At 41.0% G+C, this 265,892-nt stretch overlaps 10 protein-coding genes across 25 annotated transcripts; 2 read left to right on the plus strand and 8 right to left on the minus strand.

Annotated features, from left to right (window-relative positions):
- Nucleotides 1-42,667: 42,667 nt before the first annotated feature.
- Nucleotides 42,668-54,900, minus strand: fxn (frataxin). Its single transcript, XM_037778759.1, has 6 exons — nt 54,672-54,900; nt 54,472-54,543; nt 53,017-53,108; nt 52,805-52,925; nt 46,177-46,274; nt 42,668-43,082 (listed from the first exon to the last, which is right to left on the minus strand). The coding sequence occupies exons 1-6, from the start codon at nt 54,777-54,779 to the stop codon at nt 42,944-42,946; spliced, it is 630 nt and encodes a 209-aa protein (XP_037634687.1). The 5' UTR covers nt 54,780-54,900; the 3' UTR covers nt 42,668-42,943.
- Nucleotides 54,901-59,360: 4,460 nt separating this feature from the next.
- On the minus strand, nt 59,361-72,605 carry LOC119493553 (3-hydroxy-3-methylglutaryl-coenzyme A reductase-like). The gene is made up of 20 exons (XM_037778983.1): nt 72,449-72,605; nt 70,384-70,558; nt 69,811-69,922; nt 69,608-69,695; nt 69,429-69,513; nt 69,231-69,336; nt 68,416-68,522; nt 68,205-68,324; nt 67,961-68,121; nt 66,113-66,366; nt 65,865-66,031; nt 64,730-64,924; nt 64,444-64,602; nt 63,509-63,666; nt 63,288-63,393; nt 63,032-63,202; nt 60,967-61,107; nt 60,708-60,866; nt 60,136-60,290; nt 59,361-59,738 (listed from the first exon to the last, which is right to left on the minus strand). Exons 2-20 carry the CDS (start codon nt 70,546-70,548, stop codon nt 59,684-59,686), a joined length of 2,664 nt encoding a protein of 887 aa, XP_037634911.1. The 5' UTR covers nt 70,549-70,558; nt 72,449-72,605; the 3' UTR covers nt 59,361-59,683.
- Nucleotides 72,606-77,640: 5,035 nt separating this feature from the next.
- On the minus strand, nt 77,641-114,103 carry LOC119493104 (titin-like). Of its 3 annotated transcripts, none has more exons than XM_037778157.1 (12): nt 114,081-114,103; nt 113,917-113,983; nt 91,994-92,130; nt 89,547-89,732; nt 88,787-88,961; nt 88,304-88,483; nt 88,088-88,210; nt 87,751-87,881; nt 87,611-87,641; nt 87,398-87,497; nt 86,410-86,503; nt 77,641-86,319 (listed from the first exon to the last, which is right to left on the minus strand). In XM_037778157.1, the coding sequence occupies exons 2-12, from the start codon at nt 113,927-113,929 to the stop codon at nt 80,563-80,565; spliced, it is 6,927 nt and encodes a 2,308-aa protein (XP_037634085.1). In that variant the 5' UTR covers nt 113,930-113,983; nt 114,081-114,103; the 3' UTR covers nt 77,641-80,562. The 3 variants fall into 3 exon arrangements, with proteins under 3 accessions (XP_037634085.1, XP_037634084.1, XP_037634086.1); XM_037778156.1 differs by having other exon boundaries at nt 87,751-87,884; XM_037778158.1 differs by lacking the exons at nt 113,917-113,983; nt 114,081-114,103 and adding an exon at nt 100,808-100,933 and having other exon boundaries at nt 87,751-87,884.
- Nucleotides 114,104-122,866: 8,763 nt separating this feature from the next.
- Nucleotides 122,867-126,612, minus strand: gcnt4a (glucosaminyl (N-acetyl) transferase 4a). Its single transcript, XM_037776719.1, has 3 exons — nt 126,492-126,612; nt 126,095-126,165; nt 122,867-125,730 (listed from the first exon to the last, which is right to left on the minus strand). The coding sequence occupies exon 3, from the start codon at nt 125,727-125,729 to the stop codon at nt 124,440-124,442; it is 1,290 nt and encodes a 429-aa protein (XP_037632647.1). The 5' UTR covers nt 125,730; nt 126,095-126,165; nt 126,492-126,612; the 3' UTR covers nt 122,867-124,439.
- A 2,547-nt stretch (nt 126,613-129,159) lies between these two features.
- LOC119492254 (ankyrin repeat domain-containing protein 31-like) lies at nt 129,160-152,462 on the minus strand. Of its 7 annotated transcripts, none has more exons than XM_037776569.1 (14): nt 152,282-152,449; nt 150,156-150,225; nt 147,046-147,235; nt 144,040-144,323; nt 140,207-140,371; nt 139,947-140,089; nt 137,843-138,014; nt 135,801-135,952; nt 135,496-135,592; nt 135,208-135,304; nt 133,880-134,471; nt 132,133-132,273; nt 129,908-130,037; nt 129,160-129,610 (listed from the first exon to the last, which is right to left on the minus strand). In XM_037776569.1, exons 3-14 carry the CDS (start codon nt 147,213-147,215, stop codon nt 129,456-129,458), a joined length of 2,298 nt encoding a protein of 765 aa, XP_037632497.1. In that variant the 5' UTR covers nt 147,216-147,235; nt 150,156-150,225; nt 152,282-152,449; the 3' UTR covers nt 129,160-129,455. The 7 variants fall into 7 exon arrangements, with proteins under 7 accessions (XP_037632497.1, XP_037632498.1, XP_037632499.1 ...); XM_037776570.1 differs by having other exon boundaries at nt 140,207-140,368; nt 152,282-152,448; XM_037776571.1 differs by lacking the exon at nt 147,046-147,235 and adding an exon at nt 148,190-148,277 and having other exon boundaries at nt 150,157-150,225; nt 152,282-152,445.
- A 1,804-nt stretch (nt 152,463-154,266) lies between these two features.
- On the minus strand, nt 154,267-178,116 carry zfr (zinc finger RNA binding protein). Of its 3 annotated transcripts, none has more exons than XM_037777091.1 (20): nt 177,958-178,115; nt 177,691-177,772; nt 174,425-174,698; nt 171,984-172,122; nt 171,681-171,902; nt 170,211-170,446; nt 169,469-169,672; nt 168,057-168,375; nt 166,395-166,576; nt 166,175-166,294; nt 165,310-165,455; nt 164,732-164,894; nt 163,336-163,544; nt 162,512-162,662; nt 161,867-162,008; nt 159,651-159,748; nt 158,710-158,805; nt 157,522-157,633; nt 155,892-155,989; nt 154,267-155,508 (listed from the first exon to the last, which is right to left on the minus strand). In XM_037777091.1, exons 1-20 carry the CDS (start codon nt 177,992-177,994, stop codon nt 155,326-155,328), a joined length of 3,213 nt encoding a protein of 1,070 aa, XP_037633019.1. In that variant the 5' UTR covers nt 177,995-178,115; the 3' UTR covers nt 154,267-155,325. The 3 variants fall into 3 exon arrangements, 2 of the variants coding, with proteins under 2 accessions (XP_037633019.1, XP_037633018.1); XM_037777090.1 differs by having other exon boundaries at nt 165,304-165,455; XR_005207811.1 differs by lacking the exons at nt 154,267-155,508; nt 155,892-155,989; nt 159,651-159,748 and having other exon boundaries at nt 157,592-157,633; nt 165,304-165,455; nt 177,958-178,116.
- Nucleotides 178,117-179,124: 1,008 nt separating this feature from the next.
- Nucleotides 179,125-184,779, minus strand: imp4 (IMP U3 small nucleolar ribonucleoprotein 4). Its single transcript, XM_037777093.1, has 9 exons — nt 184,624-184,779; nt 183,272-183,380; nt 183,094-183,177; nt 182,857-182,966; nt 182,027-182,159; nt 180,801-180,955; nt 180,609-180,703; nt 180,440-180,513; nt 179,125-179,563 (listed from the first exon to the last, which is right to left on the minus strand). The coding sequence occupies exons 1-9, from the start codon at nt 184,624-184,626 to the stop codon at nt 179,451-179,453; spliced, it is 876 nt and encodes a 291-aa protein (XP_037633021.1). The 5' UTR covers nt 184,627-184,779; the 3' UTR covers nt 179,125-179,450.
- A 928-nt stretch (nt 184,780-185,707) lies between these two features.
- Nucleotides 185,708-189,012, plus strand: si:ch211-102c2.4 (uncharacterized protein LOC568178 homolog). 2 transcript variants are annotated; one of them, XM_037777521.1, is made up of 5 exons: nt 185,708-185,757; nt 186,620-186,910; nt 188,165-188,245; nt 188,731-188,754; nt 188,880-189,012. In XM_037777521.1, exons 1-5 carry the CDS (start codon nt 185,721-185,723, stop codon nt 188,912-188,914), a joined length of 468 nt encoding a protein of 155 aa, XP_037633449.1. In that variant the 5' UTR covers nt 185,708-185,720; the 3' UTR covers nt 188,915-189,012. The 2 variants fall into 2 exon arrangements, with proteins under 2 accessions (XP_037633449.1, XP_037633451.1); XM_037777523.1 differs by having other exon boundaries at nt 188,883-188,992.
- On the minus strand, nt 188,643-209,237 carry rabl6b (RAB, member RAS oncogene family-like 6b). Of its 3 annotated transcripts, none has more exons than XM_037777518.1 (17): nt 209,086-209,237; nt 206,636-207,030; nt 206,356-206,490; nt 205,926-205,973; nt 205,699-205,728; nt 205,267-205,319; nt 205,030-205,118; nt 201,324-201,464; nt 200,396-200,501; nt 200,066-200,169; nt 199,015-199,397; nt 198,092-198,239; nt 197,092-197,295; nt 195,262-195,523; nt 194,815-195,001; nt 192,694-192,752; nt 188,643-192,600 (listed from the first exon to the last, which is right to left on the minus strand). In XM_037777518.1, the coding sequence occupies exons 2-17, from the start codon at nt 206,763-206,765 to the stop codon at nt 192,412-192,414; spliced, it is 2,268 nt and encodes a 755-aa protein (XP_037633446.1). In that variant the 5' UTR covers nt 206,766-207,030; nt 209,086-209,237; the 3' UTR covers nt 188,643-192,411. The 3 variants fall into 3 exon arrangements, with proteins under 3 accessions (XP_037633446.1, XP_037633447.1, XP_037633448.1); XM_037777519.1 differs by having other exon boundaries at nt 209,082-209,234; XM_037777520.1 differs by lacking the exon at nt 205,699-205,728.
- Nucleotides 209,238-211,631: 2,394 nt separating this feature from the next.
- On the plus strand, nt 211,632-228,054 carry traf2a (Tnf receptor-associated factor 2a). Of its 3 annotated transcripts, XM_037778791.1 has the most exons (11): nt 211,632-212,190; nt 214,374-214,452; nt 215,452-215,550; nt 217,269-217,430; nt 220,076-220,150; nt 220,295-220,369; nt 222,080-222,574; nt 222,918-223,095; nt 223,235-223,383; nt 224,245-224,463; nt 227,936-228,054. In XM_037778791.1, the coding sequence occupies exons 1-10, from the start codon at nt 212,003-212,005 to the stop codon at nt 224,461-224,463; spliced, it is 1,719 nt and encodes a 572-aa protein (XP_037634719.1). In that variant the 5' UTR covers nt 211,632-212,002; the 3' UTR covers nt 227,936-228,054. The 3 variants fall into 3 exon arrangements, with proteins under 3 accessions (XP_037634719.1, XP_037634718.1, XP_037634720.1); XM_037778790.1 differs by having other exon boundaries at nt 224,245-228,054; XM_037778792.1 differs by lacking the exon at nt 220,295-220,369 and having other exon boundaries at nt 224,245-228,054.
- Nucleotides 228,055-265,892: the final 37,838 nt, after the last annotated feature.

Genomic DNA, 265,892 nt, shown 5'->3' on the forward strand with positions numbered 1-265,892 from the left:
ACACTTTTATCATGCTATAAACTGGAGGTATATATTTATGAGGATTTGGACTGATGTCTCCTTTTTTGCTCATATTTGGACATGTTCAGCTGGGACTTGAAGATTAACTCATCAGTTGTAACAGTATCACTGGTTTCTAATCTTCACACCACAATCAAATAATTCATCATAGAATCATTTTGGAAACAAAAACATTGCTTTACATTAAAGATATTTTAAGATATCATATAAGGCATGATCCACCCAAAACTGTGGATATTATTAGGGAATACAAGTTCTAAATATTTTATTTTACTTGCTAGCACTGCAGTGAAACAATGTATTCTAGCCACAACTGGAAGTCTGAAGATTCACTATCAGTAAGGCAATGGATAAATGAACTGGTGTCCTACTGCACACCTGAGAATATATTGTATAATGTAAGAAAAAAACCCTGAAAGCTTTAATAAAATTTAGGGACCCTTAGCCTACTCAAGGCCCCATATTATAAAAAAGGGAGATTTTCATGTTTGTTTGTTTATTATAAAGCAGGCTTGAGTCCTATATAAATGCTGTGAAAGTATCGAAACACTCAATCCACGGGGAAATACACACAGACCGTATTCAGAAACTCTGCATTTGAAACAAGCTGTCAGGATTTCTGCCCATTTGTGATGTCACAAATATACAATATTTAGACCATTACACAATTTTAAACGTAAACATTCTAAATGTGTCCCAGTTTATTCCTGTTGCAGTGTATGTGAATGTCATCAGCTGACAGGAAGTACACCAGAACACAAGCTGTTGCCTAGCAACGCAATTCTGTTGCAATTTCGTCAAAATGCACTAAAACGGAGCGTTTCAGACAGAGGGTAAATACAGGCATATTTAGGCTGACAGTATGAGGAAAATAAAGGGTTTTTTGAACATTACAGCATGTAAACATGTTCTAGTAGAAACACAAAATACAAGTATGAACCTGAAAATGAGCATGATATGGGACCTTTAATATTTTGCCCTCTTTGGAACTAGATGGCAACTCCTCCTGGACCTACCTAATGGTAACCCTCTGAGATGTGTTTATGTGTTTATGTGTGTGTGTGTGTGTGTGTGTGTGTGTGTGTGTGTGTGTGTGTGCGTGTGTGTGTGTGTGTGTGTGTGTGTGTGTGTGCGTGTGTGTGTGTGTGTGCGTGCGTGCGTGCGTGTGTGTGTGTGTGTGCATGTACATGAAAGTAAATGAAAGCAATTAGAGAGATTTGAAATGTCAACTGAGCTGTTTGAATGAACAGCCAATAGGAACGCTCTCTCTCTGAAATGACCTGTGATTGGCCAACGTCTCCCGTCAAAGGCTAGATATCCTAAAGCCTGAAAACAGAGCTATGAGGAGGTGCAGAAGTCTAGTTTTCTCTCAGAACACTTGAATTACAACATGCTGAAAGGTTGTTATGGATCTTTTTGCCCAATGATGCCAAAAAACATTCTGCCTACTGCAGGTTTAAGCAGAATTTTAAATGCAGGACTTTTACTTGTAATGGAGTATTTGCACATTGTTGTATTGAATACTTCTTCCTCCACTGCCTTACACTCAGCTAAAAATCATTATCTTTAATCACACAAGGATGATCAGAATCAATAAAGATAACGTCATGCTTGTGTGGAGAATTCAAGCCAAGTAGAAATGCTCCTGTCACCTTGCCTCCCCACAGCAGCGTGTCCAGTTTAGGAGGAGCTTGTTGTGCTGGCATGCTGATGATGCTGCAGCTTCATGTTCTAATATTCTTCATGTCATGCTGATAACGTATTATCTATGTGCTGAGGTTTGATCTTGAAGTGAACCTGTATTGATCCCCATTGGGAGTTGTTTGGCTGCATTAGCAAAAGCAGCTCAGTAAAGCAGACAACACAAAGTATGACACAGGTACAAAAAATAAAATATAAAGTAAGTGATGTTTAAAAAATAACACAATCTATATATCAGTTAGAAAGATGTTAGTAGTAGCTTGGATTACTGAGAGAATACGTATTAGTATATCATGCTGAAGTCAGTGCATACTGGTGATTGATAACATGATGTATTATGAGGAGGAAAGACAGATGTTCAGGGGGGGTTTGTAGTAGTTTGTAGTTTTGTCTCTGTTCCACAAGAGCTCCTGCTCACTTCCAACTGCTCCACTATAACGTACTGAGGTGGAGTCTGTCTCTCTGTGGTCAGATATGCTGGCAGTGTCCTCTAGTTATTGAAGCTACCAGTGTCCTCACTATGGAAGAAAGCGTACGGCAGCATAGAAAAACATAGCTTCGGAGGCTGAAGTTACCTTAAACTGTTCAAACTGTATCGTAAACAAGACTAAATGTCAAAAGCCACATACAACAAGTGACACTAGTGCTCAATGACAGTGTGAGTATGTAGTTACACCACTAAATGAATTCAGTGTGCGAAGTGTCTCTGTTACTCTGTCAGCACATCCATTATCTACCGACCTTGAATTTCCAGGCCAAATTTCATAGCAAACTCATCAAGCGTGGGCTGTGATTTAGCCCCTGCCTATGAGTGTGACTCTGTGTGTGACTTTGTGTGTGTGACTTTGTGTGTGTGTGTGTGTGTGTGTGTGTGTGCCCTAACAAGCTGGCCAACCATGCTTCAGACAGAGCCCTCCTTTCAGCATCACTGAGTCTAAAGACAGAAAGACAGTCCCAGCAGCTGAGAGAGCCACCAGCCAGACTCACAGTCAGTCACAGAGAAGCAGCGACATCTAGAGGCTACTGGGGGAAACACACCGAGCACAGCAGCCTTGTGTTCAATTATTAAAGGATTCCAATGTTATTATTTTAAGACTAAACATAGAAATAATGGCTGGTCAAAAAGTTTCCTTTGACACACCTTAATGATCAAAAAAGTCCTGTGGCCCAACCCCAGGATGGAGTGGGGACATGAACAACATCCTCCTAAACAGAGAGGCATTATACATACTTTACCCGTAACATCCTTTCATTTGATCTTAAACATTTCCTACAGTATCATTAACAGATCTTACTCTTCTTTTCCAGATTTGAAGATGAATGTAATTTCACTCCCAGGACTGAACATGTGGTGATGCATCCCACTTTTTCATTCTTTTGATTTTGTTTATTGCCTTGTTGTAACTTATATTCTTTTATATTCCCCTATTTGATGTTTTTTTCTATGTAGTCATTTTTGTGTTTCACACACAGCCGATTTCCTAAAATTGTTTTTTTTCTCTCACAAGTCTGTTTTTGAGAAATGTCACACTAAGGCCAGATGAATCATTCTCCTGCCACAACTGACTCACTGATGGAGGGCTGATGTAATATGTTGTGACAGACAGAGAGAGAGAAATATCGCACACTGCTACACCATCAGTTAGTCATGTGGCTCAAAAAGCAATTTAACAGCGCCACACATATTACAACTACTACTGCAGCTAATAATAACATTTTCCAATTTTTTTTATTGTTGAAATTATACTAAGCTTTTCATTATCTTTAGGTAGGCATTCCATATCTGTGCTTTGTGATATCTCAGACAGTGAGTGCTACTCTTTGAGCTTTATTAGTAGTGGGGATAAACATGTAAAAGCTTCCCTAAGGGTGGCTGCAGATCATTGAAATCCAAAAGGTTGATCCCCTTTAAAGAATGTGCTCAGCATGTCAGTCTGCCAATGATATTATGAGCCCCATTGTCTATGAAGTGGACACTAAAATATAAAAAACATTATCAATTATCCTCTGGGGATAAGGAATATCCTATTATTTCCTGAGAAATATATATATGTATATATACTATATACGGATATATACTGTATATATACAAAACATTCTCACTCCCAAGTCGTATGGCAGCTTGATCAGTGGCCCTATGCTTCAAACTATGATGCTCTACCTCTCTAGCATCAGTTTTTTTTCCGTGTCATGGTCAGTTTCCGTTCGTTACATGCATACACTGTCTTTTCAAAATAAACTTCACAGGTTCACAGGAAGGAGGAGTGTTCACAGGAAACAGCTTTAGGTTTAGGCGACAAATCTACTTGGTTAGGTTTAGGAAAAGATCATGGTTTGGGTTGAAATAAGTATGTATGTTACATACGTAGGCTATGTCACGTACACGACATTGTAGTGTTACCTACATAACATACTTTACTAAAAGTAACAAAATGTTACGTAGCTTAAAATAAGTCAACATTGACTTTTGGTTTCACGCACACCTCTTCCCTACGCAGACTTTATTGCTCTTTATACTACGTAACCTGACTTCCTCCTTTACTCCCGCCATAACTACGACCACATAGAGCGTCATAGTTTGACACGTATAAAGGGCCACTGAGAAAGCTGCCGTATTTGACGACTTGGGAGTGACAACAGGCTGGTATATCTGTACATAGTAGTTAAATGTTCATGTTTTCTTGTCCAGCTTTATGTCTATTTCTGTGCAATCATTGAGAGCAAAGAAAAAGCGAAGTCAGATTCCTTCTCTTTGTCAGCATCAGTGTTGGATGGACAGACTGACACACCAGGCTGGACTACTATTACCAGAGGCCCCAAAAGCCCCATTCACTGCATGTTTAATGGTTGTACAGGATCTGATTTAAAAAAAAATGTGTTTAGGGATTTCCACCACTAAAGTCCACTATAAAGTAAAGCAGGTCTTCCTTTACTACCTAAACTTGTGGCCCTATCTTGCAGTAAAGAATTTAAACCTGTCAGTATGCTCCATTAGAACTGCTTGCCAGATGGTCGAATAGCTTTGTAAACCTCAACTATACTTTTCTGACGTCGAAATTTCTGACACATATTTGTGCATGTGTAAAAAAGATTAGAAAGGGTATCCAACTAAGCAAACATTCATACGTTTCAATTTGTAAAATGTGCTTTTTTCAATATTCTTTTCCTTCATTCTCTCAACATTCCTTTTATGATCATACCTTCAATGTGAATGTGACAATGTTGCTTATCATCTGATATTGTGTGTCAATCTTGTGACACACTGTGACCCGAAACGTCTCTGTTAGCTGCTGAGTCGCCTGTTTGATCTGGATTTGGATATGTTCTTCCATACAAATCAGAGTGGTGGTTTACCCACTGAGCATCAGTGTTTGTCACAGACAACGCCGCTGTGCAAACATTTTGTGGTGCGATCAGGTTAAGAATTAAAATAGAGGGAATTGAGGGAAGGTCGTTGAGGTGTTACTGTGTCATATTTGCAAATGAAGTGCTTGCAAATATGGCTTTTAATGTCTACAGAGACTGCAATGAAGAATATGATCAATCCTAGGACCAATTTCCTAAATGGAATCACAATGCAGCCGGAGGGACAATCGAGCACCGCATCGATCCACAAACTGCTTTCATATTCTGGCTGAGATTTAGTTTCACTTCTTTCCTCCCTGTTGTGCCCATGCACAAGACACTCACACTCTCTCTGATTAAAAATAGCTAAATGACACAAACATCTTCCCTAAATTATTATGACTTCTCCAACTGTATGATATCATATAGGAGGAGGCCTAATGCCCATTCGATCGGCTGATAACATTCAAAGCGGGTGCACTGGTATTGTGCATGCTGGCTCACTGGAAAAGGCCACTGGGACACTTAATGGAACTGGGCCATCGATAATATTATTCATTCCACCTGTGTTTTCCCTACTGTGACAAGATAAAATGTCTGCAGTGAAAAAGGTCCATTGTGGTGTGTTATGCCGGTGGCGGCAAACATAGCCTGGAGCATCTAGCCTGCAGCAGAGATGAGCTGCGGGCTACAGAGGTCTGATACGCTCACTTCTTTCTAACTCCACAACTCCAGATTTCTTTCATTTTCAAACTTGTAGTCTTCAACTCCAACCGACGCTGACTCAAGTGGCATCACTTTTCAAACATGCAGTCGACTATTCGGTACTGCATCATTCGCTAGTAGACTAAGAAAATATGTTCTAGATTTGGAACTTAAAAGCTTACTTCACTTTGTGCATTGAGCTCAGTAATGTCAGTCAGTGGCACTGATCATTCCATCCAGCCACCACTGGGCAACACCCACATGTAGGCTGTGACATTAACATTGCCTTGCCATTACAAAGACATTTTAAAGTCTCTAGCGTTAGCGTTAATGTTACTTACATGCAAATCAATGATGCTTGCTTGTTTCGTGACGGTGAGATAAATACTTTTTAACCTGTTCGCTTCCTTTAACAAAGGGGTTCGCTTCCTTTTAACAAAGTTTTTTGCTATCCAAGGTTATGTTGGGTCGGTGAGCCCTGCATCGATTACAGAAGAGTCATCTTATTCACCTCTTCAACACCAAGCCAGTCTATTTTACATTTTCATGTTCATGTTCATCCTTGAGTCCAACATTTGTGCCAAATTTGGCAAAATTCCCTCAAGGCGTTCCTTAGATATCGCGTTCACAAGAATGGGTTTGGACAGACGTGCGGACGGACAACCGAAAAGCATAATACCTCCAGCCATGGCTATCACGGAGGCATAATAAAATTATGGCTCAATGGAGGATTAGGATATTGGCCTAAACTAATTTTTTTGAAATCTTTGGAACAATCAATCATGGATTTTAGGGGCATTCTGGGATTTCTTGGGACATTGTTGCACTTTGCCCCCCCTTAATTTCTGACATTGATCAAAAGTACTTATGCAAGTTAGTCAAAACACAAGTGGCAAGCAAGGAGTTGTAGTACAAATCTAGATTTCTCGAGTTTATTACTGTTGGAGAACTGCTGACCATGCAAAGTCAATTTCCCCTCCTACTGCAGAGAAGCATGAAAGCCTTGTCTTGTTTTTTGGATAATCAGGAAGATAAATGAGGACAGTAAAGAGAGGAGAAAGACGAGCAGGAGGAGGATGATGAGGAGGACGATCAATGTTAGCAGGAAGGTGAAACCTGTGAATGTGTAGTCTGGCTGTGACCCCAGCACACTGATACAGCACAGGCCTGTATCGACCCATCCCTGTCTATTGACCAAACTGACATGTTGGAAGGTTACAGTGGTGCTGACAGGGAGTACGCTGCCCTGTTCCTGCTGCAAAGCATTCAAACCTGTAAGTATGGGAACAGCACATATACTAACACCTGTACAAACTCATATAAATGTGTGTTAACTATGATATTAGTGTTCAACCTTCACATTTTCAACTAAACTAAAGACATAAAACTTAATCTGGTAAAACATTACTGTCATTTTATACATAAAAGTCAGTTTACTTCAGTGAAAACAGTTGTTTAAATTTTTTCTGTGGCTCTGAAGGAGCTTTGTGAAGTCTGAGACAATCAGTAACCCCGATGTCAGTTTGAGCCTGGAGACTATAAAAGGTCCAGGTCAGCCAATATAAAACTGAAATAACTTATTAAAAATACAAATTCAAATACTTCAAATTATTTTTTTCAAATGCATAATGCTGCCGAAATGAAAACGAAAAATGGCAAATATCTTTCAGTGTAGTCCCATAATAATAATGAAATTGAATGTAAAATCATATTTGACAGATACTCATCATCTTCCTCTACATCCTCCTAATGCTCCTAATGACATTTGTAAGATTCCACCACGCTGAAGGAAAATAACCAATCAGAGCCGAGCTGTCCGTAAAGCAGCTGTCAATCACTGCTCGCAAAACTCCGGTAAAACTGCCAAACTATAGGCAGCGCTGATCAAATATTAATAGGGTTGGGTATCCAAGTTGGTACTTTAAGAGTACTGACTGAATTACATCGGTACTACCGAGTACCGATTCGGTGCCAAATTTTGGTACCTGAGAGCGCATCTGGGCGTGTCCGCGGCAGAGAAAGAGAGGGAGCGGGTCACAGTTAAGTGGCGAACTGAAAGCGGTCACAGGTGTGGTTAACGATACACTAAAACTCAACGCATGCTGCAATATTTATAATGTAAATGCAAAGCTGGCCAGCGCAATACTCCTTCGATTGTGTCAGACTATGCCCTGGTAACTGACTGACAGGCTGGACGTTGTAGGGGTGGGCTTGGGAGGGGAGAGCAGGGAGGGGTGTGTAAAATGTTGAAATTGAGAAGTTGGGGCTAATTTTTACAACTGAAATTTCATTTTTGTTATTACAGAGAGAGTAAAGTACCAAAAAAAGGTACTGTTGGTACCAGTACCGTTATTGGTTTAAATGTGAACAGTACCCAACCCTGAATTTTAATCAATATTCTGTTATTATAATGTCTATTTCTCTGCTCAAATGTTTTCAGAAACATCTTGTAGTGTACTGTTTAGCTGTAAAATGAGAAAGCTCGCCCTGGCCAACATGGCTGCCGGTTCACAAACTTTCTCATTTTACAGCTAAACAGTAGGCTACAAGACTGCTTGGCTCTGATTGGTTGTTTTTGTTCGGCCGTGGTGGAATCTTGCAAATGCCATTAAGAGCACCAGGAGGAGGCAGAGGAACATGATTTTTTTTCCTCAGATTACCTGTCTCATGCACTACTGTCAGGATATAGTGACCGTTTTATTAAAATAACTTTTTATCATATTTGGTCAGAGTTACCGACTGCAGATGTAAAGCACATTGGTTACTACGCAGCTATGATGTGGGTTTAGTACAAAAATATGTGAGGAACAATAAAGATTTGGTGCTTTGCTAAAAACATTCAGGGCTTAAGCCCACTTGTAAATGACGATTAACTTCCTGGAATAAATACAGATCACTAAATACAAGTCTTCCTGATACTTCCTTTTTTTAACTCTTAATTACACAGGTCCACAGGAGGCAACAGCATGCTGGGAGACAGCAGCTATTTTCTGCTCCCCTGAAGTCAAACAGGCCACAATTAATCAAAGAGACAAACCAACATCAGGAGAGGAAAGAGCAGGTTTCTCTATAGCTGAACTTCTCGTGTCTTACGTATCTTCAGTTTATATGGAGGTTGATGGAGAACAGAAAATTCACAAATGGAGTCACAATTCACAAATAAAAGAAAGAATTAAAAAGATACATGAGAAAGTGAATAATAAAGTGTAGTAGTCATTTTAGCTCTTGAACTAATTTCCCATTCAGCAGCTCAAACTATCAGCACCCCCCCAGTAGAGGCTAATTTGGGTAAAGAGACCCGTCGAGTAACAGGATATTGAAAACCAAAGCAGGTAAAATGGAATAGATAAACAACGTGTGATTTAACAGACCAGTGCATGACAGAAATAAATGTAGGGAAAAATTGAGTTTCACAGAAACAGAACAGAAAGTAAAACATGTAAAAAAACAACAACTCAGCTGCAGTTTTCTAGTTTTACAGGTGAATTATGTGTTTAAATATATTAAAAGTAGATAGGTACAGTAAAGCAAGAAGTAGAGCTGGTGGAAATACTTAAGTTACAAAAAAAAACAGGTCAGCTGAATCACCAGTTTTGAGGGTTTTGTGGGACTCTGACTGACCTACAGCAGTGTACAGTATAAACAGTTGAGTGTGTTGGTGGAATACCTGGTGACGACAGGGAGTCACACACACGCATAGAGTGTGAGGCTGCTGGGAATTCAGGCAGTGTGTGTTTAAGCCATCCAAGTGCCTCAGCACATACACCTCTGAGCTGTACCACTCCCTACAAGGAAACACCAGGGTCAGCACTCTCTCTGTCTTAATGCTGCACACGTGTGCACACACACACACACACACACACACACTGGGACAAAGACACACGGACAGATTTGCACACATGGAGCAGCTACATCTATTCAACAGGAAATCAATACATCTATAAACACAAACATGTACATCACACAGCAAGGTGTTGTAAGGTGTATTTTTGAATGGGATTTCTAATAAATATCTGTGTGTGAAAAATTAAAAGTAAATGAACAAGATTAATAGGTTTATTACAAAGGTTGGTTCTATAATTAGTTTCACTCCTGATTCTTTAGAAAAGGTCTTCGTGGAAAGAATCAGGAGGGAAGTTCAAACCAGACTTCATTATATTACATTATTACACGGCTTTATCGAATACTCGATTCTGATTGATCAATAATGGCGTTCAGGCGTCTGTTATTTCTTTATATGAGACCGTTGCTATGTATAATAGATCGTTGCTATGGGCACAGTTCTGATCTCGGACTCTGGCAGACCATTTTTGTGTCAAATTATTGATTTCTTAAGTAATTAGCCATGTTATACGCGGGATAATGTTCAACTAGCCGGTCATTGTTGTGAAAGAAACCCCTTCAGGAAGATGAGAGCAGCATCGCCCTGTCGGGGTTTCTTTCACAACAATGACCGGCTCGCTGTACATTATCCCTTACTTAAAGCTGGAGTGGGCAGTATATTTTTGGCATCATTGGGCAAAAATTCCCTAATAGCCTTTCAGCATATTGTAATTCAAGTGGTCTGAGAGAAAACTAGAAAATCTAGCCCGTGACGGGAGACTTTGGCCAATCACAGGTCATCTCAGAGAGAGGGTTCCTATTGGCTGTTCTACAAATGCAGATGTGCGTACACGCGGACGGGCGGAATATCAACTACCTAAAAAAGGAAAACGGACTTATCAACAAGAGTCAGACAATATCGGCGAAGCGTTTCAGAGATTGAGTGAAAATGTTGCTGTATTATAGCCTTCTGCTCATGGCTGCAGCCAGCGCTGTGAGCTATAGCCTCACGGCTACGGTGGCTATACGGCAGTAGCTTGGGGAAAGCATCATTTTTTCTCCATCTCTCTAATGTTGGTTAAGAAGCATAAATAAATAACATTCAAGTAAATGTAATGTAAGTAAATTAACTTTCATTCTCAACTTTTAGTAAAGTAAAATTGGATTGAGGTAGCAGTAAATCAAAGCACACATATTCCACCTCATTCCGCCTTCGCCTCTCACTCACGGCTGTACTCACATCCACTCACAGCCCCGAGCACAAATGAATGCACAATCACACAGCATTTGGATTCTCTGCATCTCAATAACACACATGCATGCATGCATACACACACACACAGGCAGAGGCAAGCCCATCCTGTATCTCAGTTTTGTCTGTCACTTTGGATCAGAACATACCACTACATCCCATCGCTCACCCTCTATGTGTGAGTGTGTGTGAGAGAGAGAGAGAGAGAGAGAGAGAGAGAGAGAGAGAGAGAGAGAGAGAGAGAGAGATTTTATTTAAGGGGTGGAAAATATTTGCAATCACTGTTCAAGGTGTGCGTGCATTGGAGACAAAGAGAGCAGTAGCAGTATCACATTCTACATACCTTTCACAGTAGACACTGAAAACTGACAGATCCCTATCGGAACCTTTGTCATACATGTTTATACAAAACAAGACAAGACAGCACGACAGAAAGTAAAGGAGGAAGAAAAAAGAAAGAAGTGGTATCAATAGAGAGAATGAAGATTAGAGGAGATTCCAGAAAGAGAAAGGAGGACAAGGTGTCCTAAAGAAAGGAAAAAAAAGGAGTACGAACACTCAGAGAAACATAGTCGCACAACTTGTTAGTGTATGCGATCAGACAGCCAACTCAAGCATTAATAAAGCTAGGCTGAGGCTAGCCAGGACTAACAAAAGTTACAGTATCTCAAGTACGGGACAGGACAGAGTAATGGAAACACCCGGTGAAAAAAAACGACTTTCATTGTGACATGACTAAATCACAGAATAGAAGCACAACGGCAGGCCTGAGGCAGCTGTGAGAGGTCTGACGCTTTCATGTAAAAGATAAATGCAACACGGTGCAACTGACAAGGTTACATTGTGGTTAAATTGTGGGTGGCGGAATCAGAAAGTGAACTATCTGGAAAAATGACAGCTTATGCCAAGCATAAGATGCACACCAAACTTATTTGTCAGTGTGCTGTTGGACTGATGGACATCACAGTCCTGCAATGCAATGCACATGGAAATAGAAAAAAACATAAAACAGATTGTGGACGAGGATGAAGCGGCTCCAAACACAGAAAATACGGAAGTGAACCAATCAGGACAAGTGGAGCCAGGCACAGAGGGAGCTCTCGCAGGCGAGTGCCTGGTGGCCGTGTCCGTACATCCAGTTGTGCTCAACACAAGGGCAATGAACTGCCTGATTTAGACCCACACGTGTTTTGTTATTTGACTTCTGTGCTAGTAATGCCCTGTCCATATTAAACACCATGTTCAAGCATATCAGATCATATCAGATCAGAGCCCTAGAAAGAGCTGGAGGTCATGGCTGGGGAGAAGACATCTGAGCTATACCTTGCTTGCTTGACGGACAATAACGGATGGATGAATGAACAGATGGATGGACCAACCTTATGGATGGATAGATGGATAGATCGATGGATGGATGCAACCCAAATGCCAGAAAAATGTTGTCATTGTACGTTTCTGCAAACCATGTATACGTTAAAACTTTGCGCTTGTGAACCAAAAATACATGAACACACACAAAAATATTTCATATCAACATTTCTACATACGTGTATATCAAGGTTATAGTGTTTTGAGGTGCTTTTGCCATTTTGAAACTGCATTCTCAATTAGGTTTAGGTAACAAAACTACTTTGTTAGGTTTATTAAAAGATCATGTTTGGGGTTAAAATAAGTACAGGGTTTGACATTAACCATGACCCGATGGCCCGTGGCCACAAAAAGTTACTCTGTGGCCACCAAGTTTTATCAGGTCTCTCTTGAGAATGAGACAGCCTGTCTCAATGAGATTACGGTGTTTTCTAATGGAGTGTCCTAACTGGCAGCGAGCAACGCAGCGACGCAGCGACGCAGCGTTGCACGGCTAGACTGAACTTTTGTCGGATGCCCTGTTTCTATGTCTTCTTGTCGCTCACTTTGAAAGCCGGTGGGCAGCACAGTTCTGCTTGGCTAAATAACGGAGCTAACAGCTAATGTTAACGGAGGTTCCATTGAGTTACATTATGATGCGTTCAGGATCTATGAGTATTGAGTGAGGTAAATTTAAAACGTTATCATGATACGTTCAAATACAATCTTTTTGGCGAGAAACTTGAATAAGCACCGACACAGCAATATAAAGTAGATATTAGAGAGAGAAATGTGACGTGTTTAACTTTCTAACACTAGCTCTAAACAGTTTGTAATACAAATATTTAATTAAAAATACAATCATTTATTTCCTAATCATTTGAATTGTGTTTTTATGCAAAAAATATTTTTTTTTGTAGTGTGTGCACTAAGAGACTGTGAGAGAACAAACTGTTAACGTCACAGTTAAAGAAGGCTGTGTTAAGTTGTGTTAAATTGCCTGTTCTGTATGGTTTTTACATACGTTTACATTTGGGCCACCAAAAATGTACTTTAACCACTACATTTAGGGGCTTGGTGGCCTGTGGGGCCAGTGCTTAAAAATATTAGCATCTATCCCTGAAGTATGTTACATTTGGTTTCACACTGGAGACAAACACCGGCCTCCTGGGTGAAAGTCCTGTGTCTCACCCATCTGTCCACCGACCTACGCTCTACAGGGAATTTAATTAACATTCATTTTGAAAAAAAACAAAACGTAATAAGTTTTGAGGCAATGCAGAATGCAATTTCGTTGTATGGGAACAGACATTTTAAGAGACCAGGCTGATGGATGAGTGGATGGTTGAGGGGGGATTAAAGAATAGATGGAAGGACGAATGGACAGACCATAATGGATGGATGGATTAACAGATGAATGGACCATTCTCTTGGATGGATGGATGGATGCAGGGCTCCAGACCAACTTTTGACATTAGTTGCACAGGTGCACCAGCACATAATTTAGGTGCGTGCACCAGCACATAATTTAGGTGCTTTTTAGGTGCACCAAAAATGTTTCACTGCTCCTTTTGACGCCACAATAATAGCTACACTTTAAGCGTTTTGTTCATTCCCATACATATACGCATTGGTCATTTCTTGACACAATATGTGGCCTAAGTGGTTATAAACAGGAATAAAGGTGCAGATGGGTGTAGGTATCTCATCAGGGGACTGGGGAGACAGATGATGTTGGTCTGGGCTGTTCAAGGTCGGGGACTATCGGTACTAACGATATTTTTGTGATGTTGCTCGAGGAAGAGTACAGGGTGCAGTTTCACACACAAACACACAGAGACAGACCTGCTCAATGTCAGGCGCACCGGTGCGACCAATGAAAATGTTTAGTGTCAGTTAGGGCGGCTGTGGCTCAGGGGGTCGAGCGGGTCGTCGACCAATCGGAAGGTCAGTGGGTCGATCCCCGGCTCCTCCAGTCCACATGTCAAAATGTGGGCCAGGTACTTAATCCCAAATTGCTCCTGAAGGCTATGCCATCGGTGTGTGAATGAGTATTTAGATTAGATCCTGATGGGCAGGTTGGCACCTTGCATGGCAGCCTCTGCCATCAGTGTATGAATGTGTTGACATGTAGAGTAAAGTGCTTTGAGTGGTCGGAAGACTAGAAAGCCGCTATATAAATACAAGTCCATTTACCATTTACTTGACAGATTATTGGTCGCACTCTGGATGGATGGATGCTGGATAGATGACGGATGGATGAAGGACAAGGAGCTCCTAATGTGGTTGAGTATACTGTAGGTCACACACCGTATGTCCTTTGCAGGATTACCTTCTGAAGCGACTAATCTCAAGACTCTATGAAGACATTCTCTCAATGTCACATCTTTAGGCAGGGCTGGGCTTTACAGTGCACACACACACACACACACACACACACACACACGCACACACACACACACACACATGTGCAGATACCGCAGGGTTAGAGTGGCATTTTCTGCAGCAGATCCACTGTTCAGGGAGAGAGAGAGCTAATTCACCGCTGTAGTGATAGACAGATAAACAGACACTTGCGGATAACACTATGGATTTTTGTTGATAAGCAGATCCTGTTACTTATTTGCATGTTACTGTCTTCAATATGAAATGAATAGATATGTCACATTAGCATCAGGTCGTAACATCAGATTCTGTTGTATAAATTGAGGATTGTATTGCAGTAGACACACCCCTCTGCTGTGCTGTGTCCTGTAGAAGCAGCAGCTGTCAGCAGATCTCAGTTTGAACCTGCTCCCCACAATCCCCAAACCTCATATCCATTCATGAGGCTTTTGACATTTAGGCTCTGTCAGTATCTGCAGAAAGAAGTCATTGAAACTCACTTTGCAATAGACACCAGAGATACTTTCCTCACAAGAAGACGTCCTGATGTGACCAGAACTATAGAGGGTCCAGGTTCTGTCTGCCTCACTGACTATTTTCACCTTGGTGTGGCTGTGGTAGTAACCTTTACAAATCAGCAGATTCCGCTGCTGCTGTTCCTTTTGTCTGGGATCTTGTTCTATCTCATGTGCCAATGTCATTCTAATGCTTGTGTTGCTAAATTTAGGCTGATTTATGTTATGGTTGTGATGAAAAATGCAGTGTTTTGTGGTTTAAGCGTTTGGCCTGAGCTAAGCGTTTTAGTATGGTGTTGATGCTGGAATGGTGTAACCACCGATATAAAACAGTTTTATATTTATGTATGTATATCTATCTATCCATCTATATCTCTGGGTGTAACTCCACAATAGCCAATAGCAAAAGTAGCGGCTCCAACAACTTCTCTGATGGGATGTTTCTTAATGCAATGCTCTTTCAGACAGATAGCTGACTTCTGTTCCAAATTATTTTGACACATTCCTGTACCTTTGACTTTTTTAGCACACAGCTTCCAATACATCGTTTGTACTGATAGTCCAACCAAGTGATTTGCAATCAAATATTGGAAATACTGGGGATGTACCAATCCATTATTTTTTTACTGAACATAACTGTCATTGGCCGCCAGGGAAAACCACACCACCTTCCTTTACTACACCTTATTTATGGTTTATTCCCAAATGTGAAACTGGTCAGTACAGCATGAAAACACCTTCCTGCTTCTACTTTTGGTTCACATTCAAACAATAGTTTCATGTAAAGCGTGCAAGGCGTCTGTCCTGCAGTGGTTTAGACTTTTGAAAACTAGAGCCGATGAAAATGTCTCAATATGTGGGACGTGGGACATAGGGATAACAATGCTGTGAAGTCCTTCGTAAGGTGTGACAAATGGTCACCCTACCTCCAGCGAAGCATCCTCCCGGTGGCGGGGGTTGACATAACAAAAACAGGAGTGGTTTCCTCTTTTCTACTACTTTGAATTTTAGTCACTAAACCATCTATTAAAATGTACACAGACCCTGTACCTTCAAGGTGATTGACCAGCCCTCGGGGCAGCTCTACTTCGTGGTCCTCTCATGTTGGACTGAGGACAGACTGGACGCTACAGTGACTCACTATCGCCTCTCGAGGTTACAAGTGGTATTACAAGACAGGACGGGCTGGTGCTAGCTGGTTAGAATGCTCATTTCACTAGATATCTCTGCAACACAAAGACGTCTTCGACATAAAGTCAACACTGTAACCTCTTCACATTCTGCTGATAATGTTAGTTCATTTTTTAAATGTTTTAAACTAAAATTCTGGCCACATCTAATGCAAGACAAAAAGCTGGGCCACTCTGCACGTGCCATATCTAGCAAAACTGCTGCAGAGGTTCTGCTACAAACAGTGAGTGTAACAATACACACTATATACTACACCGCCTCAGATCTGACTTGTAATTTTTCTGCTTATGGTAAATACTGCTTGTTCTGATCCTGAATCAGTGATTAAGAGTCAAAGAGCAACTTCTGCCTCCAGCCTGTGCCTCTGCTGTCTGTCAAGGTCACTGTGTCAGTGTGTGTGTGTGTGTGTGAGAGAGAGAAAGAGAGAGAGATTATGCTTATGGGATAGTACCAACCTGCTGAGGAAGCCGAACAGAGGAGTGGAGAGGAAGAAAGAGAGAAGGAGAGAGAGAGAGACTACTGCAGTGCGTCTGAGCAGAGAGAGAGAGCAACATCATGAATATTGAAACCTGATTTTACCTCCGTCTCCACCTCTCTCTCTCTCTCTCTCTCTCTCTCTCTCTCTCTAAATCAGTTTCTTCATTGGCTGCTGCCCACTTTATTTTTGGAAAGGTGTGAAAAAATGTCTGTCTTATAACTCTGTCACGCTTTGAGCCTCTACCAAAAATACATTGTACCAAGGTACCAGAAATAGCAGTAGGTATCAAAGAAAGGAAGGAAATTGAGTTGAAAAAGTCAAAGATTTCAAATAACAACAGCTGTGCAGTCCTTTCATCTGCAGACAGATAGTAGAACATTTCACTTTTACCCCAAAATAGACATAACTGTAAATAAGGACACATCTGCAGTGCACACTGTGTTGGGGTTATGTAAGCCTGTGTGTGTGTGTGTGTGTGTGTGTGTGTGTGTGTGTGTGTGCGTGTGTGTGTGTGTGTGTGTGTGTGTGTGTGTGTGTGTGTGTGTGTGTGGGTGTGTGTGTGGATGTGCGTGTGGGTGTGCGTGCGTGTGTGTGTGTGTGTGTGTGTGAGCACGTGCTGGATAACAGTGGGAGTGGCGTTGCAGAGGGTACAGTAACACGCCATCACCTCATCCATCTGGCCTCCACTAATTAACACTGCTGCAGGAGACGTGCACACACACACACACACACACACACACACACACACACACACACACATATCTCTCTGACTCTGAGAGAGCACACGTGCAGGACAAGAAGCTGAGAGGATTGAAGAGGACCTAATATAAAGGAAGACACCATCGGAAGCTGCAAAACATGAGAAGAGAGGGAGGGAAAGGGAGAAGGTGAAGAAAAGAGGAGAGACAAGGCAGCCCTGTCTCCTAGATATTACGTTCCCGTACAACGAAACTGCATTGTGGATTAAGTTTTGAGGGGAACATATTTAGTTGCATTCTCCATTTGGTTTTGATGTATCATAAATACGTTTTGTAAAGATAGTCCGCAGAAGTCCGCGTATTAGGGGGGAGGTCGGATTGGATGGGTCAACAATCACCAGACTTTCACCCAGGAGACCAGGAGCTGTTCGTGTCCCGTATGAAACTAAAACTCAACATTCACTTATTTTAATCATGATAATTAACTTCCAACGTAGGTTTACTTAGATTGTAGGTACACGTGGTTAGGTTTATAGGAAAAGATGGTGATTTGTGTTAAAATAAGTACATTTATTACCTAGTTAATTACGTAACAAAAGGAAGGTAAACGCTTAAACTTGGTTTGACACGGGACATAAACAGCAGTCTCCTGGGTGAAAGTCCGTGTTTGTTTGACCCGACCATCCATCCCCGACCTCCTGCCTACGCAGACTTTCTTGCTCTTTATTCTACATCAGTTGTTCTGATAATGACGCAAAAAGGTTTACATTGGAGTTACTTGAAAGACTTATTAAACACTGAGCAAGCAACGGTATTTGACAAGTGAGAACGGATTGTGGAAAACCAGAAAACTAGCTCTTAAACACAGAAAAGTTAGCTCCGGGAGACATTTCTAGTAATCATCAACCAAACAACAACTAAATAATGATCTATCTTAAACAACCAAACACTCCATTACCAAATGAACATCAACAACCCATCATTATTTGCCACTGAAGAGTTGGGCTACACTGTGCAACTTACTCTAATACTCCTCCATTCAATTATTCCTACATACTGTATACTGTGCAATGCCACCATATACTGTGGTCTAGTGTGCAGTGTTGTTAGAGCAACATAACAAGTCAAATTGTGAAACGGGAGTGTACTTGGCCAATAAGCCTGTGTGACTGTGCTTCAGATCATTTGTAGTGATGCATAGCCCTCCACAGTTATAGATACAGTATATCATAGGAATATGAGACAGTATAAATGATACCTATTGCCCTTTTGATTCCTTGCGAGCTTAATGAACACTTGCAGCACAGTGTGTTAGGCATCTGTATGTCATGATAAAGGCTGCTGGGTTGTTGAATGAGACAGCAGGATGCAGAGAGGAGGAGAAGGAGGAGAAGGAGGAGGAGAAGGCAGTATAGTAGGGAAAAGACAAAGACGAGGTGACCCCCTGAACACTGGGTCAGAGCCATGTTTTATTTTTGGTTTGTATGTGTGTGTGTCAGCGTGGCTGCTGAAAATGTGTCAAGATGGCAAAAAATGTGCTTGTGTGGGTGCCTCCATTTATATGTATAAAAAAGTGTGTGTGGCATTAGCTGCAGTGTGTGTGTATGTGTGTGTGTATGCGTGTGTGTGTGTGTGTGTGCATCCCGGTGCAAAAAGGTGTCCAAATGAGGTGGTGCATAATCATTCATTATATGTGAGTTTTCTGCCAGCACACAGGGGCAGCAGGTAGGGATCTGTAAGGTGGTACGAGATGAGTCTGCAGGATTCTCTGCCTTTTTAATGAAATGGCGGAAGCGAGACAGGTCAATACACTGAGCTGCTTTTAATCCAAACTGCAGACAAGACTGGAGCAGAACAGAATTCTTAAATAGGAAGTTTGAGGTGTGCAAGGCGGAAATGTGTGTGTATACTGTGTAAATGTGTGAAACAGCTAAAAACTGCAGTCTCCTCAGTCATTATGTAGCCTACTACAGGGCCGGTTCATGGACCCGTGAGGACCCTGGGCACCTCTTTTGGAGCACCTCCCCCCTGACTAACTTCTGTTAACATATTAAAGGTAGACTGTAATTTATGAAGTGCATCTGGGAGAGAAGACCCGCAACTGGCTGAGTATTGGTACTCGATACCTTTAAGGCAGGGGTGTCAAACATACGGCCCGAGGACCAGAACCGGCCCGCCAAAGGGTCCAATCCGGCCCACTTGATGACTTTGCAAAGTGTGCAGAGAAGTCATTAATTCCAATATTTCAATAAAATACACTGCTATCCCTATTTATACACTGGGGTGTCCGTGTCCCTGGATACGCTATTACAGATCCCACGTGCTTACTTATAAAGGCTACGTGATACAGCACTGTCAAGCGTAGGCTACTGTTCATGCAGGAGCCACTTGGAAAATGTCTTTGTCAAAATGGAGAAAAGTGGACACAGTGTTGTGTTTTCCAAGAAAAATGGACCACTTCTATTTCTTTATAGAGATAAATGGGAAGCCAGTGTGCTTGGTATGTTCACAGCACCTTTCAGTGCTCAAGGAATATAATATTTGGCGCCACCATCGGACTCATCATGGTGAAAACTACAAAAATGTGTAAGGAGAAGAACTGAGAAAAGAGAAGATGAATGAATTGATGGTTGGTTAGAGGAAACAGCAGTCTGTTTTTAGTCTTAGATGACTGTTCATGTCTTTTGTAAATGGATTTTGTTCATTAATTGTGCACTTGTACGTCTTTACACTAAAAGAAAGGGAAACCTTTGGAGGTGTTGTTATTTATTATGCAATGATTTTACTGGTCCGGCCCACTTGAGATGAAATTGGGCTGTATGTGTCCCATGAACTAAAATGAGTTTGACATGCCGGCTTTAAGGTATCAACCAAAATAACCTTGTATCAAGTAGTATTCTATACTATTCCACTCAGACAATCCCTGCATTTGATCCTCTTTGTACCCAGATCTAGAAAAAACCCATAGAGCCGGGATTGCTTGCACACGTCTCTCAACATGGCGACGGATCAGACGGCAGCTAGCAGCTAACGGCACTAACGGTGCAAACTACAGAAACAGTGCTGACAGAGCTAACAGTGTTAACCTGAGGGGGAACTGGAGGATGGGCGCAACGCTTCTGTGGTAACCGCCATAAAAGCACAATCCAGAGCAGTGCGAATTAACTAGCCAGTGGGACACACACACACAGCTTCAATTCACATGATGGGTATCAAATGAAGTACTCTATTGGTATTGGTATTACTTTAAGGGTACTGGTATTGATACTGGTATCATCATTTTTTTAACGATACCCAGCCCTACCCACAGCTATACAAAACTGTATCATCTGCATATGAATGAAAGCTTATGTTTCTCACCCCCTTGGACTTTTTTTAGTGATGTCCCCATGTTCCTAGATCTTAGCAATTAACTTGGTGAGTACGATGTCATCATAACTGATAGGAATGAAAGACTACAAAAATAAGACCCAAATTGTGAATTTCATTCATTTAGTTTTTTCCTTTCATTTCTCAGCCTTCTGTATCTCTAGTATAAAAGTGTAAAGTTTGACCTATGGTGGTGGTGGTGGCAGTGAATTTCAGGGGGTCATTAACAGTAGGATTTATCCTCTGGGGGCAATGAACACGCACAGCAAAGGTTAGGTCATTCTGGCCAGTACGTACATATTGAGATGTGTGCCTACATGTAGATAGACCAACCAGCCATTCTTTAATCCTGCAGCTAGTGGGGCAAAAACAACTCATCCGAACGGAATTATAAAAAGACATCGACCTGTGGGCAGTATCCGTGCTGCCTCCTCCACTGTTAACACATCTATTCATTCAACATCTACTGTTTCCTCCACCATTTACACACCTGGCTTTCAAATACTATCCTCCCCCCAGACACCCCGGGGTCAACCTGATGGCAACAAGCACCCTCCCTGCCTCAAGTGTCCTTGATCTAAAAGAACTGATCCTGCTCTCGGAGGCTGACTGTGTCAGCTGACCTACCTAGGAAGTAAATCTTCATCTCCTTCACCCCCACTGACTGATCCTCACTCTACTTCTCTGTGTAAACATCCCATGTCTGGTGCCCTCTCCTTGACACGGCCGTCTGCGGAGTCATTAGCAGGAGAGGATGTTAAGGTTCACTCTCAGAAGTGATCATTAGTGCTGTAGAAACACGGGCTGAGGGTTGTACTGGGATACGGTGCTAGCTACACAGTCATAGATTTTTAAAATATCAAATATCATGGTCCTGCATGGTTCCACTTATTAAGTTGTTCAGAGAATTTATAGAGCAAGCACAATGGAAAACTACTTTAAAATGGATTTTTAAAGTAATATGGTACAAGGTTGTGTACATACAAGTATTGGCTTGGTAAAGACTGTGGGATTTTCTGACCTTGGTTATTTTTTTAAGGTCATCCAGCTCTGTGCGCCTGAATCATTTAAGAGGCCCCAACCTATATTCTATTCAATGACTGAGATTTGAGCACAAATTGTGCAAAGCTTCCTGAATGAGACCAACTCCGAAACACTTATGAGCCAAACAGCAACGATCTGAAGCTAGTACAAATGTGTCTTTAGCTGCGCCTCCTCTAATGGTTCCAGGTCAACTCTGAGTGATCAAAAAAGTCCCAACTTCTACCATAAGGAGTCTCAATATTTATATACACGGTAAGGTATATCTTGGAAATTCTAAAAATCATTATTCCATAGGGAAATATTCACGACATATTAAGGAGATACCTTAAGTCTGCGTAGTGAATGCAGCGTGTCAGCAGAGCAGCAGCTTCAGTCCTGTGTCAGTATCACACAGGATGTGTTGGGGGCACAGTACAGCTGTTTAAGGTCACAGACTGTAGTTACGCGAGTAAAACGGAAGAAGAAAGACTTAAAGCTTAAAAATACACTGCAGCCTGTGTAGACAGATTAAAATAGAATCTGTTCCATCAGACGCACATGTGACAAACGACTGAAAAATGCAGCTGGAAGGGCCTCCTGTGTAGACGGGATGAAAGGCCTGTGATCAGTGGAAGGATTGTTTTGCGCTGGTGTGAGCCGTTGTTTGCTGATAAAGAGGATAGATGCCAAAGCATGTGGCAGCTCTACCTTGGCTTTTGCACGCTGCTCTTTCAAGCCTCACCGCTGTGCTCAAGTTAAATCAGTTTCACGTTGACCCTGTCAATAGTTTCAATGCACTAACAAGGGAGATGACAGCTGTCTCCAACATAACCTGAAAGTGACCTGTGATGGCCAAAAAAGGATTCATGCACCCAGACCCTTCTTGATAGCTGGGTTTATACCCCAATATGTAAACCTACATTTCACTTTGCCTCTATGCTGTGCTTTGCTGATCATGTGTGGACGGCATCAGAGGAAAAGCCTTTTGTCTAACAGCTTTGTGTCACAGTTGGCCGTGGCAGCAGGTGCCTGCTGGTCTGAGGCGGCTCCAAACTCTTTCACCAAATTAGGATTTCCTGGCTGCCGTACTTTAAAAAAATGTAAAGAACAGCTGTAAGTGGTAAACCAGAACCCAAGGCCAAGCTTCAAAACATTTCTTCAGAAACCTCTGGGTGACATCACAGTTACTGTACTATAGAGAGCCTAAGTTCCGCCCCGTCCGATGGACCACCATGGGACCTTATTTCAGAAAAAAAATATGAACGGTATTCAACGGTGAGAGACAAATATTTTTTTTAATCCCGTTTGAATTGCTCCATGAACCCCACATATGATGTTTGTCACTTTAAAACATAATTTTGCAAGTCAAGAAAGTTGCAGATTGACGTAAAACTGTTGAATTATCAGACTGTGAAAAATATGTAACACACCCAAAAGTCGCGTAAGTGACGTCTCTCGCTCTGAAGCTACGATGTCTGTGTGTTTCCTCCTGGGATGAACTCACACCAGCAACGGGTCTCCCTCGTTCTTTCTCTTCCCGTCTGATAAAAACACCAGAAGTCTCTGGATAAAACACATCAGGTCAGATAACGGTTCATTTGTGCGTGGTCATAGCTAGTCTAGCTAGTGTTGGTGATGTATATTGTGCGAGACATCATATGTGTGATTTGGCGGAATTGAAACGGGATCAAAAAAATATTTGTCTCTCTCCGTTGACTACCATTCATATTTTTTCCGACATGATGTCCCATGGTGGTCCACCGAAAGGGGCGGGACTTCACCTCTCTATGCTCATGTGTTTGTGTAGTCAATGAGATGAAACAGTGTAAATAGGGCGTAGAGGGATCAGCCACACCTTCATGGTCATTCTCTGACTGTTTAACATACAGCCTGCTGCTGATTATCCCTTATTGACAGCCCTCTGCTACTCTTAGGTGTGTGTGTGTGTGTGTGTGGCAGTATTATTGTAGTGTGTTCCAGTGTGCAGCAGTGTGTAAACGGAGAGATAGTGGATACTGTAGCCAGTGGGTGACCTTAGGGTGCCATCTATCCACACGGCCAAATGGATCAATCGATGGAGGAACATTAATCCGTAGAAGCGCTCGCCTATAGCCCCGACAGGACAGGACTGATTAGAATAAGAAATATGGACCCACCCACCCCTGGCTAATCCTCACACTCTGCCACAAGCACACACACACACACAAAATAAAGAGGACACCCCCCCTCCCATCTCCAGTCTAGGGTGTCACTGTGCTGACACAGTCTTCACTGCGCAGAGAGCCACAGAAAACACTCTTACTGTCTCCAGCCCCCCCACACACACACATGCACTGCAACCCTGAACTTATCTAGACATTACCTGGAGGAGCTGTATGTGAGAACGCAAATCATTCGGACCGGATATTAAACAGACTTTATCCTGCCAGCTCCCCCAATAGGCTACAAAGTCTGTTTAATGTCTGATTGAGCCCAAAGTGTAAATAGAGCCGGTCATTGTCCACAGAATTCACAGTGAGCGAGACGGCGCAAAACCGGAAGAAAACAAACATCAAAGGGTGAAGAAGAAGAAGGGTCATTTACACCATAAACGCCAACATAAATGTCCAAGTGGACAGATGACGAGATTTGGGAACTTTCGTCGGTAAGGGCTGACACCAAAAAGCCAGACGAATTCAAGGAACGACAAGAAACTTAATTGTTTCTGACCAAATTACGAACTAGCTCCGTGACCGCGGTGTAATCCGCGCCATGTCCTCCCTCCTGCCCGCTCTACAAGGCTACCCTAGGAGTATTTCCAGTAGGCGAGCATGCATCTGACACGGATAATCTCCTGTTGTGTGCTACATGTGTGAAAGGAAAACTCCGGACGATGTCATATATGAGAAATGAGCTTTAGTCTCCACTATGAGTTACTGTCTACGACAAGGTGTGAAGACTCAACTCATGCTCTTTAAATACAGGGATACAAACACAAAACTGCAACATTATAATATCATATACTTTGTGACAAGGGCACTAAATACCCATATACATTGGTTTTCAGCTGGAAAAAAAAGTAGTTTGGGGGTTTAGTTACACTTTAAACTCAAAAGTCCCCCTAATCAACATTACTAAAAGCACTGCATCAGTGTTTTTGTACGCCTTTGCTTTTTAATTACAATGGATTGAATAAAGACTAAAACAAAATTGATTCTAACTTTTGTTGTCTTTGGTCTAAATGAGGATCTGAGTGCATCCAGACGATGTAGACTATAGGAGTGGAGAGAAGACACGCTATAGAAATCCAGTGTGTTGATGTTGTCTAAAAGTTGTCTAAAAAATGTTGTCATCTTAACATCTGTTACAGGCGTTACTTCTGTCAGATAATATCTTTGCCAATTTAGCGTTGGTGAAATGTGCTTTGCGAGGCACCTGGCACTACAGTAGACCGTGCTTGGCACATACTGTATGGATGAGGAATGCACCAGGCGCAGTATGTTATTTCACTGGTCATTTGAGATGACAGCTACCAGGTCATGATCCCAGGAGACTTTAACGGATACAGTGGGGGACGGATTTAGAGAGTCAATTATGTTGCAAATTATTGATATGATCCGCTTTGATCGAAATTAAGCGTAAGGAACTGGTCAATTCTGGATTGAGGGGGGCGGTTGGGGAAATGGGGCTTTTGTATAAAGTGCCTGATCTGAAAGAAACAGAAGAGATGCCTATTAGGCAAATTATATTGAGCTGAAAGGGATGAAAAGGGGGAGGATTTTTTATATATATATAAATCATTAAAAGTTGTGAAAGGCTGGGTCTTAACAGGACGGGGAAAATAGGTGATTGTTTAGGATTGGTGTGTGGACTGAAGCTCTGTGCTTCCTAAACTGAAGCCAGATCTTGATAGTGTTAGCCACAACTGGGTTGTTAGAGATTTTGGAGGCCACTTTAGGGAGCTGGGAGCAAATTACACAGCAGTGAGCTCTGCGACGACGATACCTCAGTGTGAACTCAAGGTGGGCAGTTGACAGGGGTCTTGCAGTTCACCCAATGTGTTTGGTGATATTACAGACCAGGAGTGTGGTACTCGAGTCCGGACTCAAGTCCACTTTTTTGAAGTCTTGCACTTGTCTTGGACTCGTACCTTGTTGGACTCTGCCTTGTTTTGGGCTTGGCTATTGAGAACTGGTCAAGTTGTACAACTGATTTGAGATCAGTTGCCTGATTCTGAGTGTTTCCCGTATATGCATTCTACAGCAATCAACAGCAAAGCATATAATAATAACCAGATAAAAAAAAACACCACAAATAGCTTATTTGTGTACTACACATATAGCCTGTATCCGAGGAGGAGGAAAGGGGAAAACACTATAGTTTTATCACCAAGTTAACACTGAGTTTAAACTTTATCAATTGATGGTTGTTTGTTTTAGGAGGTGCTGCAGGACACCTACTTCCTCGTCCAGGCTATTTACATAAATAATAATGTCAACAAATAGATTGAAAATGAAAATGCTTGTGGGCATATTGGGGGGTGGTCCCGGGGTAAAACGTCGGTAGCAAATATCGGATCAAATTCAAGGTTTATGAATGTAACGTTAGACTGTAATAGTCCTCAAACCTAAATTCCACGCATTGATTAGTTTGATGTTAGAAGACACTAATCACATTAATCACTAGATTAGCATTAGAAAGACACTATTGCTGATTATGGTCTTGAACAGGACTCGATTTGCTCTGGACTCAGTCTTGACTTGGTCTCGACTGCTTTTGGACTCAGTCTTGACTCGGATTCAACTGGATCTGGTCTCTTGGACTCGATTAAGTTTGACTTGACCACAGCCTTGTTACAGATCCAGTAATAATGACGGACATTTGGAAGCGCTAAACCACCTTCAGACTTTGGGAGCTGGAGGACTAATCAATTTGAGACAAGCAGGTTTATTGTTCCAAAGGAACGCATTAAACTGCTGATCAAGATTGACAAAAAAAATGTATTGATACAGATAGGGATGTGTTGAAAAAGATATATGAATTTTGGTTGACACAGTAGCGTAGGTTTATCCCCAAATATCCAAAGTAAGAATGGGCGCCAGACAGGAGAATAATCACAATCCCTCCCTGTCACTTTAAATAATGTTAATGTAAACCAGTTGGAGAGACTGAAGATAAACAAAAACACCAATCATTAATTACTTTTCATCAATTAAATCCCGCTGTATTTGCTGAACGTATATCTATATATATACTATCCCAGCAGTACATACTTTATCATATCATACCATAATAATGACATAATCAGATTGCTGAAGTTCCTTGTCAAGGTGTTTAGAAGAATTCTATATTATAACTGAGATGCAGGTGCACACACTGTACACTTGTCTTTGCTATCTGTATGTTGCCAGTGTTTGCTGCCATGCAGGTGACCTTGCCACACCTTAGCTTTAGCTGAGTCGATGCCTCTGGGCTGTGTTACAGTAATGACTACCGGATAAATAGTGCAGGATTGACGATGTGTTACTCCAGCTGTGCGTTGGACGGAGAGGCTGCCGTAGTGTTTGATTGGTTTATCAGCGACAGATCTGCAGCTGCCTCTGCACTCCCCCCGCCGACGCCCAGCACTGAATCTAATACTGCTTCAGTCCCGGGACAAATCCATCAATCTAACACACACACACACACACACACACACACACACACACGCACACACCAAGAGCTCCATAACATTTCAAGCAGCAGTGTCCTTGTTAAATCACATTTCAAAAAATCCAAGTCTATACATGTCTCTGTCTGTCTGTCTGTCTATCCCTGATTCTCAAACACACCCCCACAGAATGTCTGTCATTATCAATAAAGTCATGTCTTTACCTCCTTGTCACCATGATCACACATGCACCCCCACGCACACACACTGCATATGTTGTTATAGCATACTGCTGATACAGCACGGAATGATAAACAGCCTTGTTAAGCAGCCGAGACACACTCAGGTAGAATAAATATGCATTTTACAACCAAACATCATATTACATCCTTTTAACTGCATGCACTGATGAAGTGACCTGAGCAAGATGGGCACAACTCCAGATGGCATTCATTTCTAAACCCAAATGAGAAATTCACCTGACACAATCACATGAAAGCCAATCAACTTTACTTGAAAACTCATCCACCTAGAGGATACATTTCTACCCTTAGAGAAAGTACTGGTGAGCAGACCTAATATCCTTCTGCACAAAATGTTATATCCTAAAATCCAATATACAAAACTTTTCAGTGTGTGCAATGATACAACTGAATTTAGTTTTTTAATTGGATTTAAGCCAGGCCACTGAAATACGTTTGTTTAAAGGAGTAGTCTGAACCCAGAGTCAGTGAAATCTATTAATAAGTACAGAGTTATCCTCAGGATATGTTTAGATGAACTTAGCACAAAAACAGAGTCATTTTCAAATGGAAATGTATCAAGACGATCAAGAGTCTGCAGCCCTGCCAGCAGCTCTTTGAGGCTAAATTTAGACAGAGCAGTGCTTTGAGCTAAATGCTATGCTTGTTTACGATAAATAATGTAAATATGTAGATTAGGACTGTCATCGACCAAAGAAATTCTTAGTCGACTAACACTCGTAAGATTTTGCCGACTAATCGATTAGTTGGTTTAATCGACATATCTGTTTCTGCACAAAAAAATCATACACAAACAACACTTTAAATCTTTACCAGAGATGTGCTCACAAGTTTCTTGGAAATAAGTCATACAGCATGAAAAAAAAGACCAAAATGACTGATTAGTTGACTAATCGACTAAGACGGGGCAACCCTAATGCTAATGTTCAGCAGGAAATGTTTGCCATGTTCACCACCTTAGTTTAACATTTTAACATTTGCTAATTAGCACTAAACACAAACTGCAGCTGAGGCTGATGGGAATGTCATTAGTTTTGCAAGTATTTGGTCAGAAACCAAAAGGTTGGATTTTGAACTGATGGTGGCGCTAGATAAAAAAAAATCAGAGAGTCACCAAAGTTATTACAATTCATCGTGAGGGGAACATTAATGTGTGTGTAGATCTTTCAGTCTTAGCCAAAGTGGTCAATCAACTGACCAATAATGGCATCACAAGAAAAACATTTTGATTTTAGAAGCAGTTTTTTTTCATCAACAACCACTGGGCATTGACAGTGACTGTGTGTCGGCTAGAGGTCTCCACGAGTCCGTTTGGTTCCTATAGCAACCAAGACCCATCCCAGGACCTGAGTCAGGCCAGGTCCAAATTACTGTTATACTGCAGCGGGTCTTATTCTGTGAGTCAGTATGATAATATATGATAATTGGTGACAAGATACAGGGGGTTTATAAGACAGATTGGAATTTGCTGGAAGGCTAGCAGTTTCCCCCCGTTTCCAGTCTTTGTGCTAAGCTAGGCTAAACACATCCCAGACATCTCAGTACTGGATGCACAGAGATAACACTGATCTTCTCCTCTGACTAGGACGAAGGTTAGGCAAACAACAATTTAAAAACGATTTGTTAAGGGTTTAGGTAATGTTATAGCATTAGTATTCAATGCAACAGTCTCCAGCAGCACATGAAAAGGCTGGATACAAGAACACCCAAAATTGCAGTAGCCTCTCTGAACCAGATATAAAGTCTGTACAAGCCCTCTCTCAACACACTACCAGACTGTCCCCTGGCAAACACATACAAATGCACAAACTTGTACTAGACATTGTAAGATATTGTAATATCAACTCAACCAATCCAATAGTAAACAGATGAGCAAGTCAAACTTTGACAATTATGACACACACACACACACACACACAGCAAACTCTTCACACACACACCGCAGTGTATCCACAGCAGCCCACTGGAGCATCATGTAATCAAGTAAGAGTGTGTGTGTGTGTGTGTGTGTGTGAGTGTGTCCCCCAGCAGCACCCAGAGGGGCCCTGAGCCCTGCTGCTGCTGCCTTGCTCCAGAGCACAGCAGCAGGGTGGTGGTGGAGGTGGAGGTGGAGGTGGAGGTGGAGGCGGAGGAGGTTTGACTCTACCTTAACCTCGTTCCAGCAGAAACAGACGTTACTGGAGGTGCTCAGGATATCCGTAATGAAGGAAGAGATGCCGAGACGCATGGTGATGGATGACAACAACACCGGAGAGATATACAGATAAAAAAGAGGAGAGAGAGATGGAGAAAGATGCAGGAGCTGTTGACAGAGCGGAGACCCAGCAAGACTGAGGAGGGGAGAGAGAGAGAGAGAGAGAGAGAGAGAGAGGCTGGGAGGGAGGAGAAGAGAGGGCAGAGATGGAGGGAGAGAGGGAGGAGGATGGCTGCGCTACTACTGCTGCTGCATGCAAGACTTCTATGTGTGTGTGTGTGTGTGTGTGTGTGTGTGTGTGTAGGTGTGCGTGTACCTGTGTGTGTTTGTGAAAGTGTGTGTGTGTGTGTACCTGTGAATGTGTGTGTGTGTACCTGCATGTGTGCACAAGTGTGTGTGCATCTAATGCTCAGCTTTAGGATGGCCCAGCAAGCAGGTATACATTAAGATGAATATCTGCCACTGCTTTTATTCTGCTTTTCACACACACACAGACACGCACGCACGCACGCACGCACGCACGCACGCACGCACGCACGCACGCACGCACGCACGCACGCACACAATACACTTAAGAGATCTCTCTGTTCTCAAGACAAGTATGGACACAGTTGCATATAAAACAGAGGAATTTAGCCAGACCAATTCATTCAATGGATTTGCCATCATTCACTTCTGAGTCCATGCAGATTTTTTGTGTCGAGTTCAACTTTGATGAACTTTGACATGTAAATTCACTCCATTGGTGTGACCTGGGGCCAGTTGCAAAAAAAATCCTTTTTTTTTCTCCTCAAGTATGACACTTAAGGGGCTGTTCACATGTAGCGTCTAAAAACGTGTGGAATACAGCAGCCGTGCCGCTTTCATCATTTTATCCAAGATGCTAGGGAGGCTACGCTCCTGTCACGTCTGCTGTTACTAAACAACCAAAACCTGCGTGCTGTGATGACAACGACGATGATGATGAAGTTGCCGTAATTTAACAGTAAACCTCACTGACTAAACTAAACTCAGTCAAAACAAAGATAAATGGATTTCCAGCACCGTCGATCCCTCACAGTAGCTTTACTGCTCGATTTCTGCGTCAGTTTGGCGGCCGACCTTTCAACCGGATGTTGAGACGTTCTTGGATGGCAAGGATAATCACAAAGATCTGGGTAGACCTGCACTAAAATGATTAACTTCTCGTCAAATATATATTTACCGCAGACTGATATTTACAGAGGAAAGAAAAGATATCTGCCGGCTGTGATTGGTTGGTCCTTGTCACATGACATGCGGTGCACGCTGCAGCGTTCCAAATGAACTATTTTATCTCAGGGTGCAGCATCACATCCTGAAAAATATCTGAAAAATCATGTGCCTCCATGTCCTCCGATGCTCCTAATAGCATCTGCAAGATTTCACAGACCGGAGGAAAACAACCAATCAGAGTCGAGCTGGAGCCTGTCCTCTCTGAGCAGCTGTCAATCACTCGCGAACTCCGATCAAATGGTGAAACTAGGCAGTGCTGATCAAATATGAATCAATATTCTGTTACTGTAATGCCTATTTCTCATATAAAATGTTTTCAGAAACATCTTGTAGTGTACTGTTTAGCTGTAGAATGAGAAAGTTTGTGACCCGGCAGCCATGTTGAGATCAGTTGAGGAAATACCAAGCACCGCCCACCAGCCGGAGCAAACTTTCTATACTAGTTCGTTAAGGCAGGGGGACATTGGTTGTCTTGGTTAAGATGTGGTTATGGTTAGGGAACGATCATGGTCATGGTTAAAAGAAACCAACACTGACTGTTGGTTGGAGATGGGAAATGAACGGTTGTCTTCTGTGTTAACATTTTGTTGTCCTTTGTAGACATTGTGGACATTCTCTTTCCAGCAGAGTACCATAGCCTCAGACTTTGAGGTGCTGACTCTCATCTCTGCCACTTCACACTCGGTTGCAAGACGTCCCAGTGAGCACTAGAGGTCACGGTCCGAAGAGGGCCAGCAGAACCACATCATCTGCAAAAAGGCTGAGATGCAATCCTCAGGCCCCCCCCATCCCCCCAGTACCGGACACTCTCCACATCTCAGCTGGGCTTAGAGATCCTGTCCATGAAAATCACAAAAAAATCTGTGACAGGGCATAACCCTGGCAAAGTGTAATGCCAACTGGGAACGGGATTGACGTCCTGCCAAAAATGCGGACACAGCTTCCCCCTTTGATTATACAAGGACAGAAGGGCTCGTAGTGACAGCCCTGGTACCTCACATATCAATCTAGGCAATAAGAAATGGACAGAAATGGGGGGTTTGAAAATGAAGGGGACATGTCCCCACAATCCTAGAGGAAATTATGCCCTTGTACACACATACACACACACATTAATATGTACATTTTCTATGCACACGATTATAAATTCAGGAGTTTGAATCCATTCATTATTCAGACACTACTACACTGAATCAGTAATGTCATGTGGCCACCGCGGAAGGCCATTATGGAAGAACTGACACACACATACACACACACACACACACACACACACACACACACTGGTCAGCTAAAACATCTGAGCTCCTACTCCCCTGTTAAATACACTGAAGTAGTTATTTTGTCATGTATGTGTCGTGATTGACATTTCCCACAATGCCTTTCAGCAGTCCTGTGAGAAGGGCTGTGAATTTGTTGCTGTCAATCAATGGCGGCTGTACGAGTGTTTAAAAATAGCCGGCTGGGTCAGTACGTTTCATGATGTCATGAAAACATGACAACAGCAACAAAAATTTAGACGGATAAAAAACAAATAAAAATGCGATGTAACATTAATAAAAACAAACAAACAAGACGGCACATTGTAAAAACTGAAAGATATTGTTTCTGCTGCTGAAGCTCTGGAGTAAATCAATGCATCAAAAGGTCCATGTGGCCGCTGTTGTGCACGGCATATGTACCGAGAGCATTCTTTGTGTGTGCAGCGTGCTTACTGGATGTCAAGTCATAAAGTCTATAAACAGATCTACTATTCTGTTTATAGAGAAACAGGGGACCCATCAGGCACAACCCCCACCACTAACTATAGGAACATTGTTATCCATGTCGGCATCAATAATGTTAGGATGAAGGTCACAAAAGATAGCCTAGCCACTAGCCATTGCGTTGGAGTTCGATAGAAAGGTGGGTCGGCATCGAGTGACTGTCTCTGGTCCCTTATCTGGTGCAGGCAGGAGGGCTCAGCCCCAGCACACAGGGCTACGCTCTTCTATGTCGGTGTCGCCAGGTCATTTTGTTTTGTGTGAAGCTCGACAAAAAACACAATGTGTGTGAATGTGCGATAGTCTTCGTAACAGAACAGACTGTCAAATCGTCTTCAAATCCCAGTGGAAAAAAACAAATCAATCTTTTGTATTTTTCCAAAAGAGAAGGAAGGGTAAGAAAATTGAGATTAAGAGGAAGTTAACATATGTAGTATGATTTAATAGCCTATGGAATACTATTTTCTCTTCATCGTGATTCAGGTATATACTTAAGTAAAAGTAGCAATACTACAAATACTTGTAAAAGTCCTGCATTCAAAATATTACTCAAGTAAAAGTACAAAAGTATTACCATCAACATATACTTAGAGTACCAAAAGCACTCATTATGCAGAATGGCCCTTATCAGTATAATATGTATTATATTATTGTATTATAATTATTGATGCATTAATGTGTTCATCACTTTAAAGTTGCAGCTGGTAAAGATGGAGTTCATTTGAATGACTTTATATACTGCTGGGTAGTTTAATCTATAATAATACATTATTTATTATTATATTTTGTATTACCCTATTACTGTCAATCTGCAAAGTTATTAAATAAATGTAGTGGAGTAAAAATTACAATATATACCTCTGAGATGTAGTCGAGTAGAAGTATAAAATAAAATGGAAATAGTAGTTAAGTGAATGATAGTGAAGTACAAGCATTTCAAATCTGTAGCCTACCTAAGTACAGTACTTTAGTAAATGTACTTAGTTGCATTCCACCATTGTTAACTTAAATATATGATATATAATAATAATAATAATAATAATAATCAAATTAAAAAAAAAAAAATTATAAAAAAGCTGAATGGAAACATGAACTTAGGTAACCTGGTTATTGTCAGCTTTCTGTAGTAACCTGATTTCTTAAATGTCACGTAAACAAAAAATGTGAGGTGTGTAGTACGAAGGGAGATTAGTGGGTTAGCGAGGTAAGCAGTAAGTAAAACTTCATTTACACAGCAATTTTCAAAATCATTGTTACAATTTGAATATTTAAACCATACCACAAGCAAAATCGTAAAAGAATAAGAACAAATCGGGTCAACGAATAATCGATTAAATGTAGCTGAGTGTAAGGTCACTACTTTGTTTACAGTAGATTTGGGTCAATTTCCGGTTTTGGCGGTCCAGAAGGTTACATGAAGATGTAATTTCAGTATAGGTGGGAAGAGGCGCACATTATGTTTGTTTACTAGAAAGTTCATGTGTCTTTTGAGGTGACGAGACGACGCGGTTTTCCACCAGCCGGTGAGTATTGAGTATTGCAATCCCAGCGGCCCCTAACGTAAAGCGTGCGAGGGAGAGAGAGTGACAACCAGCAGCTAAACTGATTGACATGGTGAGGACTAAAGTCTTATCGGGTTATTGCTGCAGCTGGGCGGTTATAGAGCCTGCATGCAAGGCTCTAATCTTGTCGGTTAACATAACGTTGCCTTAAAAGGGGTATCGGGTGAGGTTGTATCAAAGTAGTTTTACACGTACAAGTACATGAACACAGTATTGGACCCTATACTGGCATTGGTATCCCTAAATAATATATAAGAAATTAATGGATGAGGTAGAAGTGAAGAACTCAGAAAAGCTGAGTCCATTAGTTTTATCATCTGAGCAGTTTGGAGTGGCATACAGTATGACTCTTCTCAGAGATAATCCTGAGATTTGTCCTTGTTTCTAGTCAGCTCAATCTCAGAACCCATCGGCTATCGGTCTGATGACGATAAGCCTCTGGAGGCAAGGGGCTATATTATTTCTGGGGTTCTGGTGTAACCAGCAGATATCCGGGCCAAGAAGACCTTTCCTATGCGCTGCTCATTGTTTACAGTCCAATTAGCAACTTGAGATGCGAGACTGGAGTTGGAGTTGGAGTTGAGAGATGACGTACAACCGGATTGTTTTACAAGCTCATTTTAAACAGATAAAAAGCAAAATCATCTTCAGACGATAGCTGATGGGTTCCCAGATTGCATTTTGGCCGATGCGTTCCGCCTCTTTTGTCCTCCACACAGACCGTTTCCCTGCATTCAGCCAAAGCCTCCCCGAACGTGATTGGTCAATACTATAGTCTACAAACGGAAACCAGAACGCTTTTGATGCCAAAAGCTTGCCCCGTTGCTACAGATTCTACAGATGTGGATGCAGAATGTGTTTATAGAGGTTACTAGTCAGTTTAAGTCATGTGGCAGGATTGGTGGTGGGTTTGGCAGCTAACAGCGGACTTTACCATCCGGTCAAAGTGAGCACACCACAGACCGGACGTGCAAGGAGCAGAGTTTGTTCAGGTTTATAAATTAAAACATATTAAAGGAACCAACACCCCACCAGACAAATGTGAGCAAAACAATGTAACTTTTTCTATAGGAACCCAACAAGAGCCCAATGTTGTATGAAAGGGAAGAAGGTTTTACAAACCAATCATATCTCATATTTCAGCAGATATATGAAATGAAATGTCAACCATTTAGTCCTTAGAGAGGTACCTGCAAGGCTTGTGGGGTAACAAGGCAACTGCTCCAGACCCCCGGACCTTCAGTGACCCAGAAAACCCCAGGTCCATTGTGTCATTCAGTTTGTGGTAATTTGATTAACTGCTAATTTGTACCACAAAAGCACAGAATAAAGCGACATTCGAAGGCTCTAAAGGAAGGTCCCGCAACTACTTTCATATATGGTGCATGCTATGTTTTTAACTTGTTTTAAATGTGGTTAATCGTTTTCAGTAATATTAAAGCTGTGCTGAAAATTGAATCGTAGAAATAACCGGTGAGAATTCACCTCGTAAATGCATTAAAGATACAATTATGCAGCTCTGTGAGCTAGTGCACATGCATGGAGCTCAAGCACAAACATGTAAACGGTTGAACGGTTGGAATGGCTGTTAAACATTAATGTCTGTTTTTGATTTGAGGGCCTGCAGGGAGCTTAGGGCATCATTAACATAAATAGATTCTCTTTGATTTTACATTGATTTCTTAACCACCCAATACTCCGGCCTGTTTCCCATCATGCACTCACACACACATACACAAACACACACACACACAGGACAACTCACCGTGCAGGTTTCCAGAGTTTGCGTGGCGTTGGGATCAGCTCTCTCTTGTTGAGGGGGGCGACTCCAAGAGCTGCCTGCATGATGGTGATGAACTTCTTATACTTCATGTTATTGCTCATCAATGCTCTGGCATCGTAAGCAACACCAGTCAGTCAGTCAATCTGTTGTCATGACGACACCTTTTGCTTGCCCTAGAGTTGGTCCACCCTTCCTGTCAGTTGGTGTTTCTGGTCACAGCGACTGAGGAGTGGAGCGCGTCGTCTGGAAGCCCGAGCGCTGCACAGAGGAGATAGAGCAGCGGTGGAAAAAAGCCAAAAGCCAAAACAGCCGTGTAGTGATTTGTGTTGAAGCATCACTGTTACATAATTCACACAGAAAATCCCATCACAGGAGGATAATAGTGGCACTAAGCCTCTGGGTGCTTACAGTGATAATCCTGCAACATCCACCCTCATTTCTTTTTCTCTTTTTTTTTTTTTTGAGTTTGTTGAAAACTTTGGTTTAATGTTCACGTCACCCTCTGTAATGCAACATTACATACAATAAAAAAACAACAGTTTTCACAATAAATATCAGAACAAAAGAATCTCTCCTTCACAAAGAAATCTGGACAACTTCTCGCCAGACTGACACGACATTAGCTGTGAATATTTAGATAATGAATCCTACTGTTTTTAATAAATAGGCTTTCTCTAGAGCCACCCTCGGTGTAACTGTTTACATTTCTAGCAGTCACTATGCTGTTTGTATAACAAACACAGCTTAGTGTGGATTAAGGCCTCACTGTCAGCCAGTGACGTAAATATCGACGGTGCAACCGGTGCAGCCCAGAAGCTGTCAGGGGGCCCAAAAATCACCTTCCTGCACCGTGTCCACATTGAATACGTTATATGCACTTCTGTTACGTCATGTAAACAAACCACTTAGGCTACCTATCGGCTGTGTGCTCAACATCAGACTGGAGACATAACCACTCATCTTCCTCCGTTTGTTCTTTTTAAACACACGTTTAATATTGTGATATTTACTGGAAATGACATACAATATAGAGCACCAGTTCTCTGGCGATCTCCCTCCAGCCAGCTGCCACCTTATTTAGGTTTTTGTAGTGAAATGGGGAGATATCATTTAGATAACTCCTCATTTCAACTTCACCAATCAGCAGCTCCTGGTCCACTGAGGTGATTTCGAGTTGAGCGACAGGAATAAATAGAAACAGCTGGGCGTCTGACAAAAGTTCAGTTCAAAAACGGCGTGCTGCATCGCTCACGGCCCGGGACAGTTCAATAAGAAAGGTAAGACATGGTTCTTAAGCAGTGTTTTAATGACTTTGCAGAGCAAAAGACCTGAACTTCTAATAGGTGAGTACTGGTTGGCCGCTGAGTTCAGGGCAGGATGTTAAATTAGCGTTTGATAAATTTGGCGCTCCGGCTGCTGTCCGTGGTGCTGATCTAAAGCTGGTTTGCAATATGGGAGTTGCATGGTGAGCCATGGGTGTGTGTGTGCGTGTGCTTGTGTTTGGGGCCAGGACCCAAGAAAATGAAAATTTGCACAGGAGCCAATCACATCTATGTTACACTGCTGTCAGCAGTTTTCATCAACTGAGAGTATACACTAGGGTAACACTTTCTGTGATGCGCATGTCTATAATGCATTATAAACATACTTATAATGCATTATAATCTGTTTTATAGCACTGCATAGCTTTAAGCGCTCATAAATATTCATAATGCATTACAACAGGGGTCCCCAACCTTGTTTTCCACTGGGAGCTAATTTGACAATATGAAAGAGAGCTACTCATTGCACCAAGTACATCACCAATAGCAGTAAAATACATTTTTACTTTACTTAAAGCAAACAATGACCACTTAGATGAACTTATAGTCACCCTATAATGCATTATAACAGTATTATTATAAACAAAACACTATATGAGAATAGTAATACACTATGATCCTTGCAAAAAACATGAAGTATTATGATACTTGACCATATAAGTCATTATAAAATGCTTTATAATGTGGTATGATTATTGTTATAAAGCATTATGAATATGTATGAGTGCTCCTGACTATAATTATACAGTGCTATAAGCAGATTATAACACATAAGTATGTTTATAATGCATCGTAGACATGGGCATCATAGAAAATGTTACCCAAAGATGCAGCTGGATGTTAACAATGGAGAGTTCACCTGCAGGGGCAGGAGGCCAAGATGCATCTGCACATTTAAAAAAATGTTTTAACTTGAGCAAAACATTCCTGCTCCTCCGAGAGATGTATGGCTTTCATAAGCGTACAGAGACAAGAGAAGAGCCTGGAGAAAGTGTACAGAAAGAACTGGAGCTCCTGCTGGTCTGAGATCAGTCAGAGAGTCTGAGCTGTCACGCAGACACAGTTTGTGCACCAATGCACCGGTCAAATTTGCGTGAATAAAACAAGGCAAAGAATTGGCTTTGCGTTTAGTCAGACTGCCATGAATGAATGAGCGATCCTCCGTGAATATTCATTATTATTGTAAAATCATCCCTATGTTTGTACGAGCCAACATCTTCACATTGTGGATTGTAATAATTATTTGGAGGCTGTAAATCTTGCAGGGATTTGGGCTGTGTTGTTGCCGTGGATAATCCACACAACTCGCTAAGTCTACAAACTTGCGTCAAGAATCTTTTTAGGTCTGTGGATAATTTATTTTCTTCCCTTTGAGGTTTATTGTTATTGTATAATCCACTGAGGGATGGGCCATTTAAATGGTATTACATGGAAAATAAATCCTTTATTCATTTACTCACACAGGTTTGACAAAATGGATTAAAGTAGTACATTTTCCCGTCATGATGCTGGCTGGCGTGAGTATGTTGATGGAGGATGAAACACAGAGGTCCTGTTGGACGAGAGCTTTGTCCTATTATTGCTGCCAGATTAGTGGAAACAGGGATATCACTGTCATGAACGTGTGCTAATGGATGCCTGTGGCGTGATCCCAGCCGTGGCCTTTGCGGTGAGGACGAGGAAGAAGAGGGCCGGTGTGGTATATGAAGGGGCAGTGTGGGATTGTGTCGTGGTTGCATCATAAGCCTCTTTGACCTGATTCATCACCATTGTTTGGATCCACTCCAGACAGCAGCAGTGATCCCTGGGAAACGGAGTCCATAATGTCACGTCAACTTATTGATACTCAGGTTATTGACACTATGGTTATTGATACTCTGGTGTTTTGATACTCAGCTTATTCATACAGGTTATTGATAATCATCCTATTGATATGCAGCTTATTGATATTCAGGTTATTCATAGTCAGGTTATTGATACTCTGGTGTATTGATATTCAGGTTAGTGATACTCTGATGCATGAATGTTCAGGTTATTGATACTCTGGTGTATTTATATTCAGGTTATTGATACTCTGGTGTATTTATATTCAGGTTATTGATACTCTGGTGTATTGATATTCAGGTTATTCATAGTCAGGTTATTGATATTCAGGTTAGTGATACTCTGATGCATGGATGTTAAGGTTATTGATACTCTGGTGTATTTATATTCAGGTTATTGATACTCCGATGTATTGATATTCAGGTTATTTATTTCTGGTTATTGATACTCTGGTGTATTGATATTCAGGTTATCCATAGTCAGATTTTGATATTTAGGTTATTGATACTCTTATGCATTGATATCGAGGTTATTGATACTTTGATGCGTTGATATTTAGGTTATTGATATTCAGCTGATCATTTCCAGAGGATCAGCTGCTCACAATGCTCTGCAGAGAGACTGTTGTCTAGCGACCAGTGACTGCTGTCTAGCGACCAGTGACTGCTGTCTATAGGGCCAGTGACTGATCAAGCAGAATGGTCAAAACAGAGACACTGGATTAATAACCATCTTAAAATGCCTTCAGTATAAAACAAAAACACTTACACTATACTATAATGAGTAAACCTGTTGACCCCTCTGCTCTGCTTTTGGGAATAAAATATGTATTTGACATTAAAACATGACTCCTTTGCTCCCGTCATCATTACTACGGCCACTAGAGGGCTTTGTCACTTGAATACTCTGATGCTGTCACTCTTCTTTGGAGGACAGTCTCTTGAAAAGACTTGGCATTGTACATAAAGCAGAGATTTGCAGTTTCATCTAGTATTGACAGTTTTGTCGGGCAACAGGGCTAAAAGACAACCTCGAGACTTTAATGTGAAGGATAAGAGCCAAACAGGAAACATGTTTGCCGGGCTTTGAGGACGGACAACACAATGGCTCTGTCCCAACACCTGCACTTGAGTGGTCTTCAGCACAGAAATGCACATCAGGAAGTTAAGTGAGGTAAGCCCACGTTACCTTATACGGCTACACAGTGACATGCAGAAAACAGTACAACATCAGTCCTGTTGGTGGTGCGAATATGGAATATTAAATCATCATCATGTTTTCACTTAAGCGTTTTTGACACTTTGTGTTAATGCAATTAGACGGTGTGGTTCAGGAGTTCAAACTATTTTAAGAAAAATAACCTGAGTTTAGCCGACAGACACACAAGGGGCAGAGGTAAACCATTAAGTCTATACTAAAAATCAACCTTAAAACGATCAAAATCAAATTTGAATAAATAAGGTATTTACAAAGTAATCTAACTAAAAACAACAAAACTTTAAGTCCCTAAATAATTTGATTTAACATGGATCCTAAACGGCAGATTCCCCTCTGGCACACCCAGTTGGCCTCTTCCATTTCCGGCTAGTCTCTTATCTGAACTGGTGCCACGTCTTTTGATCCATGAAAAAGGTACCACAAAAAAAAAGGGAAATACAACTAGTGGAACTAACAACTGCTATCACACAGTAGTTTTTATAATCCCGTATCACGTCTTAGGTTGCAGCAAGACAGAAGGTATGTTCTTTTCCAAAACTCAATGTACAGCCTCCTAATGTTGACATTCTCATCAAGGGTGAAAGGATTGATATATTTACTGAATTTACATATCTTAGATATCCTCCTAGAGTAATGATGGATCAAAATCATCAAAAAAAAAAAGGTAAAATACACCGGACATGATATTAAAATCCGAAGCGCCATCTCTTAAATTCCTGTGCTACCGGCGCTGATTGGATGGCTTAACCACTGACCTGCAGTGTTGAGAAAGGCTGAGTAGACACGTCATTGGGGCGGTCAAGTGGGCTCCTCATTTCATCAACGTTTCGCTGACTGGGCCCACGACGTCTCCAGTAGACTCAACGGTGCGTTCTGGCATCCCAGAACCACCCCCCTCTTATTTGGGACCAGATGGGGTCTTTCCTTTTCAGCCAGAGACACTCCGCTCTGCCACCCAATGTCTCCTTGATGGCCTGGCGTAGGGCTTGTTCGCTGATCCACAGGTCCCTCATCAGTCTTACAGTTGATGTTGCCATGAAGCCCCGACATCCAACTTCTACTAGGCAGATCTTTGCTCTCCAGCCTTGCTGTTCTGCTGCCGCTGTAAGCTCTGTTTATCAGTTTCTTCCTTTCAAAGGCTTCCTGCACAGTATCCTCAAAGAGACTGCAAGCTCCACTAAATACACCGTGCGCTGAGAGTTGAACCAGAGGACAAGATCAGGCTTCAAGTTGGTGATAGCCATCTCTGATGGAACTGTAAGTAATAACTGTTGGTCCACGTCCACCAGCATCTGTCAGTTCCGGGCTGCCTCCAGCTGTCACATCCTTGGTTGAATCTTGGTTGAATCACACCAACTGGCATAACTAGGTTGGTTGTTCCGGGCGGCAAGACATTGTTGGTTGTTCTATCGCTTTCCAGAGTCGCTGCCAGGCACTTTGATTGTGTCTCCAGGCGTACCGTCCTTGGGAAAGGCTCACTTTACACCCAGTGAGGAGGATGTACTTAAGTGTGGCTGGTGTTGAACACATGATGGATCTTTGCTCAGCAATTGGTGGAGATTTTTTTCGGGGGTAGCAAGTACATCATAGGTTGCTCAAATGAGGAAACAACTTCAAACAAATCAACTTCAGACAAATCAGAAACTGTCTTATTACATGTTGTGGGCAGGCTGGAGAAATTATTATCATTAGAGTACAAGAGTCCTTGTACAAATATAACTTCAAACTTGAAACATCATCTTCTGGGCTTTGAGAATGTTAGATTGTATTGAAATGTGACTTGTGTATAAATTATTTAATGTCCCTCCTCCATAACTTTGATTAATTTTGTTCTGAGAACTCTATTAAATCCTCCAGAGATCCTCCAGAGATTGTACCTGCCCCAGTGAGCTTTCTCTGTGAAAGCCACAACTCACTAAAACCAGACAACATGCAGAGTTTTAATTCTGGGAGAGTTCACAGAGGAGTTTATATGGAGACTGAATTACCACTAGTTCTACATCTGTGGGTTGTTTCAAATTTTTAATGAAATAAACATGAAATACAAATGTGCAATTCAATATTATAGAACATAGATATAACAGCAGAACAGCTCACACATATAGATCTCTCATTATATACAACTGATCTCCTAAGGGCTAACACTTATAAATTATTGTGACGTTGTGTATGTATGTATGTATACATACTCTGTGTCTTTGGCTCCGATAAGATCTAACAGTTGTTTCATGAGTCACAGTATTTCTACTGTAAGCGGGTCATTAGCAGGTGTGGTGACCTCAGGCATAGGGCAGGTCATTTAGGTCCATGTTTTTATTGAAGATGATGGAAAACTCTTGAGAAAGCAGCTGGTGGAGGCTCAAACCATCATGAGCGTACACCCAGCGTGCACCTGTCCAGTCGTAGCGCTTTGGCCCACTGCAAAAAACAGAAGCAAGAAAATTAGCTGAGATGTTGTCAGTTCAGATTTCTCGGTGAGAAAAATAACTTTTTTTTTTTTACAGTGCCAAGAAAAAGAAAGTGAAACCTGGAATTACCTACATCTATGCATAATTCCTCCATAAAATGCAGTGTGATCTTCATCAAAGTCACTATTATAGACAAGCAACTCACAGCTAAAGGTGCTAACAGCGCTAATTACAGCGAAAGTGCTGACAGAGATAACAGTGTTTACCTGTGGGGGGAAGCGGAGGGTGGGTGCTACGCTTCCACGATGACAGCTTTGGTCGGGGCGGCGTTATCAGCTGTAACCACCGTATGAGAGCAAAGCAGAGTAGCGGCCGTGAGCTAGCCAGTGGAGCACTCTCACATGCACAAACATGCACTGAAAGCATGCTCTGGTAGGACATTACTCCACTATAACTTTACATAGCTAATAGCTGCTATTAATCATCACCTCATAATTTTATTCTATTAGACATTTGTGTGAAATTGTCATAATTAGCATATGAATTCTTGAATTATGGCCCAAAAACATGTGTTGTGAGGTCACAGTGATCTTGAACTTTGACCACCAAAATCGAATCAGTCTATCCTTGAGTCAAATCGAACGTTTGTGCCAAACTTGAAGACATTTCTTCCAGGCATTCCTGAGATATCGCGGTTCACGTACAGACCCAAACCCAAAAACATAACGCCTCCGGCCACGCCTGTCACTGGCGCGGAGGCATAAAAATCTAAATAGGAAATGGTATGTGAACACCTTCACAAATGACCTCTAAAAAAGGTGGAAGAGAATCCTTACAGGGTTACAGTTAAGGACCTGTCAAAATGTCTCAAAGATTTATGTCTCAGTAATAACAAAAATATGGTGCTCATGGACGGAACCATGGAGGAAAACACTGTTCTCTCTAAAAAATATATTGATGATATTGTACATCTCAAACCTGAATGTTCTATTATGTTACTGGGACAATGTTCTGTGAAAACCTGAAACAAACACTTTAAACTTTGTTTGGAGTACTAAAGCAAAACTAACTAATAGCCCACCATAACATCATCGTTAAGGTGAAGCATGGAGTAAGGATCACCATGACGCCCCCGGGCAGGAAAACTATTAAGTTTGAGTTTAGCTGTCGGTCACCTGACGCTTAATAGAAGTTGGAAAATGTAACACAAAAATGCCCTTAAACACAGTGAAAAACGGCTTTTGACATAAATGCATGCAGGAACATGGTTGAAGTTACTGCCTGTAAAATAAGGTCGAACTAGATAATAAAACCAAGGTTTCACTTTCCTTTTCCAACCTCACATTGAATGTTCATGCAAATAATTCAATTAAATACACCAAAACATGCAATTCAGATAATGGCAGAGAATTTGGTTGCTTAAAAGATAAAATAATCCTCTTAGTGTAGCAGTACTTTGGGTTCAGGTTAAGCCAGATTCTCTGTATAGGCAGGATGTGTTCAATGTACAAGAGAGATTTACATTTTGTGAGGCCTGTATTTTATTTTAGTCTTTGAGGACTGACTATATGAGGTCTGATCACACTGATAAAGACACTGAGCCATTTATTTATTTGTTTATCTTTGTGGTTTTTGTGTAATACCTTTTTTTGTACACTTGGTGGCAGTCACCTCTAATGGGACTGCATTTATACAAGAAGGGTAATGCAGCCAGCCGTGTTGCATGCTGCGAGGCATACAGTTTTTGACCGTGGTCAAGGCGTGTGCCGGTAGCATAGCAGAGACTTAACTTGGGTTAAGCCCCATAACTGCTTATGATTGTGTTACCTGAATACAAGAGGCTTTGTAAGCAATGAATGAACCAGCTAACAGCAAAAGGTAAATTTCTGGACATCGTTGGTTTGTGCGTTACCCGGGCGATGCCTATATGGCGCGCGTCAGCTAAAAGTTTGCCGACATAGCAGCCCCGTAGTGACTGACTGGAAGCCACAACAGACACAGATCATTTCATTCATGCAAAAATAGAAAAAAGCTTGGTGATGGAGTGACACCTTGCAGGGCTAGCTACTACTGTCGCTGGCATGTAGCACGCAAGCACTATCCTGCCAAATTAGCCAACCAAGCTAGATGGCTTGCTAAATGCCAGTTAGTAAACTAGCTAGCTCAATTTTGTCTGTTCGCTCCTGTAAAGGTCATCACTGCCGAGACAATTTGCAATTGGTAAACGGTGCAAATTCATAAGCCAACATAAGTACAGCAAATTAGAAATGTATACTAACACTCATTATGGATTTACTCTGCCACTACCATCAATCAACGAATAGTGTTCATTTCATTGAAATGAATTGATTTCTGTCTGAAATGTTATTAATGCTGGTGTGACGGCCTTCAGATGGACGGACTATTTTCACCTTTTCCGTCCAAGAACGTCACAACATCCGGTTGAATGGTCAGCCAAACTGACACAGACAAAGTGAGCAGTAAGGCTACTGTGAGGGATTTACAGTGCTGGAAATCCATTCATCTTTGTTTTCACTTTGAATAGTTTAGTCAGCGAGTCTTACTGCTAAATTAAAGCAACTTCATCGCAGAGGTTTTGGTAATGTAACGTCAGGGGAGACAGGAACGCAACCTCCCAAGCACCTCGGATAAAAGGGTGAAAGCGGCACAGCTGCATACGTTTTGAGCATGTTTTTTTTAGACACAACATGTGAACAGGAACTTACTCCTCTTATCATTCCTGACACCTTAAGTTTAAAATGTCCACCTGTATTGGACACAGAGAAGAAGTGTCTCTGTGTGTGCAGCTATCTGCAGCAGTCTGAGCAGCTCTGTGTAACGTCAGCAGAGCAGAGCAGAGCAGAGCAGAGCAGCTGCAGTGCAGAGGAGAAAAGAAGACAGACAGCTGCAGACAGATGTTGGTGTTGTAGAGGCATTTTCTCCTACAAGGGGCACTGAGGCAGGTTTCTGAGAACCCCTCTGTGATGGTGTGATGGGTGTGTCACACTCAGCAATAGAATAAAACATTTGGTTCATGCGTTCCATTTCCTCAACACCATCAGGGCGTGTGTGGAGTCAGGTGTAGTGCGACTCTCCGGTCTTACGTGGTGGGAGAAGAAAGCCAGATCTGTCTGTTTGGTGTCTGCTTGTTGATGACGTAGGTGCCACGGCCCATGCCCAGCGCCACTGTCAACACCCCACTCTGTACATGAACCGAAGACAGAACAGAAACACAATCAACACATTTCTTGTGACAAATTAAATTAAATAAACCATTTCAACCACAAAGCTAAATGGTTATGACATTATGCAAATCGACGTGTTTCCGTAATCTATGACGATGTCGATGAGTCGCCTCTGACTTACGCAATTCATTAAGTATATTCTATATATTGCCCATCCCTAGTGTCTATTTTATATATATATATTTCAGAGAGTGTCTGTGGTTAGCCTAGCTTAGCATAAAGGCTGGAAACAGGGGGGGAAACGGCTAGCCTGGCTCTGTCCACAGTTCAATAATACACAGAGCAGCAGCAGCACCTCAAAAGCTCACTGATGAACATGATGTATCTCGTTTGTTTAATCTGGACACAAACGGAAATCTAACAATGATTTGTGATTTTCCGAGGAGGAGGAGGAGGAGGAGGAGGAGGAGGAGGAGGAGGACCATGTCACTGAAGTCACTCTGTAAATGGGATGATAACTCGTGAAGATGGAGGATTGCACTTAGAGAAACAAAAAAGCACAAAAAAGTGAAGAGTTGACTGCTTCTTCTATATTACTCCATAAAGATTTCCCTCCAGCACCTCTCGAAAGACCCTCTGCAGTGTGCAGTACTGCTTCTAGCTCTGATTTAGCCAGCCAAGTTACAGCTCTGTTGATTCTGCTCTGTGTGTGTGTGTGTGTGTGTGTGTGTGTGTGTGTGTGTGTGTATGCATGTGTGTGTGTGTGCGTGTGTACGTGCGTTGTTTATGGCCCCATATGTCACTGCAGCCAGTTGAAAAAGGGGGTCAGCTGCCAAGATGTGAACACTGGCCAATCAGTCAGAGCCAGCAGAGACAGCCGCTGTCCAACCAAAACGATTACACACACACACACACACTTTATTAATCACCCTCTCCACTGACAGGGTGGAAGAAGATGTTACAGGAGAGAAGTGTGAGAGAGGGATGAAAAAATAAAGAGAGACACAAACCGAACAGTGACAGTCACATGGATCTGTGGATTCGGACGTCCCAGAGCAAATCTAACAGTGCCGGAGGACAGATGCACTATAGACAGACAGGACAGTGAGATGATAACAGTGGGAAACAGGAAACAACGTGAAGCTTTTACCACCAAACATACATACACTCTACGTCTGCCTAAATACATATTTCATGCTAATGTGTGTTGCGTGATCTTTTCCCTGATAATATTTATCTGTCAGCGAGACACAGCTTCCACATCAACAGCAGCTGTTATGAAGCCTGGGTGTGACCGCGCAGAGCATCAATAAAGGCAGGCTGACACACATGGAGCCCATCACAGTTCACCCCCTGGTCATATGTCAATCTGAACAGGAGATGACACACTCTGAAATAGCATCAGGCTTGTAGGAACACGTCATAATACCGATCTGTCCATTTTGTGGGAACGTCTGAAGGATTAAGGATTAATTTCCAGTAAAGAGGTTAATGAATGGAGATAGTGAAGTCTAGAGTCAGGCTAGCAGCACCGTGAGGCTGTACTCAGACACAATGGTGCTTTGAGCTAAATGCTAACAGGCTGATGTTTAGCAGGTATAATGTTTGCCGAGTTCATCATGTTAGTTTAGCATGTTAGCATAAGCTAACATTTGTTAATTAGCACTTAACACAACGTATATCTGTACAAAATTTCATGGCAATCCATCCAATAGTTGTTGAAATATTTCATTAAAAAAGCCCAAAATATGGACCTCGAGGTGGCATTAGGGGACAAGTCAAAGGATTACCAAAGTCAGTGAGGAAGACCAGAACAGGACTCCTGCAGAGCAACACTTCTTTATGGAAAGGTCATGAGTTGGCAGCAAGGTAGAGTTCAGCGAGGACACCAGGGGTCTCATTTATAAAACAGTGCGTAGGATCCATACTAAAAATGTACGTGCGCACAAAAGCCGAAAATGGCGTACGCCAAAAAAAAATCAGATTTATAAACCGTGCGTACGCACACCTGCACGCAATGTTCCCTTTATAAATCACACTCCACCTGGAAATGTGCGCACGTGGATCCGCCTCATATTCCGCCCTCTACACGCCCACATTCAACCATAAATGGTCAATGCAAAACACCTAATTAATGTTTCTGCATGTGAATGAGCCTGTTTGATCTTTACGGTAAATCACGGCAACTACCGAGAGGAAGACCGAGAAAAGGAGTTTTTCTGACACAGAGATCAAGGGTGCTTGTAGTTGAGAAGGTCTCTGAACACTCGTTCCCTCTTAATTCTGTTATACACGTCATTTAGTCCTCAGTGCCGGTATATCCACCAGCACCATGCAGCATGTTACCAGTGTCACTGCAGTGTTTATATCTTTACAGCAATCCATTTCATCGATTCACAACTTGCCAAAATGATCAAGACAATCAGTAAAATCCAATCTAATAAAACATAAATAAATTAATAAGTCACGTCATCACTGCAGCGATTTTACACAACAACTTTATGAAAACGAATATGGTGCTTGGTGATATCTGCACACTATTAGAAGATATTATTAAAACTATTGGTGCTCTGTTCTGCCATTCTTTAATGCCATTTGATATAATCTTGGATTTCTACAACCGATGATGAGGATTTCATCAGCTGCTCCACAGCTGACTGCGAGTGTCGGTAGTCCGACCCTCTCCTCTGAGCTCCGGAGGTGGAGGGACTGTGATGGTGAGACAGCGCTGATGAGATATTGAGCAGAATTTGATTTGAGTTGGCTGATATATTTTACATTTGTAAGGTGCTTGTAGAATAGTCATGGCTCAATAGCACAAATAACAATAATAATGTTTATGATAAAGTGGATATAAGTATGAAGAGAAGTTAAATGTGTGAGAGGCATCATTATACGTATAATGACATTTAATGTCTACAGTCTGGCTTCAATTCACCACCTCACCATCTGCGTCTCCAGTTTCCCCTGCCTCGGTGCCTCCATAATGTGCGTACGCACGGGTCAAAGTTTCCGTACCGGTGCGCACATTCTCCCGTCAAGTTTGTTTTTATAGATCACAACTATTGCGTGGGAAGTGGCGTACGCACATTTCAGGCCCCGTTTTGTGCGTACGCAACGGTTGTAAATGAGACCCCTGGTCTCCTGAGACACTGCTGTCCATCTGTCACCGCTGGTTTTGGTTGAGTAGGGTGAAAGGCTAATCTCAGTAAAGCTCCATCGTGTTACATGTGCAATAAACTGTATGAAACTGAAGTTGAAGCTGAAGAATTTCACTAATATTATGCATTAAACATAAATTATTATTGTGATGTCAAAGCTCAGGTTGAACTTACACTCCTGGGTTTTGTTATCAATAAGGTGAGTATATTCAGCATGCAGCTCTGCCTGATGGACTCTCATTTACCACACACTGTTTGGTTAACAACTTAAATGATAGATTCATTTCTTTTCCAATGTATTTGTTTAGATCTTATGCTTTAACTGTCTGACTGCTTGTGTAGAGTTCACTCTGTCGTATATCTGTGTCTGACAGAGGCACCACTTTAATTCCGAGCAATGAAGTCGGTGAGTAGGATGTTATCATAACTCATAAAAAGAAAAACTACAAAATGAATTCCCATACAGAAAGAAAAGTGAAGCTGCTCTGATTTCTCAGTGGCCTCCTGCTGTCCTCTCTACCTGTCCCCTCTGTATCCTCCTCTCTGATAGGTCAGCGTAGTTCTCTCACTGTTTCTGTGTAACTCCAGGATTTACAGTATTTTTAAGCTTCATCCTGCCAGATAACTTCAAGCTGTCTGCCAACAAGAACAACAGGCTCTCAGCGTGTCGATTCTACTGGGCAAGAAATCAATAAGGCATCAGAGCCCAGCAGCCAAACAACAGGCCACGTCTGAAACAGCTTTATGGAGCACAGGAGGGGTAACGGGCCGTGCACAGCCCCCCACACCTACAGTCTCTGCTGTAGTCTCTCAACGAAACATTCCTATATCACACTTTCCTCTGGCTTTTGAAAGTTTAGGCCATCATTTTAACTGTCATGCTCTGTGACAGCAGTCTGTGGGTAGATCTGCTAGTCCCAAAAGGGGATAATGAGGGAATGACATTAGCAAAAAGCTACCGTTTAGCTGCCTAGAGCACATTCACTACCGTTTAATCTTTTGTACAAATTCTGCATCTCTGTATTCTTTACTGTGTTTGTCGTAAAGTGCGTTGTGCTGGAAGACAAATGAACAAAGTGAATCAGCTTATCAGATGCCATTTTGGATGATACCATTTGCCTTTACGGTGGCTCTGAGTGGTCAAAACGCAGAAAATCTAACCTGAAATAATGCCGGACGAAAGTTTCGGAGTCGGTGTGTAAACATGATTGACGCAATGTGAGGTCATATTTATTCTCAAACGTGCGACAATTTCAGACAAACAAATAAAGACTTGGTGTGCAAAGGCCTTTCCTGTATAGGCTACTCGTTTCATTGCTCCTTGGGAGTTCTTTGTACTGCTCTGTTGATTGAACGGACTGAGTAAAAGCAGGTTGTTGACAGAATAAGAAACCAGCCAGATTTACTTTTCTTTTCTTAATACTGTACAGTCACAGAGCATTTATAGCCTAGGTTACGCTGCCAACTGCTGGAGATCCCAATACACTACAAAGCAGTCAAACGGACCTACAATACCGTTATACCAGCTGCTATAACAAAACAAAAAAACAATCGTATTGGCCGATCAGCAATCGGTATCGGCGGCAAAAGAAATATAATCCGGGCATCATATCATCAATGTATATGTGCTGTTTGTGTGACAGGAGCAGCACCTATAAAGGGTTGATGAGGATCTATAAAGACAGCACGACTGAATGAGGAATGAATTGTTTCTGTAAGGGAAACATGCAGCTGTCATAAGTAATGTACAGCGTAGCGTAGAGGCTCATTACAGACCAAAGAGGAAGAGGTTTGTTTCCCCAAAGTGCATAATTTTTTCATAACGGCACAGATTAGAGTAGATTATCTCACTTGTACCCCGTCAACTTTGTGTTTGGTTAGGATCCATCTGGGAATAAATGTGAATTACTCAAACAGTAGGAGAAGCCATAACCTACAAAACAGCTGAAACCTTCCAACTCTGAAGCTTCATTTAGACCCCTGGTGAGCACACCATGCCAGAGGTGCGAGGTTATCTGAAAATAATGCACACCCTCCAGCCAATCACAATCCAATACACTCTGTGGACAATTTTTGGAATAACCGGGAACATAAACAGCATAATAATCTGAGCAATATAAAGTGTGCAGCAGGTGGAGGTGGTGTTTATACATCTCATGTCTCACTAAACTGCACATTCAATGAACCTCTTATTAAAAGAAGAGTGCAGTTTATTGATTGTCAAGTTTAGTGAACACAGACCACAACACCTCATCCCCTCTTTCTTTAGGGTTACATAACAATCTAATATGTTCAGTAATAATTAATGCTCTATTTTTTCTTTCTTCCAGTTACAGGGCTATATTTGTATAAGTTCATTAGATAACTGCTTCCAGTAGAGCTTCAGAGCCTTAAGGAGGGCAATAATGCAACACTGAAGCAGTGTATTTAGCCATATTTTGTTAAACTGACTGTTTTGGAACACACTGAGTAAATGGATGAAGAGCAAAGAAGTGGAGTTGTGGCACCTTTTTGGGATGTCAAACTTGTCACTATTTTAATCCTTTGTAGCCAACACAGTTTTTGCTGACCAGAGTCAGTAAAAGTGCATTAACTTGCACTGAAGTCACCAGGTTACAGTCGGCTTTCTTGCATAATCTGATTTCTTAAACTCTGCCTGTATACATGATACAGGTAACCGGATTTCTAATTGGATTTTTTACGTGTGAGCATGTGCAGGACAAAGACAGACAGAGAAAGTGTCGCTGTGAAAGCTGAGCAGGAGGATGAGATAATAACACGTAGTGATGAGTCCCCATATCTCAAATAATTCCATCAGACTACAACTGAAACTAACTCAAAGAGGCCTTTGTAAAGACTAAATAAGTCAGTCTCTACTGTACGTTTGACCATTTGTAAAATTCAGACACATTGCCACTGTAAGAAAAATGTGTGTTCTGTTTCATCTATCTTCTATCATATAGGACACCAAGCTTGGGAGAAGTCTGGAAACTGACGTGCTGCATGTAACCAGGTTACTACAGGTCACGTTCTCGGATTACTTGCGTAACCTAGTTTCTCTGGTTTTTCCAGGTGTTGGGGAGTACTACTGCACATGTGAAAATGTTGTAAAGCCTTTAGTTGCTCCAAAGAGAGCTGTGTGAGGTCTGGTAAACTGCCTCAAGTGATGTCACACCCACTGTTCTTTTTTTTACAGTTCTTAATACTCATCTTCCCCATTAACAAGGTGTAAAAAAATAAGAACGACTATAATAAGCCAGTTACCTTGCTCTCAGGTGAGTGGTCAGCTGATGCCCATCAACCTATTATTAGTGTGTAAAAATATCTTCCACTGCAGTCAGATGTTCCCAAAGTGACCAAAGTGAACAGGAAATAGAGTGACTTACAGAGAAGACAACATCGAAGTCTTCTCCAGTGAACGCTTGATCGCTCAGGTCTTCGAAATAATCAGTCAGAGCATCCAACGTCTCCTCTGCCAGCTTCTCATACGCTGCTTCCGGCAGCTCACTTGTAGAGACAGTGATGCAAATTTACATATTAGTTTAACCATTCAACGCTGGACTAGTGATGCTTAGAAAAGAAGTTAACTGTGGGTTACCTTAAGGGCACAGGTGTGGGGTTCTCCAACCTTTGTGGTGTTAGATGGATGTATTTCCTCCAACTATCACCATCAACTCTGCTCTCAAACCACTGACAGAGAAAAACTGAGGTCAGACACTAAATAACAAGGACGCATCAATTATCTAAATCCACTTTGGATTCCTTTAATCTCACATTTCCTCTGCAATGCATTCATCTTGCAGAATGTTCAACTTTGATATAACTTTATCATTTATTTCCATGGCATTTCTTAGCTCCCTTCACTTAAAAATAGATGACACACTTACAGGAATTGGTATGTGACGGTTCAATTTGACCTTAACACAGTTTTGTTGTAAACTTGTGAGTTATTTCATTTATAGAAATCCTTAAAGGTCCCATATTATAAAAAATATGTTTTTTTTTATTATAAAGCAGGCTTGAGTCCTATATAAATACTGTGAAAGTATCGAAACACTCAATCCACAGGGAAATACACACAGCCTGTATTCAGAAACTCTGCATTTGAAACAAGCTGTCAGGATTTCTGCCCATTTGTGATGTCACGAATATACAATATTTAGACCCTTGACACAATTTTAAACGTGAACATTATAAATGTGTCCCAGTTTATTCCTGGTTGCAGTGTATGTGAATCAAGCCCCCAGGAAGTGCGCCGGTCGACGATCCAGACTTTCGTAGTGGCCAAACGGCGGTACTGCAACTTCCGTGTCAGTCACGTGATGCATTGGGCCCAAAAATACTTTTTCCCATAGACTTACATTGGGAAAGAGACGTCTGTAACTCAGCGGATAATTTTTTTGAGGTAATTTAACTCCCCAGTACGAACACCCTAATAGCCCTTATTAAAAAAATTAAGTTTTTAAAGTTGTAAAATGCACTAATAGCTGAATCCAGAGTTATTTCCCTTCCTCCGTTCATGTGAGTGAGACCCAGACTGAGGCTGGAGCGCATGCCGTGATGACGGCGTGACGTTGGGACCCCTTGACCGAGTCATGTGACCGAGCGGACGCTACTGGGCATGTCCCAGTTGCCCAAGAGCCGCCAAGATCCGGGTACTTTTCCAGACAGAAGTCGAGCCATTTAGGCTTCATGCGCCACTGAGCAACTCTCATAGGATTGACCGGGGCCAACGCTGAATCAAGTTCTTTTAATACATCCATGATGTGAATGTCATCAGCTGACAGGAAGTACACATGGACCCAAGCTGTTGCCTAGCAACGCAATTCTGTTGCAATTCTGTTGCAATTCTGTCAAAATGGAGCTAAAACGGAGCGTTTCAGACAGAGGGTAAATACAGGCATATTCAGGCTGACAGTATGAGGAAAATAAAGTGTTTTTTTTAACATTACAGCATGTAAACATGTTCTAGTAGAAACACAAAACACAAGTATGAACCTGAAGATGAGCACGATAAGGGACCTTTAAAGTGTCAAAGTGAGGCAGAACTCACCTTGTGAGGCTGACAGACGGGATGTAACGTAGTTAACGGACGAACCACCGGGACGCGAGACGAGCTCCTGAGCTGGAAGATTAAATATCGTTAATATGAGACCTCGGCGTTAGTGAGTGAGTTATGATACATGATGCAACAACGAGCTAACTACGTGACATCATTCAGCAGCGTGTGTTACTGGTCTTCATGTTAACTACCTGGTTAAACAGGCTGCTGCTGCTCCGCGCTGTCACCATGCTGAGCTGTGAGTTCACACGGTGACATATCTGAGGATAAATACAGCTCGTTCTAGGGAAGAGCAGCATCACGGTAGTCTCTACTAGTTCACCGCTGCTCCGTCCTGGTCCTCTGGTCCTCCTGCGAGCTGCACACTAACATTCAATGTCCACACCGCCGCCTGCTGGATGGGAGTGTGTCCGGTAATGAACCGGAAGCAGCAGCAGCAGAACAAAACATTGTTTATGGTCTTTATCTTGTCATGGACAATAACAAAGATGACTTTCTGCTGAATAACATTCTCATTCTTTGAACATTTTATTTGCACAAATCCAAGCATATGAAAGTGAAACCTGGGTTTAATGTGTTTCAGTCTGAGTTTCTTTCTTACATAAAAGCCCTTAAAGTCATGAAAAAACAAAAATGCTTTGAAACTTCTTAGTATAATAGAAGAATATGAATTACAGGTACAGCCCTAGCCCTTAACTTAATTTATTATTATTTTCATGTATAATTTTACATATTTTATCTGTTCTTGTTCTTTATGCACCTTGTCCTTTTACTCTAATGCAATGATCTATGAACCATCATAGATCATTGCATTAATTCTATGAATATAATCCTCCTTTCCCGAGCTAAAGCTCTCTTTCTCAATAGGCAAATAGTTTCTCTTTTTTTTCCAATCATTCAAGCATCTCAGACCAGCAAGAAAACTCACTCATTACATTTTAAAATATCAGTTCTTGTCAGATGTCAGAATTGGTTTTGTTTCACCTGATTACATGGGGCCGAAATGGGTTAATTAATTTAATAGTAAATTCTGTCATTGAAAAAAAATATAGCCCTTACAGTCCCTTACCAAAAATAAGTTTATTCAATACAAGTGTGCTATTAGTATACTTATTTTAAACTTAAAATAAGAGAGTATGATTTCCGTTTACTTTGTATGTACTTGTCAGAGATATACTTAACAAAATTACACTTAAGTATACTTGGCTTCTACTGACAAGTATATAGAAAAGTCTAAGTATATTTGGCTTATGTTTACTTTTTGATAGAGTACCCAATTAGAGGGTTCTGAGAGTTTGTAAACATGTTTTGATATTAATTTACTTTAAATCTTCAAGAATTTTTTGCATTCGCCGTTCACCGTGGAGGCATTCAAGAAAAACTTTTTTTATTTTTTTATCTCATCACAAAAAAAGTCAAATAGCAAAAGTCTCTCTATGTAATGCATAAATCATAGTACTATAAGTTAAAGAAAACTTACAAGTATACTTGTAGTAAAAACTAATAAAATAGTAGTTCACTGAGAGTATACTTTCATAAACTAAAAAGTGGGCTACAAGTATATAACTAGTAAACTAACAGCATACCTATAAGTTCACTTGTGGTATAGTTCACTTCATAATATAGTTGCAGTACAAAAATTACGTGTTAGATGTAAACTAGTACTGTGTACTCAAAATGTACTATTCTTACACTTAAAGTACACTTAAAAGTATACTTTTATAAACTAAAAAGTGGGCCAAGAAGTATTGAAGTGGTGCACTTAAAAGTATACTACTAGTACACTGATATTACATAAAGTATACTTGGAAAATATAGTTGAACTTTACTTAATTTTACTTCATAAAATAAACTTGAAGTATACTACTTTTTTTGTAAGGGGTATAATCCACTAATATTTCATATTGAATCAAATTATACTTTAATGGTGAATCCATCATGCTAGTGGATAGTAAGTACAATCTACGGTAACTTTCAGATCAGCCCTGTCTGATATATTTGAAAAAGATCATTCTGAGTGACGCAGTAGAAAAACCCAGACAGAGTGGGAGGGGGCAAACAAACAAGCTGTACAATGTGAGGCTCTGAGGCTGAAGCTGCTGAAGTTCGTAGAAATCTTGATATGGATTGACCTCTTAAATCGATCAGGCATCAACATTTTTGTTCATAGTAACCAAATCTATCAGAGCTAGAACAAGATGATACACAATACAGTATACACAATACTGTCAGACAGAGTGGAATAAGATTATTTTAACAGTCTTAGAGCTACTTAAAATAAAGGGCTGGATGTTTTATTCAATGATATGCAAGGATGCATTAAAGTCTACCACAAAATACAACATGATCAGGTGTGGACACTGTTTTTGGCAGTGAAGGACACTCCTAGATACTGTTCATTTAGCCCCAGACAGAAGCAGACTGATGAAGACGGGGGCATCTAAACAGCCACAAACATGATGAAGTCATGTTGTTGGAAAGCATGTGCTCTACTCTTGTACATTCCCTACATCCATTTTACAGTAACTCATAAAGTACTACATACATGTATTCATTATATTACAAGTGCAAATTCATGTACCTAATGTGTTAAAGAGGAGAATAGACATGTGTCTGTTAACCCCTGCCTGCACTTGTATCTAAACTGCAGATCAGCTCACATCCGACATTATTCATGACTGTGCAGCCGTCCTACCAGGGCTCAGCCAATCAGTCCACTCACAGCTGGTGAGATGTGTCAGGCCCTCGTCTGATTGGCTGGCAGCTTCTCTGGTGAGGGCTGAGTGCTGAGAGATCAGTGGAGGATTTCTGACTGAGGCCTCTGCTGAGGAGATCCATTGGAGTGATGGGGAGAAAAGGGGAGTGAGAAGTTCAAGCCATGTTATCTCATTAGAAGTGAAACTTTCACTAACCTACAACTGTCATTCGTGGTTTCATCTGTGCTAAAGCAGTGATCCTGGGTTCAATAGGATTGACACTGGAGATCTCACAGCAGAGCACCTGCAGGATTAAAACGCTCACATTTAGAATACCGTATTCCTTTTACTGCTAAGAGTCATGTTACGTTATGTTTGAAAAACAGATTTGCATTTTTACACAACCACACAATGATAAATTAAGTCTGATAAATGCACATGTAAATAATGTCATTTGTAGTAAATTAGTTAAAACATGCAAAACACTAAAGGAAAAGTTCAATTGAACATAATTAATAGAAGTTGTTCAACTATGAATAGGAACAAGAAGAAGCACCAGAGAGTTAATTGTTGAGCAGAGCCAGATTAACCCCAACAGACAGGGGCCAAAATTAGGAATACATTCACCTTTTTTTATTTATGAGAATAAATTTGATTATGCAAATTACAAATTGCAATTTTGTAATATTCATTGCAAACTGAAATAATAAACAATTCATGTATTACTGATGCACATTGATTTAAATAAATATGTATTTATTATTTCAGTTTATAATGAATATGGTGTATTACTGATTATTTTTTGCCTAATGAAATTTATTTCCAAATAACTGTATCCCTAAATAAAAAAGTGCATTTTTTATTCATTTTTTATTATGATGCATCAATAATAAAAAATTATAAATTCCTAGATTTTAATCCCTTTACAAAACAGGGCATCCGGATTATTAAATAATACATAAATCACCTTATTATTTCACTTTATATGGCCACACGGTGAATCTGTTAGATCAGGGCCGTTGCTTGCTTCTCCCACTGGAAAAGTGTCCTCCAATGTTTCCCTTTAATAATGCAGTCAGTGGTAATCAATAATCTGTGAACAGTGGAACCATGCTACATGAAGCTTCTGCCTGTAGTTTTCATGTTACAGGCAACACGAGGAAGCTTCACAGATTAGATACAAACACTGAGTTGAGAGATGGATCAGCTGCTGACATGAACCTCAGCTCTTCAGTGTCGAGGCCAACGGTGCATTTACTGTCACGTTACCGTAAATTCCATATTTCAGTTTACGTGCAATCCACGACAAAGCGTTAATCAAAACAGTACAATCTGTCATTGTAAAGTCCATTTGTATTTATTACAAAATATATCCAAAATATTTGCCATCCACTTGTACAACAGGAAGACTCACGATAACTGAATTCATTTAACCCACAGCACATCTGAAGCATCGACGGGGCACGCTAATGCTCTTTAAAATGCAGACTGATTTGAAGAGTCTGTCACCACACAGTGACATAACTTTTGTTTGATTGAAAGCAGACACAATGTGATATATTGCAGTACCTGAACACACACATATCTGTAGTAAATGGGCTAAAACACTGTTCTTCAAAGTGTACTGGAAATGCAGCGCAGAGGTGAGTTGAGCCATTGGTTTCGTTTCTTTATGGTGATTATACAGAATAATCCCAACCTGAATGGGTTAATGATTTGTTGCATGCTCCCATTAGCAGTACAGGCACCTGTAGCATTATTTATTTATCCTCCCTCCTCCTTTTTTAAAGGAAGCAATCATGATTTTGACCTCATCTGTTCTATACATACCTGTACAGGAGATGAACTCAGCCTTTAAATTGCAGTCGTTGTTTTAAAGTGCCACTTGGATCCAGATAATCAAACATTCATATGTCAATTAATTCAGTGGTGGTTAAACTTTCTGTCTCACTGTGGTTGAACCAGGACTCGGGGCCGCTTCGCGGTACTGCTGAACTATGTGGGCTCATTCACAACTGTGACAATATGCGTTACTTGTTAGCTGATGAAGCATCAAATGATGCAGAATCTGCAGTAAGCGGCACGGCCACACACATTCAACAATCCAAAGCATTCACTGTGTCTGTTCACAATGCTCCGTTTGGCAACAGGACAGCAGAAAATATTCCATTTGAACCCAAACTGTCCCCAAAAAAGCTGACAGCATTCTTAAATATGGAAATAAAAGATGTACAGTGTTAACTGCTCTGCTCTGAGTCAGCCCCATAAAACACAAACAGATACAGAAAATGAATAAAACTCCCACAGAATAATCAGATTTTTCATATCCAGCATAGAGATTGGTCAAAAGACACTCCGGTGACTCTGTGAAAGCACTCGGAAGACATCTGAGGTCTGCTTTCTTGATGAATGATTAGTCCTTTTCGTAATGTCCATATTGTGCGGGGTCTACTGCTCCCGTCCAGTAACCTGGGCTCACTGAAGGAGGCCGGGCTGCGCTCAGCCTCTCAGGCAGCTTTCGTGGTGCACGTTCCTGGAGTCTCCTGTAGGTTCACCTTGGATCTGCAAACAGAACAGTTAAGGTTAGATTAGATTCCATCACACTGTATGTCAAATATACACTGCTTATAAATTCCTTATTTTATAAAAGTGTATCTGTGGCAAATCAGCTAAAGCTGTAAATGGTATGATAAGTGTCAATATAGGCTATAATGTATATGTGCTTGTAAAAATTAGATTTGCTGCTCCAGCTCACTTAGCCAGAGCATTCAGGAAGTCAAGAGCATAGCTACAATGGAATGCTGAGACAGGAAGTCTCTGAGCTCTTTTACAGCAGTTAAAGAACTCACCGTATGCAATGTACAGTATATGGCAATTCAGTCTTTGGCATATCTTTCTGACGTTTGTGTCGACAAAAATGATTCACGCAAATCTATAAAAGATGGTTCCCTGCTCTTACCTGTTGTGTGTCATGTGACTCTTGACCAGGTGGCCGGCAGCCAGAGCAGCCATCAGTGAGAGCTCACCAGCCAGCACGGTGGCACACACAACCCTGGCCAGCTGCCGGGCGTTGTCCCCTGGACACTCCTGACTGGCTCCCTGCACGCCCAGCATCTGCACGTACACACACACACACACATGAATGACTACTTCAGGAAATTAGCTAAATATATTGTGATACATGAGCCACCAAGCTTGGCAGAATTAACATTAATTATTCATGAAACAACTGAACTTATAGGTAATGTATTGCCCACATTTCGGACTAAAGGCCAGTTAATTGGGGACGGCTTGTTAGGGACAAAAGCTGTGTCCCCAATTTGAAAAAAGCAGATTATTGGGTCAGTGGTTCGGTTTAGGATTAGGCTAGTAATGGTTCTGGTAAATCTAAAGGAAAAGAATGTAAGTCTATCGGCATTAATTCCTGGGACAAATGTCTCAGTAGTCACGGGTATTTATCGGCTCCAACTCCGATCGATCAGTGATAGAAACATGACACCCATGTGTGTGCTTGCATGTGTGTGTGTGTACCTGGAGGCAGGCTTGCTGGGCGGGCAGGCTGGTTCCTCCTCCTACAGTGCCCAGCTCTATGGATGGCATGGTGCAAGTGATGTACAGGTCCTCTCCTGTTGGTCCTGACGCCTCCATCAGGGTGATGCAGTTACTGCTGCCCACTGACTGGGCTGGATCCTGGAGAACACACACACACAGCCACGTACATTAACATAGGAAAAACACCAGAATACATTGAAATAATCAGATGCACAATATTTCCTGAGAACTACTTTACCTGTCCACAGGCTATGTAGATGGCAGCCACCAGGTTGGCTGCGTGTGCGTTATTTCCACCGATGCTACCTGCCATGGCAGAGCCCACCAGGTTCTTACAGATGTTCACCTCCACCAGAGCTGCTGTCGTCGTTTTCAAGACCTGCAGCGACAAGCAGTGAACATGAGTTTGCTGATATTAACATAAGATAGGATGATTCTAATGATAACTTCTGTGTGAAGGACATGTTAGTGAGACAGATCAAAGTATTTAACTGAAGGATAATTGAACAAGTGTACATTTAGTAAGGTCTTTTAGGGCCTTTTCACACCTAAAGTCTGAACCTAGGGTGGTGTTTTTGTTACACTGTATACATTTGATCCGGTAAGTTTTGGTTTCACATTGCATAGCTTCACACCGGGGCTATTTTTACCTCCGGCGGTACACACCGTCCTGTTCATTGTAAAGATGCACATGCCTTTAACATGACATAGATCTAGTATATCCAGCTGGACCTGATGCCAGGGAAGCCTCATGTCTGACACCTGTCTGCTCTCAGCACATCCACCGTCTCTCTTTCTCTTCTCTCTTTGATACAGACTGAGACCACCTCTTTTCGTCGGACCAAGGTTCGGCTGTTTGATTTTGTTTGATTTTACCCCTGTAATTTTGGTTCGGACCAAACAAGGTATAGGTGTGAAAGGGCCCTTAAAATCAAGCGTGAGCTGTGCATGAAACATATTTTAAAGGATAGGATCACAGACCTTTCAAGTCTGTCTAAAAAAGAACACTCACATGCCCATATGAACATTGAAACCATTTCTGCTTGCTGTGGTCATTCCTCTCGTTAATACTGACCTTTAAAAGATCACTTCCTAACATGACGCTGTGCTGCAGCGTAGGGATAGTAACACAAAGAAGTACTAACAAGACTGTAACTTTGGAGGGCACTGTGTTTTTAAATGCCGTTCTAATGTATTTTTTCACCTCATGTAAAGCACTTTCAAATTTGAAATGTGCTATAGAAATATAGGCTAAAGTTTTACATATATCCTTATCCATAGTCAGTGTATTAAGACAGTAACTTAGAAGGCGGTTAGCACGCTCTCAGTTTGGAGAAGCAGACAAGAGTACCAGCTACAAAGCTATAAGCAATGATACTGCTGTGGACGCCACGTTAGTTTAGATTAGAAAGTCACACAATAACACAAACTAACCGATCGATGTATATCTGTGAGGTAAAATGATCATTTTTCTCAATGTAGTCTTGTGGCTGAAAAGAGTGATATAATGACTTCAGTTTCCCATCCGAACGGGCCGTCTGATGGAGAGGTAAATCGGTGAAAATATTCTAAATATAGCGTTTACACTTAAACTCATATAGATTTTTTTAGGTGGATAAAATAAGTTTTTCTGCTGCTCCCGTCCACAGCCGCTTTACCTCGCCGTCAGACAGACGCCTATCTGACGGTGAACTGAAGCCGTTATATCGCTCTCTTCAAAGCCACCAGACTCCCTTGAAAAAAGCAGTAATTTTACCTCTCAGAACACGGCAGTATACATACAACCCTACTTCAAAGAATCCAATCTAACCATTTCAGTTATATCCAAACTGCTAACAGTGACTCAGCTAGTGCTGGCGTTCACATTATTTATAGGCTAATTGATTAGATTACTTTGGTAACTTACATCACTGCTTTCTGCTAATGGTTGAGTGGGCGTGATGGTTGAGCCATTTGTAAAAACAGGTTAACCCTTAGAGTTACTATGGAAGAGTGCAGTCTTATTATTATTTATTTATTTATGCATTTCTTTTTTGTTCCTTTAATTTTTTTCTACCCTCTTTTATTTTTGTTATTATATTATTTTTTACAATTTAAGTTATCTTTCTTATCCAATTGTGCCCTGTATGTTAGAAGTATTTAGTTTAGATTACAATGCCTTAATGTTTGTAAATGAATTTTCTTCAATAAAAAAGAAGAACACAGATGGAGTCCACCTTTAAATTGGTTAATGCCACTAAAGACCTTACAAAGTTTGAAAAATAAGGACAGTAAGCTGCCCTCTCAGTCCCGGCTCTTCCTACCTCTCTGACCACTTTAGCGGGGATGGTGGCCTCGCAGACAGCAGACTTGCCCCTGCCTTCGATCCAGTTGATGGCAGCTGGTTTCTTGTCGGTGCAGTAGTTCCCACTGACAGCAATCACCTGCAGCTCTGGGAAGTGCTGCTGCAGTCTGCTCAGAGCCTGCTCTGTACCCTGCAGGCAGAACAATTATCCTTTAAACAAGGCCATGAAGGACGTCAGGACTAGCTCATTACTAGAGTCATTATGAAACAGTTACCTTAGAGATCATATTCATCCCCATGGCATCTCCAGTCTTGGAATGGAAGCGGATGTAGAGATTTCTCCCAGCCAGACCAACCAGCAGCTTCTGGAGCCGAGCAAACCTGCACAAAAAGGAAGTACAGACTCGTTCACACAAAAACGACATGTAGACTCACAACGGACACTGAGCCCATACTTTGAATTCTAGTTCTGTCCGTGTCAGGGTTCATGTTTTACCTGCTGGTGTTGTCAAAGGCGTCTTTGATGGCCTGAAACCCGTCTGTGCTCTCCAGCCAGCCCTTGACCTCAGCAGCCTGGCAGGCGGAGGGCAGCCTCACTACGGGTCCTCGAGTCATGCTGTCAGCCAGGATACGACAGTTGGCTCCGCCTCCCAGCTGACCACAAGTCAAATACAGTACATGTTATCACAGTGTTCGCAGTACGCAGCAATAGAAACACCACTTTTAAAAAGAACTTCCTTTTTTGAAAATCAAAGCTGATCAAACACAAAAGAGGTTACAAATGATCAACAAGTCCTCCAAACTCATTTGTCATTGCCCTCCATGACACACATAAGTGTTTTCTGATCTGACATCCCTATCAAGGGGAAGACTGTCATTTTTCTTGTGAGCACAGTCAACCTAAGTGCAAATCACACATTTCTATCTATATATGGCCTCCTATTTGTACCTCATAATTCATTTGTAAGTAAGAAGTAAAACTCACTCCACATGTGAGGAACATACCAGTGGTTCTGTATGGTTTATTCTATTTAATACAAATACCATATACCTCACATCACAGCTAAGCAACCCTACTGCTGTAGGTTTTTTTTTATATATATTTTTCCTATATACCACCTCATTCATTTTTTGTAAATCACTTGGCACACTCTTGAAACTACAGTAGCTTGGGTTTCGTAATTACATCAAACTGAAAGTTACATTATTGTTACGATCGTAATACAGTTTAAATCCAGATTGAATATTTCAAGAAAATCTGCACTGCTTCTACTCCACAACAACAACAACAACAACAACAACAACAACAACTGTGTCAAAAGCCAAATGTGGATAAAAGGAGCCTCATCTCTTTGACTGTTTTAATTATTTTGTCCACCCTGGTACTTGTCCTATCAGGGTCTTTGGAAAAACAATATATCTGACACTCACAGCGATTGCTCGACAGCCGCGGTTGGTGCTGGCGACCAAGCAGCCCTCCGTGGTTGCCATGGGAACCTGGAACTGCTTCCCATCCAGATGCAGCGGTCCAGCCACGCCTACTGGTACGGGCATGTAGCCAATCACGTTCTCACAGCAGGTGCCCATAACCTGGAAAACAGAAAAAAAAATGTAAACATTGACAACGAAGCAGAGGGTTACAGACAGGACTGCACTCTCTCTTGAGTGTGTGTGTGTGTGTGTGTGTGTGTGTGTGTGTGTGTGTGTGTGTGTTCACCTTAGTGTAGTCGTAGTCGGTGTACGGCAGGGTGGAGAGCGCAGAAGGAGAGGGAAGTTTGGCGGATATCATCTGTCTTCGTATGGCAACCCCTCTCTCTGGTTTCTCCATCATGGCCTCCAGTTTGTATGCAGGGATGTGTTTGGAGTTGACCAGCTTCACCACCTCAGCGTCACTCAGGTAACCAGCCCCCAGCTGCAAGAGACACAACCATGCAGTGACTTGGTCAGACCAGTGGCCACTGATTCTACTTAGAAATTCACTTTAAGGTAAGATGAAGTGGAAAAAACGCATTTTTAACCCTTTTAGATCACATCCCCGGTAATAAAAAAAAATATGACAAAAATCAATTTCTTCGTATTCTTATATCGAAAAATCTGTTCTTCCTGTAAAACTAAATATGGCGTGTGCTTACGGAAGCTAGTACCAACCGATTGCAACCAGTAATATCATAACATCAATCCATCAATCAATCTGCAACTTTGAGCGACAAAGGGAGGTGTGTGTGGTGTTTAATATCAGAGCCAACACATCTTGTAGCAGTTAATTCATATTGAAGATATCTAGCCTCCCTGCAGGTGACATCTTTGTACTGGCTGTAGACTGAAAGTGATCATTACCTGCTATGATAGTTGTGCTTAGCAATACTTGAAGTGTTAGCTTATTGCCTCTGCAGTTTATCTCTGTCCACACATTATTATCCACGGAAATATTCTTATCTCCCAAGTCTTACTAGAAGAAACGTTCCAGTGAAGCAGCATGGGAGAATTGGATTCGACTTGCAATGAAATTTCAACCTGCATGTGACGAGGACCTAATGTGTCTTGTCTGAGAGAGTGGTGAGCTGAGTAGATGTGAGGCCACACAGAGCCAGAGGAATCAGTGTGAGTGTCTTTTCTATTGGCGTCACGCTCTAATTGGTTCAGCCTCGAAGAGAGAGTGGAGTGACTAAGCTCATTACAACGTAGTTAAATCACACAACTGCCTAGAACCCTGCAGTCTTATTGGTGGGATATGGCTCCACGACCGAAACAGACACCTTTGGGAGCCGGGTCGAGGTGATGTAACCGTTCAGGTTAGCTGAGTAATGGGCTGTGAACGTGAGGTTTTATGGGTTTATGTGTAACTGTCTTACCTCGGGGTTGTTGAGGATGGCCACACATTCGTCCAGGTCTCTGGGCTTCGGGGGGATGCTCGGCTGATCGGCTTCAGACTTGAGCCCCTCCTGTTCCTCCCCCATGACAAAGATGCTCTTTGGCTGGGGATCAGCGGTCGGGGCAGACAAAGGCCGGATAACCTCATCTAGGGAAACAAGACAGAGTTGTATACCACAGTGCTACACAAGTGCATCTGCGACAGCATCATCACCGAGCACTGACGCACCTCTCTCTGCCTTGTTGGCAGGTGCCGGGGCAGCCACGATCTGGGCGGGGGCGAGGGCTCTGGGAGGGCATGGCTCCTTCCTGCAGCAGGTCTCAGTGGACCGTCGTGGGGTCAGGGTGGGGGCAGACATAGTGATAGGGTTCTTCAGCGACAGCGTAGACTCCATCTCAACCTGCTCGAAGAAGATGTACTTGATGGCCAGCAGCAGGGCCAAGCCCAGACAGATCACCTGCTCTATGTCCATGGTTATCATCCTGCAGGGGAAGAGGCACAACAACATGGAGAACAAGTTCTATTAGTGATTTCAAAAGCTAAGACTGGCCTTGGTTACCAACTGTTTCGTTTTTTTTTTTTGTCCCTTATTCTTAAAGGAGATATATCATGCTCATTTTCAGGTTCATACTTATATTTTGGGTTTCTACTAGAACATGTTTACATGCTTTAATGTTCAAAAAACAGTCGGTCAGCGTTTTCTGGTCTTCCGCATCAGCGCCAAGGCTTATTGAAAGAGACTGAGACATGTTCTTATGATGTATGACCAAGCGGCTGTGGCTCAGAGGTAGAACCTCCAGCTCCTCCGGTCACATGTCGAAGTGTCCTTGAGCAAGACAATGAACCCCAAATTGCTCCCGAAGGCTATGCCATCGGTGTGAATGAGTATTTAGATTAGATCCTTATGGGCAGGATGGCACCTCTGCCATCAGTGTATGAATGTGTGTGTGCTGGGAGGCAGGGTGAACGGAAAACGCTGCAGTACCTGCTTTATAGGCCCAATGGATGCAGAAGATTGCCGGAAGATCTGGGTACTTTATCACTCGGCAGTCGAGCCATTTTGGCATCACGCGCCACTGAACAGCATTCATAGGAATGAGCGGGAGCCCGCCTCCGACGCTGTATCCAGTTCTCTTTATACATCCATGGGTGTGACACATACGCAGTGTAACTGGAGCTATGCTCGTGTGTTGCTATTGGATCAATTTCGGCGGGTGCAGACCAGATTTTACTACGCATGTGTTTTAACCCAATGATATGACGCAATGATGACTCATTAAATCTCTTCTTTTTCGATCTGCGCTGTCACTATCCGCATAGCGTTACGTCAGCCAGCGGCTCAATGGGTGTGTCAACTACTCAGAGTGCATCGGCACTTACCGGTCACTGTATAATTCATATGGCTCGTTTAAAGGGACTGTTTCTGATTACGGGCTGCATGCATTTCTTCGTGGATTGAATGTTTTGATACTTTCAAAGTATTTATATCCTGTAGCACCGAGACCTGCTTTATAATCAAAAGACAGGGAAATCTCACTTTATACAATATGGGACCTTTAAATATACACTTTGATGTTCTCTTTATGCTGACATATTAAGAGGAACCTTTGTGATAAAAGCTTCATTCTAACATCATCACAACACTATTGTCTTTTGTGAACACAACTTGAATGTCTCTTTATTTGTGATTTCCAGACTTCATGGTGTCTGTGTCAGAAACAAAGTCATTACGTGAGTAGGCCAAGGTGTAACATCATTTCCTATCTGGAAATACACAAGATAATTCATTGGCATCAAGACATCATAAAATAGAGAAGGTAATTAGATCGCTATCTTTGGACCGTCAATAAAGTTGTTTTTTATACGACAAGTGTTGTTGGAGTTTTTGCCTCTTCTTACTTCACATCCTGACATACAGTCTCCACTGTTCACAAGCTTAATTGTGTCTTGTGGATGCATAGCATTAATTTCTGAGGACACGCACAACCAATGCTCCGAAGCACTGCAGGAAAGGCAGGGTAGCCGTCACACACACACACACATGGAGTTAAAATCAAGCATATCACCAGCCCTTACCTGGTGAGGTAGAAGTGCCAAAGCGGTTTCTCTGGCTCAATCCTCCTGGGCGAGAGGTGGTCCAGCGCCATGCCGACCTGTGGGATGCCCATTGAGGTTTTGATGGACAGGGGCTCAGCGATCCAGCGGCTGTGGGCGTGGACCATCACCAGGCCCAGAGACTGCACACGGAGCAGAGATTAGACATCACACTCGTGTTCAAGTGAAAAAACAAAGAAACAAATAAAGCAAACAGGGGTGTTACCATGATCATTTTGACTCTCTGGGTTACAGGGTTGGGTTTGTTGTCCTCCTCCTCCTCCATCACTCTTGAGAAGTGGCTCAGCTGCCAGATAGGATGGCCCTCCTGACTCTCGCGGGACAACTACATGAGCAAACACAACACGGTCAATGAAAGTGACATTAATACACACATTACACACACACATACATACAATGAAGCACTGCACGCTTACCTCCAGCACCAGTGAGACACACGCAGGGAAGAAAGTCATGAACACAAAGTAGTTGGCCAAGACAGACATGCAGCCAAAGCAGCACATGATTTCCAACTGCCGCACACCTGAAAGATACAAGACAGACACTCAGGCATTCACAAGTCACGTGAGAAGTGGCCTCTATATTACCAGGATTACCTAGCGATCCTGGCGAGGGTTACAGGTCCTCAAAACCCCCCAAAAAGCATGATATCTTTAAAAAAAATCACTAAAAATACACTGATATTATCGTCAGATTTTGCAACTTTGCGATGTTCCTTGAAAGGATCATGTGTGCCATCAGGAACCAAATCTAAGCTTAATATAGTGATATTTCATGTGCATGTGGAGCCCTCATTTTTTCCCAACATTGGTAACACATGTGGGCATTCGGAAAAATGTTATATATTCCGTCTTTTTTTCAAATTCTTTGTAAATTAAATGATCAAAGAAATTCAACTTGCATTTTTTCTTTTTTTTATGATTTATGGCATTATAACTGTTATATTGCACAAAAGACATTTCAGAGTTCTCTCCACTTCTTGCCATGATTGTGTTGTTTCCATAGAGGTGCAGGACTTATACATTGCAATGAAAAACAAGGCCACAGTGAGCAAAATGTGACAAGTGCAAAAAACACGCCCTGAAACCGTTTGGGGTTCAAAGGGTTAAAGAACTTAACAGCAAGCTGAAAAACAGTGTTTTGCTGTTCTGTCTAGTTGAAAGCCTGTTTCACCTCTGTAACAGTGACGTCATGGTGTAATGACATAAGGACTCCAAATGGCAGCAAGTACCTGACATGGTTCCCACTCCGATCACCAAGCACTCCACCAGGGCGTCCAGAGTGAAGGTAGGTCCCAGTACCGCCATGCCACGAGCAATGTTCTCCCTCACTTCATCCTGAAAAAGTTATAGTGCAATATAGAAGTCAAGGCTAATGGTGAATCACATGTGGAACGTTGCAGTATGATGAGTGAACATTTTCTTCATACCTGAGAACTGGAGCTTAAGGCGAACTTGGCGAGGGCGCACGCTTTGGAGAGGTCGATGAGAAGCAGGAAGAACGGCAGAGCCTCACTGGAGGACAGAACACAACAATCAGTTGGAGTTTTTTTTACCAGAGGTGCTGGTAAGAAAGGACAGCATGCATGCATGCAGAGTGTGTCCTTACTTGAGGCCCGTGAGCTCTTTATCAAGAAAGTGAATGACCACTGTGCTGAACACAAAGCTGGAGAATATGGTGAAAAGGCCAGCAATGCCTGCAAGAGAGTAGATGAGGTGTATTTTTAGATATATCTAGCTAGCTAGTTATAAAAAAAACCTCTACAGCCAAGAGATCCACAGCGTCTTCTAAACATCTCATCAATATTTTACCTAAAATATATTTGGATCCTAGTTGTCTCAAGTTCTGGAACTGGAAGTAAATGTAAACGATGGCGATGCAACGTGTGATGGTCAGGATGATGATGTCACTGCTCAGAATTTGCTGTAAAAAGAGAGAGAAATCTGATCAGTGGCAAGGTCACCGATTAGGATAAGATAAGATAAGATAAGATATTCCTTTATTAGTCCCGCAGTGGGGAAATATGCAATGTACAGCAGCAAAGGGGATAGTGCAAAAAACAAGATGCATCAGCTAACACAGTAAAAAAAGAGTTAAACAAAGTGTAACAAAATATGAACCATTTAAAAATGTATGGTTAGGTAAGGGATAAAAGCGATTGGTCATGAATATCCATACAAATTCTGATTGGAGATAAGGGCACTACGTAAGAGCTGTGTGGTTAGTAAAAGTATTCATATACTGTCACTACTTAAGTGTGACATATAATCTAAATTGCAAGTGTTGAGGCACTTTCAAACTAGCTCGGTGGCCGACTTTACATTGTGTGGTGGACACACTGCTACAGATAACTGACATATTCTCATTCTCATATTCTCACTCACCTCCTCTGTTTTGGGGCAGTCGAAGTTCCAGCCACAGATCTGGTCATTGCCAGTGAACATGTTCATGGACATCATGCAGATGGTGAGGGTGACCGTGCCAACGATCACCTCCCAGGGGTGGGAGGCCACCAGGAGGCCGTGCATACGGAACAGACGGGTCAGCATGGTTGCAGAGCTACCAAATAACACAAGTAGAGGAATGTGAGCTGAGAGAAGCTGGAAGTGACTGCTGCTGCACACCTTTACATAACAACACGTGGAGAACAAAAAGCATTCACGTTGTGAGCAGGACGTGTCAGTCATCATAGGAAATGCAACCACAATGGAAGTAAAAAAATCTATTACACTTTTCAAAGGGAATTATAGTATATGTATACAGTACATTATTTACTTTAGTGTTTCCATCTTATGCTACTTTATACCTCAACTCCACAAGTCAAGTTCAAAGGGAAATGTTGCACTTTTTACTCATTTATCTGACAGCTACCGTTATCAGATACTTTACAGATGTTTCAAACAAAACATACAATCATCTTGTAAAACATGTTATTATTATTTAAACCTTCCAACAATGTATAGCTGAAATTAGTTGCACCTCATGTTAATGCATTAATATTATTATTAATAATCCAGTTAAACTGATAATCCTTAAACAAACATTCTGCATAATGAATACCTAATTTTATATTCATTATTATCTTTTATTAATACTTTCAGCTTTCACAGAAACACAACTTTGAATGCAGGACATAACTTTTATTGATTTGTTCTTCAGTTTGACCTTTCACTCTTTATATTCAGATATGAACCTTGAGTCTATGTACTTTAAATGCCTTCCACACAAATGATGTTAGAGAGTTGTTTTTAATTTTGTGTATTGCCAGAAAACTTAATGACAATTCAGTTCCACGTTCTTCAAACTATACTGCAATATTATGGTGTGGTTGGTAAAAACCATTGAATCATTGCTGTGACTAGTGACACATGCCAGGGAGAATATTGTCACACAGCCAAAAGTAGCCAGGTTGGCCAAGACATCTATAGCCAAAGCAGGAAATGATTTAAAACTTGAGTATGATTGAAGGGATAGGCCAACGAGAAGCTAAATCTAAACTATAATAATCATCATAAATTTAACTGAGAGGAATGAATTCATTCTTAACTGGTAGCCTATACATTTCATGAACGTTAAAGGGGAACTACACTCCATTTTCAATCTCCCAAATCCAAAAACTATAGCTGCTCAATAGACAATGAATGAGTAAAGATGTCATATACCACTGAGAGCACCCAGGGGACTGTTCTGATCATATGGGTAAATTAGATCTGTTTCACAACTGGGACCAAGATACAACAAAATAAAACTAATTTGTGTTAAAAAAATATATTATTAAATACTTGATGACATCACAAGTTTGAGACTAATTCTCTGGTCTTTGAGAGAGAGGAGCTCATGTTTCATTTAATTTCATTTAAAAATGTATTTCGAACATGTAAAATACAAAAAAAAAATCAAAGAAAAAATAAAGAAAAAGAATCATCATACCAACAAGAGGACAGTCAGAAACAAGTAGTATTTACATACAATTAAAAGCATAAGAAAAATAAATTGTCAACACTTGATGCCTTGATTTACATATTCAAAAACATATTCGAAAAATGTTCACTAATATTCACTGAACTTTCCTCAGTCATGGAGATAACATTAATTTAGCTGGTGTTCCCCTTTAAATAGTTTATTTTCTTAAATTAGATAACATCATTTTAACTGCATCAATTAAGCAGATTACACCTGACCACTGAAAAGTACTCACTCCCTAAAGACAAACTCCATAATAAAAATAAGACTAATAGGCTATAGCCCATAAATTCTTCCTTCCTCCATATTATTTGAGTCTATCTCCTATAGGAGAGAGTTATCCAGTATAGATCTCTGTCTGCTGGATGCGTCAGCGGAGCGGCTTTGCACGACCCAGGCTGGATTCAGCCTATTATTACAGGCCATATGTTTATTCTCAATTGTCATAAAATGAATGTTTAATTGAAGAAGGTAATATTGACTTACCTGAGGAGCGGGTAGGTAGAGTGATTATTGAGAGAGAGGTATATGAAGATGATGATGGTGCCTATAGATCCCAGCAGCCTCCCGGTCTCACCGACTCACGGAGCGGCTCCCTGGATGCAGCTCACTAGAGGAGCGATGGAACGATGGCACGATGGAACGCTACTACATCATCCGACACTTCGGCCAATCACGTCGGTCACCTGCTTCACTAGCGCGTTGGCCACGCCCCGTTTCCTAGGCGACAGCGGTAATGTGGGCGTGGCCAGAGCGAGGACGCCTAATCTCGCCACTAACTGACTCAGACGGTCTCACAGAGAGCCTATAGCTGCTGAGGGAGGGGGCTACTTCCTGGAAGAGCTATGGGTGCCTCACATGGATGTATTAAGGTGCCTCATAAAATAGTAGTTTAACGCTGATTTAGTCCAACAGAAGTTCACACTTTTTTTTTTTTATTGTGTTATAAAGTGATTACAAAACATGTGAAGACATATGCAGAGACATATATAAAAAAGACCAAAATATATTATACAGAGAAAGACAAATTACAAAGTACAAAAACAAAACAAAACAAAACAAAAAGCAGGATGAAGAATGTGTGTGTGTGTGTGTGTTTGTGTGTGATGTGGATAATGGGTGTATGTTTTGCATTGAATGAGGCTAGATATATGACATATATCTACTCTTAAACACATTATACTGTACACATGCACACATATCTACACAGACATATCCTTCATTCTATGTGTAGAGCATAGGGGGAACAAAAACAAAACAAATAAAACAATAAATGAGAAGAGTACACTTTTTTTTTTACTTTATTCTATTGCGCTTTTGTCGCTGTCTTTATCATTTTTAGTACATTATAATAATAAAAAATAAATGTAATAATTATTAGATACACGTAGCCTACATCAAACTTCACAATATTGTGTGCAAAATGTTTCAAAAAAATTGAGGGATGGTATGGATATAGCAGGCCGTGGATAACAGGTATGGATAATAAAGGTACATGAGGTGTGTGGGTGTTTAACACTGTAAGTAGGCTGTATGTTTTCTTCTCGTATGAATGGAAGTTCTCTGAGCTCTAAATCATATTCAATAAAGGAGGCCTACTGGTATTTTGATAGGCTCCTATTACACATTTTAAAGTTGCTCCATTTGCACGGGATCATGTTATGCATGTATTTTTCGGAGTGGGCTACATATTTTTGGTTAGAAATACAAGCACATTTTATTATAATAACCATATAGGCCTACAGTATATGCACATTTTACTTTACAAAGTTCTACAGAAATTTAGCTTCAAAAAGTACATTTTAACATAGGAATGGGATTCTCCCAACATTCCTGGTATAGTCTGTTCAGATGATGTCAAGGCCATTCTGTTTTGTTAGTGTAAAGAGGCAGAAATAATCTGAGCAAGAGGGTGATTCGGTTTCAGGTTCAAGGCTGAATCAATTGTTCAGTAACTAGCTGACACAAGTTGTACCTCAGAAATGTGTGTGTGCCCATGCCCTTTTGCTCAGTGGTCCAGCAGATCAGGCTATATACTGGGCAGCTTCCAGGTGTAATGTGACTGTGTACAGCAGGGGTGCCCAATACGTCGATCGCGATCTACCGGTCGATCGCAAAGGTAGTGTGGGTAGATCGCATGGCATTAAAAAAAAAAAAAACAACACAACAAATTGCAACACTGTTTCACCTGAACTCATCTGGAGTGGAGGATGAGATTTTGACACTACAAGCTGACATTCAGCTTAAGTCCAGGGCTCATGGACAGTTCTGGAACTTACTCACAGAGGAAAAGTACCTCAACATGAGGAAATGTGCTACCTCCATGACTGCATTATTCGGCTCCACTTATTTATGCGAGTCAGCCTTTTCCCACATGAAGATTATTAAGTCTAAATACCGTTCCACCTTGACTGATGATCATTTGGAAGTGTGCTTGAGGCTGGCTATCAGCAGCTACTGTCCGGACTATGCATCCCTGGCTGATTCCATTCAGTGCAAGTCATCAGAGTAAGGTAATGACAAAAAATGTACAGAGTTATATTGTACAATATGGGTTCATGCAGTTATGCAAGGTACACCAACATATATTGTACATATAAAGAATACTCAATATATTTATAAATAAATATATGTTTTCCATTTTTATAGTAGGTAGATCATTTTGACTTGGTCATTTTATAAGTAGCTCGCATGCTGAAAAAGTGTGTGCACCCCTGGTGTACAGGGTGTTCCTGAAGAAGAGAGCATTGCTCTCAGTTTACCTCTCCTGAGTAAATAAAAGGTAAAAAAAATAATAATACTTTTAGTAAACATTCCGGTAAAAAATAAACAGTAGGCTACATAGAAATTGTACCGATGATGTAAGAAATTTTATTTTTTCCAACTGTATGTATTTTCAGGTTTGCTGTACACACAGGATATACTGTATATCAATAAAAAAAAAAAATTAATGTTCAGCTTACATTTTAGATGGAATTCCCTTTGATACACACTAGTAATGTCTGATACCCACAGACGAAGCTTCCATGGCCAAAACTATACAGCCACTACCAAGTGAATGTGTTTAAAGGGTAAATTACCAGTGTGTTTAGCAGTGCATGCTGGGAGAGGCTCCACTCATACTGACAAACTGTGACACTGAATACAATTATTATTTACTGACAGCCAATTTGAGCTACAAAAACTTATTTTACAAGTTTCCATCCAACAGGAGGTTTTGTTCTGAGATTTTACCTTTACTCTGGTGCCACCATCAGGCCAAATTATTCCCTCTGACGAGCACTTTGGTCCACAACAGCATAACAGTGTCAATATAGTATAGGCCTACAGTATATACTCCATCCGTAACGACAAAGAAGTGAGACAAGGAAAGTATCAGAAAGGAAATATCACTACTTACAGTATAGTGCCGCCTCCCTGCCTTCAAAGACATACATGTAGTATAGCAGCCAGGATTTAGAGTAAAATAACTGCAGTGCATGTTCAGGTGTTTCTCCCAGTAGCCTGGTTTCTTGTGTGCATATGCAACAAAGTCAATAAGGACCCTATTATTCAATAGGCTACTGTATTTAAATAAAATGTTGAAATTCTTGTACTTCTCTTATTAACATTAACCTACTTTATACTTCTACTCCACTACTACACGGCTGCAACTGAATGGACTAAAACTTCCAGTAGGCTATCTCTGAAACTCAGTGAAGCAGATTAAACAGGCTGTGAAGAAATGGCTATAGCAAATAGTCCCTCACAATAGGGAGTTTACACAAATGTAACTCACTTGTCCTCTTATGTTGTTTCTTATTGTGGACAGATTTTGTATTTGCACCTGTCGGTCTTGCCAGACTTGGCGTCTTGCCCGACCATCAGAGGATCACAATGGAAATAAGTCTGTGGCCTCCACCGTTCTGTATATGTATGTGATAACAGTGCTCAGGTGAAGCAGTATTATGTGTATTTTAATGATTGTCAAATAAATCTATCCAGGCCTATCTATTTCAGAGCTAGGCCTATATTGAATGTTTTACTCCACCATATTTGTTTCAGATTTTATGTAGCCTACAAAATAATCTTACATTTTGCAAGGTTATAGATTACAGTAAACTAGCCTATATATGACGTAGCCTTTTGAAATAAGCTCCACCTTGACCACTTACAATAGTGAAATGCTTCTTACACATGAATGCATCAGAAATGATCCAAAAAGACGTTATCACACTGATGGGGGCATTTTTTTCTGGACACTTTTACTTTTGATAGTGGTGACAATACTTCCGTAGACCAATTTAAGATTCTGTACAGTATGCAGGACTTTTACTTTTTCTTTAGTAAACCAGGTGACGCTGTTGCTCGAACTAGGACAAAAAAGGCATCGAGATAAAAACATAAGTAATATCAAGGTAAAATGTCATTAAGGGATGCAGCTAGAATGAGGCGCTACACAAACGGCGAAGGGTATAAAGTTTGATCACACATTTGTAGCGACATGTGTAGAGTCCTGCCATGGTTTGAGATTATCCCAGCTGTGTGTCACGTCTCTATTATACGTTGAGGGTGCCGAAAACACTGTATCCTCACTTATAATGAGATGATTTTAGGAATTGGGACGTACTTCAAGATGGGGTGCTAGGATCGATTTCTGGGTCACAAGCCGGAGGAGCAAGGAGATGAAGAGGCACAAAATAGAGAAATGAGAAAGACCCATGGATTCACTTTCACAATTGTCACTAAGCGGCAACCTCCGGTGCTGAGAAATGAAGCCAATGTGGAACTGCAAAAAACTGCAGTTCTTCGAATGGCCACTTGAGGCTGGTTCCAACAAACAGCAAGTCACTCCCCATAGACCCTCATGTTAATATGCTTGACTTTTTAGCAGAAATAAACATGTTTAGAGCCTTGTACAAAAAACAGTTTTGGTTTCTATAGCTAATTTCCCCGTCTTTGACAACTGTACAGGGGGTGAATTCTTATATAACTCACCCATTTAAATCCTATTAAAGCTTGCAGTTCGGCGTAATTCAGGGCATGGCTGCTCTGAGTGTTTTCCCGCCAGTTTTGATTGTCTGCCCCGATTAGTTTCACCTGTAGGCTACATACACTCCTCTCAATCAGCCTCGTTAGTTCTTCCCAACTAATCAACTCCTCTCTTGTTCCCAGGGTTTTTCGGTCGGCTCTCCGCCCATCTCTCCACCTACACTTCATCCTCTCGTCAGATTAGTTTGCATTTACGTCCTGGTTTTCAGCTCAGTCATAGTTGGTTCCTTGATTTTGTTATGAGAGTTTCAGTTTTTGCCTTGCCTGAACCGAATCTTGTATTAAAATTATTTTTTCCAAGTTCCTGTTGCCTGTAGTCTCCTACATTTGGGTCCACCTACTCCATTCTCCATGACATTTTGCTTTTGTCTTGCTGTTTGATCACTTCTTAAAATCTCTGTTTCTATTGCATTTTCTGTGTATGATGTTCTTTAAAACTTTTTGTGAAGTACCTTGTAACTCTGGTTTTGATTGTTATAATTATACACACATTACCCAAAGTTCACTCCTGATGCGATCATTAAATATTCTGTAAATGACGTTTCATTTCATTACTTGTCGAGCTCCAGTGTGTGTCGAACAAGATTGAACAATAAAATCCAGTGAAACTCAGTTTACTCCCAATAAGTACGCAACAGTTGAAATACTACCTTCTGAAATCTTTATTTGCCACAGTTTCAGCTCATGGAAAAACAGCTTCACAGAGAAAAGTTCATCCACACAGAAAAATAAATGGAGTTAATAATGATCTTACATGACCTAAAAGGCATCTGCTAATAAGCACAAAGACTTTTGTGAAAGATCAGTTTTACATCACACAGCTGAATAAATGTTAGCTTCCAAATGATACAAACAACAAAATAAATTGACAATGATGACACAACGTATAATGTAGACTAAATAATATCACATTATTGAAAACAACATAAACACGATTGAGGACATTGACTACATGATGGCTTGAGAAAGTTGTCCTCTCTATAGGGTATAATGGTTCACAAAGTTAAGTGTAACACGTGAGGTGATTACATATTAGATGGATCTCCATGTTAAAATCTCTACATGTGAATATGGAGAAGAAAAAAAAAAGAGAACATGCTAATATTAAGACCTGAGTTCTGCTGATAGTGACAAAGCAAGAACATGTTTTTGGTAATATTTTTCTAATCAAAGTACACAAAATACCTATACAAAATATCTGTTGGAATATTTCACAAATTTAAAAAAGACCAATTCATTTTATTTCACCATTTTTCTAATTGGATCTTGTTGCATGTTGCTGAGTAAAAAAATACCAAAATCTATATTTGAGAGATTTTTCGCATTACACAATGCAAACTGGTCATTCACATTTTTACAATATAAAAATATTAATTCCTCAATTGTAAAAGTTCTCAAGTTAAAATGCAAATTATGGCTTTTAAGTAACAGTCAAAAGAAATCCGATGTGGTCCCATTCGAGTCTCTTTTTGATCAAACTTGTTTTTTGTTTTTGTGTTTTAACTCAAAAATATAATTGATGTTCACATACAAACTGGGAAATGGCAAAAACACTTTTAAAAAATGTTGATTAATAAGTATAGATTTGCAGTAACAATAGACCTTCAATGTGCAGTCTTAACATTCAGTGTGAACATGGTCTCACTGTTCTGAGGATTAAACCACACAGTTTAGTTCCGGGGGTCTTTTAAAAAGGGACACTGTGTAGAATTTGAATGTCATTATAGTGATCATGATGGCATAGGTTTTTGTTTGTAGAAAAATAACACATGCTGGAGAAAAATAGTTGCGAGACAGTGTCCCCAGGCCAGATGAAGGGGGTAGAGAGGAAAGGAGACATATTAGGCAGCGTTGGAGCCAAATCTGAATGGCTTGTTGAATCACTTTTTCTGATCTGGGCAGCCCACAAAAAACTGACTGGGTTGTCTTATTTCACAGTTTGTGGGTTGGTAAACACTCTAGATACTCAAATGTTAGCTACATTTTTGAATCACAGACACAGTGACTTTAAAGTAAGACTATGTAACCTTCGCACAGCGGCCACTAGTTACAAGTAACCCCCTGGATTCCATCGGCCGTTACTATGCCGTGGTCGTCAGAGCTGATCGCAGACACTCTAGACAATGCTTGTGATGCTTGTATTAAGTTTTGGTAAAGGAAGTTGCGCTTCAACAATGGGATTCACGGTGGCGTGCTGGACCCAAAGTCCAATGAGCATAAAAATGTGACAGGGTAGCACATCCCAGATTTCAAAATCAAGGAGGACAAAACACAAGTACTTCACTAACATTTTGATGCTTGCGTTAACTTTGTCTGTAGGCTACAGCAAAATAACAACAATAAAAACAATTAAAAGGTGCACGCAGCGATGAGCGGGCCTTCGCACCTTCACACACGTTGGGGGTACTGGCGGGACGCCGGTCGATGCAGCTGTGCATTTACGTACACACAAGTTATATGGTATTCCCAGCGTGCATGGCGCTGGAAATGACATATTGCAAAAGTTGTACCACTTCCTGTGTCCACTATGCGACGCTGGAGAACACAAACTATTTATACCTCATGTTGCTGTATATCATGTGTAGACCATACCATGTCAATTTGGAACATGTAACAAAACACAAATGCTTCGCAATTTACCATCATGACGCTCCAAATTTGAGATGAATCTGTTGAATCCTCTAGGAGGCATTTCAAAGAGTTACATACCTGTAAAGTGCCTAAAATGGCATACTGTCACATGACCTATGACATCATCCTTCAAAGTAGCGACTGTGCCTTTGCTATTTAGCGTCACATTAGTCGGAAGGTTATACCAACCAAATTTGAAATTAATCCGATAAAGCCTCTAGGAAGAATTGGAATAAGTTTGCATAAAATACATGAAAATTAAAATGGCGGTGCAAAGCTAATGAAAGCCAATGTGAAATATGTCCGAAATTATGACAGAAATGTGGGTACAAAATCTTGTGAATATCTGTTTAAGTCCTTCCACACATCTAGGGGCCCACTAAACACGCATGAACCCAATCGCTTTATATTCTCACAATCTTCACAGGTTTGTGTGCTCAAGTTCTGCAAGTTTGATGATACTAAGGGCGTCAAAATTGCGTTCAAAGGTTAAAAGTAATTGGGGGCACTATAGAGCCAACGTGCAACACCCAAGCCCAATTATATCAAATCGAAAAAAACGGGTTGCAGCCGGAACGTTGCGCTAGGTGGAAACCAGGGGTAAGAGTAAAAGGATAATGCCGATCATTATCTATAGCCACTTCGGAGAGTCACGAAGTCAGTGAGCTGACTCAGTAATGCCGGTTACACAGCAATATCTACGGTATCCAAAGTTTGCATTACCCATACGTGTGTTAATGTTCATTATTGAACATTTTAAGACTTGCTTTAAATCAAGATGAAAAATATAGTTTGCCAGTCTACATTGTGAGTCTGCACACTACAGAAGATTGCATTAAAACATTAAAATGTTTTTTTTTTTGCATTTTCCCAGTTTTGTGACTGAATGCTACCACATGCATGTTTGTGTCAATGTGTATTACAGTATTCAGAACATCCTAAACTCTGCTGAGACGCTTAGATTTGCGAGCTGGTGTTACCTCAGTATTTTTTCTCTTCTGAGCGGATCGAGGACTCTCTTCTTCATTAGACAATTTCGCACTGCGGCCTCTGGCTTTAGACTTGGGTGTGATTATTACTGAAGGAATTGACCTCCCTCTTAAAACTCTTTTTCCAATCACTATAGGTTCCTCTTCCTCTGACATACTCTGCTCGTCTCCCTCGTCTACCTCGTCATCTGTATCTGAAGAACATTCAGCTTCCTTGCTGTCTTTGTCCACATCTGATTCTACTCTATTTTCTCCCTCCTCGTCCATGGCTGCCTGTGTCTCAACCTGCTCACCCTCCTCATCAGTTTCCCTGTAGTCCACTCTTGTTCTTTTTCGTACGGATCTTCGAGGTGAATCATCAATGAATAGATGCACTTCTTCTTCCTCCTCAGAAGTTTCCTCTTCCTGCTCTTGAGCCTCCACTACTCCTTGGTCTTTCTGTCTTCTGGATCCTTGTGATGGTGTGGCACATGACGTTTTTATTTTGCCCTTAAGTGCTCTTGTTGTTACAGGTGGAGCTTCTTCCTCTGCCACCACAGATGCATCTTCAACTCGAGCCTCTTCATCAGCAATGGCAGTGTCAGATCCCACTTCTGCAGCTGAGTTTATCTCTTCTACCTCAGCTGCTGAAGTCTCGGCCTTGTCAGTATCGACCCCAACCACGGCTTCTACACTGTTGTCCTCCTCTTCGAGCACTGCTGCTTCGTCAGTCGAGGCATCCTTCGTCTGCTCTGCATCTCCCACAGCAGATTCTCCCTCCTCAACTTCTTTCTCATCTTTGTCTTTCTCCATTTCCATGATCTTTCCTTCTTCCTCTACCTCCTCCCCTTTCTCCTCAAGTGATCCCTGCCCGGCCTCTTTTTCCTCCTTTTTGATCTCTTCTGCCACTGCTTCTACTTTTTCCATCTCAACTTCTGGCTCTGTATTTTCCTCTTCCTGAGCTGCAGCTTCGTCACCATCCTTTACTTCAACCTTTTCATCTCTGCTTTTCTCTTTTTCGCCAGCTTCTTCCAGCACAGCTTTGGTTTCCTCTACTTGTATCTCTTCAGGTGGAGTAGTTTCTTCTTCTTCTTCTTCTTCCTCATCTTCCTCCGTCGGACACTGTGTACGGGCTCTTTTGGATTTACGTCTAGGTGTGGCAGCAGCAGTCTTTCTTCCCTTCCTCAGAACTCTTGCTTCTACTGCTGGTTCATCTTCTTCTGTGCTTTTCTCTCCAGTTGCCTCTTCCTCTTGCTCAACATCTTGTTGTTTTGTGGTTTTGCTTCTTCTTGTGGCTCTCGTTGTCTTTCCTCCACTTCTCAAAACTCTTTCAACAACTGGTGCTTCCTCCTCCTCAGACGCACCTTTTGCCTGGTCGTCCTTTGCTGTCAACAGTGTCTCTTGTGCACGTTCTCCAGCTGCACTTTCCGCCACTTCGGATGTGGACATTGACTGTTCCCCCTCCACTGTGTCTTGTGTTGTGACTGCTTCCTCTGGAACAACCGAGGTCTTTCCCTCATCAGCATGTTGTCCAACTGGAGCCTCGGTGACATCATCTGCAACTGTCTCCGTACTGTCGGCCTGTCCCTGCTCTGGAGCATCTTGTTGTATGACAGCTTCCTCTGCCACAGTGTCCTCTTTCTCTATGCCCATTTCTACTGCTGTATTTTCTACTTGTTCAGTTGCATCCCTTTCTTCGAGTCTCTCGCCCTTCTCCTGATCAATCATCTGCTGTTTTTCCTCTTCTTCCTCTGCTGTAGATTCCTCTCCTTCCTCTTCTTCTTCTTCCTGGAGTTGCTTGCGGGTTCTTTTTGTTGTAGATCTCGGTGTCACAGGGATAGACTTCCTTCCCCTCCTCAAAACCCGGACTTGAACTGCCGGCTCCTCTTTCTGAATTTCTGAAGCTGCCTCCTCTTCTACTTCACCCCTTTTCTGTCTGGTTCTTGCTAATTTGGTTCTTGGTGTGTCTTCGACTGCTTTCTTTCTACTGCTCCGCATTCTGGTTTCGGGGACTGTAGGTTCCTGCTCCTCGTTATTACTACTTATAGCCTCCTCTTCTTTTGCGGTCTCCTCAGTGCTCAGTGCGGTCTCTTGTATTGAGACTGCTTCCACTTTATCCTCAAACCCTTCCTCTTCTGTTCCCACAGGGGACCCAGGGACATTCTCCTGTGCCAATTTGTCTTCCTCTTTCGTTGTTTCTTCCTTCTGCTCTTCTTCTGCCTCAGCAGCAGTCTTTTGAACAGGAGGGCACTCGTCTGGAGCTGCTGTTTCTTCCTGGACGTCATGATGGGGTTTTTGCAGGTCCACTAAAACTACTGTCACTGTTCGGAGATCGGAAAGATGTGGTGCCATTTCCTCATTCTGTTGCTCCTCTGCTGAAGGTGCTGCGTCTTCTTCACTAGGTGCAAGGACAGCTGCGTCTGTAGCCGGTTTGGGTAATGGTGCATCTCCTTGTACTAAATCATGTGCAGCAGTTGTCACTCCAGCTGTGTTCTCTTCATCTTCAGTCATGGTCATTGTTCCTTCTTCGGACTCTCCTTTTTCCACTTCTGCAGTAACAAGTTCTTCATTCTCCACCTCTATCTTATCCTCCTCTGGGGCTTTCCCCTCATCCCCTTCTGTTGGTGGCTCTTCGGCTGATCCCAGTCCTGCTTCTTCTTCTTCTTCCTCTACCTCTGATTCCTCAGCTGATTCCTTTGGTCTCTCTTCCTCTTTCTGGACTTTTTTGGGGCGTCCACGAGCAGACTTCCTTCCCCTTCTCAAAATTCTTGTTTCTACTGGAAGTTCATTTCCATCAGTGCTCTTTTCCGTAGATGCCCCTCCTCCCTCCTTTTGGCTTCTTCTGGATTTGCCTTTAGGTGTGTCAGGGACAGATATCCTCCCACGTCTCAGTGTTCTTGTTGTCACTGCTGGTTCTTCTTCGTCACTGTTTTCTGCTTCTTGTGCATCCACTTGCTTTCTGCTTCTTGTTGATTTGCGTACTGGTGTAGCTTTGCTTGTTTTTGTTCTACCTCTCAGAGCTCTGGTTTCAACAACTGGTGGTTCTTCCTCTTCCGAGCTCATTGCCTCATCTACCTCTGCTGGTGGAAGATTCTCTTCAGCATCATCTCCTACTGGAATGTCTGCCTCTCTATCTGCACATATCTCAGAAACTGCAGACTGTTTCTCCTCCACTGGAACTGTTACTGTGATTGTATCCTTTGCCACAGCTTCCATCTCTCCTTCCACCTCATCAGTGCCTGTTTCTGCATCTACCTCCTTCTCAGTAATATCCTCACCTATGTTGTCTTCCTCCTGCTGCTGGTTTTCTTTTTCAAAATTGTCTGATTCAAGCTCTTCCTTCTCGACAATCTCTGCCTCCGCAGTCACATCTACAGATTTTTCTGGAATGTTTTCCTGCATCCCTCCACCTTCCTCTTCCTGTTGCTTTTCTGGATCAGCACTGTCTCCATTAACTGGTGATTCTTCTGCCTCCTTCACACTAAGAGTATGGCAGGTTGTTTTTATGTCCACTAAGATGACAGTGGCTTTCTGGATCTTGGGGATTTCAGAGCCAATGTCCTTTATCTGAGGCTCTTCAGCTGCTGGTACAACAGCCTCACTTAGAACCTTATCAGGTATTACTGTTTCTGAAGCAGCAGCAGCAACAGGCTCTTGTATAATGTCATCTGTCGCACCAGAGACACTGACTGCCTCTTCCTTATTTTCTGCTTCCATCACTGATACAGTCTCGGTCTCTCCCTCAGTCTCTTCCTCTTCCTGTACTTCTTTCCTCTCCTCCATGTTCACCTCAGTCAAAGGTATAATGTCCTCTGCTGCTTCCTCTGCCTTTGGAATTGTACCTTCTTCCACAACAGTTAGTTCTTCGGTTGACATCTCTTCTTCTGTTTTGTCAACAGTCCCCTCTTGTTCCATCTGTTTGTCTGTTGCTTGCTCATCTGCTGTCTCTTCACTAGCAGAACCTCCTGCAGGGGGCTCCTCTGTTTCAACAGGGATACCTTCTTTATCCTGTATCACTGATGGTTCTACCTCCTCCCCATTTGGTTCTTTCTCAGATTCATCGGTTACTTTTCCATCCTCATTTTCCTCTGTTAGTGCCATCTCTGCTGTATCTGGAAGCTCTGTGGAACTCCCCTTCACTACAGTGTCTTCCACCCCAGGCTCCTGTTGTTCCTCTGTCTTCTCTTCATTTGTCAGGTGTTCATCTTTCAGCTGTTGCGTTTCTTCTGTTAATTCTTCCACTGCAACTACATCTTCTTTTATGGTAGACATTTCTTCTTGTTCTTCTCCCTCAGTTATAGCTAACTCCTCCACTACTTCAGTTGTAGAAACGTCTTTCTCCTCTGCCATTTCTTCGACCTCTTTCTCTAATTCTTCACGTACTTTCTTGCTGCGTCGGGTATATTTGCGTTTTGGTGGGGGGGTGTTTATAAGAGTTCGTCCTCTCAAAATTAGCCCTCCATCCTGGGCTGTAGTTTCCTCCTCTAGCTTGTTGTGCCGCATAGATCTCCGTCTGGGGGTTTTACTCTGTACAGTTGTTATGGCCTTTACAACGGTTCTTTCTGTTTTTCCGGCTTCACCATTCTCTGATGTTGCACGTGTTGATAGACTTGCCTCGTGTTGTGTAACTCTTTCTTCTGACTTTTCATCAGTGACAACAACTTGAGTTTCCTCTCCCACTTTGTCCAGAGTTTCTGCTTCTTTGCGGTCCTCCAAAACCTCTTCAGAGACCACCAGCTTTGCAGCGTCTTCCTTCTCACACTCTTCCTCAATTTCTGATGCCACATTCTCATCTGTTATCTGTGAGTCACAAGAGGTGTTGTTCAGATCCTGTGGGGCATCACCTTCTGCTTGTGGCTCCTCAGTCATAGGTCCTGATGTAACATCAGCTTCTTCTAGGTTTTGTGGGGCCAGGACAGTGGCTGGTTGGTCCGACATCATAGCTGCTTCTTCAGGTGCAGTATCAACTACATCCTCCTTTATGGAGGACGTTTCTTCTTGTTCTTCTCCCTCAGTTACAGCTAACTCCTCCTCTACTTCAGTTGTAGAACCGTCTTTCTCCTCTGCCACTTCTTCGACCTCTTTCTCTAATTCTTCACATACTTTCTGGCTGCGTCGGGTATATTTGCGTTTTGGTGGGGCTGGGCTCATAAGAGCTCGTCCCCTCAAAATTAGCCCTCCATCCTGGGCTGTAGTTTCCTCCTCTAGCTTGCTGTGCCGCGTAGATCTCCGTATGGGGGTTCTACTCTGTACAGTTGTTATGTCCTTTACAACGGTTCTTTCTGTTTTACCAGCTTCACCATTCTCTGATGTTGCACGTGTTGATAGACTTGCCTCGTGTTGTGTAACTCTTTCTTCCGACTCTTCATCAGTGACAACTTGAGTTTCCGCTCCCACTTCGTCCAGAGTTTCTTTTTCTTTGTGGTCATCCAAAACCTCTTCAGAGACTACCAGCTCTGCGGCGTCTTCCTTCTCAAGCTCTTCCTCAATTTCTGATGCCACATTCTCAACTGTTATCTGTGAGTCATGAGAGGAGTTGTTCAGATCCTGTGGGGCATCACCTTCTGCTTGTGGCTCCTCAGTCGTAGGTCCTGATGTAATATCAGCTTCTTCTAGGTCTTGTGGGGCCAGGACAGTGGCTGGTTGGTCAGACACTATGGCTGCTTCTTCAGGTGCAGTATCAACTACATCCTCCACTTGTTCTTCAGGAGCCACACTGAACATACCCTAAAAATAAACATAGTAAATTGAATCATGAACAAGTTGCTGTACTGGTCATGTAGACAAACGTGAAAATAAGAATTTGCATATACACACCTCAGTCTGCACCAATTCAGAGACATGTAGTTCTGTCTTCTGTTGCGCTGAAACATGCTCCTCTCTAGGCGTCTCTGCTTCAATATCCTCAATTCTAAAAGATGTTAAGATATCACTTGTTAATTTCAAGCATTATATAGAGTAAGGGTTTGATGGTGTGACAACACAGAGCAGATTGTTGAAAATCAACCACTCGAAATTTGGGACTGACAAGATGCCTTCTTGCTCACATATACATTGAAACCGTTTTTGCTTGTTGTAATCCATTTGTTCATACTGGCCATTAAAAGATAACTTCCTAACATGAGTCCATTGGAAAAGATGGGTAACAAAACCCACAGTCTTCGTTCTGCGCAAAAATAATTCCCTCCTTCTGTGCCAAGTTGTGGAGGAGGGACAGTAACACAAAGAGGTCATTTCAAGTGCATTATGAAGAGATCTCTTAATGGTCAGCATAAACAGGAGGAATGATCACAGCAAGCAAAACCTGTAACTGTGTTCACAAAAGGCACCTGACTATTGTTTTAAGATAGACATGAAGCTCTCCTTTATCCTTAAGGTCCACTATCTATTTTCTGAGTTTTCAACCTCATTGTGTGGTTTTCCTCAGTGGATGGTGTTGTTTCAGTTGTCACAACAACATGTCATAACAGGCCGTATACTGTATGGGTGGATCTTAACTCCTGTCTCTGTTTCAAAGATGTTCTCCAGTGTCAAGGCTCTGACACACCAGACGACAGTCGGCTGTCGTCTAATGTCGGACCGTTGGTGAGTCTGCTGCCCTAGTTTTTGTGATGCGTCCCTAGTTCTGTGTCAGTGACAGTGGACCATGATGGCACACGGCCTACAGCAAGACTACTGAACTTTAGATCTCCAGCAATTTGAATGGAGAGGTCATATTTCAAGTATTTGAAATGGAAATTCTTGACTTCCTAATTTGAGTGCATTCATGCGGTTTTCAGTAGTGACATTTTTAATTCATACAGACCTGATTACTTTTTCTGACTTGTCCTCTGCAATCTTTTCTCCCATCTTTCTTCGTTTTGAGCCACTACTCCTACCCCGGGCTGTAAGGGGTACTTCAGCCTCTGAAACGGTTACAACAGTTACAATGTACATTATTACATTAAATGATATATACATTAATATACAATCTAAGGGGAAAGTTTACAACGTAGATGTAAAATGATGAATTGCTCACCTTTGGTAGCGCTCAGTAGTTTCACTTCCTCCTACAAATCAAAATCACAGGGATTATTTTTACTTGTTTGTTAGAATTATTTGTTTCTCAAATTGGAAGAAATAGAAATAATAATAATAATAATAATAATAATAATGTACCACAATTTCTACTGTGCATTCCATAGATCCAGCTTCTTGTATTTGAGTGGTAATTGCCTCCATCATCATATCCTTTTCAGTCATTTCAGTAATCACAAGTGATTCCTCAGTGAAAGTCAGACTCTTGGATACTACTGAGAAACAGAGTAAGACATGCTGTATATGAATGCTTAGATAAATACGCTAAAAGAAAATCTGTCGAATAATTTTGCAGTGAATTCTTTACGGTATTAAACACAACATTTGACAGTTTTAAGATGATCAATCTTTTGAAATATACTGTCCCGGGAGATTAACAACAGTCTAGCTCTACAGTACAGTTTCTGTTCTATTTTACCACTCTTATCCATGGCCTGGATCTTGCTGGCGATATTGGTCCTCTGGTTGGATAAACCTATGCTCTCCACCTCCCACAGCAGGTCTGTGTCTCCTGGGTACTGACACAGGTACTTCTCACACACTAGGAACAAATAGAGGAGTGTATTGAACTTACAGTAATGTACCGTTTATGCTTCTGTTTAAGGTTTACTTGCTGCAGGGTGGTCTCATATACCTTTATACATGGATTTTGTGAGGGGCCACCTCAACCCCAGACAGTCCTCTTTGAAACTGAGCACAAAGTCCTCCAGCATCTGGACGCCAAAGCCTTTACCACGCTGACATTTTCTAACAAATATGGAGTCCATCACAGGGAGCAGATAGCTTCTGGTTGAATAAGAATTACAAGAGCTGCCTACAAGAGAAACAAAAGGCATTTTCATGAGGACATTTTCGGAAAGGAATGAGCCAATATCAATTAAACCATTGGATTAAACGCTGTCTTGTATGGATGCAAACATATTTGCGAACGCTTTTTGGGCTGGACAAACACCAGACAGTGGTTGAAACAACTGAGCGGTAAGCGGTATTAGCATTGAGAAGATCATTTAGAACAACATCACACACCGTTTTCATAAAGCAAATTACAGACCAGAGATCAAGGTAACAGTTGGGGTATATTTGTGGAGATACATGCATTTAAGATCACATAAATTACCTGCGGGTTTGACGGAGTAGAAGCCAACAGCCTCTCCATTACTCCAGAGGATTTTTGCATTATCTTTTTCTCCATGGCAGAGGAAGGGAAGCTCTTCAGAGGAGCTCATCTCCTTGGCTCTATAGATGACACGATTAAGGATGTATAAAACTATTCTCTCTCCTACTGTCTCCACCTGAGGGAACACACACATAGAACAACATGTTATTCTTAATATACTGTAATAGCCACGTGTTTTAATTTGCTGTATTAAAAAAAACTTCGGATATTGTGCAACATTTCCTTTAAGGTTTGTTCAAACAATGTTTCTGCGTGATCAGTTTAAAAGATTAAGTTTAGTTTAAAAAGGTTTTTTATTTTGTAAGCACTGAAACACACAGAAGTAGCACTGTAATCAACAACAGACATATTGGAGGTGATGCTCATCATGAGTATTAAAGGATCGATTAATTAATAACGTGATTGTTGACAAGGAAAAAACGTTTTTTTATAAATATAAATGGACTTTCAGCACGATTCATCCTGTCCGCTGTGTCCTCTCTGCTCTGAGGGTGTGTTTTTTGTGTGTGTCACATGTCAGTGCTCTGAACTCCCATCAGTGCTGCACAAGCGATGATCACTGTGAGAAAACCTTTTTTATTTCACACTAGTCAGGGGAGAATGTTCATCGATCGTGTGCTGCAGATCTCTCTGATCAGAATGAATGAGTTTGAAGAGTGAGAGAGTGGACTTCCTTGCTAGAAAAAACATCTCCTCATACCTCCACAGCTCCATCTCGAGCAGGGTCTGCCGTCTTGAGAATGTCGTCCACTGCCCACCACTGGTCCAGCAGGTACAAACCCACAGCAGTCAGTGGGTCACTGGGAGAGAAGAGGGCCAGGATCTTCTGTTTATCACTGGATCCATACAGAGGGACGAAACCCGCACTGGTAATGTCTATGGTGACCTGAGGACAGACACAAAAACACATAGTCGTCAAACACACCTCACTCCATGCGTATGACTTCAATGATACTGAAAAAGCCTCTGCTAGTTTTGATCCACTGACACCGTTGTTTCAACGGATACAAGCCTGAACTTCCTATATTCTGAGGCGTAGCCTGATGTTGTCTGGACTTAGCTGTAACTTCTACAATAAAAATATCACGTTTCAACTTTTACTGCACAAACTGTGCATTATAACATGGACATCGTTTACATCTCTCTCCGGCTAGAAAACATCCTCCCATGTTAGTTACCTCCTGGAATGCACAATACTTCTCCCTGACACCTCTGGCCTAAACACTACTACCACCTTCTGGCCTGTATTAGTCACTGATATTATTTAACCTTTATCAATCTGTGTTTTAACTATTTTAATTACTGTATCAATGAACTAAAGATGCAACATCCTCCCTCCCTGAACATACGTTTTGCAGTTAAGTTTCTATAGGATATAGGAGCTGAACAGAGGCCTGTACTACAAAAGCGAGTTTAACATACCCAGGGTCTGGGTATCTTCTCGTTATCTGGCTTCACTAACCCTAACAACCGAGATCCCACTAAACGGTCCTACGGAGGTAGTTATCAACTCAGTAAATCAACCCAGGGTTTCTCCATCTGGCTGTGAAAGAGGCAGTGTTTGCAGCATATGAACAATCACAGACATGGATAAGTCCACAGACAGGCAGAGCGGCACATTTTACAAAGGAAGAGCAAACTATATTAGACAAATACGAAGAAGTTAAACACATAATCAGACTAAAAGTAACACAGTTGAAGCTGCCAAATGCAGGAAGGACAGCTGGCAAAAGAAAAAACTCCCGATGTATGAATGCGTAAATTAAAAGAGTTGTTAATTTGACGGAACACTCAAAAGTCAGATATAGTCGTCTAGATGGGGCAGTGATATATAAATCACTTTTGGAAGTGTAATGGATGAATGTATTACACTTCATTATACCATTTAGCATTGATGTGGCTATTTCAGCCTTCTTTCAGCTGCGTCCCCGTCTCCGGCGGTGTGAAACGGACTTCAGAGCAAGTAAAAAAATAAATATAAAAACATAATTCAAAGCTGTAAGCACCCATAGCATACAGCCAGCTGTCCTCCCTGCATCTGTCAGTTTAAACTGTGCTGTTTTTAGCCTGGATTATGACTTAAACTTCTTCATATGTGTGTAATATTATCATACGACCTGTGCACCGAGCTCTGATTGGTCAGTAGGCAGTGCTTTTATACGGGTTGATCTCTTATCTGGAACAAAACCTACTCCGCTAACCATAAATCCTACTTCGTAGTACAGGCCCCAGGTCTTCTGAATATTGTCCTATCTGATGACGGCACATAATCTCCCAGGTCCATCTCCTCCCCCCGAGAACAATTCCTTGATCATTCCATTTTTCCAAATCCACTAAATACAAGCAGTAGTGTGGTGCTGCTCAATAGTGTCAGCCATAACAGCAGTGTCTTATTCCACTATATACGTAAATCCACAAATACAATACAATAGCAACATTTCCTCTCTGATGTAATCTTTCTAGGATTTTGAGTCGTAGTTGAACTTCCACTGTGATTCCTAGCAGTAATTCTGACATGCTTGATTCATCCGAGATTTTGAGACACTACTTTCAAGACACTCAATGCTGAGGTGGAAGAACTATTTGATCTTTTACTTAAGTGGAAGTAGTAATACCACAGTCTAAATAAATACTCTGTCCTGCATTCAAAATCCTTATTGTGTAAAAGATCATAAGTATTAGCATCAAAATATGCTTAAAGTAAAAGTACTCATTATGCAGAATGGCCCATTGCATAATAATATATTACTGGATTATAACCATTGATGCATTCATGTGTCCATCATTTTAATGTTGCAGCTGGTAAAGGTGGAGCTCATTTTAACTACTTTATTTACTGCTGGTTAGTTTAGTCTATAATAATACATACAATCTGCAAAGTAAATAAAATTGGCAAATAAATGTAGTAGAGTAAAAGTATAAAGTAACCTAAAATGGAAATTATTTAATAAAGTACAATTACCTCAAAATTGTAGTTAAGTACAGTGCTTGAGTAAATGTACTTAGTTACATTCCACCACTGCTTTTATGGCCCTTAATGACCTGACACACATGGTTGAAAGACAGCACACTGGTCCGGTCAGGAGTGAGCCAGGACAGCCCTGCTCAGCACCACATGCTGTACGTCCAGCGTGAGGTGTGTTTTACCTGGGTGGAGTCAGAGAGGGTGAGGTGTTCAGGAGAATCAGGGTCGCTGTAGAGGAGGCTGTTCATGTAGTTGTGACCCAACCGTTCCAGCTCGGTCTGGCTAACATCAGCCAGGAGGTCCACAGGGAACTTCATCCCTACACAACACACAACACACAACACACAACAGGCAGCAGTGAGAAAGAGCAGTCAGCCAATACTGTCATCACAGAGGAGACACACCCAAAAACTAGGGCTGTCAATCGATTCAAATATTTAATCGTGATTAATTGTACTTTTTTTATCAGTTTAAAATGTACCTTAAAGGGAGATTTGTCAAGTATGTAATACTCTTATCAACATGGGAGTGGACAAATATGCTCAAACACAACATAACATGGCAAACTCAAGTCCATAAGGCATCAACAGCTGTCAGTGTGTCAGTGTGCTGACTTGACTATGACTTGCCCCAAACTGCATGTGATTATCATAAAGTGAGCATGTCTGTAAAGGGGAGACTCGTGGGTATCCATAGAACCCATTTTCATTCACATATCTTGAGGTCAGAGGGCAATGTGGAAGGGAAGGGCAAACCAATCAGAACAGTTACAGGGCGGGGTCGGACGTTCACCCTCAACTTTTGTCCGACCCCGCCCCATTATGCAGCGAGGACCCTCTCGTTTCTGGGGTTGATTTCTAATGCTGACTTGTTAGGACTGCACAGCAACAACTACACAAGAAAGATGCAAGTAGATCTATAGTGATATTACTTATAGAATTATGGGGAGGTATGACAGAAAACTGATATGGTTGAAAATGGCTGCAGTAGGGCTGCACGAATATGTCCAAAATGATAATTGATAATCACAATTATTTTTTATCAATATTGAGATCATGTTTATTTATCACGATTATTCATTGATTTTAGCAACAACATATTTTTAGTGCACTTTCACATTAAAATAAACAGAGCAATGCTTTCACTTCCGTGCTGTGCTACATTCCTGCTAATGTACAAATCAGGGCTGCACTATGTTGGAAAAAACTGACGTTGCAATTTCATTTCCTGCTATATATTTATATATATATATTGCAATATGAAAAAATACAGGACTATTCACCCTACCCTTTTACTAACTCCATTTTAAAGTTAAATGCATCAATCTAGTGCACTTTGAGAGCAAAATTAGCAACATTAAGAGGCTAGATAAACAATGTTATGCTCTCAATTTAATCATAAACACATTGGTTGTTTAGATGATATCTATACCCAAAAGTGAAGCCAAAACATCTGGATCACTGGCTGGTGGCTGACTGTAAGTTTAGGAAGCGCTTGATTTGATATGCAGCAGAATTTTCTACGAGCAGAACATGCATTTTAAATGTCAATATTGCAGGTGATCATGATCATTTAATTGTGGGAGGCCAAAATTGTCATCGCAATTAATATTTGATTAATTGTGCAGCCCTGAATGCTGAAACATGCTGAATTGAAATACTGGCTTCTCTGACAACAATGCTACAGCCAGTATGTCCTCCTTTGACATTTCCATTCCGGTCCAGAACGTCTGTTTTTGTTTTGGCCCGTTGCCACATATGAAATAAATTGGCACACTAACACAGCCGTCTGCAGCTATGGAAGCAAGTAAACCAACTGGTTCAACGGAGATAATGTTAACGTTTGATTCTACCCGACCTGAAAGGCCTCGGCACATCTCTCTGTGGTCCGTGTACAGCTGGTTTATCAAGGCAGCGAGTATTTGAGACACACAGCCGTTGAAGTGATTCCGACTACTGCTGCTGGCCAGAGGCTAACGCGGTCGTGTCTAGATGGTAACCCTCAAACTGAGCAAATTTGTGCTATCTGCTATCAGTCACACCGGAGGACCAGATGGGCCACGGCTCCAATGTTTTGAATTCGGACTGCTGTTACCCATTTTAAATGTTCGCTGTCAGTGCTACATATTGCTCCTTTAAGCATACCATTGCACAAATATATTCACGATTTGATAAAGTGTAAAACTAGTTGTTTTTAACCACTCCTGTATGCAAAGAGAGAAGATAATTTACACCTGTACATAATCCAATTAGAGTCCTACATGAATTTGCATGGATGAGACTTGTTTAGTCAATAATGGGGTACCACATTTACACATGGATTTTGATGCAGATCATCTGCAGCCCTTTTCTAGAAATGATTTATCTAACCAGTCAACGGGAGTTTTCACAACCTTTCCCCAACCCAACATTTGTGTTTATTAGAAAATGATTTATTAACCATTACTATAAAGCCCACACTTATAATTGTTTTCTCTTGTTGTCATTTCACAATTGCCCACTTTGTCACTGAAGCTTTACTATGTTGGTGTGTTGATATTTTACTTTTAAAGTAAAATGCAATACTTGCAGTGATTAACAAATCATCACTCCCATCGGTCTCCTCAGAAATACCCAAACCAGATAAAACCAGAGCGCTCCCAATCCCAGCACAACCACACAACAGTAGTCTATTCACTTCAGATTGACTTGAACTCAACCCGTGGCGGTGGTAACCTGATCCAATCCACCTGTCACAACAAATCCCAGTTAATCCCCAGTGATCTCTGGTAATACTAACAAGCTGTGAAAGTGACTTTATAAAGTTGGCTTTAGTGGGGATAAGAACTTAGCCAACTTTAGTTTCTTCTTACTATTTATTTGTATTATTATTATTATTATTGGGGTGCACAGACGGAACCGTTTTGATTGATTAAGATTCAATGAATGAGCAACTATGGCTTTCATAACCAGAAGAGAAACAGGTAAACACATGCTGAGAAAACTCCGTCTGTTTGAAATGAACAGCAAAACAAGTTGCTTTCTTTCAGTACAGACAGGCAAACTAGTATAGAGACAATTCTACATGATACGGTTGTGAAATTAACAGCATGACTAAATAACAGACCGGATATCGAACCAAACTTACTCGGATCATCTTAGTGAGCATAAGAATCAATGGATGTACCCACGGTAACGCAGCCACACTGTGCAGCGACACTCACGCCGTCGTCACACAAGGTAATTTTCTAATCGGCTAAGCTGCACACATCCACGGTGACTTACTGTAGATTCAAACACAGAGCTGTACAGCTGTATCTGGATCATGACAGTAAAGCCGAGGGTGTGTTTGTGATGCCTTTTCATTGGCGTCACTTATTGTTAAACGTGTCAACTGTCTGAATAGAGAAGTCCTTAAGGGAGGTGTTTAAGAGCAGATAAGTACACAGGGCTGGCATCTAGACCCAGTTTGTGGTTTGGCTCAGCTCAGGGGTGTTGGGCTATGGTTCAGGGCCTGGGCCGCAATCAGTGCGTCTGCGTGTCTTGACATTTGTCAATCAGCTTGCACCAACAAGTCATTAAATAGTTTTTGTGAGATGAAATAGTTTGAGCAGTGTTTAAGTAATCCAGTTAAAGATCTGAAATCAAACCTGAAAACTCTTCTGCATACATGATTTTTTATAATCTGACATGAATCTGGATTCTTAAGTAATCCCAAAGTGACTTAAAGGGCCAGTGTGTACCATTTAGGGGGATCTACTGGCAGTTTTCATTAGTGTACGATCACCTGAATATAAGAATCATTTTGTTTTCTTTAGATTAGAATGAGCCGTTTATATCTACAAAGGGAGCGGTTCCTCTTCACGGAGTCCGCCATGTTGCGCCGCCATGTTTCTACAGTTGCCCAGAACAGACAAACCAAACACCAACTCTAGATAGGGCCATTCGCGTTTTTGCGTCAGCCACCGCAGTTCTCCTACACGCTTGGCACACGAGAGAAGTTTCAGTTGGTTTCACACCGCCAGATGCCTCTAAATCCTACACACTGGTCCTTTGATAAATGCAACATCAATAACTTCAAAAAACACAAAATTAAAACAATAAATCCCATGTACTTCAACATACACTCATTCATTACTGTTTGCATACTGGTTTTTGTTAAATAGGTCATAAGTCCCTCTCTATTATCTATTTCATATTGCTGAGAAAACATTCAAACAACTGGATTTATTCAAGTTTCTTGCCCAAAAACTACATTTTACAAGATTACAATGGAACGCATCATGATATCGTTGGAATTTACCTTCACCCAATCAAATTTTTACCGAATAGAGCTTAATGCATCATAATGTAAATCAATGGCACCTCCCATGTTGAAATCGACAGGACGAGAGCTAGTTAGCTGTTAGGAACAGTAACGTTTTTTTTTCTCGTAAACCTATGACGTAAACCTATGACTTTATTCTTGTAATATTATGACTTTATTCTCCGATTTATTTATTTTCCTCAATGTGGCCCTAATACTCCGTCGTACATTAGACCTACAACAATGATAAATAAAAATGAAAACGTAAACAAAATAAACAGTTATTCATTTCCACTAATTTTTGTATAAATCCACAGGGAGCCACTGGGGAGGGGCTAAAGAGCCACATGTGGCTCCGGAGCCTTAGGTTGCTGACCCCTGCCCTACACACACACACATGCTCATTCACAAGGCTTTAACAGCTGTCTTCTCACACAAGCTTGACAGAAGCACATGCATGAACACATGCTCGCTCCGTGTTTTGCTTCAACTTTCCTGTTCAGACACTCGCTGTGAGAGCGTTGAACACATGTTGAAGACAAGTATTGGGTTATATGACAGTATAACACTGGATTTTAATTTATGCTTAAACAACAATAACACAGCTCACCACGTTCCTGGTGATAAACAAGTTAATAAAAGACCTGATGTTTCAGTGTGAGCTATACCAGCAGGACCAGTTTCCTCAGCATGTAAACTAACCCCAGAGGGTGTCGATGTCTACACACGTATGCCAATAACATCAAAACAACCTGGAGGCATAACCTCATCCATCTCATTCAGAGAGTGATTGCTTTTCGCACTTCTTTCCCTTCTCGTTCAAATCAACCCATAGTTCCCTGTTTCTCTACGCCTTAGAGTTAAATGTAAAAACCTTAAGTACAATAAAGTTAGCACAGAAACACACACAGTCCAGACGTTACATTACTGACTTTTGCAGGGCAATGCAAGGGACTCAACAGTGCACGTTCCTTGAGGAGGTAATTGTACCCTACTGACCCGTCAGATAAGGTGTTTAACTAAGCAGCATCCATGTGTCAGAGCTAACCACTCCCTTGGGGCGGGGAGTTTGAATACCACAGACCCATCCATAAGCCAGTTATCCACTACAAATGTACAGACAATTGGTCTCTTAGTGCGCATTTAAATGTGATGTGATAAAAGCAGTCTGCACTGGTTTAGATGAATAGGTTATTCTTATTTAATATGCAGGTGCTTGTACTGTAGGATGTATTGTATAAGGGCATCAGCGAGGATGCACCGATCCGACTTTTTAAATTCAATTTACAGATGTTGACGACAATGAATTGATTTAATAAAAATCCAACAGAGGCCACATTTACAGACCCACATCCATTATGTATGCCCTCTATCCCGTCATGTCTCCCACTGACACACACACACACACTGTCACTGAGCATCACCAGCCAAGCAGAAAGTCCAGTCTGTCTTTTGTGCGAGTGAGAGAGAGACAACAGACCTGGCTGCTGACTGTGTGTGTTGGGTGTAGATGCATGCATGGCTCTGGTGAAAGTAGGCCCAGTACTCCCTCGGGCCAGGGAGTAGAGAATACCACAGATGCACCCATAAACCAGACTCTTCACTCTTTGCTTTCTCTTAACCAGCTCTACATGGGCACCTTGTTGCTCGACATGTTTGGGCACCGACATTGCTCGACAAAAATGTACTCAAACTGCTTATTCAGTTACAGCAACAGAACAGTAGAATCCCTATAAATATTAGAGTAATGTTAATAAGTGTCATGTTATCTCAGCAGGTAGCAGACTGCTCTTTCCCTCGCCTCTTCTCTCGCCGCCGCCACCGCCGCCTGCTGCTCTGTAGCCGGTCTGTGGGCGTGACTGGCCGAGCGAAATACGCCCGCGGGCGATTGTGGAGCTTTTCAACTCCAAAAAGGCAGATAGATAACCACAGGTTCCTGTTAATTTTATAATGGATGTTTGTGTTGTGATATTCAAACCAACCATCTGTCAACAGGGAAATAAAAGCCTCTTGTCTACAGACCGGTCTCTAGAGAGCTCCAGCAAGCTCATAGCGGGGTCTGCCCGGCTGGCGAGGTAGCGACCCCGGCAGGCGCTGACTTGCTCTCACGGTTAGTTTGTGGAGCTTCTCAACTCCAAAAACGCTGGAGCAAATTTCGATTTGCGATCAATTTTCGTTACATTGACAAATTGAAATCCACAGTTGATTTTTTTTGCCTTTTTAAAATGTAAAAAAACGTTTCCGTTTTTGGTCACAGTTGTTGTGTACAGGGTCTGAAATTATCACCCACCACCTGCCAAATGCGGGTAAATTGTTGGCAGTGCCGGATAAAATTGTCAGGACATCCGCCGCTTTGGCAGACAGGGAAAACGCTGGGGATGGTGACAGAGAACCGGTTCTCATTGGTTCCTAGTTGTCCGATTCCTTGGCATTCCTTCCTCATGCCTCCGTGATTATTCATTTCCTCTAATAATTTTTTCCCTGATAATGCGACACTGTGATCAACAAATCTGTGTTGAAATCAGCAGGAGGACAGCTAGTAATGTTAGCTGTTGGGCCGGCCGGTGGGCAACACAGTCTCAATTGGTTAAATAACGAAGCTACCAACGTTAACAGAGGGGCCATTGAGTTACAATTATGAGGCGTTCATGCTTTGCTCAGTAAAATGACTATTGGGCGAAGGTTATTTACAATGTTATCATGATGTGTTCAAATGTAATCTCGTAAAATTAAGTTTTTGGCGAGATACTTGAATAAATCCAGTTGTTTGATGGAGATGTTTTCAGTAATATAAAATAAATAATAGAGAGAGAATTACGACCTGTTTAACTTCCTAACAGCTTGCCGATATTTTTTTTTTTAATCAAAGCAAATATTTAGATAATCATAATCATTTGAATTGTGTGTTTTTATGCAAATAACCACTGTAGACGACAATAACAAAGTACAGTACAGTACTGAGTACAGTATCCTCCCACCCCAAAAAAATAGAGCTCCCCCAGAAACTATTATATAATTCAAACACTGGAATTTACCATGCATATGTTTGTTTTTTTAATATCAAATATATCGAACATTGAATGACATCAGATCAAAATGTTATTCCTTCATTTAGCGCAGAGACTTCAAAAGTGGCAGACAAAAAAAAATAAAAATACTTGCCCGCCACAGCGGCACACAGTGAAAAAAGTTAACTTCAGACCTTGGCTGTGACCATAAACTGTACCGTTCCAGCGCTTTGCATTATGGGATACAGTAGGCGAGGTAGACTGGTCCGATGCATACTGGAAATTTTACCAAATCGGTACTACATCCGGGGTTTTTTTTGGCATACTGTATAGATTTTGCTTTTGTTTGCATACTACATGCTACATTTCGGCCAAATCAGTACGTACTACTAGTATAGTATGAGGTTTCAAAGGCAGCCTGTGTTTACAGAGAGGATTCCATCATTAACTGACCAGTTTGACCTTTAACCTGTTGGTCTTTAACATCGTGGTTGCAGCCTAAGGCTACAACTGACCCTTTCAACTGGACACATAACTGTTGTGTTGTGTGAAAATAAAAGGTGGACATTTTGAAAAGTATTTTGACACACAGAGAGGGACAAAACACAGACTTTTGGTACATGATGTTCTGATAACAATGTGAGTATGGGCTTCACTGTATGGCTCATTGTTGTCCTTTCACTTAATATGCACAATGCAAAACATTCAAAGCTGACTTTCAAGTAACTGGGTGAAGGAGGGGCTCGTTAGAAACGAGAAAGAAAGAAACGAGAGCACGGCGAGTAGTAGAAAAAAACCGCTGAGTGCGCACTTTAGTTTGTCCTTTTACGCACAAACCGTCCAAACAACCGCAACAAGTCTGAGTGGAACCATGATGTAAAAACCGCGCGTAAAATGGCACAAAGAGTTCCTCAGTCAGTCACGGTAACAAAACTGGGACAGGAGAGGGGGGAAGGGGTGTGTGTGTGTGTGTGTGTGTGTGTGTGTGTGTGTGTGTGTGTGTGGAGTGGGTGTGTGCTCTCAGCAGGCACGCTGCTGCTGCAAGTGATGAAGACTCCGCGTAAAAACAAACTTTCCAGCAGCTTTCAGACGCGCAAACTCATCACCAGATCATTAAACTCTCCAACTCTGCTCCAAGTTCTCCATCATTCAAATTACGCACATGATTTCTAAAGGTTTGAGTGAGGTCGTTAGTGTGTGACAGTGTTTCACAACAACACAAATACAATTACGCAACAAATCTTATATCCAGAATGCCTGACTGCAAAACATCTGAAAAAACAAAGACTTTCTCTACTTGTTAAACTGCAGTTTAAAGACAGTTATTGTGCGTAATGGACAGTGGAAGGGTATGCTGTAAAGCATCAGCTTCATGCTCGGATAGGATGTTTGAATGCAGAACATTTTGTTCCCGATAAAAGCTCCATAATAGTGTTGAGAGCGTCGCCCTCCAGCCAGCTGGCTGCAGCAGCAGCAGAGACTCTCAGTGTTGTCCGTGTCCACACTGAGGCTCACAGAGCACTGCATGTACTCGCGATAGGCTATATTTAATACCTGCCTGGTTTACACTCCGGCAGATGCCGCGATCGTCCTCGTTTCTGTCTCTGGATTTAATAAAGTGCACAGAGAAACAAACCCAACACACACACAGAGAGAGAGAGAGAGAGACGAGCCGAGCCAGGTGGGATAAACACACGCACTCACCTGGATTCTTCACAGGACGCTTTTTCTTTTTCTTTAAAACTCTCACCGTCCAATTTAAATTCCGTAAACACGCTTTATGGTTTCTGTGTTGTTAGGTACGACACTCAGTGCGCATGCTCAGATCGAACCACCAATCCCGTGCAGCTCTCTTATATAACTCAACTATAATCCAGTCTAACCCCGAATAATCCCAAACTCACTGAGAGCATCCGACTGTGACTCTATCACAGCAGCATCTCTCAAGTTTATGTCTCAACCTTTATCAATAAAAAACTATTGGATTGAGGAAACAATTACAGAAAGGATGTTTGGTGATTATAATTGTAGTACAAGTCATAGTCCTTTTGACCTAAACTCTAGTACTAGAAATAAAGCTCTCTAGATAGATAGAAAGATAGATAGATAGATGTACTTTATTGATCCCAAAGTAAGAAGTAATATTGCATATGATGAGAAAAGAAGTAACATTGCACATGATGGACATTGTTATAGATATTGCACACAATGAACAGTGATATTGCACATGCTATTGATATTATTTTTGTTCTCAGTGTCCAGTGTGTGAAATATATCCATCCATAGATTACAAAATATAAAGAATATTGCAATACACTATAAATAAACCTGACTATTACAACTAGCATAAAAAAAATCAAAATTATAAACATAGAATAACCCACTATATACATTAGCAAAGTGTGCAAGATACAATGTTTTGTTCTTTAATAACAAAACATATTTTGTGTTTATTAAGGAAATGTTATATATATAGATATAGATATAGATAGATAGATAGATAGAGATAGATACATCGATATTAGCAGAGGCGTACTTGTAGAACACTTTCTTTCTCGTACTTTCTCACAACAATTTTGGGCACATGCACATGGATGGATGCGTATTATAATACCCAGTATTCCCATATTTAGCATTATAGATGTCTTCTTTTATATGGAAAATTTTCTCTAATTAATACAGTAATTCTAATGGAAAAGCATCATATCCATATATGTAAGTGGAAAAACAGAAAGCCCAATTCTATTGGGTTTATTAATGAAATAAAATAAAACTAATTTGTCAAATCATTGAAATTTGCAAAAGAAAAAAACAAGAAAGCCATAAAACTACTGAAAAACTTTAAAGATCACCTTTTGTTATAACATATAAGAAGTCATTGCCCAGGATGTGCCTTGCAAAATATCGTTTAATAAGTGTATTTCTTTCTATAGTTTGCTTCTTCAAAAGTCCTCCGTAATTTAATTTTTTCTTTTATTATATAGTTTACTTACTTTTACATTTCTCTATTAGATGTTATATGCAATGATTACACTGTCAGAATTGTTGTTATTGTCCCATTCTTGATTTGTATTATTAATTGATTATTAATGGAAAAAAAGCTTCTTCAACGTTTTAGAAATGTACAACATTTTCGATTTATGTGGTGATAACCATCTTTACAAACTCATGTTATGTGGACAAATTATTTTCAAGCCCACAGAAGTTTTTGTTTATTGTTACAGAGGATCCCAAAGTTTGCAATGTTACCAAATATGACTGAATATTTGATAACTGTGTAAAATGATGTGCAAAACATCTAGAATATTTCCATTTGATGGAATGGTGCAGCCATAAATAAACATTTAGTCTGCATTTGAAGATTTCATTCAGTGCAGACATCATATAGAGTCAAAATTCAACATTTCCCCCTGAAATGTGGTAGAGTTGAAGTATAAAGGAACATAAAATAGTACTTGAATGTTCAAAGTTACATTACACAAATTATGTCATGTCATTACTCTGTTTAACAGGTTTATTTTCTAAAGTGAAAGAAGCCTTTCATCACTTCCTGTTCTTCACTGATCAAAAGACGTTAATCAACCAATCTCCTTCTAATCTGACATCATCACTCATTGTCAAAGTAAACTGGTCACACGTAGTATCCTGAAACTGTTCTTATCGGCTACATTTCAGTTTCCATGTCAATTACTTAAAGCTATTTGTTTGACGTGTGATGAAAGAAGTCCTTCAGATGCAAAGAAGTGATACCACATTGTAAAACCCCTCGTTTACAAGTGTCCTGCATTGATTATTTTACTCTAGTTCAAGTAGACCTATTGGTATTTGTATTGAAACCATATAATATAAACCATCTGCATGTCTAAAAATACCACTAGAGGGAGATGAGACAATAAGTTGTGAACCAAAAACAGCTGTCAGGTAAATGTGGTGGAGTAAGAAGTACAATGTTTACCTCCAAAAGGATAAGTAGTAAAATCATATACAACCCACGTATGTTAATATATGGGAGTGGAAGAAAATATCAGAAATACTCCGACTACATGATGTTCTATGGAATCTAAATGGCTGCATTTTTTATAGCTCTTTTCTCCAAAGCGCTTTGCAATTTCAAGGAGTTGGTCAATGTCTCAATCCTGTGATCAGTGGACAATGTTATGGTCAATGTCTTAAAGGTCCCATATCATGCTCATTTTCAGGATCATACTTCTATTTTGTGTTTTTACTAGAACATGTTTACATGTTTTAATATTCAAAAAACCCTTTATTTCCCTCATACTGTCGGTCTGAATAGACCTGTATTTACCCTCTGTCTGAAACGCTCCGTTTTAGCGCATTTTCACGGAATGGCAACAGAATCGCGTTGGTAGGCGTCAGCTTGGGTCCATCCTGTCAACTGATGACATTTACATACACTGCATACACTACCTACCAGGAATAAACTGGGACACATTTACAATGTTTACGTTTAAAATTGTGTAAAGGGTCTAAATATTGTATATTCGTGACATCACGAATGGGCAGAAATCCTGACAGCTTGTTTCAAATGCAGAGTTTCTCAATACGGCTGTGTGTATTTCCCTGTGGATTGAGTGTTTCGATACTTTCACAGAATTTATATAGGACTTAAGCCTGCTTTATAATAAAAAAAATGTGAAAATCTCACTTTTTTATAATATGGGACCTTTAAAAAAGTGTCTCCAAAATGATGATTGATGATGATGATGATTTTATGCAGTGTGACCAGGCCCCGTATAATGTAGTTGACAAATCTGAGGTAGAAGCATGGTTGAAGTGTGCACATGGCCGAGGCCTCCAGCACCCACCCACTCGTGTAGAGTTTAGCATAGGACAGGACATAGCATCGGCAATATAATTCACTCCAATACAATAACACATTCAAAAATGGCTATGGAGCTGAATCAGTGTAGACAAAAACCGAACATCAGGAGCTTCAGAACAGGTAGGATTTACTGCCGTACCAGCGGTACACTGTGTACCTGTACATACATGTACAGGTACACAGGTGACATCAGCTGGATGCAATGCACCGTAAACCAAGTGTAACATGACTCCTGGCTTTGATATGGGTCTTGAAGACTTGCGTATAATAAGTGCCCTTTAAATTAAATCAGGTGCTCCAACAGTGCCATAACAGCTGGAAAATGAAAGCAGATTTCACAGTGAGGTTTTGGGCAAAAAAAAGTTGTTTCATGACAACAAATGAGCTCTTGTTTGTTCTCAAATCACAACTTGGAGATTGATTAGAGCTTGAATTTATTTTGTAAACATTCAATAATGAAAATATTGTTGCCCAAGCCTGACAGCCCCAATGCTGCCAGATATTGTGTTTTTATTGCTGTTTGATTAGAGGGTCGGTTCGCTTAAATCATCCAAACCAAAGCCTGCAGAGACAGTAAGCAGAAGTCATAGGAATGCCTCGCCCATAAAAGATGACCATTTATGACTTGACATATTCAAACAACATTGTACCCTAAACCAGCGGTTCTCAACCTGGGGGTCGCGACTCCAAAAGGTTGAGAACCACTGTAGTTATGGTCAGGTATACATCTCCGAATCTCCTGTATCTGGTCTCACACACACACACACACACACACATACACAGTATGAATGAGGCATAACTCACTTTCTATAACTTAATTCTATTAATAGTTGTTCAAAGCAGCACAAACTCTAACAGTGATAAGTAACATACTTACAGTAAGCTTACTCCAAAAAAAGTTTAGTGACAACTTACATTATATGTTATGGGCTGGGCTTTTTCCCTGTTTTTTTTTTTTTAATTATTAAACTTAAATCAATAACATTAATATTACAAATCAAGAATGAGACAATAACAATTCTGACAGTGTAATCGTCTCATATGACATATCTAACATAGAAACCTAACAGTGAGTAACTTTGTGGCAGCAGTTTGTGTTTGTCCCTTTCCTGTTTGAACATCACGATGCCCCCGTGCACAAAGCCAGCTCCATAAAGAAACGTTTTTTCCAGTTTGTTGTGGAAGAACTGGACTGGTCTGCACAGATTCCTGACCTCAACCCTATCCAACATCTTTGGGATGAACTGGAACATATAATATTTAAGGTTAAATGATGTCATATTAATATATTCAGTGGTAAAAAAGAGAAAATAAAAAAGAAACCTAGTCTGATAACATGCATGTTTTCGTGTTAACTGAGATGCTTCTTTAATGTGAGATTGTTCTCATTTTTAAAGTTGATAATATGCATGTATTATGAATATCTTTAGTTCCAGTAGGTGGCACTGTCCACTCAAATGTCATTCTGCTCGTGGTTCCACTACGACCAGTTCAGGATCACACCACCAGCAGAGCACAATCAGCATACCAGCGTTGCAACAGCAAATAAATCAAATGAACATGAACACTTAGTTGTGCGAAGATTTCTCAAGCACACGGTGATGTTGTTGATCAAGATGTGAGCCATATATGTTGGTGTGGAGTACCAACAATATTTATTTTATTTATTTGTTTCACTCACACAAATCACTTGAAAGAAATATTAAGTATAAAAAAAAAAACACACCCAAAAGACATACAGAAGGTAAACTAAACATACCAAATCACCAGCACTTTTTAAATATTAGTTTCCAAAACCAAAAAAGTGTCTAAGAGTTCTATTATGACATAGAGGAAGCCATTAAATGTACGTTTTCATTCCACAAGATAACTACATAAAAACACGGGATGTTTTATACAGCTGTTGTTTTTTTCTTTTACTGTTTTCCTCTCAACAATCAGACCAAGAGGGAATCCCACAATCCTCAGACAATGAAGGGGGCACCTGAAACCTCCTCACACAGAAAGCGTGACGCTCTCAGATCAGGAACCTGAACAACTGAAAGAGGAGGCGTCTCAGATGGAGATGATAACTAATTTCATTTCACAATTAATACTATAGTGTTCAAATTAGTCTTCATATACTGTCGAACTTGCAAACCAACACTGCATATGAATATTCACTGTGCTGTGTCAGTGGTTCAAAATAGTTTTTAAAAAAGACAGTTATTTAAACTCTGAATCCTGCGTCTGCTGAAATGTGTGTTGGGTGGATCAGTGGTGGACTGGAGGCGTAGCGGTGTGGGAGGAACAAACCACCTACTCCTGAGGGAGATGGTGGATTTTTTAGGAGAACCAGGGCCGGTGTGTATAACACACCCAAGAAATGGAAATTAAAAATATAGTAACCACACAGCAGACTAGCACTTATACTGGTACTTCGCAAAATGTCAAGGCTGCGCCCCTTTTTGAGGGATAGAAAACCAAAGATCCTGTTGATGTCAATGTAATTGGACATGATTGGATTATCCAAGTGGATCAAAGATCCAACATAGTGGCCGGATATCTGGACATCTAGACATATTTGATTGAATCACATTAGGCTTAAGTGTTGTCTGTAAATAACCAACCTCTAGACTATAGCTGAGATTTAGTTGGAGACGACAGTGTGACGCTGCTTTACTGTATGTACTCCAGCAGCTATCCATCGGTAGTAACCGTCACCAGCATCATTTAACCATTTACCACACTGACAGTGAATAATTACGGATCTTATGTGCCTCAGATCTCAGTGTGAAAGCCTCAGTTAACCCCATGGAGGTATGAAGAGAACAGTTAACCCGCTACAAAACAGCTTTTCGGCTCTCTCTTTATGTGACCTCAAAAAGGCACACCTTCACAGATTAGATTAGATTTCCTTTATTGTCATTGTACAGGTACAACAAATTGAGTTTACAACTCCCCATCACACACCCGACGCATTAAAAGACAGTTTATAAGTAAAGGGTACTGTACAAAGTGACAGCTGTAGGGTTAGTGACCAGTGTCGTATATGCAAACTGTCATAAAGAGCAGTAAAAGATAAGTAGACAATCTAAAACAATATAAAAGATAATGACTATAAGAAATAATTAAATACGTAATAAATAGATATAATCAGTCCGCATGTGCAATATAATTTAACAAATAATGCAGTTCTAAGTGCAATTATGCAGTCAAAGGTTAAAGTGCATGGTAAAATAAAGTGCATCTAGGTGGGGGCATGCAGCACAGCCCATGCAGTCCATGTGCTTATGGAGGGGGGGGGGGGGGGGGGGGGGGGGGGGGGGGGGGGGGGGCAGACAGGCAGCCATGGTGCCTTTACAGGACCGGTTCAGAGCAGCTATGGCTCTGGGGATGAAGCTGTTCCTCAACCTGGAGGTGTGGACAGAGAAGGTCTTGTAGTGCCTGCCGGATGGTAGTGGCTCAAACAGATGTTGGTGTGGGTGTGTGACGTCTTTGCAGATGTTGACCGCTTTATAAAACACATTAAAATGGACTAACACAGATAATGATCATGGCAATTTGTACTGCTCCAGATCACAAAACTATACACACACATAGTATACAATAAGACGTCCTGTATGTGGGCTGGTTCAGGCAGACAGCTTGACTGATGCTCATCAGTCAGTCAGATCAGGTGACACATCAGCTGAGTTTATGGACATCACCATGGTGTTTAATCTGCTTGATTAGGCTCCAGTCCGTAACCACCAAGGCCCAACCACCCAGGAGTTCTGTTTCCTTATAGTCTCCAGGGTTGCAGACAACATGAACTGCTCTCGCCTTTGTTGGCATTAAAGTCAGTTTATCCGTTTGCATGTCCAAAGTAAAAACTCATTGTCCCTGTGGAGGACGTAGGTTGTGGTGCTGCTGAACTGTACTGTGTTCTACAGACAGGTGTTTCTGTTATTTAGCCAACCCTCACTGATATAAATGTGGTGGACAAAATAACAGAAACATCAGATCAGTTCAATACTGAAGCCAACACTCCATGTATATCATAGCTTTAGATATATAATGGATTATGATGGTGTAACTCTTCATAAATGCATTACATTGGTATTGTATATTACATACAGATTACATTGCAAAACCGAAGTAGCCTGTAACAAATGCTGATAATTAGCATGGGAGGTGATAAGCCGGTAATAATACTTGGACATTTTCTTCACTGGTCAAAAAGACTACACTGACCGGCCTTGATATTTGATAACAATGCATCCCATAAACACCCATCTGTTACACACGTGTACTGGATCAGTCAGTCATAAAACACAAGCACATCAAGAGGACTCATTTATGAACCGCTGTCATAATCAAACTAAGAGCATACACTCTGATATGGCAGAGTCTTCATGAGATAAGAAAGACTGATGAAAGACTGATACAATAAATGGAAAAAAAGAAAAACAAGCAATCATAATAAACCTTTAGACTTGTAGGACAAAAGATATTGGTCGAACCACTTTACATAGGCAGTCCATATGGAAAACATTGGTTGGTTAGAGGAAGTGATTTCATGGCTGTTTTAAACTGCTGTGAAGACGTTCATAAATGTAAAGACAAATAATTCCATATGTTGGACCCTCTGTGGAATATACTAAACTGAATGAGGGGGTGTAAGGAGACAAGAGCGGAATAGTTATTAAATTGATAATTGTATGCAAATATGTCATGAAAAGAAGGGGAGAGTGTTCTTTTTAAAGATAGGGTTGGTAATCTCGAGAGACGGGGAAGCGTACACTAGATTTCAAAAATGGTCCAGCCGAAAAAAACAACTCAGCCCAGTGTTGCCAACTCTTTTCCAGTGAAAGTAGCTAGCAGCAGTAGAGAGAGTCACTAAAAGCTAGAGAGAAAGTCACCAAGTCAGCAACACTAACAGTCTGTCCCTTCAGGCCTCCCTCCAAAGACACTCCCCCAAAATTATCATTACATACAGACACCAACTAGTTGGTTTATTTCTAATATCACCAATATGTGTCAAATTAAATGACGTTTCTTGACCATGTTTTAGTGCTCATCTGTGGAGTGTGTGATTCACCTGGTTTATGTTCACCAATTGTGATCTGTGAGTTATTTAGTAGCGTCATTGTGGTCTGGGGCAATTGCTCACCTTGAAATAGTTGTATGTTCAAATATTTGCTATGTCAATGTTTCAGATTTTAAAAACAGGTTTCAGGGTGAATTTCCCCTTTCTGGTTTTCCTAACCTCCATGAGGTGGTTCAGTCCAGGCCAAGAGGGGGTATATACAGCCATGCAGGTGTGGCAAGAGTGGTGGGAACAGTAAGTTGGAAGTAGACTAGCTGACAATGCCACCTGGGGACTTGCATCCCAGGAAATACTAAACAAAACCTTAATTACTTTTCTGGTAAATGGATAAGACACACAGATTCATTACTGATGAGGCAGATATGCGTTTGCAAAAGTCAAATATTTTATTAGAATTAATCAAAGAAAAAACACTAAATAAGATAGGACTGGCACTGAAAGAAATTATGAAAATGGATTATAAATTACACAAACTTAATTATTCTTTATTTTAACAGCATTTAAAAAGGCCTTATATGAAATTTAAAAGCCAATGTGACCTTAAAATATTAAGGGACTATTGGTAACTTTCAGAAATGCTTGTTAACAGCGACACCTGTGGCCGTTAAGTCAACGAAAGTCAGCGTCGAGCACGCGCTTGCTCGCTCTAAATCAGAGGTGTCAAACGTACGGCCCGCGGGCCGGATCAGGCCCGCGAACGGGTTTAATCCGGCCCGCGAGATGATTTTGCAAAGCATAAAAAGGAGCTGCAATTTTTTTTTTTTTTAAGATTTTTTTTTGTTGGTCTTTTTCCTTTATTTGACATTGATAGTGGTGAAAGGGGGGGATAGAGGGGATGACAATGCAGAAAGGGCCACAGGTCGGATTCGAACCCTGGGCCGCTGCAGCAAGGATCGAGATCGATGAAACTGTTATATCGCGTAGAAAGTATAACAGAGGATAAATACTAAAAACGGAGTGGATGTTTGGTGGGGTTTGCAGGGAAACAAAAAAGAGATTTTTAGTCCATGTACCTGATAGAAAAGAACAAACTTTGTTGGATTTAATTGAGAAACATATTGCTCCCGGTTCAATAATCATCTCTGATTGCTGGAAATCTTACTTCAATATTAAGAAAAATGGGGTACATACACAGGACAATAAATCACTCTAAAAACTTTGTAGATCCAAACAACCCAGAAGTACATACACAAAGTATTGAAAGCACATGGAATGTCTTGAAAAATGGATCAAGCGTAGAGGAACCAATATAAGCAATTTTGTTGATGAATATATTGATGAATTTAATTTCAAAAAGAGTGCAGACTGTTCCAAGAAAAATGGTCATCCTCCTATTTATTCACGGAAGTGAATGGGAAAGCTGTGTGTTTGTTGTGTTTACAGCAAGTTTCAGTGCTGAAAGAATATAACGTTCGTTGCCACTATGAGACTCTTCATGCCGACAAATACAACAACCTTCAAGGACAACAGAGAAGAGAGAAGGTGAATGAATTGTTGGCGGGTCTGAAGAAACAGCAGTCTGTGTTTACTCATAGCCGAGAAATCAGTGACGCTGCAGTGAAAGCCAGCTACCTTATTGCTAATGAAATTGCAATGGCTTCAAAGCCATTTAGTGAGGGGGAATTTGTGAAAACATGCATGCTGAAGGCTGCGGAGATTGTGTGCCCTGAAAAGCGCCAGGCTTTTTCAAATATCAGCCTGACAAGAAACACAATTGCAGACAGGATTTCTGATCTTTCGGCGGATTTGGACAGCCAATTGAAGCGCAAAGTAAAGTCATTTATTGCGTTTTCAGTTGCAATTGACGAAAGCACTGACATTACAGATGTTGCGCAACTGGTCATATTCATCCGCGGAGTTGATGACACTTTGACCGTCACCGAGGAGTTGGTGGAGTTGGTGCCAATGACGGATACCACAACAGCAGCTGATATTTTCACCGCACTCGTCGGCGCCCTGGACAGGGTCGGAGTGGACTGGTCCCGCGCTGTCAGCCTGGCTACAGATGGTGCGCCCTCAATGATCGGGAAAAAAGCAGGTGTTGTGACAAAGTTCAGAGAGAAAGTACAGACTGCAAATGGAGAACGTGATTTTTGGACTTTTCACTGTATTTTGCATCAGGAGGCTTTGTGTTGCAAGTCATTAAAGATGGATAACGTCATGAAGGTGGTCGTCCAAACTGTTAATTTCATCCGATCCAGAGGCCTGAATCACCGTCAGTTTGACAGCCTTCTCAGAGAGAAAGGCCACAACTATGGGCTGCCATACCACACCGAGGTAAGATGGTTAAGCCGAGGTGCTGTGCTGAGGCGTTTCTTTGAATTACGAGAGGAAATTGAACAGTTCATGGAAAAAAAGGGCAAACCAGTGTTAGAATTTCAGTCCACAGAATGGATGCAGGACCTTGCATTTATGGTGGATGTTACAGAGCACTTGAATAACTTGAACAAAATGCTGCAAGGGCACAACAAAGTTGTCATGCAGTATTATGACAGCATATGTGCGTTCAAGTTGAAGCTGTCATTGTGGGAGACGCAACTCGCAGGTGGTGATGCAGCTCACTTTCCTTGTCTGAAAGATGTGTGCGCGACCCAACATGCCGCAGACATGAAGCGGTTCAAAGATAAAATAACGGGACTATTGCGGGAGTTTGAGCAACGTTTTCAGATTTTTGGTGAACTGGAGAAAGACTTCAAAGTTTTTTGCTCGCCATTCACCGCGAATGCCTCTGATCTGCCCGTCAACATCCAACTTGAAATAATAGACTTGCAGTGTGACTCAGATTTGAAGGGCAAATTTGCTGCAGCTGGCTTGGACACATTTTATCAGTACCTCTTGCCACGTTACCCCAACTTGACAGCCCTTGCTGCAAAAGTGTTGTGCATGTTTGGAACCACATATCTTTGTGAGCAAGTTTTCTCTGTAATGAGCATCAATAAAACAAATCTGCACTCAAGGCTCACGAACAAGCACTTGAATAACATCCTGAAATTGGCTGCCACTCAGGATGTGACGCCTGATATTGATGCACTTGTGAAAGCTAAAAGATGCCAGGTTTCAGGAGTGAAATAAACAATGGGTAATCCCACTTAAAATGCTGCATGAGACACTGCACCCTGATATAGTTCTGTGAAAATGATTGTCTTCTGTGGAAATTTAAAGAAAGTGAACAGTGTGTGATTTACTGTAATAATGTCAGTCACTTCAATTCATAAGTTTGGTTTGTTGAAATTGTTCATGCATTGCACAGCTTTTATTTTTCTATCAATAAATAGCTTAGCCTACAAGGCAGGGAGTAACTCAACCCTCTTGAATAGTTTCTACCTCAGTTTGTATGGTTTGTTGAGTTAGCACAGGATTAATATGTGGAAATGACAAATGAGGTATTTGATACCTAGAAGAGTTGTTTTATTTATTTATTATTTATTTCGTATTTTGTTCAATCCCAGATAGGCTGTGACTTAAAGTTTAATGGCTTTGTAGATACACTGAGACGAAGTTTAAGTTCCAATCACTGAGGCATTGTGTTCTTGAAATTGCACCAATTTTTTCCTCAGAATTTTCAACTAACTTGAAGTGTTTTGTCAAGAGGATTATTTGTGATGTGTACATTTTCAGAATGTGCTTGTACTATTTTGGACCAAAGTAAAACAAAGAAAACAATCTGAAGTTGTCGTTATTTTTAAGTTATTATGCCATGATTTTACCGGTCCGGCCCACTTGAGAATAGATTTTTCTCCATGTGGCCCCTGAGCTAAAATGAGTTTGACACCCCTGCTCTAAATAGACATGAATGAGCATCGATCAAAACAGTGAGGCGACACACATCAGCTAAAACCACAATATCACTCTATATTTCAGCTGCTTGGCAGTAATGTTAGCTGACCAGACAAAGGTCTCTCCATTAATCACTGCTGATCCTAGTGTTGGCTTTTCCTGCTTCAGCCCCGCTGCTTCAGCCTCCGGGGCTGAGGCAGCGGGGCTCCGCAGCGAGTAACATTATCGTCTCCGACTGCGCCCAGAAAAAGGGAAGACACGGCACCCGGTTGGAGATGACAACGTTTCTCTCTGCGGAGCCCCGTCACTTCACAAGACACGGGAAACCTCTGTTGGTCTGGAGGAGCTACAGCATTTATTTCTGCACAAACATCCACTGTACATTCACTAGATATACTCAGAGCTAAACTAACTCTTCTGCAGTGTGCGCGCATGAACGTGAGGTGGAGCGAGAACGCGCGCGTTGTGTGAGTGAAGACAAGCAGAGGAGCGGTCTGAACAGCGTAGCCACACGCGAGTGCGCATGGGTTCCTGACCCGGTAGATTTATACGTGTAAAAAGTTACAAACAGTCCCTTTAACAGCTGCCAGCTCAAAATGAAACTAAGCTGAGGCCAGTGTTGGAGAGGTAGACTACACTGCGGAGGGTGCTACCACTTACTCACTTTGGGTGCAACACAGCACCTCTCACAGTAAAACTATGGTGCAGTCTATTTGTGTCCCAGTGCTCTTAACTCACATGCAATAGTTGGAGGTACCTCACCATGGTGCCTAGCCTCCCAACAAAGCGACTCTGAGCTTCTGAAAGGAAAAGAAAAAAAAACTAGTACAAAACCACCAAGTAGGTTAAAAGGCAAAAATAACTCAAGCCAACAAACAAAATCGTCAACGCTAATACTCAACAAAATAAAGCAGTATAAACAAACAGTTACATAAACCAAACTCATGAACAACTACTCAAACAAAGCAAAGCCATTTTCAAAAGAACAAAACAATGAGCCTAAATAAGGGGGCAAAACCAGCAGCAGTGTTACTTTAGGTCAGCGTAAAATGAAACACAAATATTAACCGGGATAATAATGCCGCAACTCAACGTTACTAAATACTGAGCCTCCCTACTCACCACCATGGGGCATGACGGAAGCAGGTGAACCATGGGCCAGGGTAAGACAAGTGTCAGGCGTGAAAAGCTAAAACCAAAAAAGCGAAGTTCTCACTAAACACATGATTTAAAAGACAAACTACAGTTTAAAACATTTTTACATACGGAACAACGGTTTTACATACCTGCAGCAACACCAACACTACTACAGCATGCCAGGCAGAAACTAGAGGACCTAACAGGCCTTATATAGCCTGGCCTGATAAGTGGGTTGGTGGAGGAGGAGTCTGCGTTCAAGAACTGCAGACACTATTAAGCGAACCAAAAAAAAAGGCACTAATCATGAAAGAATGGTTCCTTAGCACACAGACATTAACTGTGGGGGAGTTGCTGTTGTTGTTGGGGATAGCTTGCAGTGAGGTTGTGTTATTTCAGTTATTTTTCAGCTCATTTGCTCTTTGTTAAGTTACCAGGGACTTTTTGTCTTCTCCTTTGTTCATTGTGATTCTAGGTTAATAAAAATCACCACCCTTTTGCACCAATTTCTACACCCTGAGTCATTCCTCGATCCAGTTTCTGTTCTACTCACCTCCGTGCCAGACAGCCACACAAAAATTTGATGTCGAATTAATCCCAGTAATGCTACATGTGCAATGAGTACACGGGCAGAGTGCGCACAGGCAGCAGCCCGTCCAATCATTTCATTTGGGCCGAATGAAATGATTGATCGGGCTTATTACAGTCCTGCAACAGCCACGGACACCAATTATTTTTTTCTATTTTTTTTGTCAGAGCATTTGATTTATTGATTCTTGTCGGGATGTTATGAGAATTTCAACTAATATAAAAAAAAATGTATTTAAACAGCATTAACAACCGTACTGTTAAGGAACTATGAATGTCACAAAAGTGTGAGGTTGTTATTTAAATGATTTGTGTGTCATCATAGATCAAAGATGAGCGTCATTAGGACACTTTTGCCCTCAAACCTGCAGTAGGCAGTATATTTTTGGCATAATTGGGCAAAAATCCCATAATAACCTTTCAGCATATTGTAATTCAAGTGTTCTGAGAGACTTCTGCACCTCCTCATGGCTCTGTTTTCAGGCTTTAAAGACTAGCCTGTGACGGAAGACTTTGGCGAGTCACAGGTCATTTCAGAGAGAGAGAGAGCGTTCCTATTGGCTGTGTGCTCCGGCTGGTGGGCGGTGCTTGGTATTTCCTCAACTGATCTCACAAACTTTTCATCTTACAGCTAAACAGTACACTACAAGATGTTTCTGAAAACATCCGAGGAGAGAGATAGGCATTACAGTAACAGAATATTCGATTTGATTATTTGATCAGCGCTGCCTAGTTTGACCGTTTGATCGAACTTCACCTGCTCAGAGACAGCAGACTCCAGATCAGCTCTGACTGGTTGTTTGATGCCGTTAGGAGCACCGGAGGACACAGTGACACACACGATTTTTTTTTCAGATCACCTGTCTCATGCACTACAGTCAGGATCTAGTGACCGTTTTATAAAAATAACTTTTCTTAAATCACAGTTGCTCCATTTTTACCCACTGCAGCTTTAATGTGATCAAACGACACTTTGCGCCAACTATTTAGATGGAAGCATACCCCAGTCTTAACTCATTTCACCACAGGTCAGAAGGTCACCAAATATACAAAGCTTTATCCTCTGTGGACCATGAATACCACGGCAACGTTCATGTCAATCAACTGTTGTATAGTTGTCGGGTGAATGAACCAGTTGACTGGCATTTAAATGAGGAAGTTGGCCGTGTGATTGAATTTGATAAAATCGGTAAAGCTTAAAGGTCCCATATTGTGCTCATTTTCAGGTTCATACTTGTATTTTATGTTTCTACTAGAACTTGTTTACATGCTGTAATGTTACAAAAAAAACTTTATTTTCCTCATACTGTCTGCCTGAATATACCTGTATTTATCTTCTGTCTGAAACGCTCCATTTTAGTGCATTTCAACGGAATTGCAACGAAATTGCGTTGCTAGGCAACAGCTTGGGTCGATGTTTACTTCCTGTCAACTGATGATATTAACATACACTGCAACAGGATATAAACTGTGACACATTTAGAAGGTTTATGTTTAAAACTGTGTAATGGTCTAAATATGTATATTTGTGACCTCACAAATGGACAGAAATCCTAACGGCTTGTTTTAAACACACAATTTCTGAATACGGGCTGTGTGTATTTCTCCGTATATTGAGCGTTTAGTTTAGTTTAACAGTATGTATATAGAACTTAAACCTGTTTTATAATATAAAAGACCTGAAAATCTCACTTTTTTACAATATGGGACCTTTAACATTGACTTTTCTTATAAATGTTTGATTGTTTTATCATTTATTCTTTTTAAAGTTATCTTAAGTTAAATCAATCTTTTTAGGAAAGCAGGCCATTTGTATCCTCTAAGTCTCTTACTGCTCAGCAGCCAAGTGAGGAGTGTGTGAGACCAGTTATCACTAACAGTACTCTCTGTTATTCCAGGCAATTACCTCATGTAGTGAGGTGTTGGTTGGAACCAGCGGCTGTCTGCACAGACAAGGCCTCCATTATGTTTGGAGAACTGTGCTCCACGAGCAGTTTTTTTCATTGGCCATCAGTTATAAAGCTGGCTTTTCATGCTAATGAAAACATGAGGTCCGTATCTGTTAGGACGATTGAGCAACAAGTGACTGGCTTGCAGTGGGTGAAAGGGAAGGATAGGCCACTGCAAATTCACTGTGCGATTAGAGCCTTTTTCTCAATGTCAGCACGCTGTGCTTCCAATATTATCCAAATGGATTAAAATGTGTGAGGCAGATGTAAAGGATAACCCTTGGTGTTTATTTTTGAAACTGAACAGTTGTCTGAAACCCGCACGCTTTCCTTGTATCTTACGTGTGCATACTTATTTGTTTGCTCAGGTTGTGTGCTCAAGCAGATATTTGCATTGAGGTGAGAGTGGTATGGCAACAGAGAGCGGAGGAGAGGAGAGGAGTGTAAGTGTCAGCCTGAGGCAGAAAAAGAGAGAAAAACAGAATCAAGAAAGTGAAACTACCAGTAAACTGCTGCCTGGGAATGAAAAACACATTTTGTTTCGTCTCTGCATAATGCTGAAAGTATTTTCTTGTAGAAAACGCAGCCAGAGAGAGTGAGTGAGTCCAAGAATTGCCACACACCAAAATCTCCAGACCGAGTTAGAAAGTTACTAAAGCCAATGAGACATTTTCTCTTTCAGGTTTGCAAGTTTCTGTTTGTTTCTAAAGGTGTGCCTTATCTCAAATAAACACTTCTAACCTTTGACCGCACAGTCGCAGTTAGAAAGGGCGGATTTATTTACCACCTTTCCCATCCCCCCACACATCCCTGGATTCTTAATCCTGCAGTTAGGTCCTGGTTTACTCCACAGGAACAAAGACAGGTTGTTCGCCCAGAGGTACTCCTGGTCCATCGAGGTACGAGGCATCGTCGCCACAGGAACTGGGCAGGACTGATGACAGTCTGTATTTGGATACACGCTGAGAGGCCCTTGATTGGGTCTCTAACCACCGGTTGATCTCCAAGAACACACTCTTTATACTGCCAAATATAATGGCATTTTTATTAATCATTGAAATATATATATATATAAAACCAGCTTGTGCTTTTACGTTTTACAAAACTGTATGTTTACTTTGAAAGAAAGAACAACTATCCTTTTCATTGCCTGTTCACTGTTTGGACGATCATACTATACTAGCCACAGCCTCGCTCTCCGGTCGGACACCGACCAAAGCTCTCAGCTTGTCTCGCCTACTCTGCATTTGTATAAACTAACTGCAACAACCAAGATGGAAACAACCTCAGTGTTACAGTTCACTCAAGTACTGTGAGACACAAGTGTAACTTACTGTAAAGGCAGGGTTGGTGAAGATTTTCGAAACATTTTTTGTTATATTAGTTGAAATTCTCATTACATCCTGACAGCAATCAATAAATCAAATGCTCTGACCAAAAAGATCCAGTATCTGTAGCTGTCGCAGGACTGTAATAAACCCGTCCAGTCATTTTATTCAGCCCGAATGTAATGACTGAACGTCTACCTACCTGCCTACCTGTGTGCACTCATGCCCGTGCACCATTAAGCATCACCGGAGTCTTCCACAAGCTGCTATAGCTTGACAGCTGTGAGTACTAACAACAGCCATGTACGCCTTTCACGTTCATTATGATAGGTTCATGTGCATAATGATAATTTTGGGCGGAGTGTCTTTGGCGGGAAGCCTGAAGGGACGGTCTGTTGAAGACTTGGAGACTTTCTCTCTAGATTTTAGTGCTGCTATAGCTACTTTCATTAGAAAAGAGTTGGTAACCCTGGGTTGGGTTTTCAGTCGGATAATTTTTTAGAAATCTAGTGTTCTCTTGCTAGTTTCTCAAGATCACCCACTCTTCCTGTATGCTCTGTTCACATGTTGGTGATATTGGCTTCCATGCACACTCATCCCTGTATAACTGCTACCCAAATGCTGAATTAAATTAATTAATCAAATTAGACTAATTAGTGGCCTAAAAGGTGCACAGCACTTATTTTAAGGACTTGTTGAACATTTGATGTATGATGAAGTTTCAGCCTGGTCTCACTGCCAGGGCGTGTTACCGATGCCCTTTAGTGTCTGTATGAGACGCACCAGGCTTTCAACTAACTCCAATATAAACCCATCCACGTCATTATAGTAGTATAAACAGCAACAAAGTCTGTGTACAGAGGAGGAAGGGTTGGGTGGGTGGACGGGTCAGAAAACGCAGGATTTTCACCCAGGAGACTGCCGTTTGTGTCTCATGTGAAACCAAAAGTCAATGTCGACTTATTTTAAGTTACGTAAAGCACTTAACTTGTATCACGTCAAGTTATGTAGCCTATGTAACTAGCCTATACGTAATAAATACTTATTTTAGCCCAAACCATGATCTTTTGCTAAACCTAACCAAGTAGTTTTGTTGCCTAAACCTAAGAGACGCCGAGGGCTATACCCAGTGATGCCAGGGGTCCTCCTGACCAAGCGTCCGTATGTGACGAGTTGGGAATAAGAACAAGTTTACGAGTTATTTGTGGAGATAATGAGGAGGAAATAAATAGCTGCTTTGAGTCTAGTTTTACTTTCTACAGTTAGTACTTTTTTGAATGACCTATCGGAGATCTGCAACAGGAATTCAGACCGACAAACAAGCCAGAGATCGTTTTGGTCGGGCTCGCCGGCGGTGAGTAAGCTCTGATAGAGGGGTCGTGAGAAGTGGAAGCTGTAACATGCTCACTGTGGTGCCTGAGGCCTGAGATGAAGGCAGTTTATCACCATGTGTGACCAGACTGTTGTAGTGATTTGAGAGATTTCTTTAGATGTTCTTCAGATTTTTTTTGACAGAAAAAACTTGTAAACAGCAGACTGGACCAGACTGGGAAGGAACAAACATCTATAGATACGCTATCCTGTTGAATATCTGTTTGACCGTACTGTCCAAAGCAATCAGCCAGCCAACTGGCTCAAGCCCTCTGGGCGTGTGGCCAATGATTTCATCTTTGCATAACAAACAATCTTGGGAACAGTGAGCCATAATGTAATTACTTTGAGTGGGGGGAGGAAGGTTGTTCTTGTGTTTTTAAAGCCAAAATCGCTACAAAACGAATCACAAATTAAATGAGAATGTCCAGGGGGGGTATAAAAAAACTTTTTGCTGAACTGAATCATAAATTCACAGACTTGGAAGATGACACAGCACCTCTTTGGGGAAAGAGGTCTTAATGAGCCAGGGGAAAAGAAAAAAAAAGAAACAAACAGCTCAGCTTGGAGCCTTTCCAAAATACCAGACCAGAGGGAAAGAATGATGCTTATTGTTCATTGTATACCTGCAGATAGACAGACATGTAGGAGGGGGCGCAGGTTTCGTATTCAAATTTCACCTGTCCTCTACAACCCCTCCACACCGCAGAGCAGCCATGAATTGAGTTTATTGTGAGGAGCAGGGCAATATAGAGGAGGAGGGCAGACAGTGAGGCCACCGGTGGTGACTCGCCGCTCCTCGTCCACTCCAATGATACCGACATTTGATTAGACACCCATGAAGCGTGTGTGTGCTGCTTACAACTACTGTGAACACTTTGATGATAATAAAACATTAAGAATATCCATCAAGTTGCAGTGTGTTAGATCTGCAGGGCTTTATGTGATGAAAACTTTCATTAAACATAAATAACATGTCCATTATCAGTGACTTTAAAAGCGGCTGAAAGGAACAATCTCACCATCCGATCCATTAGTAGTAGCTGTACCGGAGGTAATTTCACACAGTGTTACTCAGGTGATGGAGTTTGCTCGGTTCTCACGGAACTTCGGATGATTCAGGTTTTTTTATTATTATTTTTTGGAGCACTTTAAGGGCTTCTCGTCCATGTTTCCTAAACAGGAAACACTTTGTGGGTGAGTTAAGGGAGTACTCTAGTATTTCCATGATGCAACTTGATAGCGTATTTTCATTAGACCCTCAGTGCTGGTAAACACCCACGGCTTTCAGAACTCCACGACTCCAGTTTGTGACACAGGCTTTTCTGTTATAGGTTTCTGGTTTCATCATCGCCGTGCTGACATGATGAGGGTTTCTTTGGTAGACTCGACAAAGCTCCTCCAGAGCCTCAGACATCAATGAACAACAGTGTTCACTGGCTGATTATTACTCCTCAGGACTAGTAAACTGATCTTGATGTGTAAAAAAAATCAGTGGATTGGCCCTTTAACTGTCTCTGGCTACCTGTGACCCCATTTTCATTTATAAGGATACAAGGCTATAGAGTCTGGAGGGAATACTGCACAGTCTGAAACTTGAACAAGACATTGTGTAATCACAGTACATCGCCAGTCAGTGGTTTGCCCAATGCATTTGCTTAGTTAACTAAATATTACCGTTGTGTGTACCCAGAACTCCCTCCTGGTGAAATAAAGTCAATTAAAATTGAAGTTGCTGAAGTATATCAGCTGTGTATCTACACCAATGACTCACTGTGTAATGTAAAAGCATGTTCAGCTCAACTCAGAGTGTTTTAGCCTCTTTCAGCTCATTGTTTTGTTTTTTTACACCCCCACAACTCAGGTCCGCCTAGCCCACTAGGTGTGTGAGGGTCTCCCAGCAGGAACGGTGGTGAAGTTGCAAAGACTGAAACTTTGAGGGAGGTAGGGAAGAATCAGGACTGGGCTTGGGATTCGTGAAGGATCATCAGGTCACCAGGGCAACAGTCTCCAGGAGAGCAGAGGGATAGTGGCACTGGACATCACACAGATGCCCCTGGAGGGAGCACTTGTGGGTCCAGTATGACACTGTCAGCCGAGAGACCCTCTGGATTCATCCATCCTCACTTGGAACAGCATGCTGCCTGAGAGAAAGAGGCTGACATCAACAGTTAATGGTCTTGCTGGTGTGCAGCCCCAGACCAACCCTGTCTCCTACGCAATTACATCCCCATAGCCTATAACTAAACTGCATTCTCAAGTATGTTTTATAGTACATCATAATATGCACCAATATCTGGCTGAAATGCCACAATTTCTACTGACAACTAAATGTGAAGCTCCAAGGACTGTGATCATAAATGCTGAAGGCCACCTTGTTGAGGGGTTAAAGTGCACACATTTCCATCATAATAAAGTCAGCTAAGGAGTTAGCCATTTGACATCTCCTCCATTACGTCCTTTAAAATCTTCCGGTGAACGATCGCAGCACTGATTAAAGACTTGGAAGTGATTATCGCCCAGTCGAGCAGACGGAAACACGAGCCGCTGCTACGCAACCACCACCTGCTGCTGTTACTATAATGCGGCACCTCATCCTTTGTGTTGTATTACCTTTGTTTAAACAACGACCTGATCCCATTTCAGCCTCGTCTGAGCGCTGGCTCATCAACACTCTGAATTGAATGCAGTAAATAAAAAGGAGCTGCAGTAGATGTAAAAGGCCAAAAAGAAATGGCTGAATCTTGAAGGAGCCATTCACCTGGCTGAGAAGTTGAACACGAGATGTCTAAAGCTGCCTCTCTGGAATCATGTTCTCCATCATCCTCCTCTCTCGTCCAACTTTTGTGCTTGAATTCCTTAAGACCTTCACAAGCTTGTTGATACAGCGGTCTGGCCAGGTGAGATGTGGGAGCTTTTCCAGGCCACTGTTCTTCCTCTCTTGTATATGCTGACAGACTGAGGAATAGGAGTCAGTGCTTCAGCACCCTGAGTTATGGCGGCTTGCTATAGCTCCCACATCCTCACACTCATTTCATATACTTTATATCAGTCCTGTTAAGTCATCAGTATTTGGAGCCAAGTGTGGAGCCAGCCAGAGAGGGAATTAAAACACCACTTTCTACAGTTAGATGCACTCAGGAAAAGATGCAGTTAGAACCATAAGATCAGTATGAAAACCATCATGACTCACATCTACATAGCTATAAGAAGAGACCATTAAACTAGTCACACTAAATCAGAATACTCAGTTAAAGGTACACCCTGTGGAGGTATCATTGTAATTTCTCATTTCCTACCTCATAAAACCTTTGCAAAGCGCTTTTAATATTTGTGGATAAAAATCCATTGATATACATGGTGTGGACACAATAACAGAAACACCTGTGTGTGTGTGAAATAATCAGACTGAAAAGTCTGTTTCTGACTAATCCAGGCAATTCAATACCGGAAAAAATCACGGTATTTTGTTATATTTAAGCCAAAATACTGTCAATCCAATATAGCCATAAAGAAGTCAGTAGTAGTAGTGTGCTTCAAACCAAGTGCTTGTCCTCTAATGCCACAATCTGGTGGGCTGTGTCAGAATCGGGGGTGCTGTGTCTGACTTTTTGTTTTTTCAAATAGACCATCCGAAGCCAGAGCTTGTTCAGAGATGACAGGGTATCACCTGAGACCACAAGTACAGCATCATAAGAAGCATCATACTTTTATTCAGGAATACATCAATCACCAGAAATCACAACCTTTCATATCAATCTAAACTTTTTCAAATCAATTGCTATCTTCATGACAAAAACTGAGACAAACAAACAAAAGCATTTGATTTACAGAATACATGAGAACAACAGGAGTCTTTGGTATTTCTGCTCTCGATATTAAGAGTATAGTTTCAGGAATCAAATTCAAGAACAACATGGACGCTGTATTTGGATGTGATATCGAGTGGCACTTGTTTTTAGGATCACATTTTAACCCATTATTCTTTAAGACAAAGGCACTTTTTTCATTTCCTTCTAGTACTGATTTAATGCCCTATGTGGTTCAGTGAAAGTTACAGACTGACAATGATTAGAATGAATGAGATAATGTGGAAAGGCCGTTTAGTATCGTGCTGCGACAGGATGGAATAATCAAGAAGAGGTGGAAAGAGAATTTGAATGCCCTTCCAATACCACTTTGAAAAAATAATTCATTAAAAGTCCAGCAATCAGTGTTAAGAGATATTAGCAAAATGTACCTTTTAAGTAAAAGTAAAATAACTCATTTTGAAGTACAACCTCTTTTACAGTGTTTAATTACTGATGCATTAGTGATGCAGTGTTTTAATGTTGCAGGAGGTTCAGGCGGCACCTCTCCATATAGTGTTGGATAGTATCTAAACAATAGCTTTGTTTGCTTGAGAAATCTTAATCTGACAATCACTGACAAGTTAAATGTCTTATAATGAAATTGGTCAACCCAGTCACCAGAAAAAATGTTGGTATTATATGTTTTTGCACACCGCAGACACGTTTCCAAAAGTATGTTTCATATCAGCCTTGTATCGCGCTCACAGAAATGCCAACACCACGTGGTTAACGTTGTGAAATGATTGGTTAGGTTTAGTCAAAAAAACTACTTGGTTAAGGTTAGAAAAATTATCATGATCTGTGTTTAAATAATAATACCAACGCAACGTAGCAACCGTAACTAGCGCAAATAAATAACAACCACCCTTAGCCGACTTTCTTACGTAACATTACATAACAGGCGGTAACAACGTTACGTAACAAACACAAATAGTATATAAGCGCAACGTTGACTCACACGACACACGAATAGCGGTCTCCTGGGTGAAAGTCTTGTGTTTGTTGGACCGGTCCACCACAACCCCCCACCCATCCTTAGCGGACTTTCTCGCTTGTTATACTCGTTATTATTCTACGTAACTTTCAATAACGGTTCCTCGACATAATACGTCATTTGCTCTGCGCGTCGCTCGCTATACGACATCACTTGCTCTGACAGAATGCAAAAACATCGACATTCAACGTACCCGTGGTTTACAGAAACGTACAATGCCGACATTTTTTCCTGGCTGCTGGGCTGAATAGGTAGTGGAATCTAACAAAATGAAAATACTCAAGTAAAGTGCCCTTCATCTCAGAATTGTGCTTCAGTACAATGATTAAATGTATTTGATGTCATTTTTGCACCTTTACCTAATAGCATAATAAATACTGGAGCTACTCTCTCCTCCCCCTCGTCCCATTTCCTCTTCCCTTCAGTATCATGTTTGCACGTATTGACGTTTTTCCATCAGCTTCTCCTCCAAACACTTAATCAGGATCGGGTCCACTTTGGGGTCAAATTTGTTAGCGAACCAGTGGCCGTAGTTGAGGAGCCAGCGAAGTTCAGCAGCTCCGTAGATGCAAACACTCCGCATGTGTGTACCCGTGCAGGCCGGGTAAAGATTTCCTTCTAAATAGTTCCATTTGACTAGTCGTGTCTTACTCCTCAGATCGGTAATGTCGGCCTCTGACCTGGGAATGTGTCCAGGCACTCCAGGGACCCTGACCAGGGTGGCCCAGAAATGTTCATCTGGCGAGTATGTGTCAGCCGACCACGCCAGGAAGTCCTTTGCCACCTGGCAGCTGCTAATGTAATTCACAAAATCCCGTGACAGGACAAAATACGCACTCCCGATGAACATCTCGATACCGTGAGGAGGAACACCTTTGAACACTGTGGTTTTGACGGGAATACGACGGTACTCATAAGGCACATTTTTCAGCTCGTGCTTGAAGCTGAAGCGCTGTTTCTTGAGTTCACTGGGTCGGCTGGACTCTAGCATGTTGCTGCCGTTCAGCTGCTTCAGCTCCGTTACCAGCTCATAGTTTGACTTGAGAGGAAAGTCCTGGCCACACAGGTTGATGACATACTTCCATTCGACCTCCGACCTCAGCAGGTCAGAGAGGCAGTTTAGGTCGGCATTAAGCCTGCTGATGTGGGCATACTCCACGGACTCCAATTTTGAGGCAATGAACACATTCGGATTACACTGAGCCAGGTTTTTAATGGCCTTTATAAACGCTGGAGAGGATTTCTGATCGTAGTGAATGCAGTAGATGTTGTGAGGCGCATAGATTGCGTGAAGAATACGCTCCACCATGGGCGCATTCTTATGCACCACCAGGGAATAAGCCAACGGGAAGCTCCGCTCCGTATCCGACACCGGACCGTCATTGTAACCCCTCCTTTTGAGAAATGTTTGACAGTCCGAGGTCAAACTCACGGTGCTATCATCGTCCACGTCGACAATGACTTTCCGTTTTATCTCGAGAGCTTTGCCTATCTCCACGGGGTCGAGCTCGTAGACGGCGGTGCAGTTGATGTCATACCTGTGGTTGTGGGTACTGGATAAGCTTCCGCTGATTCCGTAGGGCTCGATGTAAACGCTGTCCCTCACCGTCACTTTAATGTAGACCAGTTTGAGCAGACAGACCGCCAGCAGAGACAGAGAAAACAGGAAGCACCTGTGTCTCAATCTATGTGTGTAGTGGGCACATCTTATTTTCATTCTGGGAACAAAGGGATAAAAAAAGACAGAAATAAGAATCTACTACTGATTGTGAGAGGAGCATTAAGTGAGAGAAATGATTTCAAATAAGTGGCAGAACAACTATCTTTGTGTTAATTAACTTTTAGATATCTTTACATTTTTGTTAAAGTGCATAATATTCTTTGAGCAGAGTTAACTACAAAGTAAATCATTTAAATTCTTGGGACACAACACTGGAACTTTCTTTTCCTCAGATAATTTACTTCATGAGCACATCAGTTTAACATTAACACATGTGTATTTTAAACCTGAATTGTGTTTAAGTCAGAAAAATAAACAAAATATGAACTTTGTTGTGCTTTGTAGAAGCTGTTCTAAATTACCTTGCTCTCTAAAGTTGTCTTTGCGCAGCTCTCGTGCCATGCAAACTTCTCCCACAGCTCCACATAACGACCTGAATGAATATAATGAGAAACATCTCTTCAGCAAATTAGAGGGTAAAAAAAACAAAAAAGAAAAAGAGGAAATAATAGATATGACAACACCAGAATGACTGAACAAATCCAATCCAACTGTCTGCTTTATATATATATATATATATATATATATATATATATATATATATGAGGAGCAGCTTCAGTCGCCAAGTTTTTACGCATCAGACGTCTGAATAAATAAAAGGAATCACAAACACAATCTATCCTGAAATACTGTCTAAAACCTCCAGACAACGGTATGATGAGCACGGTTAGAAGGAGAGGGAGCAAGAAGACAACTCACCACACCGTAAAGAGAGAGCCGAGCGGCCGACAGACCGGGATCCATCGCGCACTGGAGAGACTGAGAGGAGAGGTTGGAGGGGTGTCGGAGAGAGGTCCGCCCACTGCCCGGTCACATCCAGCACATCACCACCACCCGATACATTTATCACCCACTCACTAATGATTAACCCTCCTCAGCACAGTCATATCTCTAACACTGCGCTCCCCATCCATGTGTCCATGAGTACAGCATCTATACAGACTACCAGCCAGCAGGGCTCATGTGACCTGAGGTTATAACTGACAGCTCCAAACCGCAGGGCTGTAGGTTTCCTTTCAACATCAGGGGGGACACATATGAAGGGGGGGTGGGGTGGGGGGGGAGGGGATCCTCCTCCTCCTCCTCCTCCAGGAAATTAATTTCTTGCATTCTGGTGATTTTTTCTCACATCAATTTATGGTGGAAATCATAGGCGCAGTTTGAACTTTAAAGGGACTGTTTGTAACTTCTTACACGTATAAATCAATCCGGGTCGGTGTCCCATGCGCGCTCGCCTGTGGCTACGCTGTTCAGACTCAGACTCCAACAGAAACTACACGGAAGCACCAAAACCGCAAAGTTATATTTAGTGAAGCCCGTCTTGCAAAACAGTGTTGGCCGCGGTCGGAGGACACGGGTGGAGACCGTAGCTTTGGTCTCCAGGACCGGAGTCTCTGCTCCTCTGCCTGCCTGCTTGCCTTCATTCACACACCGCGCTCGTTCTCGCTATTTCTCCCCACGCTCATGTGGATGCGCGCACACTCCACACTGCAGAAGAGTTAGTTTAGCTCTGAGAATATCTAGTTAATGTACAGTGGATGTTTGTGCAGAAATAACTGCTGCAGCTCCTCCAGACCAACAGAGGTTTCCCGTGTCTTGTGAAGTGACGGGGCTCCGCAGCGAGAAACGATATCGTCTCCAACCGGGGCTCCGGTGTCTCCCCTGTTCCTTCCGACCGAGGTCGGGAGGCTGAAGCAGGAAAAGCCAACACTAGGATCAGCAGTGATTCATGGAGAGACCTTCGTCTGGTCAGCTAACATTACTGCCAAGCAGCTGAAATATAGAGTGATATTGTGGTTTTAGCTGACGTGTGTCGCCTCACTGTTTTGAGCGATGCTCGTTCACGTCTATGTAGGGCGAGCACAAGCGCGAGCCTGAGCAACAGGACGCTGACTTTCGTTGACTTAACGGCCACAGGTGTCGCTGTTCACAAGCATTTCTGATTCTTACAAACAGTCCCTTTAAGGTTGGGGGTTCACAAAAAAAATCTTGAGGGAATGTGTACAACGCAGAGAGGTCCAGTGTATTGGGATGTGTGCAGCCTATACATATTACACCCTCCAACCAGAATGCAACGCGAGCGAGCGCTTGTGACAAAATCAGTTTGATTGCATTGTTTTCTATTGGGATGACCTAACTGGCCGCGGGGCGACGAAGCGCTTAGCAACGTGCCATTTTGAGCTGAACTTTTGTCAGATGACCTGTTCCTAGTTATTCCTGTCGCTCGCTTTGAAAGCGCTGCAATGGACAAGAAACAGCTGATTTGTGAAGTTGAAAGGGTTATCTATACTCTACTTCCTCAGGAAGCTGACGCAGGCTCACCTTCCTCAACACCTGCTAGCTGCACAGTAGAGGACAGGAGGATGTTTTCAGAAACATCTTGTAGTGTACTGTTTAGCTGTAAAATGAGAAAGTTTGTGACCCGGCAGCCATGTTGAGATCTGCTGAGGAAATACCAAGCACCGCCCACCAGTCGGAGCACAGCCAATAGGAACGCTTTCTCTCTGAAATGACCTGTGATTGGTCAAAATCTCCTGATATATTTTTTAAAGCCTGAAAACAGAGCCATGAGGAGCTTTAATGCATTTTAATGAATGTATAAACTCCTGGACTTTAATAGCTCACATATGTTTCAGCAAGATTACAGCTCATGATTAAAACTTTATGCACATTGAAAGCAAATCCCACATTTCTGTGTTCTCTGAAAATTCAAGAGTAAAGTTGTAATATTTTGAGGTAAAAAAAAGTCATATTATTATGAGATATAATATTATGCTGTGCATTAGACTCTGTTATGCTCTGCTGGTGTGTTAGTATCCCCTTCAGACCGTCTGACAGACACAGAACCCTGTTTGGGACTCTGGTCTCTGGATGAGACAAAGTTTAGGTGCACTGCTCTTCATCAGAGGTGGAAAACTGAAACTAACTGAAAACACTTCTGATCATGAGGCATAAATCTCACCATTGTTTGGCTTACTGTCTACACAAATGTTAACTGCACCACTTACGATAGAGTGCAGCTCACAGCGTTTCAGTGGGAAGCATCGTGGAGTGTGGAGACAGTCCCAAACAGAGCAGAGATGTCTACAAAGTGAGGGGGACGCGGAGACAGAGAGCTACAGGTCTCACAACTTTATAGTATTATGACTTAATTCTCTATTTTTTCTAACAATGGCCCTAATACTCCGTCATAGTTGACAGACCAGAATTCTGCCTTTTGGTTTATTTTATTCTCTCACTAATTTGCAGCTATCAGAGCAGCTTTTTTTGTTCAAAATTATTGCTCGAGACAATTCAGTAGTCGTTAGATATTGGTAGGGACATCCCATACCAAACCTTAAACTAAACACCAAACCTGACACTTTTATAAACTGTATTATCTTTATTGTGTTGGTTTAATGCAGTTAAAGATGCAAGCACCTAAACTTTAATTAAATGGGGAAGACTGAAATTAGTGTTTAGAGCTATAGTGTGAAACTACAACCTGCTAAATGGAGTTTACACACATTTTAGTCTGAACAGTTACAACACAAAATCTGAAGTATGTCACATGGTGCCCACAATGAGTACAGTAAACTGATCATAAAATAAGTGAAGAAGTAAAACTCATCAAGTTAAATAATGAAAACAAAAACAGCTACGGACAAATGTGGGTAGAGATGATTATAATAATTCACCCCCCCAGTCTTCAGACTCTGAGTAGTCTTTCATCAAGAGCTTCTCCCAGTAACAGTCCATTATAGCGTTTGGCAGCATTTCGTCATCACCCACCAGGTGGATTATCTTGATTTTCATTAGACGTCTCAAGCTGGCTGCCTCTGCAGTAATAGAAAAGGCATTCAAATACATTCAAAACCACGCTTTTTACATATGAAGTCCCTTTTTTAAATAAATGTACAAATCATTTTAATGAGGCTGTTTGAAACAGTGCTCAGAGGGAACTCCAGGTGGGAGATGTATGAGCGATTAATTATTGACATAGAAAAAGCCACGCTTCAGTGACTGCCTGCCTGCCCTCTCTATTTGTTGGAGTTGCTCTGAAGGAAATGTCACAGGCAGGATGTATGTGGAGCTGAGGCTGGGGTTAGGCATGTCGACAGACAGGAACAACAGACCTGTGGTCAGCGCCTCCTGAGAAGAACCAGCCATGTGTTGACCCTCGTCCTCAGGATGAGTCCCTGGTTTCTTTCCTCCTGCCTCCGTGTTCAATAAGTAATGAGACAAAGGTTTGTCTCTGAACGTCACCTGAGCAAACAGTGGAAGGAGCTCATCAGAAATATCTTTCAACACCATTGACATGTCCGTTTATAAATGATGACTTATTAATGAGAGTATCAACGTATCCTGGGTGGGATATGTGAACCCTGAGGGGCCTATCATATGTCTTTCAGCAGCACTCTGGATCATGCAGTCTTTAAACAGGCCTCTGTAGCGCTACGCTATTTTTAATTTTCTCAATGAGACGGAGGATATGGAAGAGGAGGTGGAGTGTGTGTGCTGGTGCACAGCTCTACAGTGAACACTCAATAATTTACAGCCTAATGCTGTGTCTCTCCCCGTCTCCACAGACCCCTACTGGCAGGCAGGAAACAGCAGACACGTGAACCTTGTGCCACATCAACAGATAAGGAAGGAAAAGAGTCTGTGGGAGCTGACAGCTTCACAGACTTCAATCCCCCTGGGTTCAGAACAAACGGAAATCAAACAATTAAACTAAAATAGGCAGATTTTAATGTCACTACATTACTGTGTGTTACTGTACTGCCTGTGAACTGCTTTGTGAATTTCATTTTATTCTCGCTACCTGAAGGTTTTCTGTTCACTAATTTTTCTTTTGTTTAAAACCCTTTGTAATCGCTGTTTATGACAAGTGCTGGATAGATATACTTAACTCTAGGAGACCCACTTAGACACGTTTTTGTCTTTTTTAGCCAGAGCCCACTACAGACTCTTAAAGACAGTAATGTCGGCTGGGATCACCAGGTCTCAGAGGTTACTATCATAAACTTTATTATTGATTAATGTGCACAAAAAGCCCACATTTACTTTAAAGGCCAATGTTCAAATCACGCAAATATGCATACATGTTTTAAAGGATATGGCTGGGGTTATTCTATATTTTTCTTACTGTAACCATTATAAAGACCAGCCCCAAACAGTGTGTTAGTCTGTCGCTCAATACTTTCCGGCTCCCTGTCTGTGGCGCTCAGCTCCAAGCCCATTGGTTCCTACTGAAGACTTAAATCTTCAAAAATCTATAGTTTAATTTCTAAAAGTTCAGTAATTTCCTAAAACAGCTGCTCACTGTGGTTTTTATCAGATGTTAGTTAGATATAGATAGTGCATTTGTTGGGGATAATTTATGTGTTCATGGTAATGAAGGAACATGTCATCCGGTGCAACAGTGTCAACATCTCATTAATGTGTTTTTAATAACAATGGAGCTCTATGGCACAGAGGAAGAAGATATCAGGCTTTTGTCGGCACAGTGGTGCAGGCTGGCTGGAGCCTCCGTGTGAAGTCTGCATGTTCTCTTCATGCCGGTGCAGGATTCCTCCCACACTCCAAAGACAGGACTGTGGTTTATTGGCGACCTCTTGTTGTCTCATTTGAAGTGGGGGCTAAAAATCTAATTTTTGTCCTGAGGGTGGTGCTAAATCTAAAGAGTTGATCTTATGAGAACATCAGTGGACTCAACAAATTTTGATCTGATGGTGGGACTAGAAGGAAAGGTCACAGAGTCACCAAAAAGATTTGGATTCATCCTCTGGGCAAGATACATATCTACAGCAAAATGGTAATGGTGATCTTGTCCATACTCTGTATCTTTGCTCTGAAATGTTGCACAAATGGACACAAATTACCAGAGTTTAAAAAAATGCAGGGCATGGTGGCCTGGTGGTGAAGATGCCTACCAAATACTATGATTGCAATGTCCCCGGAGGACCTCTGTTGCATGTCCATTTCCTGTGTTTGAGTAAAGACAAAACACCCCCAAAATACTTCAAACAAAAAGCAAAGGTGTGGCCATGTTGTTTCAGGGAATGCTGGTAAAACAATCCAGGAAGGCCAGTCAGTGGAATAGATCCGTGAGTCCAAAGGCTTATCAGAAGCCAAAACACTGCACAGCTGTTTATAATACAATGAGACGGGATATTTAACTTTTCACCACTGTAGTGGTCTCATAGGAATGAATGAAGAGACTGCTTTTTTTCATGCAGTGCTATTGTCTGTCTGTTTGTGTGAGTTACAATAAAAAGCCAACAGATTTTCCTTTTGCTGCAGTCATTCTTATGTTTTGAGAGCAGGGATAAGATTAAGGCAGAGCCTGATGTCTAACCTTGTCCCAGGCGTACGCTGAGCTGACGGGGATGTTGTTACCAAGGATAGACTCCAGCCAGCATTCTGGAGCCCGGTGCAACTTGCCTTTGCTGTCCTTTATCGAGCCATCAGCCAGCACATGAGCAAGGTGCCAGTGACCCTGCAGACGCAAAACAAACAGGTTGTTTTCCGAAATGATGACAGCAGTACAGTGCTATGCTTTAGCAATGTGGGATAATGGCAGTCAATCATTTATTGCAGTTTTAGAATAAATTGCAGAGGGAAGGTTCATCGCCCACTGAATGTCCAGGGCACTGTCCTGTTGACACATTGATTGTTGAATGGCAGCTAGTAATTCTTATTGGCCGCAACTGATCTGACTCACTGCAGTACCAGACGGGTGGGACCCTGTCATGCCACAATCAAATGTGAAAGCTCCACGTATGTATGTGCCTGTGGATGAATCACTTTCATGGACTTTGAGGAAATGTTCTAAAAGTAAGAGGTGTTGTCTGTATCACTGTTTCCGTTCAATTGTCAAGCGAATTTTTTAGCAAACTTTTGAAATGTCGCAAAAAAGAAATGTGAATTAGGTGTATCCATTCATCAACTGGTTTGGAGTGAATAAACTCGGCTACAGCGTAGTTTGGTGAGGAGTTGGCGCTGTAGGCTACGCATGGCTGAAGCAGAGGTTGTGAACCTGCAGCAAAACAAGTCGCCTTGGCCATCTAACCATCTACGAGAGACTTTGACAAGGGCCAAATAGTGCTGGCTAGACGACTGGGTCAAAGCATCTCCAAAACTGCAGCTCTTCTGGGATGTTCCCGGTCGCCAGTGGTCAGGACCTACCAAAAGTGGTCCAAGGACTGAAAACCGGTGAACCGGCGACAGGGTCAGACCCGAGGCTCATTGATGCACGTGGGTAGCAAAGTCTGGCCCGTGTTGTCTGATCCAATAGAAGAGCTACTGTAGCTCTACTTGTTGAAAGAGTTAATGCTGGTTCTGATAGAAAGGTGTCAGAACACACAGTGCATCGCAGTTTGTTGCGTATGGGGCTGCGTAGCCACAGACCGGTCAGGGTGCCCATGCTGACCCGTGTCCACCGCCAAAAGCGCCTACAATGGTCACGTGAGCATCAGAACTGGACCACGGAGCGATGGAAGAAGGTGGCCTGATCTGATGAATTACGTTTTCTTTTTAATCATGTGGATGGCAACGAGTTGGAGGTGTTGACTCGGCCTCCAAATTCTCCAGATCTCAATCCAATCTTGCATCTGTGGCATGTGCTGGACAAACATGTCCGATCCGTGGAGGCATCACCTCTCAACTTACAGGACTTAAAGGATCTGCTACTGACGGTTTGGTGCCAGATACCACAGCACACCTTCAGAGGTCTAGTGGAGTCCATGCCTCGACGGGTCACAGCTGTTTTGGCGGTAAAAGTGGGACCTACTCAATATTAAGCAGGTGGTCATAATGTTATGACTGATCGGTGTATATCTGGGTAGACGCCGACAGCGGAAACAGCTGATCAGTCATGTGAGTTAAACATTCACTGCACTTTTCTAATCCAATACTTCAAAGTCTGAATAAAAATATGTAAATGGAAACATGGCTTAAGTTAAACATAAAGACATTGTAGTACCTTTCCTTTCATTAGGAAAGACATTCAGTTTAATTAGTTCAGGTTGTTTGGTGACAACTCTAAAGAGAACAAGCTGTTACACATGGATTAAATAGGTTTTATAAGAAGAGCTTTGCCTAACCTTCAACAGTAGCTGTAGAGCACTTCCAGACGGCGTGACTCCCCTCTGTACGAGCTGAGAGAGATGTGTGCTGGTGTCTTCAGCTCGTGTCTGTATCAGAGTATTATTTCCTTTCATCTGGAAGTTGATGTGTTGTAAAGTATTTCCTGGTTGTGGAGTGCTGCTCTGACAGCTGCTGGCTTTCTTATTCAGCACATCAGTGTGTGTGGCAGCCTTTTTCCCCTGGGCCAGTGGAGGAGCAGGAGGCCTGGGCACTGTACGGCCCGTGACATTGTTTGGAGGTGCCGATCGTAAGAGACTGGTCTGTTTAACTGGTCTGTGGTTTTCCTGTCTTTGATTACAGCTGTGTGCTTCTCTAGCTTTAGAAGAGGCTGGCGTGGAAGCCAGAGCGTAACAGTGATCCGACTGCTGTCTCATTACTGTACTGTCCTGATGGTTGGGAGGCTGAGGGGAAAATTTGGCCTTCATGTTTACATACACCTCTACCAAATGTGTCTGCTTCTGGAGGATCGCCACAAAGGTCCTCTGACGTGAAGCGAGGGAGACGAGATGACTTTTCAATACACATTGCCGAAAGAAGTCGGGCACGCTCCTGCACAGAGAATCAAACAATACTGCTGTTAATTAGATAAGTGGTGTGCTGACACAATGATAATACCAAACTTTATGTCTTTAAAAAAAAACTGTATAAAGACTGCACAACGGGTCAAGAAAGACAGCCTCAAACCACAATGTTGAAGCAGGATTCTGACTTCATTGAATTTCTACCTGTACTAGACGGATGACAGAGAACAGAGACCAGCAAGACTGAGAGAGGGGAGGTCAACAGCCCAGTTTGGTTCAGACCGTTGACTGGAATCCAACCATACATTTCTACCAACCTGGAGCATTTATTCAGGATAACATAACTTTAATCATAATTATAATAATACACTGTTTTCAAGCAATGAATATAAAGAAATAATCAGTCTTCTGTTTGAAACTCAGACTGGTGTAGTCTCACAAAAACCGACCCCTTTGCTCAGTCTAGCAAATATGAGAATATAATCAGTACAGTTACAGTTTACAGAAGTTGTAAATACAGCTTTGTGTCTGGCAGCATTACCACTGGGCACTGGGAATCTGCTTTTGCTCTGAGAAGACATATTTGTAAATATGTCCTGTGAAGACTTCATGTTCATTTCTAATTATTTACTGCGTGCATTAACATTTACTTCTGTAATTTTGCCTTGTTTTGAAAATGAAAGCATTGTGAAACACAATATCTTTTGCTGCTGGCACACAAAGCTTCACTTAAGTTCAAGGATGAGAGAAGTTCCTGAACTGACCGGTATTTTTGGGCAAGATTGTCCTTCTCCAAAAGCTGTTTGCTGAGCACCTCAACCAGCACAATCTGGATCTGTGTTAGAGCAGCTTGATATCTGTCTGAAAAAACAGACAATGTTTCGCTTATCATCTAATTTGCATTAGTATTACCAGCTGGATATGATGTGATCCTATTGGCTATTTATGGTGTATAATAATTATCTTTGTGTGTACTTCAAACACGAACATGCAAATGCATATCGTTGCTTCTATCAGTGAAACAGTGGATGGACTGTTTGCAGCTGCTATACCTGCATCCTCCGGACCTGTCAGAGGCCAAGTCAATATCTCTGTTTGTTTCCTCCCCACCTCTTCCAAAACCACTGGTATGGCCTCTGAATGACTCAGCTGTATATAAAAAAACATTCATTTGTGAAAATTTCACATCAAAGCTGCAAAACCAGTGAAGCTTTCAATAAAGGATGACTTCGAATGACTGGATCTGTGCCATAAATGGTTAAAAATACGTTCTTTGTCTATGTGCATTTATTCCAGCCGCAGCTCACACAAATGCACATTAGAGTCTAAAGGTATTCAACGTGTAAAGAGCTCTCACATTATCCGTGGTGGTGTCTTTCTTCCTCAGCTGAATGTCACCAGGCTCTCTGGCTCCGTCTCTGTCACCTGACTCTCTGGATTGTACATTTGCCGAATCACTGCAGCTGGGCCGTAAGCTGCTCTGGCAGTGAACCTCTGAAGATGTGTCACCTGAAAGAATCCTGCAGTCAAGACCTCAGCTGAAATCACTACTCCTAAGAAATCTTAAAGGTTAAGGTTTTCTAAGCTTGAAATAAGCAACAGATCCAACACAATTTACACAAAGAGTTTGACACAAATTGAAGTAGTAAGTGTCAACTTCTCTGTCCTATTCTGTAGCAAGGTTATCGAACTTTAAAATGCATAATTCAAATAGTTTCAACTTGATTGATTTCAATGACTTAAGTTTAAACTGTAAGTGTAAGAAAACACTCAGAAAACAGTCAAACTTGAGCACAATTTAGTAAACATTGTGTATTAAAGCCATTTGAAATCAATCACATTTTTCAATAACCAAATCCTATTTTAAATGCTACTGAAAACAAGATGTCCTCAGTGTCCGCTCCGGTTAGGAATGCGCCTCACGAACACCGTGTGTCGTGTAATATTTGATGAAACGTTAGCGGAGACTGTGGTCCAAGGCCCCGATCACACTGAGACGCGTTGCTAGAAACGCGTCACCAGCAAAACCATTGTTTTCCTGTGGTACCGCGCGCCTGCCGTGCGCTCCTCTCTTGCACCGCTGGTCACGTTTTTCTAGCAGTTTGTTTTTGTAGTTTTTAAACGCGCAAAAAACGTAAAAATATTCTCAACTTTTCAACTCCAGGCGTGGAGTCGCACCGCTTGTCAATGTCACACTTGGCCCAGGCAGCCAATCAAGTCAAGCAAGAGGTGGACTTTAATACTACTACCAATTCCTGTTTTGATACCAATAGATGTGGTGGGGTTAGTTAGCTGTTGGACTGTGAGCGGGAAGGAGGAATTCATATCTCATGTTGTGATAGTTTCATGTCGGCTACTGTCTTTGAGAGAGATTTGTGATCGCCCTGTTAAGCAGGCAGCCCCGCTCCACAGGCGCATCAGCTGTTTTGCCCGACGCCTTTTGCCATGAGGTGTTTTTCATGCGGCCACACCGGCAGCGACGCATCTCTGTGTGATCAGCCCCTAAGAGGAGTCATGATTTGCCATTGCTTATACTATTAGTATCTTAGCGTGCAAGTTTGATTCACAATCGACACTACTGATTAAAAGATGATTTCAACTGGAGAGATCCATGACTGGAGCGAATGATATTATCGTGAATATTCAGTGGAAACACATGAGAAGTCACTGAGTGTGTGTTTTTCATAGATGTGTTTTTGTGTGTCTCAAGCTAGTTTCCAAGGTACTCCAACTAAAAGTGCATCTTGTTTTTAGTTGACTGTCGTAGCATCTGGGAAAACTCATGACAAGGTCAGGACGTGTCTTGTAAACTGGACAACATTACAGACCTGAGCAAGGATTCCATGCCGACTCGAAGCGTTTTTGTCTCAAATCTAAAACATTTGTCTGGAACAGGAAAAAGTTGGGTAGTCTGTACTTGGCATAAAGGTGTGCTCCACTGACAACCTAGCCTTTCAGTATCAAATGCTTACGTACCTTAGGCTTGAAAGATGACAATGTATTTCAAAGTTTCTCCGCAAATTAAGGTATCAAAACATCCAGACACTTCTTAAACTACTTTGCCAACATTATCCACTTCTCTGCTGTCCATCAGTACGCTCAAAACATTCACATGCTCCAAAATATGGCTGCTTGTGTTTGTCACTGGCTCAGTTAAGCTGCTTGTATTTGTTGTTTCAACCATTGTAAGCAAATATAGTTGCTGCTGGGCTCCAAGGAGAAACTATAAATGTTTCAGAACCACCTCTCAAGACTACAAGTGAGTATTTGATACTCAAAACATAGTGGATTGTGTGGAGTATATGCATCTGTTAATTTATTTAGTATGCATCATATATATATATATATAAAAAGAAAAGGCTCGGGTTACATTTGTATGGAATGTGTAAGGTAGCTCACCTGGTTGTCTGCATTGTGCAGGTGCCTCACAAGGCTGCTCATGTGGGACAGAAGATAGTCGGAAAGAGAGCAGCTCTTTGATATTCTGCTCCGGTGCCATGTCCAGTGCGCTGAGGCCACCGACAGTCCTGTCACTGGCGTTTGAACCATGCTGGAGGAGAAGCTTCACGACCTACACAACACACATGCATTTCACATCTTGTCAGGAAGTGGAACCTCCAATAGCTTGTGGATTTTAATATCGTACAAAGATAACTCCATGACGGCCACGCTATCAATCAAACTATGGCGGATACCAGCCTTACCCAATATGACACATGCATCATAAGAATTGCTGTGAGCTTTCACAATGCATTAACATGTAATATAAGACATTCTCCATCTGTCCGAATCCTTTAATATGTTCACTGGATATCAGTAAACTTTTGATGTAATTGAATGAGACCATGACCGTGGAGAGCAGATTATCTCAATGGTGGTAATGGGCCACGGAGCAGGTGACCTCAACTTGCTCTGAAAAACAAAACTCTATTTAATCGTTGTGTAAAAAAAATATTCATAATGTTGTTAGAAGACAATATAATAAGTTATGATAGTTTATAGGATGCATTATCAGGGAGGCAAACAGGTAAAAAAAAGGTGAGAACATTGCATAGATAGAGAAAACCTGCCACAACTATGGGGGGAGAATATTTTGAAAAATATTTGCTTTACATGCTCATTTCTAATTACTCTTAAAGGACCAATATATAATATGTTTACTGTAATAAATCATAAAATTACCATGATATGCCATCAGAGATTAAGGAAACATGCTAAACAGATGCTAGAGCCAGTATGTTCTCTTTTGAAACTTCCATTCTGCCCATCATCGCCGATAAGCTGCCAGCCGATTGGTTTTGGCCGGTGGCCGATGGATCAGTGCATCTCAAATCCAAAAGCAAATTGTTTAATCATGTTGTGGTTAAAAACTCATCGTAACCACATCCACCCACCATCCTTATACACCTTTAATATAGGTATCGAGACGATAAAGAAGTAGTTCAAGTGTAAGTGACCAAGTTACAATGAAGGCCAACTTTCCCCATCAGCATACATGTAGATAGTAACCTTGAGATATTTTCTGCTATACAGTTGTAGCATCTCATATTTTTACAGCAATATACCTCAATAGCTGGCTATTTTTCACATGTCAATCATGAGATTATGACATATAAGGCTAATTATACCAAAGGATTCATCCTGCACATATTGAGTATTGAAACCAGCCTATTTGATGACAAAATTAAAGGTCAAAAGTTGAGTCTAACCTCATGCACAAAATAAATAGCTTACTATAAAGACAGCAACTTAACAAGGGAAAACTTCTCCATGAAGAAATGAGTTAGTTTGATAACAGCATTTACTTAATTTCCTTTTTACAAGATAAATCAGGACGGTGAGGTGTTGAAGCATTTCATAACTGAAAGAGCACAACCTTTCCCAAGCCTTTCCTGTTCATTCAAATCAGACAGCCATATAAGCCTCTTTTGGAGAAAAAAAATGAATAAAAGTGTCAAAAATGTTTAGAAAAGAAAAAAATAATCATAGGATTTGCAAGAATCATGTAGGTGACCTATTTTGGATTCATATTGCAAATTTTGCCAAAAAGTGACAAGTTTGCATGCAATAATGCATCAATATGTGAAACCCTAACTTCAGCCCTAAAACATAACGAGTATGTTGGGATATTCATTGCATTTGTCTGGACAGAATGCCAGTCTGTCTCATCCAGACATGGCTGGAACAATAGTACATCTTACCTGTCGATCCCAAAAAAAGAGAGAGAGAAAAGACGCAGAGATAATGATAAGGAAAGAAAAGGGACAGTTACATTAGGGTTCAAATTCTTTCACCAAATTATGTAGTAAATATGCATCTGTCTTTGTAAACCCCAGGGATAGGTTTTTCTTTCAGACAGACAAGATGTAACGCTGAGTTACCAGAGCCTGTGACAAAGAGGCTAGTCTGAAAGTGATGCCCGGAATTTGGTTCTCTATGTGGAAAGTGTTACTGAAAACTTTACTCTATATCTTAAAAGTCTCATTCAGAGTTTCTGCATCACCTGATAGTGTCCAACGGCAACGGCATCATGTAGGGGTGTGACACCATCAGAGCTTCTGGCATTAACATTAGCTCCAGCCTTCAACAGCTCCTCGACCACGGCCTCGTCACCGGCAACACAAGCCTCGTGGAGAGCTGTCCAGCCTGACAATTCAAGTCAACATTGACTGATAAGAGTGGGTCTTGTGTTTGACGGTTAATAAATGTTTCATGAGTGACAGATATGTCCGAATATAGAAGTGATCAAGTGAACAGACGAACCTGCATAATCCTCCATGTTGACGCTGATCCCAGCTTGAATGAGCACTTTGACTCGTGCCAGATCTTCTCTCTTGCATGCTCTGTGCAGAAGAGTCTCTCCCTTTTCATTTCTCTTGTTAATTTGCATCTTGTTGGGGTTTTTCACACATTGTGAGACCTTTGCTGCTTTGAAGATGAAATAAAATCAAGATTTGTGAAATAAATGAAGATAAAACATGACAAATCAGATGAGAAAAGTACTTTCAGTTACAGCGGTCTTACTGTAGTGTAAACATGTTATTGTGACATTTTTTCTCGTTATTACTAGATGCCGAATTATTCAGTTTTTACAAGACACTTTTTGTCATAACAGCATATCGCTTTATTTTGTCATATCACAAAACTTTCTCACTAAAACAAATTTTCCTCGTTATAACACGATACATTTTTATGTTGTTATAACAAGAAACGGTAAAATTTAGATTATGGTCCACAATGTACAGCGCAATGCTCTTCAATTCAGCGGTGTTCCAGACCAGTGCGTACTGATACGTATAGGTACAATGATGTGGGTCGTGGATATGTGCATACATTGAAACATAGGCTTACAGCCTCATGAGGTACAGTTTGTGGACAGGAAGGGTGGGCAGGTCTTATAGACAGGGTTGGACGCTGCAGATTGGTGCTGATGAGAGAGAGAGGCGCTGAACCGAATGCACATTTAGTTCATCCTTAAGGGCGGTGTGCTCAGCCCCCTCCTGTTCACACTGCACACTCACGAGTCTACAACCCTCGACATGGAGAGCACTCTGCTGTGAAGTTTGCAGGACGACACCACCATCATCGGCTGGATTTGATGAGACAATGGTGAGACTTCCTATCGAGAGAAAATCCACAATCTTGCAGAGAGGTGCTCGGAGAACAACCTACTGCTCAACGTCAGTCAAACCAAGGAGCTGATGGTTGATTTTAGGACAAAGGAGGCGAAGACACACACCCCTGTCTACGTCAGTAGAGCTGAGGTGGAGCCGGTGAACAGTTTTAAGTTCCTGGGAATCGGCATCACAGAGATCCTGACATGGTCATCTCACAGCCGAGCAAGCGCGCCGGAAGAGGGGTGGTGGGAAGTGAGGAAGGGGCCATTGGCAGCTCGTGTGATGTCTCTAGTTTATTGTTTATATTCTCTTTTTTAATTTCAATATTTTAATATATATACTGGAAAAACAAAGTTTGGAAACTTGTGTTTGGTGGATTATTGCTCTGTTGTTACAATGTTAATGGTCATTGTATTCTACATCGTTGGAAAGCCTGTTTATTTACCTTCGCAATGATGTCCCACTTGTAAGGATCATGCATTTGTGGGATGAGCAGCACAGCTGATTATGTGGGGAGCGCCCAAGAAAAATTTGCCAAAATGCTCCGTCAATGGTAAACAGTGTATTCTCCTGTTGGTGTTGACTCTTGTTTTGAGTTTTTTGGTGGATTGGATGATTGAACTCTCTATCAGTAACAAGGAACAAACAAGACATATTGGCTATTTTACACTTTATTCATTTAATACACCGTCAGGAGCCTCAGTAGCGGTGGAAGATCCATACGCAGCCACAACAGCCTGGCACCTCCTCCTCATGCTGGTCACCAACCTGGTCACACGTTGCTGTGGGATGGCGTTCCATTCCTCAACCAGGATTCGTTGCAGGTCAGCCAGCGTGGTTGTGTTGGTCACTCTAACACGTACAGCACGCCCAAGCTGATCCCACAAGTTGAATTGGGTTGAGGTCTGGACTCTTGGCAGGCCGTTCCATTCTCTCTACTCCCACATTGTGGAGGTAGTCTGTGATAACCCTGCCTCTGTGGGGGTGAGAGTTGTTTCTTGGAGGATGAAGTTAGGTACCAGATTGTGGAGGTATGGGATCGCCACTGGCTGCAGAATCTCATCCCGATATCTCCCTGCATTGAGATGGCCTTCAATGATGACAAGCCTTGTTTTGCCAGTGAGGAAGATGCTGCCCCACACCATGACACAGCCCCCACCAAAAGCTGTTACTCCATCGGTGCAACAATCAGCATAGCGTTCTCCACATCGTCTCTATACTTTGACCCTGCCGTCCAACTTTCGCAGACAGAACCTGGACTCATCACTGAACATGACATTCCCCCACATGTTCAGGTTCCATTGTCTGTGTTGTCGACACCAGAGCAAACGGGCCTGACGGTGAAGGGCAGTCATTGCAGGCTTCCTGGTAGTCTTATGAGAATACACTGTTTAGAGCATTTTGGCAAAATTTTCTTGGGCGCTACCCACATAATCAGCTGTGCTGCTCATCCCACAAATGCATGATCCTTACAAGTGGGACATCATTGCGAAGGTAAATAAACAGGCTTTCCAACGATGTAAAACACAATGACCATTAGCATTGTAACAACAGAGAAATAATCCACCAAACACAAGTTTCCAAACTTTGTTTTTCCAGTTTATTTATACATTTGTGTGTGCATGTTATTGAGGGGGCTACAACTGCATTTCATTGTGCAATCCTATATTGTATAATGACAATTAAAGGGATAGTTCGGGTGTTTTGAAGTGGGGTTGTATGAGGTACTTATCCATAATAGGTGTATTACTTACAGCAGATGGCGGTCTGCGTGCCCCCAGCATCGAGAAACAGACAGGAGCACCGGCACTGGAGCAAAGCAATATAGTGCTGTGGATGGGGACGGCAGAAAAAACGTATTTTAGCCACCTGACAGAAAGGCTCACCTAAAAAAAAAATATCCATTTAAGTGTACGCTATATTTCGAATACTTTCCAACGCCAAACTGAACTGAAAGTGAGTGATCTGAGCCTGCTGGATTTGGAGAGAGCATAGATAAGTTTCACTTTCAGTTCAGTTCCCATTCGGAAAGGATAGGGAAAGGGCAGTCTGACGGCAAGATAAAGCGGTGAAAATATTCTAAATATAGCATACACTTAAACGGATATTAATCTTTTTAGGTGAGCCTTTCTTTTAGATGGTTAAAATATTTTTTTTGTCTTGTCTGCCGTCCACAGGACTGTATTGCTTTGCTTCCGTGTCGGTACTCCTGTCTGTTTCTCCAAGCTGGGGGCGTGCCGACTGTCATCTACTGTAAGTAATACACCTACTGTGGATAAGAACCTCATACAAACCCACTTTAAAACACCTGAACTATCCCTTTAAACTTACTGTAGCTGGCGTTGTGCGAATTGCTCAGAGGTAGCGGCGGGAGGGTAGGAGATGTCCATTCTTGTCAAATACTTTAACGTCTGCGGTCAGCGCTGCATGGACCGAGTTGTAGCCTGGTCATTGATCACTTATACTAAATATATAAGCAGTAATTGATTTTGCGTTGGCACGCACACAAAATGAGAGCAGCCATAATATATAAAAACACCTTGCAACATGTCTACATCATCATGTTATACGTTTATCAATCATGTTATGTGACTGCTCTAGGCTACAGTGTCTCTTCAGGCATGTTTCAACACCATATGGAAGTTTCCTGTTAAAACAATATACCGACTTATGTTATAAAGAGAACAGTTTGTTTTAATGAGATATGTAACTTTTGTTATATAACAAGATACAGTGTTGTGTTGTTATTACAAGAAATGTTTTTTGAAAAAATTTAATAATAAGGTATCTTGTAGTAATAAGAAAATATATCATAATAACATGAAAATGATCTTGTTATGACGTGAAGAAGGATCTCGTAAAAATGAACGAATGAAGTGAAATTAATTTCTCGTTTTAACAAGAAACTGCACAAATATTTGTTGGCAGCAATACACTGCTGTAACATGATGTTTCAGTGGATTTCTAACTTCTAATTACCTGATTGAGATGTAGAACCAGCACAGCCTGCTGCAGACTGGGTACCGCTGGATATCCCTGGCTCGGGTGGTTTGAATTGATTTCTTTCCATCTCCACTTCCTTTCTCTGCTCTTTGTTGCCAAACTGTGAATCTAAATCACTGATCTCCATGTCCTCAGCTGCCCCTCTGCTTTGCCAGGCATTGCAATCACACAACAAGCTTACAGAGTCATCATCTGAAGATGATACATCTCCATTCCTCTCATGCTCCTGATTACAGCGGTAAGTCATCTCCACCATGTATCTGGAAGAAAAACACACGCACACTAATGACACTTTGAAGGTACTTCCAGATTCCTCAAATACTGTTCTGCCCAAACCAAAAAAATATTCTGGTTGCTGCACAATAAAAATGATTTGAACCAATAAGTCAAACTGCCAAACTAAACAACTACACCCGTCACTTGTCATTGCCCTCTAAAACAACCACAAGTGTTTTCTGATCTGACACCCCTACTGGCAGGATGACATTGTTTGTCAATGCCTTCTACATTCTTTACATATAACCATTACAAAAAGGATTCATATGATGTATGTGGCACAAAACCCACTTGGTTAAGGATAGTAAAAGATGGTGGTCATGGTTAAAATGAAAATATTGACTGTTGGTAAGAAATGTACAACAGCTGTCGCACTTTGTTGGCCCATCCATTCACCCTAACCTCTTCCCTATGATTGCAATGGATTTGCACTTGAAAAGACGTTGAGGTTAAAATACAGTCAATTTTAAATTGTCGACATCTATTTGGATCTTGGGTCAAAGGATTTATTTCAGCTACTTCAACAAATGGAGTAAGTTTAAACACAGTCACTGATCTGAAATGCTGTTAAAACATGGTCAGACAATACGCAGACTATTTAAAAACTTGCTTTCAAACTCCATTCTGCAGCTGCACCACCATCCTGCACACTCAGAAATATTAACATATATTCTCCAATATTATAGGAATTATGTTCCATCAGTGAGACCAAGTGATACAAATCAATATTCATTGATTCTACATGAAAAAAAGACTTAATAATCTAGGCCTAAGTTAGATCATCGTGTAACGTTACTTGAGCCTGTTGATAGGGTAAGTCTGCTCCACCAGTGATAGTCTGTCAGATGTAAATGCCCCCTGTATAGGATATGTTCTCTTCGGGTTCGATGCTGCAGCAATTTTCAAGGTGACTGACCTACCCTGCATGGTCTCTGTCTCTTGACTTACTGTGCGCAGGTCAAGTTTCTCAGCCGCTGAAGATTGTGCGCTCTGAGCCATCGTCCAGGATCGCATAGGTGTCAAGGATACGATTCTTATTAATCAGTTTAACTTGAACTACTTTCAGTAGGACTTTGGGGGACTTACTTTGAGGATTCATGTACAACACTTTAGATACAAGGGGTTGTCTGTTCACATCATGCAAGATTCCCAAATGCCTTCTGTTAAATTTAGGGCAGGGTTTCTTTAGGTCACAATTTGCTGCCAGATTTTAAATCTCTACATCTCCAGTGACCCTCCACATCTCCAGCATCTTCCTTGCTCTTTAATCCATGTTGCCACTTCCTCTGTGCTTAATTCGTTCAGTCCTTCACAATGAGTCAGGGAATGATCAGCAGACTGACAGTAGGAACATGGAAATTTTAATTTAGGTCTGGCCTTGTATTGAGCAAATGTGCCTCGGGCTGCTTTGGAATGGGTACCATGGAGTATGGTAGCTGATGAGGAAAACGTTGGTCTCTGACTGTATTCTCTTCTTGGGCGGGATTCTCTTCTTGGATAATGAGTGGTGCCAAAGTGGAGGTTTGCAACCTGAGCTGCCACTGCTTGACACTCGGCTTCTCCTTGGAGCCATAACGAGAAGTGAGGGCATGTCTTGCATAGCTGGATACAAATTCAGCTGGTAATTTGCTCAACACACGTTGTACGTGTCATGGGAAGGCAAGTTCGGCTGCCCCTTCTTGCCCTAGAGACTGTAACATGCCCACCAAAGATCTCATCCTTACTGCAAACATGTGGAAACTATTTGCATTACAGAGGGGAACCTTGAGAAGGTTTAAGATAGCCTGTATTTCTCTCAGGACAAGGTGATGTGGCTGACCATACTGCTGATCTAAAGCTGCTAGAGCCATGGTATAGGGCCGTGGGTCATGAGCGTAAGAGAGAGCAATATGACGAGCAGAGCTCAGGTGAAGGTGGTCTAATAAAATATGGTATTTGTACATTTCGGGTTCTTCTGGTGGTACGAGGTTATTTAGAGCCATCTTTAGCATTGCAAACTCATGGGGGTCCTCCTTCGTGAAGTTAGGGAATGAGGATGCCTCAATGCGTGGAGCATATCTTGGTCGGTCATAATTTGCAGCCTGATGTTGCCATGCTGAAGCTGGTGGGGGTTGTGATATTTGGGTTAACTGGTACTGATGCAACTGATCAGTTTGAGAAGGGGGAGCAGGCTCAGATGAAAATGCAGGCAGGGGGGGATATCCAGGCTGGGATGAGTAAGCATGAGGTGGGATTCGGGCCGCGTTGGTTGAAAGTCCATGAGCTGACTGTAGAGAAGCTAATATTGGCTGAAGAGGTGGTAGATGACTAGGTTGTGCATGAGCTGATGGCGGTAGACTGGCAGATAAATGAGCTGGGGTAGCTCGACTGGTAGTTTCAGGGTCTGGGGGCGCTCGACTGACAGGTGCAAATGTTAGATTTCCCTGGTTTGGGAGTGTTTGTACTGACCGGGAAATCCTACCACATTCTGTTACATGTACAGACTCTGAAAGTGCAGGCTCTGAACGTGCCTTCTCGTGAATAGTATCTTGGTATTTATCTTGGTATAAAGGCTGGGATTGTTCAACACATTCTCTATCAAAACTGTTCCATCACAACTTTGCTTATCATCAGGCTTATCTGCTTCAGGATTACTGTATTCCTATTGTTCAAGTCTCTCTTTAAGTTCATGAACCATGCTTCTCAATTGTGCCATTTCTACATTACCTAAGCAGAGTGGTTTCTGGAGGTGAAGGGCAGGTTGCTCCATTCCACATGAGGGCATGGTAGTACGGTTCTGTGTGGTAGTCTTGGAGATAACCAGGTGACGTCCTCTCTCGGCGTGGTCTTCCACTTGACTCCTCTTCTTTACTCTCTGGCTTGGCTCTTGGATCCATATCCAGTCTAGAGGTTCGCTCTGGCTCGAAGGACCATGAAAAAAAGACTTAATAATCTAGGCCTAAATTAGATCATTGTTTCCTTGTTTGAAAGAATTAATGCTGGACCATTGAACTTCTAGCTGGGATGCACATTAAACACCAGGATCCAAGAGCCAGTTAACCATTTATTCAGAGAGGGTAATGGGTGGAGGTTGAAGGATGGATAAGGGATGAAGATATGGATGTTGATGATCTTTGTTATTAATGCATCGGCTTCTTAAAGTTGAAGACTTTAACATTCTCCATCTGGAACTCGGTCTGACTTTAGCTCACATCACAGGTAAGTGGCCTATATTGCACCGCTCCAGAACAATACCAGGATTGGGTTGGCAGCATGGTCTCAAACGAAGGGATTTGTAAAAAACAATTTTCTGGTGTGGCAGCATGGTCTCAGACAAAAGGGATCTGAACAGAACACACCCAGCCTTTAAATAGTCTCCCCTTCTCTAGACTCCTCCATTGGTGATTAAGGTGACTCTGCTCCCTCTACCTGGTCTCACAGGATTGACTGCAGGCTTGAGATTTTGAACACTATGTGTCTTAGCTTCATACCGAATTTTACAATTCAAACTGAGATTACACATTATGGGCAATAAACAGTTTAGTGGAACTGCTCTAACAAACTGACAGCTGTCTTGTGCGGCCCGAGTCACAGTGTTTTAAAAACAAAAAGATAAGGACATGCAGAGGTTTTATTCTGAGCTGCCGGTGACTTGATGCTATAATATTTATTTATTTTTTATATATAAATATTTGAATATGAGGGACCAAGGGAAAAAAAGTATTTAGATTCTGATAGACAGTAAACCTTTGATGTGGACTGAATGAATGAGGAAATAAAGCAGCGTGTCTGCCTCTGTAAGAGCGAGGAGAGAAACTCGGGGTTTGCTGAAGAGCAGGTTTGGCTCACAGAGACCCAGAGTTTAAGTTACCTTTTTTTCTGGAACTGAAGAATTTCAAGCGTCATGTCCGGTTGCAGTGGGGGAGTGTGTGCGAGGGACACTGAGGACGCTGAACTCCGAAAGCAATATAAAAAGAAAACAAAGTGGATCTTTCAAAGTGAACTAATTCCAAGAATTTTCTTAAATTATCAAAGAAGTGGAACAGAAGCTGGAACAATTCTGATGTCTAAAAAAACGAAAAAGAAGACGCCAATTGCCTCACCTGTTAAACCCGAGAGAACCAGGATGGAAGCCGACGCTTCACAGTGAGGTAATCAACCTGAATTTGCTGCATTAATCCGCCCAATAATACGAGAGGAAATAAACGAAGCAATTGATAAATTGCAGCCGCGACTGGATTTCTTAAAAGTGGAACTGAAGGAGTGCAAAGATAAACTGGTTGATGTTGAGATGGCGCTTTCGGGCACTCAAGAAAGAATGAATGAGGTGGAGAAAGTTTGTAACGTGCTCCAAAGAGAAAACAAAGAACTGAGAGAAAAAACTGAAAGGTTGGAAAATTTCAGTCGCAGATTTAACATCAGTGTTTGGCCTCGACGAAGATGTGGAAAAGGGACATCCTACGGAATTCATGGCATCTTTTTTGAAAGAGGTATTCAAAGATACAAATCTTCCTTGCCAATCTGAAGTGGAGATCGCGCACAGAGTGGGGCCTGCAACAAAATCTGGGCCAAGACCGATGATCGTCAGAATGCAGAGATACTTGGCCGAAGACGCTAATTTACAAATAGCAAAAAAAGAGAGAATGCTGCATTTCAGGGGGATGAAAGTGAAAATCTTCCCAGATTTAACAACGGAGATGTCCAAAAGAAGAGCGCAGTTCAAAGATATCAGGATGCAATTACATCAGGCAGAGATAAAACACGGTCTGATCCATCCAGCAACACTCATCATAGCTTTTAATGGAGAGACAAAATATTTACAGGATCATAAATCAGCGGAAACCTTCTTCAATCAAGCAATTAGACCGACACTATCGGTCGGTTAAAGAGAGGTGAAGAGATTACGCAATAAGAGAACTGCGACGGACCAGTAAGTGGTCAGCAGTGGTAAGAAATAACTATGAAAATGAAAACGACTGCATATGGAAAATGAACTGAACTGAACTGGACTGAATGCCTCAAACTGGTAAAGAGGACACATATAATGAGGACATGGGTTATCGATAAATAAGGATTGAACAAGGCATAATAGAGTTTTAAAGTTTAAGTTAGAAATGTTGAAGGATGCCTCGGGAAAATTTAAATCCGTTGGCTTATAATGCACTGAATATAATTAACTTCATGCATTTAAAAAGTAGAAGATTTAATTTCAAAATATAGTGGCCTCATTTTGCTTTGCCTTGTGGTATGTGAATTAAAATGTAGAACTTAAGTCTACTTGTATATTTCATAAAGGCCAACGGGTTTTATTAAAAATCGTAACACATTATCTCAAAATGAAACCTTTAGTTGTACTGTACAAATTAAAGAATACAACTCTAAATAATATTTAATTTAGACTACGTTGTTGCAGGGGTATAATTAATTACTGTATCAGTTTATAAACTGATTATATATAAACTGTCCATGAACTCAATTGCTTACCTTAACAGAACTTAGCATATCTGTTGTCAGTGATTGTCTTGTGAAGGTTTGTTTCTATGTCTGTCTCATAATGTCAAATAAATTAGGCAAAAAACAGATGTTTAATACAATATAAGAGCAATATACGATATTCACTTTGAATGACAAGAAAAATCTTGATACCATTTTTTAAAAACCAATCTGTGTTGTCATTGTGGGTCAGAGATACCGTGCCACAGATAGTATCAGATAGTTCACCTCTAATCTGGACTAAAATTATCACCACCAGGAAAAGACTGATGCAACATAAAAACTGAAAGGGTTGAGCAATGTGCACACATCACCAGCTGCAGTGAGTGAAACATCAGACCCACCTGGTGGTCAAAAACAGATTTGTGATGCTCCTGTACCGGTTGTGTTGCACTTCTTCTTTCACCTCCACACCTGCAAAACAAAAGATTTGTTCTATGATATACAGTACAGGAATTTCAAGTAAATATGAATGCTAAAAGTATTGAAACTAGGATCCCTGAAAGATTTTCAAGTTAAAGCTTTGAATTCGATCTCATTTGTGTATGGATTGCTCCCAGATAGGCATGTTTAAATCACCACACTTACCACTCGTTCAATGCTGAAATGCTTTCATAATGACACATTTTCAAAAGGACATCATTTGATAAAACAAAATTAATTAATCAATAACCATAAAAACCATGCATATACTGTATAAACACATACTGTACTGTAAATGCTAGAAGAACTGAGTAAACTAAAGGGAGTTCCACAGTATAATACTGAACAACAAACAATCAACTAATCCTAGCTTATGTCACAAACCACAAATTCAATCAATTCTAATAACAGCAAATACCTAAAATGCAAAACCTGTGATCATTTACTGCTCAAATGCTATGTTCCTGATGCAGCTGCAGGCAATATATATGAGTTTTCTTTTTCTTTGCTCTGACAATAACAGTGAAAGACCAAAAACTGAATGGATAAGTCTGGTGATATTTTATATTTCTTTTTATATATAAATAAATATATATATTTTATATTCAGGTTTTGCATGTGTGTATCTTGATATGTCTTGGAGTTGAGTACCACTGACACAAAAGAAATACTCACAATGTATGCACACTGCCTTATATCAGATCTGTAGTAATTGCATGCTAACAAATTAATTGTTTTTTCCCTGTATTCACCAATTTGTATAAATTCATTGTTGTTCACCTTTTGGTGTTCTTTAATTTGTTGCAGCATCTTTGATGTAGTGATGTTTTCGCTGCTTTCTTTTCATGACCTTTGAGCTCATGGCATGTCACCTTCAAGAGCCTCACATCATCACTGTGTTTTTGTTTTATTCTCAAATGTTTTTAGGTCAGTTCTACTATCATCTATCCTCAAATGCGACTATTTCAAATTTAATTCACTTCATGCACTTCCTTCACATACTTCCATCAAAGTTCATGTGTCCCTCTCTCTTGGCTGTCTCTCACTGAGTATACTGTAAATGTGTGCTCCCACCATTACTGCTCTAAATATCACTATCTTGATAGAATGTGTCAGCACACAGTGTGAAGCTTCACACTATTTTGTCCATCCCCGGTACATGGTTGGGACAGCTGTTTACAAGCAATGATTCCTGACCGGCATCAGGATGAGATGGATCTTTAAATGGTTAGGATTGTATTCCAATCTGTAAATATTGGGTAAATTACAACAACTATTTTTTTATCTACACAAACAGAGTTAAATGGTCTATTTTAACACCACCCACTAGATGGCAGCACAAACTACAACCATACAGTATGTTTGCTAATAAAACTGACATTGTGTGGTCACATGCAATGAAATAAAAATTGAACACACTATCATCTTCTGGGGAGAAACTATTTCGACCACTTGTGTGGGATAAGGATAGGGAAAAAAAGCACATTTGAAGCATGTATATGGTTCATCCTGCTGGGTAAGATTAATAGACCACAACAAAACCTGATCCTTACAAGTTGGACATCATTGTGAAGGTAAATAAACAGGCTTTCCAACCATGTAAGATACAATGACAATTAGCATTGCAACAACAGAGAAATAATCCACCAAACACAAGTTTCCCAACTTTTTTTCCTAGTATATATAGTATATTTCTGTGGATCAAATTAATCAATTGATGGAGGTACTGTAGACTGTGACGTCACCCTGCCAGAATGCAGGTTCCCATTCCCCATAACATTAGATAGCCAGCTCACTTTAAGTTACTTACTAACTATAACATACTTAGCTTTCAACACTTTTATTGTAAGCTAATGTTAAGCTAGCTATCAACATATGTGCCCTATCCAAACTCAGAAAGTCAACACATGTGACAAAACCTTTGAAGCTAGCACTTCTAATAAGGCCTCCATGTGTTTGACTGTAAGTTAACTTACAAAGAACAAGGAGAAAGAAAGTGGAGCTCTAACATTACTAACTTAATAACAGGTGTTGTTGTTGTTGTTACCTGTCTGGTCTAAATAAAGTTGGGCCTCCTCCGTCCGGTGTCTTCAGAAACGAGTGTTGCCAGATCTCGCGAGAGAAACGCGCAACCAGGTCTGTAGAAACAAACCCACAAGAAGCGACCTTACATACCTACTAGTGATGGGCATTCAGGCTCTTTTTAGTGAGCCAGATCATTTGGCTCAGCTCACCAAGAAGAGCCGGCTCTTTCGGCTCCCAAACGACTCTTCATTTTCTGCCTTTTATAATTCAGCCATAATTTAGCGCTGTTTTGACCTATGATTAGTGTGTGTTCACATATATCACTTAAATCATTAAATATAATTATACTAAACCTTATAATTTCCTGAACATCATAATTTTACATGCTGCTTCGTTTCAGACTGTCACTCATCTTGTCTGCTATTCGCGCACCGCACTCCTCTCTCTTTCTCTCCTCCTCTTCCTCCTGCTCTGTACCTGTAGACCATCAGCGCATCTTGCAGCCCCGCCCCTACCTGCTTGATGGTATGATCCTTGTCTGTCATCACTTGATTGGTCGCACGGACGTCATTAACACAACATTCAGTCACAGTCAGTGCATGGAGTGCCCGTGGTGCGGAGAAGACCGTCCTATACTTCTGCCTTGAATTAATTAAAGAAAAAATAAGAAAAAAAAACAGCTGGCTCTTATCGTTCACTAACAAGAGCCGGCTCTTTGAACCGGCTCGTTCGCAACCGACACATCACTAATACCTACCTCAATGTGAGAGGCAGCCACTTGATCACTTTATATATATGTATGAATTCATTTTGGATTGCATGCATTTCATTGCATTTTTGCATCCATTTTCAGTTTGCAATTTTACTTTTTTGTTGTCGTTATAAACTTAAAGAGGTTGAACGTTTCCCGTCATTTTTGCATCCATTTTTAGCTTGTAACTTTACATTTTTTCTTGGTAACTAAATTTGAAAGATGTTGAACATTTAATTAAATTTTTGCTTTTCATTTAATTTTTGAGTGACTTTATTTCAGCTATTTCAACAAATGTAGTCGATTTAAACAGTGAAATGCTGTTAAAACATGTTCAGACTTTACACAGCCTATTATAAACTCAGATTCCGATTCGATTCTGCATCAAATCCTGCTATCTCAGAAATATATATATGACATACAATCTACAATATTATGTTCCATCAGTGTGACCAATCGCATCATGAGTGCTATAGAGATCATTATTCATTGAACCTATGGGTCTGAGCTTCATACTGAGTTTAACTATTTAAACTGAGATTACAGATGGCGCGAAAATACAGCCCCTCAAAATGTCTACACGTCCCCGGGGGAGCAGGCACCCATCCAGCACTGGTCCTGGAGTGGGTCAGCCTTGAGGCTGAGAGGTTAGAGGTCATCAACCTTCTGTTAAATAGAACTTAAACAATTAAATTTCCAAACAGGATTTTGATCTTCATCTCCTGACATGAACCTGCAAATGACCTGAGCTTGGATACTTTTCTTAACCGGTCATGAAAAGGAAATGCTATAGAACTCCTTCAGACTCAGCTCGACGGCAAGAGACACTGAACCTCAGGATTAGTTGAAGTGAAACTGACAGTGAGCAGGTTAAGTGTTAACAGTGTTAACTGCTGTAGTCCCTGAGCTAAAGATTAAATGATGTTGGATTTGGTCAGCTCAAGGTTAATATAATCACCGTCTTCACAGAACATGGCCCCGGTTCTTCTTGTAGGTGGAGAGTAAAAACCCTAATCTGCAACTGGTGTGTACCGCCCTTCCCCTAAACTGGCTACCATTACATACATAATTTATTTTCCATTTCCTCTTTTTGCTGGCCGCCAACAATAAACCGAAACACCCAAACATTTAAGCCGCAACAGAGAGGAAGCACTAGTTTGTAAAAATAGACGTGTTGCTAATCTGAGCATGAAATATTGTGTTTACACTGTATACCATGAGAGAAACCGAGGAACTCAGCAAAACATACACAATTCTTCAATCTGGAAATGTGTTTATTCTGCTACTGGGATAGTAAAGCAGAACGCAGAGCACGGCAAGCATTCACAGCAGGACCTACACATTACCGCCCCTCCCATTCCCAGTCTAGATTCTTATTCTCATTTCCAGTATTGAACTTAATTTAGCACCTAACCAAGTTAAAAGGCAAGCAAGCCAATAAAGTCCCTTATTAACAAGGAAAACAACATATTAAAAGCCAAAACAGTGCGTAACGTGAGCATGGTCATGTTTTTTTTCACAAACCAAAGCCTTCATCTATTTAAAGATTATACAAATACTTCCATATATATATGAAAATGAAAAGACATAAAACCACATTTAGGGCTGACTTTACTTTACTACTAACAAAGATCTATCTATCAACACTTAAAGTTCTTCTGAATCTCTGTGCAATGCCCCATAGGTCTTTTATCGGAAGTGTAGCCAAGCACGGAGACACAACAAGACCACAGCATCAAACATCACTTGCATTAAGCACAGTTATTCATATTGAAAAGAAAAACTTTGGAAAATTTAGTTGGCCAAATGAATGCTTTACGTTAGTAACGACAACACAGTCCACCTCTGAATGCAGAACTATACAGATGAATGAAGGCATACATTTAGCATTGCCAATCCAATGCTCCTGATCCACAATATGGAGAAGTCATTTTTGATCCCATGAGCTCCACTTTGCCCCACAACAGAAAATCAAAAGAGAAACACAGTTCGGAGGGAGCAGCGGCAGATGCTGAGGAGCCACTCTCCAACAACACTTCTATTCAAGAAGCACATCAGGTAAAAACTGCGTCATCTAGTACAGAGAGGACTGAAGCCCAACTTTAAGAAATCTACAACTAAAACAGCACACAAACTGACATGTTTGTGTAATACAGAGCAGAGTGAGGCTGCGGTTACACTGATACATCTGTAGCTTATAAAGGAAGAAAAAAAAAAAACAACAGCTACACTGGACCTTAGCCAGTACACAGAAGACAGCGCATACAACATGTTAGTACATCTTTGTATGGATATTTATGTGATAATAGAGAAGCTTAGAAACTGTCATAATCCTTCTTGTCTTTTTTGCCTTCACCCTCGAAGCTGTCCGTCCCGTCGCTGTTGTCGCGGCGACGCTTGCGGCTGTTGCGGATGTTGAAGCGAGGGTTTATCTGCGGCAGAGGGTCCATGCCCAAAACTTTGTGGATCTGACGGAACGCCAGAAGCCTCAGAGCGAACTGTGAAGAAATACAGAAAGAAACCTTTTGTCAGATTTAGGAAAGCAGATTTCCACATGACAAATCCCCCAAAACTAATTTTATGTGAAGCCTGACATCTCCTGGTAGCAAGGAACAGATACTGACACGAAGACAATAACTGATTATGCCATTGTCTAAAAGTACAAAAGATAGTGACATCAGCCGACACTGAAGAGCAGGTAATTATTCAAATCTAAATCCTGAAAAGCCTGCTCTATTGTCTGAATCAGTTCTTAAATGTACCTGTAGATTCAGTGCATTCATCACATGACAAACATCACGTCATTTCTCCTACTTAAACTGTCTAATTTCTTCATGTCTCTATTAGCTTGATAGTGTATGAATAATTTAAGAGTGTGTACTTGGGCACTGGAGGTAATGTCCTCTCTCTGTTGCTCTCCCATAGATGTTAGCGTATCCACAGGCTTCTTCTCGCAAGGATCTACCAATCCTGGTGCACCTAAAAATAAACAATAAAAACAGCATTAAGTGAGGTTTCATTTCATCATGTTTCTCAGTGTCCTCTGATCAATATAACGGAGGTCTATGACAATTCATGCCTTGGAAAGTTTGAATATTCAACAAAATTTTAACTGAAATAACACATTTGGAAAGTCCAGACATGTTATTGGCACATACATATTTCACTTAAACATTTTATTGTCACTGTATCCTGAATTTCAAAGCCTTTCATACCATTTCATCTCCAGAACTGAAAGAACAATTTGTTCATCATTTTGTGAGCCTTTCCAAAATATACATTAGGTTGCAGAGTCAATTAACTCCTAAAATTCCTAATGATGGACTTCATAACTGACCATAGGTTACAGGTTAGGTTAGGTTTTGTGCAATGCAAAAATATTGAACTCTCAAGAAGTTTTGCAGTATTACTAGAATCTTTGTGTTTTTTCTATTATAAACTACTTTCATCAATCGCAGCCAACTTTCAGATAAACACTACAAAAAAATTCTCCATTAGTAGCCTTTATTTACCTTAGTGGCAAAGGTCTTTATTTTGGACAGGCTTATATTAGACAGGCCTTACTTTCCCAGTTAATGTAAATTCAACACTTCCTCCCTGTCCACCTGCTGCTTTGATAAGTTCAGTATAATGTCCATTTCCAGCACACTAATTACATCAGCACAGCAAGAGTCAAGTCAGGCGTTCACTTTGCATCCCTAAACAATGTTGAATGAAATGAATGAAACACTTCACACTTCAGAATCTTCACATTAAAGGGTAACTTGGGTTATTTTTCGACATATTTTCCCCATGTTTTTGTGTCTAAGTGACTAATGGGGACAACGACTTCTAAAATTAACCCAGTATTGAGAGATAACGCTGTAACGAGCTGCGAGGGCAAGTGAGCAGCGTCAATGTAACGTTACGTTCGGTGCTTGTTTTTGCCACTGACAGACTTTTGACCGCTTTTTTTTCTCTCCGCCATGGCTCCGGTCCCAAATAAACTGAAACACGATACAGCGTGCGTATGCATCATTGTGCACACGTAATTGTCGGAAAGCATCAATACAGAGGAACGGATAGTCAGAGACATGAGATGCCAAGGAATCGCTTAACATTGATCAGCAGTACGGCAAAACAAATTATGGAATTCATTTTGGAAACACTTCTTGTGGATGTACAGACATATTTCACTGACAGGGTATGGCCCCAGAGCTTGTTAGCAAAACCTAAATCAAGCCATTTCTGTCTCAGCACAGGATTCCTGGGAGAGATTGTCTTAGAAAAATGATATTAAGTTCTAAACCAGGTTATCGCCAACAGTCAGGAGTAGTCATAACATTACAGCAGAACATTAGTACATGTAAATACAGTGTGAATGCAAAGAACTGTTCCCCCTTTCAGCTGACCCAATTGTTGGTCCATGAACAGAGAAGTGCAGTTAATGGTTTTGTCTAAAGGAGAGTAAAAAGAGCCCGATAAGTATAACAATAATTAATGCATAGGAAAATAAAGAAACAATATCTTACCAGGGAGTAAAATCCCAGAAGAAATACATTCGAAGACACGTCTCAGTGCATCGCCTGGGCTGAGGGGGGCAGAGGCGCTACTGATGGCCTTCTCAACTAGCAGCTCCATGGCCTGAACAGAGTGAACAGTGAAGATGGCTTAGTTAGCATTAGTTAGTTTGCTTCCAAGAAAATGTTCAAATACAGTAGGGTGTACATGAAAACTGAGGAGGCAGATATAAAATGCAGAGACCCAGTAGTCAGCTTTTAAAGATGTAATACACTATAATTACAGTAATTGTTTAAAAAGGTGAACACAATCATATTTGACTGCCTCTTTGAACAAAATATCCATAATATATAGGCATGGGTTTGCAAATGTTTCTGCTAAAAACCACCTAGTTCTGTAGCTGTTGATATTCTATTTTTTACAGAGAAGCCTTACAAGCATCATAGTTTCTGGGAAAACTCAACAAGCACACCGTTTGCTCTGGACTTGCTTTAGTTTCTCACAAACAGCATCACCCACCAGGGTCAATTTGTAGTCTGTGGAGAAATAGATACGCATGGTGCTGCTGCAGTTAGTGCTGCATTGCTAACAACCTAACTCAAAGTGGTGTAAAATGCCTTCACAATCAATAACCACACTCAGGAGCTAAGCTAGAAACTAAAGTTATTTCTGCACCTTTCATGTTTGAGGTCTTTAAAATAGGTTCCTGTGCAAGTTCAGGTGGTCAAAAAGGGCCAAAAAAAGCCAGAAAAAAAAAACAAATTTCACACAAGCCGTCTGGTTGTTCATTTCAAACGAAGTCCTAGATTGAGCTTTGGTGACCAAATATGTCACGTCTCTCTATCAACAACTCTCTTCAGGTACAGCCCAAAGTCACACAGTGCTTAGGCTGCATTCACACCAAATTAGGCGTTGCGGCTAAAACGCCAGTCCTCCCATTCGTTTGAATGTGGGTAGTGTGTTTAAACTGCGGCGGTGGGGACCACAGGGTCGGTGCCAAAAAAAAACCCAAAAGCGGCGAGAAGTCAAAACAGAATCAACTTTTGGAGAAACAAACGTGATGTCAAAAAGATGTTAATCGTCCCGCAGTCGCATGGTGTTTATGGGCCATTAAGTGACACTCCAACATCGCCACACAACCCTGCGCTCGAATGGTGTGAATGCAGCCTTAAACAGGCACGTTTAAATAACATACTTACCCATCCTGGGAAGGGCGACCATGTAGGAACTCGCTGACAGAGGTCTCGCAGGATTCGGATGATGATCACACAGGACTGAAGTCCATTGGCCCTAGCCTTTTGATGCAATAAAGTTAGGTTTACGGAATGACAACAGTGACAAGAGATGGACCAAACAAGTGAATCAGTTCTATCACAGAGGTCCAAACACTACTGTGCATAATGGAAGCTTGAGTATGGTTTGAGGTGTGTATGAGCCATAAGAGCTTGCAATCAGCTGCCATTCCCAGTAGTCTTGTACCTCACAGTTAGTAAGGGAGTTCAAAGTTTGCAAGATGCACAAGAAATGAGAACTTGTCATCTTCTAAACCCTGACTCCAGGTTTAACCAGGTATCTCACAAACAGGTACTTAAAAGTACAAGAGTTCACCTGAGAGGAGAGTATAGGGACTGAGAGAGCAGGAGGAAATCTGCTTTACTTTGCCTGTGCTTTTGCTCGGGTAGCAGAATCACAGGAAACTACTCAGATATTCCTTTTTCTCTCAATCCCTATTCTACAAAAATATATAATATAAAAACAATACAAACGTTGAACATGAAAGCACTTCTTGATGGCACAACTTTGTGCAAGTTATTGTGCAGCCTTATGGAATCACATGGATCTATAATGCAGTACTTAGAAAATTGAAAAAGGGAATACAAGGATGCCAGTTCTTATAGAGCAATGTTTTCATATGGAAGTTTCAAATGAACTTAAGATTTCTTATCAATACATAAGGACATGAACCAGATCTTTGTTGTAATATGTGGCATCCTTGAATATGTTTTTACTTCAAATAGTAATAGTTTTTCCTCATTTCTATAAAATGAAAACCAAATGTGTAAAACACAAATACATGAATAAACAAATAAATAATGCATCTCATAAGGCTACAATAAGAAAGTAAAATGATGTTCCGAACCTGGAACCACTTAGCGTGGCGCAGAGCAGCCAGAGCGTCAAGGCATTTTTGCCTGTCCAAGACGTCCGCTGGGTCTTTCACCATACCCGAGGTTACATCTAAAAATGGATTTGAAGTGTCAAAAATTTTTGGTGATGAGGAATGGGTGTTTGACCAGGTCAGCGAGGCTGGCAAAGAACAAACACATTGCCACACATACCAATGTCTCTTTCCATGACAACCTATAATTGGTTGCTTATTTTGTAAATTTAAAAAAAAAAGGTGACTAATAACTATAAAAGGTGACTATAAAAACCAACATATTGTCAAAGTAAGTGGGACGATACAGACTGACAGCGTATGACATGTCAAGTCATTATAGGGGTATGGATTTACTGACTAAACATTGACGCCAAATAGTCTGGTGTGTTTGGAAAGCACCAATCTAGCTAAATTACATGGGTTCAGGCTCAAAAATATTTTGAAGCCAATACCATTTTATCAGGTTAATTGTGTCTTAAAGCTTACCATTACCCTGGTAAGTACCAGGGGACTTTTAATTTAGTAGATTTTCTTAGTTCAAGCACAGGGACGGAGGAGGGATTCCATGGCTAATGAGTATAAGTATAAAATTGGTGCAGAAATAAAGAAAGGGCAAATGGCTAATAGGGAGTGACCTGATAAAAAAAAGTGGCATGGCAATAGTAGGTGTGGCAAAGTTTTTGGGATGTGAGAAAACCTTGGTCAAAAATCCTTCCGAAGCTGTTGGGCCCTACTAAACCTCTGATGGGAGACAATGAACTAGAAAATTTGTTGATTTTTTTTTTGTTCAAGGAAATAAAGGGGTCTTTTGTGCCGGACTTGTAAATATTACTACAAGTATAAAGAGGAGGAAGCAATGGGTGCTGAAGAAGAGAAAAAAACATGAGAACTACCAGCAAACAAAAGGGGTTAGGATATCACTGCATGCATACCTAACATCAGTAGGTTGGAATAAGACCCCAACAATCATTGTATACCAAAGGCTGTACTCAGGTCCAACCAAAGATTCCTCTGTCATAGCCTTCTGTACCTGAACTTTTAACAATACTCCCCTAAGAATCATTTGAAATAATTGGTTCATGGTTTATCTTCATCTTTCCATTGTCAATTAACTCAAAAGAGAAAATGGTCCATCTTCAAATAATTTGTCCTAATCTTTCCATTGATAGCGAAATCAAAATCGACAAACTTGTCAAAAGCTTTCATTTTTGAGTCCTATTCGTGTAAAAGGAAGGTGTCAATCAACTCAGGGGAGCACTTCAGAACAGGGGACCTTAGCATGGTGAACTGGTGTTCACCAGTACACAAAAGGAAGATTTGTTTCCTGTGGGAAAATAACATCCAATTTCCTCTGCCAAATCTTGATTTGAGAAAAAGGGTTGCAAAATTCAAACATCTTTGAACAATTAATTCCAAATTAAACTTGAGGAACAGAAGTGCCTCCTGTTGCCTATTTGGTCATCTTCTGCTGCTCTTTTTTTGTCTCCTCATCTCAAAGGAAATTTGGTGAAAAGATACTGTAATGCATGTCTCCCATTGATTATAGCTAATGATAAAATGGAAACAGAATCCCCTGGAACACAGGAAACAAAAGAGAATCTCACCTGGGATTAACTAGACTTTAACACAATGCAAACACTGGTCATGCTTTGTTTAAAAGGATAAAGAGAGCATTTGAGAGGTAAGAGCAAAAAGCCCAAGAGCAATACTGCTGGCACTTGCCTATTTCATCTTGTTTTCCTTTTATACTAGATGTGATTGGCCCCACATAATTAGAAAGAGCAGCAATTGAGAACAATAACTTACATTGGGGGTCTCTTATAGGCTCCCACCTTAGGCCAGTAAAAGCAGATTATCTAAATCTAATGTTTAATTGAAAAGAATCGATTCTGATAGTTTCAGTTGTTTAAACAAGGGTGGTATTAAAAATGAAATTTGTGCAGGCCATAGACTGTGCACAACAAACCCTGAAGCTTCCTTGGTTGCCCTGTCATTCATTTCTGATTTCTGAAAATCCAAATGAATCCTACATGAACAGCAAGTGGCCAGGATGAGCTGATTTAAATGTTTGTGGAGTGCCAGCAGGACAGCGCTCTTCAGGGTGTCAACAAACATACTGAAACTGATTTCATAGAGAGATAGCAGAAAGACAAGAAAGGAGGTGCAATGGGAAAGGCTGTGATGGGTCTCCCAACCTCCGTCCCGGCCAGTTTCCTCTCTGATGACGGGTGACGTCAGTGTGATTGTCACTTGCATCTTTGGCTCGACGCCGGATGTCAGAATGATCGCTGCTTCTTGGACCGATCCACTGACCTCATATTTTTCTGGTGTTACGATCTGGAAGAAATGGCGTAGATGCAAACGCGCTAGCATTATTTCAGTTGACAGTTAATTCTCAAAGTAAAAGATAGGGAGCATACCTAGTTGAGGTCATCTACGCTATTCAGTGGCCACTTTCATAGGTACAGTTGTTAGTACATGTGGACATAAAGGGATCCTCACTGGAATCATGAGATTCAATTACTGTTAAAACAAAATAGGGATGATAGAACTAATACTAGAACTTGTTACCAAGGTAATATCTTGTGTGCCTGTAATTTAAGTGTATGATGCCGAGTTAGGGCTATTCTAACTATTCTTCTCCACCACACTTACTTTCAGCTTTTTAATATCTGTCCCAGTAAATTACCGTGACAGTAGTGCTCTCATTCTTCTGCACAGAAGATACAACTACAACTAAACCAAAGGTAAAAAGATATCTTTGAAAGCACGAGGCAGGTACGCATTTAAGTGGCCACTGAAGAAATTGGCTGTGGTGTGATATTTGTAAAAAGTAGTACTGTTAGTTGTTTGGGGAGGTGCTCCACAATGCGGCTGAGGAGGCTCTTGGTGGGCTTCTCAGAGCAGAGCAGGACTAGGTTGACATTCTTGTCCCCACGAAGCAGCAAGCCTTTGGCCAGGACTCCAACCCTCATCACTCCCTTCAGGGCTCTGGACAGTTACACAAGGAAGATGGGAAAGAAGTAAAACAAGCAACAATCATTTTGAGAAGTGAAATACATCCAAATACAGCATTTTGTCCAAATTAACAATGTATATTACAGCTTGAAAGAGGGAAAAGAATTAGACTTGATTAGAAAGAGCCAAATTGAAAAGCACTCCCATTGGTGTGTTTGGAGGAAAGGTGAAATGAGCTGAGCGAGGCAACCTTTCACTCACTTCTCCTGTTAGCTACATCTATCCAAATTATTGTATGATCTAGTCTACATAATGCAAAATGGAGTTTAGCCAATTAATTCTAACAATGTCCGTTAGAACAGTACAGATTCCTGCACCAGCCCGGCTGATGGGTAACTGTACGAGTACAAATACATTTATATTCATTCCCAAGTGTTAGTAAAAAATATTTAGAAGCATGCAGGCTGCAGGTGGAAGAAATGTTAACTTTCATCTTTACCAGCATGACTTTATGAATCTCTTATCAAACTGTTTCAGCGCTTGCTATCAGACAAACACATCGGAAATGTGTACAAACTGTAGGAAAACCAATAGCAAAAATACAAAAAAAAGCACAGATGGTCAACTGCCATTAGATTCTGCTGCAGAATGTAAAAGGTGAATCTAAATAGCAATCTGAAATGTATAAGCAGCCCAGATGTCACACCTGTCTTTAGCGGGTTCTTTCTCCTCTTTGTCCTCTTCCTTGGCCTTCTCCTTGTCCTGGTCTGTGATGATGTCCGAGACCAGTTTGAGAGCACGTTCTGTGATTGACACAATCTTCTGGATAGACTGCAGCTCATCTTCTGAGGGGTAGATGGCCGCATGCTTGGTCATGACATAGCGGTCATCTGAAGAATCAGGCCGACGTGGAGGCTGAAAGACATAACAGTTAAAGACTGTGTTACAAATGGTCATTTTAGCTGAATAATCATGTTTTGATACTTCTCAAAGAAAATGATATCATCAACACTCCTGAGTGTCTTGTTGAGATAAAGTATATCAAAACTAGCATAAAGCATAAGCATAAAATCAGACAGCACACATTTCATTATTAATTTACAATTTCAGTTTCTAGGATTAGTAATAGTTCCTTTAAAATTAACTGAATCAAGATGTGTGTTCCCAAGCTGGATTTTGACCAATACTGTGATGAGTCTCTCCTCACAGCCAACATGTAGCTTGACAAAAGCTATTTTTAACATTACAGGTGACATGGAAACGCCTTGATCTCCAGAATTTTAACCCTTTCTCCAGGAGTCATTTTTGTAATGGCAACGAAGTTATGCTTTTAGATAATGTGTTCCTTCTGACATCTATTACTTTTACTATCAGAGTGGTATGAAAGTACAGGGATGGACACAGTTTTGTCTGTACAATACAATGCTAATTATTAGCACTGACTTGCACTTAACACAACCATGATATATTATATTTTTGTTGAAAACTGATGGTGTTATGAGTATTTTGTCTCCAAGTCAGAGAATATTCAATTTGTAATTCTGTTTCATTTCTTCTTTCACTCATCTCAATCATCCTTAAATGTGAATTATGGAGTTCTTAAGTATTTAATTAAGTTATTAAAGTGGCTTTACAATGTGACTATTGCTCATTTTCTACTGACTGATGCGTATTCCTAACACTCTGTCTCACAGTTTGTCTCGAGCATTATTTTTGTACCCTAATATAACTTGCCACAGGCCCCCAAAGCACTTCAAAATATGCAACTCAACTAAATACTACTTACTTTGGAGCTTTCAATACACAGTTGCCTACCTTGACTAATGGTAAAGTCTGCCCGTTTTCCTGTGAACCAGAGTTTATTTCAGTGTTTCTGACTGCGAGTAGCCGTGACTTGGGTGTGTGATGCAACTATGTCATGGCAGGTGTATTGCTCAGGACCCAAGGAAGCGCAGTGTCGAGTGTGAAGTTGTTTGTGTGAGCGGTTCTCGAGAAATCTGTAAGCAGCAACACCACAGGCCAAGCATTCGGCCTGTTCTAAACAGGCATGTTTTGAACGTGCACTGCACTAGTGTATATAATAACATATAATTAAGCCTTACCACAGGACCCTGAGACTGCATGCCAGGCATGCCTGGCCGGACTCCAAGCAGACCAGGAGGGCCAGGAGGCCCCTGTGGATACCCTCCGTCTGGCATGCGCCGTCGGTCATCCCAGTGGTGATCCTCCTCCATACGTCTCCAGTACATATCTTCTTCATAATGCCTGAAAATATAAAACCACAACTCATCTCCATCCCAGTATTTCAATGTCTAGTGTACAGATGGTTGACACATTAAAGGAAACAACATTAAGTGTCCTAGTAAGTGTTTGTAAGTCAGAGGTCAAATTTCATGTATGTACCTGTATGTATATGACAATTGTGATTAAGTTTAGTTGTTTAAACAACGCTGCTGGGGCTGCTATAGAAGAGGGTTCAGGCAAAAAAAGCAGGGTCGTGACGTAATCTTTTTTTCAACCCTTTCACAAACTGAGACTTTGAAAACCATGGTACCTTCCCTCCAAAGCATACCTGCTTCTGAGACAGGATTTTTGAACAGCACAAGATGGTGTGGATATATCATTACTTCATACTGTATCTTTCTTCAAAACCATTAATAAGAAATTCCATTACCCGTACCGCATCTCCATTCTCCAGCGTTCCTCCTCCTCTCTTCTTCTCCAGTACTCCTCTTTCTGCATCTGCTTCCTCATCTTCTCCTCCTGAATCTTCCTGGCTCGAATGCTGGGCTTGACCTCCACCTGCAGATCCGGGTTCACCTTTTTCTACAAAATAAAAACATGTAAAAAGCTATTTCACGGGTGTAATATAGAATATAGAAATATGAAAACTCCTTTCAGAAATACAGTGGAATTGCTGCCAGATTTTAAGGGTAATCACTAATTAAATGAAAAGTAATGGTTTAAACATATTGCAGGCTCCTATATTTATCAAGTATCTCAGTCATTCCTAGACATATGGCAGAAAGCTTGACGAGGACTCGTATCTCAGAGGAGAACATTAAGAGTTAATTCATGAAGCTTTATACACTCGTTCTCAGCAACGACAAGTTCCCTTTTGGGAATACGAAATAACATGGACGTTTTACCACATTACCATGAAATTACAGCAGAGCAGTTGTCTTTGATCTAGCACTGTCAGTATGCCTACTCTTTTTTTTTTTTTTTAAGCAGCCAATAGGCCTTTAGATTAGATGTGTATGTGCCGGGACTAAATCATTATCTGAGAAGATGTTTGCTCCACTGGACCGGAGGATTAATGCAAGGCCAAATACTATTTTTTTTCAGCTTTTCTCCTAAGCACCATGGAGGAGTCGGGACAACTTTTCTATGTTGATAAAGATGAATCACTTTACCCAAATATCTACTATAGGACTGAATGTGTGTCACTCTCAAAACTTAATTTCTTGCTCTGAGACACCTGACGAATATACAAGCATGTAATCAACTTCTGTGGAGTGGTGCAAGACATGTCAGCTACAAACCTTGTATTGCAGGCGGTGCCTGCGACCTTTTAGGTGCATTTCCTTTGCATTTGGATCGTTGAAACTACATTCACACAGCTTGCAATGGAAGCGGATGACTTTTCCTTCATCGTTTCGGACCTAGAAAGGAGTTCCACGTGTTACACTCGAGATTTAAATGCATTTCTGCAAAGTAAGCGTAGGTTGGCTTTAGCCCATGCATTGGTCTGTCAAAACTTACCTCCTCAACATAGTCATGACCAACAGGCTGGACGTCGCTCTGCAGTGCAGCCAAGGCCGAGGTGGACAGAGAATCTGAAACGTCAGTCTTGGGGTCATGAGTACCTGAAGAGGGCGCCGCAGGCTTGGAGGCCTCCACTTTGGCCTCGTCCATCTTCACTGTGGTCTGTAATTTATTTCCACCTGCATTCGAGAAATTACAATGGCGTTTAATCATAGCCCATTAACAGTGCTACTGCTACACCTTGGTTTAAATAAATCCACATAAAAAAAAACAATATGACGAAGATGATAAGGTGACTCTGATGGAAAGAGATTCCGCTCTGTGGTAAAACAAAAATTAAATTAATTATCCTAACTTACTAACTAACTAACTATCATTTAGATCAATGAGCACACCTATAAACTTGGTGTTTTCTCCCATTTCCTCTCTAACATTCACTGAATTAGCATGTTTGCTCATTTTCAAAACATACAAATTAACTCCTGCTACAGACACATTTAGCCAGCTTTTGGCAATGGGAGAGCAAAAAATCTGCGCATCCTATCTTGCCTGACACAAAAGGCAGCAAAACAAGAGTCACATCACATATCAGATTTTCTGAGCGATGGATTCATCTTTCAACATTTTACCATAGAAAATGTTTACTCCTGATGAATTGCACCAGAGGTTGACTCTGGTGAAACTCAATATTTCTGGTTCAGTTTGTCTCCAGGTTAATGAACCGGTATGCACTCATACACTTGTTGTAAACCAAGTGTCCTTTCATGAATGTATAAATAAAAAAAGGTGACTAAATATTTAAAAGAGCATCAGATATCACTGATACTGATATCTGCAACAAAATTATCCTGAACCTGGAGGACACCCCGCCTCAGTGTGTGGTATCACATAGTGATATAGTGAATGAAAACAGGAGGAGCTGAACAAAGCGATACCCAAAATATGTGTTGGATTGCAGTAAAAAAAAACAACAACACTGACAATAAAGTAATGGAGTTTTTCGATAGAGGATACTTCCACTGCACTACACAGTGAACAACCACGACACTATTCAAGCTGTGGAAACATATTACAGCACAGCAACAAATGTTGTTAACCTCCATAATGTGTTGGAGGAGTTCTGGTTTACATAAACCGCAGTAAGTGCTTGTCTTCTGCAGCTCTTCATCAAACAGCTCACTATAGCGTGTACATTCATCCCTGTGATATTTTAAAACTAATCTGCGGACAAAATATGTCCATATCTTCTTAAAAAGGTGCTAAATTCGAAATTCAGAGCATATCTATGATTGAGGGATTGTCTCCACATGGCTCTCAATATGAAGACAGCTGAGCCAGCAGTTAACGGTGCTAACAGCACGAACGGTGAAAACAACGGCAACAGTGCTGACAGAGCCAACAGTGTTAACCTAACCAGCTATAACCGCCGTATGAGAGCAGTGCAGAGCGTCGGCCATTAGTGGCCAGACCGGCTGCGTCAAAAAATCACGGAGAAGCTCGGATTACAACGAACACACACAGGGAGAGTGACTTCATTCTCTGCTCAGGTAAACATTATTCCACGATATCTTTACATGGCTAATAGCCATTTGCTGCTATATTAATGTTCTGAATATAGAATTTAGCCAAGTGCTGCAGCCTTAACGTGTGCTTACTAACCAATAAAATTGATCTTGGGGGTGTTCATTTTCTTCCCAGCTGAGGCAGAGTTGGCAGCAGAGAGGTTGTTGGTTAATGGGTTCTTGACACCTGCCATACCACTGCTGACTATGTTGACAGGTTTCAGGTATGTGGGGCTGGAGCTGGTAGTAGAGGAAGAAGAGGCAGCCACACACAGAGAGCTGCTGGTGCTGGAACTGCTCAGGGTAGCTGTGGTGGTCTTGCTGGGAGCAGCTGTGGTCGAGGAGGATGTCTGAGTGACCATACTAGGCTCCGTAGAGGGAATGGGCTTGCCAAGTTTGGTATGAAGCTTCACAACCTGGAGAATGAAAGAGAATTCAGATTCAAGAAAGACCATTTTCAGAAGGTCTGAGGTTTCTATTTAAAATACTGACAACACAGTAGACTGATACTGATTCCCAACTATTTCATTTATGTATGAAGGGTTTTTAATGTTTTATTTATTACTTCAGATTTAGGTTTGTACTAGGGGTCAACCTATTATCGGCTGCGATATTCAGCATTTTTACAATGTCCTTTTCTGATTGCCGATAAAAATTCAAAAATGTGCTATTTCGCTCTGATGCACCCGCCTCTCTCTGTAGTCACCACTCTGTAGTCCCGCCAACAGCACTATCTGACTGGCTACGCGTCATGAGTAATAGCCTATAAACACCACTGAAGGCTGTTGTCGGCGCCTTGACGCAGGTCAGAGATGTGACCCGTGACTAGATTGTTATAGTTTATAAAAACGCAGTGACGATACAGCCATACATTTCATACACCAGACGTATGTAACGGCCTGCTGATGGGCATTCAATCCGCGTTGGACCTGTTCATGAGTCAGCCGTCACTCTGTTTATCACTGTTAGTAGAGAATCCAATCTGCAGTCTAGCTCATACACTTCACCAATGAACCAGAGAATTGTGGTGTAGCAGAACGTTTTTGTATGATGTGTACACTTCCAATCCCCCTCTCTCTTTCTTGATTGATGCAATAAAGAAAAAGGTCTAAAAGTGCAGTATGGGAGTATTACACTCAACCAACACCAGGGAAGGAAGTCTGCAATGCATGCAAAAAAGGTGTCAGCATGGGAAGAACAATGTTGAAAGCATTTAATTAAACATATGCTTAAAGGCATTTAAAGTTTATCTTTAAAGAATTTAATTTTTACTGCAAAATATCAGTTGCAAACAGCTGTTATAGGTCTCCTTGATTACTAATATTCAGAATCAGCCCTGAAAACACATCGGTAGACCTCTAGTTTGTACACTTCATCTCCTTGATTTCCGATTTATCCCTTCATTCTCTGTGGGGTTTGCATGATCTTGAGGTGTCTGTTTCCTACCAAATACTAATGTTGGTGTAAATATAATGTGTGTAATATGTAATGTCCCACTCATATCCATACCTTCTGGTGTTTAGCTCCACGGATATGGGCAGCATAGGCATCAGCTCCAGTGCAGGACACATCGCAAAGTTCACAGCGGAGCTGGTTTTGAGCATTGCGGGCCAAGACCCCTCCACCACTACCGCTGCTGGTGCTGCTCTGGGAAACCTTCAGTGCCGCTTCCTTCTTCTTGTGCTTCTGGCCTTCAAGATGCTCCTTGTAAGTCTTATGTAATCAATGTTTGGAGAAAGACAGAGCCATTAGTCCCACTGGTTGTCACGTATTTGTACTGCCGTACTTGCTGTCAGCTGTCCCTCGCTCTCTCTGTCTGTCTGTCTCTCTCTCAACCACATACAGACACTCGCTAAAGTTACTCACACAACCTGCACACTTATACCTTAAAGGAGTTTACTACTTGTATCACACATTTTAGTTTACAAAAATGTTTTAAAATACATAATTCCCCGATGCTTAGGCCTGGTGGGGAGTCAACCGAGCTTGCAATATACTGGTGGAAACCCTGGGTTTGTATGTTAGTTCTTTATAGTCTGTCTGCATGGACATATCGAAGGCACAATTCCTCTCAACACTTCAAAGCATTCCATCACTTCAAGTGAATCATCATGGAAGAGATGGACACCCTGTGGTGACGGAAGCCAATGTAACAGCTTCACCAGTACAACAGTGCATCTTAAAATACACTTAATATCATTATGTGCATCCTGCTTGATTTGAGTGTGATATTAATTCATATTGAACTCACCTGTGGGCCGGCACAGCTGATCTTACAGACATCACAATAGTGGATCTGAGGGGGTTTGGGCGGTTGCTTGGGCCGAAGCTGCTTACTCTGAAAGGGGGGTTTCTTGGTGAAAGTGTTCCCCTGCCATGCTGCTGTTGCTGCTACAGCTGCCACTGCCTGCTTCTGTTGCTGCTGCTGCTGGTAGTAGTTGGAGGCTGCAGAGTAAACTGCTGCCTCATAGCCCGAGTATGAGGTTCCTGGAAAAGGATAAACCAAGGCCTACTTAAATCCTACTCAGTGCATTTTATAGCCATTTGAACAGGCTCCATGAATAAGCAAAGCAAAAGTTTATGTGCATCATTTTAACCATGTTCACCATCTTAGTTTAGCACCATTGCACGATAACATTTAATGAAACACAAATTAACATGAAAAACCAAGTACAGGTGAGGCTGACGGTAATGTCAAAAGTTAAAGTTTGCCAATGTATTGGACAAAGAGTCAGCGGGATCACTGGTTTTACCATTCATCCTGTAGGGAACATTAGAGCACCAATTGCAATTTTTTTGGCTGATTCCAATTTCCTGACGTGACCTGTCGATTCCGATTTTCTTTCTAAGAACTATAATTGACAGCAAGGCTCCAGACTCCCTTTTTTTCCTCTCCAAAAACTACATAGAATGCATGGAAATTAATTACAATTATAATAAGCGTGTGGTTAAGTTAGTTGTTCCAAAAGTTTCAAGGTTGTTCCTCCACGGCTTATTTTGGACTTGCAGTTGTGACAAATTGCAAGCTTCAGGTCTTCTTCAAATCATGCTAAAGAACTTCTACACCGACAACATGTGTGTGCGCATGTGTGTGTGCGCATGTGTGGCTGTGACGTTACCGTCTGTGCCGCTGTGTGCTGGCGTAAAACTATCATGCGGCACATGTGTAAACGTGACTGACAAAAACAATCGCAAATATGAGACTCATTGGCCGGTCACAGCCGATCAGCTGAAAACCATCCGGTTTCAATCAGAGCATCTATTTGGGACCATGAATTGCTGTACCAAATTTCAAGGCAATCCATCAAATCGTTGGGGAGATATTTCATTTTGAGGACCAACCGACGTCGTCATCCCTAAAACCATGCAACTAGCATGGCTAAAAAGGAAGATTGGATTTATGTAATTTCACAATAACTTACATGTTTAATTTAATTAAATAAACACATCTGGGTTCATACACATTTGGGCAATGGAATTCCATGACTTAAAACCAATTTTAATGACTGAAAATTGTGTAAATTCTGTGTATACTGTGTGTACTTTATGTTTAGTGCTAATCAACAAATGTAAGCATGCTAAGGTGCTAAACTAAGAGGGTGATAATGATGGTAAATACTGTACCTGCTTAACATCAGAATGTTAGCATTGTCACTTTGAGCATGTTAGCATGCTGATGTTAGCATTTAGCTCAAAGCACCACTGTGCATTAAAAGCTTACCAGAGTAGGTGACAGCATTTGTGCTGTAGGTTGGGCTTTGGGAGTAAGAGGGGACCACAGAGGCGGCACAGGCCACAGGCTGGACAGTGGAGGTCACTGGGTAGATGGAGAAAGTGGACGAGGCTGGACTGGGAGCAGCAGGCTTTATCACAGTCACCTGTCGAGTCTGCTGGGTCTGGGTGTATGCTGTTAACCCCTGGCTGCTATATCCTGGTTTTGGGGCTGTTGAATGAGTACTTTTGAATTAACTTGCTGTGAAAATGAAAATTCAATGAAAATGAATTGAGTGTGTATTTAGCATACCTGTCTGGTAGTAGGAATCTGCCACGCTGGGTTGTGGCTGTGCAGCAGCGACCGCCGCTGTAGCAGTGGCCTGTTGGTAGTACTGCTTACTGTCGTAAGCCACAGCAGGAGCTGTGGATCGGACATAGGAGTAGGAGTCCTGCAAAGGAAACGATAAAATAGAGTTGCAAGGGTGGCGGTTCAATTCCTGGCTCCCCCTGTCCCCAGTGTACCCCAAATGGCTCCCGATGCATCGGGGCGTGTGTGTGCGTGAATGAGTGAATGAGAGGCAAATTGTAAAGTGGTTTGGATAAAAGTGCTGTATGAAATTCAGTCAGAAAGTCTTTCAACTACACAGCAAGGAATCTCTGTCCGTGGGTGTGTGTGTGTATGTCATTTGCATGTCTTGAGAACCGCTCATCCGATCCATTTCACACTTGGCAGGGTGTATTGCTGGGGACCCCATGGAGTGCTTTGTCGAATTTGGTGCAATTTGGACACGAGACACGCGCAATTTTAAAAAACATGCGCCCAGCACTCTGTGCAGCAGCGGGGGCGGGGCTTCAGGGCTCTGCACACTGAATCCAGCATGTTGTCTTCAAGCGTGCAGATCACGGTTCAGTTCAATGCTGATTGATCCTGGATATAGCCCACTAACGCTGGATAATGTACTTCAGCAGTGGTCGCGCCATACACCAATATGTTCCTCTCTGTGGCAGTCTGATATAAAAGACTTGCAGTTTATGGCTGTAACTTCTATGAAATCATCTCTTACATGCTTAGAAATGATGACAAATTGATAATAGAATAATGCAAACACACCTGCTGCAGATGTACAGCACTTCACTTTAATGTGAAGCTACTGCTACAAAAGTTGAATATTTCATGTTTTGGTCCATTTTACCTTATAGGAACAATGTGTAGTATTTAGGAGGATAAATTGACAGAAATGGAATACAATATGAATCAATACGTTTTCTCACTGTGTTTTCGTTAGCTTAGATTGAGCCGTTTATCTCTTCACGTAGCGGGCCGCCATGTTTCTGCAGTTGCCCAGAACAGACAAACCAAACAATGATTCTAGATAGGACCATTCACGTTTTCTTGCCGGCCACTGTTCTCCACATGCTTGGCACACGGGAGAAGTTTCAGTTGGTTGCAATCTGAAACCTCAGCGCTAGATGCCGCCAAGTCCTTTCCACTGGACCTTTAACAATGCAGCATTGCGTTTGAAGAGACAATGCTAGCAAAGTAAAAAAGCAGTTTTTGTAACCATTGAGCAATTGTGGGAGGGTTAGTCTTCATCCAGTTAATGGTGATCATATCTTCCAACCATCAATAAGATATGCAGTACATAGCACTGATCTGTGGTAAACAGGCATTCAGGTGATACTTCCAGCAAGAACAGTAGCGGGTCCAGGGGGATGTCCATTTCCAGGAGTTTCTCAATTTCTTCTTTGACACCTTTCCAAAATGTTTGTATTTTCGGGCAGTCCCAAAATATATGAGTATGGTCGCCGACCATGCCACAGCCTCTCCAGCATAAGTTAGTAGAGTTGTTTTTAAAAACACATGCTACCAGCGGGGTCCTAAAGAACCTCACCTTCACCTTCCAGTCAAAATTCTTTCCATAGCTGGCTTACTATCCCCCTGTGACATCCAGAACATATGCTTTCCCAGGCATCATTGTCCACTATCGTATTCAACTCTAGTTCCCATTGTCCTTTAATATGTAAAGTGTTATCTGATGTGTCTAACATTAGCTTTTTGTACATATGGGATATTTGTTTTTTTGTTGAAGTAGGGTGTTCAAACAGTTGCATAAAATGGGTTTCTATATTAGCTGGTTCTCTTTTAATATTCTCCCAGTCTTTGTGTTTTGTAATATAATGTCTAACTTGTAGATATCTATAAAGGTCGCTTGAAGGTAGGACAAACTTGTCCTGGATTTGTGAGAAAGATTTAAACACATTTCCATCAAGAAGTTGGTTAATTATTTTCAGCCCACTTTCATTCCACCTTTTATATGCATTGTCGTTCATGGATGGAAGAAACTCTATATTTCCTGCTATGGGCATGGCCCGTGACAAAGCTACAGCACCCTTTAGCTGCTTTCGGACTGCAGTCCAAACCTTCATTGTATGTTTGATCCATATATTATTGATTTGAATTTTTTTCTGAGACTGTTGGCTTAGAAATGGGAGAGTAGACAATGATATTCCTGGCAAAGAATTCTGCTCAATGGACACCCATCCTGTCTCTAAGTCCTTGACAAACCATGCCACCACTGCTCGGAGCTGAGCCGCCCAATAATAAAGTTTAAGGTTGGGTAGACCCAGCCATTCATTGTTTTGACCCCTGGCTTCCCATTCATTATTATCTGCCCCTCCTCCAAGATTCAAAATGACAAAACAGTTGTAATCTGTGTAGCAGTTTTGAAAGAAAAAAAAATTGTGGCGTACCTGGTAGTTTTGAGACGTGACCGGTGGTGGTGGTGGAGGGACTTCCGGCTGGCGCTGAGCGTAGCCATAGTCAGCCGCAGTGTGGGTTGGCTGGTATCCTCCATAGGCTGCAGCAGTAGCTACTGAGACAGGCGCAGGCCTAGCTACAGCAACTGTGGCTGCAGATGGAGCATAGGCCGCCGCCACAGTGTGTGCCGCCACAGGTGCTTGATGAACTGTGTAACTGGCCACTGTGGTGGGATGTGTGTATGCTACCCCGGCAGTTGGCTGCTGACTGGTAGGGCGACACAAAAGGGAAATGTCAAAGGTTAAAGGCAACAATGGGAGGGTTTGCCATGTCTCAATACTGTAGGGGAAACTCCTGCTTTGCAATCAATATCCAAAGTAATCATCATCTAGTCGGATGGTCAAACCACAGGAAAAGCACTCCTCCAACACCTTTTCACCATTGGAATTGGGTGGAGTGCGTGTGACAATTTCGGTAACTTTGCAAAACTGTCGTTACAACATTATCAGGAGCAGTTAGAGGTGTTAGGAAAAAAAACAGCCAATAAATACCAGGGGCATGCATAAAACTCTGTGTAGATTCAGGACTGAAACTGTATATGCACAAAGCTAAAAGAACTGGGCATGGTTGTGTCTATTTATAGCGTTTATATATTTCTTTATAGCACTTTACAAAGTGCTTCACAACTTAGGGTACAATCAAAAGACCACTGCCAGGGAAAAGAGGGCTCAAATTAGATCAAAAGAATATATATGCGCCTCTGATTGAAATTTTACATAACACTGTGTAGTCAGCAAAAAAAACTAGAAAATGCAGAACTCTGAAATGATATGCCTCAAAAATCTTGAAGCTCAAATGTATTGTACTGCACTGCTGAAAAACCTGGAAAAACCAGCAGATGAACTGCATTACCTAGAGAAGCAAAGAGCTGAGATACATTGCTAGAAAAGGTGGAAGTTACAACTGTGATACTGTCAAAGCAGGAAGTTGAAATTAATTGCCTGAAAAGGTAGAAAGAAGAAATACTTTGTACTGATATCAGACGGATGAATTGCATTGCTAAACATTTCTGAACAAAAAAAAATATGGCCCTAAAGAGCAGAGCTGAAATGTATTGCCTGAAGACTGAGTCTTTCTGAACTTTTTTTCACTGGCTGCCACTGTGGTCGAACAACACGTCGATATCAACCACTTCTTTTATCCAGTAGTATAAACTTGCCCTTACTCATAAGTGCAGGGTTGTTTTCCGTCAGAACACACAGATAGTGGGCTCCATCTGTTTGCTAGCAATGTAAAGCCAGTGTCTAGGCCTACAATTACACTGTAAAAAAGACACAGCCTCCTTGTTCATTTAAAGAACACTGGGATCTTCTGTCAAATAAGTTTCACTTGGAAAGAGGGATAACTGGTTGCTCTGTGTATTCAACCGTAAGACAAAACATGTCGGGTACTCTTGGAAAACGGGGGGAAAAAAATCAGATTAGACAGGAAGGCAATCCAGGCCAAAATACTAAAACAAGTGGCAACGAGCAAGGAAATATAGTGGCTAAATCATAAAAAAGCCAACATGTTTAGTGAGTATCATAGTGCTATTGATTCTTTGTTATGCATAGAGGGCATCGAACATATTAAACCGTTGGTAAGGGGGGGAGACAAGTTCCAAAAACTTTACCAGAGGGAGACTTTTTGGATCCATCGATTGGATGCCTTAAAGTATCCTGGGGTTAATGAGTATATAGACTTTACATGCTTTCTGTGAATAAGAAATATTTATATATATTTTTCTTCTTTCTGTGTATGCTCCCATGTTTGTTTTGCAGCCTCCGTTGAAAAGTAGTAGTTTCACTGATGATGGACATAAATTACTTGTTTCTGTGTCATTTCTTTGTGATATTTTGTAATACTATGGTCATCATGTGAGTGCCTCCCATTGGTTGTTGATACCATATACTGTAGGTCACATCCACTTTGTCTGCTTGTTTTTAAGCCCTGACGAAGACCTACAGCGGTGAAAACATGTTGGCTATATAGTTTTTATGTTTTTTATTTTTTCCCACTCACAATGTTGTTTGGTTACGATTGCCCAGAAGTCATTATAGATATTTAAATCAATATCCTCTTCACAAACACCAACCATACACTTCCACGCAACACACACTAATCTTTTTTGATATATTTACTGTATTTTTATTTTTGTTATTATATATATATATCTATATAGATATCTATATATCTATATATCTATATATATATTGTCCTAATTGTTTGTTATCACTATTATGTAGTCATATGATTTCTTTATATTAATCTTCAGATAAGCCAAGTGTTTTTTTTGCCTCTTCCTGCACTGTATATTATTCATTTATTTTTTTGTTATGTTGTATAGTCTTAAAATGTGCAAAACAAATAATAATGATTTCGCCACTACAATAAAGGCTTTTTTATTAATATATTTCTTTCCTTGTTGCCACTTGTTTTAGTATATTTTGGAGTGCCTGGGTTGCCTTCCTGTCTATCCTAAGTATCACTAGGCTCACCTTTAGCTGCAATGTAATGCTCTCCAGCAGCAACACACTGGCCAAAGAAATGTCAGTGTGCACATTCCTGGTGGGTGGATTACTTTGAAACATCACTGGCAAATAATATTATAGGCCTCTGTGGTGTGTTCTGATAAACCTTTAAACTCATGGATGTATATTAATGATAGAGGGGCTTCCTGTATAATATGGCTTTTTTTTATATATATACATTTCCTTCCTTGTTGCCACTTGTTTTAGTATATTTTGGAGTGCCTGGGTTGTCTATCCTAAGTATCACTTGTGGCTCACCTTTAGCTGGTAATGTAATATTCTCCAGCAGCAACACACTGGCCAAAGAGATGTCAGTGTTGTCACATTCCTGGTGGGTGGATTACTATGAAAGATCACTGGCAAACTTGCACAGTTTACCTGAGTTTTAAATTCCTCATAATACTATTAAAGGCCTCTGTGTTGTGTTCTCTGGTAACCCTTTAAACTCATGGATGTATATTACTGATAGAGGGGCAGCCCGTTGCGTGTTGCGTGTTTTACGCAGTGCCATGTTCAGTGTTCATCCATCTGCAGCAGAGAGAGACCGCCCCCTCCCCCAGCATGAACAATGGCAGCAGAGGGAACATCCAGCCTGTACACAGGCTACCTGCACGACATAACTCAGCTCACACTGAGCTGAGAAACAGCATGCAGGATGTGTTTAACCGGTGGTTTAGGCTCCTCCTCACCTGTACTGGGCGGCAGCGCCGTGGGTAAATCCAAAGTAATTGCCGGTAGCCATTTTGGCATCTTCACCAAGCCGGCTGGGCACTGCGGAGGACAGACACACAGGATGAGGCTAAGCTAACAAGCTAACAGCTAAGCTAACAGCTAGCATCAACTGACGGTTCAAGGACTCTCCGTTAACGTCACTATCTGATCATGTTGCTTTTATAACGTCACTTAAATCTAGTTATAGCTTGTAAACTAACATCCACAGTGTTACTGATACTCACCATAGGTGAAGGACACTACTGGACAGATGGGAATCATTTGTTTAGTGGTTTCTATCGACGGCCGAGGAGAGCAGCGTATTTATATTACATGTCGTACCCGGACATACCGCGTGTTAGCGCATGCGCAGAGAGAAGAAGCGCTGTTACAGTGAGTTCTGCGCATGCCCGCTGAGGACTGCATAACACTCACGGGAGCGCGCACAGTTGCTGCTGCTGATGCTTCAGTTGATGCGCGTTCCCGAGAGGGGCATCTCGTTCTCGGCATCATAACACCTGTCTGGTCTGTTTGTCCCAATCCAACAGATGTGTTGCTTTTTGTTTGTTTGAGGAAGCTAGTCAAGTTCCAGGTTGAGACATCCCTGATGACACTATTTTATAAATCTTTTATTGAGTCAGTTTACACTTTTGCTTTTATTTTCTGGTATGCATCCCTCAACCTCAAACAGAAAAACTCATTAACAAGGGTGATACAAATCAGCAGCAAAATCATCGGCACTCAGCAGAAATGTCTGTCTGAACTGTACAACAAACAGCTGATATGTGAAACAGCAGAATCCATAATTTCAGACAGTACCCACCCCCTGCATTCAGAATTTAAGTTTCTGCCCTCTGGTTCCCGCCTCAGGCAACCATTAGTCAAAACTAACCAATATAAATTCTTTCATACCCTCAGCCATTTCACTGCTCAACTCTGTAAAGTACAGGTAGTATCAGCACATCCGCACATCCACCCATCTTAATATTGTAACTCAAGGTTTTCACCTTTCTTCAGTGTTTTAGTATGTGGGAATGTACAGTATGTGTATATTGTCTTATTGTGATGAGATGTTTGTTGTTGTTGTTTGCTACTGCGGCAAAACCAATTGCCCCTCGAGGACACATAAAGGTCTTGAACTTGAACTTTATTGTTCAGTAAATGTATTAAAGGTGTATTAAAAATGTAAAACGTAAATAGTACAAAAATGGAAACTGAATAAATGAAATATAAACAACTCAACCCTCTGAGACCAGCAGGATCGTGGGCGATTCAGGCTGTAATAGGTTAAGTTTTAGAGCTAAAAATATATATATATATATATATATATATATACCCTGCCCCAGTTATTCATACACTTGCAGTATATATTTGCACATATGGATAGGTATGAAAACAATTGAGCCAATATAGATCATTAGATACAGATTTTTATTAAAAATAGCATAACAGTTATACTACACTCAGCACAGTATGTATTAGGTCTTTGTTAACCATTGGGTTTGTCAAAAAAGTCTCAATTTACTTGAAATCCTGTCATTCATGATGGATATGATGCAGTGTGACTACGGGAAACCCTTGACTTGAACAGATTATACTTCTAGTCATATCTGGTAGGCAACTAACAAAAAACTCACTTGTCATTTTATAAACTCCACATTTTAAGAATTTTTAGAAAACATAGTCCATAAAGCATGTTTGTGACAACAGTTTGGTTTTGCTTTATTATTATTAGTTCCTATTGCACACTGAGGAATCTCCTCTTCTTGGCTGTGTGTGTATATGCATGGTGACGCCACTCCACATCCGCGGTACTCTCATTCTCCAGGGTTCCCAGTTTGATCATATACACTGAACGAGAGAACAGATGAAAATATTTTACACATCACGAAAGAAAAGTGGTACAGAACAGAGGAATATGTGACAAAAACTTTTATAGGAAAATACCCTAAAATGATGAAGAAAATTAGAAATTATTTCTAAATTATTACTGCATCAGTAATATATTTTCAGTTCCATGTCTTGCTTAAGAGACGTTTATTAATACTGATATTTTTAAACTTTCACAGTGCTTTCATAAAAGTTAAGCTTTTCTCATAGCTATTTTAACTGTGCCAGCAACTTCCAGTTTTTTTGCTCTGGTCTTTATTTAAAGGAAGAGTTTGACTCTTTGGATATTAGAGCGAGGTGTCTCTTATCAAAATCAATAGAGATTTTAATTCTGTGCATCAGTATGCAGGGATAGGTCTGGACCGTGTTTAGCCTGGCTTTAAATCAAGGTTGTGTTCAGAAAAAAAAAATTACCTGGCGAATACTGGAGTTTAAAACATCTGATACTGATATTTCGGCTAAAGAATTTCTTTTTTTTTTTTACATGAACACAACACAAAACAAAGACTTTATTAAACTGTATAGGGATCCCTTACATTTGGGCATTTAAATATCAGGCTCAAGATATGCACTGAGTGGGACGCTTTACTAGGGCTGCACGATTATGGCCAAAATGATAATCCAGATTATTTTGATCAATATTGAGATTACGATTATTTATCACAATTATTCATTGATTTTAGGGACAAAATATTTTTTTTGTACTTCCACATTTAAATAAACAGAGCGCTGCTTTCTCTGTCATGTTGTTCTACATTCCTGCTATTATACAAATCTTTGCATCAAAATATGACTGGTCCTTATTCCTAAGGACTATTAGCCCCTATCCATACTTACATTTCATTTCAAACCTGGGTCCGACTTCTGTCATCTCAATGTTCTTGTGGTCTGTTTTCTTGTAGGTATGATGTCTGTAATAAAAAAAAACAGCTATTACTCTTAGTACTCTTTACCTCAAATAAGGCATAGTCTGTATGGCATTTACATCGAGTCCTTTCACACCGACCTGAAAGAGATGAAGTCCTCTTGGTTGGCGAATGTGATTACACGCCTACTGTCCTCCTTCGGCACAGGAAAAAGATACTTGAGGATATTTGATACCTGTGTGAGCAGAATGAATTAGTTGTACCCAAGAACAAGTGGTGACAGAGAATCGATGGCGTGTGTACAGTGCACGGTGCATCGCTCGCTCACTCACCCTAGTGCCAAGTCGTGAGGTGAAGTTGTGAAAAATTAGGTGGGGGTAGGCCTCAGACATGGTGCCTATGTCTGGAACATCGTGCCTCATTACCACGCTGTACAGTGTGAAATAAGCGGTGGGTCCAAATGGCAAGTGGCACACCACCAGGCCGTCTGGAAATATACAAGCACAACAGAATCAGATACTCTATGGTCAGTGTCTCTGTACTAAACCGTAGTTGACTTTATACTCAGATTACAGGCTGCACTCTGTTTAATAATCACATCAAGTATTGTTTTACAATTGTTCTTTTGCTACTCGGAAAGTGTGCTATTTTAAGTCATGTTGCACGGCGATAGGGATAGGTGACCGTTGGATTTTATTGCCATTAAATTAGTGCGAACACAACATGCTAACATTATGTTCACTTTGGTCACCATCTTAAATCAGTGTGTTAGCACCCCATAACTGAGGCTGATGGGAATCGAACAATAATTCATCCTCGGGGGAACATGAATGTCTTCAACCAACCCACCCAGAAAATGTGGACATCAAAATTTAAAAAAAAATGTCTTACTATTAGTTGGATTTTTAATATTACATTTAATCAGTTAACTGCTCAATTGGGTTTCCTGTAAATTGTACTTCCAACATTAAGTTCTAAATAGTGTTTCATACTCTACTCCTCAGTGCCAGATATACAATTGTGGTGGGGAAAAAACAGAATCCCATATCTATGTATTTATTTGTTGGCTTAAAAGTCAACTCTAAATGTACGGTTACATCTAAAAAATACGGCTAACAGACGAAAATGGTCACAAGGTCACACGATATGAGTGCGGCACAGCTGATAGACGTCAATCAAACTGTGACTTTGAGATGCCACAGCGATTCAACTTCACAAAAGAAAGCAAAATGTTTTTCCAAAGATTTAATACTTTTGTTTTCCAAGATGGAGCTCTTTCATTACCCTTCACAAGCAGCTGTTCCTTTTCCTTGTGCATAGTGATTTTTTCAGTAATATTTTATTTTTCCAATTTGAACACACTACATATCCAAAACCTGCTTAGAATTAACGTGTAGCAAAATGTTGGGAGAGAACTTTAGCTTTGTTAGTGGTTGCTTCATGTGGATCCTGTAGGATGTACAAACACTGCTGGAGAGAGACGACCTGCTCAGAGCCTCAGGGATCAACCCGATGTCACAAATATGAAAAAAGAAAAGATTGAGGTAAACAGGCGTACCTGGCTGTCCTCTGGTTTCATGCACGATGACGAGGTCTGTAACGTTGTTGGCTTTGCAGGCGCTCACCAGTGCATTAATCTCGTGGTTTCCTCTGTTCATGCGCTGGGCTCCAGGGAACATCAGCTTCACCTCCTGTAACAATTCACATACATCACATGATATTCTCCGCTCTCTTTTGTTACCCCCCACTGTCAAATTTGGAATAAAAACAAGTAAGTTCAAGAGGAAGTTATCTTTTCTCTGACATGTAGCTCAGATGTCTCTGTTGTTCAGTAGTTTGCTCTTTTAAATTTTTTTTGTACTATTAATTTTATTATCATTTTCATAGGACTTAGAGGCCTGTCAATACCTTAATAGATATAAAAAAAAGACTATAATAAATGAAAGCAACTCTTTATTTTACAGGTCTGTAATTTATGAATAATGATGTAACTTGTAATTTAGTACTGTTATTGTGTGTTTTTCCCTTTAAAGAACCACTCCATTTAACCTTAAATAAGCATTATTTTAATATCCATTTAATATTGGAAACTTTTTTATCCATTTCTGTTGAATCGTATGCTTGCCTCAGACAGATTTCACATTTTAGTGTGTTCAGATGGCCTATTGTGCTCTTACAAAAAAAGGCTCTAGTTTATGCTAAGAATAATTTGGAACGGAAGTGCATTAATTAAACAGTCTCAATCTTCTCTATGATTAGTTTAAAAAAAAAGTTATTTTGAGGAAACTTCTATGAAAATGATTCTTAACTTATTTGGAACTTGCAGACCCATAAAGTGAAGTGTTACAGTATGACCTCTAGGTCCATCTGCTGTCCTAACTGACTGACCTTGGAAAACATTTTGAGTCTGGAGCTGGGGTCTCTGGATGTGGTGACCATGACTTTAGGATCTTCAACTCCGGCCCATTTATACTCATCATCCATGTGTGAGCTGACACCTGCCCACACAAAAGACAAAATAAATCAATATAAACAAATACATTGATGACTAAATAAATGAAAACTGATACATTGGTGCAATCAGATAGGATGCTGTTGATAATAATAGAAAACAGTAACACTAGCCTTCTGCCCCTTCATCGTCATACTCCAGCAGTGTCTGGAGCTGCAGAGCATCTTTGCGTACCTCAGTTGGAAGGAGACGGTTATCTGCAGAGGAAAAAAAAACAGCTTGTGTTACACCTGGATTTGTGGTAGGATCATTAACACTGATAAATGGAGCCGAGTGATCACGCCATCCTACCTTCAAGTGCGCCCTTCAGCTTCTGTTTCTTCTCCTCAATTGTTCGGAGCCGGTCTTCTTGTGCCTTCCTGTACAGGTACTCTCGTCTTAGTCTCACCTCTCGACGAAGCTGTAACAACATTACACCAAATTACCTCAAGCAAAGACATGCAAGCTCTTCATACATACTCATCCTGAGAGGAAAATGTGAGCTTTGTTCAGAAACATGCAGGGAACATCAAATACTATGTACTGTAATACTTTGACGTTTGTGTTCATTTGAGATCTTTAACAATAACATTAGATGGTGGGATTGTCTGAAAGCTGAAATGACTCGATATTGATTTTCACCACGGCACCATGGTTAAATGTTATAAACACCTTAAACTGTTTCTGAGTCTAACAGAAGGAAAAACATAGTTACATGGGTTAACACGCATGCACATATACACATGCTTGGAGATGACCTGACGTGAAGGAGGATGCATGTGTGAGCCCATGTAAATGATATTACTAGATATTTGCGCTCCCCCCCTTTTTATTTTATATTAACTTATTTGTTTATTTCATTTATTATTACTCTCGTATCTTTGTATCATTGTTTTTTTTGTTATGTGTGTTTTTATCTCTATTCTTTCTTTTTATCATTATTATTATTATTACTTCTTTTCTTAATTTTATTTCAATTTTGAATGTTGAAATTGTTTTCTCTAGTGTACTTAATGAGTTTGTCTTTAAGCTCATCTACTTAAAAAATGGTTTATAAACTATTGTAATTACGAACTGTAACTTGCATATATGAAAACAACCTTGAAAAAATAAAGTATAAAAAAATATATATATACTGTTTTTAAAAAACATGCTAAACAATTCATATGACACAATTTCCTTAATGATAAGCGACCACTTTTCAAGTTGACACCTAGTTTAACTCAGTTTTTAACTAAGACTTTGACTCAAGTGAATGCCGAATGGAAGTATAGCGTTTGATCATCGAGGAGAAGTCTCGATCAGTCATGTTTTTACAAGATATGCGGCTTTATGAGCATTAGATAATGTAATTAACCAGATTTGTTTAAATGCAGTTCTGGGTGTCATCTTTATACCAGACCCACAAGGGATTATTTCCGTATAGAGAGAAATATAGCCAGCTGGTTAACTTAGTTATGTAACTAATCACTTATACAAGATAGTAACATTAGACCAGATCAGTGATGTTTACATGCAATGAGGATATCACATGCACATTAATGATCAGTAACGTGAGCGTTACATCAATAATAAGCAACATTTGCTAATTAAACATTCATCATATCGAGCTACTAAAACACGTATTGATCATATATCTTTCTTTTAATCCGTTTTAAACTCACCATGATGTTCTTTTTAAGCTAGTAGCCAACTAGCAAGAAAGCACTCACATGGAGATATAGGAGGACGTGAGTACAAGAGCGTCTCTCATTGGCTGACGGGAGGAGCCAATGAGAGCGCCCCATACTGACTGGCAAGCTTTTCAAAATAAAAGCCCGAGTTTCGAAGAAAATCCGGTTTTGGTGATGATGAGTGTTGAGCAGCTTGGTCCTCAGCCTGGCACCAAAATCCCTTGAGGAGAAAAAAAGGCACCTGTCCAACAAGATGTGTGACGATAAGACAATTTTTTGGAACAAGTAATTGAACCAGTTCTTTATGAATGAATGAATGAATGAAAGACTTTATTTGGAACATAAAAATGAATAAAAACAGATAAAAAATAATAACAAACAAAACAAGAGTAATAGTTTCCGAAAAGGATCAGGTAGAAGTAAAACTTATATTTCCCTACCCCTTACTCACTTCTCCTCTAATAACTCATCATAGAATGATAATATAATATAATATAATATAATATACAAACTATCCCAGATTTATTTACATCCCAAATTAAATAAATGAACAGCATCCCAAGTTTATTTACAACCCACATACTGTATCCATCCGGAGTTAAAAAGTAGATATATGTAAACCAACCCTTAACACAACCCTTATCACAACTCTTCCTCAACCATATACCTCCCAAAAATATCTTTTTTGTATATCTTTTTAAAGTGATTTATATTTGTGCTCCACTTCAACCCATCACCTAATAACCCATTCCATAAATCCACCCCACAGACTGAAATACACATACTCTTCTTTGTTGTACGAACACAACTTTACGTGATACTGCTTTATTTAGGCTATTATATCTTGCTTTTTTTACTGATGTTTTTTGTTATTGCATGCACAACCCCCTTTGCTGCTGTAACACTGCACATTTCCCTGCTGTGTGACTACTAATAAATGATTATCTTATAAGGTAATATGATGCAATCATCACCACCTGAACATGAGGAAAGGAAACAATTTCTATATATAATCTGTGTGGGCAGGCATTTCCTGAAACTCTGTCACCTAAAAAAGCAGCTTATGTTCCTCTTTACCAGTTCCAACTATGCATCTCTTGATTTGGATATTACTTTTGGCTGTAGGTAGGTATAGACCTTCACCTTGATAGAGAACTTTAATTCAGATTCTTAAGAAACTTGATTCATAGATTATTTTGTGCTGCTTTATTTAGCCAAGTACCACTAGCTGAAATTAATTTTAAATGCTGTGCAACTGCCTGAAATACATAGCAAAACATACCAATATTATAATATATATTATTAATATTTGGCGTATCAGAAGAGATAAGATTGAAATATCCACTAGACATGAGTTTTCCTCTTAGTCCATTTTAAATCACACATTCGTCTAGAAATTTAAAGCATCACGTATCAGCTGCCACCATGTACTTGATGTAGGTTACAGGTTATCCACTTTAATAAGATAATTGCATAAAGTAGTAGGCTTTTTCAAACAGTCAGATAAATCAGTATGGAGAAAAGGGGAAAAACTGACAATTGTGAAGGTGATGCAATTTCTTTGGCTTCTCCAAGGTTTGGCTTCTTTTTTTTTGTTTTTAGAATATTTTATTTTCAAATGTTTTAGTTAACCACATATACAAAACAAACAAACTCACAAAAAACAAACTCACACAAACATGGCTCCAAATTCCCTCCCTATTCCATCCACAAACAAACTGAAAAAGAACCATACTCAAGAGGAGTAGGTTAGTTAACTATCAATTAAATTAAAAAGGATAAAACAAATTTTAAAAAAATTAAATACACAAATAAAGAAATCAGAAATGACAAGATGCAGTGTTCTGAGTTATTTGGATGACTAATGATGTGTCAAGTCTAATTTTGTTATATTAAATCCGATATAGGTAGGTTTGGCTTCTTTTGTATTGTATTGGTAGGAGATTATACCGTTACTAACTATTTTATTTACCACTACTGTGTGCAGGTGGCTGTGAGGCAGTGTATTGGCAGAAGCTGACATGTCCCTATGAACTAAAGCACGAGAGCCAGCTGAGGGTTTGGTGCAGGCAGAGCTCCACCGACTGCTGCAGCGGCCTCACCTTCAACCACAGTGGCCACTCACTGGATGGAGGCAACCTAAAGGTGACCCAGCAGGGCTCGGCCTCCTTCACTGTGGCGGTGCTGCAGCCCAGCCGTGGAGAGGGAGTGTACTGGTGTGGTGTGCTGAGCGGAAATAACACCATCATCAAGCTGGCTGAAGGCTACATTCACAGCTGTAAGTAGAGCTAGATAGCAGCTATCTATCCATCTATCTATCTATCTTTAAATCTGCAACAATCACTTTTTTTTTTTATATGAACATCGTATCAAATGACTAATATGAAAGGTGTTGCTCGTATTGATAGTTTTCTGGCCCTCAACTATGCTCTCATCAACCTAATTTCCAGCCACAGAAGCTCTGATGAACTCACTGCTCTTCTTGCTCAGCAGCAAACAGCCGTTAGAGACCAGCTGGTGAACATAGTGGAGCATTTAGCAGCTAAAGAGACAGATATTTCCCTCAGGAGTTGGTGGAGACCAAACACAGAGCTAAAAGGACAGTGAATATTGGACTTAGATTCGTGAAGTCAGAGACACACTTCCATATGAATTATAATGCTGCTCTGTGTCTGCTGGATGATGTCTTTAACACGTTCACCAGAACATTTAAGGTGATAATTTGTCAATACTGTGTTTTTAGTTTGTTCTTCTTCCCCCAAATGGGAAAAAAAACAAACCTTTAATTTCATTTTTATATTTTCAGGCAGAAAAACAAGTTCTGAAATCCTGACTTGACGTTATTCATGCATTTCATTCTGGAATAGGAATATTACATCATTACTTATTTCAATCAATTCATGTTGTTGTAATTAATCAAGAGTAAGTACAGCTGCATTACAGTTTTTCTCAGTTGCTGTGGTATATTTCTCAATTCCTCCTTACCATTTGCAAAACACGAAGTGCACTTCTTGAAACAATTCGTACAGACAGCACCACACAGTGGATTACCCGCCAAAACCCATAACCTGCTCAAAAATCCTTAGTTTATCTTTGAAAAGTAATAGTCAAAATGCTATGTTGTCAATATAACGGGGTACTCCATCAGTATTTTCAGGTTTTGATGACCATGATGGAAAATGCACAAGGCTGCTCTTTTTCTGTACAACATAGCTATATCAGTTTCAACAGTACAAAGTTGCACATTGCCAGTGGTGAAGTGGACAGGTAGTGTCAGGCAATAATGAGCCTGCAAGTGACATAGCAAGGGGAACCAAATGTGATTGGCTTGTTGAAACACATGTTTTCTGATCTAGTCAGCCCACAAAAAAAACTGACTGGGTTGTCTTATTTCACAGTTTGTGAGTTGGTAGGCACTCCAGATACCCAGATGTATATGCGCAAGCACTGAAAATATGAGTTTTTCATGACATGTCCCTTTTAATTTAAACTACCCAAATCACATTTACGTTTCTTTGCCATCCGCCTGCAGTGTCCAGTGCGAGATTCGCTCGCTGGATTCTGCTGCCTGTGCTGCCCATGGTGACCATATTCACCAACCTTTACGCCAGAAGTAAGTCATTCTGCTGTTTCACTAAAAAAAAACTAGAATCACCGCCTCACGGTTGTATAAATCCGCCAATCAAGTTGCAGTTTACATCCACGTCTGTCCAAAATGTCATCGCTTCATCATTTTATCCTGTCAGACATTTGTGTGAAATTGTCATAATTAGGATATTAATTCTTGAGTTATTGCCAAAAACAGGTCACAGTGACCTCCAAAATTTAATCAGTTTATCCTTGAATCCAAGTGGACATTTGTGCCAAATTTGAAGAAATTCCCTCAATGTGTTCCTGAGATATCACACTCACAAGACGGACGGACAACCTGAAAACATAATGCCTCCGTCCACGGCTGTCGCCGGTGCAGAGGCATAAAAATGGAGGAGAAAATACAGGCTCTGAAGTGCTAAACTGACATGATTTCTCTTTAATACAGATTATAGTAAATTCACATAAGGAAGACGGTAACTAAACTCTCAAATCTCTCTTTCACAGAAATAACAAAACACATTCCTAAAGGTAAAACACGCCCATTTTTCATGCAACAAAAAAATGTAGAGTTTAAAAATAGAATTAATAAATATAATTCCAACATCATGGATTGCTTGAGTGCAACTAACATCTTCTGTCTTTTCTTTCTTTAGAAGGACAGAGGAGCGTTATGACGACATCACTGTGAGCTGGATGATCACAGGTTCTGGCTTCATTTCAGCACCATTAAGAGACTTGATGTCACAGCCCAGAATCGTCCAAATCGTGGTGTTTTTTAAATTGTTTTCAAGGGTGAAACAATTGTTTAAAGACACAAGAAATGTTCTTTATGAAGAAATAAGTTTGCATTTATTGGACAAACCAAACATAGGCAAACTCACACAGTGTAAAGATGGAACATGTCATGGGGTGAAAAATAAATGAAGGGTTTCATTCCAAAATGTCACATGTCCATTTGGAAAAAAAATACCTGAAAGACAACATTTCCAAAGTGCATATCCATTCTCATCATTATTACTCCGGACAGCAGATTAAAATTTGCAGGAATTTTCCCTACTGGATCTTTCCTGTCTAGATAATTTTATAGGATTTCAGTGACATTGTTTCCACACGGTGTATGCATCATTTTTGGAACAAAGCTCTTCAGATATATGGATTTATTTATATATTTTATACATTCTTTTCTTGCTGTACATTTAAGTCTCATGCTTTGCTTGAAACTGTGCTTTCAGCATTTATCCTCAATCACATGACAAAAGACAAAAACAAAAAAGATAGCACACAGTATTCAGGATCAATGCTGCATAGTTTCAACTTTGGAATATCAAACATAATTTCTTTGTAAACCAACAAGAGTGTAACCGTATATATGTACTGGAGATGGAAACTGTATGAAATCTTTCAAGTCTAAAAATACACATAATTTCTCTTAGATGCAAGAATGCTTCACTTATTTGAAACATTTTAGTGATTTATGGAAGATACTGTACTGTACGTAGTCCATATCACCACGTACGTGTCCTTAAAAGTAGTGGGAGTAAACCATTTGGAGAAATGTATTACAGGTTAGGAGATATGAACAACCGTAATCCATAAAAAAGCTGCATGTGTTTGACCGTTGAGGACAGTTTCAGCACAAATCGCGCAAACTAAAGCCTGACATTTTTGCAACAAAACAAAAATAGAAGCAATAAATAACACAAGGATAAAACAATGAGGAAATCTTGGAAAATATTAACACAATTCCATAATACTCCTTTAGAAGGATGCTGTCCAACGAGAATCAAACAAAAACAAAAAGACAAACAAATGTACTGATTCACTGCAATCTTATAACAGGCTTCAGAAATGCTTTAGACCGTTTCACCAATAAAAGGCTAGGACAACATTCTGACCCCCCCCCCGCCCCGAGTTACCTAACATTTTACAGTAAGAACACTTAAAAATGGTTCATGAGGATAGCGGCACATCCTTCCCCTTGAAGTAACCTCCATTAAGGCAATTGCAGAAAACACGAGGAGAATTTGTACGTCGCCTTCACAGGGTGAAGCAGAGAAAAGGTGGCCGTTAAGTTCGTTTGTCAATTGTTCATTTGAGCTAACGGGGCAGGAGCTGTTTTGATCAGTGGAATGAAATCATGAAATCCCTGGTGAGGACATGTGGGGTCAGTTTCACACCAAGACTACGTCCACATTGAGCCGGCAGGACACGCGTTTGCGTTACACTTTCTTGTTGAAAACCTGGGATCAGACTACACAATGTTTTTGTCTTTCAAGATGGTCACTGTACACCTGGCCTTGAAATGTGTTTCATATCCAGATTATCGAGATATGATTTAACCTGATAACATTTAAAACCTGGTATTAAAATGTGTCTCCAGTGTCCACACTGAGATCTGATCACTCTGTCCAGCTCAAACAACCAAATGGGTCCAGTGAGCGATTACGTATTTCTCACCCACTAGTGATGCACGGGGCAGGGTTTTTATTACCCGCACCCACCTGACCAATTATGAGAACCAATCCGCACCGCCCGACCTACAAAACCATACGTTAATCAAACACGGACCCGCAAATGGCCAACTTTATGCAACTTATAGTAGCACAATTGTCAGGACTGAGGACTGAGACAAGGACAGAGACAAGGATAAGGACTGAGCGGCGCTCGCTGTGTTTAAGAGAGTAACAGAGAGAAGTTGGGAGGTGGACTGTTGCATGCATTGTTTCTGTAAGTTATTAATAACTAACTGAACCCTGCTTTGTGAACCTGTGATATTTGCTAGTAAGCTGAGCCAAACGTTGTGGGTTGACCCGTGCATCACTACTATGCATTTTGTGTGCATTTACACCTGAAACTTTCATGTATTCCAGCACTATCTGATTACAATCCGATCACCCAAAACGCATTTTAAAGCCGCATTTTAAAGAGGGTAAGTGTCATACATTGTCGCTGTGACTTGGCCAAGAGACGTGGCAGACTGCAGTACAACGGGACTGAATGTTTACAGAAGTAAACACAGCTTTAGGAATGAAAGTGAACCTGGAACAATTCGTGCTCATCGCATCTTTTTCCTTCCAAGTCAGCAGCAAGCATCTGGCTCATCATATCTCTTCTCCATGTTTACAGCTGTGTGTGGAGAGAGCGCTCTGTGTGCCCACACGTTAACGTCACGGAACACGTCATAGACGTTGTCAACGTTGTGAGGCGTCCCAGATGCTGAATCGGTTGCCTTCCATTGTATGACACAATACAAGGGATAAAACGGTCGTGCCCAATGCTAATTTTCCCGACACCATTATATCGTGGTCTAATCCTGGTACATATCTCAGTCTCATTTGGTTAAATGTCCATTCTGTCCTCCGTGTGACAAAATCAACATTCATAGTTAATGGTAAACTCTGTATTGTGTGATCAGCTGTATATGACACTTAAAAAGAGTGATCACAGAGAGAGTTAGAGAGAATTCTCTTCTCATCATTGTTTCTCCCTGGTCCACCCTGAAACGCCAGCATTTCCAGACCATTTAAGAAAAATGCTGACTTAGTGTGGGTGGATGCCAAAACAGAGCGAAAGTGTTTTCAGATGTAGGCGGCTCAGTGTGGACGTACTGCGAGAGTGAAGCAGGGGGAGTCATTTCCTTTGTTGGTGAAATCAACTCACTCTGAAGTTCTTCCTCAGTGTTTATATTTAGAGACACAAGACTAAATCTGCCATTAAGCACTTAAGCCAACAAGTAGGAGAGAAAGAAAAGACAGAACACTGTGGAGTCTCTAAGGAGTCGGTCGTCACTTTTAAGCATGCTCTCCATAATTACACCGAACAAACAAATTCAGACATAATGGTAACCCTATTTACAGCAGCTGACTGGGAGTGGATCGCTTGCAGAGTGTATCAAATCAAACATATTCAATCATGTCAAGAGTACAAAGAGCCAGTCCGTGGCTACACACCGATCATCAAATTTTAATGTCACGACTCACTACAGTACACGTGGGTCTCCTCGCCGTTTCCTATTGGCTGGAATGGAAGTGACAGCAGTAGTGCAGATGGGGAAATCAATCAGAGGGAACATACAGGTACCAGAGTTATTTTTACCTGGGTGTTGTCGGTAGCCTTGCGTATTGCGTATGGCTTGGAGATGCTTTATGCTCTTACAAGTCAAGGAACCAGGAGGTTGTTGTTTTTTTATAGTTCTTCATAATCACCGTCATCTCTTTTGATCGATCCTGCTCCTCCGCCCAGAAAGTCCTCCAACTCGTCCACGTCTGTTTTCTTGGTCCGGGATTTCTTCTTCTTTTTCTCGTCTCCGGCCGCGGTAACTTCTTCTTTTTCCTTTTTCTTGTGTTTGTGTTTCTTCTTGTTCTTTTCATCCTCCTGAAAACAGGACACAATTTGTTGTATTGATATTATTGTCTTTTAGACACGTTACTACTTTACAGTGTGTAAACTGAAGAACGATAACTTTACCTCTTTGATTTTCTTCTTCTTTTTCTTCTTGTCTTTGGAGGCGAGTTTGCTTTCTTTCTCTGAAAGAGGAGCAGATACGTACAGTAGTCTTATGGTGATGGATGACTGGAGTAGTTGATTGATTCATTTCAAATATCTTACAATCAAGTTTTTTAATCTTTCAAAGAGGAGCAAAGCAGATTTTTCAACCATTTGACTAAAACATTATAAAAAGGAGAAGCTTTATACCTTATTGTTTCTTAAAGTTACAACGAGGAACTTTTAACTGGGTATAAAACAGTCTCAATGTAATACTGATGCCTCTATATGACCCATATAAGCAAACAAGTCCATCAGAGGTTCTATATAGTTATTATTATTAATGCCTGCCATCGGGTCCGATTCCCCGCAACATCAGACGAAGCAATTTACGGCACGCAGGTTCACCAGAAACTCCTTCAGCTCTAAATAAAACTGCGGCCGCTTCGATCTCGTGAGGTTATTGCTGCCCACTTGTGCATGACGTCAGAGCAAGTCGGGACAAAGTCGGACACAAATCTAACCGGCATGCTTTGTGCGCTGATCGCCGGTGATGGATTCTGCGCAGGCCTGGCTCATCTCCAACGAGCCTATTAAGAGAATCCAACTGCTCTTACACGAGGCCAAGGAGGGTGAAAAGAGGAGATGTCACGGGCGTCATCACGTCATATCATTGGGGTACAACCCAATGATATGACGCAGGAAAATCTGGTCTGCGCCGAAATTGAGCCAATAGCAACGCACGACCACAGCTCCAGTTACACTGCGTCTTGCACTTCTCCCTGTGTGTTCTTACCATTTAGTTTGATGCAGGCTCTATAAACACCACCTTCAGTGATGGTGTGTGAAGGAGGAAACTGCAGCTACTTCCTTCCTTCAACACTGCTCCAGTAAACCGCACATACCAAAACTGACAATTCACTCATTTGTTCAATATCAATATTTCCTATGTGAAATAATGTGAATTCAACTGTTGAATCATTTATTAAAGACCTATCTTGCTTTTTTAACTGATGCCTATAATATAGTCAAACAAAATGGTTGTAACTGTTCACTCATTTATAAACATTAATCCCAATTATGACTGTATGAAAATAATTGTTAAATCTATGCAAGATGGGCATGATCGTTTGTTTTTATGAACGGCCGTATGGTGCGTCGCTTTAAATGTTGCGGCAGCAAAGAATTGGGACGCCGTTATCTCCAGTGTTCCCTATGCGTAAAGGAGATGGAAAGGAAGCATTGAAGCACCTTTCCTTAACATTTAGAGAATTCCAACAGCTACTTGGGTACTTCCGGGTCATTTCACCCCGTTAGGAACCTTCCTAAGCAAAAAGACTATTCGACCGCAGCCTCGGTCTGTAGCATACGTGCTAGCTCGGAAGCTAGCTATGTTCAGTGTGCTGCTGGCCAATCCAGTTGATCAGGAGAGAACCAGACTGACTGCTGAACCCGGTCGCTATTTCGGAAAGAGGAGGCGGGGGGCAGGCGGGGAACCGGGAGAACGCAGCAGGGGTGGAAGTGAGTCAGGAGCATCTGATGAGTTCAGATCAGAGCGGAGAGCTGCAGCAGCTCTCTACAGCAACAGCCGAGACAGCACATGTCAATATGTAATTTAAAATAATAATAATAATAATAATAAGTTTAAACGACGAGTATTTCTGGTGCCAACTAGCGAGGGTGGCAACATTTAATTGACAAGTTGCGGACATCCCTAGTGTTGAAGACAAGAAGCTTTTTTTTCATTCATATTCTTTTTTTTTCTGAAAAGGACATTTAGCCGGTGACACTTTATTGTCCTCGAACAGGCAAAAGACTGTAACATGATCTCAAATGAACATTTTTGAAATACAAAGCTGCGTGTTCGGTCACAAAGTGACATGAAGAATCAATTTTAAATGAAAAATCGATTCTGAAGTGAGAATCGTGACACCGAGACACGACACAAGCCGTCGGAATGAAAATCAAATTGTGAAATTCCCAAAGCTTCCCACTCCTACATATATACAGACTCATTAGAACAACAACAGCTCATTTGTGGATACTAGTGTGAATTGTAATTAAAAATGTGAGTTATAGAGTTAGAAAGACAATTCAACTTGCCATCCTGCTCCTCGCTGCTGTCCTTGGCTGCCGAAGCCTCTTCTTGGATGCCGAGGCCAAACAGGTCGGTATCGTCCTTGTGTTTGAAGGAGATCACAGTGGGCTTCAGAGGTTCTGGCACCTTGGCTAACTGCAAGTCATCGTCGGAGAGGTCGGACAGAAGCTCATCTCTGAGTGGAAATAAATCCTGGGAAGAACCATCACATGAGGAAATGTTTAGATCTTACCCCCAAAAAAGGCAGAGAAAAATAAAGATTCTGATGAGACAGAAGCTCAATTAAAGTCTCTTCAGTATTAGCCAGAGTATAGTAGTAGTAGTAGTGTTAGCCAGACTAACAAATACCTGACTCAAATCCAATCATTACGTTAAAAGCTCAGGACTTTCTGCAGTAAAAAGAGCCGTGAACCGAGTGAATCTGCTGTAATAGTAAATCTGTTCTATTTTACCTTAACTATTTTTGGTGTGTCTGATGCTTCAGACTCAAAGTCGGGGTCATCCATGATAAACGAGAGCATCTGATGGGCCACAGGGGCCTCTGGGTCTGTATCAGAGTCCTCAGCTTTGGGTGTGCCTCCCTTCTTCTTGCCCTGGTGTCGAGGCAGCTGCTCCGCTGCTGGAGTCAAAGTGAGGGAGATGGGTGCTGCGCTCTGGCCTCTGGGCTCTGGAGCCTTAGATGCCACCTTTAGTTTTGTGATGTGGATCACAGGCCTGAAACAGAGTGATATGAAACATTAGTTTACCTTACAATACATTAGTATTTTATTACATTTACTTATTTTTTCATGTTCTAAAAGCTAGAAACCAGAGAAGTAAATCTCACACTTGTGATGTCATCAAGTATAAAGTCTGGAGCTGCTCCATAGACAAATGGGAGTAATTCCCCTTTAACTTCCACTCCAAATCTATTTTTCTTATCTGTATGCTCTTTTTGTGATGTCACTGGGAGCTTTTTTGCTGCAGCAGTGGTGAACTTTCAAGTTTAGTTTACATTAAATCCAGTCGCAAAGAAAGAAATGAAAAAGAAAAAACAAAACAGCACAGGTGTCTTCAAATGGAACAAGTGAGTTTGTGTTTTTCACATGACAAGTGGAGGGAACTATTTAAATGGGGAAGTAGCAAGACTCCACCATCCGCTTTTTTCTGTTGGTGTGAACATGACACAGGTGAAAATGGATGCTGTCATTTTAAAAACACGAGGACTAAAAAGGTGAGTGAGAGTCTGCTCTTGCGCTGTGTCATGTGGAGAGAGATTGAAAAGAGCGCAACCCGTAGATCTGACTACTGAAGGGCGGTTTCTTATCTTGTTTTTCATGTATACCAGGGATGAGAAACATTATAGCTCGCACAGTTACAATGATGGGAACGGCAATCCCACACTGATTTGGCAATCAGACAGTAATGGATATCTGTGCCAAGTAGCTGAACGGTCTGAATTTAGCCGATTGGCCAGTTCAGATTCGATCATCTCAGACTTTGTTGAGCACCGAGATGTATGAACTTGTTTTTAAGCTCTATTTACAGTGACAAATCTTTCCATTGCAGCTCTGGCGATTGCCATAACTGATCTCTGTGTGCCTGGAAAACCCAAAAGCTGTGAGCCGCCATGGCATTAGCTGTGGAATATCTACATGTTTAATGCTTATTTATTCAGTTTTGATTGGAAACATAACATAAAATAAAAATAAATGTTGCCTCAATTTATTTTAATGTGGTGAGACGCCTTTAAAAAAAGCACAATCAAATATGCAAACGAACAAATCTTGTTCTCAAGGCACCGCAGGGGGCCGCGGCATCCGCTTTGGGAAAAAAGGCCACAAGCCAAAACAGGATTAGCTCCTTCCCTGATATTGGTGAAATTCAATCTACAGAACTTGTGATTTACATTTTAAATGTTCCTGTTACATGCAGAGCCAATATATAGGTGAAATCAGCTTATTTGGGCTTCTCTTTGGTGATGGTGCACGTGGCATTAACTGCTTAGTGTGATAAGGAACCTCCTATTGTTGTTATTGAGCCCTTCAGTACATCAGGTCGTAGAGAGTGCACCATTTAGGCAAGGCCCTAGCTGCCTTTTACTGCATTGCGTTACCGTTCAAAATGTTTCACAGTTACATATCAAAGTATGGATTGCAACATAAACTGTTGCTTTGTGAAGATTTATTTAACATGTTGCTAGTTAATAGCTTTGCTTTTACTTTAGCTCCCTATGACAGACCTGCTCTTACTCAACCGCATCTCCTCTACATCCATCCAACGTATATTCATGTCATTCTTACGCTTTCAGCTCAGGTTCACTGTCCAGGTCTTGGACCTGTGTGATAGTGGGTGCTGCCGGCACTCCTTCCTCCTCGTCACTGGTCAGAGTGATGTCTTTACTGAGGGGCAGGGTCTTCGGTTGGGGAAGGCTGGGCTCAGTGTCGTCAAGATCGAGGTCATCATGGAAACCAGACACCATGGGGTTTCCTCTGTCTTCACCATCACTGGGACAGACAAAGGACAGGAGACTCATTGAGAGAGGGTCTACAGTATGACTGGAAGCTACAGTGCAGCTCTGCCACAACAACTTTGGTGGTTGAAACCAGAACCGCAGGGATGTTGAATGTACATGCACACCTTTTTAAATGCTGATAAATATAACTTGTATATCCTGTCACATCAAAAACATTGGAGTTTTTATAGTAAACACATTTTATTCTTAAAAAGAATACAATGAATAAAGCTTTGTTTCTCATCCATCTTAAGGAAAATTTCAAAGTTAAATTTTCATAATTAAATAATACACAAACAGCTCTCTCCAAAATCCAAAAACAAGAGCGCTAAAACTCAAACTTGAGACATCGTAGGGTATAAAGTCTGGAGCTGCTCCATAGACAATAAATAAGGCACAGAATGTTTGTTTTCTTTTTTTTTTATACGCAAATGAGCTTTATTCTATTGTAGTGTTGTCAGTTGTGAAATTCCCCTGGTAGCTCTCAGTATCATCTGTAACATCTTTCGCTATTCATTGTCCATGGAGCAGTTCAACACTATATACTTGATGACATCACAAATTTGTGTTTTAGCACTCACAGTTTTAGTAGAGAGCTGTTCATGTTTACTAATATTTTTTGGACTGTCTTAGACCATAGGAATAACATGGATGAATTTAGAAAATGGGCGTACTTCCCCTTTAATGTGAAAACGGGTTAAATGTAGGACATCAACAAATACTAACTCTGTCCCAAAGGATTAACAAGCTAAGTCAAAATGACATAAAAGCATTGGTGTACATCTCACCTGTCGCTGTCCACAGTCGGAGCAGGCTGAGGCTTCTTGGTCTTGGAGGGCAGGCTGTCGTCCAGGAAGCTTCTATCCAGTCTCTCATCTGGCACAAAATCATCCACACTCTGAACCTTACCAGGACACGCTGGTGCAGGCGGGTCGTCTGAGGAACACATAGAGCCCAATGACTATCAAATACTTTCAAAACTTTAGCCTTGTTAATTACACAATGAAACTGAGAAATCACATGATATTCCAACACCAGCCGGTCCTTTCATCTTTAAAGCTCTGCATTTCTCTTGAGTCTCGGGATCACTTGCTATCAACTTGATGAGAGTTTCAGTTATGGCTGAATAACACAATAACACACAATTTTGATCAGATAACAAACAATAGCTATTGGCTAACCCCCCTAACTGCTTTAGAAGAAATTGTGTACAAAAACAGCTGCATCCTATTGTTTTCAGATAATGAGAGAATAACACATCTGCCAGAGTCAGGCACCTACAGCTTCTTTCTTCTTTAAATGGCCAACATCTTCATAGCTGCTGTACACAAAATGCGTACAGGTCTGCAGAGGCTTGCTGTTCCATCTCTGTTCCATGATGAAACAATTATGCAAAGCCTACATTTCAAAATAGAGACGCTGCAGTGTTTTAAATTTATACTGCAGCAATTAATCAGCATTGTACAAATGAGTCCACGGGTATACGCACTTAACAAGTTAACCTTCTAGCTACCTTTCTCATATGCTTGCTATAGATTCGTCCGCAGTGTGAGCTACAGTGTCAGTGGCAACTCTTGCATGGGCTAAAAGGACTAGAGGATGCGAGCATCATCGACGGTTGCGTACAGTGTGCACATGGCTACAGAGGAGATGGCATGTGGACTGGTGCAGAATCTTTTACCGCCTGAGTAATCCTGTAGAAGAGACTTACCTGGTGCAGAAGCAGCAGCCTCAGCAGCGGGAGATGAACCAAACCAGCGGGAGATGAAGCCGCGTTTCTGGGGAGCCGACGCTCCAGATGCAGTTGAGGCCTGAAGGTGTTCGGGCGACTGGGCCGATGGCTTTAACTCAACAGCAGGTGAAGCCGCCCCGCTGACCACTGCAGACGGAGGTGGAGGGGGGGGAGCGGCCACAGATGGTGACTGTGGGAGCACCTGGGAGGGAACGGGGGGCTGAGGGGTGCTGGGGCTGGAGCTGCCTGTGGAGGCCCCACTTGGAGGGACAATAGGGGACTGGGAGCCCGAGGAGGGACTCTGACCATTAGCTGGACCTGGAGAGCCAAAGACCTTGCGAGACTCCAAGTTCTCCAGGAAACTGCAGAAATCACAACAGGGCTGGTTAATAAACTATGATTCACCTGCAATAATATCAGAGGCTAGGAACACAGTGTGGGGACTGCAGAGTGTAAATGCTGCTCTTGTTTCAGGAAAAGTCATCATGAACATTTCAACTGTCTTGACAATGTTTTGTGCTATAAAACTAGTTAATCACTCAAGTAAACTAGTTTTATGCTGGGATACAAAGAAATACAGAACACAACTTCACAAATCTGTTTGTCAAGAGGAACTCATGACCGTTACAAGAAATTTGCAATTGTTTGCAATTAAGTTATCTTTGTTAAAGGGGACACATCATGAAAAACTCACTTTTTCAGTGCTTGTGCACATACATTTGGGTATCTGGAGTGTTTACCAACCCAAAAACTGTTAGATAAGACAACCCAGTCAGTTTTCTGTGGGCTGCCTAGATCAGAAAACGTGTGATTCAACAAGCCAATCAGATAAGCTCCCCTTCCTATTCCTGTATTCATTAGAATATACCGCCTCCTAAACTGAGTATCTCCATCACGTCTGTATCAGGTGCACACAGTACACTATCTGCTGTGCAACAGAAATTTGTGGAAGAAAAAGCTTTTGCTCATCACCCTCTAGGGGCTCTGTACAACAGTGCACTGGCAGAGAGAGAAACAAAGCAGGCAGTACATCTCATAGTTTTGATCTTCAGTCTCCTGCTGGACACACAGCTCCTCCAGGGTGGCATCCATGTCCAGCTGGTTTGTCTCCAGCTGCCTCAGGAGGGTCTCTCTCTGCACACACACAAACCGGACATGAATGAGAAAGAATGGTGCACGGGCAAAACAATACAACAATCTCATTTTCTTTACTTTACTTTCTCTCATTTTCTCCCATTAAAGCATATTAAAATCCTTATAAACCAGTACAGGATGGAAAAACTAAAGACAAAAATCTAATAATTATGATAGTAATAATGAGTAGAAAACAAAACAAATGAGGAGTAATAAAAAAAATAACCTGTAGCTGCAGGAAGGGGATGTTGAAAAACCTGTGCAGATATTTCAAGCCAAACCCATTCTTCATTGATGATTCAGCATAGTGGATGTAAGATGCTCCCATTGGTCTGTAAAACACAAGCATTATATTTATGACATGTCCTAGTTGGGCCATTAGGAGGCAGCAGAACAAGCTTTAAAAACAACATCATTCAAGTTAGTGAATGTGTTAGCAAACCATTGCCTTTATGTGCATCCAGCAGACATTCATTAGGAGTTACTCTCCTCTTAGCTCTGGTTTGGTCTCCACCAACTCCAGAGAAATATACCCGGCTCTTTAGCTGCTAAATGCTCCACTTTGTTTACCAGCTAGTCTCTGACTACTGTTTGCTGCTGGGCTTTAAGTAACATTTCATATGATTGGAGAATGATGTTCATTAAATTATCTTACTACCTTTATTACATTATTACTTGGCATAAGGCGGAAATGTTCTCATACTTATGATTATGTCTTCCTAGTTTGCATCGCCACATTTCTCAGTTATCCTCCTCTCCTCTTATCCCACTTATGTGCCAATAAAGAGTGAGCACCAATAAGGTACATTTGCAAAAATATTTTATAACTAGGATTTTTAGACAATATATTCATTATTTTACTGTAACATATTGCACAATAACATCTACATTTAACGCAGCACTTCAGAACAAAACTATTACATATTTAATAACTGGCTTGTTGAACTTTTATTGCTCACACATGAGACTAAAACTTATTAAAATCAGAGAGGTGTTGTAGTGTTTCGTCTCCCTTCTTGAAGAGCTGCTAGTGTTCTGGCGATGTCTGAAGCCCCGCAAATCTTTTTCGGCACAAATGGAAAGAAAGCCCAAAAGCTTCATTAAGGCTTCATCCGCCCATCATTACAATTTAGAAAAAAATGTCTGATCTCTACCTGTTAAGTCCAGCTATCAGGTCTCTTATATCATCGGGGAGGATGACGCGATGCTCGCCCATGTCCCTGTGGTTTCCCAGCACACACACGGGCACATGGGTGGGTACTTTGGGCAGTTCCCTCAGGATATAGTTGAATGTCCTGCAATTGATAAAATCACAACACAACATTGATCTATGGGTGGGTGAAGAAAACTTAAAAGATGCTTAGACACAAAGGAATGATTTAGTGAAGGCTCAGTTCAGTGGAGGTTTAAACACGTCTCCATATTAGTGGGCTGGATTTTTTTTTGTTGCTTATTCAAGATGGTCATGGTGCATATTAATATTAATCTAACTAACCCATACGTTTTACAGAGGCAATTTAGTTTTCCCAAGGCATTAATTAACAAAATACATCAAATATGCTGTTGCAAGCGCCAATGGATAGGTTACTGCAGGTAACTGTTATTACAAATAAAAAAAAAAAACAACTTCTAATGTTTCAGACAAGAAAACTTTTTCAGACATTCTTAGAGAGAAAAGGTATATTAAAAGCCTATTTAGTTGGGCATATTAATTTAAAACTCTGACCAGTTTCGACCTCACAGGATCTTCATCAAGGGCAGAGATGATTAGAACATATTGAACATATTGATCATATTGATTAGAACGATTGCACCTGGTACTTTATAGAGACCATACACCAGAAGTAAACATCATTTCAATCCCATAATGAAATGACCAACAGATACAAAGAAAACTACTGTCCCAATGAGATCTAAATCATAAAAGAATAATAATAACTTAAAAAGTATATCATGCAGTATGATGCAGTACCATCAACAGGGATACTTAAGAATCTTGTTTATCAAAATGTTGAATTTAATTCTGAATCCAGACCCAGATATGGCATCAAATTTGAAAATCGAATAGGTTTCCCTCTAATGTTTCTTTAAATCTGTAAAAATCTAAATAAAACTACTGAAAATAATGTATCAAACTTGCACAGTTTCACGTTCATTGAGTGATTACATGCCAGATGTTTATCCAACTACACATTTTGTGCAGATGTTTAAAAATAATAAAATTACAACATCGGATCTCGCTGCTGTTGTGACCTTTAAATAAATGGTGGACTCTATTGGTCTTCTTAAGGCAATAAGGTTAAATATGTTTGTATGCTTTTAAGACAAGTCTATATTTTTATTGTCAACAAATCCCATGAAAAGCCAAAAATTAACAATATGTTAGTCCATGTCTCAATACTGTCTGACTCCCCTATCCTGTTTGTGTCTCTAATTGATTCTTACTGAAGACTTAAATCTATAAAATCGGCTCACTGATGTATTCTTTCATTTTAAATAAGACTGAATCGTTACTCAAACCTGAGGAAATGGCACATTTGTTGGGGACTATTTTCAGCGGTGGATTAATCCACATTTGATGCTCTAGTGAGTATTTGTGGCAGCAGGACGGTGTGTGTGGGACTGAGTCAAAATAAACTACAGAGTGTGTGTTCATGGTAACGAAGGAACATGTCTCCAATGTGGCACAAAGGAAGAAGATACATCAGGCTTTGATACACACACTATACTTGTTAGGAGATACATTCAGTGTTGTTGAAAAGAAAAATAAATAAAGTATTTCCTGTATGTGCTAAACTAGAAAAATGTTTCTCATGTACGCTTGGCAGAATGGCATGACTACATACTGACAGTGATACCGATACTGTTACTACAAGGAAAGTTGGTACGTCCGGGTACAATAACAACAAATATTTAATACCTATTGGTGCATCATATCCTTCTCGGCTAAACATGATAGTATTTGAAAATAAAAATATTTATTCTCTGAGACAGGATACCTAAAATAGCCATGTTGAAATGTCTTTGAAGGTTTTTGGCTTTGAAGCTGAACAAAATCCACCAGTGGAAGCTCTCAGCTGAAACCTAATCTGTCCATGCATATTGTAGCATTAGAGCTCACTGATGAGACGGTGTGAGGACAACGCCTCAGACAGACGACTCTTACTACTAGGCCTGTCACCATAATTCATTCTGTTGGACGATATATTGTCCCAGAAATAATTGCGATAAACAATATTACTGTCATTTTAAGACCATTTTATGCCACTGATATAATGGTAATATAATAACATGATAATGAGAGTACATCCTTTAAAAGAGCAATGAACTTAATTCTTAAAGATACAATATGTTAATGTTACAATGAATGGAGCCGAAGGGCAGGCTTTAAGGTCTGAAATGAACTTTTTTCACTTCCTGCCACTGTTGTAGGCAAGTATTTATTTTTTTGTGTGCAACTCAGAAATTGTATCTGCCACTTTTGAAATCTATGCACTAAATGAAGGAATAACATTTTGATCTGGTGTCATTCAATGTTCGATATATTTGACATAAAAAACATATGCATTGTAAATTACAGAGTTTGAATTACACTGTAGCTTCCGGGGGAGCAATATTTTTCGGGGGGTACTTTACTGTACTTTGCTATTGTCGTCTATAGTGGTTGTTTGCATAAAACACACAATTCAAGTGATTATTTAAATATTTGCTTTAATTTACAAAAATCTTGGCAAGCTGCTTAGAGCTAGTAGCCAAGTCATAATTCCCCCTCTAATATCTTTTTTTATATTGCTGTGAAAACATCTCCTTCAAATAACTGGTTTTATTCAAGTTTCTCACCAACACATAATGATAACGTTGTTATTTACCTACGCTCAATATTCGTTTTTACTGAGCAGAGATTGAACGCCTCATAATAATAACTCAATGGCACCTCCGTTAACGTTAGTCGCTCTGTTATTTAACCAAGCAGGACTGTGCTGCCCACCACCTTCTAACAGCTAACATTACTAACTGTCCTCCTTTTGACTACAACACAGATTTGTTGTTCACAGTGTCGCATTATCAGGGAAAAAATAGGATGCATCCCCTCAGGTTTAGTAGTGTTAGCGCCATGCTTTTGACCGCTTTTTTTTCTTCTCTCCGCCATGGCTTCAGCCCCAAACAAACTGAAGCATGATACAGCTTGCGTTTGCGTCATTGTGCATGCGTAACTGTCGGAAAGCATTAAAGAGGAATCAATAGTCACGGAGGCATGAGATGCCAAGGAATCGGACAACTAGGAACCGGTTCTCTATTCCCAGCCCTAGCAGTAGCTGGAAATGTTTTAATGTCTGGCCATTCGGCCGACAGCCGGCGCTTATGGAAAACCCCGGTTACACCCCCACATGGGGCCAAAAGGCTCTTTGATGACGCCCAGAAACGTCCCAAACACAGCAAAATAAGAAGAAAAGAGGAAATCCAGGCAGAGGGCTGCAGGGTCTCTGTGGATACAGACACCACCATACACTGCTAGTGGGTCATTATTGAGAGGGATTCTTTTTGTATCAGTCTATATATTGTTTTTTGGGAAATTCCTGCATTTTATCTGTTAAATGCAGATTCAATTTTAATCTGAAAAAAATATAGAATAGAAAATTGTATCTTTCTTTAAAGATATTGGAATTGGATTGTGAATTTTTTTTAAATATTCTAAATATATAAAACCACACAACCAAAATAGTCTAAGGCTAAAATGTTAGTGACAGTCTTATGTAAACAAACATGCATGTTTGCATGCGGGCAATATCAAGGTCAGCAAAAATGATTGTCCATATATCGTACGATAAGTCAAGTAATTATTGGGACAGGCCTACTTACCACTGCTTGGTAATGTCAAACATCATGATGATTCCATTACAGTTCTTGTACACATCCAGGAACTCTGCATCCAGTGCCACCTCATCTGACTACGACACAGATATTAAACACGTGTATTAATCACATGATGTAGGAAATACTTCTTACAATACCTCTTACTCTGGCCGACTACATCGCTGACCCACATACTAGAAATGAGGCTGTTTCCTAATCACATGGCAGTCATGTGATAATCACCTCTTGGGGCTCATTCTCCAGTTTCAAGTTCTCTCCGCGTCTTTTGCCTTTGCCTGAAACAGCAAGAGATCACAAGATTAAACATAACAACCTACAGCTTTGTTTGTTGCTTTATGTTAGATTATGGTGAGTAAAACGAGCAGAGCAGCACAGCCCCTTTTTTTCTTATGGAAAAGCATGTTGCAGGCTAATTTTAACACGCATTATCCTTTACTGCTGGCATTAAGTCACGGCTCACACGGTGCAGACGCTCAGGCTCGAGCTGTACACAGCAAAAAAACTCAGCCAAACTCAGAAATGTAGCCACGCACTCAGCAAACCCCGGAAAGCTGAACCTTGAGAATATTGACATTCAGATAAGAGTGGAACGAGGCGGGACAAGCCCACAGCACACAAGCGAGTTCAATTTTTACACACTATGGTGGCGCTCACCTACACCTTCAGGAAGAGGATATTTTTGGCCTGAGATGAGTTCAAGAAAGGTGCAAAAAAGACAACATCAATACTGATGACAGAAAAAACAGATAAGCAACCATGCGTCTATTTGATGTCATTAAATACTGACAACAGTAAATAGAAAAGGGTGTAACTTCTTAGAGCGAGGTGAGCCTCAGTGGAAAGTCTGGTTCTTTAAAAAGGGCATGAGCGTCAACACTTACCTTTGTCTACCACGTCCCACACCTCTACCTTGACCACATCATCAGTAGCTGAGAGAAACAGAACAATGTTTTCAGTATTCATGCTCTTGGGGCCACAGAGGAAACTACTTCAAATGAGCAGGCTGTTAAATGACTCTAATATGGATCCAATAACTGAGAACACTAGAAGGAATAGTGGTGGAACAAGGTTTGCTTGGTATGGAAAGACTACCACAAACATAGGACACCTACTCTAAAACTGGGTTAGCTGAAGCTAAATCTAAATGCTCAGTCTCTTTTTTTTTTTTTTTACCTTGGTATGGAGCCACTGAAATAAATCACCGAGGCACAAACAGCAGATGTCAAATATTCACCCAAATAGAAACATGACCAAAGCAGTGGTAATCAGATAAAATAAGTTGTAATGTTCAAAGATTACATGATGACTTACTTTTGTAATTCCAATGGATACTTGTGGCTTGGATCTCCTGAGTGGGTAGGTACTCCTCCACAAACTTCTTGCCCTGCAGTCGATGCCATAAAGTACTCTTTCCAGTGTTTCTATCTCCCCGGATGACTATTTTCACTTGAGTGGGAAAGAGATTGTACGATAAGTTTTTGTCAGAACAAAGTTGATTTATTTCACTGAGAAGCTAAAATTTAATTTTAGAAATGGAACAGACATATTAAACTGCAGAAGCCTGTTTCACTTGATTGACAGCATTACTTACTATTATACTGGACCCCTTTGGCGAAGCGTCTCTGCAAGCTTTGGTTCATCGACTGCAGGCCAGCCGGAATGTTCTTGTCCCTGAACTGCCCTGGCTCGGATCCCACCAGCTTCTTAAGCGCCGAAAACATCTTGACGGGGCTTCACGAGCTTCTCCAGTAACACGCGGTAGTACAGTGGAACTCCCCTGACAATTCGTCACGCAACAACCGAAGGAAAAGTGTAACCGTGTGTCCTGATGGCTGAGGAAATTAATGGTCCATGCTTAGAAGCAAATATGAAGCCAAATTACTAAATATTGACTCTGAATTTAGCAGCGGCTCCCTTAAACCTGACTGGATGATCTTGGTGGCCAGTCAGAGGTGGAGGTAACTATTATGTTGTTTTGAGCATCATCTGTGAAAGAACAGAGGAATACAGAAGTTATGGTTGGGAATTAACCTCCATTCTCTTTCAAGGTGTAGGCAGGATAAAATGTTTTTTGTAATTGTCAAACACAAAATCCCATACAAAATCATGTTTTCATTACAAGGTGTGAAAGACATGTGCAGCCAGATCTAGTAACTTCAAAGGAAATACACTTGTACATATGATATTCTGGATATATCAGAACACAGACAAACACCATTAAGACTCAATTTGAAGTTGCCCCAGGCTGTGCCTCTTGTGTTTGGGCAATACATTCGAGTCACAGAGCTAAGCGTCCATTTTTCTGCAAAATAATTATCCAAAAATAATTACACGGTGATCACTGAAAACACCAGAAGGTTGTTTATCCTGCTGTTCTGATTCTGAATGTATTTCCAGAAACCTCAAACACACTTTGAACCATCTGGATGAAACAATCTTCCATCTCTTTATCCAGGACTAAGAGAAGAGAACATAGCACATTACTCCGGTTTTGAAATCTTTAGATTGGCTTCCAGTTGGTTTGGTTACAGAACAGATTTTAAAATGCTGTTACTAACGTATAAATAGCTGAATGGTTTAGGCCCAGAATACACCTCTGATATGTTTAAACAATATAGGCCGAGTAGGGCTCTTAGCTCCATGGACTCAGGTCAGCAACTAAACTAAACTAAACATGGTGCAGCAGCATTTAGCCGTTATGCTGCATGCAAATGGAACAAACTGCCAGGAGATCTTAATGTGCACCAGATGGAGCAATTTTTAAATCCAGGTTAAAAACATTTCTCTTTTCATGTGCCTTTGATTGAGCTACTATGTTTTTACGACAAATGTATTCTTATTTTATGTACTTTGTATTTACTTTGGTAACACTTCATTTTAAAGTCCACAAATGTCATGGTAATTAGGTGATAATTAGCAAATAACCTATTTGAAATTTCTTTGGAATTACTGCCAAATTGCCCTAATATTTACCTCAAAATGTATCAAAAATTACTTTATTATACACATTATTTAAGAAGTATATTCTGCTTTTTCCCAATAACTGGTAATTTTTTAAATACATTTCCAGGAAAAGAATACAAAGGTAATTGATACGCTTTATTTTACGCAAATAACTAATTTGAAATTTCTTAAAAACCTCCCTTCATATTACTTATCTTTTAATTATATTACCATAGAAATAATGTATATTACTCTCTGTTTAATTACTATTTTAGGTACTTTCTAATGTTCTTTAATCATATTCTTTATTTGGATGTTGCTTTTTGTTTTAATTCATGTAAAGCACAATGAATTGCCCCTGTGTACTTAATGTGCTATAGAAATAATGTGCTATAGTAATAAACTTGCTATGTTGCTTGTTTCCTAATCCACAACAAGGTGGCTAGCCTGAAATGACCTGTCTTTGCTCAGTGTGTGTACAAGGTGACACAAGAATAACAAGTTGTATTATCAGTTAGATTAGTCTATATTGATGTTTCATTGTCGATTAGTCGATTAGTCGATTGTAAGATATTAGTGCTCCATAAGGCCTTACAGCTGCTCCATGTCCCTGGTATTAAATCCTAATGGGCACAGTCTGCTGTCACAGTGTCACAGGAGCTATTACATTATTCACACAGATCAGCCTCGGGATTTGTCTCCAGTTGACTTTAGTATCTTTGTTCAGCTTGATGAGACTCTCTCAGATGCAGCGTTGTAACGTTAACACCAACACAGGGACCTTTAACGGTATCCAGCTAGCAGCAGCTACCCGGGCTGTTTAACGCCTATAGAAGGGTTTGATCGACTTTTTGAAGCATTAATGGTTAAAATCTTAAAGCCAGATCCTCTAAAGAGTGTGTCAAACAGTGGTGAGGCAGCTGGGTTTGTAACCCAGCCCTGCTGGAAGGTAACGTTATCCTCTGGCTCTGTTTGAGCTAGCGAGCTATCCAGACGATGCTAGCTAGCTTAGCTCTTCCCTTTTTTAGGTTCAGTGACATCAAACCGCAGACAGACTGGAGGTTTTCCTTTCAGGCGGCGGCAGCTACACATACTCACGGTTATTTAAGAAGATAAGACACTGCAGTCCCGACATGTTTGTCTCAAAACATCTGTCAGTCCTCCATCCCGACAGAGGCAGAGCAGCAGCGACATTCCTCTGCAAAGACAGCAGCAACACAGAGCAGAGCAGAGCAGCAGCGTCAAGCGGCACACGACAACATGTACGACTTCCGCTACGACTTTCAAAATAAAGCTCATGTGTTTACTCATGAAAGCATTGGGAAATTACATTTTTTGACCACAGAGAAGTTCATTCTTGACCTTGGAAACAAACAGTAGTTGAAAAAGCAATCTCTTTTTTTTTTTTTTTTTTTCAATATTATATTTATTGTTTTTTGTTCATTTTGAGACAACAGAACAAACATTCACAAACGTCCCCAATAATAACATTCTCGGTAAAAAGAAACTTAACAAACCTAATATTAATATAAAATAAGCCAGTATAGATACAGGAAAAATATAATATATACAAAAAGAATATACACAAGTAAAAAAATAAAATCAAAAACAATAAAATAAGATAAAATCTATTTATATATACATATATATACTGTATACATCAGAATCAGAATCAGAATCAGAATGGTGTTTATTGCCAGGTGTAAGAGGTATACACTAAGAATTTTCTTTGGCTTTGTTGGTGCAAGACAAACAGTATAATAACAAAAGAATAGATAAAACGTTCGAATAAAATAAGAATAAAATGTACAATTTACAAAATAAGCTATAAACAAAAATAAACATGATATAAACAGGTAGTGCAAATATTGAGAGTGTATGAGAGAGGGGGAGAGTCAGTACATATATACATACATACATACATACATACACATATACGCACACGCAGTATATACACATACCAAAACACATATACATATAATCAATTAAAAAACTCAGTGTACAATTCAGTCTGAAAAAGCAATCTCACTACCAGGTCCATTCAGTAGCTGTCAATTATTCATGTTTTTACTCATGAAAGCATTGTGAAATTACATTTGACGTTCATTAGAAGTTCATTCTTGACCTTGGAAACAAACAGCAGTTGAAAAAGCAATCTCAGTGAGATTTTACTTGAGTAAATGTACTTAGTTACTTTCCACCACTGAGTACATGTTATACTGTTGTGTTTTTCTAAGCATTCTTTACTGCTCCTGTTGGAATAAAATAATTGTTGATTATTTAACTGCAAAGTAGTGATATGTTTTTGATACCTTCACTTTTTTTGCATTAAATCATACCGGGATGTTTGCTGAAATTGATTGGATGTGGCACAGCCCTACCTAGAAAAATGTCCTCATGTTTTTACTCATGAATGCATTGGGGGAAATTACATTTGACGTTCATTATAAGTTCATTCTTGACCTTGGAAAACAGTTGAAAAAGCAATCTCACCACAAGGTCCTTCCTTCCTGCAGCTGTCAGACTCCACAACCAGCACTGCTCCCAGTAGACCACATACACACCAAAAAACTGACAAGAACTGCACTTTACTGTACACCGACTGTCTATCAGTACTACTCAGGTGTAATTTGTACTGTGCAATATCATTTTCCACTTGTGCAATTTTGTTAACAGTCTGTTTATTATCAATACTGTATATACTGCTCCTTTTTTTATACTTCCTTCTTTTTAAATGGTTCATATTTTGTTACACTTTGTTTAGCTTTCCCCTTTGCTGCTGTACACTGCAAATGTCCCCACTGCGGGACTAATAAAGGAATATCTTATCTTATCTTATCTTATATCATCAGCTGATGGAGTTTCCCAGGTCAATAATGAACTTCAGCTGTTGAACCAACATGGATGGTGAAATCCTAAAAGCGCTCAAGAGGAAATGGAAATTTTAACATCTATGATTCCATAACTGAACTCTATCTGATGCACTACATTGTGATGAAAAGTCAACAGTATTTTTCCAGCAAACAATGTCCTGTTACTCAGGATAATCCACAGACATCACTTAGACTATCTACTCGGCATACAGGAGGCCCTACTTCTTTAGAAGATTGGAGGGGTACCAAAAATCTCAGAGGGAGATATCTGAAAATCTGGGCACATAATAGCAAAACTATCTGCAGTGATCAATACCACTAGCAGTAAATGCAAAATGTGTCTAATTTTGTAATTTGTGGTTAGCACTGTCGCCTAACAGCAAGAGGGTCACAGGGTCAAACCTGGCTTGGGGTCCTTCTGTGTGTAGTTTGTATGTTCTCCCCGTGTTAGCGTAGGGTTTTCTCTGGGTTCTCTGGTTTCCTCCCACAGTCCAAAGACATGCAGGTTAGGTTAACTGTTGACTCTAAATTGTGCATGTGATAGTCTGGTGACCTAGGGTGTGCGCTCCCTGTGCTACATGTCAGCTGGGATCGGCTTTGTGAGGGGGATATTGGTTTAAACATCTACATTGACTTCTGGGCAATAGAAATAAAAAATAACACTATGAGTGAATGCATGATGAGTATGCACATCCTTTTATTTTGAAGAGACAATGACAACACTTCCGACATTAGACTGACTAAATGTGTCTACTTTGCAGCAGCAGCTCTGGTCCAATCCCCATGATCCAGGTCCAGGTCTAGTCCAGTCCAGTCCAGCGCATCGCAGCCTGCTTCCTGATGCTGGTACCCGTCTATAGCTGCTCCTCTCTCGGGCTGGCGCCCTCCAGCGGTAGACGTAGTCACCTACAGCTGAACACAGCATCCTCCTCAGCTGTCACATCTATCACATGAAAACGCCTGCTCTCTTATTTATCAGTGCAGATCAAATATCCCTATGCGTTCTTAACATAAGCAGGGATACATATTGTTAATAAATGTTCAAAGAGCAATGGGTCGTTGTTACTAACATCACATTCAGCTGTGTGTTTGCTGTCTTGAACACACCCCGCTGAGTACCTCGATATTGTTCAAGGGGAATAATGGCTGCACAGGAGCCGTCTCCACCATCTTCCCTGGAAGGAAACAAACCGGGCTTCCCAAAGAAAATACTGGCCAACAACCTGGAAGACAAGCATCTGTGCAATTCGTGCCAGAAAGTGTTGAGGAGGCCCTTGCAAGCTCAGTGCGGTCACCGTTTTTGTTCCTTCTGTTTCAACAAAATTGTGAGGTGAGTATAGTGTCATTGCTAGGGAGCTAGCTAGATGGGGAGAGCAATCAGAGCTTGTCAACCAGCCCTCCTTCAAATATCTCTCAATTTAACCATGCCCTGCTTATTGTTAGGTAACGCGATATACGAGCACAAAGACAAGTTATGGTGTATACATTACAGACCCACTGCACAATTCGGCGTGCATGTAATTCACCAATCACCACTTGATCCCAATGAAATCTCCACTTGTGTGTGACGGGTTGTGCCAGGTTGCCTCGTAGTCTAGTCCTCCGCTAGCCTCTGTTGTGGCTGGCCCGAGCAAGCAGTGGAGATGTGGGAAGAGTTGAACTTGACAGTGTATTGTGTTAAAGTCAGGTTGATGTATGCCGAATTGACTGGAAGGTCTGGGACCTGTTAACACCTTCACAATATATTCAATTCACCATGTATCTTTTGTGGATAAGCGAGCCAAACATTAAACTGGGCATTTTCTGATGGGAGTTTGGGATGACCTTTATCCATATGGTAGATACAGTGACCCGACAAGGGTATATCCTATACATACTATACGTGTACTTTACAATAGTTTTTCTCTATTAGAATGACAGCAGAAGGAAGGAGAGTATGACTCATTTGCTTTCTTTTTTTTCTTTTTCTTTTCTTATCATGAAACACATAAAAAATCCCATATTGGCTATTATTATTATTATTATTATTATTATTATTATTTTTCTGATTCGCACTAAGGGTGCAGTGAGACGACATTAAGCTTGGCAGTGAGATCACTGATTTTTCCTTCTCACAGTGCGCATGTGTGTGTGCCATTTTTTTCACTTTCACATTTAGTTGTATTTTAGATCAGTAATTTTTGGTGCAAGAGTGGCCTAATGTTTGCTGCCACAGCAACACTTTCTCCTGTCTGCTCTCTTTGTTGAGCATATGGCCTTATTCACAAACCCTATGGTACTCAAAAATCAGATTCTGTGATTCTGTATGATTACTATTGGGGATGACTATCAGTGTAGTACATTATGTGACTACAATGAATACAAATGAAATAAATAAATCAACTGATCTTAGAACATATGGCCAAGAAATCAGGCTTCTTCAAGTGGAAATCCAGTAGTGTTGACCTTGCTAATAATAATAATAATCTAATAGCTTAATTAATTAAATTTGTGTTTACATTGTTGTATAATATAAATACTAAAGTAGGTCTCCCAGGTCCCTCTGTTGATATCTAGACATTAATTCTGTTACTTTATATAATATTGTTTTAGTTAATCAAATTTACACAACTAAATGACACACAGGAAACTTACCAGGTTGTAATATTCCCACATAGGAGTGCTGGTTGGTTTCTGGGTCTCTCTATGTATGCTGTACCTGATGGGAACTTGTCAAGGTACACACTGTATACAGTGACACAGAGTTTCCAGTAATTAAACTATTGCAACCAATACAAACATGTTATTCTTCCTTGTTATCATATTTTGTCACAGTATTCTGCTTTCATGTGTGAATATAAATGTAAACAATACGCCAATTTGTTATGAAGTTTAGGTACTAAAGCTGGTGCCTCTACAGCTTCTGCTGTATCTTCAATAAAATGACAAAGCAGACTGTAGTATGTGTGTAGGGCTGCAGCTAACGACTGTTTTCATTATTGATTAATCTGCCGATGTTTTTCTCAATGAATCGGTTAATCGTTTTGTCTATAAAATGTCAGAAATCATATTTTCCTGCAGCAAAAATTGACATCTTCAAATGATTAGTTTTGTTCTAACTGTCTAAAAACCCAAAGATATTCAATTTAGAATGATATACAAAACCGCTGAAGCTGGAACCAGTCAATATTTGTCAATTTTGCTTGAAAAATGAAACTGAGCCAGAGTAAAAAAATGAGGTCAATTCCATTTCCAACCTTCGAAACCAAGACCGATCTCGACAACTAAAAAACACTGTCTCAAGGTCTTCGTCAGAAAATGGAGCTGTAGTTATTGGTCTGGCGTTCACTTGAAGACCATGAAATGCAGTTGAAAGCTCAGACGAAATGTTGAGTTGAGATTTTACTGTCATAATCACCGATCCCAGGGTCAAGAGTGAACTCGACAGACTTTAACAGCACCTGGATGGCGGTGATGATAATGTCTGGTACAGTATCTATACTAATGTAATATTTTGCTTTTCCTCCCTTCAAGTTCTGGACCGCAGAAATGCAGCGCTTGCATCAAAGAAGACTTGTTTGAGGAACCCACCTCCATTCTCAAGCAGGGCGGTGTACGTACATTTTCACCTTATGCATCTTTTTTTTCCTCACAGTTACATTAAATATTGCATTAGTATGCATTTAAAGTTACTACAAAGAACTTTTAACTGCTTATGAAACAGTCTCAATTCAATACTGATGCCTCTATACGACCTACATACTGTAAGTAAATGAGACCATCGGCAAGAAGATATTGGCTATTTGGATTCTGCGTGAAATCTGATGAAATGGTTCAGGTTCGCCAGAAACTCCTTCAGCTCAGACTCCAGTGGGGCCTCCAGCAGCGACCAGCCTAACGCGGACAGATCCGGCTTCGCTGTCGCCTTCGATCTACAGTCGGAGCTCCGGCGGGAGGTGGAGAGCTCTGCACCTGGCAGAGGCCGATCCTCCTCCAGCAAAGAGCAGAGCTTCTCCTCGCTGCTCTGTTGGTCCTCGCTGGGATCCAACACCGACACCACGCTGCTGGAGGCCCAGGCTGCATTGCTGGGCCCGCTGGAGGAAAGGGAGTCACGGGAGAACCAGAACCAGGACGAGAAGTTTTCTAAAGGGACTCTGGTGCTCGGACACACTATCGCTTTTGTTCACAAGTTCCTCGTAGTAACTTTAAGTTCCCTAGTTTGTTCACATAATGACGAGTCTGTCATTGGGACCTGGTTTGGTATCTATGGGTTAAAGGTGATGAGAGCCAACATTTCTGTGGGTATAAAAACCCTGCAGAGTCAGCACTGTAACGTCATAGCCATTGTTTGTTTTCAGGTCCAATGTGCTGGAGTATTGAGCCAACACAACAAAAACTTTGATTGCTCTATAATTCTTGGCAGCGTAGACAGAGAGTAGATGGATCAACTATAGTCCTGTGTCCCTAGAATGACCATATTATGTCCTGGAGAAATTAGAGCCAGGGGAGAAAAGTGAGATCTGATGTGGAAACTGATGCAGAGTGTGTTTGTAACAGCACCCCTCCGACTGTAACTGAAGACACAAACAACAACCTCTGCTTCTCCACGCAGGCTTTCCCTGACAATGCAGCTCGGAGAGAGGTGGAGGCCTTGGCAGCCGTCTGTCCCAATGAAGGATGCACGTGGACGGGAACTATCAAAGAATTTGAGGTGCGCATTAATGTGAAGCAGGCATGGAAATGAAACACCCCGCTCTCACCTCCCAGTCAAATGTCTTAAGTGTAATTCACACCGTGGCTGGTGTAGTTTATCTGCTCTACCAGCTACTTACTGAGACCTCTGCTCTTCCAAAACATTTGCAGTTGTTTCTTGTACTATCAACGCAACCTTATTTATATAGCACATTTCATACACAATAAAAATGCAACACAATGTGATTTACATAAAATTACATATAATAGTTAAACAAGTGCAAGTACAGAAACCTACACTTTGTTGTTTTGAAGAGAAACGTCAACCTGCTTGTGTTCGTCTCTCTCAGGTCCTCAGACAGGGTGTTCCATCTACTTGGGGCATAAATACCGAAGGCAGCGTCTGCTGCTTTAGAGTTAGTACGTCTTTATTTGGAAAAAAAACGATACACCCCTCTTAATATCTCAAAATTAGTGCTGAGTTGGTACAACTTCACAATTAGAGCCTGAAAGAGGCAAAGCATAAGAGATAGTGTGTACCCCAATTGAAATCTTATGCTGTATGTTTCTGGAATCATTCTCTTTATTTTTCACAAATAAACCAATTCCATTATGCCGGAGCCACATGGCCTGGCATGTTGGAGACCTGTCCTCCAGACAGCTGTTCTTATTTTACACAAAACAAAGCTCTAAGACATTTGGTGACCGTTTGGCTAACTGGAGGACTGGATGATAAATTGTGTGTTTTCAGATGACGGTGTACAGAAGTGTGCATTAAAGGTCCCATATCATGCTCATTTTCAGGTTCATGCTTGTATTTTGGGTTTCTACTAGAACATGTTTACATGCTTTATTGTTCAAAAACACTTTATTTTTCTCATCCCGTCTGTCTGAATATACCTGTATTCACCCTCTGTCTGAAACACTCTGTTTTAGCACCTATCTCTTGAAGTGCCCCCTCCTGAAAAATGCCAGTCCTCTCTGATTGGTTTGTGAGAAGCCAATGTGTGTGTCCCCTTTAATGAAATCATATTAGCGACGTTACAAACTGTAACCTTTAGTCATCATGTGTTATTTCTGTTCACCAATTAGAACAACTTGACAACATGAGAAACCTATCTGAAAATACTACATGACACGTACCCGACTAATATTCTCATTTCCACATTGAAAAACGCTTTTTGCACGACTAAGCCTGAATCATTGCCGCACTTATTTCCTAAATGTAGTCTAGTGTCTACTTTTTGGAGCGGTGTCATTTCTTTTTTTACTGCACACTCAAGAAATACTCGTTCTATTTTCATGTGCAAAGTCTACAATAAAATAATTTTTCGACTTATTTATTCATTATTTTCTAATTAATATCAGCAATGTGCAATTTTTACACACATCTGGAGTTTTTGGTCTTTCTTCTTCTTATTGATTTTATATTTTTTTAATTTATTCTTTGAAACTTCTAAGTTACCTTAAATACCTACCCTACACATGTGAAGTTTCTATTTCACATCATAACCTCACCACCTCGTCATTGCTGTTTGTTAAAGTGTTGACTTTAATAAAAGTCTCTGAAAAAAGTAGGCGGCTTGTCATGTTGAACATGAATTATATTCAGGACTAACGTTATGTAAAGAACCAGCGTGACATAATCATATTCCATGACGTTGCCACCACACTCACGAAGGTGCACCCAAGTTCATCGAACAATAAGTGAACATTATTTTTGTTGGTCACCTGCAGGCGAACCATGAGGGCAACTGTGACTTCATGATCATCCTGTGTCCCTCCTGCAAAGAGCTGATGAGAGCCAACGAACAGGAGCGCCACAACGAGAGAGAGTGTCCAGAGAGGACGCTCAACTGCAAATACTGCAAAGAACCCTTCCTGTTAAAGAACATCAAGGTCAGACTTCTCTGTATTACTATAATCAAACACTGTTCACTGTATATGACTTCAGTTAGGGAGATGTTTCAGGGATATATTGTAGTTTAATATTGTAACATGATACCTGCATGATCCTGTTTAGTCCAGGCATAAACATACTTATGTTACGATCAATGTGTGTTATTAAATGTCGTTTATAAGATATTCTAAACTCGAGGTTCAGTTATTAGCTTTCCCGGAGCATTCAACCATATCTCACAGCCATCCTCGAAAAAAAGTAACTGTCCTAACACGATGGAGGTACAGAACTTGGCTCAAATGGTAACTTGGTTGTAGATGATCTTTCTCCAGTCGTCCACTGACTTCCTGTCTTTAGGGTTTGTTGAATGGGTTGTGTTAAAGGAATGGTTGGTAATCTTATATATGAAGACAACGGAGTAGAAGCGCTGCTGGGTCTTTGTGGTAATCACATACAGGTGTATCGGGCTCATTCAGTCTTGTGAACGGCTCATTGCGTGGGTGGAATATGGTCTCATAAAAGTACAAAATGCAAGTCTCCCTCAAAAATATTCCAAGGCACACTTTAGTATTGTATAATAAAAAGGCCTTTATTTTACATGGCAATTGTATAAAATGACCAACGCGCTGCGACCAACATAGCATGCAGCATTCAGCAGTAGCTTGCACACCTTTTATTGTGTTACACTAATCAGTTCTCCATCAATGTGCAAGCCTATTGCTCGAACAACAAGGAAATGACACATCATCAATAGAGAGGAGAAAAAAGATAAAAAAAAAAAAAAGTGGAGGGGGAAAAGAAAGGGAAAGATGTTGTTATATTTGTTGAAATTCTCATTACATCCCGACAGCAGTCAGTAAATCAAATGCTCTGATGAAAAAAAAGAAAAAAATGTGGTATCTGTGGCTGTCGCAGGACTGTAATAAACCCGTCCAATCGTTTCATTCATGAGCTGTGAGTACTAACAGTAGCCATGTTGGTTGTTTATGTTCATAATGATAATTTTGGGGGAGTGGTTTTGGAGGGAGGCCTGAAGCGACGGGCTGTCAGTGTTGAAGACTTGGCGACTTTCTCTCTGTATTTAGAGACTTTTGGAGCTAGTGCTGATAGCTACTTTCATTGGAAAAGAGTTGGCACAACACTGGGCTGAGTTTTTCCGTTGGATCATTTGTAAAAATCTAGTGTACTCTTGCTGGTTTCTCAGCATCGCCCAACCCTACCATTAACTGCTGACTACTTGTGACTTGAAAACTCTAGCGAGGGATATTCATTATCCACATCGTGCCTGTTGTCCACTCTCGTAAGAGGGGTCATGAGGCAAAGATAGTGTGTGAGGTGAAAGGGAAAGGTGCATGTAAAAAAAAAAGTGTGACAACAAGCACTGAAGGCCTGCAGGTTTTCTGGCTCAAGCCAATGCAACAATGAAAGGAATGAATTCAATTTTTAGTTATACTCAATTTCTGTTGATGTGACCCACTGTAGCCAACTTCAAGGTGACATTTGAGGTGACTGCATCATTGGAGCTAAATAAATGCAGTCTCGCCCATAGAGATTTGTCAAGTATTTAAAACTCAAATCGACACGGGAGTGGGCAAATATGCTGCTTTATGCAAATGTATGTTTATATCTATTGTTGGAAATCAATTAACAACACAAAACAATGACATATATGGTCCAGAAACCCTCACAGGTACTGCATTTAGCATAAAAAAATATGCTCAAATCATAACATGGCAAACTGCAGCCCAACATGCAACAACAGCTGTCAGTGTGTCAGTGTGCTGACTTGACTATGACTTGCCCAAAACTGCATGTGATTATCATAAAGTGGGCATTTCTGTAAAGGGGAGACTCGTGGGTACCCATAGAACCCATTTTCAATCACATATCATGAGGTCAGAGGTCAAGGGACCCCTTTGAAAATGGCCATGCCAGTTTTTCCTCATCAAAATTTAGCCCAACTTTGGAGCATTATTTAACCTCTTTGGCGACAAGCTACCCTGACATGGTTGGTACCAATGGATTCTAGGTTTTTCTAGTTTAATATGTTACCAGTAATCTTCACTCTATCTTTAAAACTGAGCCCGCTTCAACCCCAGGAGGATGAATTGCGTTAATGCTTTAAAGAAATGAATGCCGTTAAAACAAATTTGCGTTATCGCGTTAAATTTTGCAGCCCCAATATAAATATATTCAAGACTCACTCATGTGATGATCATATCATGCAACTGCTGAATTAAGGAACTGACACCCTTTTTTGGTCCAATTCAAGCACTGGCTGGAACTCCATAAATTGAAGTAAGACAAAGAGTAATAATATATATATACAAAATCCATTAAAATTAACTTTTTTCATGTTGTACTATTTATAGATTTTTGGACATTAGTAAAACTCATTATGTCCCATCGACATGGTTCTTATATTCCTGGAACACTAACACTCTCCTCTATGCATTCATATACAGATGAACATAGACAAAAACTCACACAATGTTAAATAGCGGGGGATGTTGGCGTGAATTTTAACTTGCTGCAAACTCATCTCAACATATATTTAGTAAAATTGTTGTAAAAAATACTGATGCCAACTGCACCATATACAGTATATAGATATTTCTCTTATTGTGAACTTTTTTTTTTTTAGGCTCATGATGAAATCTGTCCAAAGTACCCGATGATTTGTGAAGGTTGTGCAAAGAAAAAGATCCCCAGAGAAAAGGTATTCCAGATATTTATTTTTCAAGTGATTTCTCATAATTCTGTTGGATTGATCTCATTTACCATTTAGCTATAGGGATCAGATTCTACAACGTCTTCTATAGATCATCAGCTTCCTTCATTTTTTTTTTGTTTTGTTTTGCAGTATGTGGACCATATTAAGTTCTGCGGTAAATTTAAAGCACCATGCAGATTTCATGTTGTTGGCTGCGATACGTCTGTAAGTAGACATTTTTGTCATAATTTGTGTAACACTGGCTAACGTCACAACTACTGGATCATGTAATAACTTGGCAAAATTCAACAAAATCTCACACTTGGTCGACAGAAAGATTATAAATTACATTTTCAGACAAATGGTTTAACTAAAAAAAGTACGATAACATGATTTTCCCAGTATATTAACTAATATGTGAGAAAATAAGTTAATATTATGTTGATAAAACAACAGACATTTTCTTTAGGTTGCAAAGGTTATTACATAATTCAACAGTTATTACAGAATTTGTTGCTGCATGCCTGTAAATGAATCCTGTTTTGTTGAGTACGATGTGTGTGTGTGTGTGTCATGATAACACATGAAACGGCGTTATCATGGTGTGTTTAGGCTTTTCAATACTGATCAACAGAAAAAGTGAACATTTTGTTTGTTTTTTCAGAGCGCTCTGACATTTTTGTGCGGCCGCTCCGATCGCTCTAGTTGAAAATCTCTGATCTATTCAGAAAGGCGCTGGTGTCATCACTGCGGATGAAGCGCTTCCCAGCACCCTGTCAGCGCTTTCTGCCAGAAAAAGCTCAGTCTAAAGCGCACACTGGGATTGAATGCCGTAGCCTGCCTAACCACCATAACGGCAAATGGCGACGAGCAAAGAGATTGGATTTGGCCAAACAAGCAAACCTTCACAAGTATTTTCTGAAACCGAGCAGGTCTAATGACAATGAAGACAATGAGTCTGAGATGCAGTCTGCTGGTGCCGTGGCTCCTGCCAAAATGAATGTCATTCTTATATAGCTTACCTATCAATTGTTTCAAAGCTCAATAAACACAGATAATATTTGATGGGAATTTCTCCCATTTGTCCGGGACATAGAAATCTTCCAGGACAAATGGACCGGCGACGGAAATCCTGACGTCAATATTTAGTAGAAGCACAAATTTGGCAGAAACGTCCACTTGGACTCAAGGATGAACTGATTAGAATTTGATGGTCAAAGGTCACTGGGACCTCACAAAACACATTTTTGGCCATAACTCAAGAATTCATATGCTAATTATGACAATTTAATGCTAGATAAGATAAATTTATGAAGTGATGACATTTTGGACAGACATGGATGTAAACTACATCTTGACTGGTTGGTGGAGGCATACAACCGTGAGGCAGCAATTGTAGTTTTTATAATTGACCTTACTGTACTCAGAAGGATAGTCCTTCCATTGAATGGTCCTTTTAATTATCAGTATATTGAATTAGTTTATAATGTCTTTTTCTCTCCATCCTGTGTTTTTTGACAGGAAACTGACTAATCAGGTGTATTTAACATAACATTAATGGCACACCGTCATTACACGTAGCTAGTCTCTATTCAATTTTAATATTCGACTTCAAAAAATATATCATAGTAAAGGGTGTGAAAAGTTGTACTTATTATTGTGAGAACACTTTGACGTCAAAACATTTTTTCTGTTGTTCAGTGTCAATGTGGTGAAACGATAAAGCATGAAACATTGCGGCGATGAATACTTTGTATAGCGTATATTTCCATTATAAGCTCCATTATTTATTTGCTGTATGCTTTTATTCGTTTCTTCTTCTGTGGCACAATTTCACATAACATCATACAAGTTGATTTCTGTTTGTATGTAACGATTGAGGACTGTTGTTTGTGTTCTTAATGGGTTTCTGCTTGTATCTTTCTTTGAGTGGAGGTGGAGAAAGAGAAGATCCATGACCATGAGCGGCAGTGTTCGTACGAACACCTCAACCTGCTCCTGCATTTCATCATGGGCATCAAGGTGAGCCTGGAGAGCCTGCAGCCCCAGAGCCTGGAGGTGGCCAGCCACAAGCTGCAAGAGCTCCACCAGTCCTTGAGGGACCTGGAGCAGAAGATGAGCCAGCTGGGTGGTGGGGGTGGGGGTGGTGCGGCAGCTTCCGTGCAGGGTGCGTGCGCCCCGACCCTGGTCACGTCCTTCACCCCGCTGCCCAGCGCCGTGGGCGCCGCCCTGGAGCTGCAGCTCCAGAGCGAAAAGACCAAGGTGGCTGAGCTGAGCCGACGCTGCCAGGAGCTGGAGCTCAAAGTGAGCACGTTCGAGAACATCGTCTGCGTCCTCAACCGAGAGATGGAGCGCTCCTGCACCACCATGGAGGCCTATAATCGCCAACACCGACTGGACCAGGACAAGATTGAGATCCTCAACAACAAGGTGACAAAATGACACATGACCTCTGCAGTCCAGCTGTGATTTCCACCAGATTAAGTTGAAATCTTAACGGTCCCAAAAGGAAATTAGATTGTAAAAGGCAACAGAAATTAATAGAGAATTTGAAAGGGTCACTTCATGCTCAAATCATCCTTAAAAAGGGTAACGTAATGCAAGTGTTAACGGTAAATGAAGTGTTTAAATCAGGTGTTTGCTCATCGCATTCGTGAAAATACACTACAGCACTCTACTTTTCGGGGAGCATTGGTTTTGGTCTCAGCGAAGAACTCAAAGATAGCTTTTTAAGATAAGTCAACTGTCTTGTTTATGCGTTACCGTGCTGCAGGTTCGTCAGCTTGAGAGGACGGTGAGTCTGAGGGACCTGTCCATCGTGGAGATGGAGGGGAAAATGAGGGAGATGTCTGCGGCCACATACGACGGCATCTTTGTCTGGAAGATCTCGGATTTCACCAAGAAGAGGCAGGATGCCGTGGCTGGCCGCGCCCCTGCGATGTTCTCTCCTGGTAACAGCTTCATATGATGACTAACTTCTCAAAGTTATAATCCAGACAATGACGAGGCATCCTTTCTGATTTAAGAATTAACACTTCTTATAGTGAATAAAAGACATCATTACATTTATCGGTGTATTATGTTTTCCAGCCTTTTATACCAGTAAATACGGCTACAAGATGTGCCTGCGGATCTACCTGAATGGCGACGGGACGGGCCGCGGCACCCACCTGTCTCTGTTCTTTGTGGTGATGAGAGGACACAGCGACGCACTGCTCAAGTGGCCTTTTAATCAGAAGGTAGGGTGTCTACCCGGCAGACAGAAATACGTGTATGTGTATTTTCATTAGTTTTAAAACTGAGCCCACTATTAGGTTAAAAATCTCGTAAACAAATTGTAAAATCGTTAATGCGTTTTACTTTGCAGATTGAGAATAATAATACAAAATATAATCAACAAATAAATTGTGATGTATTATTATAGGTTTATTGATCCCGGGGAGGAATTCACAAGCTACCCAGCAGTATATAAATGATTAAAATTAGCTCCACCTTTATCTGCAACATGAATGCATTAATGCATCATTAATTATAATCCAATAATATAATATATTATTCTGAAATGAAACGGAACAATCTGCAAAATAAGTACATATTGATGCTAATACTTTTGTACTGTTACTATTTTAAATGCAGGACTTTGACTTAATGTAACAGAGTATTTCTCCTACTTTTTACTTAAGTAAAAGATCTGAGTACTTCTTCCACCACCGCAGTAATGTATAAACACATAGCTTAACCCCACCCACAAGTTAAACATGATGTAGCTGCCATTTCACTGGGACTTTAAAGTACGGAGCTGCAGCCATGAAGGGGTTAGCCTAGATTAGCATCAAGACTGAAACAGAGAAAACAGTTGGTCTGGCTCGGTCCAGGTTCAAAATTATACTGATGATGTTATTTTCATATTTTGCTTCAGATTTAGTGCACTAATATTTTTTATTTATGTTATTTTTTTCTATGGTCCATTATTCATTTTGAATACACTGTTAATTATATTCTAACGAGCACTTTAAAGTGTCATCATGCTGTAGACTAGAACTGCTGCAGTTTTTCCGTCAGAGCAGATGTAAGACTGGACTCCTAACATCTGTACCCAGGTCACCCTGATGCTGCTCGACCAGAACAACAGGGAGCACATCATCGACGCCTTCCGGCCCGACATCTCCTCCTCGTCCTTCCAGAGGCCCGTCAGCGATATGAACATCGCCAGCGGCTGCCCGCTCTTCTGTCCACTCTCCAAGCTGGACTCTAAGAACTCCTACATACGCGACGACACCATCTTCATCAAGGCCATTGTAGACCTCACTGGGCTCTAGGTAACGGATGAGGGCATAAATCCAACTCTGCCTTTTGTTGCTACTAACCTGTTTGAATCAACAGGTGTTTGTATCACCAGTAACTGGCATTTGTCTTTTGGCATTGGTCTGTCTAGTTCTTTTGGTTTTGGATTGTTGGCGGCAATACACAAGACCAGAGCAGAGCTTTTCTTTCGGCCAGTGGCTGTTGGTTATTCAAGTCTTTGTAAGCCGCTGTAACTAGTTTACCAATCAAACTGAGTTTTTATTTGACAAAAACTTTGATTACCTACCAAAGTGACTGGAGGACTGAACACAACATATATGCCAGTATTTACCTGGTGACAGGTGTTAATTTCCCCACCCTGCAGAAGACCCTCAAACGGTATTTGAGCTGATAGAAGCATTCCAAGACTTGAGTAGGATATTACGCTTGTGAAAGTAGACAACTAAGATTACATTAACCATGTTTCCATTCAACTGTCAAGCGAATTTTAAGAGAAATATACAAATGTTGCAAAAAATAAATGCAAATTAGGCACGTTTCCATCAACTGGTTTGGAGCAAATAAACTAGACTGCGTAGTTTCAACAAAAGTTGGTGGTATAGGCTATGCATGGCTGAAGAAGAAGTAGAGGTTGTGAACCAGAAACAAAACAAGTCACCTTGGTTATCTAACCATCCACGAGAGAAAAAAGGGAATTTGTTTCAATAGTTCTTTCACGTCAGCTAGTATTGTTTCATGCTGTCAAGAAAGACAATATAAATATATATCTAGGAAGACACAGACAGCAGAAACAGTTGATCAGTCATGTGAGTTTATTCAGTAAAGGCGTTTCCATATCCCATTTAGCGCATCAACTCGTTTTCAAAGGCAAAAACCACCTCAAGCGAGTGTAAAAACTTTTCACGCAATTGAGGTTTTAATCGTATTTTGCCGTTTCCATACAGCTTTCCCTAATGTGATACTTCAAAATGCGCATAAATATACGTGAATGGAAACATGGCTATTGTCTCTAATCTCCAGTGATCATCCTATGGCTTCTTGTACCATAGATGAGGATTTTTACATGGGTTTTATGTCCAATCACATTCACACATTGTTGTTTCCTTCTGCAAGTAAATAAGGTCCTCAAAAAAACAGTTATTGCTGCTAGCTGCTAGCTATGTTCAAAAATAATTGGGCCTTAACTAGTAGCTATCATAACTACCATAACTCGAGACAAGCTAAAAATGACACGTTTAACGTATTACGGCCCTGAGAAGTTGATTTGGCTAACATGTTAGCAAACTATTCCTTATTTGCACATCCAGCCGACACAGAGTAACATTAGCATTCATTAGGGGTCGTGTCTCTGGAAACCTGACGAATTAAAGTCCAATATAATCTCCTTTTAGTTCTGTTTTGGTCTCCACCAACTCCTGAGGGAAATATCTGGCTCTTTAGCTTACTAGATGCTTTAGTATGTTCACCAGCTAGTCTCTAATTTGATCTGTCTGCAGGTCGTGTAACGTGGGCTTATCGGAGCTTTTTCACTAGAAACCTGGATGAGAACAGCGAACCCAAACAGTAAAATGAAAACGATGAGCTAAAAGATGCTAAAGTGCATATAGAGCTGCAGAATTGGGGTTATAATTCTCTCAAGGTGTGGGTGACCCCTCTCATACTACATGTAGTCATCTGGCCCGCTGTTAACATACAAATATTGATAGTGCAGCTGTTAAACTACAAAGTGCTTGTGATGCAAACAGTATTTTTGTTATCTGATTTTCACCTGGGTTTTTTGTATTGTATTTTTGTATTGTTAAAGTTTGAAATTTCAAACGCCAATAAATTTCCAGATTTTGTTTTTAAAATGAAAATAATGAGCCTTCAGAGCAGCGACACACCGTCGCTATGTAGATTAAACCGCCTACAAACACAGCGCTAGATCAAGCAGGTCTAGGCGTTTGTGCTCACCGTTTGCGTTTACTGCTTGACATTTGGTTAACTAATCTTTTTTTTTGTGTCTTTTGCATTTACAACGTGGAGTTCCAATAACAGTGTGAGACGCCCGTGTAGCCTTCAGAGTGTCGCTCAGCTCTGCACACAGTGTGTGGTGCAGTTGGACTCGTTTACTGTTTCTTAACGTCTATGCCTCCAACTCTCAAGTCCTGTGTTCAATGGTAATCATTTGTGGTGGTGGACATTGCTTGAATTCCATGAATTCTGAGTGCAGTATCTCAGCGTGTGTATGTATGTGTGTGTGTGTGTGTGTGTGTGTGTGTGTATGTATGTGTGTATGTATGTGTGTATGTATGTATGTGTGTATGTGTGTGTATGTATGTATGTGTGTATGTGTGTGTATGTGTGTGTGTTTGTTCCATTTCTTCGCTGTTCGTTTGCATGTTGGCTCTGTGGAAGATGCACCTTAGCTTACAACAGTTTCTGGGCTGTTTGTCCGGGACGGCGATTGGTTAGTCGAGCTGATTTTCCCCAAATGGAAATATGACATATTTTATGAAAAATAAAACGTATATTTGCATACAAGGTCTGATAGATCCAATAAATATCTTTTTGATATTAAACTTTGGCTTTTTTTCAATATTTGTTGTCTGCATATTTACACTTTCTTTGACCCATTTTTACCAAGGATGTAATCCATTTTCATTGTAGCAGTTTATAATATTTAATAACATGCATATGTACAAATATTGTGAAATGGCCAAAATGGAATATTGAATATACCTGTGCAGTGATTTTGCACCTACATGAGAGGTATATCAAAAATATGTCCACTGCTGTGTCTTCACAAAGGATCCATTGTTCTCTGCAGTTTGTGCTAAGGAGTGTGGTGCTCTCCAAACATATTCATAATTGTGCAAACATTTTTATGCCCCAATAGTAAGAGTTGATAATTTTGTTCAAGACCTGGTATTTTGTCATCCTGGGGTCCGAGCTGTTGGATGGAGACTGAATGTGCTGGGCTGCAAAATCAAAACACTGCAGCGAGTGGCAATTTTTTTTTACAATTAAACCATTGTAAGTGTTTCCATGGGTTTCTCCTCACAAGAACCTTTTGTTACAGTTCCCGATTATTCATGTTTTTGTTGTGACATGCACTGAAATCACTGCATGAATCACAAACAGTCATTTCAAATTGGAGAGACATATTCAAATACATTCTAAGTGATGAATACACCTCCTGCTAAGTGACCAACCTGCATTTCAGCTTTGACATTTGAATATAAGTGCATAATTATAATTTCTTAGCTGTGCGTGGATATTTAACTTGTAATATTACTAAATGCAGAAAGGGGATGTTGAACCCTCTGTGAAGACACCGAGTTATATTTCCATATGGGTGTAGCCTCTGGCCGCGCTTAGACACGCAGACATGTGGAGGCTGGAGCTGGGATGTGAAGGCCTCAGGATGGAGGCAGAGCTGAGGTATTAAAAGAGGAAATGGTTGATATTATTGTAATATTTTCCTATTTTTGGCTTTCCTTACAGCTTTGAACTGACCTACTTTTTACAGAAAAAGAAGTGCCTGTACCTTTTTTTATGTTCCATGAGCCCACTTAGTTGTGGATGTGCTTTCCTGTGAGTTCAAACCTACCAAAATGTGAAACTTTTAATTTTGTGCAGTGTATTTTTAATTTGTATTTTTTGTATTGTTGTCCTCTAAGAAGCCCCCCCCCCCACCCCCACACACCTCTTTTCTGAACCCTTTGATGTGTTGAAATCGAAGTGACTAAGAATGTTTCCCTTTGCATACATAAAACTAGTGAATGTTACAGTTTTACTTTATATAATCACAAAATCAATGAGGTCAGAATATCATTAACACCCAGCTTTGGGCATCTTCATCCGAACACATCCAGCATGTTTTTAAACCTCTCAACAAATACTGAAAGCTCTCTGTGCATGAGATGTTTCAGTAGTGAAGCAAATGCGTTTCTATATATATAAACACTGGTTCATATTGTAGACCAGCATTTTATTTTTTATGATTTTATGATCGAGATATACAGCATATGAGCGTGTGATATAATTTTGGTACAAACTTTGACAGTGTTATTGAGTTTGATGAGCTGCCGTGAAAAAGTTAATTATATCTGAACTAGAATGGTGCACTTAGAAGAGTGCAGATCTCCGCCAGGGGTGTCAGCAGCGACCACCGCTGTAGTGTTTGATTGAATAAATACAACCCACAATTGGCTATGTCTGCACCGACATCTCAGCTGCCTGCGTGTTTCCAGTCGCCCAGTGCATGATGGGAGTGTTGTGGTGAGTTGGAGGGTCTATTTTTTGCATAAAGTTGAAAAATCTAAACTTTATGCAAATGAGCCCGTCCAGTGTGACGTGTCTGTTCTCACTAAACTTGGACCAAGCTGTCAAACAATAGGCAATGTAGTTCCAAAATGAAACGAGATTCAGCAGCGACATAGACTATTTCTCTTCTCAAATGTTTTCAGAAATAGATTTTGGTGGATTGTTTAGACGGAATAACAGAAAGTTTACGATCAGGGCCGCCAGCAGCGAGCAGAAAATCAGGGACCAATCAGGTGCATTCCACGATAGGGTATACGTCACCGCTTGAGCAGCCAGTTAAGTGGAGCAGCGTGTCCTCTTTAACGTTTGTGCCGGATCTATTGCACATGTAGCATAACGGGCATAACCGCCAACTGAAGCAGCTGAGTATAGGCAGTCAATGCACTCAGCTGTGTGATCACTAGCGGCCCCTACTGGCTTGGGGTCCGGTTGAGAGTAGCGAGTCAGCAGTCAATCAATGGCCGTATCAAACAGGCAATAAAAGGTGTTTTGAGAGTGAGTCATTGCAACCACGAGAGGTCCTTGAGCATGCAGCCATAAAACGAGCACCCAAAATATGATGCAGTTTGTGAGATTAGCTGTGGACAGACACAGAGATGCACACTCACTCGACCCATCTCATGATCCCCTGGCGGAGATAATAATAATAATATATAGTATTTATTGAAGATTATACTGTATGTTGAGAACGTTTAAAAGCATGATTTGGTTTGTTTGTCAAAAAGAAGAAGATGTGCAGTCTGGCCTCAGTTGGTTGCAGCTTCTACAGTATATTCCTGGCTCTTTCAGCAGAAATGGTCACCTTTTTGCTCTCTTGTTATTCCAGAAACGTTGCCTCCTTTCTTTTCCTCTTTAGAATATGTCGTCAACATTATGTAGACTACATTTTGCATGTATGACTGTGGCCTCAAATAAATTAGCTGCTACATTTGTTGGGCCCTATGTGCTGCTTCAGGCTCGTAGACGCAGCCGAGCAGCACCGTATGGATGTTTATCTTTGCTCTTGTGAAATGTGTTACCTGATGTGGGCTGGGATCTTATTTATTATTCATAGCTGGTGAACATAACAAAAGGGCTTCGCATTTCATTCCCATCTGCCGAATGTCGCGTAAAGGCATACATACACATGCGTCTGTAGCTTGATCTGTTGAATGGATCTGACAGAAGCTTCTCTCGACTCCAGCTGGGGAACCACATCACATTTGAGCCGGTTGATGTTATGCTGTATCAGCGATATTGACTTGTAGGAAATGCCACACTGCCTCACTGTTATTGCAACAGAATAAACAATATGTCAATGTGATGTATGTATTTCAAATAACACTTCAGAACGGTCAAACTGAACCAGTTTGATTTATTTACATATCTATTTCTCTGTTTATGGATCTCTCTCTCTCTAAAGCCCGTGTTGAGATTAAGATGAAGAGCTTTCATCTGTAGCAATGACATCAAACTGCAATCTGCTTGTTGTTCTCTCTGCTACATCGTGTGGATAGTAACCTGTGTGTTAGTGAACTCTTTGTACTACTGGAAATTTGTTCCATATTTGTATTTAGTTTTGTTTTATTAAAGGTTTTAAGATGCCCTCTATGCAAAGAAGTGCAATGTTCATCAATTTTTGTGAATGTGAACATTTACACATCTGCTGCGAGATTGAAAACTACGACAGCACATAGTTTTACCACATGAGGGCGCTCAATGCCAATGCATCCACACAAAGCCATGCCATTATTAATGTATTGTATTTTGTAAGTTAGACATATAATTGTTTTATGAAAAATCTTGATATTAAAAGTAAAAAGTAGCCATAGTTGTAATAAATGTAGTGGAGTACAGTGCATGAATAAAAGTACTTAGGCAAGGCAAGGCAAGTTTATTTATATAGCACATTTCATACACAAAGGCAATTCAAAGTGTTTTACATATATAACAGCAAGATAAAAGAGCACAAAGTGCATAAGATAAAAATGAATAAAAGAATATAAAAGTATAAGTTAAAAGAAAAAAAAAGGATAATAAAAATGATCAAAAGACAGTAAAGTGCAGCATTTGATCAATTAAGAAAAGCGTCTGAGAAAAGTTTGGTCTTGAGTCTAGATTTGAAAGTGGCCACTGTTGGTGCATCTTTGATCTCATCTGGAAGTTTGTTCCACAGTTGAGCAGCGTAGCAGCTAAAAGCAGCCTTGTTTCGCCCATGTTTCGTTCTGACCGTACTAATAGATTTTTTCCCAGTGACCTTAGAGGTCTAGTAGGTGTGTACTGCTGAACCATATCTGAGGGGTAATTTGGACCTACCCCCTTTAGTGATTTGTAAACAAGCAGTGGTGTTTTAAAGTCAATTCTGTGACTTACTGGGAGCCAGTGTAGGGACTTAAGTACTGGAGTGATGTGATCAGTTCTTTTGGTTTTTGTAAGAACTCTAGCAGCTGCATTTTGCACCATCTGAAGCTGTTTGATGGTCTTTTTAGGAAGCCCGTGAAGAGACCATTGCAGTAATCGACTCTGCTCCAGATAAAAGCATGGATAAGTTTTTCCAGGTCATGCTTTGACATAAGACCTCTAAGTTTAGCTATGTTTTTAAGGTGGTAAAAAGCTGATTTGGTTATCGCTTTCACATGATTATTGAAGCTGAGATCACTGTCGATTAAAACAGTAAGATTTTTGACAACATCCTTTGTTGACTTAGTTACTTTCCATCATTCTATAAGCAACTCAAACACGGCTGGACCTCTTCACAGACAGAATCAGTATTTGACTCAGAACACATCTTGTTATCAAGTACACTGCCGATGTATTTGGACTCAGGAACAACATATCTGTCCTTATTGTGGATGGCCGTGTTAGTAAAACTGGGCTGTTGTTATTCTAAAAAATCAATGACCGTATCTCTGGTTTTTGCTACGATTATCTTTAAATAAAACTCATCACACAAAGATGCAAAATCATCAACAGCTGGTCAACAACAACCAGCTCAGGATCACCTCACCTAAACTCAGTTGACCTTTTTGAAGCTTACATAGTTGTAAAAGTCATGGTAAACACATGGGATGTCTAACATTTAGCACTACGAATAGTTGCTGGTCACTCAATGGAAATTACCAGACTTATCCACATAGACAGAAGCTCTTCTTGATCTCATCCAAGATGTTAGAGGACTAACGTCAGTAATTGATATACACCCCCGACTCTTCATTACGTCATCAGTGGTTCTTAGTCAACTCTCTGGAACTCCTAATGTCTTCCACACATCTGTTGAAGATCTCCCCCGTCCCCTCTGACAGACGTCCTCCTGTGTGATTAATGGAGGATCAGGCAGTAAATCATTCTGTGGTTGTGAGCTTGAATGGGAATGGCATCCGCTAAGAAATAAGACGTTGAATAGTTTATATATTTGGATGTTCTCTCTATGTTAACTTATTGTTGCTCCCAAATGCTTGTATCTTCATTTTTTTTTTAAGAAATAAGAAAAGCAGGAAACTTGCTCCACACAAGAACTCCTAAAAAAACACATCATTGCCCATTTTCTTCTCCATGTGGTAGCCTATAGAAAGAACTTTGAGTAGTGAAGCAAGAACTACCCTTTACAAAGGCTCATTTTTGGTTTCCCCTTGGGCTGGATGGAAACGATATTCCATGCTTAGCTTCAAAGACAGAGGTCATGTGGAGTAGCCAGCACCATTGGGATAGAGGAAATGACCAGTGACAGGCACTTGGGAATACCGTGAGTCCGTCTTAAGGATGAGGAAACACTACCTGCCATTTCTATGAATGAGGCTATGGTTGTCCGTACAGGCTGATCTTTGTGAGATGTGCACCTCCAATTCTCCCCTGATCCGGGTTAATACGATGCCATAAACCATGCAAGCTGGAAAGAGAATTGAAAGAAAGGCCTTCTCACGGTGCAAACCACACTAAAAGAATATAGGTACAGTAGCTGAAAAGTGGATTAGTTCCTAAATAGAGATTCTTATTCAGCAGAGACCTCCTTACCAGATGTCACTGTGTTTTTTTTGTGCTTGGCAGTTAAAGTGCTTCTGAAACAGACCTCTGATTCACTGAGAAAATGGAATAAAGGGGTCTGTATGCTTCCAATGAAGTGTTGACGAACAGCGCCTGAAACCCCATCACACCTTTTTCCAATTCAGAAGAGTGTGTACAAATGAACGCAACACCATGAATGTCTTTCCCAATGTAAGTCTATGGGAAAATGTCATTTTGGGCCCAATGGCATCACGTGACGGACACGGAAGTTGTAGTAATTTACACAAAGAACAGCTGATGGGAATGTAGTTAGTTAGTTAGTAGTTAGTAAACCTGATGATGGCGCAATAGGTGAAATGTCAGAGGATCACCAGAGTGAATCCAGTTCACCCTGATAGGGAACATGAATGTCTGAACTACATTTCATAGCAATCCATCCAATAGTTGTGAAAATATTTCAGTCTGGACCAGCGTGGTGGACCAACTGACCAATAGACCAACTTTGCCATTCTTGCAGCCATGTTACTAAAAACAACTGGATGTTGACTTGAAATTTTCCCGCCAATGACGTCCTAAAACATCTGTGCATTGGTTTGTCGGATCTTAAAGGGTTTAGAACAGAGATCCTGTAGGTAACCTACACTTCTGCTGACCCTTAATTGGACTGCTTCATGTATTTACTCTACTCTGGTTTTTTTTTTTTGTCTCGACTTGTCTCAACATTTTTTGGCCTTGACCATAACTTGACTGGGAGTGGTGCTGGACTTTGACTTTGACATGGCTGAGATACTACTGACTACACAGTCCAGGCTGTGCAGATATGTGACCAAGAGTCTGATGTGTCATAACCCAGCATTGTCAGTGTGTTCAGCGTGGGTTGGAGCATCACTAACCATTACCAGCGTAATCGCACAGCGCATACGATTAGAAGCTTAATGATGCCCTCTGCACTCGGCGAGCTGAGCCGGGATCTGTGGTCTAATATGTGGATTAGCACAGGAGATATCCTAGAGGGAAGAATTTCCTCTATTTACCCAGAGGCATTGTGGGACGTGCTTAATTCTCAATGGGCAGAGCAAACGCTTTGTTATCAATGCATTAGTGTTACTGTGAAAGAATCAAGGGCAAGAAATGCCTGGAAATATTCTATGGATAGAGTGAGTGGAAAATAACTATATAACTCAGCCCAATCAATTAAAACAAAAATAGGCAAACTAGTTTAATTTAAAAGACTAAATAACACCCTGAATATCTGGTCACTGTAGTTTTTATCAAATGTTACTCAAACAGGAGGACATTGTGCATTTGTTGGGGACTATTTTCAGCGGTGGATTAATCCACATTTGGTGCTCTAATGAGTATTTGGGGCAGAAGGACGGTGTATGTGGGATTAAGTCTAAATAAACTACAGTCTGTGTGTTCATAATGAAGGAACAAGTCAGCCAGTGAGGCTCATTGATGTGTTTCTAATAGTTTTTGGACATAGATAGAACTCTATGGCACAGAGGAAGGAGATATATCAGACTTTAATACACAATACTTATTAGTAGATACATTCATTGTTGGTTTGGGTCTTTTTAAAATTCTACAATTTCATTCAGCAGACGCTTTTGTCCATAGCGAGAAATGCCTGAGAGTTCGTATAACACAACCAAGGATCTAAATAGGAGGGAACAATGTGAGTAAGTGCCAACAACAGCTTCAAGTACACACATGCCCAGGGTGTATAGAAGCAGATTTATTTGTCATCATCATTAACAACAACATCAACAACATCCTCAATCAACAGCATCAATGTCATTAGGTGCGGAGGTGTTCATGAAAGAGCTGGGTCTTAAGCTTTTTCTTAAAGCTGGAAAGGGACTCTGCGGATCGAATGGAGTTCGGTAACTCATTCCACCACCGGGGGACTATAGAGGAGAAGAGTCTAGCTAGTGACTTAGGATCCTGTTGTGATGGGAGTACCAAGTGCCTTATATTGGCCGAGTGTAGTGGGCGGGAGGGAGTGTAGACCTGGATGATGGAGTTCAGGTAGGAGGGAGGGAGTGTAGACCTGGATGATGGAGTTCAGGTAGGAGGGAGGGAGTGTAGACCTGGATGAGGGAGTTCAGGTAGGAGGGAGGGAGTGTAGACCTGGATGAGGGAGTTCAGGTAGGAGGGAGGGAGTGTAGATCTGGATGAGGGAGGTCAGGTAGGAGGGAAGGAGTGTAGATCTGGATGAGGGAGTTCAGGTAGGAGGGAGGGAGTGTAGATCTGGATGAGGGAGTTCAGGTTGGAGGGAGGGAGTGTAGACCTGGATGAGGGGAGCTAGTGGAGGGATATGAACAGCGGAGTGACGTGTGCTGTTTTGGGTTGGTTGAAGACCAGTCGCGCTGCTGCGTTCTGGATCATCTGCAGAAGTTTGAATGTGGAGAAAGGGAGGCCTGCCAGTAAATGGTAAATGGACTTGCATTTATATAGCGCTTTTCTAGTCTTCTGACCACTCAAAGCGCTTAACACTACATATCAGCATTCACCCATTCACACACACACATTCATACACTGATGGCTATGCCTTCGGAAGCAATTTGGGGTTAAGTGTCTTGCTCAAGGACACATCGACATGTGACCCGGAGCAGCCAGGGATCAAACCACCGACCTTCCGATTGGTGGACAACCTGCTCTACCTCTGAGCCACAGCCGCCCACTTTAGGGAGTTGCAGTATAGTCAATCCGTGATATCACAAGAGCCTGTACCAGGGATTTGTTTACAATAAGAACATATGGAAAATAATCAGCCTCATCCTTTAAATGCATTGCAGCAGTGCTTTATTTTCTTATTGTTATTGTTTCGGCCATCATCACTATCAGTAATAATTACATCATACTCACCAAGTTACAAATTCAAAGCATTCAAGAAACATGAGCGTTCATGTTCTGATCAGACATGTTGGAAACAAATCACAGGTTAGTCAAACTTATGTGGAAAAGAAAAATGAAGAAACAGTGAAATTAAATGGATTGATTTATCAAACTGATGGAAAAAGAGTTGATTCCAATTCTTGTATATATTTTGTATGATGTGCCTCTGTGCCATCTCGGGAAGAGATGTGGGTATCATGTTGCTCAGCAGAGGGCAGGCTTGTCTCAGTTTTCCCTGAAACACTCAACTCAAATATGAGTAATGCTGTACCAGGTTCTTTTCTTGTGTTTTTATACCATAAACCTTATCCTGTTTCTTGTGTGATCACCAGCGGTGTTGCTCTTCTAATGTATTTTTATCTGCTAATGCACCCGCTGACACAGTATGTGATTCACTATACCTGTGCGTGTGTGTGTCATTATAGATACAAAGATAGAGTGACAGGTGAGGAGGATGATTAATGTTGCCTGACACACATTGTTTACCATCCATACGTCTATCCATCGCCTGTCACCTCCTCAGCATGGTCACCATAACCCAGTGTGAGCAGGCATTGTGGGTAGCAGCCTTCATCCTTTTTCCTCTCAATGATATCATTTTAACCACTTCCCCCTCATCCTCTGGGTCTATAGTTTCCAGACCACAGTTCTCCCTGAGCCCAGCGTTTAAGAAGAGGTCTACAAGTAGGACTCTTGTGTTTCCTCCGTTAGATACACAAGCAGCCATTCTCCATCTCAAAGGTAAACAGTGGGTGGCCACTGAGGAATCTCCCCGCTGAGTTAATTTACACTGCAGGATGGGGATGAGACTTTATCATCCATGCAGGGGGAGAAATACAGTTGCAGCAAGACGCCACAACTCTTGCTTCTTTGTGCACTTTGTGTAGTATTAATGTTACTTTTACTTAACAGTGTTTTGAATGAAGAATTTTACTTGGCATATTTTAGATATTTAGACATAATAGATTTCCTTTTCAACTAGCCATCATGTTGAAATCATAGACTGTATATAAGAGGAGGACGTAGTCACCGTGACGTCACCCATTGGTTTGTTGACTACCGTTTTGAAGCCTCGGGTTTGGCATTTTGGCCGTTGCCATCTTGGTTAATTTGGAACCAGAAGTGACCATATTTGGATAAGACAAACAAATATTTATTGATAACTGTCAACAGCCAGAATGCCCTTCAGGGGCCGAAAGACCGTGTTGTATTTCTATTTTACACGAACAGTGTGAGCACTGAGGTCACGGTCGCGGCTTCTTTATGGTCTATTTGACTCTAAATGGGACCATAATTTACTAAATGATCATCATGCTGTATTGAAGAAGACTTGAAACTAGCGGTTGAGACCATAAACTCATGTTTACAATGTTTACTGAGGTAATAAATCAAGTGAGAAGTAGGCTCATTTTCTCATAGACTTCTATGCAATCAGACTTCTTTTAGCAACCAGAGGAGTCGCCCCCTGCTGGCTTTTAGAAAGAATACAAGTTTAAGGCACTTCCACATTGGCTTCACTTTTCAGAGCCAGATGTTGCCCCTTTTGGTTGAAATATACACAGGATTGCCAGTTTAGTTACAACTACCCTCATATTTATTGTACCCTCACTATCAGTGAGCTGTAGCTTATTTCTCCCCCTGTTCTCAGTATAACCTTAAAACCTTCAGGATGTACCACGGGACTGTTATATTAGACGGCATTAGCTTTAGCCAGGGTGTATCTAATAAACTGGAAACTGAGCTAGTCAACGAGCACAAGATTTTTTTTTTAACAATGGTTATATGTAACCTACATGTCTAAAATAAAGAAAATAGCTTTTTAACCAAATCAAACCAAGTTTTAATCTAGATGAGGTTTTCTTGACCTGAAAATCAACATATTCCTATTAACTGGAATTACATTGCCTCTGTTGTCATCCATTTTCAAAAAGGAAATGAGCTTAGCAAACACATTTTCACCAAGTTTCCATCCAAATTTAGCATACATTTTTAAACACATTTCCGGAAAATTGGCAAAAGAAAATGCTAATTAATAAATGTTTCCATCCGCTGTTATGCAAATTTTAAGAGTCGGATAAACAATTGGTGGCGCTAACTCCACTCCGGTGCCATTAAACCACACAGGACACAACAAGATGAGAGTGCAAGTCAAACTCCAGTAAGATTCATTCATTCAATATATTAACTGCTATACTGAAATGTGATATAAGGGGGAAAAAATAGTCTTACTAGAGAACAGCTTTATCCAGGGACCAACAATAATGATGAATACACCTACTATGAAACATGTATCAATAAAGTTTACTTTCCCTCTCTCTCGTTCTCTCTATACGTATATATGTATAGAGAGAAAGTGAGAGAGAGAAAGTTTTACTATCTCATTCCCCCCGGTGTCTGTCTTGGCAGAGATATACTGGACTATATTCACTTCTTATGTTTGTCTTAGATCACTCTGCGCCAGAAAATCACTTATTGTTATTGCTTTTTCGAGGCCCTCGAGAAGACACACCGCACTGTGTTCTGTGGTTTATTTGTCTTTGGGCCAGCAGCTGTTTTACTACTCAATGGAAATAGTGAACGACATTCAGGAGATGCCGCTGGGCTCTCTCTAGTTTCTACCTGCTGTGTTGTTCGTCATTACGGTAAAGAGTTACCTACTGAGAGGCTTCTGAACACTCCCCCTTTACTTTACTGCCTCTTAGCTCAAAAGCGCAGTTTTTAAAGACGGAAAAGTTGTAAACGTTCACGTCCTTTTAGCTCTGACTCACCAGAGGCACACCAGGTCATTAACAACACAGCTCTGGGTCAACATGCCAAAGTTCATCAGTTCAGATTGCCACTAAGCACACATCATTTTCACCCCGCTGAGCGAGGCGTCCTCACCTCATACTCAATTAAAGAATCACTTTTTCGATGTGCTCATTGTGAGGTCTACAGAGGTACGTCAGCGTACAGTGAAATGACCAGTAGCTGATTGGCCATGTTCATGTATCACTCAGCAACACTCGGTAACCCATGATGAACATGGGGGCCCCTGTCTGGAAAACTGCTGCAGTGGGGGAGAAAACTCATGGATTCCCACTGGAGCCCCTTTCATGTGGTGTTTTAACAGTGTAACCCACATTCTGGTGGCTTGAGCTCACTTCCACACATCTCGTGGTTCTGCTTCCCCCTGCTGATGTGGTGAATACACCCATGCTCATAATGTCCTTCATTAGTCCTTGCAAATACACACTTTGAAACAGATGCACGCAGTCAGCGGCCTGGTGGGAATGGAACAAACTAGAGATGACGGGAGGTCAGACTTCCACACCTCAAAAAATGTGCTTAGCTAAACCGTCTCTATGGCAACACCATCAGCAGTGTCGAGAAAGCTTCCTATGTTCCCTTTTTCCCATAAACACTGTGCAGACGGGCATTTCTGAAACATCTGGATGCAGGCTGTCGGACACAAATGTGCTGTATTTATTTAGCTTTACCTCATAATCTCCATGACACTGAAACATTGTGAGAACTGTCAGATCTTCTTCCCCTCCTGGCTGTGGGCATTCTTCTTATGGTCTTGGGTGGCTCAGTGTGGTGCAGCATGGCACTACCACGACCAGATTTTCCCATTTGGGCCACCCAGTCTAAACAATGCATGCGCTCATGATGCCGTAAGCTACTTTAAATAAAAGCATCCACCAAAACTTCACATGTCAATGACAAACGGTCAGCATGTGATCACGTCAAGGTGGAAGCATGTGTCTGGCCTGTTGAACCAGATGGTGGAGCATTCGGCCAAGGTCACGTTAGGGTTCAACTGCGCGGGTAGCAGAGTTGTGGGGGGAATTGTGAAATATCTCTGACAGAGCCTGGTGACTCCCCACAGAACACAGCTATCAAATGGCACCCCAGGCCATATGACTGCACATGCATGAGTAAGAAAACCACAGGTGGTATTGGCCCTTTCCACATATCTATGTTTCTCCAGGCTGGGTATGTTGTGAGCCACATTGGGATGGGGAGAGGAGTTTCAGAGATAGAAGTTGGTTAGAGTTGGATATAGGCGTCCCATCTCTCAGGAATTGAGATGATAAAGCAGCTGTCTGAAGACTCTCGGTAGAAGCAATTTTTCATTTTTAACAAGAAACGTTCTCCAGAGTGTTGGTACTGATAGTTTGCACCTCACATAATATTCCTCAAATATTACATCTACAAAATTGCTTCGTAATGAGCACAGTACGAGCGGTGAAGACATTCTGTTTTCTTTACATCCAGAAACTGAGGATGAATTAAAAGAAAAGGAGGGTTTTTGATTTGTGGTTAGAGAGTTCTTTAAAACGGGGATTGGTTTTGAATGAATTCTGCATATTAATATCCTCTGTGTGATGGGACAAGTATTCATTGTTATATAGTATTAATTTTTACACATCCACATTATTCATATCATGAATGAAGAACGTCATTTTTAAACAGACAACCAGGGTAAAAAGCTAGACTGGAGATGTGAACTACAGAATCTGGTCTGGACTCTTGAAAATTAACCTGAGAATGGTCCTAAACTTTGACGTATGAGCCCAAATATTCTTCGTGCAACATGCAAGAAGAGAGCTTATACAGTAAAATACATTTCCCTTACGGTCATGTTGGCAATATCAATATATGCTGTTTGGGATATTATTCATTAAAATCTTTAATAGTTAGAGGACAAAGTAACCATTTGAAGTCAGAACCATTTTATGTTGTTCAAATGTCCAATTGTTTCTAATTTTCTAAAGTACAGACTAAAACATTTCCATAAAATAATACAGAAAAGTTTATATATTTAGAATAGGGGTGTCACAATATATCGGTATTGATGATAACTGTGATATTTAAAAATGAAATATTGATATCAAGTTATCATACATTTCCAAAAAATATAGGAAGTGTGTAGCTGCTGCCCTGCTGGTCACTGCTGACTGACTTAGGAAACCTTAGGAGCTCTCTGAAATCATTTTGGAGCCGAGACCAACACTTAGAAGGTTTATGCCTGGCACACTATTTTATAAAGATTTCTAGGGCTTTTATTGCCTTTATTAGAGCAGCTGGAAAATGACAGGAAAGAGGGGAGAGAGAGGGGATGGTACGCAGCAAAGAACCGCAGGTTGGAATCAAACCCGTTGCCAAGGATCCATCAGGTGAGCTCAAGGTCGACCCATGCACAGCACTCTAAAATTCAAAAATAAAAGCAAACTTATGTGATTCTTAGAATTTTGAGGCCCTTAAAACTTTTATATAACGTTTATATGTGTGCAGTAGGGTCATTATTTCCTGCCCATTGATATGATTAACTGGATCTCCAGGATAAGGATCTACAATTCAAAGTTTCCTTTAAAAAAACAACCCACTCCACACACAAATGTGCTCAAATGTGATCATGTCCATATACTTATACCGAGGGCTTGATTGAATTTGACAAACGGGGGCCAGCCAAGTCCGATTTGAACAAAGAAAGGTTTCAGGTATGGTTTGCAACACTAAAAAAATGGATAGGGCATTTTTTGTGTGCAAAGCAACAGAGGAACTACAGTTGTGCCAAAGAGCTCTTCGTGCAGAGGAAGTGATTCTAGAGTCTGGATTGCAGATACAAAATGAAACAGGATGTAAGCTTTTCACTCGCAATAACGTAAAGGTTGACAGTCCAATGCTACATATTTATTTTGGCAGGCTTAATATTTAGGTCGATGTCAACAATTCAAGAGATTTAAAACAAAAACATCATGAATGAAGAAAAATTGTGAGCACCAGCAAAAAAAGACACTATAAACAGATATGTGAAGTAAAACCGGATCAAAGAAATGGCACAACATTCAAAATGGTTGTTTCTAAATGTGAATACTTAAACCAGTGTGCCTTAAACCGGGAATAATGTATTTATTTTTTGACACTTGGCAGAAAAAGATGGCATATCATCCAGTACCCACCCACCTATGGCATGTTGCACCCCTCCACCTGATGCATTTTTATAATAAAAAGAACAAAATATGTTTTGCATTTTTGTTCATATTTGAAATTATACAGATAAAAACACAATTAGGGGTATAATTTAATTGTGGATCTAGCAGCCCAATTTAGGCGGAAGACAGTCAACCATCAAATCTCGCACATAACTGCGAGATGACCCGCAAGGTCAAAGGTTATGCCGGTCGCGTCTAGAAGGTAAACCTAAACTCTCTCGAGATAGTTAAGGTTTTGGTCGGCTATGGTTTCTCAGTCTCAGCAACACTTGCAAGATCTGGCAACTAACGTTAAAGTGAATGCCCTAGCTAACTAATTTTCGGAAAGCTATGGTTGTTAGCTTTGTAAATATCTAATGTTAGCAAAAGAAAATATAATACACAGATTTTGAGATAAATCTCAAACTTTTTCACGTGAAGGATCCAAAATGGATGTCCAATAGACCACAGACCATGGACGTAGAAGAGGTTGTGTCCTGTGCTTTTGCCCTGCGTGTTAGTGAATAGCCTACAACTCCATTCAATTCTGTTGATGTCATGCTACTAGCACTACTAGCTACTGGCCGATAGCCGGTTGTTTGGGAACAGAGACGTTAATACATCCACCACAGTACAGGCTTACAGCATACAGCCCATGGGTGTATTAAAAGATCATAAAAGTGATGAATTACAGCCAATAGATCCATTATTACAGCCGCATACCGCCAGCAGGAAGCTGGCAGAACCGGATATGTCATATTAGCGCGCTGGGCGGTGAGTCCTGTGGGTCTGATGAACATTCATTATTGCGAGGAAAATAACTCTGGATTCAGCTATTAGTTCATTTTACAATTTTAAGGACATGATGATTTAAATGAGGGCTATTTAAGTGTTCCTACTGGGAAGTTGACAACTTTGGTTAAGGTTAGGATAGGTCAGAGGTCAGCAACCTGCAGCTCTGGAGCCACATGTGGCTCTTTAGCCCCTCTCAAGTGGCTCCCTGTGGATTTATAAAAAAAACTGTGGAAATGAAAAACAGTTTTTTGTTTACATTTTCATTTTTATTCATCATTGTTGTAGGTCTATGGTACGACGGAGTATTAGGTCCACATTGAGGAAAAAAAATAAATCTGAGATTTCGAGAATAAAGTCATAATATTACGAGAAAAAAGGTCATAGTATTATGAGATTAAAGTCATAATATTATAAAGTAGTAATTTTACGTGTTATTTTCTTTTTTTCTCGTAAAATGTTATGACTTTATTCTCGTAATATTATGACCGTATTCTGGAAATCTCAGATTGTTGTTTTGCGGCTCCAGACATATTTTATTTTTTTTATTTTTTTTGCCTAAAACGGCTCTTTTGATAGTAAAGGTTGCTGACCCCTGGGATAGGTCGTCGGGGCAGCTAGTCTCGCGATAGTTTCTTGCAAGTTTTTGCTGTTTTTCACAATTTGAGGGTTACCTTCTAGACACGACAGGTTACCGGTTAGCCCTGCGGCTAATGGAGCCCCGCTGCTGTCGTCGGTTTGCGGGGGTTTGGTTGTGACTCTCAGTGGACCACAACTTCAGCCTCCACATGATCTTGGAAGTGAGAGAAAAAAATCACTCTTAGTAATGAGGAGTAGCTGGACTTCCGGAGGGACATCACACGCAAATGTCAGACGGAAGGACAGTGTCTCCACCGCGACGCCTCACCTGCAGCTCTTCCGGTGAGTCCAGTTTTTCTACAGTCGTTAACGCAGATTTGCATACTGACTGTATGGAGGTGGGTTGCGCAAAACTATTAGAGTTAGCAGTGTTGGTTAAACTCAGGCTTGTGCGCTATGTTGTGGCATTTTGTGAGAATAATTAAAGCTGTATGAATCCTTTTTTTTTAAGGCCACTTTGGGGTAGAACTCCACAATAAGATAAAAATGACTCTTGTAAAGCTGATCTGGCTAACCTGTTACCATACCTCTTTACACATTCAGGGTACACTGGAGCAACATTATAGCATTCATGCGGAGTCTGTTTATGCGAGTCCTATATTCACTCTCCTTCTACCTCTGTTTTGGTCTCCACCATCTCCTGAGAACAAATATCTCTTTAGCTTGTTACATGATTTACTAAAAGTTCACCAACTGTAGTTTGATAACTTTCCCTTTCTGTCATTTGGAGCTGGGCAGGTAGTCTGATCATCAAAGCCTTCTCCCTGAACAGAGACGATGATGAGAGCTGTGAGACTGAATCAAAACAGTACAGTTGCAGCCAGAAAACCAAAACAACGAGGTAAAAGACACTAAAACATTCTGTAGAGCTGAGGGGAATTGCAAATTGCATGATAATTTTCTGTAGGTTTAACACCACACTACAAGCGACACATTTAACATTACACATAGCTATCGTCATTTCATCTATTGTAATACAAATAATGTATTAGTGCAGTATTTTATCTAAACTAATCCATACTTGCCAGTCTTGCCGGTCTAGGGGTCCTCCCCCATAAAAATTTGCATTCTGCATTCTGGTGATTTCTAAAGAATGAAAATAACAAAATAATAAGTACACTGCATCAACATTTTTATTTTAAATAGGCCTACTTTAATTTTACTTTTAATTCTCAGGAAAGAAAACAGAATAATTCGCCCCTCTGGTGTGAACTTCTCTGGTCTAAACTAATATTCATCAGTTTTTATTCATTCATTAATTTTTCGCCCCTGTTTGAGTATTTATTTTTCTTAGTTCTCTGCATTTCTCTCTCCTTCTCTCACTCATTGAAGGTCCTTTCAGACACAACGTGACAATGGCACCACTGCGCTCTGAAACCCGTTATTTCTAATGGCTTGTGCCATGCCACAATGGCTTATCGCTGCGTCAATCAAAGCTATAGCTACCAGCTGTATATATATCTCGTGAGCTGCTCTCATTTGGTGTAGCTCTATGGAAACAGTAGAGCTTATAGACGCTGTACAGTGTACAAGAAACAGGTTGAGATAGTGAAAAGGAAAAAAAGGTGTGAAAAACGGGAGAAGTGTGACCCCGGGAGGAACCTGAGAGAGGGCAATGACAAAACGTGAGTCTCCCTGGAAAATCGGGAGGGTTGGCGAGTATGAACTAATCCCTCGGTACAGTCAGAATGAGGGTTACGCTGGTGTGATAGAGATTTCCAGTGAATGTACAGATTCAATCGCCTGACTCATGAAATAAGAGACTTGACCATCAATATTGTACTAATTCAACCCAGGTCCTCTGTGTGCTTTTAGAGACAAAGGCTTTTTATTCTAAACCACGCTACTGTTCCACAGATATGTTCCTAAACCCATAATGTATTGTCTGCGTGCTGGCGGTGCGCTGGCGGTGATGTTCTTATAAAGCCTCTCTTCTTTGGGCGGTTTCATAACCATCAGAACATTCATCCCTTTCAGATCGTCTTGCGGTTGGCTTCCAAGAGGCTCGGGTTTGTCTGTCTCTAGATGGTCTGGGCTTACGGGAGGCTTTATTTTCATTGCTGGAAGCAGTATCCTCTGAAGCGCCGGGGCCTCTCACCAGGGCCGTGTTTTCCTTGTCAACGGCTACTGTTTTCTTTGGAGGCCTCGTGCTCTCATCGATAGCGCTGCAGTAGCATGAGGTGGAGAGTTTTCCTCACTGAGTGACATTTGTGGTGCGAAACAAAAAAAAATGTTATCGTGGAAGAAAACCTTCAATTTATGAGCCCAGCTTAGCTCCGAACGGACTGCTACACAGATGTGGCTGTTTTGTGAAATGACTGCCTGTTGCAGTGTGATGTAGAGGGATGTAAATCACGTTCGGTGGCTTAAGTCATCGAATTTAGGCCTGGCCTTCAGTGGCACGGCTGTGTGTTTAATACCCTGCAGATGTGTGTAACCTGTTTTAAACATTAAGATACATGTCTTCATTGAGGCAAACTTTTCCACCACTGTCAGTCCCCACTATACTTCTTTTACTCCCATTCAGGCTGTAACTGCATTTTCATGGAATTGCTTTTTTTTGGTTAGGGACCGTATGAAAATTATTGGGAAGGGGAGGGAAGATGAACTTTATGTTTCACTAAAAAAAAAGATTTATTAATATGTTTCCGTGGACCCTCCCTTTGTCTCAGAAAAAACTGCAAAATAATATTCAATATGTATTATAATATTTTAAAATAATAGTCAATTTCAATTCCAGCATTAATTAATTATCTGCATAATGGAAGAATTCATTTTTACAACAACCACAATGTGCACATAAGCAGAGGAGAAAGTGGTAGGGATGTCACGATACCAGAAATTGAGTAGTCGATAACAATACCAGTGAAACTGCACAATTCTCAATACCCAATTTGATACCACGATGAACTTTACACGTTGTTTATAAGAATTTTATACTTTCTTAAAACAGGTGTGGGTGACAGAAGTTCCGGAAGGTTCGGGTGTCATGTTTTCTCGGTATATCAGGTCTCGACCTCCTCAATGAAGTGTTTCGAGTAGTTCTAGTTTTTGAGTATTGGGTGGTGCGCACCTTTCAGGTCGCAAGCGTGCAGGGCTCACTAACATGACTTGCGGGTATCAAGTGGAAGTAAAGCAATATGCTGCATTATCCTCCCAAAATATTAGACTGTAGTCTCCATAAAGCTGATAACTTATAAAATCAAGAAGTGTTTCACTTTACTTATTGTGATAATTGTCTTGATGCTGCATGTGCAGTTTTTTCTTTTACAGTAAATAAACAAAAAACTGTTTATTATGTAGGGCTAGGTTTTCACATATATAATATAAAATAGATAATAGAGAGGGAATTATGACCTGTTAAACTTCCTAACAAAAAACAGTATGCAAACAGTAATAAAGGAGTGTGTGTTGAAGTACATGGGATTTATTGTTTTTGTAGCCTACCTCACCTACTGGTGAAATGTCAGGAAGCCTAGTATTCAGGCTTGAATTGATTAACTGTCAATATATTTAAAATATTTTGCTTCTTTTTCGGACACTGGGCATGACAGCAACCCCACAAGTGAAGCCAAAACATCTGGATTGCCCCCTGGTGGCTGGCTGTTAGTTTAGGAAGCGCTTGATTTGATATGCAGCAGAGCTTTCTATGAGCGGAGCACGCATTATAAATGTCAGTATCTCAGTCAATCATGTTCACTTGATTGTGGGAAGCCAAAATCGTGATTGCGATTAATACAGTATTATATGTGTATATGCAGCCCTAGTATGTAGTAAGAAATGACCTGGAGACGGGTATTTGCTAAACAATTATTAACACTATACCAGGCACAAAAAGTTGTGTTACCAAACCAAACTGCTGCAGTCTCCCCAAAGTCCACAGACAGATGTTGGAGACGGGTAACGTGCTGGGTTATGTAGTGGAAAGAAGGTGTAATATAGAGTTAGGAGCCACCAATTTGAAAGGATGGTTCACTTTCAACGCCCTGCCTGTAAATCACGGTTTTTACACTAACATCATCTTCACTAAAGATGCCTGGATGAGCTGTGGCCTTCTAGCTAGCATTAACTAAGCCATTCATTAGACCAGCCACCACTACTTAGCTCCCTTTTAACTCTCAATGTCACAGGTAGCGTTTTTGATAATGTCGAGGACTATATTATATAGTCTATTATATCCAGTCCTTTTTGCTGCTGCCAACTATATATGAAGGACAGTGTTTGTGCATCTCTGGCCCTCCCCTGAGGCTTTGATCGTTCACGTTCAAAGACCGGCGCGATACGAGCACCTGGATCTTCCCGATGGTTAACAAGGTGCAAATATGTGGCAGAAATAATAATAGTCATTATTTCCATCGACTGCTGTTTGAAAGGTGGGAGTTACCATGGAATGGGGGCATCTCAACATGACCATTAAGTTGCAAAACAGAAATTGTGAAGAAGATTCCCCGAGAGGTTAAGAAGAAGGCGATGTGAAACAACTGCTTATTTACTTAGCATTTTAGGTAATCTAATGCAAAGGAGTGATCGCAATACACCTGGCTGTTGATGTACATGTCATTATGATCAAGCCTTTGACCTTTGTGGCGACAGGATCGACTCTGCTATTTACACAAACCGTCGGAGCACTTTCCTCTTTTTCGTGTATTTTTCAGTCCTGTTAGAAGATTAATTTGGGGAGCTCAGTGGCTATGGCAACTCACCAGACTAAACAAACGCTGGCAGCTCCGGTAGTCAAGGCGTCAGCAGCACTACATTGGCTTCCTGCTTTCTCAGTGTACATCACGGATGAATCTGAAGTTGTGTTGAACAAATTACTGGCTCAGATTCAGGGAGTCAAGTTCAAGTTCCTTTTCTCTATCAAACTTTTTTTACGGCAGTTTTGTTATAGAGCGGCCCCTCCGGATGCTTTTTTATTGCTGCTGTGATGTTGTTGCAGCTTCGGCTAATGGCATTTACCCGGTGTGTTAACCGGTGCAGAGAAACATTTCAATCAAGGAAGACACATGTTTATTCCAGTAATTAAAAGATCTTTGACATTGACCCCATCAGTGAAATCAATTTATGGCGGCGACACCCTGTAAATAGCAGTCATTCCAGAGATTCCCTGGGGAGCCATAGATGTGGGCCCTGACACTGGTGGTGGAGAGGAGGAACAGACAACAATGGAGTTACAGCAGAGAGACCAATCAGGCGTGCAGGGAATTACTTAGGGGGGCCCCAGACCCTCCAGGCCCAAAGGCACCAGGTTCAAGGGCTTGGGGTTATTTGGTGCATATAAAATGTGCTTGGTAATACACCATCAAATCACAATGTGAACTAAAATGATGGGACTTTACTGTGATGCCTGCATTATTATGGAATCTCTGGGCCCTGTGTTGTAGATGGGGTCGAGTTAAATTTAGTGTTTTAGTATTGTGGGTTTTTAGAGGGTTCGATGCTGATGAGAATCAAAACAATGAGCTGAAAAATGCTCTATGGAGCTGAGGGGGGGGGGGGACCGCAGAGTCGGACGATAATTCTCTGTGGCTTCATTACTACCAGCAGCTCCTTTCACAATACACGCAGTGATTTAATCCTTTGTTAATATCAAAATATTGACTGTAGCAGCTTGAATTACGACGACATGAAAACAGTTCTCACAACCTGCGATAGCCTATAAATGAACTCTTTATAAATCCATCTTCCCTACAGTTGATTAGATTAGGTGGTTTACCTTGCCCAAAGGAGGTGCCAATCCACATAAAAGAATTCAATTAGCTTTTTAATGGAAAACAGTTTCGGTGTTACATGCTTGCCTAGATGCTGTTTCAGCATTTCCACCCTACTAAGAATATAACTGGCTACAAACTCTGAATACATCAGGTGTGGTGTGGTGGATGGAAAAACCTGAAGCTATTGGCAGAAAATGTCCGTTATCAGCTTCAGAGATGAGAAAAATATTAGTCTGTGGATAATTTATGGTAACAGTGGAACTAAAAAGCAGTGACATGGCACATTGCTCTCCATAAACATACAGTGAGCTGCAGGGGGGGTGAACTCACTTAATGTTAATGCTACACGATTTCCTGCATTTCTGTGGCACACCACAGAACCAAGAGGTCAGTGGTGAGGCTTGAGCACAAAGGCTCCCTGTTCTCTGAGGTCTTCTATCCCGTCGACCAAGAACAACCTCTACAGGCCAGAGACTCTGTCTGCTGGCTGCTCAGGGATCCTCCGGCTCAGCCCTGCTGGGGGGTGTTTGCATTATATGCTTACAGAGAGACAGTTTTCTAGATGTCACATTTGCTACCGCAGCCTTTAACTATAAACTATGACATAACACAGAGTAACCGCCCCTCAGAGACACATCGTCTTCCTGACACAATGCCCCTTTTGAGATTCAGAGGGCAAAAATCAAAGGTCACTGCTGGAGATGAAGTGTGGGAGGTAGTCATAATAATAAACTGTCCAAAGAGAGGCATGCAGTTCAGTGGGGAGGCATGAACAAGCAGACTGGAGGTTTTGCGTAGGCGAGTCATCAAGACTCCTAAAACCCTACTGGAAAATATGGATGGGGGAAGTGAGTAATGATTTCCGTTCCCTCAGCAAGTACTGTTGAAGTGCCCTTGAGCAAGTAACTTTACCCTCAACTGCTCTGATGGGTCTGCTCAGAGGCCATGAGTAGAAGGTTGTGGTGGAAAGCTGCGTCAATGTGAATATGAAGCGTGAAATCTGCAAAATCCTCATTTTTTTTTAGTTTATTTTTGTCTCCATGTGTTGGCAACATCTTCTGAAGCTCATTGCCACAGTGGTTCTTCACTACATTTCCATGTCTGTTCTCATGACATCATTTCATTTTGAGTTTTCTATTGATGAGTTCGAGTTTCCTGCCTCTGGTTAGCCACAGTGTTTTGCTCATGCTCATGCTCATTATCCAGATCCATTTATTCTCCACAAATGGAAGTGAAAAGTCATTTTCTTGTGGACCAGAAACTGAATCTGCACGCTATTGTACACTATATGTATTACAAGGGCCCGGTCACACCAGCATCAATCTCGGAACCCATCGGCTTAGCCAGCACATGGATGTATAAAGATAACTGGATGCAGCGTTGGAAGCGAGACCCCGTTCATTGCTATGGAAGTTGCTCAGTGGCGCATGAAGCAAAAAAATATATAAATAAATTACATATATCGTCAGGCGATCATCCGCATTCCATTGGGTCCATATGCAGGCGCAGTAGCGTTTCCTTTAACGATTTCCTTTTTATATTCAGATATAAGTGCAGGGAACAACCATCAGAACTTCCATGGCGGTCCAGAGTGAGTCAATGAAACAAATAGTTTATAATGAAACTGTGTTTATTATGTAGAACACTTTAATTTGATTGTTTAGTCTGGGACAGTTGAAAGTAGAATGCTAGGCAGTTGTGGTACATCAAGTTAATTTGGAGCCCTGATGAATAGCCTGGATCGTTTGTTGAGTACAATATGACATTATATCTAATCAGCACAAAAACTCTATAGCTGTTTATCTGACATCACTGTTTAACCACGCTGATGACCTTGATGAGGTGCTCCCGGTGGGCTGATTCAGTAGGAGCTGAGGTAACTTCTGGCATCTCGCTTCCTCCAGTGGAGGCCATGTGTGGTGACCTGTAGCTGGCTCAGAGTCTGGGGAAGAGATCACATGCAGTAAAAGCAGACACACAGAGACCAACATGATGACTGATTTCTATCCGAGACACAGTCTCCTTAATGTAGCGATATTTTCCCATTACATCAGTAGCCCCTGGGGAAAGGGTTAATCCTCTCTGAAGACTGATACGGCTCTGTTTTTTCCTGCTTCCTCTACTTTTCAGTTCAAAGAGCCACTGAGTTATTGTTAGTGGCATTCAGTTAAACACTGAATCTATTGTGTACTTTTCCTATGATATCACGTATGTAGTGTCAGACATTTGAAAGATTTTCTTTGCGCACAATTTGAGTTCTCATCAGGCTCAATTAAGTCAACATATGGCAATTATTACAGATTAGTATCTCCCATTGGATGGGCTAATTGGGGATGCCTGATGGCATTCTGTGTTGGCCATTAGTGTTGAATAAAGTTTAACTGGACTAAAGCCTAGCTTTGAGGTGATTTATGCTATCAAATTAGGAGCGTCAGGGATTGGGACCAGTTTCAGAGCTCCCTCTACACTCCTGACTAAAGGCCGATAGATTCATTAGGCGTCCGCTTCTTTTTATCTGTTTAATTGGCACCATTAATCAAAATCCCCCCGCACCACTGAGCGGAACGAGAATGTGACGGTGCTCACGTACAACTGCTTTTACACCCTCGGTAACAGTGACCAGTCTCAGCTCACCTACAGCGGCTTTACTTAAACCCATAATTGTTCCCACTGGATTCAGCAGAAGTTGCTAATGATCAGATAAGTGTTCAAACGTGGCTTTAGAGGATGAAGTCATGTGTTTTCTTTGTCCTCCAGAGGTCAGGCCAATTGGGGTGGGGGTATGCAATCCGATCCTCTGGCCCCTCTGCCCCCCCACGTCTGCGATTGGAGTATTGTGAAATTGAGATGAATTTACAGCCGGCTGCTTATGAGTTCATTTTCTTTAAGTCTGCTGGGAGCACAGAAAGTCTTGAAAAGTAATAATGGCGCAGGAGGCTGGAAGGAGTTGTAAGTGTTTTTCTGATTTGTTAGGGAAATACCGTGTGTCAGTAACAGGGCCATGCTCCTGTGTCTGATGTTTTGATCCAGAACCGGTGTTGACTGATGACATCCTCTATCTGTTGAAGAACATTTTCCAATGAGTACTATGTCTGTGTATTGGCAAGAATCTGGCGATACGATACCTGTCATCATACAGGGGTAACGATTCACTATATCGTGATATATTGCGTTGCTGTAAGCAAGGTGATACATTGAAACAGTTGAATCATACACTTCTAGGGACTTTTACTTTGGAAAATATCTAAATTAATACAGTAAGAATGTTTGATTTTCAGCATGTATGTAGTCAGAGATGTCTTGAAGTCAAATATATCAGGATCATTGTCAGGCATTATTTATTACATTTTTTCCAGCAACCCAAAAATCAAAGAATAAAGAAATTACGCTGACAAATTAGTGGTATTTTCTTTTTAATTTATAAGGGACATGTAATGTTTTATACTTCTGGTTAATATAATCCAATTAATCTTATTTCCATATTGTATGTATTTTGTATGTATACAGTTCCCTTTGTTAACACCTTATTTTGAAAACCGGACGTAGTCACACATGTATACTTCCTCTAACTTCTCCAAGGTGGTCTCTAGCTCTCCCGTCAGCTCCGTTCTCTTTATACATCCATGGTCAGCTCCATCGGTGGCCGTTTGAATGCATTTAACATAAATGTCAGTATATGGGTGCTCTACAGTTGTAGCGTCGAACCATTTGACCACAGAGATGAGAGTGACGGCCGGCCCGACCGCACGTTACCACGATACGATAACGTCTCCTGTCCATGACAGAGTTAGCATGCAGCTTTAGTCGTGATGTCTAGCTCTGCTTTTCCTGCAATGTGTGAAACCCAAAGTGTTTCCATCCTTTACTGTATGTGTAGTGTTTACCGTGTTGGGTTTAACATGTGTGGGTGCAGGTCATATCCACGCAGACCCTCCTCCGTTTTTAACTTTGTCGTCTCGGCTCACTGCGGTTTGTTTTGTTTTTGACAGATACGGAACGGATATGACGTCACGTTACTCAGACTACAACAATAAAAGCGGTAACTTCTTTCTACCTCCACATAGACTCAAATGAAGCAAATATATCGATTCTGGCATTAAAAAATCAATTTCAAAATCGTAAAAAGAAAAATCGCGACACATAGGCGAATCGCTTTTTTCCCACCCCTACTGTACAGGGAATATCAGCTCAAATGATATTGTAGCACATTGAAAATGTCCTCATTATTAAACTCTCGTAAGCACCTCTACTTTGGAGTCTTTGGACTTCACACTGATGCACATCCTGTATGAGTGACTGTGTGTCTTTTGAAAAAGCCCTTCAGGCTGCAGGCGGTTTCCCATTGGATATCAGCAAAGCTTTTTGGCACTTTTTCTCCTCTTTTGATGGTTTGCAATACAGTGTTTGGCCTGAAGGTCCAGCATAAATGACTGAGGCAGTGGAATCACGGCGCTCATTCATGGTTTATAAATAGAAGGCATCTTTTTTTGCAGGATCCTTTGTGCTTCCTATCAGCTGGGCAGTGATGTCAGAGGGTTTTGGGGAAGCCCTGGGTCTGCTGCGGTCTAAGCTAGTGGAACAAAGCCACGTCGGTGGGGGCTGGTGGGGAGAACAGAGGGGGTGGAAACCTAGCTGTCTGCCTCACAGTGCCACTATTGTCTCCCTGCCACTGTGCCCAGACCTGCACTCAGCCCCTCGGCTGTAGCATGAACAGGATTACTGAGTTTTGGTCTGTCTCAGAGCTTCTGCATCCTGCTGAACCTCTTACACACTGACTGTGGCAATGAAGGAAGCTTACTGGTCACTTCTAGATCTTCAAAACCAGTCGTCACGTGATTAAAGGTGCTCAGGGACTTGCACAATAGCACACATCTTTGGGAGATTCTAGATCATTTTAATACTGTGCTAAATTTCAGGTCAACCCACCTTTGTTTATGACCAAATACCTCCAAAACTACAGACATTCCCATCAGCCTCAGCTGTACTTTGTGGTTTGTGCTATAGGGTGGGAAAAAAACCCAATTCGACTATGTATCACTTTTTTTTTTTACGATTTTGAAATAAATTTGTTTTAATACCAGAATCGATATATTTGCTTCATTTGAGTCTATGCGGAGCTAGACGGAAGTTACAGCTTTTATTCTTTTAGTCTGAGTAACGTGTCGTTATAGCCATTCTGTTTCCGTCAATCAAAACAAACCGCAGTGAGCCAAAATGAAAAAGCAGAAAACGGCAGAGGGTCTGCGTGGATACGACCTGCACCCTCACATGTTATATAACCAAAGTGGTAAACACTACACATCCAGTAAAGTATGGAAACACTTTGGGTTTCACACATTGCCAGGAAAAGCAGAGCTAGACATCATGGCTAAAGCTGCATATTAACTCTGTCATGGACAGGTACCATTATCGTATCGCGGTAACGTGCGGTCGAGCCGGCCGTCACTCACATCTCCGTGGTCAAATGGGCCGACGCCACAACTGTAGAGCGCCCATATACTGACATTTATGTTAAATGCATTCAAACGGCCCCGATGGAGCTGACCATGGATGTATAAAGAGAACGAAGCTGACGGGAGAGCTAGAGACGACCTTGGAGAAGTTAGAGGAAGTATACATGTGTGACTACGTCCGGTTTTCAAAATATGGTGTTAACGAAGGGAACTGTATGTACAAAATAGTGCATTCAATGTGTTTAATAGATCTAGGCCTACATGTGTTTCATAGGCTATGCCATGCTGTCAGAGAATTTGCAATATGTTGCTGTGGAAAAAAAGCTTTGATTGAACCCACATTTAATATTGTTTGGTATATGCACGTTTTTTTTAATTATGATTAATCGATTAATTTGATAATCCAGACAATGCAAGCCACCCCCCAGCACTAACTGGGACATTTGTGTCGTCTGTAGTAACAGATGAATCTGTACAGTGGCCACGAATCAACCAGATCAGCGAAACAGTGTGTTGATAGTGGCGATGCATCCCTGGCAGAAGACCTTCTCCGGTTCCATACCCTTTAGCACATGCTAATGGACCTCAACCTGGGGCGATTGGATGACGGGGATAGCACAGAATCCACTCTCAAGGCACACGGGGGCTGAGTGGCACGAGAAATGTCGGCCAAAATTCAAGAGAATTAACTACAGGAAAACAACAAAGTACCTCTACTGTTCACATGCATGTGATCCACTCACAGCCATCCACAGTCCACAGAGCCGATACTTATTTCTTCTGCAATGCTGGTTCTGCAGACTTATATAATCCAATAGCTCCAAGTTGAGGTCATATGGTATGTGCTGAAGGATGTGGAACCAGAGAAGGTCGTCTGCCAGGGATGCATAGCCGCTGTTTCCTGGATCTGAGTTGACACCGTAAAGATTCCTCTGTTACTACTTGGCTGAGGACACAAATGTCCCAATTAGTGCTGGGGGGTGGCTTGGATTGTTTGGATGTAGATGGCTGGGTCCATCAGGACGTGACACTTCGGCGTGGTTTCGACGAAATGACTACGATCACCTGACAGTAGAACATGAGACAGTTGATCAAACTGTCAAACTTGGCAGTGTTTATCAAATATGAATCAAGATTCGGGCGTCATGATTCGATTTGATTTTTGATTTAAACATGCCATTGTTAGACTATGGAGTGTCGATTCATAAAGATCAACAGATCATTGGTTTTATACCCTGACAACTGTCATTTACACTTTCAAATTCTTCTTTAAAAAGAGAACTTAGCTCCCTTTTTATTTAGAAAGTGTTTCAAAAATTAGACTACTATATCTACAATATAAAAAAGCTGCATCTCTTCAATATCAGTATCTGTGTGACCAACCTCAGTACATAATCATTACAAAAACAAAACAGAAATCCTTCTGCAGTGCATTACAAGTGTGCTGTGATCTACAAAAATACGGTTTTGTTGTCATTTACTGTCGCGCTTCTTTCTCTCCTCTCTCTCTCTCCTCTGATCGCTGTTTGTCACCGAGAGCGGAGGCAGAGTCTGTGTGCGCTGAGAGACGGCACTCGGCAGTCCCGCTAGTTGGCTGCTACCAATATCAGCTGCTCAATGTTGAAATTCAAATGAATGGGCATCCCCAGCTTAGTTGGAAATGACACCTTAAATGTTTTGCTACACTCTTTGTTTCCAAAATTAAGCGTGTGATGATTAGACCCTGACGGACCGGTGGCCATCTTGGGTTTGACCTCTAATGGTGCTCAGAAGTCAAATCTAACTTCCCTCCACATCTGAAAATAAACCTTATGATATGCACTAACTATGTTAGAAAATTCACGATTTTCACATAACATGCAGTGATAATATGAGAGCTTATCCACTGTACTAATAGGTTTTTGTTGCGTGGAGTGGACACAGGCACTATATGAAATAATATAAATATATTTTTGTGACGTAAATGGAACACGGCAATGTGGGCTGGACCCGGAGTGCATAGCTGTCCCAGCTGACCACATTTTCGCATCGCACTGGTGAGAAACTGCTTTAAGTTTAATCAAATTACCACAAACTTATTGCCTGCTATGTGCACTGTACCTGATAGACCCTTGAAGGTGACTGGGTACATCCACAATGCACATTACCTCATGTAACTTTGGGTCTCATTTTTTTTTTTTTTTTAACATCCTACAGTCCTTGTCTTTTGGTGCAGTAAAATGTACCTGTCCTAGTCTTTTATTTTTATATTTGCCCTCATACTTCCTATCTGTGAACTAACAGTACTTGATCTCGCTCTATGCTTACCAGTGCACCTCAGCTTCCAGCCATCTGGCTGTGGTCCCGGCTTAGTGGGAAGTTGTTGGCTTGTGTCCTACCAGAGGTCTGGTCCAGTTATTATGCCGGCAGAGAGAACAGAGCGTTTTAAGTCATTTCCCCGTCTCGTCTCCAGACGCCAGTTTCTGCTACCGTACATACAGTTTTCCATGCTTGTCTGGCCTGCGGAAGAGGCACAAGTTTGGGACAGCCGTCAGGGGAGTCGCCGCTGTTATGTAAGACCTCCTTTGCTCAGCGTTCTGACTGTAAGGCCATTATAAATCCACATGGAACAGATGTCTATGCACTTTGTACCTGCAGATGTAGAATTGGCGACACGCTGCACTGCGCAGAAAGTGTGTGTGCAAATACAATTAGAAGTGTCATTTCAGAGATGTAATTGTCCAGCTGTGCAGTCTACCTTTGTGATTAATGAGTTACAAACCGGGGCTCTGCTATAGTAATCATGTGGAAAATACATAAAATGTTATGATGCAAGGTAAGGAATTTATGGGTTTTACATATATTTCCATTATATTTAAAGCAAAGAAATGTCTCTATTCTAAGATGCATTGCAATGCAGACGTGGATGATTCTGCAATGATGCAGTGACGGAACATAGTTGAAAGTTTGGTTTCATTGCAGCTCGACGTGAGTCTTTTCTGCGTTTCGCTGTCATTTAGTGTCGCGCTAGTTTCTCTCCTCTCTCCTCTGTCTCTAATCTCCAAGCTAATAATGTGATTTTGACACCTCTTTGCAATAAAAGTGTATCTGTAATAAACATTAGTTTATCAAGGACTGTTCTAATGAGGCGATACACACAGTGGTGCTGTCATGCACGATGGAAATGTAGTCATGTCCTGTACTATATAACGTGTTACGTTTCATTGTTGTTGCTGTTTCTGTCAGCCAGCTGTGAGGCTCTGTCCTTGCCAATACTGTACATACCAAATGTTGACCATTGATCAGAATTCAAGGCTCATGTCTCCTTAGATGAGTCTAACAGAAACGTGCTTGTGATCTGTTGGGAGATTTCCACACTGGTGTAGGTAGTGCAGCAGAGCGGCGTCAACAGCTTATGATGCTGGGTCGCAGCAATAATCTGACCCTTCTCATTGTTAATCATGGACCCGTAGCTAATGGGATTCCATCTATCAGAGGATTATGATGATCTAGCTCCCTTTGTACACCAGCTCTGCCATTTTACATACATTCTTTATCAATTTGACACACACTTTGTCAGCAGCAGTTGGAAATGTGTCTCCCCCAACCCCCCCTAAAAAAAAGAAAATCTAAACTACAGTATTAGGAACATGATATGATTAATGGTGAGAAAAGTAAGGAGATCTGAGGTGTCAGAGTTTTTCTTCTCTTTGAAGATTGTCTCATCACTGAGAATATTACTTTGTGGGATGCTTCAGAGGTTTGCCGTCCATTACACTTTCCCAAACGATGACGGGGGATTAGTCCAAATGACAGGCATTGGGACAGGCAGGGGGTTGCCTGCAGTCTGGACAATTTATTTCTTGATTACCCATCCAGACTTCAATGCAGGAATAACGGGGGTGCTTCATCACGAACATTGCCGTATATGACTGATGAATGATGAGGCTTTCGAACAAAGAAAGGAGCTCACACGCTTCACTTGTATGGAGTCTTTTTCTCCAGTAAATCACTGTATATTACATCTTATGACAGGCTAGTGTTAGATAGGATGACAATGTGTGAGTGTGTGTAAGTGGTACTCACAGAGATAGAAGCCACTCAATCACACAATGTCCTTTAACTTACACCAGAAGAAGGTCGTGCCTCGCTCCCCGCCGGACTTGATTTTCACAACACATCCCTTACAGCTGGGCAGAGCTATGATGATGAAGCCAGGCGTGATGGTCTACTCCGACTCCTCCCGCATGTCAGTCTTCTCATGCTGCCATTATCAAGCCGATAAGGTTGGGGGTTCACAAAACAATCTAGAGGGAATGTATTGTGTACAACATAAATAAATAATCAGGCACCAGCGGGTGCACGTTCATATCCACCACACAAAGTCATCTTGTTGATATCGACATGGTCGATATTATTCATTATTATGATCAATTATTCTGTGTTGTAAATCCCGACATGACATGCATTTTTGGCTACAGCCACTAGGGGGTTCAGTGAGCCCCCCTGAACCAACGCAAACTAGGCCTGTGCTCCATGTCCGTCCCTTTGCATCTTTTGGAAGTCAATGAATGCAGCGATGAGTGAAGGGAAGCAGGAGGCAGCGGCTAGAGACGGAGGCACAGTGGTGCACTGGGAAGCTCAATAAGAATTAGGTCATTACCCGGGGCAAGTTCAATAGATGATTAGAAAGAAATGCCAAAAAGTGGGCCTGCCCCCCCTCCCCGTTTTCCTGATGCTACTGCTGCGAATGCACACAAGACTCACGCCTCGAAGGAAAATTCTCTTGCGGGTCCCTGCTGAGTGCGACCGGAGACTTTAAAGGCTCATATTTTACTCAGCAATTTTCTTTGGGAGAATTTTCAACTGTCTAACAGGTCAGAGCCCAGAGGACATTACACATCTTTTGTGCTGTATTTTTTTTTTCACAACTATCTTTCTTTCTCAGTTTGGACTACTTCAACTCCTTTTTCGAAAAATCATCTCGTTCCCATAGCAACAGTCTCTTTTCTCGCAGCCATTCCAGGAAGTTGACTGTGTCGGCTTCCTAAGCCGTCGGAGCACGATGGAGCGTATGGACCATTTTCTTCCTGCCACAAGATAAACAGTGCAGCTTAATGAGCAGTGAGGTTTCAGATGCCTTCAGACATGCTTTCTTGATAAATGAGTCTCCATCTACTCATCGCCGTGGCTTGCTTTAATTGAAATAATCAAAAAGAGACTGTATAGCTGTACAGATTGTAAAGACCCCCGAGGCAAATTTGTGATATTGGGCTATACAAATAAAATTGACTAGATGTGCCAATTGATTCTGCACTTGGCTTATGTGTTTCAACCACATCTGCGATCTTGACTCTGGGTTTGGGGGTGGGGTAGTGGGTGGTGGTGGGGAGCTTAGTAGCATGCAGTACAAAGCAGTTCCTTGTGCTCCATCCTGTCTGATCATCAGAACTATTCTGTGCATGTCCCTCTCTTTATATGCTGACCTTGTGCTGTAATAGATTTCCCATGGAAACCTCATAAAGATACACAGTTTGTATTCCAGGCATTAAAGACCGCATTGCACTGTTGTCTCTCACCACACTAAACTGCAAAAAGACCTTACAGCTAGTTATAGTCTTGCCACCTGATTTTGATTACGTTTTAGGTATGAAGTAGGGCTGTCAAAGTTAACGTGATAACGCGTTAACGCAAATTTGTTTTAACGCCATTCATTTCTTTAACGTATCAACGCTATTCTGTCTTTTGGAGGCAGTAGCTGATGTAGTTTTAAAGCTAGAGTGAAGATATGGGCATCATATGAAACTAGAAAACCATGTCATTAGGGATGCTAATTTTGTTTTTTTTCTTCTAACCGATAGCCGACCCTCGATTACCGATTATTAACCGTTAACCGACAAGATTAGTGCGTTGCATTCAGCGATGCTATGGTTTTAGTGCCTAACAAGCCGCCAAGCTGCAACGATAAGCCGATGCACAAACAGGTTAAATCCATCATTTATCACCAGCTGCAGTGTATGAGCACAACAGACAACTGAGTCCCCAGTTTACCCGTCCGGGAGAGTTAGCAGCCACGATGCTGCGTGTATTGTCGTGGACACATGCAGCCACTTTCCCAGTAAGTCTCCACCGCATCGTTTAGTTTAGCTGCGAGGTTGTCACCTGTATGTCTACCTGGCGTAACGATAGCGAGTGTTCGGTCGAGAGCCATAAATCATAAATCGGTTACTTTTTTTTCCTTTCAGTAGCATCAGCACTTTGTTTAAATGAAGGTTCTGCTTGCCTAGACATATAATGTGATTTAGCCACGTTTTGGTGAGTGTATAATCACAGTAGAGCTTTAACCTTCACTTTGCTGTTAATAACAGCATAATAACCTCTGGGGGAATCGAGACATACTAATTAGAATCTTTTCTTGTGTACATTATAAAAAAAACCTCTCTCACAGATGCAAGACAAGTTGGTAATCGGGTTACTGTAATCCGTCCCTTCACCAGTGTATCAGAATGCTAAATGAAAGCTTAGTTGAACGACAAAGCTTTGAAATTCACAAATCTGAAGGATTAGATGACTTTCAAGAATCAGACATTTTGAGTGCAGCGGGGATATGGTATCTGCAAATATGGATATCATCTTAGTCTCATGAAGAATATTATATAAAAACGCAGACACTAAGGGGAAAATGGATGGAAAAACAAGGAGACAAAAAGATGTTGTGTCTTTTGCCGACTTTGTCGTTACATCAGTACACTGAGAGATGTCGGATCTATGAAATGGTTTCCTCTACTGACGAGCAACACTTGAAGTTTTCTCTCTCTAGAGAACGGAAACTCAAACTGCTCTCCCCAGGGATCTCCTATGTACTCATATGTGCCTGTAATGCAACTTTGCAGAACAGGCAGTCTGCGTTGAACTCACATATGACAGTTCATTCCTTCTCCTTCAGTGAGACAGTCTGATTAAAGGCACATGAATCAAATCCAGGAGAAGTAAAAATAGGCCCATGTGTGCAATGACATTCAAGGTTTATTTCATATTCAACCAGGAGACACATTTCTTGCCGTAGGTACCATTGATTTGAGGGCATTAACATTCTTTTTTTTATATAGATTTCATGACGTATTTAAGTCCAGAGCTATTGGGGGAGAATGCTGAACAAAACTCGGCTTGTTAAATGAGAATAGCTGGTCCACCTTAAAAGCCAGCCCATCTTAAGAGCTAACTTCGGGGCTAACCTCCTTCACTTTAATCAGCAGCAGGTTCCAAGCAAACCACGGGACTTGTAACATTTATTCATCAACAAATATCCTAAACTGTCCACAAACCGCTCTGTTACGTTCACAACTGTAACGTTACTGATAACTTCGTACTCTCTCGACCACACACACACTCTCTAATGTTTCGGGTACCGACTGTGCCGACACATCAATGGGCTGAACGGAGACGATATACAGGTGCCAAGACTGGCAGTTGTATAAAATCATGTGGCTATAAGCTGCTTTTGTAGTTTGAAGAAGACTAAAACCAAAACATTCAAGTCGCCATCTTTCTGAGCTCAGCTGCCTGGTACTCTATAGAGACCGACCTCTGGTGGTGCGTGCTGTGCACAACAATACATCACATCATTACAGCATCATACAAAGCGGAGTGTCTGTATTTATGACAGTACTGAAAATCATACCGTCGGGATTTCTATATACCTTGCTTCACCTTTATACCATATTACCGCCCACCCCTAATACCACTCTCATGTCTGTATGTTAAATATGAAAATAGAAAAAGCAGGGGATTAGTTTAGCATAACAACTGGAAGCAGAGCTATAGCTTGGCTCTATCTAAAATCCGCCTACCAGGACTTCTAAAGCTCACTAATTGAGACGACACACACACAGAAATGTGACACTGACAAGTCGTGGTTTTACGCGGGGGTTACATGCTAGTACTTTTTCCCTCTGGTTCCAGCAAAGCAATAGTCCGGCACAGAACCCCCCCCGTAAAAACACGGGTCGACCGGCACAAAAAACAACATTCAAATCAGACTAGCTGTTTTCCCCCTGCTTCCAGTCTTTATAAGCTAAGCTAACTATGTGCTTGCTCTAGTCCAGGGGTCGGCAACCTTTACTATCAAAAGAACCATTTTAGGCAAAGAAAAAAAAAAGAAAATCTGTCTGGCGCAGCAAAACATTTGAGCATTGTGATGAAGGTAACACAGTTTATAGTCTAAGTATATAGTATATAAGTCTAATGCAGTGAGGGCCAAAGTGCAAATGTACTACGGAGTATTAGGGCCACATTGAGGGAAAAAACATCTGAGATTTCCAGAATAAAGTCATAATATTACGAGAAAAAAAGTAGTAACATTACGAGAATAAAGTCATAACTTTATGAGAAAAAAAGAAAATAACACTTAAAATTACTACTTTATAATATTATGACTTTTTTCTCGAAATCTCAGATTTTTTTTTTTCCTCAATGTGGCCCTAATACTCCGTCATACCACAGACCTACAACAATGATAATTAAAAATGAAAATGTAAACAAAAAACAGTTATTCATTTCCATTTTTATAAATCCATAGGGAGCCATTGAAGAGGGGCTAAAGAGCCGCATGTGGCTCCGGAGCCACAGGTTGCAGACCCCTGCTCTAGTTTCATATTTAGCATACAGACATGAACATATTTTCTCATCAACCTCTTGGCAAACCATCAGATGTTACATGGCTGAGGAGAAAGCATGAAATGTTTATCAGAAAAAACAGCATCAATGTACTTATAGTCATTTAATAGTTTAATTCAGTAAAAGCATGCTAAAGGATGTTACTCTGTGATATAGTAAGTGCTGGGAATGTATCGAATAACAGGAAAGTCACTTTAGTGCACTTGTCTCTGACTGAAAAACTTCCCCACCGTTGTCTGAGCTGAAGTGAAGCCCAACCATCTGGCAGTGAACACAGACTAAAACAAACAATGATGATTTTTTAGCTACTATTTGACCCAGTCCCTTGTCCTCCTCCTGCCAGATGTTCAACACAACTCCTGTCATTTACCTCACATTGGAGAAACACCAAGTTCTCTAGGGCCCAAGTAACTCCTCTACATCCTCTCTCAAATTAGTTGCAGTCACACGTGTTAGAGGAATAGTGATGGCAGGTGAGACATGAGTCGTAAAACGTCCCGTCTCCAGGGAAGGAGGCTGAAGATTACCAGCTCAGAATGGAAACCTCCTTCCCACCCACTCAGGAAACCTGTCTGCAGTCGTCTACTCATCAGGAGAGGTGAGACAGAGAAAGAGGAAACGACCGAGAGGGGATCAGCAAGTTTCTGTTCTATGAGGCAGAGCTGGCCATTGTTCTCAGTTTGTCCACTGAGACAACGTGATCTCATCCCTACTCGTCATTTTGTGCCACTCGAGCAGAAGCCCCTGGCTGTACCATAATGACAGAAGCCTTTTGCGTAATATCTTGACGCAGAAGATTCGCGCGTGGTTAACATTAGGCTCGTTCGAGATGAGCCAGGCCTGCGCAGAATCCATCACTGGCGATCGCCGCTAAATGCATGCTGGTTAGATTTGTGTCCGACTTAATCCCGACTAGCTCTGACGTCATGCACACGTGGGCAACGAGAACCTCACAAGATCGAGGTGGCCGCTGTTTTTACGGGAAACGCCTGGCTGTCGCCTACTCAAAGAGCTGATTGGCTCTTAGTTTTGACAGCAAATACCACGTGTTGTAGAAACTTTCTGTGTAATTGTAATATTTAACACTAGATTGTAGGTTATTAGTGTCATGTTGCGCAATGAAGATTTCATCTGTTAACAAACACATCTTGTGTGGTTGATAATAATAATAATTTATATAGCACTTATCAAAACGAGTGCTCATTACAAAGTGCTTTACAAGGCGACAGACATAAAAATAAGAAAGGACAGAATCCAACGCCAGATACATGCACATTTCCACATATATTTACAAACAAATATAAATAAATCAGAACGTGGTCTGCAAACTACAAGTAGCCTACAGATCGGGTCTAATAGGATGTAACTTTTCTTGTGACTTGCTGTAAATTCTTTGAAGGCTGCTGGAAACGGCTGGAAACTGTCCAACTTGACCGCAGCTTTTTGTCTCCGCCTCCCCGCTGCTGCCGCCGGATCTCGTCTACTTTCCAGGCGAGGCGCAGTTCATCTCGAACGAGCCTAGTGCAACACGTGGTTAATGTTGTGGAACTGTCGTGGTAAGGTTTAGGCAACAAAACTACTTACTTGGTTAGGGTTAGAAAAAACATTTTCTGTCACTTTTCAACACGATAAATGTATTCCTTGAACACTTTTTAAAGCTTATACGTTTTAATTCTGCTAGTTCAGCGGTTCATTCTGACCATTCCATTTTAAAAAACATTTCCTTTGCAGCTGTGATCAGGGTGACTGACGGTAAAGATTCGGGGCGCCGCCTATGAACATATACCTATGCACCTTTTATTCATGGCTACTGGCTTTACTGTTTGAAAGTTTGGCTTCAATTAAATTGAGTCTTTTTCTTTTTCCTGTCAGTTCTCCAGCCTCCGTCTCACCCTTCACCCCTCCCTGGCTTCCTCTGTATCTCTGGCTTTAATCAGCCTCTCGGTGTCCAAACTGAGAGTTATGTTCAGCCTGGTAACCTGAGGATGAAGGCCTCCCCGGGGCCTCAGTACTCCTTCCTTGGGCTTTCCGCTCTGGCTTGATGGGTGCAGTCATCTTTTTTTGCGCTCTCTGGCAGGTGGGCTCAGTAAATGAGAAAACCATCTGACACAGAGACGGACATTAGGTGGGCAGGAAAGCGCTGATATGGGGTTTAAACAGAGGGGAGGATAGTCTCAGGGCTTCTCCAGTGATACCTGAAACATCTGAAGTGATTGTGTGACATCAACAATTAAATGAAAAGTGACTTTTAAGTATAGTTAATAGCACTAATCTAAAATAAAGAGTTACTACATTGGTTGACAGAAACAATATGACTAAAGCAGATGTTGTGTAAGCTGGGTGTATGACAGCTACCCCTCCTACTACACAAAAAGCAACACAATTTAATAAGCTTACACATCACCCACACATCACACATGCACTCTGGGTATGACAGCAGCCACTGAGAATCTGAAACGCGTTATTTAAGCTACGGACGTAAATTAGAATAAGTGAACGTTGACTTTTGGCTTTACACTGGGACATGAACTTCTGGGTGAAAGTCTTTGTTGGTTGGACCCGTCCACCAGCCTCGATGTCCTCCCTATGCGAACTTCCGCAGACTATTATTACAAATTTATTTGTGGTACGTCAAAAACAAACGTAATCCGCGACAAAATACTTTTCTCTTGAAATGTAATTCACAATTAAGTTTAGTTGTGTGGGAACGTAATTTTTAGGAGACCGGGCTGCTCTGTGGTAATGCTGACTCTCTTCTAAGTTTACACAATTCATCCTTGTACAGCGTCCTAATATAGCGTCAAATCATAACAGAAGTCATCTCAAACACGCTTTTCATATAGAGCAGGTCTAGACCGTACTCTAGTTTGAAACAGTTAAACATTTTGTAATATTAAAATAAAGAAAATCAGAGCATGTTGCAGCTTGGTGTAACAGCAACGCTGGTAAAAGCCGGAAGACATAAATTCTATTGGTTGAACTTCAGGGAGAAATGTGTCACTTTGTACAAATTCCTGACATGGAAATGTATTTTTAGGCG

Source organism: Sebastes umbrosus, chromosome 8 (genome assembly GCF_015220745.1).
Source record: "Sebastes umbrosus isolate fSebUmb1 chromosome 8, fSebUmb1.pri, whole genome shotgun sequence".
In the NCBI taxonomy this organism is placed as follows: Eukaryota; Metazoa; Chordata; class Actinopteri; order Perciformes; family Sebastidae; genus Sebastes; species Sebastes umbrosus.

What these genes read in the sequence shown, in the direction of transcription:
- fxn (XM_037778759.1), bottom strand. Translation starts at nt 54,779, where the DNA reads ATGCTGCTCTTCCCTAGAACGAGCTGTATTTATCCTCAGATATGTCAC. An exon ending in CCCACACCTGTGCCCTTAAG is followed by an intron (nt 52,926 to 53,016) that starts GTAACCCACAGT and finishes TGTCTCTACAAG; the next exon opens with TGAGCTGCCGGAAGCAGCGT. An exon ending in ACTTCGATGTTGTCTTCTCT is followed by an intron (nt 46,275 to 52,804) that starts GTAAGTCACTCT and finishes GTTCATGTACAG; the next exon opens with AGTGGGGTGTTGACAGTGGC.
- LOC119493553 (XM_037778983.1), bottom strand. Translation starts at nt 70,548, where the DNA reads ATGCTGACCCGTCTGTTCCGTATGCACGGCCTCCTGGTGGCCTCCCAC. An exon ending in AAAGAGCTCACGGGCCTCAA is followed by an intron (nt 69,514 to 69,607) that starts GTAAGGACACAC and finishes TCTGTCCTCCAG; the next exon opens with TGAGGCTCTGCCGTTCTTCC. An exon ending in CCTTAAGCTCCAGTTCTCAG is followed by an intron (nt 69,337 to 69,428) that starts GTATGAAGAAAA and finishes TAACTTTTTCAG; the next exon opens with GATGAAGTGAGGGAGAACAT.
- LOC119493104 (XM_037778156.1), bottom strand. An exon ending in CCCTCTCTGACTCCACCCAG is followed by an intron (nt 89,733 to 91,993) that starts GTAAAACACACC and finishes GTCTGTCCTCAG; the next exon opens with GTCACCATAGACATTACCAG. An exon ending in AAGTCAGAAAAAGTAATCAG is followed by an intron (nt 86,504 to 87,397) that starts GTCTGTATGAAT and finishes AACATCTTTTAG; the next exon opens with AATTGAGGATATTGAAGCAG.
- gcnt4a (XM_037776719.1), bottom strand. Translation starts at nt 125,729, where the DNA reads ATGAAAATAAGATGTGCCCACTACACACATAGATTGAGACACAGGTGC.
- LOC119492254 (XM_037776569.1), bottom strand. Translation starts at nt 147,215, where the DNA reads ATGGATCCAAGAGCCAAGCCAGAGAGTAAAGAAGAGGAGTCAAGTGGA. An exon ending in AATCTTGCCCAAAAATACCG is followed by an intron (nt 134,472 to 135,207) that starts GTCAGTTCAGGA and finishes TTCTCTGTGCAG; the next exon opens with GAGCGTGCCCGACTTCTTTC. An exon ending in CTCTACAGCTACTGTTGAAG is followed by an intron (nt 132,274 to 133,879) that starts GTTAGGCAAAGC and finishes TTGCGTCTGCAG; the next exon opens with GGTCACTGGCACCTTGCTCA.
- zfr (XM_037777090.1), bottom strand. Translation starts at nt 177,994, where the DNA reads ATGATTCCCATCTGTCCAGTAGTGTCCTTCACCTATG. An exon ending in ACCTCCCCAAACAACTAACA is followed by an intron (nt 162,009 to 162,511) that starts GTACTACTTTTT and finishes CATTTCTTCCAG; the next exon opens with ATCGTAACACCAGAAAAATA. An exon ending in ACATTACCTCCAGTGCCCAA is followed by an intron (nt 155,509 to 155,891) that starts GTACACACTCTT and finishes ATTTCTTCACAG; the next exon opens with TTCGCTCTGAGGCTTCTGGC.
- imp4 (XM_037777093.1), bottom strand. An exon ending in TGACGATGAAGGGGCAGAAG is followed by an intron (nt 182,967 to 183,093) that starts GCTAGTGTTACT and finishes TTGTGTGGGCAG; the next exon opens with GTGTCAGCTCACACATGGAT. An exon ending in GACTCAAAATGTTTTCCAAG is followed by an intron (nt 182,160 to 182,856) that starts GTCAGTCAGTTA and finishes GAATTGTTACAG; the next exon opens with GAGGTGAAGCTGATGTTCCC.
- si:ch211-102c2.4 (XM_037777521.1), top strand. Translation starts at nt 185,721, where the DNA reads ATGCATCTCTTGATTTGGATATTACTTTTGGCTGTAG. An exon ending in GATATTACTTTTGGCTGTAG is followed by an intron (nt 185,758 to 186,619) that starts GTAGGTATAGAC and finishes TACTGTGTGCAG; the next exon opens with GTGGCTGTGAGGCAGTGTAT. An exon ending in AACAAAACACATTCCTAAAG is followed by an intron (nt 188,755 to 188,879) that starts GTAAAACACGCC and finishes TTCTTTCTTTAG; the next exon opens with AAGGACAGAGGAGCGTTATG.
- rabl6b (XM_037777518.1), bottom strand. Translation starts at nt 206,765, where the DNA reads ATGTTTTCGGCGCTTAAGAAGCTGGTGGGATCCGAGCCAGGGCAGTTC. An exon ending in GAAGATCAAAACTATGAGAT is followed by an intron (nt 199,398 to 200,065) that starts GTACTGCCTGCT and finishes TGATTTCTGCAG; the next exon opens with TTTCCTGGAGAACTTGGAGT. An exon ending in AGTGAACCTGAGCTGAAAGC is followed by an intron (nt 195,524 to 197,091) that starts GTAAGAATGACA and finishes ACTCTGTTTCAG; the next exon opens with GCCTGTGATCCACATCACAA.
- traf2a (XM_037778790.1), top strand. Translation starts at nt 212,003, where the DNA reads ATGGCTGCACAGGAGCCGTCTCCACCATCTTCCCTGGAAGGAAACAAA. An exon ending in GAACTATCAAAGAATTTGAG is followed by an intron (nt 215,551 to 217,268) that starts GTGCGCATTAAT and finishes GGTCACCTGCAG; the next exon opens with GCGAACCATGAGGGCAACTG. An exon ending in CCCTGCGATGTTCTCTCCTG is followed by an intron (nt 223,096 to 223,234) that starts GTAACAGCTTCA and finishes TATGTTTTCCAG; the next exon opens with CCTTTTATACCAGTAAATAC.